The sequence below is a fragment of the Hirundo rustica genome, chromosome 2, assembly GCF_015227805.2.
Source record: "Hirundo rustica isolate bHirRus1 chromosome 2, bHirRus1.pri.v3, whole genome shotgun sequence".
NCBI classification, from domain to species: Eukaryota; Metazoa; Chordata; class Aves; order Passeriformes; family Hirundinidae; genus Hirundo; species Hirundo rustica.
Genome location: NC_053451.1, coordinates 92109118 through 92317268, shown reverse-complemented (window position 1 = coordinate 92317268; position 208151 = coordinate 92109118). Strand labels below are relative to the sequence as shown.

General features: G+C 41.1%; 1 protein-coding gene and 1 long non-coding RNA gene across 3 annotated transcripts; one reads left to right on the top strand and one right to left on the bottom strand.

Annotated features, from left to right (window-relative positions):
• The first annotated feature begins 3033 nt into the window (after nucleotides 1-3033).
• On the top strand, nucleotides 3034-7676 carry LOC120749692 (uncharacterized). Its single transcript, XR_005699745.1, has 3 exons — nucleotides 3034-3203; nucleotides 3735-4828; nucleotides 5088-7676. It is a non-coding gene; the product is annotated as an uncharacterized LOC120749692 (long non-coding RNA).
• Nucleotides 7677-46771: 39095 nt separating this feature from the next.
• Nucleotides 46772-178283, bottom strand: RASA3 (RAS p21 protein activator 3). 2 transcript variants are annotated; one of them, XM_040054847.2, is made up of 25 exons: nucleotides 178047-178266; nucleotides 141413-141530; nucleotides 130094-130197; nucleotides 118185-118279; nucleotides 106217-106293; nucleotides 80908-80988; nucleotides 78118-78190; nucleotides 73822-73901; nucleotides 69838-69942; nucleotides 69156-69312; nucleotides 68190-68338; nucleotides 66216-66330; nucleotides 65274-65348; nucleotides 64283-64406; nucleotides 62983-63089; nucleotides 62292-62369; nucleotides 61292-61369; nucleotides 60686-60759; nucleotides 59645-59692; nucleotides 56935-57041; nucleotides 55522-55604; nucleotides 51953-52164; nucleotides 51097-51200; nucleotides 49170-49353; nucleotides 46772-48594 (listed from the first exon to the last, which is right to left on the bottom strand). In XM_040054847.2, exons 1-25 carry the CDS (start codon nucleotides 178099-178101, stop codon nucleotides 48519-48521), a joined length of 2559 nt encoding a protein of 852 aa, XP_039910781.1. In that variant the 5' UTR covers nucleotides 178102-178266; the 3' UTR covers nucleotides 46772-48518. The 2 variants fall into 2 exon arrangements, with proteins under 2 accessions (XP_039910781.1, XP_039910782.1); XM_040054848.2 differs by lacking the exon at nucleotides 59645-59692 and having other exon boundaries at nucleotides 178047-178283.
• Between the last annotated feature and the right edge of the window lie 29868 nt (nucleotides 178284-208151).

The window sequence follows — 208151 nt, the reverse complement described above, 5'->3', positions numbered from 1 at the left end:
TCCGGTAGCACCGCATCTATACATTCTTCGAGAAAACTTCAGTGGCATAATTTGTTTCAGAATAAGAACTTGTCTAGTTTAACTTTGTTATTTAGGTATATCTAATACAGACTGTATGTCTCCACAATAATGACTGCAAATATAACAAATGTAAACAATGTATTCATATCACATATAGTTGACGTAAAGTAGGTAAAAGCAGAAGAGCCAGCCTCAATCAAAGCAACTGTGCCTAGGCTGGTATCTTCTGTCTGACAATATCCAATAGTAGAGATACAGACAAGAAGTATAAAAACATATAAATCACCAGTGAGTAGCCTTTTCTTTCTGTTTTCAGTTCCTGGAATGCAGTGGAAAAGCTCTCAGGTGAAAACTGTCTCCACTGCAACTCTAACAGCCACAAATGTACCACTTCTCTATGAATTTGTCAAATAGTTTTTTGATCTGTTGGTACACCTGGCATCCAGGAGTGGTGGGAAGGTCTCAGATTTGCACAAAGGCTAGACAGGAACTTTTTCTCACTAGTTTTAAATCCAGTGCTTAATAATTTTACAGGGTACTTGAATTTTTGTCATCTAAGAAATAGTGAATGATCATGCCCTATTTTTTTTCACCATACAAGTTTATAGACCTCTCTCACATGATTTCAGAACCATCTTTTTTTCCTGAACTGTGGAACTTTGGTCTCTTACTTGTTTCCAAACCCCTTTGCGCTGGCATTGCTCAAAGGAGTAGTCCTTCCAGTCCCTGTTGCTTTTTTCCTGTCCTTTCCACGTTCGTTTCTTGTGCTAGCATGCCTCAAACTCAATCAGAATAATCCAACAAAAATGATTAATTTTGTTTCAGATCAGTTCCCCCACTGAGTTGCTGAACAGCTGCACAAACACCAAAAGGGAGAGGCTTTCAGGGGTGACAGTGAGTAGCTGCAGGCAAAGGAGCTTGGGCCTAATTTCATCAGCAAAGCTGGCCAAAATGGTTTCTGAAGCTACAGCTGAAGGCAGAGATTTCCTAGGGCTGGCTGCCACTTTCCTCCCTCTGTTGTGTGTCCCCCTGCCCACGTCCACAGATGTGGTTGTGCCATTTCAGCTCAGTCACCTGGCAGGAAACTATTCCATTTTTTTTTGTGTGTGTGTGTGTGTTTTCTACCAGTTTACTGTGCAGAAACTGCTCAGTGACAGCATGAAGAAGTGTCAAGTGGGATTGCAGCCTGAGCCCCTCCAAATCAAACCATTCCCCATATTTTCATCCTTCCCTATATGTTTTCTATTTATACTTGTTTTCAGACAATGTGGATAAAACAACATGCAATATTCAAGATGTGATTTTATAGCAACAAGTGTCCTGCTTCTTTTTTACTTCTGCTTTTTTCTTACTATTTTCAAACATTGAACGGGTTAATTCTGTTCTTTCCACGGGGCCATGAACAAGAGATCTGAGATCCTCTTTCCTGAGTGGAAAACACTGTCCTGAGTGCTGATTTACCAGTGAATACAGAAGGTGAGGATTGTCTTTCATGGGTGTGTCACTTTGTGTTTATAAAATTTTGCTTGTAATTTATTACCCTATCACATTGAGAGTGTTATCAAGTGATACAGCCAAGCCGACTGAACAGCTTATTTCTACCATAACAGGTTGTCCCACTCTGCCCTCCCTCTATGCTTCCACCTTATCCTTGGATGTACAATCTTTGTACACTTTTGTCACCGATGTGACCTCTCAGTGAGGCAGTTCAACTCACTAAGCCAAGATAAAAGTTGGGGTTTTTTTGCTAAAAGTCGTCTGATATTCTTGATTACCAGTTAAACATTTGTCTGTTCAGATGAATTTTGTATTATCAGCCAATTGACCTCATGGCATTTAAGCTTCTCCATAAAATTTCTGAAGATGTTGAACAGCAGAGATTTTTGTGGGTTCTGGAAACTGCATCATATTGTGTAATCTAATGATGAGTTTTCTTTCTTTCAGATTTTTTTGATCCTTTTCTGTTTATCCCATATGATCACTCTTTGAAAGTATATGGTAAAAAAACAGCTCAAAAGTTTTTTTTTAAAATCCAAGTATCTAATATTATCAGAAACATCCTTATCTAAATAAATATCACTCCTTGAATTTCAAATGGGTTTGCAAAACAAGATATCCTTCTTGGTATGCAATGCTGATTCTTCTCCAACATATCATTCAGTTCACCAGTTCTATTCTTTATTATGTTTTCCAGTAAGTTACTTGGCACAGACATCAAACACTGATTTTGGTGAGCTCAGAAGTCTTTTCAATAGCTGTATTTTCCACCTTCCATTCTTCTGGCATGCTAGCATTTAAGGCAGATTTAAGCAATGAGTTGAATAAAGCAACAGTTTAATTTTCTTCAGAACTTGTGGATTGGTTGTTGTTGTTGTTATCTGGTCTCAGCTCTCCCATGTCTTAGGGAACATGAAAAACAGGATACAAAAATAATGCTGAAAATATTAAAACAGTGTTATATGAACTGCTTGTACTCTCAGCATGTCCCATTTTAGACTCTCTTTTGATTTGAGAATAATCTAGACACAGAGATTTTCAAATATAAATCTGAACCTGTAGGATTAGTTTCCTTTGGTTTTCAGACACTAACCAGAAATATGTGCCAAATTTAACAAGTTCTGAGAGAAGTAACTAAAAATACAACTAGAAGGTGTTGGTTAAGGATCAAAAATCTAAAAGTGATTCATTGGTTAACAGACCATGAGACACTTACTCCAAATTCCAATGAATGTCCTTTGGCTTCTCTTCCGTAATTATTCCCAAGAGAAACCAGAGCAAAGCGTGTAGCCAAGCTGCAGAGGTGTAGCAGAAGAAGGTTTAACTGAGCAAAGTTCCTTTAGGTTCCTGCAGCTAATTACATTTGTAGTCACCAAACTGCAGAATGAAACTAAGATGACCTGAGAGGAGTATATAGGCTTCACAACTTTAGAGCTGAAGAAGCAGGGCAATGAAGCTGGTGGAGGGTCAGGAGCACAAGTCTTATGAGGAGCAGCTGAGAGGGCTGGGGTTGTTTAACCTGGAGTAAAGGAGGCTCAGGGGGCACCTACAACCACCTCAAAATAGGTTGTAGTGAGGTGTGGGTCAGTCTCTTCTCCCAGCCAACAAGACAGAGGACAAGAAGAAATGGCCTCAAGTTGTGCCAGGGGATGCTGAGATTGGATATTGAGAAAAATTTCTTCACTGTAAGAACAGTCAGGCATTGGCACAGGCTGCCCAGGGAAATAGCAGAATCACTAGCCCTGAAGTGTTCAAAAAATGTGACAGTTTGGCAGCTGGGGACATGGTTCAGTGGTGGACCTGGAAGTGCTGGGTTAGCAGTTGGATTGGATGATCTTAGAGTTTTTTCCCAACCTAAACAATTCTATAATTCTGTATATTCATTGTGGATAAGGGGACGGAATTCCTGAGCCTGCCCTTCCTTTTATCAGTTCTCTAGCCAGGGACAATATTAGGTGCACAGTTCTTGACTCCTGAGGGACCCTCTCTTCTGTGTAAAGTACTTTTTTGATCTCAAGGAAAAATTGGTTAGGCATATCCTATGAGTTGTCCCACATTGCCAAAGTATCTCAGATTTTAGAGCAAACGACTGATACATATGCTCATTCCACTTTCGCTTCTTGTTATTTTTCCTTTGAAAGTGTAAGTGTTCCTAAGGTGTAATTTTTATATATATATATAATTTTTTTTTTCTTTTTTTTTTATTCTATGAGTAGGGAGAAGTGGAAGGATACGAGATCACATCAGAATATTTAAGAAATTAAATGATTGTGGAAGGCAGCATGCTTAACCAGAAGAAAATGCCTCTGAGAATAAGAGAGTCTATTCCATGATCCTTGATCTGAATGCAGTACAAGCTGGCCATATGCCAGATATACTCAGCACATTAAGATCTGGAATTTGCTGCTTAGCTGTCAACTATAATTCACATGCTGATGCCAGGAAATAAACTGGAAGTTTCAAGGACAAGGAAGTTTAGAACTGCCATCTTGTTCTCTCTGTGCCTGACTTCTTCCAGGTGAATGAGGTTTCCTTTCATTAGAGGCTAAAATGGTGGCTGACAATGGCTTTTTAGGCACCAGCAAAACCAAATTGCTTATCTGGAGAGTGGTGCTCCCTCAGCAAGCAAGACAACGAGCAAATCCATGGCTGATCTCTCAGACTAAATGGCACTGGACACCAGACCTCCGGCCACAGCCTGCAGGACATCACAGCTCCTGGTTTATTATGTATGTCTGCAGGACATCGAAGGGTTGAGGTGGGGATGCAGGACCAGAGGGACTGTTTTCTGTGCAGTCTGGGCCATCACTAAGCACCTGGAGGTGGGGAGCCCAGGGGGGCTGTTGTATTCATCATGACAAGGTGTTGAGGAGAAGGAGAAACTAGAAGAGAATCTTCCATAACTGACTCTGCTTTTTACTTCTTACTCCCTTTGAAAATAATAGCTTTGCTTTTCTCCGTTTTTAAAACAGCCTCTGCACCTCTGGGATCCAAGCAATAGATTGTGAAGTTAATTGCATGTGAAGGAAGCCCAGTTCCTTTTATCTCACTCCTGCCTTTGTGTGTCTGTTATCCAGCTGAGGATGTTAAATTCAGTTGTAATGGGTTTCTTGCTTGATGATTAAGTGCTTGTTGTATCATGACTAAATGTTCCTCTAGTGTCTCCTTATGTTGCCATTTTGCAATAGAATTTTGTACAGGTAGAAAGGTATCTTGATTTTCACTCACATGTGACAAGATGAAGGAAGCTCACAAACTGGAACTACTGTGGGCAGACAGACCAAAAATCACTCTAGGATGCCCCTGACAGGTAATTTACATCAAAAGAAGTAGAGCCCCAAATATCCTACTGTCTTCACACACACACACAAATCTTGATTGTATGGAAAAATCACACAAAAATTTCTTACTGAAGCAGTGTCATTTTGAAGACCTGAGGATTTGTAATTTTGTTTCACCCAAAGATGAAAAAGCTCCTGTAACAGCATGTGTAGCTTGCCCAGGTGGTTAATTAGACAAAGTATTGGTTCTCACACTAAAAATTTAAGATTTCTTTTTGTTGTCAGCAGGAACTGAACCCAGACTGCAAGACAGGAACCTTTCATGGTACCAATGCAATCCCTGCTGCTTGGGAAACCTGTTTGGTACGTCCACCTGGACCTCCTCCTAATGTTCCACTGCCGCAGATGAGCTGGAGCTTTTTGCACAGCCTGCACTTTCCTTTTTAAAAACTACAGAGTTTTGAACATGTCAGCTTCATTTAATGCCTGGCTGTAAAGTGAATCAAAAAAAAAAAAAAAATTAAAATTGTAAAGTATTTGTGATGATGAGATGTGAAAGTTGTAAAGTAACAAAAATGGGATGCAAGCCTTCTAAGAACATTTCCAGGCACTCAGCATGATGCTGGATAGTCATGCAGCTCCACTGAAAGACATTACCAATGCATACGTGAAACCTTATACAAAGACACACATTGATGTAGAATGAAAGTGGTGATGAAAAAGAACGTCAGAAGGATGAGAAATTGCAACTAAAAGCAATTAGAAGCCATGCTTAGATCCAGGCTATTTTCAGATTCAGGGATAAATATGAGAAACTACGTTTTCCTCTTTCAAATATACGTCCTTCATGGAGCTACACAAACATGCGCCTTTGTTTAGATCAAGCCAATATTTCTGTGTGAGAATGTGAAATTTCATCCAGAGGTACTTAATAATGTCAATGGCATAAAATTCCTCTTCTCTGGTGTGTTCAAATTAAACATTTTTTAATAAAAACAATCACAGAAAAGGTGCCCTTATACTGCACAATTCTTTCAAGTGATTAGCATATATTAACTCAAGAAGAAAAGAGTTAACTTTCAAAATACGCTTAATTCCAGTGGTGATGAAATGGATGAGAACAATAAGTAAATGTAGATTAGAGAGAGAAACAAAGACTTGGGTAAAAAGCGGGGCCGAATGCATGGAGAGAAATGTAGAAGAAACATTGTTCGTCTTTCACACATGTCATTTACTCAATAAGAAATTTCATAAAAGACTCTCTAATTAATGTCTCTCTTCAATAAGAGATCCAAACCCTATTTTCTGACAGTGATGCGTTATGCTGGAGGGAGAAGGAGAGAAGCTTCTTTTCCTACAGGTGCTGGTCATGATCATGTCCATATGCTGAACTGAATGACCAGAGAAATACCTTGCAAAGGACCAATCTCTCCTCAGGGCCATCAGCTTTCCTGCTGGATGCTCTGCAGCTGAGACAACTGAGCCTTGCCTTCAAGCATTGCACCAACATGGACACTTACGTTTCTTCTTCTGTTTTCTCTGACATCCTCGACCCAGTGGGAGTGTGCTGAGTTAAAACAAGGGGCACCCTGACGATGAAGAAATGATTGTGACCTGCGTGATTGTTGGAAAAGAGTTGATAGAAGACACAACAGTCAGCAGATGGAGCCCAGTTCTGACTTATACTGAAGACAAGAGTTCAACAAGCCTGAATCCTAAACCAGACTCTGAGTAGGAATGAACTTATGAGTGATGTAAGGTGTTTCATAAGCATTGCTGGTGGATGGGATTTGTGTTTTATTAGGACATTGGTGTATCAGTGTACTATGAGGTCATCATGGCTTCTACTCCTATGTGTTCCACATGTGCTTGTGTCCTAGGGGATTTTTAGTTGCTTGAATAAAGCCTAAAATAAGGATAAATATATTCAAGGGTGACAGGAGGAGGAGAAGAATATTGCAGCAAAACAGTAAGAACAAATATAAGCCCATACAATGCATTCTACCCTAGAAAACCTCACCAGGCACGCTATAAACACCAAGATGGCAAGTGGAATTGCTGAGGCATTACTTGAGTTGGAGCTGTCTCTCCAAGGCAGGAGGGAGAGTACTGATACCCACTGCTGCCTTTGAAAAGGGCTTCTTAGCAGAAGGGCATGATGCATTCTTTATCATCCTCATTAACTCAAAGAAATAACCTCCACAACTGAAAAAATTACTTGTGCATTGAAAAAACAATTGGCTTATTGGAAGACAGTGGCTAAACTCCCAGCCGTGTAACACAGTATAATGTGACAGTGGGAGACAAAAACAGAGTTTTAATGAGATGTAGTTCTTGCCAATGCTTTGAAGGGAATGCTGCTCTTAAGCAGCCTCCATGCATCAGTCTGGGCTTGGAAGAAGGCAGAAGAGCTGTCAGTGCAGAGCAGCTCTCAAACCCTGATCCCTGGGGCAAGATGCTGGTAGTTGGGAAGAGTTGCCTGGTAACAAGGAGCTGCTGCCTTCTCATTTCCAGCTGTTAAACTGCATTGGAAGGAACTGAATAATACCAGAATAGAAACTTAGCTTGTAATTTGTGGTTTAATGCAACGAAATAGGAGTCATTTTATGGCATCTCTAAATGGTTTAGGACACAAGTCTTTGTGGCAGAGTTCTAGTAGGTCCATATTGCAAAACAGGAAAAGGACTTTCTGTAATTATTTATTGATCAGCTTCTTGTTCCAATAAGAATTGTTAGTGGCATGTGTAAAGGCTGGGGTAAAGGTAATAGCGGACAGGATTTTAACAGAGCAGACAAGAAACAGAAATAACCAAGAAAACAAAAAGTAATTTTTTTGAAAATGTATGCAAATATATGTATAAAAATATCAACATTTATATTTAAGTTTTGAATGGAAAATACAATATCTGATGTGCTGATTTCTCCAACCAAATGGAAATGTGTATATTTGCCTATTGTTGTTAATCATCATCATCATTCCAAAGGTCTGAGTTTAATTCTAAAACAGTTGTTCTGCTTTCTCTTCTTTAAGGGAAATCCTAGCTATCCAGCTTGAGAGGGAATGAGATGTGAATGAGGCCCGTTAACATCCCTGTGGGAGACAAAGAAAAATGGAAGGGCAGGCCAGGCCAGGGCAGAGGGTTATCCCACTGTAAGACTGTCATCATTGAGGGAAGGAGTTTCCAGATATGTTGTTGGGCAACCAGTGTTGACTGCCGTGAAATTTCCATCTTCAAAAGCTGGAGGAAAGGAGAATGCTTACAAAACCCAAAGCAGCAAATGAAAAGGAGGGGTGAGCCATCCTCTGAAGTCCTAGGAACAAAAGGTGGCATTGATATGGGCTTTGGCAGGGAAGGCAGTCATGGGGCCTGCTTATATTCTTTAAAAGGGTTGTAAAGAACAGAGAGAAAACATCAGCTTTGGTTTAAATTCAGAAAATCATAGTTCAGTGCGCTGTTTTGGATGGGGTAGAGTTAGTTGTCTTTACAGGTGCCGGTGTGGGGCTATGGCTGAAGCAGCGTTGATAAGTCGGGCTGTTTTAGCCCTTGCTGAGCAGGGCTTGCACAGCACCAAGGCCTTTTGTGCCTCTCTCCCACCCCATCAGTGAGGGGCTGGGGGTGCACAAGGAGTTGGGAGGGGACACAGCTGACCCCAGGCGAGCAGAGGGATATCCCACACTATACGGTGTCATGACCAGCATATAAAGCTGGGGGAGGGAAAAGGAAGGGTGGAATGTTTCAGCTAATGGTGGTTATCTTCTCAAGTCACCATTACACATGATGTTGCTTGTCTTTCCTGGGGTGACTGGTCACCTGCCTGCCCATGGTATCCAGTGCATGAAGTGGATGGGAAGTGGGAATGAATTCCTCATTCTGCTTTGCTTGCATGTGTAGCTTTTGCTTTCCCTGTTAAACTGTCTTTATCCCAACCCACAAGTTTCTCACTTTTACCCTTCTGGTTCTCTTCCCCATCTCACTGGGGAAGAATGAGTGAGCAGCTGTGTGGAGCCGGAGTTCACAGAATCACACAGAATCACAGAATAATGAGGTTGGAAGAGACCTCTAAGATCATCAAGTCCAACCTATGCCTTAACACCTCAACTAGACTATAGCACTAAGTGCCATATCCAGTCTTTTTTTAAACACATCCAGAGATGGTGACTCCACCACCTCCCTGGGAAGACAATTCCAGTGCTTTATTATTCTTTCAGTGAAAATTTTTTTCCTAATATCTAACCTGTACCTTCCCTGACGTAGCTTGAGACTGTGTCCCCTTGTTCTGTCAGTTGCTGCCCGATGGAAGAGACCGACCCCCACCTGTCTACAACCTCCCTTCAAGAAGTTGTAGAGAGTAATAAGGTCACCTCTAAGCCTCCTCTTCTCCAGACTAAACAACCCCAGCTCCTTCAAACGTTCCTCATAGGGCTTGTGTTCCAAGCCCCTCACCAGCCTCGTTGCCCTCCTCTGGATGCGCTGAAGCATCTCAACGTCCTTCCTAAACTGAGGGGCCCAGAACTGGACACAGTACTCAAGATGTGGTCTCACCAGTGCTGAGTACAGGGGAAGAATGACCTCCCTACTCCTGCTGGTCAACCATGACATCCAGAAACATGTTATTTTAACCAGGAAAATTAGGGAGAGAGAGGGATATCTAAGTGAAGTATGACTTCCCTTTTCCATTACAGATTGCTTTGAAAGATATGGTAATGTCACAATACATTGCTAGTGACAGCTCGTTTTGAGCCTGTGTTGTGCTGATTTTTTTAAATACCAAAACATTCTAACATTATGTCAAGAAAATACGTTCCATTCATTTACAGTCTGATCTTCAGGTAAACGTACCAACATTCTCTTCTCTACGAGAAATCCTTTGTGCTTTAGGAAGATAGTGATATTGTGAAAACGAAAGACAGGAGGCACACAAAAACCCCACCAGACTGTATCCCCATCCATAGATGCATACAAGTATGCACATATATGTACCTCCATATCCGTGCAGGTGTTGCCATGTCTCAAAATCCTACAAACACGAATCAGTTAAGATTCTTACAACAGTCCTCTGAGACAGGAAGGTGTTATTCCTGTTTACAGATTAGAAAGCAGAAGTCTCAGGGAAGTTCTAAGTTAAAACCCAGGAAGAGCTGGAATTGACTTAATTTTTTAAAATCCAAGGTAGGGGAGTAATGTCCAAGATTTACAATATCATCTTTTCTTTTTGTTGTTTGACTTGATTTCAAATTTTCTATGGCAAAGAGAGAAAAATCATGAAATAGAACAGTGTTCAAAAAAGGAAAAAATTACTGTTTCCTTTTAAGTTGAGAAGGGAAAAATCTTTCCTTCATCTTAGCTTGTATCAGAGTGATAATTTAAAAATGAAGTGCTGATTCTTCAAAAAGAAATTTGTTTTTGTTAACATTGATGCCAGCTGGGTCTGCAAGCTCTGCCACAGGAAGAGATGAATAAACAGTTGAGAAAACTTGAATGAATTATACTCAGACCACAATAATTAAAGCCCTTCTAGGATCTTAAGGGCTGGAAGCAGAAAAACAATGGTCCAAATCACCCAGTCCAGCACCATTGCATTTTGGTGCGGGCAGTCCAGTGCATAATAAAAACTCAGTGGCACCTTGCTTTTAATGGAATAAATGGGGCAAAGCAGGTCTGGAAGGGCAGCAGGCCCTTCTGCAGACTGGTAAAAGGGGCAAATAAATCCACCCCCGCTGCAGGGCACAGGCTGGGGCTTTCTTCAGCCTGTGGTGCTGACTCCTTGTCCCTGAGGAGTGCACCATCACTTCTTATAGACTGTGAGGCAGTGGAGATGATGGAAGGACCTGTCATACTGTGGTGCATGGAGAGGACACTCAGGAGGGAATATGGTGTCTCCTACATTAGCCTCCTTCGGAATTTTAATGACTTTTTAATACATTATATTATATTCAATATAGAGTGACTTTATATTGCATACAGACCCATCCTAACACTGGATACTGGCCTCTGCTGAAGATTCTTCTCTAGATTTACTCAGAGATTACTTGTATTGACTCTCTTCAAAGGAAACCCGGTCACCAAGTGGTTGCTCTTTGTCTACAATCACTTTGCTTTCATCTATGGTTTGGCACCAGCTGCACCAGGAAAAGGCACAAAATTAGAGTCTGCTTCTAAGTTATTTGACCAGAAGGCCAAATTCTAAGTTCCAGAAATTACATATTGGTTACAACCAAGAAAAAAATTCAAGTATTCTGTTAAGAAAATGGTGTTAAGCAAAATACTCCTGAGTCAAACCTATTGCAAGAAGAACACCTTAATATCTGAAAAAAAAACCCCAAAATAAAATGGACAGAAACTTAAGTTATTATCTGGCTATAAAATTAAGTTCAGCTGTTTTCTTACTAGACCTTTTCAGTTCTTATTTTTACTGCGTGCATTGTTTATATATTGTGCTCTAGAAATATTTTATTGCATAAATGTTTGGCTTAAGGGAGAGAGGAAAGGGTGGGAAAAAAACCCAACAAATAATCCAGCGTATTTAAGGCTTTCAGTCTGTACATATGCTTCAAGGAAGATTCCAACAGCGTGGCTTACTATTTGCCAGTTGTGTTTGCTGCCTGGAAACAAAGCTCAGCTTTCCATAGCACTTGCCACTCTGTTGAAACTAGAAATTTTCAATATGCTCATTGCTTGCACAGACACCAGCTCTTGGGGCAAGTGCAGTAAATGCACAGGAATGCACATTTTGGGGGTGAAGCCCCTAAATCTCACATGCAGTATCCTGAAGCAGTAGACTTGCTGCCTGTGGGCTGAATGAGTTATGTACCATGAGCAGAGGAGCTGCCCTTGCTGTGCAGTGGTGGGCTTTGCATCAAGGCCAGACAGTGCTTTTTGAGGTGCTCGGTGGGACATGAAGGGGAAGGATGTTGTACCTGCTGCACTGCTGCTGTCCTGTGTCTCCCATGGGCAGTGCCACGCTCTAACCTTCAGGTAGAAAAGGGCCTATGAGGCCAAAACTTTGTGTTGGGTGCCAAACTTAAGGTAAAACCCTGTGACAATGCCACTGGTGTGAATCCTGCACGTGTTAACCCGTAACACAGGAGCTTGTGTGGCCCCACGTGCATACATCCTACACAGCTATATAGACTCTCCCCACACTGAAGGTGATTGCCCTCGGCAGTGCTTCAGGTGTCTCAGCTCAAAGCTGTGGCTGCATCCAGGGTGCCATGCAAGGAGTGATTAAATCTCAGCCCAGAGCCTCCCCAAGCACCAGCACACACTTACCTGGAGGGCAGAGGCATAGAACCTCCAACAGCCCTCCCTGTCCTTCTCTCTCTGTGTGACCAGATATCTCCAGGTTGACCCCTTTGCTTGAAACCCACTGATGGGAGCCACGGAGGAGCTGCAGCACAAGCTGTTCCTATGTGACCATCCCTGAACCCTGATCTCGTCTCCCCCTCTCTTCCTGCAGTGTGCCCATGCCACTCCCTGTGGGTAAATGGCAGGGCTCCTCTGACGCTCGCCCAGCTCCTCCTGCTGTGCCTGGGAATGCTGCCTCCACCCCAACAGGGCTCCCTCCAAGTGCACAAGTGCACTGCCTTCTCCCCTCCCTGTTCATTTTTGATGGGCACCCCTATAGCATGGTGTAGCTTCCAATGGGGGCTGATAAGTAGAATGCTTTTTTTTTCTGTAAAGGCAGAAAACTAATGCAAATGACATTCACTGTGGGTTTTGATGTGTGTGGCTTGATGCTTATCAGCTCAATTATACTGCAGGGAAAGGAATGGCAGGATTGTTCTCCTAGTCCTACATGGAGTTTAACAAGAAAAACCGTGAAACTCTTTGTGTTACAGTCAAGTGTAACATCACAATTCCAGAAGTAAAGTGGGTTCTCTTGTCAAATTGAAGAAAGTGGAGAATTGCCAAGGAAAACATTTTTGTCCAGCTTAGCTTATCTGATGTTACCAGCATGTAGTTATCATACATCATCATAGAGAGTTATTTCCTCTGTTAAACATAGAAGCAAGAGCAAGGATGGATAAACAATGCATGCAAACAAACCCCAAGTGTTTAATTATTTTAGCTTACCATGACGGGAAGCAGAGGTGGAGGGGGAAGGAGATAAAATTAAGCATTCCTCAAAGAGCCCAGCTACTGCTTCCTACATTGGAGTTGTCTCCATCAGAGAAGGAAGCCTGAAGCACAGAGCAAGTGGCTGTCCAGCAGCCAAAAGCTCTCGAGGAGCCCCAGTCTGTTGCAAAGGAAGAGCCCTCTGAGCAAGGTTAGAGGGTGTGACTCAGGGTGACCCAGATCTCATGGCCTGGGAAATGCACAGGAGGAATCAAACATCTTGCCTGCTTTTAGATATGTCTGGAGCAATGTTTGTGTCTGATCCACCCACTCCAGGCTTTCCTCATGACAAGCAGAGGGATGCAGATACCATTGAGGGCATGGCTCATCTGACGCTTCAGGTGTGTAATTTGGGAGTAAATGACTCACGCCCTGAATACACTATACATTGGTGAAAAAGAGACTATTCCATAGTAGATGTCTGTGTTATCAATATTTCATCAAAAGAGCCCATAGGCCTCACCAAGGTTTCCTCGTGGCAGTTGCCCTCAGACATCATCATTGGTCACTGGGATCTGCATGGATTTGCAGACAAAGGGAGGGACAGGAAACCAGAAGCCTTCTTTTCTATGGGTAAGATCCTAACTCTTCAAAGAAAATGAGTGAATTTGCACTGCAACAAGGATTGCCTACCCAGATAATGCAGTTTCACAGGTAGTTATCCCTTTAACCTTGAATCCCATAGCTGAAGTATTTGGATAATTCCAGTTTATCCCAGACCAGAAGTCTCTGAGAAAACCAGAACTTGCAGAAAAATCTCAAAGAGAAAGTATATGGTACAGTAAATGTTGCTAATTACCGCTATAAACTAGTCTCTAGTACAGCAGTTTTGCTGCAGAGCTGTTTGTTAGGATGAAGTTTTATACAGCCGAAATAACATACAAAGGACCAAAGGGATTTTCCATGATGAAGGACTAGAATACATTTGTGTGGGGACAGGGGTTCTGTGTGGTAGCATCCCATTATCTCCATGTCTGGAAGATGAGGAGCAGAGCTTTGGCTGAATGTCCAGAGCAAGTTCTGGGCTGTGAAATCTTTGTGTGAGGGAGCAATGACAGCTCAGCTGACCTTCAGTCTGGCTCAGGTAAGGCTGTGTCAGCACACTGCCTCCCCTCCCATTGCTTGGAGGGTAAACCATGAATGCACATCATTTCCTCACTGGTAATCTGCAGGCCACTGCATCCTTTCTGCACGTAAAAATGTACTTTGACGTGCTAAAATACAGCTCCTGCCTCTACCTTTTTCAGTTAAATTGTGCAGGGTGAGACACAGCCTCTTTCAACAGCATATTTTGATTCATAAACTAGGACTTTCACTGGCACAGCAGCAAAAAAAAAAAAAGTGTTTGCTAACCCCTATATACAACAAACAGGTGTTGATGGCAAAAAACATGTTTTGCAGAAGGTCCCAAGTAACCTCAAGGCTGAACAGAGAGTTGTAGGGTTGTCTCATTCCCTGCCAGCAATCCTGGGGTGTCATCCAAGACTGCCTGTGGCTTCTTGAGTTTAGTTGGAGCTGAGAATCACCAAGAAAAGTGTATGTAAGGATCTATACATGCAGAAGGGGGAAAAAAGTGACATATTGAAGACTGTAGCCTACATGTAAGTCCAGGGGAACACAATAAACAATATACATATTTAAACATGTGTACATTTTCCAGTAGCCACTTGAGAGCCACAGTTTTAATTCATGATGCTGAAAGTCCTGATTCAGAATGACATCAATCAACATTGAGTGTCTATTAGAAGCTGGTGCTTTGGATTTCATTACGTTGTCTCACAGTGGTGTGGAGCAATATCTTATGGGGTTTTCTGTACTAGACCCAGACCAGACAAAATAGAAAGTCATTTGTACATCTTGATTTGAGGCAGACTACTTAAGTTCTTTTGTGGTGTGATGCCAAACATCTAGATTTATGAGCGGGATCCAGACCCTAAACAAGAGTTGAGAACATCAATGCCTTTGCAAAATTAAAACTCTCAGTCAAGTCCTGGATATTTTCCTCCAGATAATCCTCTAAACTAAAAATTAAAAAGAAAGAAACCAGACAAATCTTGAATCTAGTTGCAGTCTAATGAAATTCGAATCAGCAACCATTATTCCTATTTCATAAGAATGAAACATGATAGGGAGAGTATGGCGAAATCAGCAGAAGGTACCTCTAACCCTAAATTTCTTAAAACTCATAAAAAAAATAATGACTCAGTGACATAAAATCCTAGTCTAAGGAGTCTCTTGCTCTCTTTCTTTAACTAATTTCTAGAAATTAAGATAGAATAAGCCCCTGCAGTATAAAAGGCTCCAGACCTCATGGGGATTGTTAGAGGTTTGCAATAGGCTATGGTGGGACTTGTCTGAATAGGACAAAAGGATAGGATAAACAGGAGATGGATATTTTTCTTAGTGTGTTTGTAAGCACGTCTATGTATCATCTAAAACTGAGTTTTGTGGACACCAACACTTCTGTGGTAAGAGCAGAAGAGATAGAACTCAGCCAAACAAGCCAAGAGAGAAGCTATTCGCCATTTCTGTGGAGATAGGGCAGTTGCTCCCACGTGGAAACAGCTCATCCCCACATCCATACCATGCTCCACCTGCCAGGTACAGTGTCACTTCAGTTCATGACATCCGTTCAGAGCTCTTGTGAAGCTAGGAGAGGGGCATGGAGTGCCCTCTGCTTTAAATGTGTTTGGACACTGCACAGTCAGCTTCAATAGGTTATTTTATGGATCCAGCTAAAATATCGGCAGGAATTCCCAAGACCAGGCCCCCTGGGCTTTCTCAGCCAGCACTGTCGTGCTCAGCAGTCTGACTGCTTTCACCCATTGCCCTGGCAGTGGCACAGACAGTGGTAGCAGAAAGCCCAAATTGGGTCAGTCTTTGCTATTGTTTCTTCATCTATGGGAAGCGTACAGAGGGCTGAGATTGGAATCAAGGTCTGCAGTGGGGAAAATGAAAAGGGATGCAGGGTGGTTTGAAGGACTTCAAGTTTGTTTACACCCACTCATTTTTCCTTTTTCCATATTCTCTGGTACTTCAGTGTATTGTAGCATGAAAACCTCTTAGAGTGGAAAGGCTAGGCCATGGAAAGATAAACACTGAACAAGGTTCTGGCATCAAATAAAGGCCTTCCTACCACAAGCAATACTAGCATGGTCAGGGTTAATTTCACATGTGGGATTCAAACTCATGCAGCCTGTCTTGAGTCAAAGGACCTTTTGGATTCCTGCAATAAAAAATGGAACTGACTGAATTTTTATCAGCCCTGTTTATATTTACACATTCTTGTTTGGTTAAAATTTGGGAGTTTTGTGGGTCATTTGTGTTTTTGTCTCTGTGACTGCAGCACGTTTAAAAAAAACAACCTGAAATGTCAAGGAGATATCGAGAGGAGACAACAGTGACTGTCTGAGATTACTCTAAGCACTCTCTTTCCTACAAAGGAGGAATAGAAAGTTTGTAACTACTTTTATACATAGCATAACCTATGAAGTCTTTCAGTGGTTCTGTACTGTTCAGACAATTTTCACTGTCGTTGGAGGGAACAGCAAAGTTTGGTACATTGCTGGGAAATGTTCATGCCTTTAGCATCTCCTGAAGACTCCTCTGCAGTTTTATTTTACACCACAGTGCTCCATTCTGCAGGTCACTTCAAGTCTAGTTCTGATTTTAACGGGACTAATGGCAGTTCCAAATACACCCTTTGGGAGCAAGTGAATACGGCCTATTCATTTCAGTTGACAAAAGTTAAGTAAATGTAACATTTTCCTTCTGAAAATAAATGGAAATATCTTTAAAAATGGGCTTAAAATAGAAATTTACATAATGAAAAAGACCGTTTCTTATGTTCTTCCAATTTGTATTCATTTTGGCTCCTTCAACAGCAGCTATTGGTGATGAAGTAGTTGAAAAAGAGCTTAAATCATCGAATCAGAGTTAAGTCATGTAGTACCATGACCCATATATTCCTGTTAGGTGACTTGCTACACTTGCACGGTTCCAAGTTGAAAGGATTGTGTGTTTCTCTGGGAACAGATAGCTTGGAAAAAGCATATAGATGATAATAATAAAAAAGCATGCAGCTGAACATGTAAAGACACATCTGTGAGTAATTGCTTCTGTACTATTTTCTCAAAATCCATCTATTTATCATAAATTTTCATGTCTGTGCAAGCATATTTAGAGATAGTGAGTGATGTGGTAGTTATTGGAATCATTACAAAACCAACAAACCTGAGGAGAAAGCCAGTTTTTTGACATTCTATTTACTATACAGGACAAGCAATAGAATACACTGGTAAAATTTTGAAACGTCACAGTTAAAGTGAGTAAGCACTCAGTAAGAAAAGCACAGTTTTGTAGTAGGTTTCAATTACATCCATAGTGGATTTCAGGGCCGTTACATCAGCTCCTGTATGCTGGGTAAATCAAGAGGCTGATTAACATGGATGAATTGTGCAAATAGGAGTTTGTGCTTCTTCTCCCAGTTATTTCACCTCCATTTTCTTCTGTGAACATAGAGATTTCTCAAGACGCAGTCAGTGTTTTCAAAACAGGTCTGTAATGAGAGGTAGTCAGGTTTTGCTCATTCAGTGATCAGTCTGCTGATGAAATTACCTTCCCTGAGAACACAGGAGTCTGTGATCGTGTTGGCTCTGTATTTAGGTTGTCTGTTCAGAATTATGTTAAATTCTTGCCTTATGCAGGCACGATTTCTATTGCACCATTCAACAACAACAACATCAAAATATTAGCAACACAAGCATTTTCCCAGTTCAATGACTAAGAGGCAGATAGTGCTGTTTGGAAAGCATGTTTTAAATGGGAGGAGAGGAAGACTTCACAAAAGATTATATGTTATTTGGTGATGCTTTAAAAGCAGGCTGGGAATTGGAAAAAAAATCGGTAGGAAAAATATGGCCTCTATGAACTTTAAAAAACCCCAGTACAGAGTCCTGCTGGCCTTTAGGACTACAATCATAAAACCAGCAAGCCAAACACCGTGATCAATTGCTTGTGTAGACATAATCTTCCCACCTCCTTTCCAGGCCTCCTCTTGTCTCAATAGCCATTCCCGAAAACCTCAGCAGTGACTGCCTGCATATCCTTGTAGACAAGCAAGGAAGCCCCCTGAGATGGTCTGAACATCCCAGTGATCTGCTTCATCTTGATGTTTGACTTGGGGGAGCAAGCTTCCTCTGAGGCAAGAGGCAAGGGAGGACGAAGCGTAGCTCCGAAATGATGTGCTGCCGGTGGGAAAAGGGGAATGCAGAGCAGGAGATGTTTTGAGCAGATCTGAGGGGACTGGGGTGTGTGTGGCCATGGTGAAGGGTGCCTGAGAAGATGGTGAGGTTGTCAAGCTGTCCAGTCTGGGAATTGTTGACTTCACCAGTGCTAGCAGGTGCGGCAAGGGAGGCTCATGTGGGTGTGGAGGCCATGAGATGCAGGCGAGGAGAAGGCGCAGCAGCCATAGGAGGACTCTTTGGCTGGACTCCCTTTTCCCTGTCTTCCCCTTCTGCTCTCAGCAAACCTGGAGGAGAGGAGAGGACTGCAGGAGCTGCAGACAAAGGCTGCAGCTGAGATAGAGGCAGGCAGGGCAGCTTCTCCACACAGGCTCTGGAGCTCACCGTGGCAGCAGTAGATCTGATTCCAAATGTGGAAAGAGGTGGGTGGGATGAAGGTTGGTTCCCCAAGGGGTCCCAGGACTGGTGGACAGCACAGTCCTTGTGTGAGCACTGTGAGGGGAGGGGCTGGTGGACATACAGTAGTTACAGAGGATGTGAGAAGAAGTTCTCTGGGAGCCGGGATAGAGGGCTGGCTTTGCTGGAGCAGAAGGATTGGGGTGCTGTAACCCACAGCGCTATCAAAGGGGAGCATGCTGAAAGGGCTTCAGTCGATTGAGGGCTGCCGTGATCCGTCAAAAAGAAGGACAATTTCTGATCCCGTCATTGCATGATTGGCCAATGACTTCAGAAAAATTCAGTGCAATTTCCTTTCCAAAAGAAAATGTTGTTTTGAAGTAAGCCTGTGCATTTCACAGATGTGCCAATATACTGACTGACACAGCTCCTATTCCAGAAGAAGAATATATTATTTCTTTTTGATAGGAGGTCAAATAAAGAAGGGAATGGACTGAAACCAAATTCCAGTATATTTGTTATTTCCAAGCTCCTAATTCAGAAAAACAATGTTGCACAACATTTTTTGTGATTTCATCCATGATTGTTCTCTGAGGGATCAACATTACAAGACACACTCATGTGGACAGCCTGGGCAAATATCTCCTTAAAAATTCCATGAGGATGAAGAACAAGACTTTCTGGAAATCACTCAATGCAAACACTGTCCAAATTCCATTTGAAGGAAGAGACATGTACACAAATAAAACACATGCAGAAACTTTCAGACTTCAATGGATAAATCTGATTTTGCTTTTACCTCTGCTCTCAGACAGGATGACTCCCTTGCTCTTAAAAACTCTATAAGCAGTAATACCTCTTCCTCCTCCCTCTGCTCCTCCCATCTCCCCAACAGGATCTTCTCATTTTAGCTTCTCACTTTGGGATCTTCATAGCTATTCTACTCAAGAAAAAAAGGGCAGGGGGTCAGCTAGAGCCCTGTACTGCCTGCATGCTTCACATTTAGCTGTGTTCCGGGCTGCTCTGCACAGCTCTCTGCAGCATGAACCTGACCTAGAGAGCTTTAAGCAGCACAAAGGTGACCTGAGTTCTTCAGTGATCCTTGGCTCTGATACATGGCCCTTGTTTAGCTGAGAAGAACCATCCTCTAAATCCTGATTTTATGAGAGAAAAACCAGGGAGCTCCACACTTACCAGTCCTTGTTGCTGACACCAGATGTGCGTGGTGTCAGGCAGCACAGCTGGCAGGGTTGCACAAGCAGCTACAGGTGACACAGGAAGGAACTGGGAAGAGGCAGGGAGGCTTGGGAAAGACACAGTGATATTCCTTTGGATTAGAGTTTAGTTTGGTTTAGGGTTCTAGTTGTTTTCCCTCACCCTGGTGTTTCTGGTGTTTTGCTGTTTTTTTAAATAATGATTTATGAATTCATCTGTACATGGGATAGGCAGTAAGCATAGCCATAAAAATAAAACAAAGTGAAAGAAAAGCAAGTGCAGAGGCTGGAACAGTACCTGGAGTTATAGCAATAGGATGCAAAAGGTCACAAAAGAAAAAAAAAAAAAAGAAGAGTGAAAACAGATTTTGTTTACTCTTCTGCTGCCAGAACCAGCTTGGGTTATTTTCTGGGACTTCTTTTGCTCTTTTTATAACTTTCCAGGATGGTTAAATTTCTCAGTAACTCTTCAAATTCAAAAGCAAACTGTGACAACAGGAGCATATCTGTCTCAGCAGTCACAGAATTACACACTCTTGTTTTCCTCTCCAGCACCACCAAGCACTCCTAAGTCACAAAGCTGAGGTCATTGCTTGAAGTTTTGCACAGTTCAGCCTGTCATGCCTGGGACTTTGCAACATGGGGATGTCAGCTGCAAAACACCCACCAAAACCAAAATGGCCAGAGGCATCGTTGTCATGCACTGGGGGTCATCTGTGTCCCAGAGATCAAGGGTAAAAAATGTTACCAAACCAGAGCATTGCCCCTAGCCCCGGGTGAAGGGGAGGCTGGAAGCCTCACAAGTTGTGAGAAACAAACTACAGAGAGCCTGGGGCAAGTTCTATACCTCTTCTGAGCTGCAGTTCTCCACTGTAGTCACAAGCTGTCCTGAATTCACCTACTTTTAAACCTACTGCAAAAATTATCCTTAAGCAACAGCAGTTTTGGGGCAGTGTTTCCAGGGAGCATTCACGAAGTGCTAGAGCAGCAGTACCTAAAGGGAAATTCAGGTTTGCTTTTCCTCCCAGGTGGCAGGTGCCAGCTATGCACAGATGAATGTGCAAGGGTCCAGCTCCAGTCCGCCTTCTTCTGAGGTTAAAAAGCGTGTTCAGCTTTACCTCAGGCTACCTCATTGTGTAATCTCAGACATCTTTATTCCCTCAGGCACAGCCCATTGCAGCAGACCCAGTTTAGAGGAACTATCACCTCAAGCACCAGAGGCTGCATCATGTTGTGCATCTGGTCCACATGGTTCCACCCCTGCAAACGCTGCTGATATTCCTGTTAATCTGTGCTGCTGGTGGGGGAAAGCCCATCCCAGATGTCCATCCCTTGATCCCTAGCTATGGAAGCTGGGCTCCCACTCCACATTCCTCTGTGTCACATCAGGATCAAGTTTGTCTCATCTCAGCATGCAGGAGGAATAGTTATTTCTCTGTGAGACAAATACTGAAAGACTCTTCATTCACATTTAGCCTCAAAAACGGGAAAAGGCTGAAAAATTACAATACTATGTATTTCATCTCCGGGTGACTTCATGGTTGCCAGCTTCTCCTGGGAATCCATCCTGAGCTACAGCTGCTTCAGTAGCTCCCTCTCATTCTAGACGCAGATGTGGCCTCATTTTCTGGACAAGAATCAACACTGTAAATGTTTACACTGCAATAAGCCTAAGGAGCCCTCCATTTCTCAGCATCTTCAAGGTGATCAGTAGTCAAAAGGCACCACTGAGCAGCCACTCCTATCTGTCAGCCTGCTCTCTGCCATGCAAAGGTCAGTGATTTCTGCTTGTATGCAGCAAAAAGAACCATTATTGTTTCTGACTCAGCTCAGAGTATTTTGTCATGTCTGATTTTGCTGGAGGCTCCAGCCCCTCACGCCAAGTTATGTTATCACACAGCAAGAACAGCTAAATAGCCCCAGATGGGCTGGTTGGTTCACATTATCCTCCTAGGTTTTTAGCAGCACTGTCATGTACCCTGTTACTCTTGGACAGTGCAGAGATTGCTTTCTTGAGCCAGGTTTGTGAACAGTCTAGGTGGATGCTCCAGGGCTCCGTTCTGAGACTCAGTGCGCTTTGGCTTGGCACATGTTTAAAGTACTCTGAGTTTGAATGAATCATATCCCTGTGTACTACCATAAAGGAATGTGGAAGATACTCTTGCGGTTATCCACCACATCTTTGTGGAGATTTTGGGAAGAAAAACAAATAGCACCCTTCCAAATATTTTGAAATGCTACCTCTGACTGTGAGGGAGAAAAAGTTTAAAGAGAAATTAGGCTGTCATGAGTTATTTAGACTAATAACCACCAACAGAAGAATAAGTTAGCTTCTAAAAATACTGTGCAGCTGAAACCTCTGTGTCTGGCTTTGAGGAGTATTTTTACTGATCCATGCAGTAATGCACACACTGTAAAGATTAAACATTCAGCAACTTGATAGGCACATTTAGCTCTAAGACAAAGTCATCACACAAATGTTGTCCTGCCTAAACTGAGAGATATGGCATGGTTGGTACCGAGTGCTCCGGAGAGACATCATCACCCATCATCTTTTAGGGTGGCTCATTTTATTGGTAATGACTCCACCTGTGGTCTCAGCCAAGATATTCTATCTGCAAAAGTTGAACTGAAAAGATCTGCAGAGAGTTCTCTGTGTGGTGTAGTATAACAAATTTTTTAGATTTACTGAAGTGTTAGGTTTGGAATTTGCTACTCAAGCATTCCTTCAATGGGACACAACAGATACTTTGACAGCTTGTTTAAAAGAAAAATCTGGTCTCTGTTATGTGCAAGTGCTATGTCATATAAACTTGAAATAGGAAGACACTATTCTTTTAGCTCAGTTTTGGTCATTATGACTATATCCTGCCATTGATCTATATCTGGGTCTCTAAGCTGTGTCCATTAAAAGGCCTGAAAATATATCAATGGCAGGATATGGCCCTTTGTTCTTTCATGTTACAATCACGAGGAATTAGAATGGGATCTGGCTCCCAGGATTTTGAGCTGGCCTGCAGCTTTATGAGAGTGGCTCGCATCCCTCAATGAGAAAAGCCTTTGGAAAAACAGGCTGCCATCTGATAGCTTCCAAACTCTGACACTGCCAAGTACAAACTACCTTCTTGCTGTATGAGCATACCAGCCATTTCAGAGCTTTGGTGGTGATTTGTAGTCATAGCAGGGTGTTCCTGGATCTTTCTGGCAACACTTTTTGACCCACCTCCGATTATTATGTTCTGATCCCTCATCAGAAATTTGATTTCCCAAGTGCTCTTGCACACTACATTAGCCCTGTATGTGCATGGTTGGCCGGAGAGCAACAGAGAGGAGAGAGGGAGGGCTCTGACCATGCTCCTTTTTGAGTGTCCAAAGCTGCCTGGCAGCTTAGGGCTCCTCAGAGGCCTTAAATTCCAAATATCCTTGCCACATAACCCCATAACCTTGCTTCTTCTGTGGCTATGTTGTTGTGCAAAAGAGAGGGGTAGACACAGTCTTGGTGGTCCAAAGGAAAGCTCTTTCTCTCCAATGTCCTAGCCAGCACCTTCCAGCACCAGGAAAGGGTAGAGCTGGAAACGTTTCAACCCCCAAACATGTGGGATTTTTTTGTTATAGCCAGAGAGCATGGCACCAGCTCAGTAAAGCAAGATTTGCTCTGCTGCCATAAATGTCTCTGTAGAAGTGAATCTTGCAATAATGAGCCAAAGAAAGGTGGCAACCTTGCAATCAGTGATCAAAATTGTTTCCACCCGCTTCCATTCGTAACTCATTTCATGTTTTATATTTAATGCCAACCAGAAACCCATTAAAGCTCTCAATGTACTTGGCCAGGAATACAAACTTGAAATTTAGGCCAAATAACTTAGACTATTTTTCTAAATAATTTCCTTGCAGAAATTCATTTTCATCCAGAACACTCATGTGAAAATTATTTAAGCATTGATTCTGTACTGAAAAAAATGCCCTCTATAACTTGGAAGGGTTTGGGGGTAATTCAATATGGAATACTATTAATAGATTAGGTTAAAAATAAGTGCCCTTTTTAAAACTAATGTCGGGAATTAAAATGAAGGTTTTATTCATACAGAACAAATGCAAGGTCACAAGACTGTATTTATATACATATACACATATGTATATATTATGTATATATACTTACATATATGATACACATATACACGTATAATATATACATTATATTATTAAAAGAGTCACAATACTCTCCTCAACCATTCCAGATGTCAGTTTTACAGTTAGATACTTGTTAGTGAAAGGAGGATAATTTTGATTATGATTTTATGGACAAATATTTTCTGATCTCAGAAAATCTGCAACTTCCAAATTTTTTTCTCATTTATGTATGATACTAACAGATGTGAAGAACATCATAGTAAAGGAGTATTCAGAGCAAAGGGTCTTTAAGCATAACATTACGTGATGTTCCAGTGTTTCCTCAAATGGAGTTGCATTCCAGAGGATGTATGACTGACCAGCCTACAAACTCCCAAATAACCAGTACGAACATATTGTTCACGTACAACTGCTAATGTAGCTATTTTTAAGCCTTTTATACTTTAAGACAATATTAGAGTGAGAAGGTCATGGTGTAGCTCTTTCAAAAGAAAGTGGTTTATTTCACTGTCAGTCAGAACCTTTGCATGCCACGGTCAATGTCAGACTGAGAGATAACGTGCAGTCTGCAATATGTGGAAAGCAATTTCAAAGCTGCCTTCTTTGTCAGGTGCAAGGATCAAAATCACAGGAAGGGGCAATGAGCAGGGCACACCTAGAGCTCAGATGGGTTCACCACTGGTTCTGTTTCTTCAGTCTTGCATGTTCATTTCTGGCATCGCCATGCCCCTTGTTACTTTATAGCTCATGTTCGTGCTGTATAGTTTTCTTTTGCTCTTTCTTTTGATCAGTTTGGAAGGAAGGACTTGCTGCCCCCAAGGGCTGCAGGCAGTGATCCCTGAGCAGCACAAGTGTGGAGCTGTAGGTCGCCTGGGAGCTTTGCAGTCCATCAACCTATGGCATATCCTCCACCTCTTTCAATCCTTTCCCTCCTGACTCATTGAAGGAACCTGTAAGGTGAGAAGGAGCACTCTGAAATTTGAACACGAAGAGACAGTTAAGGGGTTCAGGAGAGGACAAGATCTTGATCAGTAAAACACCTTCACACTGAGCTTTTTCCCATTGCAAATCTCCTGAAGCAAGTGAAGAGGCGAAATGATGCTTCCTGATGGCTCCAGTCATCCTTGCATAGGAGAACAGTTCTGAATTCAGTTTCCACAAGGGAAACTTTTTTCCTTTTACTTGGATAATGGTTAAAAACAATATCTGTATTTTATGTTGCTTCCTGCCTGAGACAACACCTCCCCTGTGTGTCCCAGATTGCTGTACGATGGAGAAGCAAAACACAGGCTTTTGTTTTGGGCTGCTTACTGGTTTGGAGGCATTTCATGCCTCATCATTAGCCGATGCTCAGGGCTCTCCTGCGTTGTGTACACTATTAACCAGCCAGCAATTTTGAAAATATTTTTATTGCTGCTAATTACCCTTCAGGGAGACTGTAAAACAGAGTCTTTATGGCAATCTCTGAGCTGTCCATGCCTGGAGGAAAAATATGAGAATGATTAGCCACATTTGCTAAGCAGAGAATCATAGTGATTGTCTCTATGTTCCTGTGCCTGACTTGTGCCAGGCTGCTTGGGAGACGTTTACAGCTCCCCTTCTCACAGCTGTTCTGAACAGTGATACTCACTTGGGAGGCAAAAGAGTCATAGTTCCTTAAATGTGTTTCTGTTTCTGAAATAAGCACTTCATCCAACCTTCCACCAGTGGACTAAAGATGTCCCAGTTTAAAATAACTACACCCTAACTGCAATGGCTTGGTCTAAGGCAGCCAAGGGATTTGGTGGGGGGCTGTGAAGAGAGGTCGTCCATGCAGTCCTGAGTCCATCCAGATTTACTCCTGGCATCTGTGTCCACTATATCACCCATGATATCCATGTGAGTGGGTGCTGGGGACGGAGCTGCTGTGGCTGCTGTGGCTATTTGAGGTGCTTCACCAGCTGTAGCTCTGTCCTGACCTGGGCTGCCCTGCCAGGGTTAGGTCCACATGGAACCAAAACACAGCTCTCCCTCTGCTCCTTTACCTCTGACCATATGGGATGTCCCCCTTTCTTTAGGGCCAGCATCAAGCTTTGTAACTCCACAGCTGTCATGTGGCAGGAGATGTGTGAAAGAAGTGTTCAAATGGCTGGGGACTAGGGGTGGCATTAAGATTTTGTCACTATATAGATTCTATACAGAGAGAGAGAGGTTATGGCAGAAGTGCATCATGAAGTCTCACCAGGGTGTGCTCAAGCCACACACCTGGCCCCACATCTGTAGAACCACACCTGGTTCTCAGGGTGACCCTGTGATGAACTGCAGCAAAGAGCCAGCACTGAACACTGCTACAGCAAAGAGATGGTCTATTTGTGTTCAGGGGGAAGAGGAAAAAAGTAATTACACTCAAAAAGGAAAGAGAAGTGAATAAAGACATGAGCACAATTCCTTCTGGGGTACTGAGAAAAGGAGAGATGAAAAGTAAAGCTACTGAGACAAAATAATCATGTCTCAACAACTGCATGTCCCTGGAGAGCCTTTACCAGGGCAGGGCTGCCCAGTATTGCTGGAAAATGTCAGTGGACAGCACGGGGCTGGGGAATACGCCTTACCCAAGCCCCGCTGCCACTCCTGCCCCTCTGAGTAATCTGCCTGCTCCTCACTGCCCTCAACATCCCTCAAATGGAGATGCAAGTGCAAATTGCTCCCTTCATGCTTTCTCCTTGGCCGCCACACAGACACTGAAGACACCAAATGCTGGTCCCTGCCTCCACCCATGGAAACCTGGATCTGCTTCTGGGCCCAGCACAGGGAGGTTAAGGCATGGTGAGTCACCATCAAGAGAGATGTGAATAGCACCTCATTTTGTGGATTTGAACGTTGCAGGGCAAATTAAGGATAAAACGCTTTCTCTAAGCTTAAAATTACATATTTTTGCAGGACTTGAGTCACACTTGAGCTATTTTAAAACTCTCTTAGAATGCTTAGTTTTATTTTTCAGGAATAATAAGTAAGATGGGACAAATTAAAAGCTGTGGCCCAAGCAGTGCTGAGCTTGTGTGAGGGTCAACAGAAGACTACATTGCAGCTTTCCAGTTTGGCTCATCCTCCTGTAGGAGACTTTTGGAATCTATCTTGTACTCAAATCCTCTTTGTGCTTGAGGTTTTCCTTCTACAGCTAGAAAAGCCCAAGATCTGGTAGATCCCTGCCAGAGTGAACTGCAAGGTGGAGTGGAAAGCAGCAGTTTTTGATTTGAAGTCCCATATATAAAAACCTTTCTATCCCAGGGGATCTTGAACCCAAGCAGTCTTCTCTCTATCAGGAGTCAAAAATTTTTCACATGAAACCCTTCCTGGAAAGATTTGCTTGCCCTGGTGTGATCATGCAAAGTGACTTTGCCAGTAACCACAGAAACTGAAAATCAGAGTGTATCTGCTGAGCCTGAGCTCTTTTTCTGTCAGGAAACACCATCTTTTGTTAGGTCTGGATGCCTGATCCTTCTCCACCTGTGCCGTGTTTAATTGCTGTGAGCACTGATCCACCAGGAAAGAGGTATCCAGCAACTGCCTGGTTTTATTCATGTCAATTCTGGATTGGAACCCTCCTCACGGATATGTTACCCACTCCCCTTGATGTCTGGTTCTTCTTGAGATTTGGGGCAGCAGCCTCTAAGGTCCCAAGCAGTGAGCAGCTGTATTTACAGATAACAAAGTCAAATTACTGTTATCCCTGAAGTGCACTTGGTTGTGGGGGTGAGCAGCAATGTTTCCCGTGGGCGCTGCCACTGCTGCCAGTTGGAAGTGGGTGGGAGGTGTGGGGTTGGTGGCACACTTCCAGGGTGCTCCTGCTGCTGGGATGGATACTGAAACCAGCTGCCAGGGGCCTGGGAAGCGATGGGGTAGGTGAGGCTGGTGCCACAGCAGCAGGGGAGGCAGGGCTGGGCACACCAGACAAAACCAGTGCCAGCTGAAGGTCCTGCTGGGGTGGAAGGTCACATGCACACAACACACACACACACACACACACACATCTCCTGCTGCCCATGCCACACTGAAAGGACCACCACTGGACTTTCTGGGGTGCAGGGGCTCCATGAGACTTTGTGTACCAGAGACAGAACAGCTGGGGTGAGTCGAGGAAAATACAGCCTGATGCCTTTGTCATTACAAGCCATGCTCTCTGTGCCCTTCCCCGAGAGTGTGAGTCTCATAAATAACCCACTCAGAGGGTTATTTTTCTCTTGACAGCCTTCTAGGCCTTAGGTTTGAAGCCACAAAATGCTTCCAAGCAATGTCAAATGCAAGGAATGCAGGTATCTGCTGCTAGCATTTGCCTTTGCATGACAAGCTTTCCCAGCACACAGCGGTAACGTGAATTTTGAAGTTGTTGAAGACAATGCCTTTCCCGGTTCACATGCGTTTTTCTCGACTCTGTAAAGAGCAATGACGGAGATGTTAAAAGGAATTAATATAAAAGATTGCCAGGAGGCAACTGCAGACAAACCTCTCTCATGACATGTCTCAACTTAGATTATTGATTTATCATTTGTTCACTACATACCTTGACATTTCAAAGGCCAGGACATTTTTTGCAGCAGTGCCAGAACACGAGCAGATAAATTAAATATCCGCAAGCAGAAGTACTATCTGGGAGGTTCCTTCTCAGGAACAATTCTACTTTCAGGTCCTGCCCAGCATGGGCCACTTGCCCAGGGTGCCCTGTGGGATAACCTCACTCAGATAAAATGCTGGATTGTTACAGGGCCTTTCCAAGGAAGCTACATGCTTGCTAGGAGCCTTTGTCAAAACGAAATCCTAAGGAATCGTGCCACTGAGGTTTTTGGATCAGGCCCATCAGCATCAGAGGTCGAAGGAACATAGATGAGATAATTTTCAGCAAGAACATAGGAGAGGAGTAAATGTCTGCATCACATTTTCTATGACAATTTTCTGTATAGAAATTTTATGTCCTGGGCACGAGCGCACCCAAGTCATTATGCTTCGTTTCTGGAAAATAGCAAAGATGAGAAAAATACCAAACTCTGATCACAAACCAGTTGGGTACCTTCCCTATGAGCAGCTTCTTTCCCATGTAATTCCCACTTTAGTATCAGCCAGTGGGGTGAGATGGTTGCACACAAATCTCTGCTTTCCATGTTCATTGAGTAGACAAGGTCCAGGCTGGTAGAGTCCTTAACGGTAAGACTTGAATGTGGGTTTGTGACCCATCCTCAGAGCATGAGGATAAAAGCTGAAATCCTGACTTTAGACAATAATTCACAACAGTCAGCAAAATCAGACAAAGTTCCCTTTGATTTCAACAAGGGCAGGATCAGTCCCGGAGGACGGCATAGCTTGCTTTGGCCAAAGGCTTACAGTATTTAATCTCACGTTTTCCAGCAGAGAGAGCCACGTAAACCCTCACTTACATCACCATGTCTCAGTGCTCTGAGGCTTCTTCAAGAAAACATCTGCTGAGAAAAGCATGGGAAGAAAGGATGGGACAAAGTGGGCCTGATCTAGGTACTGAGGGCATTCATGAGTTTTGGGTGCCCGCTAAAGCCACTCTCTAGCAGTAAGTGCCAAAGTGCCCTGCAGAGCTAAAGGTGATTCTGCAGGTGGGTCCACACAGAGGCCCTGACAGACAAGGAGCATGTGAGGTGAGGCCGTGGGTGTCAGCCCTACCCTGCAGCTGTGGTGATGGCTGAGCAACACCTGGTCCTGGGCAGTCCCCTGTTCCTAAATAATCTCTTTTGTGATAAAACAGTAGGGAAGCAGCAGCTGAGAGGTGTTTCTGTGGGTTCCTGTTTCAGCATCGAGGCAGGCAGCTAGAGGAGGCAGTGAAGGTATTTGGATTCCCAAGCTGTTTTGTTGTAAAATTCTGGCCATAGCGAAGCCGGTGGGAATGCGGCCACTGGCTTCCACCGAACCATGATTTCACCCCATAGGTATTAGTTTTTCCTCTCCTCCCACGACCAGTGCAGATATTAGAAAACCACATTTATCGGGGTGTTGCAAATAAATACTCGTCGTCACAAACCTGCTTTCTTTGTCAAGAGAGCCCAAATAAACCTAAGAGAACAGGCTGAAAAGCAGCAAGGATACCATGCAACGAAGCACAAATAACACAAGACAAGACTAAGAAAAGCAGATTCAGTCCTTAGGAGGAAATAACACTGTGTTCTGCAAAAATAATCAGCTGACACATGCAGCTTAAAGCACTCTATGAACTTTGTTTCCCTACAGTTATAAGGAGTGTCTTCCTGCAGTACCCTGCACACAGCTTTCGCTCTCTGCTCAAGAAGCCGGCAAATCAGATGAGATGGTTCATGACCAGCATGACAGAGAGAAGAGCCCTTCCTGACAAAATATCCTTTTTTTGCTGAACTAAGTCTAAACACAAACCAAGCCTGAGGTGATAAAATGAGAGAGATGGTGGTGTGTGGCATGGAATCAGCAGGATGGAAATGCTTCTCTGACTTTTGGGCTTTCTCCTGCCTAGGCCAGGACATGCACCAGGTCCAGCTTTCATGTCAGGAGAAGGAGAATGCTTATATTGACTAAAACTTCTTTTTTTTTCTGTTTTTTTTACATCCATGTGTCACCAATTCACCTGGTCATTGAGAGGGATCAAGTGATGGTGACACATGCATGACACACATGGCCACAAAGCACTTTCTAGAGGTGGCTCTCTCAGGCTGATCCCTTGAGTTTTATCTGATAATTAACTGTTTTAAGGATGCTTTTCAATGTCTGGCACTAAGAAATGCTGCACAGTTAACTTGGCTGCTTTCTAATAGCATCCCATCCTAACCTGGAGTGCTGCCTGTTTCTGTCAGACATGATTAAAAAAAAAAAAAAAACAGCCTGTAGCGAGTATAAATGAAACCAAAAAGGGAAACAAAACTGATGGTAACATCAAAAAAATGAATTTGAAAGAACACTTCCTAAGTGACACTTTTTCATTGTAGCACAGAGGAAATTACCTATGTTGCATATTTTTTAAAAAGGGGTTCAAACTTGAAGTCTGCCAAATGAGCCCAAACCCATGTGAATGCAGAGGAACACAGTCCACAGCAGCTGCCAGCCCACAGGTATGGAGGGAATTTGGCTCAGTATTGCATCTGGTAAACTGGCCTGAAGACCAAAAATTTTCACAGGAGAGTAATTCCTCCTGGTAAAATCTGCAGAGGATTAATGTCCTCTCTCAAGACAACTGCTGAAGATACAAATGCATTTGCATGCTGCAGTCAAACATGACCTTCTGATTCACAGTGTTCCTTTCACTGATGTGCATATGAGAATATGCAGGTATGCTGAGGACTCCCACCTGACCATCTCTGAAGACCTTGCATAGACAAAAGCTCAACACTGACCCTCTGGCAAGGCTGCAGCTTCCTGCAGTGACCCTGAAGAAAACCAGCTTAGTGAGTCAGTGGGATGTGGATAATGTGGGGCCTTTGCTCCTGTCACCACTAACTTTCTAATCCAGAGGGAAACTCCTCTGTGTGGAATTTATTAGGAACTGGTTTGAAGCTGCAATTTCCATTCAGGTATCATCCCTGCCTGGAGTTAATGTCAGAGTTTGGTGATGGGAGGGCAGCATTTCAGAGTTAGCCTGTGAAATTTGCTCTGATTTTTAATATCTACAATGAGCAGGGGACATGAGCCACGAGCTCAGGAAACACCTCCAACACCATCAGGCACGTGAAGTGCAGTGACCAGGGTAAGAAGTCACACTGCAGCATGTCACATCTGATGCTGGCAGGAACATTCCTCAACCACAGCCGATGTGGTGCTCCTGCAGAGCGAGCTGGAGGTCCTCAGAAGGGTTTTCCTCATGCAAGATTGTAAGGGACAGCTCCCCAGAGAGTTGTCCTACCATCAGCTCCTTGGAAAGGAAGCCTTGCTGATGTAGAAATTCAAAGGAGAAAACTAAGACTGTCACCTACTGATTCTTATCCAAAACATCAAAGTCTGCTGGTCTAGCACAATGTAGCATCACATTTTGTGACTGTGAGAAAACATGCCCATAGCACCATGGGCTTGAGCAAGTGGGATCCATTGAGGGCTGTCCCAGGGTAGCATCACACACGACTCATCACAGCAGAGATAGGGAACACAGTGGGAGCAATCTGTAATCTCTGGGGGCTCACTCGTGCAGCCTGGCTCCACTGGTCACGTCCCTAACCTAGGACCCCAGGTTTTTCTGATTTCCAAAGGAAAACAGGAGAAATATTTAAAACTTTTCCCTTTTTTTGTCTTTTTGGAGGCTGTTGGTACATATTAAAATGGGAACATTCTTGAAAAGGGATTTCTCACACAGGTAGAAAGTCATTCTGCAGTACTGCAGCCTAGGTCACGCTGCGCTGTGGGTCCTTTCTGGAGGTGATGGTCCTCAGAGGATGACTGCTTATAAAGAGTTCCTGAAAGACACTAAGAAAAGACAGGCTATTGTTCATGGAAGTAAATAAATTCGGGGAACCCACTCTGACACAGATGATTGTTTAGAAGTCAGACAACACATGGTTTGTATTTCTGGCTACTTATCCTGTGTGGTTTGTCCTGTAGGCTTTTTTTTCTTTTTTTTTTTCCTTTTTTTTTTTTACATCTTGCTTGTTTTGACTGTTAGAATAGGTATGCCACTGGCAAACAGTGGGCTAGAGAGTGCTATTTGCATATCCAAACAGCTGGCTTTCACACACAGTCACGCTAAATGCTCTCCATGTGCGTTCTTCAGTCAGGGCTCCTCGGGGACCCCGAGTTATGACAAAGTTCAGTGATACTGGAGAAACTGTCTAACAGTCCTATACTCACTTCTACAGTTAATCAGCTTTAGTACTCCTTGTTCTCCCTATTGTTTCAGCAGCTATAAGCACATAAAAGCAGATAAATTGGTGAAAAGGGAAAGGCCTGTTCTCAACTTGAGATCTCATCTTGAATATTTTTTTTAATACCAAGAGCAACTGGATCCTATTTTGCAACCTAAACTTTAATGTTTTTTCTTAAGCTGAGGCTGCCAGAATTTTGCACTTATGCAAAAGCTGTACAATTACCGCTTCTCTCTGCAGCACCACCACAGAAAAGAAGTCAAGCTAACATTAAACCTGTCCAAAGACTGGAACTTTCTGCACCACACGTCAGTCAAGAGCTCCCACAGGAGCAATACCGACCTTCTTCCATGGGGTTTTCTGGTGACAAACTTGCCAGTTTAAATTTCTGTTTCCCAATGTTTTCTGCAAGAAAAACCTGCCAAAAAAGTACTTTGGCTGAGCTCCTCCATCTCGGTGGCTGAGTGAATGTGCAGAGCCAGCACCTCTCCCGCCAGGCAGCAGCTCGGTGCCTCGCACATGAGCTCAGGGCATTCTTGGAAACTCTGTGTCCCCACAGCCAGGAAGCAGGCCGTGCTGGGACATTGTGTAAATCTTCCTGTAACTCGCTGAACGCTTCTTCAAGGTCCCAAACCAGAGGGGTGGAGCCTTTCTCAGCTGACTAAGCATTCATTCATGTTCAGCTGAGAGGTAGGTGATCCTTCCTCAGCCCTCACAGATCTTCCCTTCCACTGATGCTCCTCCAGCAGACCCCAGCTTGGGGAAAACATCTCCAGGGCTGACTGCTGCTTTCAGGATAGACCGTGAAGCTCTGATCAAACAAGAACTTTCACTTAACAATAGCCAAAAGCAACAAATTTCAACCAGGTTGGAGCCTTGTCTGCAGGCCTGTTCCCATCCGTAGAACCTCCTGCTCTGTGCCCCTGCTGGGAGGAAGCTCAGGAGGACAGAGTGCTCGTAGTGCCAGTGCAGGTGTGAAGAACTCTGTGTTTCTCACCCAAGTCTGAAGACTGGTCAATATCAAAATCAGGGTCCATCTGAGGAGGACAGTTCTCCAGCTCAGTTCCAAGGATGGTGGCACTGCTGAAACAAATTCGTGGCTCTTCCATCCAGCTCCTGTCTGCTGGCAAACAAAACCAAAACCTCATGGAAAATAAAGATCTGCCAACGCTTTGTTCTGGAAGCTTGGCTCTGCCCCTCGGTAGGACTGCACTCCAGGTCAGTCCAGCTAACAAGGAGAGTGTACTGCCTCTCCACAGGAAAGCAGCAGGAAGACACCCATTACACTGGTCCCAACTCAAATTTCCCCAGAGGCTGACATTTTCTCTTACAAACGCCTGATGTGTCTCTGCAACTGAGACCCCAAAATCTTACATCTTATCACGTTCAATATGGCATATCAGAGGCTCATTTTGCTATATGTCTCTAACTTTTTTCAGAACCAGTGAAGGAGCCTTTGGCAAACAGAGCTGAGTTCTGGTGCCCAAGCTGGACAGCTCTTACTCTGTCTGCTACGCCCCAGAGAAGCTTTCTTGGCTGATTTGGTGGAGGAGAGGTGGTGCTGGTCCCAGAAGAGCTGTGGGCCCAGCCTCAGTCAGTGCAGAACCACACCAAGCTCAGCTCTACAGGCCTTGTTCTCCCTCTGATAGAGGCTTGGAGTCTTCTTGCAGCAACTGGGGTTAACTCATAAAAGCACTGACTGTGGGGACGCGCTCCCTCCCACCTTTGGTCCGGTTATAAAGCAAATCCTGGGGGCTGCACTCTGAGGCCCCACAGTATTTCTGTAATTCGGACCCTTTGCACCAAAAGGAGACAGCAAAACACAAACATGTCTTTGGGTCCAAGAGGTACCACCGGTGGTTCAGAAGAGACCCAGGGTGGGTGTGATACAGCGTGAAAGCAATCAGTGTGGCTTAAATCTGCCTAGCACGGGGCAGGTAAGAGCCAGGGGCCTCACCGTGGGTCCCCAGCTCTCTTTTATTTAGCAGCACAGAAATACACTGTGTCAGGGCTGGAGACAAGGTGGAGAAAGGGAACGAGGGGTTCTCATGCCAAATCAATTTTCCAAATCATGAGTCACTTCTAGTGCGCTTTGGCGCTTGATCTTTTCCAGCTAGTATTGAAAAGAAGAAATCCAAAGGGGGAAGGAACAAAAGGCTCAAAATAATCAGGCAACATTTGGCAACATTTTTAGGGGCCTTGAGCAGATTCTTTTTGGCTTGTTCCTAACTTTATCTTTCCCAAGATCGGGCATGGTGTGTAGGGGCCAGCTGCAATACCAGCCAGCTGTGGTCACTGCACCACTGTGGCCTCCTCTGCAAGGAATTGGGCAACAGAGTTCAGAAGCTGCCCCTGTGCCAAAGAGCTCCCTGTCTGAGATGGGTACAACACTGCTAGGTAACAGGAGAAGGACAAACAGAAACTTTTTATTCAACAGTAGTACTCTGTGAACCTTGCAACATTTAAGTTTGCACTCCGCCTCCACCAAAATAAAAAAAATTCTCGTGTATGCAGCTGGATACTTGGATGTACTTGGAAGATTTGTCCAGCAGTAAGAGACTCCAGTCAAGTCTGTCACTTACAGGATAAATTAAAAATTTAAAAAGAAATAGCAGGATGAAGTAGTTTTCTCTCTGGCCATGAGGTAGCACCATTGAGCTATTCACAGCTAAACCCAAAACCAACCTGCCTCCATTTTACAGTGTTTCTGCAGGCACAAGTTGCCTGCCATTTTCCATTGACCATCTCAAGAGATTATTAGGTTTACCACTGCGCTAATGTAGTGATGAGTCAGGCCATGCCAACCTCTCTTGGCCATTTCCCACCTCTACGATATTTCAAATTCCTTGCATGAAAATCAGAGTTTTATGGACTGTGCTCATATCATGTCCTTTACCAAGATGTCTCTGGGCTCCTGGTGAGTGCTGGTGAATGCAGACTCTGCCAGGCTCTCACCTGACCAGGACTACCCTCAGCTAGCCCCACCACACAGCTCCCCAGGATGAGCGGAGAGAGGGAGACAGGCTCAGACTGCAAACTGCAAAGTAGGAGTTCCAAAAAAATATTTACAGGTTTGAGTGGCAAACTCAATTTGAGCTCCTAGTGATGCTTTTTGTTTTAAGTACATAAAAAGACAGATAGAAACAGACAAGTCAAATCTATTCTTGGACACCTATATTTGATTATATTATCCACCTCTTGAAGACATTGAAGAATTGGAAAAGAGTGCACTTTGCTGCCAGACGTTGTCTGGAAAACATCAGATCATGGCCTACAAGACATCCACTTTCCTCCAAGGCAGCTCTCTGTGTTGCTTTTATGTGCCTTTGCCAAGAAAATCCACTGGTCAGAACAGAGTGAAAAAATCCAGCTTACAGAGGTGCCTTGCTGCAAGCCCATTGCTCTGAACAACATATTTCCTACAGCAAAAATGATGTCAGGGAAAAGAATACAAGAAGAAAGATTATCTTATGAAAAGCTATTTCCATCTGCAGCTGCATGGTTGATGGGTCCCACTCAATAGCAATCAAGGTAACATTCCCCTTAGCCTTTCAAGGAGGCTGCGTGAATATCAGACTAAATTCTTCAGTCCCAAATGGGATTTACATCAGAGCTTCTAGGGCTCTGACATCCAATGGCATTTACTTCCCTGTAAGTTGTATTGCTGGGGGAAATACAGGAGTTGCCCAATATTTGCTGATGATGTATCTGATACACAAACTTTTTTCTTTCTTTCTTTCTTTCTTTCTTTCTTTCTTTCTTTCTTTCTTTCTTTCTTTCTTTCTTTCTTTCTTTCTTTCTTTCTTTCTTTCTTTCTTTCTTTCTTTCTTTCTTTCTTTCTTTCTTTCTTTCTTTCTTTCTTTCTTTCTTTCTTTCTTTCTTTCTTTCTTTCTTTCTTTCTTTCTTTCTTTTTTTCCCCAGCGATTGATTTGGTTGCAGCAATAGAAAGTATTGTGCTTTTGAGGAATACAGCAGGACTTTCCATGACGATGGAAAGTTGCTGGCCGGTGTACGCTGGTAACTTGGAAGGAAACGTGTCAGCCCCATTGATGGAGGCAGGGCAGAGAGGGGAAAAAATTTGCAAGAGAATCATGGGGCAAGTGGCAGGCTTTACCCAGCCTACCCACTAGGCTGCAGCAAACACTGTGCTGCATAAGATGGAAAATTATCTGTAGTTCCAACAAACACCACGGGGCTGCTGACGCGGAGGCAAGTCCTACAGGAAGGAAAACTATAGTGACCTTGGAATATAGTTTGGATGCCTCAGTCTCAGTCTGAGCCGGAGCAGCTGTGCTGCAGACAGCCCCGAACCACTGAAGACTAAGTGGCCGCCCTCAGGGATCAGCACTGCTCAGACTCTTCAGCCTCTGGCAGCCTGACCATGAAGGTTTGCTGGGAGGTTTTGGAGGGAGGCAGATTTCTGATTTCTTTCATAATTCTGATAGTCACAGACATGGTGTCTTCAGACCTCCCTCACTGAAGGGCCAGCTGACAGACGGAAAGCTCACACTTGAGTTCCTGCTAATCCTCTGAATACCTCACTGGAAAGCAGAGATATCCCGTAGGTAAGAGACTGCCCCAGCTGCAGCAGCGCTGCTGAGGGTCCCAAGCGCGGACAGCGGTGGCAGCAGGGTTACTGGGTGTGACAGGGGCCCCTCCACTCTCCCCAGCATCAGATTCTCCTGCGTCTGTCTCTGCTGAATTGAGGCTGACAGCGGTGGCAGTGGAGTCTGGCTGCTTTTGCACCTTCTGCCTCAGAGATTTACAGATGCAAGCTCACGTTGTCCAGAGGGTTTGTAGGGCCAGTGGCTCCCAGCAAAAAATGGAGTAGGCAGCAGATGGCAGAGACGTTTGGAAACGGCTGGCTGTCCTGTGCTTAACAGGGCTTTGAGACGCTCTTTTTTTTTAGATTAAAATGCCAGCTCTTGGTTTTGGTAGGATTTGAAGGGATCTAAGACTGCACAGGCCTTCCTCTCATCATGGAAATCTGAGCAGGATGCTCAGCTCCTCTGTTTCAAGGGGAGTGAACGATGAGCAGCTCCCGTGACTTACCTCACCTGACTCCAGGCTTTATCAGGGGCCATGATTTGAAGTCATGTCCCCTGGACTTGCTCCAGAAGCTGCTTCTTGGGGTCAGGAGCTGTACAGGCAGTGACAGATCATTTCTGCTTCTCCTCTCCCTCAGCAGAGCCACAACATGCTCAGGAGTGAGTGCTTGGGATTGGCTCAGGGCCCAACGGGGAAACACCACCCGCAGCCCTCAGGGATCCTGTGAGGTGGAATCTGTTGTTTGCACCTCACAACAATGTGAAGAGAATACACATCCAATCCCTTTGTGCCCCCAAAAGCCTTCAGTCCAGAGAATGGCTTAGGGGAGAGGAGACAGTGGGATGCTGGAGCTATTACTCAAGGTGAAGCATAATCCACCAAGGCCTCACAACTGAATCCAAGTCTTGTTTTGTTTGATGATAATTCAAAACCCTGAGGGTAAAGCTTTTAAAACCCATTTAACAAGAGAAAGGGTTTGTGACTTGTTCTGATACAAGTGTTTCATATGCTCACTGTACCAAAAACATCTCCCAGAGCAATTTTCAGATCTCTGCTGAGTGAGATGGGGGAAGTCCTCTGTTAGGGAGTTTAGATTGCCAGACAGCCCAGCTATCATAAAGCAGACTAAAGTATATCTGGATAATGAGTTTTTGGCTGTGTGGCTCTCGCTGCGCCAGGAAGAGGTGGTTTACCTAGACCATTATGCTGAATGTTTAAAGCAAAAGTTTACCAAGAGCATGCAACACCTCTCTCACTCACCCACAAAGCCAGCATGCCCTGGAGGGCAGCACAGGCAGAGGTTTAACCTCCAGCAGGTTTCTCATAGCTGAATCGGCTCTTCATTCACCCTTTTCTTCATTTTTAGTTGCAAATAGCAGAGAGCTTCTCAGTGCTGGAAAGTGTTTCTGCTAGGTTTTAGCCCAGTGGTGCCCTCCCCAGCCTCTGAACAAACACCTGGTAGCACACAGCTCTTATCAGTGGGAAGTGGCCTTGTAAATCTTCCATCTCACCTGTGTTTGTTATAAGAGAAACAAACAGCAGAGGAAAGGAATATTGTATCTAACACGGGTTTCTGCTCTCATAGGCTTTTTTGCTTGCCACTCTGAGAAGAGCAGCCTGAGCCAAACTCACCTCACTGGTGCAAGATGAACCTAATTTTGTGCTTTGCCACCAGCCCTTCCCACCAAAACTGTACTTTGTACTACAAAAGCAATGACCGTGATGAAAGAAAAAGGTAAAATTTAGATGACAGAAAATGGGTGTGAGACAGACTAGCAGCAGGAATTAAGTAGCAAATGGGGTGAGAGCAGATACTCAAACACAAAGCCACACTGAAGGAAAAGGGACATGGCTTCAGCATAGCCCTTTAGAAATAAGCATTAGAGATCACAGCCTCACCCTGCACCAACCACAGCACCATATCATGGTGTAAATCCTCTGTATAAGGTGACTTGGACATATGGTAAATCAGACTGAAGCTCTGTTTTTCTGTTTTAATTAGCATCTGCTTCTCAGCTGGTCCATGTCAACCCTCACAGCCAAGAATGAGATACTCCAGCATCTGGAGACAGACATCTCAGCTAACCAGTGCACAAAATATCCAGTCTCTGGCAAATGTAGCTGAAAGCAGCCTGGGCCACCAGCACACAGGTCCTGCCAGCCCTGCCCCCATGTCTGCCCAGGGAAAGGCACAAACCACTGACATTTAGGGGTGTTGCAGAGGAGAAGCTGAGAAGTGCCCTACTCCCAGGTCCAAGCATTGGCTCAAATCTCAGGCAAACATTTCTTAAGAAGGGATATCTGCAGGTCACGTGTGTCCCAGGGAAAAAAACACAGAGCAAACACAAAGAGATCAGCTGATCTGTGCAGAGCACTGGGAGAAAGCCACACAGCCAACGTGATTTATGTTTCCTCTTCCAGGATGTGCCCTGGAGAGGTGCTCCAAGGCCACATGTTAGAGCCTGCCCAGCTGCACACGTCTCTGGCAAACTCCCTGGGCTCACACAGTCCTGCCAGGGATAGCTGGTGGCCTGTGGGGAGCAGGATCTGCTCCTTGAGGAGAGCTGCCAGCAGCCTTCCCCCATGCCATGGGAGGTCTGTGACAGCAGGAGGGGCTCTGGAGGTCAGGGCTTGATTAAGGAGTGCCAGGGAGGAGGTCTGAATGTGTGATGCTCAGGAGGGGATGTGAAAGAAAGCTGTGGAGAAAATTTCTCCCCTGTCCAGCTGAGGTCCAGATCCCTCCCCATACCAGGTCTGAGCAGCTCCCAAGACGCAGGTGCCTGTTTAGCACTGCTCCTCTCTCCTGCCCTGTCCAGCCTGAGAGGCAGCCCAGCTTCTCTGGTCCCTGGACACCAGGACAGAAGCAGAGGTGGTTTGCCAGCAGCTCCCTACTAAGGACTCAACCCTGCTGATAACCCCACCTGATCCCTGCAAACAAAACAGAAGGCACAAAGGATGCTTTCTGTGTCTTAAGGACGGGCTTGAGGGTTGTTCTTGGTCAGCTGAGGAGCTCTAAAGAATTCTCACAAGATTCAGGACTCATAAGATTGATCAAATATGGCAGTATTCTTGTTCTGCTAGTGCTTGCAAAAGCAATAGGATGATACCCCTGGTTCCAAATTTAGGAATGCCAGTATTCACACTGTTTATAAGTATTTTCTTTTTTCAGAACACAAGTCCTTTAGGCCAGCTCTAATGTGGATGTGATGGTAATATGGATGGGGATGTACTGCATCAGTGCTGTCAGCGCCTCCGGCCTTGGGATTTCTTCCGAGCCACCCCAGAAATCACCACAGGGCCACCAGTAGCTCTCTGATCCTCACCACAGAAATCACTTGTGGCACTGGAGACTTAAATACACAGTCATTTTCCAGCGTGAATTTAAAAATAAGGATGCGCATCTCACCCAGTCAGGTGCGTTTCCCTTTGCATTTGGAAAAGACAGAGCAGCAAATCAGGGGACCAGAGATTGTTAAAAATGAGAACAGCATCCCACACATGCAATACAAGAAGTACTAAGTAAACTGAAAGCAATGACCAGGAAACTCATTGCTGCTTTGGTGCTCTAGAACTAAGTGGTACCACATGAGAATTGCCACTCTCCTTGTGCTGAAGCAGGAGGGATTTACCTTTCTCATCTGGCTGCCCTCTGCCAAGCAGGAATATTGCTTTATCTGGCATCCAGTACACAACTGAAAGCACCATGGACCCGCCATGCAAGGCTTGAGCCAACCCGCTCGGCTTCTGCCAGCCCAGGTTTGTTTGGGAGGGCGCGCTGGGTCCGGGCAGCTTCCTGGCGCATCAGGGGCTCTTGGAGCAGCCCCAGCTCGCACCCGACCGGGCGTGATCCTGTCCCACCACAGGAGGCAAAGGGAAAACAACCCAGTTTAAACCCTCAGAGCGTGTTCTGGCGAGTCAGCAGGAACCCACGATGGGCTCGCATCCCACCCGGGTCCGCGTGTGGAACCAGCTGAGCCAGCAACGCACGGAGCCAGGGCTGGCGTCCCAGGAGAGCACTCCTGAACTCGGGATCTCCGCTGAGCAGCGCACCCTGAGCAGGACCCCGGGGCTGTGGGACGGATCCTGCAGGAGATCCTGCACCCCCATCTAGTGGCCTCAGCCGTCCCAGCTGTGGCACCAAAGGCGGGAGGGAAAACCCTGAGAGGACATCCGGAGCTTGCGAGAAAATCAGCGGCTGCACAACGGGGGTGAGTAAAGTGACAACGCACATCACAGCAGCTGGGATTCCCTCCTGTCACCCTGGCTGTGCTTCATCTCACCAGCTTCAGATGTCTGTACCATAAGAGATCTTGTCAGGTTCTTTGCAGCCTACAGAACGGAACTGAACATTTTTAAGAGTTTGATTAATTTCATCCTAGAGTAGACATTCGAAAAAGTGTCGTGAATCACACTTAGAGAGGCCTCTCTCTTTCCCCTGACTATTGGAGGATGAGTAACTTATTGAAATGTCAGCATCTGCATGGTGGACATCTGCAACTGAGAGGCAGATCCTATTTTCTTTGCCTTATGATGTCTTTTGAATTAATTTAAACACAAATTTGCCTCTCACAAATATCACAAGAGATTTGAGAGTAAATTTTGGTTAAGTAACACACTAACAGAGCTGTCAGAGTTGTGTATGACCATATTCAGCAGAACATTGTTCCCCATTCCCTGCAAAAGAAAACTCACTTCTGGTTTATGCCATTTCAAAGCCCCTAATGTCTGGTTTAGAACACTTCAGCCCCTGCCACACACAAATACTCAGATGAGTGAAGTTTTACAGGCAAGGATGCTGGGCATAGCTGCCTGTGTCATGGAAATCCTTCTCTTAGCATCCCACTACCTCCAAGCAGCACTGAGATTCTTGTAAGGGAAGAATAAAACTTCCCAGAGAGCTCACCAGCTTTGTTCTTCCTCCACTGCAGCATTGTACCACTGCCCAGGTGACCTCCTCGACTGGGTGAAGACAGCAGTGCTATCTCAAAGACAAAGGTACTATCAGGAGCAGTTAGAAGAGCTGATCTGAGGGGCAGATGGGATGAGGGGTCCCCAAGAGGTCCCTTCCACACTGAGTCTTTTGGTGATTAGTGATGACAGGGCTAGGGCAATGGTGAACACAAAATCCGAGACACCAGAAGGGGCAACAGGCTAGGCCTGCACTTGGGACAAAAGGAAGGTGCTGGTTAAGCAGGGTCTGTCTCCATCTGTTCTGTCCAGGCATCAGGTGAGGAGAAGAAATTGGGATAGTTTTGGAGGGGCAGGGCCAAGGAAGGAAGGAAAGAGGGAAAGAAGGCAAAAGAAGTTGTGCCAACCTTGCCTGCAGAGCCTGGGGAGACTTCCGACAGCCCTCTCCTGCAGCATCCACGTGCAGGGAGCCAGGGAAGTGCCCCACTCTCCTTGCCAGCCCCAGGCAGCTACAGGTGGTCCATAAGCATGTGGCTGCATGGTGGTTCATAGGGTTTTCAGCTCTGAAGGAACACAACAGAAAAAACCAACTCTCCTTCACAGCAGGAATTGCTTAGGCAGGAGAAACATGCAGAGAAAATGAATTACTGGACAACTTGATTAAGAGAGCATCATTCAGCTTTGGGATTGGGAGTCCAGGGTGCAAAACCAGTTCTGATTTTTCTGCTTTAGGCTGCCCATGGCGTCCTGGCTCTTCCTTTACATTGACCATGTTAGGTCCCACCATAAGAGGTGAGCAGGCCCTTAAACACCAGAGCACTTGGCCTTTTCCAGCCCAGCAAAGATGGGTCCTGCCACTCCATGAGGATTTTCATGCCTTTCTCCTCTTAATGAGACCATCTGCCCAGGCCTGCCAGTAACTTCATCTCTTCTCCTGTAGTCACAACTTCCAAATAAAGTAAAAGCATCAGCCATCTCTGACACCAAAATAGTTTGGGCACCAGGTACTCTTTGGTGAGACTCAATGCTAAGTCCCCTCACAGGGCTCTAGAAACTACTCCTTTTGAAGGCTTTTTACTTGCTGTTCCCTCTTTCTGCATCTTTGACAGAAATTATACCAAGGTGACTTCCCCAAAAGGAAAAAGTATGACAATATTCAAACAAAGGAGATTCAGGCCCAGATCTAGTGGGAAAACTAGCCTGCCTTTGGGCCTTTCACAGTCTTCACCATGCCTGCTCGAGGCAGCAAAGGGCTGATGGGGAGGGCGGCAGAGCAGCTATCACACGTTCTCTCTGGTGGTAAAGCTCTCTGGGTGGCTTGTCCTCATCAGCTGTGCTGATGCAAGTGTTTATGAGACTGTTGTAAACCTTGTTAAGGTCCAGGTTTTTCCAAAATCTCCTCCTAACAACTCCCAATTATTTCACTGATTCAGTTTCATCAGTGCCATTAATGGGATGCAGGACCACAGCCAGGGCAGGCAGCACAATCTCTTTCAGGGGGCCTTACCACAAGAGGAGACATACCAAGGGGTTGTTCTCATAACGCTGTGGTGCAGCGGGAGGCAAAGCATTTGCATCTCCAGACACCACAGATGAGTCTGTCTATTTTTAAAGTTGCTTTTCTCAGCTGTGATCCTCTCTAGTCATAGGCTGCCATGGCTGCCAAAAATATAGCTTCTACAGAGAATGAGAAGTAGGAATTCTAGCTGAGCTGAAATGCACAGAAACTCGCCAAAGAAAGCAAAACACAAGGCGTCTCAGGGCAGCCCTCTCTTTTTTTGGTGCACTGTTTGTATTTTCATCAAGTATTTATTTCTTCACCTTTAATTCATAAAATTCACTTCTTGTATTCCCATCATCAGATTTTTCTACACAAACATGATTAGTTTTAGTTTCCACCCCCAGAGAAATAAATGGCTGCATTTATCCAAAGAATCTTTCTTAGTTAAATTTACAAATTCACGGTACATGATGGCAATCCTGTACACTGCTGTCATCTCTATCAAAACTTAACTCATTTGCCTGTAAGAGTCCCTATCTAGGTAGCACTTTTGTTATAGCCTCAAGTAAACAATAAAAAGTGCACTTTCTTTTGACAGCTTTAGGAGAGAACAGTGCAACTGTGACAGAGGTTAAAGATGATTAATGAATTTAGTAAGGTAAGTCAGACACTGCACACGCTCCACACTTGCAGAGAGAATTTGCTCTCAACACTAACCAGACTGATGTCATCTAGGGGATGCTTTTGGTTAAGATTCAGCATAGCAGTATTTTCAATCTAGTAAAAAGCCAGTTTCTGTTTTCACCATTTCAACCTTTCTTACACATAAGCCGGGCTGCTGGTGAGCCTTTTGTTTAATCAAGACTTCCATATTATTTTTGCTGGCAAACCGACTAACAGCAGGCAACTTTGTGGTTGCAAGTTTAACAGCTTTACACAAAACCAGTAAACCTGATGATGTTAAATTTTCAGGTAAATCAGAGTGGCTCAAAGGGAGTAGCAGAAGAAAAATAAGGATTGAAATTGAAAGGCATGTGTAATTTGTTGACAGGTTAGGAGAGCTGGTTTCCATCCTCAAGATTAATCTCCTAGGATCCTGTTTTATTTTAGGAATCCAGAACAATTGATTCATCATGACCCTTGCAATCTTCTCTTTCACAGGTCATATCCAGAATCTTATCCATATAGGAATACAGTGCTTCTGTCTTAAACACTCCTCTGTTCCTCAGTACCAACTTGAGCTTTGGAATAATTTATTTGCCATTTAATGACAGTAGATCTAGAGCCAGAAGGAAATGGTGCCTTCAGTCATCCCTGCTAGCCCAGCTGCAATACATCCACAGAAGATGGCTGGTGGGAAGATGCTGTTCTTCATCTCCAAACACCACCCACTGTCAGCCTTTACACCATATTCCTCCTGCAGCACCCATTTCCTGGACCTAGTAACAGGGGCTGGCAGGGTTCACACATTCTCCTGCTATCCAGGTGAGCTTCTCACACAGACCTTTAAAAAGGTGGAACAGCATAGAGTACTACAGAAAGAGGATGGGAATCACATAGAAGTTCAGGTGCCTCAGACAGCTGTCGCACACCTTACATATATCTGGGTCCTGTCACTACATCAGTCCTGCCCTAGCACATTGCTTCAGCCAGGGAGAAAACAGGCACAGGAAACTTTTTTGGGAGTAGGAGTCCCAGGAGAGAACAGCCCAGCTCCTAACTATGTTTTCTATTTCAAAAGTAATTTTGTTGCTTTTCAGCCTCGGACAGAGCAGAGAAGAAAACTGACCTGATGTGCTTACTTATGTCTATGCTTTTTTATTTTTTCCTACTTTCTTCATTCCAGACACAAGGGATGCCGTCCCAAGCTTCCCAATCAAGCTATTTCTCTTGTAGGCAGGATTTCTGAGTGTTTCTGAAGATAGCATCAGAAACATATGCTGCAGACAGACAGGAGATAGAGGCTAAGCAAGTACTGGAAGGCCCAGTTTTAACACAACTCCCTCAATCAAACGATGTTCTACTGTAAGAAAAGCAGATTTCAAAGATTTCCTATTGACTTAAGCTAAGATATGTTAGGAGAAAAAAATTATTGTATACACTGGATGAGACTGAGCAAAAAAGAGACAGAGCTGGAAATGGTGTTACAGTAATTTTGCATTTAACTCTTCTCATTTCTTATGAATCTTGTGTCAGTTTCCTACCTCATTTTATGTAAAATTTTGTTTTCAAAACAAGGCTTACAGTTCCGCAGCAAAACCCCACATTTACACAACTGTGGTTAAGTTCACCTTCACCAGGATGCTGGCCATGTGTCTTCCACCATCAGTTTGGTTTTTGTTCCTGGATGTGGTTTATCTGTTAAACCACTACCGTCACTCAGCTCGAGCGCGCCTGCAGCAGCTCGTCCCCAGAAGCTTCTCGGAAGCACACGCCTGGGCTCTGGTGAGAGACACCCACTCCAGCAGCGGGAGTTACCTTCCACATAAGCTGAGTGAACACACCCTGAATGCCTGGCAGCAGCTTTCCATCCTGGGGGCTGGGGGGGCGTTGCCCAGCCTCCCTGGAAACTCCCCAGGAGAACCAGTGTGTGCAGCTCGTCACGCATCTCAGAGCCAGAGTGCCGAGCACGATTATCCAGAGAGGCCTGTTAGCTCCAGGAGTATGACTAGCACAGACCTCAGCAAGGCCAAGGTTTTGTCACAGAACAGGTCCTAATCAGAAGGGTGATGGTTCCACAGGTCTATGAGCCAATCCATAGGCAGGCAGGGTGCCGTGGACTCAGCGGTTCCTCCTGTCCTTTCATCAGTTACTGTGCAGTACCACAAGGAACCAGTTCAAGCTGCTGACCCAGCTGAGCAAGCTTCCATCGCTAAGGTAGTTTATGGCTGGCTCAGATGCACAGTCTGGTTCCCTGCTGAGTCCCACAGGTGCAATGCTGACAAGAAAAGAGGTGGGTGGGGAAGGGAGAAGGAGCAAGGATGGGACTTGGCAGGGTACACTCACAAGGATTTCCATCCATGGCCCCACTCTGAGCAGATACTGTGCCAAGAGGCATGCTGGTGGCCACTGTGAATTTAAAAAGACTCCAAACGTGGACACAGTTTTCAGAAATAAACCGTTTCTTTTAATTGGCAAATAGAACACACATTACAGGTCATTAGTATTTTATAAACAATATTAAGTTACAAATACATGTTAAAAATTGCAGTTCATGGCAGCTAAAAGCTTGGAGTCCTAAATGCATCTTGGCAATGCTTGATTACTTCCCTTTCCCCAGTCTGCTGGGTGAAGATGAATAAAAGATCATTTATCATCTACTAGAAGGTGGTCTACTATATATTCAAACAAAACCAAAACTTAATTTCTAAGAGCATCACTAACAAACAGAGGCATTCAAAGTACTTAAGCCATCTTAAATCATGTCAGATGCAATGAGGACACAGTTAAAAATTATTCCTTAACACTTGAAGCAAAGACACAGACATCTTCACATTAAACTGATTAACGCTTTCTGATACAACTCAGCTTAAAACCTCTACTAGCTTCTACCCCACAGAGGCCTAAAGTCCATCATGCAGGCTTCCAAGCCATCAAAGCTAGATGTTTGTATATCAGACCCTTACACAGAGAAAAATTAAACTAAACAGCATACATAAATATGCATTGAATATTTAGAAGAACTTTATTCCTCTCCTTTTGTTGGTATTAGTGAGATACACAGCTCAATCCATTTTTACTACACTCATAGTATTAACAAGTTATCATTATGCATGTTAATATACTAAATATCATTTAACAAGTCTCTTTTAAAAAGTAATTAAAAACATTTTTGGAAAAGTAGAAATCTATTTTCCAGAAAAGCAAGTGGTACTAGGATAGCGTGGACTCCAGTGCATAAACATCCTTTCAGAGAAGACTCATCTTGACGGCTTTTGTGCCTGGGAATCAGCATGTCTCAGCTGCCAGATTCATATTCTATTTGTCCTTCTCACTGTGGTGATAGAAGGTCATCAAAGTCAGCTTACCTTGCCTTTGGCAGGCTTTCAAAGATTGCCGTTCACTGGACTGTGTAAGAGAGACACGTAGCTTTGACATGAGTTCATTTCTTTCTTACTCATATTTATGAGAGTCAGTTTTATTATACTGCTGAGATTGTATCTTCCAATCCAAAGTCTGCTGAATGTGCCTGGAAAAATGACTTTGTATCTCAAAAATATCAAGAGTACCATTCAGATTTGAATTTCTATTAAAAACTGTGCACAGTTAGCAAAAATTACACTGCTGTAAAAACAAAAGGCCTGCTCAGAATACAAGCTACAATGTGGATGATTACGCCAGAGGGATTTTTCTCTGCTTCTTTTCTAAATTCAGGCATTAAAAGGAAAGTGTTACTAAGCTTTTCCTAAGAGAGCATGAAAGGGGTGTGGCATAATATACATTAATCAGGAACAAAAAACAGTAACAAACAACCATTCTAGAAAATGCTGCATATTAGCAGCATGCTTGGTTTCCAAAATACAAGGAATTGCATGGGAGTTGTCAAGATGAAGTCCACACACCTTGATCATTGAACTGATCACTAGATTCCAAGAAACCAAAGCAAATTTAAAAATACACATGACAACTGCCTAGAAGGCAGGGTTTTATCATCTGTCAATAACCAGATGAATAAAGTGCATAGCAACTATTGTAACAGTTTCTTGAAAAGAGAATACGTTTACCAAGTCTCAAAGTTTGTAAGCTTGACACTTATCCATACATTTTGCTACATGTGTGGCTTCCCTTTTGTTTTGCTATTTAGCATCACTAATCAATCCTTCAGCACTGTCCTGTGATTTCCTTTGCACTTCATATGGAATGTGCTGAGATCTCTGACTGCTGCCTGATGTACGTCTGGAAGCTCTTGTCACCAATGGGATGTTCTCTAAAAGAAAAGGAAAAGCCAGTATTATACATAGAGCTTTCTGCCAGGACATGGAAATGTCAGAACAGAAAGAACACATGCGAAGATTTTCCCTAAATTAGATTTTCAAAGTTGCAATTGTAATGGTAGTACTGCATTTTACTTGAGCTAGAACAGACTGAATTGATCCTCTTTTTTGTCAGCCATATGCAGAATGCTTTATGTGTACACAAAATACAGTCACGTGGCTGTGTCAGCCACTCTTTCCATTTTTAAACCAACACTCCTAGATAAGCTGGTAAACACATCTATCTTCTGCTATTAACAGCTCAGCTCACCAGCATGGGTTCAGAATTTAAAAACAACAGTATAACAAACCCACATTTAAATTTTATGAATGAAACTGCATTAAAAACAAGCATTAAAAAATTCCTTTCAGTACTTTAAAATATTGTGATACAAATCCTAAGTCACGGTGCTACTCTGTATGTATTTCCAGGACCTTTTTTGGACAAAATATGCTGAAAGCCAGAGCATAAGCAAGGGAAATACCATCTTCCAGGACTGTTCCTGTTTGTACAACCCATTGTACTTACTGGCTTCCATACTTTGTCTTCTTAAATTTATCCCTCTTATACTGAGCGTGCTCCTGCTCTAAAGTTCCAACACCTTCAATAATCAGCTTTAGTGTTTTATATGTCTCCTTGGGGTCATCAATGATGAATGTAGAATATTCTTCCTCTTCAGGTCCATCATACACAGATTTGCTCCCACAGGCCTCTGGAGAAAATAAATGAAGTACAGGAATAGATATCAGGCGGGGGAAAAAGGAAGACAAGCAGACTAAAAAAATTCAGTCTGAGGTTCATACAGTTTCTTGGTTTGCTCCTGTATGACCACCACAGAACTGTGGCTGACACCACAAAGGTCCCTGTCCTTTTACTGGGCTGTTGGGAGGCACAGAGGCTGCCCCATGCCCATTCCCTCTTCCTTGTCTCGTATGGAAAGGGCAGCAAGCCTGGCAGCTGCTCCTGGCTTGGTGGGAAGCTGTCCTTCGCTGCACAGGCAATGCTTTAATCTCAAATGCCACTAGCTGCTCTCCATGCACACATTCTGGAAACTTACACAGGCCTGCCTCTGTGACCGTGCTGTAGGGTTGGCCTGCACAAAGTCAAGTATTCACTTTTTGGGATGGGTTCCATCCCCAGGCAGCAGGTATAGGCTGAACTTGAAAACATTACAGGCTGAAGTAGTCACGTTTTACCACATTACCCCAAAAGACTCATACCATCAGTATAAGCAGAATATGCCATAACTACTGCCTGACAGCCTGCTTTCTGACATACCCAAAGTGGCAAGCTACACTTCTATACCTTCTGATCTTACCAGGGAGCCTTCCTGACTAAGAGATCTGGACACTGACTACACACGAACATCCACAACGTATTTCCCATGTGATCTACTCCTGCACTGTAGCAGAGCGTATTAGAAGGGGAAAGAAGCAGAAAGAGTATTTTACTTTGTCTCTTCTTCTAGCTTTCCTGCTGTCCCAGTCTCAGCTTTCAAATTCCCTTCCCCTTGCTGCACTGTCTGTGCCAGACCTGCGTCCTTTTCCCCAACACCGAAACTCGATGCTGGCTCTGGCAGCGAGGATTCGGAACAGGGGAAAGCTGGGCACCAGTTCAGACAGCTCGGAAGTGGTGAGGATCTTGAGTTTGCAATTGCACAGCAGCCAGGAACAGATTAAAGTGCTTTCCAGTCTGTGTTTTCGACACCACTGGCTTATCTCATATTATAAAATAAAGTCCTATTTAAAGATCAGTGCCACAGTGAAGGTTTCCCCGCCACTCCCTGTGCTAAACTGGGATTTCAAGTCTGGCACTGTGTACACCGGATACTTCTCTTGGCATGTCTACTAGTACCAACTTCCTCTGCTGTCTCTTCTTTCTTTTATCCTTTCCATCACATCTCTGCTTCCCTCAGCTCCTGAAAGTTTCCCAGCCAAAACTCCACTTTTCAACATTTCAGAGGCATCCTACAGGTCATCCTCGATGGGTAATTCTGAAAGAGCCCTTCCGAAGAAACCATTTGTATCCAGCCTGTTCTTAGGATCAGAATCAGGGAATGTGCATGCACATGACTTCTGGTAACACAAAACCATATTCCACTGAAACCTCAACTTTTCTGGTGCTTCTTGTCAGGATCAGTAAAGCTCTGGTTCAGTGCTAGCTCTGGTTTGTCAATCCAAGCAAAGCTCTGTGCTTATGCTATTTTAGGATGATGTGGTTAAGACCGTATTTCAAACAACTGTTATTACGCAAAGAACTTTTTACAGACCATGGGACTGCACCAGAAATAATACACACAACTGCCTCAAGACAGCAGAAGGGAAAACAAGTGGAATAAAGGCCACTATGTTCTAGGATGTGATTTGCAAGGCTGGTGGAGCCAGACCATCCCACTTTTCACAGGTATTTTTACCTTGGTAAGTGAATTGGAAATGCAATGATCTCTAATCCTCACCTTGCATTTTCTCCAATTTTGGCATATACAGGTTGAAAAGAGAGTAGATGCGTTCAGTTTCTCTATCTCCATCTATATCCAGTTGTATATTTGCTGGCAGGCCTCTGTAAGGCATCAGGAAGAGAGGTAGAAGTTATATGCTGAACAGTGTATTATGGTACATTAAGCACTTAACAAGGAAAACAAAGTAAAAGTGAGTTTTCATGAAAGCCAAGAGATTGTGTGTAATAGAGCTCAAAATATTCCATTTTTTCCCAAAAGAAGATGACAAGTTCAAGCTTCTTTATGCCTCTATTTATCCAGCAGCCTTTCAATGACTTGAAAGAGAAGATTGTATCAGTCCAGACATTTTGGTGAATTAGTCAGCTACAACCAGCTGGAGGAGCCAAAGCACAGAACTTCCAACTACCCAGCTCTTATATTCTAACTACCACTACGGTCTTGTTGCTTCTCCCAGTTTAGATGAAAATTGCTTCCTACAATCTTCATTGTCCATCTTCATTTAAGAGACAGCATGAGCAGCCCCCTGAAAAGATCAGTTTAGAATTAAATCTATAAGCAGAGGAGTGCTTCAGGAATTTACAAACAGGAAATTGAAGGGATTCCAGACATTTTCATTAATGCCAGATTATCAAAATCAAAGTATTTTTAATTCCACGGTCAACTCCTACCACCATCTCTGACTCTAAAAAGTCAACACTTTGATCAAGACACGCAGAATCAGGAACACCAACAGAAGGCCTTTGAACGCCTGTACACCTGGCAAACCTCGGTTAACTGTGCACCTGCAAGTCACCCTGCAGAGAAACATGTCCCCAAGGCAGCAGCTACCCCGATGGCACGTTCAAACCCTTACCCTGTGCAGGGTGTGCAGCCAGGGGTGTTATCTGCAGTAGCTTTACAGCAAAGCCAGTGGCCATTGAGATAGGCCGAGGGATGGTAGACGGTGAGGCGCTTCTTGTTGCACTGGCTAACTTTGGTGAGGATATCGATCCAGTCCTTCGCCTCCACACAGTTATTTGCTTGGATATACAGGACTCTCCTTTCAGGCTGGATCACCTGGAACATCTGCAAACAAACCACAGAATAAAGCACCAGAATGAGTCAGTGAACCTAAGATTAGACTCAGAGTGAAGATTTATTGCAGGGAAAATGCAGCACACTAAAAGAAGGGTCCAATAAATACATTTCAACACAAAAACAAGCAGCAAATGTGCCCATAAAAGAACAAGACCTTTCACCTGGTACAAGGAATAAGATATCTTTCCTGTAGGAGATGAGTTACAAATAGCTAATATCAACTTGCTGCTTGGTTCTCAACAAGATTTGTTGTCAGCCTCGAGGAAACAATTTTAGTAATGCTGCAACTCCAAGTTTTGGAAGGCTGACAGAGGAACCCAGTGCTGGCCTGAAAGGCAAGGCTCATCAGCAGGAGGCAGAAAAGAGAAAAACGGGAGTTTGGATCCAGCCTTAGCGACAGCTTTGCTTTAATACTGCCATTTTGCTACTCCTCTTAGTACCTGCTTCAGCATGACCCTTGCCTTTTGGTAACTTCCATGCTTCTGCACCCAACTACAGCTGCTATTAGAAGATCACAGAAATACTGTTTCTCTCTGATTGACATCAGGTGGTTTAAATAATTACACATTAATTCTGTGTTACGGCTTGACCACTGAAAATCTAAACTCAAGCTCTCCTGCCTGTTCAAAACAGCTTGCAACCTAAAAGGGTATTTATTTTTCTCCTCTTGAAGAAGGAAATTTTTGATGCACAGCCTCATTGTTTATTACACTGATCACACACTGAAGACTACTAAGCTCAAGTTAGTGATCCTAGCTGCAAATTTTGAAAAGGTGAATTTCCTTCACTTCCTCTAGCTTCTGCAAATACTTAATTTTAATGCATTTTCTTCTCTCTTTCAGGTGCACCTAAACTATCTTTCTTCCCTCTGCTTCTTCATTTGATCATTCAAATCATTAGACATTACATCACCCATATCACATGGAATAAAATTTTCCAAACAGCTTGTTTCCTTACACTGTTTTGAAAAGAAAACCAGAGAGGTGCACACACACACACAAGCCCAACAAAAACATATAAACAAACCAAACAATAACAACAAACCAGACCAAACAACATGGAAATTTGCCTTTGTTTGTTACACAGACCTGAAATACTGGCTTGAATTTTGCACCTGGTTGGGAGAATGCTGCAGACTGGTACCAAGCACATCCCTTTCTTCCTTTGTGACACTTTTAGATGTGCATCATTACAAAGGGCAAAAAGAAAAACTCAACCAACCATTTCCCTGGATTTAGTATGCCTATTGGTATCAGACAATAATTAGAAAAGCAAAATACACCATGGCAGTGAAGGAGTTACTTGGTGTGATCTGTCCAACAGTGCCAACTACACACCAAAGACTCCTTGCAAAAAAACTCTTCGGGGCATAATTGGCAATTTGAGTTTGGGGAGCAGGAATGGAAGGAAGAAAAAGGAAGACAGGAGTGTGCAGTTCAGCCCTCTATTAACACAGAGCTACAAGGGAAAAAAATGTAATATTCTACTGGGGTAAATGGAGCCTCCTGCATTGCAACAAAAGAACAGATTTAAGGAGTATGGCTTTGTGTAAGGGGATACCAACCAAAGTGATCCAACATATGGCAACAGTTACTGAGGAGCACACAAATAAGCAAGGAATTTCAAGTGGCCGTAAGACCTTTACACTACCAAAACCATGAGTTGCCAGACAACTCAGAAGACCCAAAGAGTACTTAAAGCCACCCTCACATTCCCCAAACTGTGCTTAAAAGCTTATTTGCCAGACAGGCAGATTTAACATGAGTGAGAACGACACATGGCGTAATTCCGAGTACAGATACACAGACTATTTATGCAAAATGCGAATTTTTATCACACAAGCACCCACTAGAGAATATCCATCGCAAATACACCTGCCGTAGTGTTCTGAGAATTCTGATCTTGCTGCAGTAATCTATTTATGTATGGCAAGAAAAACAGGAATGTATTAGCACAAGAAGGTGGCAGCAGTATTTTCTACTGTTTATGGAAAGACTGACTCTTACTTTCTGGAATGGATGTAGTCACCTTGATTTCCCAGGTAGGACTGAATTTAAGCAACCAAAATAGCACAGGGCTCTGATGTTAACAATAAAGGTATAATTTTCCCATAATAAATCTTCACAATACAGACATATTTCTGTCTAGCTCAGCAGACTCAGTGTAAATTACAGAACTATAGCTCACTGCTCTCTACTGACAGTGAGTTGTATCTCAACTGTGTGGCTGCTTTCAGTTCAATCAAGTTATTTTGCAGAGTGCAGTTAGCAACAGTTCATCACATGTTACAGCTACCTTCTGATAGCCTAAATTATTTTGCAGCTTGGTTGGTATTTGCCTATGTAGTAGAGTTATAAACACCAGAGCAAGCTATAATACAACTGAGATGTGTGCTAGAAGCAAGTGGAACTGAAAGTTACTCCGTGTTTTAGCAGAGAGAGATGCTACCAAAATAATACCTAAAGCTGGGAAATACTGAAGAGCCTAAAATTGTATTTCACTTTTAACAAAGAGCTGTTTGAGGAACCTAATACCTAGGGCAGGATTGAGCACTGCCCTGCATGGTGCTCACAAGCAGCGTAGATGGCAGGAAAGACTTAAAGGCAGAAGAAGATCAACCGCAACCATAAGTCTGTAATAGATGCAGGTTCAGAACTGGGAAAAAAAACCTGAGCTCTTTTTTGGTTTAATTTTAAATACTATTTTTAAAGGACTGGACTCAGCTTTACGGGCAGAGGTGTATGAAAAAGGCTCCCAACATCACCCAAACTGATCAAGTCTGTTCTTACAGAATACAGAAGTTGGCAGTAGTGTTCCATGCATGAGAAATACAGCTGTATTTTATTCCCTACTGTGGCAAAATCAAAACCATATTAGCAGAGCACAGAAGTTATTTTGGTACATAACCTAACCCTAATTAAATATAAATATACAAATCCATATATATATGTACTTTCATGAACCAATAAAGAAACCTAATAGGTAATAAAGTTGTGATCCTTCACAATTATAAGCAGTGAGTTCCTTCCCACCAGAGAGGGCTGCCAGAAAGGGCAGGGACTCGATCATCTTACCTGTGTGTGACCTTACAGAGCTGACAGCTGAGCAGCAGCACTCAGTACTGAGTGTGCTGCACATCACGAAACCCAAAGGCTGCTGACTGGGCTGTTAAGAATCTGAATGGGCTGTACTTTTGGAAACTCCTGCTACTATATACAGAACAAGCAGCTGTGGTCGTACATCTTTCAACAGAAATCCAATCCAGGTTACAAAAGGGAAAAAGGCGATTAGGGTGGTGGATCTGGAGCAGGCTAACAAATACATTAATGAAGATGACCTACTTACATTTTTCATTTTGAAGGATTCCTCCTCTAGTCTTTCCACTGCCAGGATGTTTTCAATTGGAATGCTACAGAGAGGGTGATCACCTGCAGGACACACAGACACACCGATAGTGAGCCACTCACTTGTCACCTTGGTTTTTCTGAGTTTTTTAAAGCCTTTTGATTGTTCATAAAATGGAGTCAGACTTTTTAGCTACTGTACAATATTAGGAGCAGTTTCTACCTTTTCCCACACATGTAACATAAACAAATCCTTTGTTTTTCATTCTCTGTCCTTTGTTTGCATATTTCTAACCTGAAAACAATTGTAACTGACAGCTGGTCTGGCCATTTGGCTGGAAGGTGAAAACTCCAGAAGCCAATCCACAGCCAGACCCACAAATGTATAAAAAGAAAGAAATAAACAGTCAGAGGGGCTCTAGAGCTTGGCTCAGCCTTGGGCTCTCTCGGAGGAACTCTCTGCCCTGCAAAATCTCTCGTCTCCCTGTGGTTGCTTTGCGTATCCCGATCACACTCACTCACAACTCATCTTCACCTTTTGCCCTTTTCCTAAGGGCTGATTAAGTTTCTTTGAGGATCATTTTGACTGCATAAGAAAAGAGGGAAAATCTTTCACTCAGCAGGGATTTGCTAGCATAGTCCTTAAGTATTAAGTACATTTCTGTTTTCAGCTGCACTACCTTATGCTAGCAAACCTCTTAGAAATGGATCACTGCAGCAGGACACAATATATTCACTGCAAAGGTGACAAGGAAATAAATCATTCCTGTCAGCTGAACTGCACTAGTGGTGACGCAAGATCCCAAAGCTGAGTGTGAAATAATGACTGGCATGATTTGAACATACCTCCTTATCCTTCTTACTCCCTATGTACTTACATGATGGAAGGAAGCGGTATTTGTTGCGTACTACTGAACAGAAAGGAGCAATTTGCAAAAAGCAAAATCCTTGCTATTAGGCAACATTAAGTGAACATATTTTGAAAGTTCAAAGATTGCAGGTGAATCCCTGTCCACTGCATCCTGTTGTACCAATGCTACAGGAATTTATGAGCATATGCTGAGATATACCTGAGAATGTTCAATACAAACCCGAATTCCAGCTTGAGGTTTGTGAGTTTTGTTTCCTAGGACAATCTTGGTAACTGTGAAACCTACAGATTATTTTAATAACTGATATTAGACAAATATTTGCAAATACTCTGCTAACTTACAGGGTATTATGCTATCCAAGAAGCTGCTCTAACTGGCAATACAGACACTAAAAAAAGAGCAAGAAGACACAGACTGACAGACATGCCTGCACTGTGTCTTCTACAGTTACAGATCCAGACCTCAGTCTTCTACTCCTACACAACCCTTATGTTTAATCTTTGCTCCAATGTATCAAAACAAGACTGGCAAACTTTTGTTACCTTTGCTTTTCTGATAGGTAAACTCATGGTTTGTCAGGCGAAACCATCTCTTCTTGAAGTTTTTCATACCAAATCGTTTTCTTCCTTGTGCTCTCTTGATCATGAACCTAGTAAACAGGGCACCAGCTGTTACAATACATGCTCATGTATGCAGATTTATACATCTATGTCTATACATATAGATATATGTCATCGCACTTGCAAAGCTTTAGGAGGGGACACAGAGTGTTTTCTAATTATTGAGGTCTTTTCTTGGCAAGGATAAGAGTTACATTTGGATAGGTTTAGTGCAACTATTAGTTAGGTCTGTCCTTTTTCCAGACCTAGATAAGGAGCAAGACATGTAACTTGAATTGTAGTTAGTTAACTAAGCTGCAGTTTGTGCCCTTTCTGCAGTTACAAATCCAGATAAACGTTTCCTAATACAGCAGAAAAGAGGCAGAACATGGTTAGTACTGCTCTGCTAAGCTCGACTGTTGACTCTACAAGCTTTATTTTTTTTTTTTTTAAGCTGTGAGGAAGCTCAAAAGATTGAGACTATGTTTAATAATTAAAAGGCAGGTGTAAAGCCTCTGGAGCACAGGGACTATACCGTTACATGCTTTAATCACTTTCAAGCTCTAGAAACAAAATTGGGATGTTCCACAGTCTCATTTGTAATTGCACATAGGTACTGCAGCTGAAATGCAATTTCAGTAACAAACAGAGTGATCTCATGGCTGGAAGGTAGAGCAACCCTACCCCTTTTTTAGCAGATTAGGGGTGTTCATTTAGTGAGCTGTCAGTTTTAATTAATTTCAAACTTGAATGATTTTATTGTAAAAATTAGTTTACTGGGAAACTGTGATGCATCCACCACTTTCCTAAGCACTAAATCAATCCAAAAGCTTCAGTGTGACTTTGGTGATTTCATACTGCTCAGCATCACTTTTGTTAGATAAAAATGTGTGTGCATATGCAGTAGATAGTTGATAACAGCTACTCTACACATTACATTAACTATTTTGCCAAATACAGAACTGTATAATGGAGTGGGTAAAAACTACTTGCTACAGAGTCGTTTTTATCAAGTAGGAAGGCACTATACAGCACAAAGAGCACACAAGAGAGAACAGTGAATGACCCGGTTTAAGATTTTTCAATAGCAGAGCTAAAATGCATAGAACAGCTAATACTGCTTCTTGCTTCTTGTACCTTCAGTCACAAGTAACTAAAATACATCTGACCAAACCACAGGTCTGCTTAAAGCTCAAACAGAAACCCAAATTCCTCCAGACTTTAACTATTTTGTAACTGGGCTGGTACCTGCTGCTTATTCCAAGCTGTGTGGCCAAAGCTGACAAAGACTGCCTACAGCAGCAGATTTTTCTCTTTTTTTTAACTGGTTATAGTTACACATCTCTCATTCTTAAAATGGTCAGACAGTTACTGTCTTGGTTCTCATTCCTGGAATACTTGATAAATATTTAATAACACCATGTGATTCAGGTCATCACCAGGCCCACTGGCATTAGTCCTCATAATTCCAGGTTAAGGCAAATTTCAAAGGAAGATCTGATACCCTTGGGCAGGACAACGTGGTCTTCAAGTTAGGTTCTAGTCCTTCTCATGCCAACATTTAAAGATGACTTAAAATTGCAAACTCCTACAGAGCCTCCCCTCTTTGAAAAATGCAAACTCCACATGGTAATGCTAAGAGCACATTTCTAATTAAATTCTTCATAGCTGACATAGCCAAGAGAAAGACACGCTTTTATTTTCCAGAGATAGGTGACCAGCATTCAAAGTCACACAAGTTATAAGGTCAACTTCTTTGTTTCTAGCAATTGCAATATGTATGAAAAGTCAGAGCAAATAGAAGCACAAAGGGAGAAGAAGTCCAAGATTAAACCCATTTCAGTACAAGGTGGTTGGAGATACTGTTTCTTCTCATGCTTATGGTAGACCTGAATCTGTATCTGCCTTAGCTTTACCTGGAAATATTGACATGCTCTTTTCACCACAAAAAAAAAACCCCAAAAACTTCTTTTCACTCTCTTTCTTTTGGAAAGAACCAGGCAGGCAGCTGTTAAGCAGTGATGGCATGATTGATGTCAGTAAACCCAAGTGGCCATGACTAATCTTTTCATTCAAAAGTACTTATGCTATAGCTTTCCATTTGATACTCTTAATAGAGGCAAAGATAGATTAAAAACACAAACCCAAGCAAAAATATTGCAAAGGCAAATAGAAACCTCACTAAACAGCCATTCAGTCTGGAGAAGAACCAAATCAAAGGCTGTGTAAAGTCCCACGACAAAACACGGCAATAACGAAAAATATTAAAAAAACCCCAGATACTGAAGGCCACTTCTTAACCTTGCAAACAATTTACAAGAATACTATTTAAGAAGTGTCTAGAAAACGTATGGTCTGTTCATCACTTTCAGTAAGTTCTTCAGGATCTATACAGTGCTTCTTGGCACCCTGCCTATAGATCAAAATCCTTTATTCTCTATGTACAGCATGTTTTTGTTTTAAGGAAAATAAAATAAAAGGTCAACATCAAGAAATGGGCAACTAAATGTTCTGACTGGGTTTACACAGGCATTTCAGGATGGTTAAACAGAGTACTTCCTCCCCGAAGTTAAGTCAGACAAATCTACTGCTGCAAAGGACATGCTGTCAGCCAGTAGCTACAGCAAAGCAGCAACTGCCTCTACCATCTTACCTGCATGAACTATTACCATCAACTTTCTTTACTGTTAGTTTAAGAGTCCTTACAACAGCAGCCACAGGCCGAGCAAGAAAAGACAGAAAAAAATCAGACAGGAGCAAAAGAAAGACAGAGGCAGAAAAAATGTTTTACAGTTAGAGGGTAAATGTTATAAACTATAAATTTATTTTGAAAACCAAAAGGATGATAAATGTATGGAATCAAAAAACAAAATTGCTTCTAAGGACAGAGGTGTATCAGAGAAATGAACTGTCAAGGTTAAACAAAGAGGTAGTCATGTTTTCACTGAAATTGTAGTTTTTGCATCACTTAAAATGACCATGAAGGCATACTTTCAAACAGTATTTCAGCTTACTGAGCTCTCATTAAAAAACAAAAAAAAATTTTTTTTTTAACTTTCTTCCTCCCAGCTCAAAGAAGCTGTTTCTCCAGTGCACTTAGATGATCTTAACAACCCAGTTTTGTAACAAAAAATGTCAACAATTGGTATCTGAAACTAACACAGCATATGGAACATGCTTCCCAAAAACGGAAAGGTACTAAAACTATAAACTGTTCCAAATGCATGTCAAATTTTCCTCAAAATGGCCATGATAATAGTTTGCATATGTATCTATCTCATAGGGCAGCAAAAGCAAATTCCATTTGCAGGCTTTACTCTCATTACGTTATTCAGTATCTGTCTTCATAGTCTTCCACTGTCTTCACAGTGGAATTTTACAGCTTTTATTCACTGGAGTTAGGAAAAAGACCCTAGCTTGATTTTAATACAATGCTGATCTAAGTTTATTTTGTCTTAGCTAAGCTAATTAAGTTCTAGGGGCTTCTCTTTCCTCCACTTATTTCAAAACACATTTATATTAAGATGTTTAGATCAAATGAAAATATGTTCAAATCAGCTATAGCAACCACAGAGAGCAGAAACTGCAACACAAGAATTTTCCTACAGTCTTCTCTAACTGCATGAATAGAATAAGGGTGGCAGAAAAATAGGGCTGCCACAAGCAAATTGTTTTGTTGAACATGTATACTTACCCTTCTTTAAGCAGTATAGGTTGCTCTATGCTCTTGTGATCTCTTCTTCCTGAAGATGAAATTAGATCTAGAAACTAAAAGGTGAACAAAAAGCAGATGTAAAAATTACAGGACCACGCTACCCCAACTGAATAGCACAGAGCTACGAGAATATTCGTAAAAGTAGTTAAACAGAAGGCAATGGCAGAAGCTTGAGGAATTAGGAGGTTTCCTAGGTTGTAACCTAGAAACAGCACAAATGCTCTCAAGCAGTAGAACTGAAGATGCCCAATATTTCTTGTGCTTCTCCTTTGTTATACGGATCATTCACTTCCTTTTGGACTAGGCAATTTTCATCACAGATCTGCAGCATTCTACAAAGTACACACATCTCACAAGCCCTAAGCAGCAGCTTGTTAATCCGATCTATTTATTAACTAGAAATAGATGCAAAGAAATTTGACTATTGACATGTATATAATTTGATAAAAAGTTTCTTGAATATTAGTTATCAGGAGTCTGCTTTTCTCAACACACTTCCTGGTTTACCAACAGTATATATTGCTTTCTAGGATTCAACTTTAACAGCAAAGCAGGATATTTAGAACCTTCACATGCATTACTTACATTTTTTACTGCATCTGCATATTTCTGTTCATTGAAATAGTCATAAAATGTAGCCATGTATGATTCCTTGAAATTGGCCTGAAATACAAAGCCAAAACCATGCTTACAGTTTATACAGAAAATATTATTGTTAATAGCAGTAGGTCAGGAGGAAAGCCACTGCAGATAGACAGGGCTTTTTTTCTGGCCAGAAATAAAATAAGTGAAGTGCTACTTTCATGTTATACAGCACACATTCACTAGTACCAAACTTTTATTCCAGAGAGGCAGCAGAATGCATTTCATATGTTCAGTTACTACAGTTAATAATGCATTCTTCAAATGCTTCAAAATTCTGCTTTGGCTTTAAATTTTCCTCCTGACAAGAAGCGTAAGCAAAAGAACTCTACTGTCTCCTACTCCTTGAAGGACTCATAACTGAGGTACACAATGACCCACAGCTGCCTGTGTGAATCCTAACAAGACTTCAACCACTCCAAATTACCACCAACTACAGGAGTGCAGTGCCTTAGGTACACTTATTTCAGTCAAACATCCAGAGTATGAGCATCTAGCTCTAATCTCACCACTAACAGAACACTGAACTGGCATGAAAAAGAAAATATAGCCCTTCCCTTACTGGGTGACTTTTCTCAGTTGAGTTTTAAAATGCTGAAGCAATCTAGAAAGCCCTGCAGAGCTGCTAATAATGTATCACAGATAAGTAGAGAACTTCACAGGTTCTCCTGATCATCATCTTTCTTCCAAAGGAAGGAATGAAGAGGTCTGAAACAGACTTCCAGATTGGTCACATGATTTTGCTTTACTGAAATCTAGTTCACATTAAGACAGATTTAGTTTTGCTCTAAACATGAGAGGCTTATAAGCAAAGCAAACATAACCAGTTTTGCATGAGCCTACTGCAACTCGAGCATTTTAAAGGCTTAATTACAATTAATGATAAAAGATTAAAAAAATCACTTTCCTAAATTAAGCCATTAAATGAAAATGACATACTTACAGATTTAGATTTTGATAAGCTGCCTAGTGTTTGAATGGTTTTAGAGATAAGTGTCAAAGTTCGAGAAGTCTGAGGATCCTAGGAAGGAGAACAATATTACATGGACTAGCTATTCAAAATAATGGATTGAGAAATGTAAATTATATTTCTTCTTTCTTATTTCACTTGCAGAGGGAAAGAGCCTTAAGAAAACACTGCAGGAAAGAAGTTGCTTTTATATTAAAAGCCATCATGCTCCATAGCTACCCTACTGACCTTCAGAGATCCAAAGGCAATCACTTTTAAAACACAAACAGGGCTGTCCACATCCTCCCCATTCCCAATAAGAACAACTACTAGAAGTCTGACATTCGTTGTTTAATAACCACAACATTTCCAACACTGCTGACAATCAATTCAGCATTAATGTGTTGCAGCAAGAATGAAGCAATGACCCTTTTTTCCACAGCAGCTTAGGCCAGCTACCTTGTTTGTCCTTAAATTTCACTCTTCTTCCAGTTATCTCCCAAGTTCTTCACATACAAAGTCATTCAACATATGCTTCATATCCAAGAGAGATACAATAGATCTCTGAACTAACAAAGGTACTTCTCCTAAAGACTTTTAAAAGAATCAAAGAAAGAATCTCGAAAGACAGACTATGGTGACAGAACCATGAACATAGCTAGAAAAATACTGATACAGTACTTACAGGATGATGTGGTGTAAGCTGAAAGAGGTTTGGAGAAAGAATGGCAGGAGCAAAGAACCTCAGGAAAATAAAGCTGCTGACAGCTGTGTACCTTACATCTAGGTCACCTATTTAAAATAAATAAATAAATAGATAGATAGATAGATAAATAAATAAATAAATAAACAAATAAACAAACCTCTACTCAGCATTTCAATAATCCTTCCTGAAAAGCCTCATGAAATTATCAGAGCCTTGAGAGAGCTAACTCAAGCATGTGCTGGATAATGAATATATTTGCAAGTTTCAGGATTAACTGATGATAGAGGATTTGGAGCCAGAGATCAGCTAGCCTAACCCAAGGAAGTTTCAATGAGAGCCTCTTTAAAAATAAGCAGGTTCACAACATAAGCTGCAAGAATACCATTCACTTTTCCACCACACAGGGAATTTCACAGACATCTGCTATTCCATATATGCACTGAAGTATGATGAATAATTTACATAGTTTATGAAACGTTCAGCACAGAGGCCAAGTCTGAGTTGCCTACTTATAACCCTGAACACAAGTGTTGTACAGACTCCTATTCCAGCTGGTAGTTACAGAAAATACATTTTACTTACTTATTTAAACATAAAATAAAGAGCACTACAGTGCAGTCAATGGTTTTTCACTTGAGCTTGCCTACTCTAAAGTGACTATTTAAAAGCTGAACTCGGGTTACTCTCTCTAAAATTTCCCTACTGTAATCTGCTTTCCTTCATGAAAATACATAGCTTGGTTGTTTTGCTTAATTCTGGTTTTTACATTGCCCACTTACTCTCACAGAGTCGAAACAACTAAGAGGGACTGGAAAGAACTGTCTCTTGACAACCAGAAAACCTTCACAGCACATGGGCTCCTAGAGTGAGCTTGCAGTAATTCCAGTTTATAGACTGCCTTTTATTACAGCTTGACATATAAGAAGAAAATAATTCCATTGCATGGAATCTGCAGAATAAGCCATTACAAAATCTTGAACATTTGAAAATTGAGTATGCTTTGCAAATACTGAACTCATAAAAGATCATTATCATAATATTTTTAAATGATGTTTTCCTTCTAAAGATGTTTAAGAAAAAACTCCAATCATCATTAAAAATCGTGTTCCTTTGTGGAATGAATAATCGATGAGAAAACAGCATTAACATACCGGAAATATTATTTTGGATAAGCTGCTGTTCAATTACTAAATCCAACAGGGATCGTGCAGACTGCCAGACTACATCTGTATTTAAAAGCCATCAGTTATGTAAAACAAAACAATATATATAAACTCACCTTGAAAACGTTTGGCAGCTGATTCTCTCAGTGAAAAGAAAATATCACACATCACTGTAGGGCAGCTTACACCAGATTTTGTAATTACAGTAAAAATGCGATCAACATATTGCCTCAGATTTTCCTGAAAAAATGCAAAGATTATGACAAAATTAGTATTATTTTCTGCTGTGGAAAGTGGTACTATTCCTGGTTTTATTCCTAATGGCATCATTAAAAGATTCCCACTTTCAACATTATACACTTGAAAAACAAACTCTCACTCAATTATACTGTTTGGGAAATGCACATATTCAAGAAGAAGAGTAAAAATATCATTCTTATCAAACCAAACATTAAATGCTACAGCCGTATGGCAAATCATTCCTTCTCCTAGCTCTGCTTACTACATCATCAGCAGAATCACAGAATCATTAAGGCTGGAAAAGATCTCTCAGATCATTGAGTCCTACAGTTACCCCAGCACTGCCAAGTCCACCACTAAATCATGTCCCCAGTGCCACCTCCACATGCCTCCTGTACATCTCCAGGGATGCTGATTCCACCACTTCCTTGGGCAGCCTACTCCAGTGCCTGACCCCCCTTAAGAAATTTTCCCCCAATATGCAGTTTTAGCCTCCCCAGACGCAACTTGAGGTCTTGTCCTCTCATTCTGTCACTTGTTACTTGGGAGAAGAGGCCAACCCTCACCTGGCTACAGCCTCCTTATAGCTGAAGAGAGAGAGGTTTCCCCTGAGCCTCCTTTTCTCCAGGGTAGCCACAGGCTAAGTTACCCTTGTCCTCAGGGTAGTAGGAGAAGTCATTAACCTTCTCCAGGTATTGCATTTATAGCATAATGTAAAGCTGTTGTGAAATAATTATAAGGGTGGTGTCAAGTAAGCTTACATTGTATTCTAATGAATGACAAAATTATTTGCAAGATCTAACTTCTGAGGACCTTAGTTAAACTTGATGGCATAAACAGAGACTGTCTTCAAAATCTATTGCATACCCTGTTATTTTCCAGGTTTTCACCATCTTTTAATTTCACAGGATCAATTTCACAAGGTTTATGGACCTGGCAGATCTAGAAAAAAAATATAAAATGAACAATTGATAGATAAGTTTATCTACAAGTACAAAAAGTTTTGTAAAAAGGATAATCTGTTAACTAAAAAGGCAAAAGGCAGCTTTATAAACAGGTTTTTTTCTTCTTTTAACAGCAAAGGTAAATTACATGTTATCTTTATTTTTTTTCCAAAAAGCAGCATTAATTCATTCTACCCTTTCCTTCAAGTGAAATGCAGAACGGTTCTTGACTCTCTCAAGCAAGGCTGTTCAAGAAAAGTCCTACTTTTCCAAAACAGACAACTTTGAAAGTATATCCATATTCTTTAAAACTTGACATTTTCTGATGAAACATTAAGACAAGAACAGCTGAAGAAAATGGCAAATCATTTAAAGGAAGTCTGTGGTCTGAAAGTATAGCCCAATTACAGCACTAAAACACCCACACCCACCATTCTGGACTGGAGAGATAATAAACCATTGTTCCAATATGTGCATCACATGCACAGTTATCTAAGAATAACTGCATCTGTTTATATCCACTGGATGGAATGCATTACTTATAGCTTCACAACAGCTTTCTACTGTATATACTATTTATTAATTTCTCAGAAGCAATATATGCTAGTTTTTATAAAACAGAGTATTGTGGTTTAATAAATAGAAACTTTCCTTTTCCTTTAATGCAATCCAACTGTTTCTGAATTGGGCGACTCAGCTGTGGCTAACATAACACACAGGATTTTAATGCAGAAACAAGTTATTAACAGCTATTAAGCTGTATTCTTACAAAGTGTTTTTAAAATGAGAAGTAATAAACAGTATTTGTTCCCTGAAGGCTTTTACAATGACATTTTACCAAATACACAGTCTGAACTGTTCTTACCTCATCTATAATTGGCTTTAGTGTAACTTGCAGATAATGCATCCCTGCCAGTTTCATTGTCTCATCAATGCACTTGGAAGTTAACGAGTTTCCTCTGAAAATGGTGTTTGGATCTCTGGAAGTGAACAATTTTCTGTAATTTAGTCTCTTTGTAATGAACCGCTAATACACGGAAATAAAAGCAGCAGTGAAAGGTGACAGAATCCTAGGTTTGAATACACAAGCAAAACCTCCCTTTGACACCAGGCTGCCATTAAACGCAGTCAAGCAGCATTTAGCGCACTTCCAGGGTATAACAGGAAAGCAGCAGCCTTGGAAAATCCAGAGGGACTACAGATCTTCATTGTATTAGCATCGTGTGAGCAGTGCACTATCCAAATACACAGTGACACACAGGATCAAATCAAAGAGGTCGACAGCACAAATGTGGGAAATACATCTGTTTTCACATGCTACTGAACAGTGCTATTTTGAATAAGGGAAAGAGGCAGTGATTTTAGTCTCACAGCTACACTGGACTTTGCACACGACCTACTACTTGCACCTACAAAATCAGTACCCGTGAGCTGGGAGGAAGAAGAAAACACAGGCTCCAATGGCACAGCCGTATTTTCTAAGGGACTTAGAGCACTGTTCTGTGACAACACGGTGCAGATCCCAGTTCAGCCCTGACCAACTGTGTGGTAAGTTGGCACCTTGCAGACTTTCAGGTTTTTCTAAAAATCTCTTGCACAGAATTCATCTTGTACTAGACATACAGCCTCCATGACTGACAAAGCTTCAGCCAGCTGCTCTATCAAGTACCTGTACCTCCCTGCTTAGCAATTTACTTTATACAAATAGGTACATAACCAATGATCTAGTCTACAACACATACAATCAACACCTGGGCTTGATGACAGTGGATAAAACCTGGATCTAAAGTTATTTTCTTGCTCATATACACACCGTTATCTTTTCTTTACTATGGTTGTACTCATTTACAAGCAGTAAGTAACAGGATCAATTACTTTGCTGGATTCATCATTATGTTTCACAAAAAACCAGTAAGCTCACTGCCTGTTACAAATTCCAGAAAGCCATGAAAACAAACCCCATCTTTGCTGGTTTATCATAGGAACATGATTGACTAGGGATGAGCAAGTTTCCTCATGCTGCAGCAACCATGGTGTTTCAGTCAATGTGCAGCTCAGAAAAAATACACTTGTCTGCAGGAAGGGAAACACTCGATCCCTCCAATACTCTGAAAAGAGCCAACCCACACAAAGACTTGATTTTGGACTAAGGAAGTTTACAGTCATTATCTGTCATTCCTTTTGACTCCCAATTGTCTCTTCTACTGCTAGTCAAGAGCATATTACACAGGCACAAGGACTCTGGCAACAAATATTCTTTAGGATCTGCTTGGTACAAACACTAGATCTTACACAATTGAACTATCAGCCCACCAGTAAGTCAAACAAGGAGCTCAAAAGAAGCAGCCGAAAAAACCCAATTTCATTTTCTGCCATCCCATGACAAATTCAATCCCATCCTTAGTCCTTCACCCTCTAACTGGGACAATTAGACATACAGCTTGCCTTAAATATTCATGATTAGGAAGAAACTTGCTTGCAGTTTTGAACAAATTCAACAAACACTGAGCACTAAATGATTCATTAGCACACAATAAAGCTGAAATGAGTTCATATGAACAACTGAAGGTAACGTAGAATTTCAGTTATATATACTTAAGACTAAGCAAAAATCCCTGCTCTCATGTTAGAATAGTCTTGCAAATCATTGTCACAAAAAATGACGGGAACTCCTCCTAAAAGTCAAATAAACCAGATCTTGAGAGCAGTGAAAGAATTTAAAAAGAACTCTGCCACTCAAGGAGGAAGAACAGGAATCACCCTGACATTTTTTTCTGAAATTGCATATTTCAACTTAGGTATTTTTGAGAGCAGGTTTGGGGGTTTTTTTGGTACTTACTGAGTTCTCTTCACTTCAGCATTCGCAATGGCACTTATGAAAGGCACAATTCTGCCATAGTGTAAGAAAAGCCTGACAAGAGGTATGGCTGCTTCCTGTTTTTCTCTGCAGACTTCACCCAAAATATGTGCAGCTGATGCTGAAACAGGCTGAAGAGTGGAAAATAAAAACTTTGAGAAATCCTTCCAGAAAAACCATTCTTTCTTTCTATTCCCATTAGTGTCTTAACGCAGAACCTCCCACAACAATTGCAATGGCCAGTTACCCAAATGTCTGTATATAACGTGTGAGGATGTTACATCCCAGGTTTTGTGGGCTGTATCTCTGGTCACAAGAGGGCAGCAATTTAAGAACTATTACAGTACACTCTCTTTCTATCCCCCACATTTTTAATGGCTGTCTTTTCAGTAAATGTCATTTGCCTGGGAAGCAAGTGAAGACAAAGAACTCTAACCCTTCACAATTTCAAGTCCCAGTGAGTACAGAACCCAGTTATTTTACTGAAAAAAACAAAAGCACCATTAAAACTGTAAAAAGTATACATAAGAGCACATATAGTCCAAATCTCTGATGTTTCAGGATTAGTTCTTGGTTTGGGTTTTTCTCAAATACGCAAATAAACCTGTTCCTGTCCAGTAAATGAAAACAATTGATCAAACTGAAGCTTACTTGGCATTTTCACATGTAAAATTAAAAAATCACAGAGAATGTGCTTCTGCTAAAACAACCGTGTTCCTGGGTCTGCCTTCACCGACCATACAGAATGCAGATAAAGATCTCTGCAAGGACTGAAAACAAGCAGAAGGGATATGCAGAGCTTAACAAGGCTCTGAGGTTTGAAAAGGAAGAGCTGACCTCTCTAGTAATTACACCACTGTGCTGCCAGCAAGATTGTGACAAATATTCAGAGAGCCCTGTGAAGGTGATTTATCTGCAAGTAAACAGCAAAGAACACAAGCAAATTACCTCGACATCTGCAGATTTTAGCAGGACGTCTCTCAGCGGACTGTAATAGTCTGAGGAAAAAACATGGTCCTCAGTGTAAACCACATTTAACCTTAAGGAACCGAGGTCATCAGGTTTCAATGACTTGTTACCATTATCTCTGGGCTGCAGAAAATACCTGATATGCAAAAAATAGGACTGAAACTTAGTGCTGAAACACAAGATTTTCTCAGGCTATACATAAGCATCGAGAAACTGTACAGATATACAGAGTATTTATATATGCATCAAACTCCTGAGAGTTCTGAATCAGACTTCTTTATTTTTTTCAAATTAACTTTTCAAATTAAGTTTGCCAGTCTCTGTTTTGCACCAACTGCAACATGGGAAGTTCTGAACATAAAGATTTATGTAGATATGATTAAAAACCCACACACTAAAACCATCGCACTGCTGATGAACTGCAGTAAATAATACAAAAACAACATACTAGAAACTCCCACATGCTACAGAGAGGCAGACAAACCTCTAATCACACCATCAAGACTTCTTGTTCTTACACTTGCTAAGATTACTTTGGCAGGCTTACAAAAAAGATACAAATTAAATCTATATAAACTTTATCACACAGCAGTAGTTACTCTTAAGTCTTCAGAGCAGACATATGTTTCCACTTATTTTCCAAAAGAAAAATGTCAAATACCATGCTTCGTAAGAACTAGACTGTCGGAGAAATTTCAAAGGGAGTCTCAGTTCTCCTAGAAACTCGTCACCAAACTTCAAGTTACTAGCATTCCAAAGATCAACCCTGTAATAAAAACAAATAATTTAAAATGCTACTAAGAAATTTAAAAAATAATTAAAGAATTAAAGAATCCATTTTTTTTTTCCAATTATGCTGGGGTTTTTCCCCTCAAGTCTGTGAATTAGAAAGACTTGAAACTGTACAGCAATGGTTTCCAAACAATAAAGAGATAACCTTACCTTAGATTTCTGAAGCCTTACAATTCATCGCCATAAAATATTATTGAAAAATAGCATTCAGATTAACTTTTTCTCATCTGTACAGTTTCCACTGTCCATATTGAGGAAGATTCAGACAACTGACTATCCCAGATAATGGAAAAATACAGGCAAAATGGACACCAGGGGAAAAAGCACAGTTATTTAAGGACTACATACTGTCAGTACCTGTCTAATTTGGGACTACTAACAGCTAAGTAGCAGCTTTACAGAATTAGTTCTACACAATTTTTTCCCAGTTTCTAGCTCCTATGAAGACTCCTTATGGCACCTAAAGTAGCTCTGTAGAGATATTCAGAGCCATAGGATAGTTCTACCACTCAGTAGAATCTGTGTATTGGCTGAAGTTCACATAAACTTTGGCACTTGGCCCCTCACATTTGGGAAGTTCTAGTACCTATCTGTAGATGAGCCTTTCTTCCTTTTCACAGGCTCTTCAACATCTGGATGGAAAACAACTGCACGGAGATTCAAAGCAGAAGTAGTGGTGTCCAACCCAGCATGCAGGTAAATGTTACCATGCCCACCTTGAGGTAAGGGTTTTAAACTCCAGGATATTTGTTTCTGTGTGTATTTTAAGGTTTTCTCTAACAGCTATTTCTATTAAAAAACAAGATCAGCTGACTTTTGCAGCTAAGTGACAGCTTGAAAGTGCCTTAAACTTTTTGGGGAAAACGGTACATGGAAAGAAATACAGGTTTTCAACGAATGACAATTTTTAGAAAAGCAACTTTAACTTGGATAAGGCGCAAAGTCATCCAGTTGTGGACATACTTACACAAACCTCCTGGTGTCAAGCAAGTCACAGCAGACTGGCCAAGGAACAGATTTTGATAGTCCTGTTAAAGGTTTATCCTATCTTATGCAGCACAGAATACATTACTTTTAAATCCTCTGAGCCTTGTATCTCTCAAAAGTGTGTCCTGCATCAGCTGTCATACAGTAGACACATCATCAGCTCACACTGCATGCCTGCTAGGTAAAGCTCTTTGGACTCTGATAATTTGGACAGTATTTCTGCCAGGCAAGAACTCTCCAGAAGGAAGAAAACTTCTTTGAAAATTCAACCTTCTCCTTTCTCCATATTTGATGGGTTATTATCTTTAACCAGTTCAGACAGCTAAAAGCAGCTTCAGGAGGAGAGGAATCTTTAAGCCTATTTACACAGTCAAACTTACAATTTACCAAGTATTTACATGCTACTGGTTTCCAATTTATCCAAACTCTTTCAAGATGCCAACTAGCAATAACAGCTAAAGGGTTTCTCCAAATTATAGAAAAAAATCAGTGCAAAGGATCTGTACAAGAGGAACTAACAGTTCAAAGTAGATCTCACACTACACAGTAAGCAAAGCAGGCATGCAAATTCTGAAGTTATTGGTTTGTGCTCTTGGAGTACAAAGAATAAATAGCATTTATTAAAAATGTTAATACACAGATCTCAGAGTCTAAAGATCACTCTTTCTCAAGATTTTTAAAAGGCAAAATTATGACAAGTGTTATTCTGAAAGTGGTCAGATTGTAGTCACAGAAAGAAACAAACAGGAGGGAGGGGGAGGAGAAACAATGAATTCACCAGAACATCTGGTCCCCAAGTGTTGATATGCCCTGCCTACAACTTCCTACACCCACTCAAAAAGAGAAAACTTTTCATAGCTTTAGAGATAAATCGTGAGAGACTAAGTCTCCTCTTCACCCTGTGGAACTGTATTTTTCTCAGGAGAGAGAAAAAAACAAACAAATCCCCAAACCCATAAATTGTATGATCTGTCCAGAGGGCTTCGGGGCAATCTAACTCTCACTAAACAGAGTGGAGGAAGTGAGCGGGGGTGGAAGGGGAACCCAAGATGGAAACAAAACCACACTGTCCCAGCGGGGACAAAAGCTCTAAGGAGAATTTGCCCAACCAAGACTAACACTTTATCAGCTTTTGCCTGTTATTGACATGTTTAATCTTTTCCAAACTATTTTGCAAGCCTCCTCTCAAACTATTCATCTGTACCACACTGTGATATATTGGTTTTCAGGAATGACAGATTTTTCTGAAGCTCAGCTCCACGTACGTTATCGCCGCAGACAAGTCATTTGTCCAGAAAATATACTTAGCAAGCAAAACAACTGTATAATTTCATTTAGTCCAGTAGTGTAAAATAATCCTTGAAATATTAAGCAACATGAAACTGCTGTACACCAATGTCTAACATCAAAACCATCAAAAAATCTATCAGAGAATCCTAGCTTTCATTTAAAATCAGTGCCTGGCTGAGCACCACGGTTACAAAGGCTAGACCGGGCCTTACAGGGCATGTTACTTCACATCTGCCTCCAGGATGCAAAGCCTTGCAGAAATATGGTCTAGGGCTAGGACTAGGTCACCTGCTGTGCTGCAACACTGACACCACCCAAGCAGCTCAGCACTGCACCTGGGCCCATGAGCCCGCTGTGGGTTACCCCTAAACCAGCTCCACCTCTGCAATGCCTGACGCAAATGCTCTCTGTGAAAGAGCACAGCTCTTGCCTCTCTCACATACAAACACAGTTTCCCTTTCCTGCCTCAGAGCCACGGCAAACACAAATCTATTAATGCTCTAGCAGTGCTGTGACACTGCATTGACAGGCTACATGAACCAGCAGCTGTCACATCAGAACAGCCCTCAATCCATTCATAAACACAGATGTGCTTTGCTTGCTGAGAGTAAGTATTGTTCCCCTTTCCTGGTCTCCCCTCCTTTCCTTATAGCCAGCTGGGATTCTGAAGGAACTATGGAACTTTCTCACTGCCTCTCTATTGAGAATATATGGGGAGGGAGGCAGTGCTACTATTCTTTCTCCAAATACTAACATAAAGGAGAGGGGAATTTTCACCACCTGATGCAGAAATAGCAGTATTCATTTACTGTGTATACAGATCACCAGATGGCCCAAGCCTCCAAGTTTCAATAGTGTGTGATGGTAAGACACATGTGACACTTTCAGGTTTTGCACCCCCTATTGTTTTCTCCCCTTTCTTTGTACTCACCTGTACCCAGAGACATTGTTGACTGTCCTCAGCAGGTTTTAAAATAGTACTAACAGAGTAGCACAGGGTGGGGACGGATTGTTCTGGTTTTGAAATCAGAATTGCTTTTTTCCTGTGCAACTGATTTCACTTTTATCATACCAAATCTTGCAATAAAGGGCAAAGTTGGAAGGCAAAAGAGAAGAGAAACTGTCCCTGCCCCAGAAAAACTCTGAGTCCAAGAGTATCCTTTCAGGGAAGAAGGACCTTATAAAAGTTGCTAAAATTAAGTGATAAAAGAAAATATACTCTGTAACTTAGAGCATCACAGAGCCTCTGGGCTATCCTGGGAAACTGAGGGAGGGAGGAAGGGAGAGCCCAGACATAAAAGGCTGTGTTAATGACAATTGCATATTACTATACAGACAGTGCACATGAGAAACAAAGGAAAATAATAAGGATCTCTCCTGCATCAGAACCAACACATATATTCAAGATAGAATCTAAAGGACAGTGGAGGTAAATAAATATACGGATACAGTGACAAAAACTCCTCCTGCTTTATGAACAGAAAAACTATACTTGCCACTTTGCAAACAGAGTCTACTATACAAAGTTACATAACTCTGGAAGACAATTTTGTGCTAATAATGTATTTCGTATTACCTAATCTCCATTTTGTCCACTTCATCTACATCTTCAATGTCAAAATGGGATTTCTTATTGTAGCTACTGGGTCTTGTAACCTGATCAAAAGGAGAAAACTTTTAGCAGCTTGATCTGATACAAAACATTCTGATATAACTTTTACAAAGCTTTGGAACAGCACAGTATTTTACTACCAGCAATGACTTCGGTCCTGATACTGAAAACATTCATGCAAGTGAATAAGCATGCAGACTAAACAGATTACTGACTATAAAGTGGTGGTTACACAATCACTTCCAAGGTAAGCAGATACTCCATACTTTTTTTACAGAGAAAGACCATCTTTAATAATTACTACAGCACTTTAAGTTTACATTGACAACAGAAAAATACCATTGAAAGGAGCATCACTTTCATAACCCATCTAGGGAAAGAAAAGGGCAATTAATATTTGTGCTTTAAATACAGCTGTACAACAGATGCCCTGAGGCACTCTGCAGAGCACGGGGAAGGAGCCACAACCACTCGTAATAAGATTTCGGAGTGTATCCAATTAAAATTGGGAAATTCTTCCTGTTCTGATATCCTGGAAGTCAACCTGCCCATACCAAGCAGACCAAGAGACCCTAGCATGTGTTATGTGTATCAGAATATAGAAGCAGCTGCACAGTTCACCAACTGTATTTGCAAGACTGATTAACAAAAAAGCACAGGCAAAGAAAAAGGGAAAAAGAACCACGGAGTATTAGCATAAGAAGTTTTTGTACAAACATTTCTTAAAATTTGATTTCTACCATGATTGTAAAAACACTTTGGTGGCTGTATTTTTACACAATGCGTCAGAAACTTATGAAAAAGGTACCCCACCCAGCTGAAACCACAGCAGGAACTGATCAAATGCAAGGGTACATGATGATGTGTGGGTTCAGCTCTTGGTTGCACAGAGAAGCTGAACTTTATTGTATGTTTGAATACGCTTGTGGCTTAATACTCCCCACCCACAAAAACTTGACTAACTTGGTTTTGTACTGTACATGAGATGCAAACGGCAATTAAGGGAGGCAGAGATGCAGTTGCTTAAAGTGGAGAGGAACCAGAAAATCTTTGGCAGAGGACACTCATAGCCTTTTGTATATGTGTATGTGTGAGGCAGACAACATTTTCCATGACAGACAAAAACTAAAAAGTACTACTAGCAGCACTGGAGAACAAATGCTCCAGACTAATGGACTCACATGCACCTGGTAAGCCCAAGAGCACAGTGGATTTAAATACAGCCTACAACCTCAGCAGATAAACACAAATTTCCTCACCCTAGCCTTGCAGACACTTCACTGTTCCTGCAAAGTATTCTACAGGTCTGCAAATGACAGTTTCTACTACCACTGTGAAGCTAATGGTGCAACTTTTTAATAATGAAGCAGACTTTTAAGTCTCTTGCTATCTGTAACATCAGAGTTGTTCCAAAAAGCTGTAGCATAGGTGTAACTTATGGCATGTCTCTTCTAAGTAAAGGCTCTCTGAGAAGTTTAGCTGGAATCTGCATGTATGGTATCTCTCTGTTCGCCCCTATGACTACTTAGTGTGCACATTAATACAGCTCAAGAGTGGTATTCCAAAAGGGATAGCTGTATGGAACTGGAGATGAGGAACCTCCCAGCCCACAGTGCTAAAGCAGCTGACCCATAACATTTTACAAAAAAAAGGGGCACACTTCTGCTGCATTGGTCCCTTTCATCTGGGAAGGCTGGCAAGCCATGTATCAGCTGCTCAGTTTTTTTCAGCACATGCAAATTTAAAAACAGATCCCCGGCACTTCTCTCTTGAATTCCTGTAAGAGGACCATTTTCCTGTAGCTGCACACCCAGCTCCACATCACGCTGCAGCTGAAGCAGTGGTGAAAATGGCTCCTAACTATCAGGTGCAAGTTTCACTCACCACACCCCTTAAATAAGCCCTTCTATTTCTCAAACTAACAATAAGCTATCTTTCATTTAGAAAATTATATCTGTGTGACTTTTTGTTGTAGAAAGGGAAGCACCCATTCACCATCTTTTACAGATCAGCTTCTTCCTTGGAGGCCTAGACAATCACTGTGCTAGCAGGGTGCAGAAAAGCAGATGAAGCTGTTCAGAAGCAGAAAGTGACACCACTGTCAACAGCATGAATGTCTCAGCTCCACAGGAATCGGAGCACTTCGTCTGCATGCACCAGCCACAGGTCTGCCCACGTCTCATTAGTGAATTTATTTCCCAGTCATAGCAGTTCTACCGAACCTTGCTCCTTGAAGACATTTAGCCTGATATGTACTAACTACTCTCAAAATGACATAAACCTATGATGGCTCTGTCTGCACTAAGAGAATGTTTATATTTCACAGCTCTGGCTGATTCAGTCATTTCCCAAGCTCTGCTCTTACCAACACAGAATTAATTTTGTTCTGAGTTAGCAGAACAACTGGGGCATGGGCTTGAGGTCAGGTTTTGCTTTTGCTGGTACTTGCACATAACCCAGCTCTCACATTAAGGCAAGCTAAGCAAGCCCCCAGCCCCCTCCCTCCCAACTCTAGCTGGAAGATGCTTTGTTTCTTCTCTCCTTCCTCTCCCAATACGGCATCACCTGCCAAGTTCAGTGTTTAAATACCAAACATTTGCTGTTCCTGCAGCACACAGAAGGCCGAGGAATCAGGTGAAGTTTTTGTGAATTCCCAGATTACATTCTCATTAAAAAGTTCTCACTGACAGGCTCCTCCAGAACTGCCTATGTCAAAATAAGGAAGCCCATTTTAGTTAATTGACATGCAGCATCCCTCTCGCATCATGGCAAAGACCACAGCTCTGGGCAGGTGAAGGACTGAAACCCTGGGTAAACACAGACACCTCAGCGCAGTCTCAGCACCCGGTCTCACGGGATCTCTGCCCCTCTAACTGTGCCCATGCAGCAACTCCACAGAGTCTCAGGGAGCCAGGAAGCAGGCGCAAAAGCTCACTGCATGCAGGGCAGCTGTATCCTAGGACATGCTGGGTTAGCAGAGCAAAGATCACTTCAGACAGCTATCCTGGCCTGCCCTCACAGCTTCCAGCCCTTCAGGCACTACAGAAAGTGCTCCTACCAATCAGGAACTTGCTAGATCTGTTCCTTGTATCCAAACACATTACATCAACAAGAGCATGTTTCTGCTGGTACGACAGATTTTAGATTGGTCAGTACAACTACTGGCTTCTAGGCAATGATGGTAGTTTGCAGGAGACAGAAGACAGTGATGTCAAGAACGACATGTGCACTTCAGATCTGCACAGTGCAACAGCACTTGTACAGCTCCTCTCTTTCCAGCTCCCCTTCCTGATGTGGCTTTGGCCCAGAACTGATTCGAGAAACCACATCCCTAGGTGCCATCCCTATGCCAGCAACAATTTCTCATGCAAATGTGACCTGAATGATGCAAGCCATATGAGCAGAAAGGGCTTTTCAATCCATGCCAGCTGCACTGTGCTACTCTAGCTTTTGTTCATCAACTTCATAATTACAGATGCTTTTCTGAGGTGTCTACTGAAATAGAGCAGTGAAGCACAGACCAGGACTATGATATCCAAGAGAAAAGGAGAATGATACACATATTTTAGAAGACAAAATGAAAGGTTTCAAGAGAGATCTAAATTATAAACACATGCACAGTATGTATGGATATACCACAATTAGAGCTACTCTTGCCAGAAAGAGCCAAAATAAGGACTTTCATAAAAGTTATACTTTATCTTAACTGGACTTGTTGAAAATGCTCTGTATTAAATAAAGCTATAGAGGTTTCACCCACTTGGAGAAAAGGCACTGGTATTGCAGCAGACTGGTAGACAGCCAGAACAACCAGTTTAAGTGTATTTTCCTCTGTAGTTTTCAGTATTCCTAAGGAGATAACCTTCCTCCCCATTGACGGGAAAGACAGGGTGGAGCAGCTATAAAAACACAGACTAAGAACAAAATATAATTTCTCTCTGTGTGTGGTTCGTTCGGGTTTTTTAAACTCATTCTTAAATGTGCTTCTTTCAAAACTCTGGTGGAGTGAGTTGTGATTAATGTAGAGCCCATTGCTCAGAAGTGCCCAACTTGAAGTTTTTCCTCCAGAGCACCTGAGGTGAAAGCAGGATACTGCTCCTTCAGCAGACAGCCAGTCTGAGCCCGGGTACTTCTTTCCCCTGCACCATGCTTTGAAACAGTCTTCAAACATGACAGCTGGCACAACATGGAGCAGCACGCTGTGCCAACTATCCACAGTATAGTATTTCAGCTTATCACCCGTTCCTTTGAAATACCAACCTCAAAATAAAACACTTCATCGAAATGTGGATTGTTGGTCTTCTTTTTGACTTTAGTCTTTTTGGCTTCTGATCTGAAATAAGAAAATAAAATAAACAAAAAAAAAGGGTAAGAAACAACATTAGTAAAAGTGTGATCCTAGAATAGAGCCACTGAGGAGGAAATAGCCATCCACTTGATTTATCTGATAAAACTGGAATGCCATGTGGCTCCAGCACAGCAAGGCACAGACACTTGCACACATTTAAGAGATTCAGTGCATTCCTATTTCTCTAAAGTGGCGGTAATCACATTTTGTTATCCTATTTTAAACACAACTCCTTGAACACTTATTCTACTTGCTTGACATAGTAGAATCTTTTATCTGTACAAACTGGCAAGAATGGGGTTCTGAGCAGCAACATTTGGAGGTTGGTCTCAGTCTTGACATGACTTAAAAATTCCTCATACTCTAAAAACACAGGAGACAAAAGCTAGCACAGCTATTTCTGTGATTCATATTCTATAATTCTGGTCCGAAAAATCAAACACTGCTTTTCAGTGACAATCAAAAAATCCAGAATGGTTTCTTCAGTAAGAATATTTTTACTGTTGTACCAGCATCCCCTTCTCTGCAGCACCAGCAGCACTTAGTTAATATGGTGGTGAATTCTTATGACTAGTGCTGAGCAGAAGTCTCTATTTCTACTGTTCTGTGGGTGTTAGACAAGGCAGACCTCCTCCCAACCACTCAGCAGGCCTGTCCAAGTTCAGCACTGCCCATTCATCCCCTACGGGCTGTGCCACCCGCCTGTGCCTGCCTTTGAGAACACAGACACTGACTGCTTGCTGCTGGGCTCAAGCCAGCCAATGCATTTCTCACAGGCCAGCCAACAGCTGTGTGATGGCTTCCAAATATTATGAACCTATGCTTGATTTGTTCTCACTACCTTCAAGAGAAAAGCTGTGTGCTGTCCTGTGTCACCAATCTTACCCTACAGCTCTGCAGGCATAGATAAAACAGATGCAGATGGAGAGGCACATTGGCCATGTGGAAAACTGACCTACTAATCATTTCATCCCAGAATCTACCGTTCATTTCTCATGCACCAAAGCTGCTTAGATGGCTTGTAACTGCTTATATTTACTGGATAACTCTGTATATTTCACAGAGGTCAAGTAAAGCTGGGTCTAATTCCCAGCACTGCTCCAGACTTCCTGTGTGAATGGAATGGGCCTGTCCACCAGTATACAATATTTTTCCATCTATAATACAGGCACAGAAAGAGCTTTGGTCAGGAAGTCTGATGACTCTAAGCACAAATCACACAATAAAACAGCAGCATGTTTGTTGGAATTTTTATGCTTGTCATTGCATAATTGCAGTTGAATAAAGCAGCTTTCCTACTCTAAAATGAGAGGCACTGGAAAATCTAGAGAGGAGAATGATGTACAGATTAAGAATATCCCACTATTCCTGGGAGAAGCTGAGAGATAAGAGAGACTAATCTCCTCCAGGACAGATTGCCAACCCCATCTCATCAGTCACACTTGCCAATCAGCCTCTTTACAGATAAACCCATCCGGGAGGGGTCTGGGAAGCAGGATGTAGAACGGGGGGCGATTAAGACAGCACAATTATTGAGCAATTACAAAGCAGTGAATGGGAATAAGCTGCATGCTGCTTGCTGGAGATAGGGGGCAAGCCTTCTCCCCCCCATCAAAACCCAGATAGGAATAGGATAAGGCTATGCTCCTTATTCTGAGGGGAGTACATTATCAGTAGTCATACATTATCTGGGTTGGGGGGCATAGGGAAGCAGACAAAGGTAAATTTGGACATTCAAGGGTTAGTCAATCAATTTCCTCACAGTTTCAATAATAGCCATCCAGCCAGTCATTTGAAACAAGTTACAGGCTTAAAACAAAGAGTACAAGTCAAATATTCAAATCCATTAACGGAGATAAGGCACAACACACCTAGACAAAGAAGCAGAATATAGGCTCAAAGACTCCTCTGCATGCAAGGTCAATATTTGTCAAGAATGCTTCTTATTTACAGTATTTTCAATAAATTATTGTAAAACATTATTAATAACCCATGCTGCTAAATCTGATTCTTTGAGGTCACAGCAGAGCTGTTTTGTTTCCAAAATGACAGACATAAAAGATGACTAGATAAGCAGAAAAAACCAGTGACATCCAACAGCACAGGGAATTTTTATAACAGATGGGAAAATTGAATCCCAAATTTAAACTGAAGTGTATTATGCGGAATCTCATCACTAAAACCTCATTCCAAATTTTATCCATGCTATTATGTCTGCATATATCAAATTACAGGACTGAGCCATCGAGGGTTTTTGACATACACATTAATTTGTCACACCTTGAAAGTGAAGACACTAAATATTCACATGCAAACGTGCATACTCGGCAAGATGTTGATGTATTCACATTTCTCTTCCACCCTGCCCAAAATCAGGCAATGAATTTGCTCAAAAACTGGCCTCCAACTGTGAGGTGAGAAGATGCATAAATTAAGACTAACCACAAATTATATACTCTGGGATATTCAAATTATTTATAGAGATTATTCAGATCTTTACATAAATCAAAACTGAAACAAGTCTCAAATTACTTACTCTAGCATAATTCAGTAGCTCATATACACACCCACCCCTACACTTAACACATTCTAGCAGTGTCTAAATACTCCCAGCTGTCCACTGAAGAAAGCGAATTTCTAATAGACAAAGGAAATAGAAACCATCCTGCTAAAATGGAAGCTCTTGAATCTGCAATACTTGCCTGGAGGGTCCTGCTAAGGTAACAGTGGCGTAGGGATCACATTGTCCATTCACAATGGGCAGCCCTTGGCACTCCAAAACTCTAGAAAAGAAGAAGAAGAAGACAAATAAATTAATTAAATGCAGAGCGACGGGAGTAAAAAGAAAAGTGAAGCATTTTTGTAGGTGTTTTTTTTTTTTTTTTTTCATAATACTTCACACTAGGGAATTGAAATGTCATTAAGCAGAAACATTTAATTTATACCTGAACTTGAGAACACATTTTATTCTTAAATACTAACTTTAGTAAGGGTCAAAAATACTGTTAAATTTCTGAGAAACCTTAACTCAAAGGATCCTTATTATGCAAGCACAGCAATTTAAGGTTCATGAAGTAGGAGTCTGCTGTCAAGATGGGAGCTGTCAGCACTTTAAAATTCTGTGACAACTTATTCACTAAAATACATAACCAGAATTTATTCCACAACAGAAATATAAAAAAACCCACACAGACAAATCCCAGAAGCAGTTAAGTAATTTCTCAGAATAACATTCATGAAGACCTCAGGGCTTCTGCAAAATTTGGCACAGACTTATTTGGTAAAGTTGTGTTAATTACAGACCAGGAAACAATATGACACAGCCATCCTTCTCCATGCTCAGCAGCTCCGCACTCAAGTAGTAACAGAGACATTGGAGGGACAAAACGGAACAAATTGGGGTTTGCTGCACACAATGGTGGGAAAGCCACACTTTTGCACTCTCATTTCAACATCTCTTTAGGGAAGAAAACAAAAGAATAATAATAAGAAGAAAAAACCCAACACAACTACCCCCAAAAAGTGAAAAAATGCAGCATGTTTCAGAAGTTAAAACCTACTGAGGAATGCAGCACCAGCTGGAAACAAAGACAGACAAGCCAGTTTCCAGGACTCTCCCTCCCACAGAAAGTTCCGCTTCCAACAGGGAACATGCTAGGCTAATGTATTTGCACAATTTGAACTGGAAAACTTCAGCGAAGACAAACCATGAAGCTCTTTGGGCAAGTGAATAGTACTTTCATTGCAATGCGAAAGAGCATGCAAAATTCTGGGTATTATAACATCACATGCAAAGAAATAGCCACTTTCCTGTTTTCAGTGACAGTAACTTCAATGCAAAAGAATATGAGGATGAGCAAGAGAGAAAAATTCAGTAACAGAGAGTGCTCCACAATTTCATCCACAAGGCAAGTTATTTGGTAACATGTAGTGTAGACCTTAAATACAGTTTAACTATAGGCCTATTATTACTTACTCTCCATAAAAGGAAAAAAAACGTAATATTCTGCCTCAATACAGGAATCATTTTTTTACCAGAGAAGGTACAGTCTAGATGGGTTCACACAGCACTACAAGTAGAAGACGGAAGATCACACTAAGGGGCACTCGCTGAAAAGATACATTACTTTTATAGCTAAATTGTCCTACCCATGGCCCCTCAGAATGAGAGCTAGGTAGCTGTCTTTCAACACAGACAGCCCCCAGTAATGCACCGGCTCACACGCTTCTCGATGGCACAGCCCTAACCTAGGCAGCTCCTCATTGCTAACTCACTAACACTAGTACTAAACTGTGTCCTGTTTTCTGGATATGCAAGTGGAATCACAGATCAAAACCACAGAGAAAGTTAGGAAAATGCCTGGATTGCACAGGCCATGTGCTGATTTTATTTCTGGACTTCTATTATTTCACTACAAGTTTACCAGCCACAGAGACAGAATTTAGAAGCCTCCGAGCCACCTAGTTTAAGCAAATATCTGATATTGCAGAATGCTACGACACAAACATTGAAATTCAGGCCAAACATTTTATCCCAGCACCAGCTGGAAATACATGGTGTAAGCTTCAGGAACCCTCAACATCAAGCAGCACACAAAACACGATTTGGTTGCCTCAGTGCAATGCATATAGTGTCATTTGAGATGATTTAGTTTCTTCCAGCATCCCTTGACGCTGCTCCAGAGAGGCAGGAGGTACCCACGAAACACATAAATTTGCCATCTCTCAGAGGCCTCATAAATAGACCAGAAGCCTGTTTACAAGCAATCAAATCCAAATTCACCTAGCTTACCTTACAGAGAAAGTATAGAATAAGCTTTATTTTGCACATGTAAAAATACAAATACTCAAAATTGTAAGGGAAACACCACTTTTTAAACTTAAAAAGGGCAGATGTGAACAGAAAGAGCATTACAGCCTTCTGACAGAGTATCTGTCAGGGCAGGAGGAAAAAACATTAAGTACCAGCAGAAAGTTTTTATGAAGAGACAGGTGCAGCTTGATTTTCTTACAAGTAAAGGACAGACCCCTTTCCTTCCAGTGATCTTCACACTAGTAGGACCACATTCACAGCAGAAGCACTTTGCTAGTGACCTACAGCAGGACCACTGGCAATTCTTTTAAGATGGCAGATGTAGCTTGCACACATTCCTATTTAACAGAACAGCTGTACGCCAAGTGTCAGTGTCAAACCAAACTCCTGTGTTCCAGGGCTTCCCTAAAGTACTCTGGAAGTTCCTTAAAATGAAATAGTAACTTGATGACTTTATAGCACTCAGCCAATTTTCTGCTGCCGATGAATGGATTCCAAGTGAGCTCTTATCCATACGGGAAGAACTACGTGAAATTTAAACAGTCAGAGCATGTGGCCAGAGAGAGTATGACTCCTGTTTTAGAAAAAGCAGTTCTTTCAAGAGGATGTGGAAAATAGAAGGTGATCCTAGAGAGCATAATCTACACTTGAGGACATATAGAGTTTGCAAATCACTATACAAACAAAAGAGAAAACTAAAATCACAGATTAATTTGAATGATGAAAAGTGTGAACTCATCCAAACAAAAAACAGGTATACCCTAACATGGACAATGGACATGGTACACATGGACAATGACAAGATCTATTCTAATATTGCCACATAGAAGAATTTAAGGTTTTCCTTGTGGGTAGCCCTCTGTTATGGCATCCATCATCAGCAATGGTTAAAAAGGCAAGCAGTATCACCAGCTGCTTGGAGAGAACACAGCAATGTACATCATCAGCACCTACAATCGGAGCTGTGCGTGCTCTCCAGAACACATGGGGAAGAACAACAGATGGCTTCTAACCATTCATAGCTCTCCCAGGTCAGTACTCTCCAGCTCAGAAAACAGAAGTTACCCATCCACAAACAGCTTACAAAATCATGAATGGTGTGAAGAACATTTCCTCACAAAATAAGAATTATGGCCACATAATGAAATTACCAAACAGAAGGTTTAAAAATAAACAAAATGAAGTACTTTTTCTACACAATGAAATTACAAAACTTATTGCCATGGGGTGTTGTGGAGGCTGAAAGAATACGTGGATTAAAACCAGCACTACAAAAACTCATGGAATATAGGTTTGTAGGCAGCTATTAGAGCTTAATGGTCCAGAAGCCTCCTTCAGCTCAGGAAATCCCAAACTGGTGATCAGGAAGGGAGCAACACTGGAGCAATCATACCACTTGAAGTATCACTCACCAGAGAGCATCAGTGCTAGGCTAGACTAGAGGGGCATTTTACACGGTAGGGTACTTGTTCTGTTCTCTAGGGGAAAAGCAAAAACAAAAGGAAAAAAAGAAAATAATAAAACAAAATACACAGATGGTTCTTGTATAGTCATGATGACTTAAGAGTTAGATGCTTCTTTGTGTGCAGCTGGAATAAGAAGCAAAAACAACCTTGAAAGAAAGAAAATGTGGGAAAACAGGAAACAGACACCAACAGACTGTATCACAAGCCTTTCAGGTAATTTAAAAGCCGTTATTGTTTAAGAATGTTGAAGAAATCAGGCAAAAGACTGAGGACTCAGGATTTTGAGGAAGGAAGGCTGTGTTTGGAGAGACGCTCATTCTGGTTCTTGTCTCTTACAAACTATTATGAGGAGAAACAATAAAATTCAACAATGCACAGGTCTGGTTGACTCATGTTAGAACGCTTCTCAGCTACAGGAACTGTAATGTAGGGCTGCTTTTGTTACAGTCATTTTCTTCAGTCACGGGAAAGTTGCTAAGTCAATTAATGCTCCTCTCTCCCAGCCTGGTACCAAAGCACTGGCTTTACTTGGCAAGCAGGAAAATAGCTAGAACAAAATGTCAGCTACTCAGAGACAATAAAATGGAATCTCAATTATGCCACATGGCCATCATGTTATTTAGACTGACAGTTCATATCTGGATTAGATAAAAAATAAAAAAATGTGTAATAAAGGTACAATCTTGGGAAAGGGGGGCACAGTGGGAAGCAGTGAGCAAATCCAGTAAAACTAAAATGCCCTTGCTCTAGTCATCTGCAGAATAACTTAACTTACATATACTAGAATAATGAAAAAAAGCGTAGACAATCAAGATTATTCAAGAATTACAAGTCTACTTATCAGATCCCAGAGGGGAAAAAAAAAACCAAAAAAACCCACCAAAACAAAACAAAAAACCAAGTCTGGTGGCTGCCAGACTCTTGTCTACCCAACTGGTAATTTCTTAGCATTAGCTGTCTGCAGCCCAGCTGGAACAGAGTGAGCCATCCCTCATTGCCTAGCTGGGCAGAACTAAGGTTAGTGCTGGGTCATATGAGAAACCTCTCAATGCAGCTGCCTCACTGTATTTTGCTTGTGGTTTATAGAATTAATAGGTTCCAAGAAACAAGGCAGTTCAGTTTTCAGAGTGGTTCATAACCAAAGCTTCAGAAGAGTAAATAAGCTATGGAAAATTCCCAGTGGGTAAGAGAAAACCTCAAAAACCTAAACATACCATAAGCATGCCCTTGTGTCTACAGAAGCTGAGAGGGTGGCAGGAGCAGAAGGTCTTGAAAAAAAAAGATTTTTCAACAAAGACCAAGTAGCTGATAGTACAGGCATTTCCTCTGCCTCTGGGTTGCCAGCTAAGTGCTGTAGGCTGTAATTTCTGACACAGCCCCTATGCAAACATACTCAAAACCAGGCTTAACACAGGTGAGTAACTCAGAATGATGCAAGCCCACAGGCATTCCATGCTCTTGCCCTGGAACTGCAAAAATTGTTTAGAAATTACAGGCTTTGTGATTAGTTCAAGATGCACATGTGTCATCAGCCCCCTTGTGTGCCAGAATTGACAATTAAGGCAAAAACAGACAAAAAAGAAACCAGAAGGGACATAGCTGTTCTTAAAACTCGTATGTGTATTTACAGTTTTTCCAGAATAAATCACCTCCAGTCTACTGAGCCAGGCTCAGCTGTTTCCCTGCTTTCAGCCTAGGGTAGGGACCAGCACACCATTCCCACTTTCCTTCTCTAATCAGACTGTTTTCTCACTGTGATTCCTCAAGAGAAAATAAATACATCATTTTTTCAATACGACTGCTTTCTATTTCTGTACCATGTATTTTAATTGCTTAGTTTCTGAGATCAGTATAGATACTTTGCAAGTTTGCTCATCTATCTTACCATTCCTTCATTTCCAGCCTCCGTTTGCTCCACCTCTCTTTCATTTCTTTATCTTGAGACTTCATTCCATGTCATATGCACATTTTTTTTGGCCATACTCAGGTTCTGCTCAGCATCATTTGGAATTCAAGAGACTTCCTCCTTGCTTGCTCTAGTGATCTAACGATTACTTGAACACTCAGTACTTTGTGAGGTAAGCCTGACCAGACAAGTACCAACTTAAAAGCAAACTTGTGATAGATTTGTCAGAACTGTCATCAAAACAATGCATCTTTGGCTTATGCTAGGTACTTCTTTAGTAAAGTCCATTTCCCAGAGCTGGGTATGTGACTTAGCTTCTTAAGTCTCTCGAGATATCGCTCTCTCTTTTTTTTTTTTTTCCCTTTCCAATTTTTCTTTTCTTCTGACTAGAGTCATCTTGTACCATATGTACTATCCTGAGTACTTTGTCTTCTAGGGGTAACAGAACACCTCTAAATAGTCTCTCCTTGTGACTGGGCTTCTCATGGTGCATCAAGTAAGGCTGTAAGTCTTTAATTTCATAATGGAGTCCAATGTTTTTGCCAAGTCTGACAGCAAAGAGGTGGTGTCCCTTCCTTGCAACGATCAGTTCATTCTGAATGTTCTGTTCTTTTGGTGCAGTTTTGCACCATGAGCTGAGCTGCTTTCTCATTCCCAGTGGTTTAGGAGGAACTTTGCTGTAATGCTGCATGACAGACTTTCACGCACACCTTGGTCAGCCTCACATCTGGGTGGGCACATGGTAGCTGCTCTCAGACCAGTGAACTGACTTACACCTTCCACTGCAAGCAGGAATTATTACCAGGCCTCCTTACTCCCTTTATCACCTTAATAAACCAGTTATATTCTCATGTTTCAGAGGGGGTTTGTCTGAATGTAATCCAGACAAAGTGCATTCACTGCTAATGAGCAGAAAGGTGCCATGTCTAGCTCAGAAATTCCCTGAATCATAAATTTTCAGAGGCCAGGAGAGTGTGTCACTCTATGGCTGCTCTCATAATTCTTCATCTCCTAGACAGACTCAGAGTCAGCATCCTGGGCTGAGCCTGACCAAATGCTACATCTGTTTGTGCACCTTTAGACAAGCCTTGCACCTTCCCTTCACTTCCACAAAGTAATCTAGTGGATATTCACTGAGGATTTAACATAAACACACAACCCTTTTTTGTGAAGAGGCTGACCAAGTGGCCAGTTTCTTCTGGAATAAGAAAAAAAATTTTTACAGTTTACTCAATACTGGTTTTAAATTCCATTCTGCCTTCATCATCAAAACCACCACAATTATTATGCCCCAACCTTCTCAAAATTTCTTAACCAATCCATGCTCTGACTTCGACTTGCCCCCGTCCCCAGGGAAGGAGGCTAAGAATATGGAATCCACACACTGAATCAAGTCCTTGTCCTCTGGATGATCATCTGAAGCCAAAGGATCATGCCCACTCCCAGAAAGTGAACTTCAGTAAAAGATTATTTCAAAGGTCCCCGTTCCTTTACTTTTGGAAGTCATCCATTTGTACCAAAACAAGATTTCCTACTATTCTTCTCACCTGAATGTTGTTTTGTACTGGGAACAGACCAGTTTCCTCTGATAGCATTCTCACATCCTGGGAACTGCCTGCAATGATGCGCCCTGGTTCACCTTCATGTCCCACACAGACACAAAACGTTACAGCACTGTGCAGTGTCTGGTGACCGCTGATCATGTCACCATGGTTGAATGAAGCAGGGAAAGGAAAGGATGGAATGAAGTCCAGGTGGATACAGCCATACTGAACAAAATACATCAATACTGGTTTTATCATCATGATTTTTCAAGATTTTCCCATTACATTATTTCATCTCTCCAGAAAACCTGAAACCAGAGTCTTTATCCAACCTTCATCCACACCACTGCTCTCCAGTCTAGCCTCCCACCGCCCCTCCAGGAAAACCTTTCTCCTTGAGGAACTCCAGCAGTACCCTATCCTATCTGGATAACACCCTCCTCCTTTTGAGTTTATTTCAGTGAACAAACAAGTTCTGGCTCATAAAGCAAAAATAAACACTTGCCATCTCCTTAACAGTTTACTGGAGCTACTTTTCCCCCTTTCATGTGGCAACTCATTCTGCCACAAAGGTCTGTGGCACTAAACAAAATCCTCTCCATTCAAGCAAATGGCACTTCACCTGGACCAGCAATTTACTCCATTTTACACCTTAGAATAAAGACTTCTACAGCATTTGAGGAATTGACTCTGAAACATTTCTATACAGAATATTTGTATACTTTCAAAACAACTCCAATTTTGATCGACCTTAAGGACATCAAAGGAATAGGCTGTGCAGGCAACTATTTTGGTTTTTCCCCCTTTAGAATACTCCCCAAAGCCCCTATGGCAAAAGCACAATAGAAACCTTGAACTGAGATTACAGCTGCAATCCCATGTAAGCACTAGCTTTTCTTCCCAATTTCCAGTTCAGCTGAAAATCGTCGTCGTCCAACAAATTTAAACATGTTCCTAAAACCCATGTTACCCTGATCAGATTCCTTTCCAAGCTGACCTACAACAGCTTTTGCAGCCTCATGCAGCATGCAGATTAGCTTTTGGTCTTTAGTGGAAAGCTCTGTATGATCAAAATTTCTGTCAGACACACAAAACTCTTGTTAACACAAGGCTCGCAATGGTATTTCCTTCTGGGAGAGCAAAGGAAGAGGAATTGACTGCTAGTGTCTTAGTTCAAGCAAAAATTTCTTTCCCAGGTATTTCACTGAAGATATTTTACAGCAAAATAGGGACAAATATTCATATAAAGCCAACAAATAATGTACAGAAAGCAAGTGAAAGTTAATGAGTACAGCCCCTACTTCCCCATTCTACCAAATCCTATTACTGATATTACAGTAAAACTACATCCAATGCAAAAAACCCTACTTAATTAAATATAAAGAAGAAATACTGTCAACACATATGCCTCCCTAAAACTGGCATTACTTCAAATAAACTGCAGATTTCTCATGTCCTTAAACATCTACCCATTTCTTAGAAGTTTAAAAACTGACTTTTTTTCTGCTATTGATATGGGAGCTGCCCTCCATACTACAGTTTAAAACATTCCATTTGCTTTCCAACATCAACTCCAGAAAGACCTTTAAAAGCCCACATTTACAGAGTACCATCTGTACTCTGTACTAAAGAGAGCAGACTAAGAAGTGTGTCAGCCATCCTGTTCTCACAGAACAAGGAGTTAATCTATTAGTGGTTAAGCCAGTTTATGAGCCAATTACAGGAGAGTTGCAAGCTTCCTAAAAGCCTCTTCAGAAAACTCTTCAGTTATGTCAATATTAAAAAAATTGTTAAATTATACTCAATGACAGTGCCCTGAGGCTTTAATTAGAGACACAAGCTCACTGAAATTTTGAACTACACTGATGTAGTGACTATTCTTGGCACTGACATCATCATTTCCTTCTGCCTTGGTCTCAGACTGGCAACCCCAGCTATTAACAGGGAACAAGAACTTAACAACAGGAGAGAAAAGAGAAAGACTAAGCAAGGAGAAGTTACTTCTAGTACATGCTAATATTCAGAGAAGACAAAAAATGCAAATACAAGTTAAAGCAAAACAAGTAGTATATAAAAATTATAATGGAATAGCGAAACACCAAAGAACAGTTACAATCAGGTAAGGATAAATGTGTTTAATGATGGTACTATACTGATTTTTTAGGGGTAAGTGAAGAAATTTGAATTTCATGTAGTACATCAAGAAGCCAAGGAATGGGTCATCACATCAAGACAACTGTAGAAGCACTCATGTTAATGCAGCGTGATGAGAAATGCAAAAGGAGTGAAGCACAAAACAGCAACAATTACCATACACAGCAAATGATTACAGCCCAGCCACCAGCTTTAGCTGAGCTGACTGTGGCCTGTGGCAATCCTAAATGGAAGCAATGAGATCCTGTCTGTACAGGCTGATAAGAAAAGAAAGAAGACCAAAAGGCACCATGGGAATCAGAGACAGAAGGGCTGTTATGGTTAAATAATGAAGCCAGACCATGACACAAAAATCTCCCATGTCATTTTTATTTGCTTGGAAAGGTATATTAGTCTCAGTGTTCTGTGTGGGAAATACAGGTTTTAAGGAAAGAAAGCTGCAGGGACCTCTGACTTGAGATCTGTCCAAGTTTAAGCTGCTCCCAGGAAGGAGCTGCAGGCACACAGAACCTTCAGGCAGCGCTTGCATGCCACTGTGCGCACATGCATGAGCATATAAGCAAAAAAAACAAGCTGCAAGAACACGTCCTGAGCTTCCTCTCCACCAGCCAGCAAAGGCCAGAAACATCTACAACTATTAGATGTTTGATACCCATGTGACAAGAAGGAAGACAAAATGAAGAAGCTAGCAGTATAACTGATCCCCTAAGAGAGTGTGATACATGGCAGAGCAAAAGTTACCAAGAAATCACCCAAAAGCTTTTGAGCCTAATGGCAGGAATCTGATTATGAAGCAAAAGATAAAGAAAATTTAAAAGCAGAAGCTTTAAAGAATTGATGACAGAGAGAAGGAAATAAGGCATCATGGTGGGGAGTGGGTAGGTGTGGGTGTGTGAGAGTGGGGGTAATTCAACTCTAAGAAACAAAAGAGACAAACAGAAGCAGCTCATCCTAAGGCTTTCCTACCCTAAGCTGGTGAGCAAGAGTTTCCTCCCAAGTGCTGAGTATGGTCATGACAAACAGATGTCCCAGGCTGGCCACAGACAGTAATATTTTAAATAAAAATTCAGACTTGTTGGTGAGTGACCTGAACAGACAAACACCTTGAACAACAAAAAGTATAGCAGACTGGAAAAGAGCATCTAAATCACATACCATGACACATTTGAACCACAGGGCCCAACAACCCAGAATTCTTGGGCCAAGAGAATGCATCAGCTGAGAAGCATCTTTTGGGTGATGGGGGATGCACACAGGAAGGGAATACAAGGGAATGAGATGGTTTAATGAAAGCTGTGGCACCAACAAAATGTAAACCCGGCCAGCTTCTTCTCATCCCTATCCAACCCAAGTATAATGATTTCTCTACTAAATAAATTCTTGAATACTCCTCCATACAGATTTTCATATAATATATTTAATTAGATGTAGTAACAAATACACCTTTCTAAATGAAAGCATAACAAAAATAGATTGCAATTTATAAAGAAAAGAAGTGATTTTTTGCAGAACAAGAAAGCAATCAAAGGTGCCTTCAAACACTCCACGGAACCTACAATCTTCTGTAATGAGAATGCCTTGGCACACCTGAGGTAGGAGGAACCTTTAATGCTTTTAAAAGCTCAACTTGAAACAACTCAGAACAACTCTCAATTACATTTATGTGAATTATTTACTTAATTTATTTAGTATTATTTAATCAGACAATCTGGGATCTTGATTAAGAATCATTATTATAGGGCAGTGATCTCTGCTACATGGCGCAATACTTTCATTAAGGAATTCAAATTAAGTTCATTCATCAGTCCTGCTGAGATCTGATGGCAGTTATGTTGCCAACTAAGTTCCAAAGTAATGCTGTGACATGGGTTAGTACAGTTTAGTTTTTTAGTTATAAAAGAACGTAGAATAATTCTCCAGGTCAGGACCTGGGAATCGCTTTAAAAAAGACAGGGACCTATCAGAAAGTTAGTTGGAATATTGGCATCTATTCTGACCACTGAAAACTGTTAGCTGCGACTTTGGGAAGTACCATATAAAACCCTGTGACTTTCCTGTAGGTGGGTCCTTTTTCTTCTTTCCTTTGGCCAGAGAGAGACAGGTAACATCGAGCTGGGCCTGCTGCTCCCCTCTTTTTTGGGGGGAGCTGGCCTGAGTCCCGGCTGGATTCCATCAGCTCCCGGGTGGGGGGCGAGAAGGAGAGGTTGCTGCTTTACAACAACTACTTTCTCCAAATTTCCCTGGAGCAGGGAGAGATCTCTGCTGGGCCCTGATAAGAGCTATGGGCACCATTTGGACCGAAGCCACCCCGATTTACACGGAGGGGTGGGCTGAGAAGGCATTTATGATCCTGCCTGTTTTTTGTGATTCCAGACTGCCCGAGTGCTCCAATCTCTGATAATTCTGTGAGTTCTTCCTCTCTCACCAGCACAGCCTTGAACATCCAACACCATGAGCTACAGAGGGAGAGACAAAGACTCCGAGCAGATTTAACTCTTTCTTAGCAACATGAAGCTTCCAGAGCTTGGCCCTTCTCTGAGAGAGTAAGAAAGGACAGAGTGAACATAAAGAAAAAAAACAGCATGAAGTCAGTAGAGCAAGAGTGAGAAGACTATTGGGACAGAGGGTTGAAGGGTTGGTTGTTCTATTCTTACTTAAGCCATGGAAATGAACTCTATATTTAGCTCATTCCTTTAAATCATGGGAAAGATATGCATTTGGGGAGATGATTGTTTTCATTTGTGTGTGAGTTTTAGCAAAGGTGTTTGTGATGGACTAAGTAATATTAACCTTAAAATATGCTTGAACAGAGATAGAAATGAGAAGCTCTCTGCACCAGTGAAGAAGTGAGAAGATATCTCTGTACCTTGAGATGAAGAATCCTTTGCTTTGGAGTTATTCATCTTTAAAAGGTGACACCCCAGTATGCAAAAGTCTAAGACCCATGACCCATCAGCAGCTTGGGAAACTGCTCCTGGGAGGGTCACAAAGGCAGGTTTCTCCAGGCATTTGTTTTTGTGACAGTTTAAAGCCCACGAGAGAACTGTTCTAAGTTGTCAGTGGGATCCGTGACTCTAGAAGATACTCTTCCCTTAAAGAATTGATGAAAGACTATTATCAAATAGTGAAACTGACTGAAAATTACAAGATTTGTCTCTTTATGTTGCTTTGTAGGAAAGTTAACAGTTTGTAAGAGGAGGGAAGAGTGTTTTTGGAGTCTCATTCTGTTTTGTTTTACTTTTTTTTTCCCCCCAACTTTCTTTTTCTATTCTTTTAGTGTGTGTTAATAAAACTATTTGTTCATTTTTAAGGTTGAGCCTGCTTTGTTTTTCTCCTAGTCTCTCTCCCACAGAAAGAGTAAGTACTAAGACCAGAATTTAGTGAACGTGAAACCAACACACTGAATTTGTTTTGATAAGAGAACTGGGCTAAAGTTATACAAATTGTGTCACAGTGAACATAAAAATGCTCTCCAACTAGAATTCACAAAGTAATATTAATAAGTTGATTCTGTCAGGATTTACATATCTAAAAAATGTCAATGTATCTCACTGCAGTTATGGACAATGCAGTAATCAAACACAGGAGGCAAAAAATAAAACCCACACAGTACTTAACATGGAAATCAAGGCATCATATCCTCAAAATCATATCCTTTATTTAAAAAAAAGAAACCCAACATCATTCCAATTTAACTCAACATACCAAGTCTGTGAAAGCTGGGAAGCAGAACAACAGCGTCTTCTTTAGTAAACTAAATAGCAACATACAGATCAGGGTTGTTAACTTTCATTTACCGAATTTTTTTTTTCACTGATGCAGATAAAGCTATTCATAGAATAGTTTGGGTTGGAGGGACCTAAAAGACCATAAAGTTCAAACTCCTCTGCAATGGGCAAGGAAGCCTTTCACTAGACCAAGTTGCTCAAAGCCCCATCAAAGAAGCACAATCATCATAAGGGTCAATAGGTCCATATTGTAACACACTTTCCTATGAAATTAATTATGAAAAAACCTTCATCAATGTCCCTGACTTGGCAAAAGGAGAGATCAAACAGGATTCACAAACCATTTATTGCAAAAACAGCTGTTGCAGGATGGTGACTTGCCTAATTTGAATCATTCCTCCTACAAGGAGACATGCAATAGTGTTCTGGGCCTGAAGGATCAAACGGTGAATGTAATACAGAAATTCCATCAAGGATGTTTTGTGGCCATTCTGTAGCAACACCAAAGCAAGTAGGTCCTGCAGACAAAATCTTGCATTAGCTGTGAAACCTCAATAAAGCATCATCCTCTGCAATGCTACAGCTATAAAGCACCGGACATCTTAATCTTCACAATTTTTAAGATGTCAGAAAAACACCTACTACTCAGTAAAAGGACTGCCTACTACTGAGTCATCCTGGAGCAAAGTCCAGAAGGCACCTGGAGAGGAAGCCACAGACTTCTAATGGAAGACAAAATCCCTTAGACCTGTTTGATGGGGAAAAAAGCACCAGTTGTGACCACCTGCACAACAAAAGCACATCCAAATGCTAAACCTGGTAGCCCCTACCAGGAGCAAAGCATTACACAAATTGTAAACAACTTCCCCTAGCATACTGTCCGCATTTGACTTTCTCTCTGAAAGGTCAGGCATGTCACAGGTTTAGCTAAAACCTATGATATCCCATCCAAAGAAGAATGTGCTTCACCAAGTGGTGGTTATACCATTGCTTGTATAGCATTAAGCCTCTAGAGATGAAAAGCAATGTAAAGAGCTCTTTATTAAAGTTTTTAGTGGCTCATCACTTCATTGTATGGAAAAACAAGATGCAAATTAGGGCATAGTCAGATAGGCATGTTGGTATAACCAGCTGTAATTAGTAGCCCAGAGCAGGTTTTTAATTCCAGTTATTGCAGAAAGAGTTCATACTGGTGTTATGTTTATCCTCATAGTTTGGGATGAAAAGGGATCTTCAGGATCACATAGTCTGGCCTCTTTTGAGATAGTGATGAAAGCTTATATCTAGTAAATTCATGCAACAAGTTCATGATGCTTCATCTTGAAAGCACATTTCTGAAGAGCAATTGAGGCTTAACTCAAAGCAATCATAATTATTAAAATATCCTCACTATGTTCCACATGAAATTGTTTGCTGATTAATGATCATGACAAAAACCAAACTAACAAATTCCAACAAAAAAACCCCAGAAAAATAAACAAACTCCCCACCCCCAATGGTGCCCACCAATCCTGAGCTTCCAAACCTTGGTTATTACTTATGGTAGGATTAAGTAACCACACATCCAGAAAGACTCTCTTCTAAATAATGTGCATACTGAGATTTCACAGAATCAGCTAGGTTGAAAAAGACCTCTGAGATCATCATATCCAACTTATCACCTAACACCACCTTGTCAATTAGACCATGGCACTCAGTGCCACATCCAGTCTTTTCTTAAACACCTCCAGGGATGGTGACTCCACCACCTCCCTGGGCAGCCTTTTCCAATGCCCAATCACCCCTTCACTGAAGAACTTCTTCCTAATGTCCAGCCTAATCCTCCCCTGGCACAGCTTAAGACTGTGTCCTCTGGTCCTGTCACTAGTTACCTGGAAGAAGAGGCTGACCCCCACCTGGCTACAGCCTCCTTTCAGGTGGTTGTAGAGAGTGAGAAGGTCCCCTCTGAGCCTCTTCCTCTCCAGACTGAACAAACCCAGCTCCCTCAGCCACTCCTTACAGGACATGCACTCCAGACCCTTCATCAGCTTTGTTGCCCTCCTCTGGACACACTCCAGCACCTCAGGTCCTTCCTAACCTGAGGAGCCCAGAACTGGACACACTTCTCAAGGTGCAGCCTATATCATTGGATTCAGCCCATTGATCCATCCTGTCCAGGGTCCCTCTGAAGAGCCCTCCTGCCCTCCACCAGATCAACACTCCCCCCTCAGTTTGGTATCATTGAAGTTTTTCTTGCATAAATCCAGCAGTGACTCACTGTAAGACATATTTACCAGTTCTTCTATTTTTCCTGTAGCTCTTCCATGAACATTTTTGAGTTTAACAGCATGCTTTTCAGCCCAGTCTCCTAAAGACAGAAGCTTAAGAGAAAAGGATTTCTGTCTACACTTGCCAATCAACCTCCTGCTGACGATTTTTTTTTAATCAGTTGGTGTTTTCCACAAAATTTGAATAAATGGTAGAGATTTCAAAAGATACTCCGGTTCTACTAATTTCATTAAACGCAATGGTTATGCAGAGAAAAAAGCACCCCCGGATGTCCCTAGGGAGGAAAGGGCTGCACACAGCAGTTCTCAGCAGCTTCTGACTGAAGAGCACATAAATAGAGAGTCTTCTGTCACACTCTGCCACCTTTCACAAATATGATGTTTGGGCTGGTGGGCATAAAACTGAACAATACAGCAGTGACTGTCAAACAACTAAAAGGGTAAAACCATACACAGCAAGTACATGTGTAGTAGTACACAGTCTGAGTTGTTGCCTGTTTGAAGCCTGTATGAAATTATTACAAAACCATCAGCCTGGGAGGAAGTCAACAGTAAAATAAGTTAAAATTAATTGCAAAGATTAATACCTCCAAAAGCACAGACTTCTTTACAATTTCCGTGCTTATTGCAGTTTCTTTCAGAGTATTTCCCTTTTCTCTTAGTGTTTATGAGAACAACACGATTAGAGAAACTAGCAATCTACCTTGTAGGACAGAAGGGAGTGGGACAGTGAAAATGACAGGTCTCAAAGTGCTACTAAATTAAATTGTGTATTGAAAGATTTTTAATCTGACTCATAAGTGCTTTTTATGTTACAACTATATAATTAGAAAAATAGGTAAATTTTTCCACAATCAACTCTTACTGAAATTTCCAAAAAAATGGCATCCAAGTCAAAGGTTTACACCAAGACAGACAAGCAGGGGACATACAGTCGATACCTGGTGATTTTACCGTGGATTCTGGAAAGTACTCAGTCATAGCACATAACTAGTTGCATTCTCAGTATAATAATGTACCCAGAAGCAGGAACATGATTCCAGATGGACTCGGGCAAGAGACACTTTCTCATTATTGCCACATCCACTGTATGACTTTTTGCAATAACTTCCTCTCAACAAGTCCTTCTGTGAACAATGAAGTTAATGACAAGTGTTTCCTAGGTATTGTGTACCATGTCTCTACTCTCCTCATAGCTGAAAAAAAAAAACAAAGCAGAACAAAACAAAAACAAACAAAACAAAACCAAAAAAAACCCCCAAACCAAAAAAACCCCCAAAACAAAAAAAACCCACAACAACCAAGAAAAAAAATTGTCCAGCCTCAACACTTGCGGCCCTGCAACTTCCTCTTTACCCTCCAGCTTCTCCTATTTCTATCCTACCTTTATGTCTGTCTCTAGTTCCATTCTGCTACCTAAATATCACATTGGCAAGTATAGCTCTTGGAGAAACAGATAAAAAGTTTGTGGAGACAACTGTAATTTGTAATTTGTGCCTCATCACATTGCTCCTTTAAAGACTTCTCTAGCACTGGTTTTGGATGATGCCTGCCACAGAAGCTGTAGAAATCCCAAAAGTCATTTAGAAAGAAACAGGGTACAAGTTCACCCTTGTATTATTCTAAATATCTTGCACTCCTAAGAACCTTTTGATACAGGTTGTGTTGCAAGATAGCTAGCTGGTTTTTCTAGGGCCCTTCCTCAAATGTGATTGATCTCCTCCAGCTGATCATCGTTAAAGGACATCAGTGCATCAGTGAAGTAAAAACTGCAGACATTTGGGGCACTGACAGCCTGCTGAAGGTGCTAGTAACTCACAGGTTTCAAAATCCATGCACCTTTTACAAACGTGGATGCTACAGGAATGCTCTCTAATGCCCCAGAAGCACCCTAACACTGTGACCTCAAGCACATTCAGAAATGAAATCATTTACCATACGGATTTATGCTTGAATAATTTGGCTCCATTTATAATCCCAGTCTGTGTCTACTCTGTTTAAAACAGGAAGTACTGTCACGTTATTTACACAGCAGCATTACTGCTGAAACAGAATGGCTTAAGACTAATATTTGAGTCCTTAATTACAAACTGAGTTTTATACCTATTCCAGAGAGTCATGTGATGACTATCCAATCTCAACATGGTGAGCACTTTAAAACATGTTCTGCTGGAGGAGAATCTAATTGAAGTTGCTGTTGATTGGGATTACAGATAAAATGACACTTGTATGCGATTTGCATAAAGAATTTCACAAACAGAGGAGAAGCACTGAAGAAACACAGAATACAAAAACAAAGAAGCAGGAAACAAACTTCACTTGGTGGGAAACGCAGCAGTAACAGAAGACTATTTCTACACATCAGAGGTTTAATGGAGAACACTTGAAATCTGGTTTAGGCTACAAAATAGTCAACAGAGGCTATGGTGGGGATGGAGAAGCACAGCACAGACAGTGTAAACTCAGTGTTATGAGAGCTGTGAGGAAAGAAGAAAAGATTGATGCACTATGTTAAAGCCTTACAAAGATACATATCTCTTCCCCTCTGTACTCCCAAAACCCACAGCACTTCATGATAAAAGTACCAGATACTATGTGATTTAACCTCTGAGCACATTTCCCCCATCAGTTTGTTATGAAACTCATACAAGATTAAAAGCATGATCCAGCTGCAATCCTGCAGGAAAAGGCACAGCTTGATGCAGGGCTTGCTCTCCAGAGAAAGGAGATTGTAACACATTTAATGCATGCATGATTTTATTCAAAATGAAGCCATGAAACCACTTTATGCCTTCATTAGCCTTCATTGCTTCCCAGGAGCAAACAGAAGTTGAAATTTTTCAAAATCCTACTGTGAGTTCACCTGATTGATGCATACATTAAACTGGCCTTCTTGTAGTTAGCAATACCCTTTTTTCCTCTAATTGATGCAGGTCATATTTTAGGCAGGAAAACAAGCTTCATTTGACCTTGAGGTGAGTTCAAAGTTGGCTGTGTGTTTCTGCAGTGGAATGGAAACTTCTCTACAGGAACACAAACATCTATTCTCGATACTGGAAGCATTAAATCCAAGAGGGCTGGGTGGCTCATGGACCCATTCTGGGTATAGACAAAGAGCACTGAGAGCTGTAACATCACATGAAAAGCAGCCATTGCCAGCTCTGGCCTCAGGCTACCTCCACACTCAACAGGAGCTGCAGTCCTGCACCACACCAACGTAAGCATCAGGAGCCTGAGACTGAGCACTAGTGCCTCACAGGGTAACATAACATTGCCTCCGTGAAGAAAGACCCCCTAGTTCCTGCTGACACTTTAGTGGAACACCAGCTTCAGTTTGGAAAAGGAAAATACGATATATGGCACACCACACTCAAAAGAGAGGAGCAAACCCTGCTCTACACCACTGACAAGTAACTAGACTTCACCACCACCTATTACAGAAAACCAGATTACTATGAGAGAATTAAGAAAGTTCATCAAGCTAATGTGTCCAAGTGTTTTCTGCATTAAAACTGAATTCAGAAAAAAAACAAAGAAATAAAACCCTCCCCAAAGAAAACAAAACAGCAGAGAAAAATATTATCTGAAACTTCACCAGTCACTCTTCCTGCACTCTTGCTTTCTGCCCTTAACAGCACTAGAGAGGACCACAGCAGAAAGCCAACAAAATCTGGTCTTCAGCATCAGTAGGTAAATACAGCCACGTATTTCTAAGCTTTCTCTTTAATCCAAGAGATCCTTTAGACAAATTATATACCTATTCCTGGTATTTGATTAAGATAGTTATGTACTAGAAAGTAAACTAGCTCCAATGTAAATGAGGAAAGCAGGAAACAAGCTAGTTAGCAAAGGGAAATTCTCAGATGACTCAGAGATGATGCCTATACATTTACACAAATGCATTTAAGCATACTCCACGACTGAAGGACTAGCTACACTCCTGCAGTTTTTCACCATCTCCAAATGCAATCACAGGGGGAAACAGCAAATCTGCACCAGATAAGATGGGATCATGTTTTCCTCTTATGCTTTAGATTAGGATCCAGACTGCTGATCCAAAAGCAGGAATGGCCTTTATCTCAGCCCTTCCAACCAGACTTGATATATGTAACTTTGCCCTTCATGAGTTGTGACAACAAAACAAAAAGGCTGAGCCTCTGAAATTGTCAAAATGAGGCATCATTTACCTTAACCTTAGAAACACCATATTGCAGAAGAGACTTTAAAATAGTTACATAAAGTCAATCTGATTTGGGGCAGTGATTGCTAACCAGTGAGCAGCAGTGCTCACGCACAAGGAAATTCAGATCTATAATGTGAGCAATCAGAGAGAAGGTCAAATCCTGCTCACTGCATGCTCTGTGCTCTATTCACATAGCAGGGAAGGCTAGGGAACCATCACCAAGTCCCAGGACAACCCCCTTACAGAGAGACCTTCAGCTTTAACCACACCTGACAAATGAAGCCTTCTTCCTTACTTCCCTCCTCCTCTTCAGAAGGCTTTTAAAGCCCACAGATCAGTCACTGTTCTTTCAATAATCCCTGAAGGGTTCCTCTTAGGGATGTCATACCTACTCATTGTCTCCTTTCCTATTTGCTCTTGTAACCTGCCCATTCAACTTTGTTCCACGTGGTCAGAAATACATCTTGTAGAGCCCTCAAGAGAGTTGCACAGCACTTAATTCATAAATTAATGCAGAGCAGCCTCATCTTCCATACCAGAGCTACAAAAGCTTTACTACCAAATAAAATTTCAGCATCGATCATGTATTTGTAGACTTAAGAATTGTTTACTGGAAAACTGTGTCACTACATACGAAAGACAGCAGCGGCCTCTGAAGCACATATGGTGTTATTTAGATATATAGATTTACTGGGTGGGAGAAAAAAAGAAGCAGAGGGGAGGAGGGGTGAGCTCTCCAAAGCAGATGTTTCCAAGCTTTTTTAAAACTAAGAGACAAGACATAAGACAACACTTGAAGGAGCAGCTGGGGACACTGAATAAATACAGACATTTAAATGTGACTAATTACATACACATGCTGGAATTCTCAAAGGATGATCAGGGAGCCAGGCTCCCAGCTCACTCTGACTTTCAACAGGAGTTCAGTGGCCTGCTCCTTCAGGCATGCTGCAAGATGTCATCTTGCTAAATACAGAACACTGCCTCTAAATGTTGCCTCTGGTAGCTTAACCACAGCAAAGCCTACAGATTGCTACAAAGCTATCTACAGGAGCCCTCCTCTTTATTAAAAAAATACAAATGCTTGTATCTGCCGTTCCTTGCCTGTGTGGCTCTGACAGATGAGACAAAGTTGTCTGGACAGCCCAGAGGCCTTGAAGCCTCTGAGGAACCACCTTTCTGTGCTAAACACAAATATGTTGCCCAAAAACTGCTCTAGCAATCGTGGGGAAAGGTTTACAAAAGGTCTAGGGATTCTTTCCAAGTACTTCAGTAGTAAACCAGGAAAAGTTTCTGTATATGGGAAGTAGTGGCTCATGAATAATAATAAAAAAAAGGTAGAAGTACATACCGTTGATTTTCAGATGTATTCATGTAATATGGCTAGACACACACTGTTCATGGCTTAGTTCAAACACTTCCACCCAGCATGGCTGCAGAAAGAGAAATTTTCCCTGGCCATTCTCTTTCCTCTGCATTACAGAAAAAGAAAAGTGCAGTTTCTAGGAGACACAGGATTAAGACTTGTTTCAGCTTAAAAAGCACGAGGGGAAAAAAAATAAGATACAACATTGCTCAAGCAGCTGCCAGAAGCTGTGTGTCAGCACAAAGGGGTGTGTATGGACACAAGCAGCCAGAAGCATGGGAAAGTCTTGACCACTTCTTTCCATGGCCTATCTTAAAAAATGTTCATAAAATTACAGATAGATTTCTGGCAGGTGACAAACAGCCCTCACTGCACAGCCAGTGGAAGGTGAGGCCAGATGTTGATAGTCACAACAAGCAGTGGCTCACTGTGCAGAGGGCCAGGAAGGCTGTGGCTATAGAAAGTGTGGAGGAACACAGTGCAAGACCTTTTGTGAGTCAAAGACAGAAAGGGGAGAAGCCAGACCCACTGAGTAAGACTTTCTTTTTCCCAGCACTCAAGGTGACTCACTACATGACACAACAGTATTTAGTACAAATGCAGATAGAGGAAGTCCATACATGTTGTTTTTTATCTGACACACTTGGGCAAGGGTCTGTGGTCAGCAGGCTGTACATCTGCTCTCTCTGTATGGTGTGAACATACATATCAAGAGCTTGCATCCCAAGTCCTGTAACTGGGACACAGGAGACTTATGGGGGCCAGTCACAAGGACCACCAGGTTTTGCACCAGGTCCCACAGGGGGAACCCACAAGTAGCAAACTCTTCCCAGAAGGAACATCCAAAGTGAGAGCTGTGATTCTTACAGACTGTGACAGAAGAAGTTGCTGGGGGACACAAGCAGTGTGAGTGTGGTGCCTACATCTGTACTGTCAGTGTAACTTGTAAATCCACTAATGCTTCTCCTTTTAATCTCTTTTGCAGGGATTCAGGAGATTGTGCTGTAGCAGCTGGCTGAGACTATGGCCTCTGATGAAGCACAACAGCTTAGTGGTTTAAGACTAAATGAAAGTACCGAATGCTTCCTAAGGAGGGGCTATTAGGTAACAGTTTTTGAACTGAATTTTTTGTTTCCTCTTCAGGGGCTAAGGAAGCACACTTGCCTTTTGCATTTTTTAATAATCTACTATTTAATGTTCAAGAGCTCAGCACTTCAATATTTTAATTTGCCCTTTCATTCAGATGAATTTTTCCATCCATTCATCCAGCTGACTGTTCACAGCATGCTCCACAGGACTGCAGGCTGGCTCAGCCCCAGATGCTTTCTAGGCTTTCTGGAATGCAGAGGTGGCAGCAATGTGAATAGGCTCAGAGGGCACACTGAAAAAGACCTGCGGGTAAGCTCATATCTTCTGGAGAGGTAAAAAAGTTTCCTAATTGGGCCAAGTCTTCATTTAGCCTACATACACGGTCTTTGAAAAAAAGCACTACTCTGGGGCTTAAAGAAGCAAGTCTCTAAGGTATTTTTAAACAGCTGCCCACTGGATGCAGCTTTTGTTCTCCCTGCAAATCTGAACTGTTCAACCAGTTATATGTATGAGGTCATTTCCAGGGTATTATTCATCTTTGTAGCTAATGCTTAATTAAAAAAAAACCAAAAAAACAACTAAATATGTATTTTTTAAAACTAACTCAAAGAAGTTTACAAGACAAGCATTAGATTCATCAAAATAAGTCAGTATTTAAGACAAAGTGATTCTAGATTCTTGCTCATATTTTTACAGCCTTATTTGCTCACTGTAGCATCCACAAGATACTCACAAGAAAATCAGTTCTTTTTACAATACTCAATTGGAAGCTGCACTTCTCTAAAACGCCTAGTTTCTGCTTTTCACCCATGACCTACCTCTAACAAAGGTTCGGCTTCTCCTGCCTTTGCTGCTCTCCTCACTGGCAGGTTCCAGCTACAGTAATTTAGCTGAACGTCACTTAATTACCACACTCTTTTCTTATATGCTGAAGTGCTAGAACTAAGATGTCTATGAACAAATCTGAAAGATATTTCAGATCACGTGGAAAAATGTTAAGAGCTGCAGTTTGTTGTAGACCTTCCTGAAGCAAGCAGTGTGGCATGAAGAAAATGCTGGACTACATTCTGAAGTGCTTCCCCCCCCGCCCCAATGTAATCATTCCCTTTCATCATTCCCTTCTTCCTTCTCACAGCTAACACACACTGCCATGAAAACCTGCATCAAAGGAACTACATGCTCTAGAAACATTCTTCTTTCCCAATTTTCTTATTTGAACTGCTAAGCTTTACTGTCACTTACCCCTCAAATAGCAAATAGATGTGGAAACTAGACAAAGCCAGAGTGTCCAGGTCAGATACCGAAGAGAAGGTGGCAATGGGAAAAAGACAGTTTCAGTAGACAAAAGCTTGCTTGAGGTCTGATTCTCAAATTTTGTTTTTAAGACACCTGGGCTCATTATGATTCAGTGGTTAAAACCTCATGATTTTTCTACACATTGCAGCTAATACACTGAACAATACCTAGCAAATCATGGTTATAGAATGCTTCACGAACATTTCTCTGCATTGTAGAGAGTTAATGAAATAGTCTTCAAATCAAGGATATAAGCAAAAACTTGAATAAGTATTTAAAAGCTATCTGGCCAAATGAATAGAAAGACAGAAAAACCACACTGTTAAAGTAGGCATTGCCTTACTGCTACTCATGAAGCAAGCAGCAGCACATATTACATATTAAGAAGGACCTTTCCAGACACCTATTTCTCACATTTCAGGAAGTTCACTGAAAAATGCATTGGTACTGTAATGTTACCAGGTTCCACTTAACTGAAGACAAAACCTTTTAAAGACAGCTGGCTGTGGTATTACATGCTCTCACAGAATAAAACAGAGGCAAACACTTCTGAAGATCCTTCAGTACACCACCTAACCATTCAAAACAGCTAAGAGCAGAAGGGCATTTCAGTTAATCTGTGTTTGCAGAGTCACGGACATCACAGGATCTCAACCCACAATTAGAGTTCAAAGGATATTGACAGAAGCCTCTGTGGCAGTACACACATTCAGAAAGGCCAAAGCAAAAAAATCTTCAATGTGGCAATCAGGACAACTGTGCTCCTTTTCCCACTCTATGCACACTATCCTCCAGGCTTGCTTTAAGAAGGGTCCAAGCTCAGTAAAAAAACCACTGTCCTTTATGTCCCACACACACACACCCTCTCTGACAAAGAAAGTGGAAAAACGCAATTTCTATCTCCCGGTCCCTGAGGACCAACAGCAATACAAACAACACTTAAAAATGCCAGCCTAGGACTTGGTAGATACAGGTTTGACCTTTGGTTTCTCAGAATGTGTGTGACCATCATCACTTGGTCCCATTCAAATCGTGCAATGGAAAATGACATAACGAGAACCCTCAGGTGGCAGCCAGAGGAAGGCTGGACCCTCCAGGTGGTCCACAGCAACACTGACATGGTAATTTTTGTTCTCAGAGAGGTACAGCTGTGCTCCAGCAGCATCGTGCCCTGGCTTAACATGTTCACTGGAGCTCAGAGCCCACACAACGACTTGCAGCAGACTATGCCCTGGTATTTGTGCTGCCTCATCACAGCAGACTGCAGAGAGAAAGAGTTCCAATGTTCCTGCTGCAGAGCTCTGCTAGGACCTGCATGGCCAGAGGGGACATGCACAGGCAGGACCACACAGCCCAGCACACCCGCATATTAAGACTGGGCTTATAGTGATGGAGGTCACCATATGGGTCACTTGTGATGTAAAGACTACCAGGATAAAGCCTTATCAAAGGCAGCAACAAAATGATAATTAATACTGCTCTGAAAATAGGGCTGATCAGAACTTTCCTAGCAGAGCATTTATCATATTGACATGACTGCCAAACAGATAGAAGTGTATGATGCCAGCAGTCTGATTTTGACAGCTCTTCTGCCAGAGGACACAAAGCATTGCTCACAGAAGCCAACCAGCTCTGCCACTACTTCTGAGGTAACCTGAAAGGCTTTGGTATGGCCAGAGAGCAGTGGTCAGAGGCCTCCTCAGAGGCCAGAAAAATCTTTACTGCTATTTGAGTCCTGTGCCATCTCTGTTTCGACCTGAATGAGACTGGATGGCTGATTCTAAGGCTGCCTTAGTAAGGGACAGCAAATTTTTGTTTTGAGTCAGCTCTGTACCACTCTCTTACCACACAAGCTATGCTACAAATTTACTTAGCTGGGAAGGTCCTTAATGCAAATTAGAAGGACATTAATATTACCTGTTGATGTCTTTTTAGCATTTATGCCATGACTAAATTGGCTAAGGGATTTATTAACATTTAAGCCTATTAGGAAGAAAATTACATAGATTATGTAGAGAGAATGAAAAGGGAAAATGAAAAAATCTCACACACTCTAAATTCATAAGGATATCTCTGATTAAGAACATTCAGTGTCCAAATAAATGTGTTGATTCCTCCAATTATTTTTAAATGAAGCACTGCACACTGTTTGCAATCAGTGTGTTTCTCATAACTTCACAGCTGCATTTCAAGTCCTACCGTGTTGCGAGCTTATGGCAGACGACACCAGTGTCTGTTATGACTTCACTCAGTCTCAGCTCCAGGTGGACCTTCCCCTGAAACACACCAAAAACACCATAGGAAAAGTTAGTTTTATGCATAGGCAGTCACACCATTCCAACTTCAACCAAAGCAAGCCAGTTTGTGCAAGTAATTCCAGAAGTCTAAAGACTAAATAAGAGCTGTATAGCTAAGGTCTTTCAACTGCCAGAAGTATCAATAAAACAAACAGCTATTAAAAAAACACATAAAAATGTTCAGTTATGTTGCTAGCATTCACAGCACCTACTGTTACAGTCTTCAACTCCTTACCATCACATCATTTAGTATGACTTGGGCCAAGATACTATCCTTCAATACGCTAAGAAAATAAAGGCAAACATGGCTACCAACTGTATTCCTCTGATTAATTCCATTTTATTTCAAAATGTGACTAGCCACTCCCACTGACAAAAACTCAGCATCACTTTTACAGCGTGTATACAACAAATGCAAAACGCATTTTGCTATTGACCAAATGCATCGTGCCAGCAGTGCCCAGTCATCTTCTGCAAACTACCATAGCCAAAGTTGAGTCTTTCATTTTCATAACTCTCCCCTCCACCCTTTGTACTAAAGGATACTAAAACCCACCCTGCTAATTCATCACAGCTCTAACACGGGTTATCATCTTCACTTCAAATCACACAAAATTCTCTTGCTACCCCTTTTATAAGATCTTCCAGATTCAAACTTTGCTCTTTTTGCACAGGACCAAAACTCTTCCCAGCAACTTCCCTATCTCTTGTGACTAACTACTGCAACCTCCTGCTTCATGGGGATGACTGTCCTGGGCAACAGTGGAGAATGAAGATGAAACCCTGCCCTCAGGTTGCACCTATGCTGCTAAGATTCCCTTCCCTACAGCAGATTTGTCTGGACAAAAGCTGGTGAAGGTAGTCCAAAGCACAGCAAGGAGTGCAGCAATAATTAAGGAGCATGAACACTGAGAAGTTCAGTCCAAGGTCATTCCCTGGCCCTCTCACACTAAGAAGCACAGACACTGGACTCAGTGCCTGAATACCTGTCCTGAAGGCACCAATGAGGCACTCTGTTTCTTACGCTACAGTCATATCCCTTGTATATCCCAGTGTATATCCCTTATTCAGAACCATTCTTTCCGCACTACCTTGAATGCGCACTTCATGCTTTCACTCCCCAAACCTTTATCATCTACTTGTACCTTCAGTATTCTGAGTCAGTAACACTTTTGAGGGCTGGAACACAAGTACATGTGGCAGATTATACTGGTGTTTTTCCAGAAACAAGGAAGACAACCTCTCCAACTGAAGACAAGCTCTTCAACCTGTATAAACTTGCAGAGGCATCACAGCAGCTTGCTGGCATTTTGAACAAGGAAGGATCCAGATGAGTGTCTGAGTTTCAAACAAGGCTTCTGCCATGTGTCTTTTGCATCATTTTAAACAAAATAATTAAACCACCACCACCCCCAATGCAAAAACCAAACGTTGCATTCAGCTGTCACTCCTGATTTGTGTTTCAGGTATTCTCCTTCACCCTGTCAGTGTGTGCCAAAGTCAGCATCTGTCATTGGCTTCCAAACTGAAGCCTGTCCTCACGCATAAGAGCAGAACTTCTCTGCACAAATGCCTAAAACCACTTCCAGACACAGCTCTTAGGGACTCAGTACCACTGCAATGCCCACTGTAGCTGTACATGACAAGGGCTGGGCACATAATCAGCCAAGAACTCTGCTTAAGCAGAACAACTTTCTTGCTTTTGTGTTACTATATTTTCCTTACTCCTTACTGTTCTCTCTCTCCCACTGGCTGCTTATTCTATTACAGGATCTAAACCATTAGTCTCTGGAGAACAAATTCACATCATGAACCTGAATAACCCACTACTGCTGTCTGTTGATATCCTGCTAACTACCAGAGAAATCAACATTAATAAAAGTTTTGAAGAAATTAAGAGACAAGAACAGAGATTCAGCAATTTGAGAGAAAATATCCCTTTGTAGAAAAATACCAAGGTATACAAATGTTTTTATAGAAATATTTCTGCTGGTTTTAAACAGAAGTGAAACGGAACCTTCTAAGGAAAGAATGCTTCAATGCACTTAGATGAGCCTGAGAGCAAATCTGAAGTGGCCATTTGCTCAATCTCACACAGACTGAATAAAATGGAAGCTACTCATTTCAGAAATTAGGTTGAAAAAATATTTCCAAAAATCAGCAGTATTTCACACATTTTCCTATCTACATTAAGAATAAAATTATAGTGATGCCTCTTCTGGGCTAAAAGCCATTTAATTCTCGTAGCTTTCATCTTTATCTTGTGAAAGCTTTGAAAATGGTCAGCTGCTCAAAATGTGACTCCAAGCTTCCTACAGCAAAACAGAGGTCATGGAATCACTGGGACCAGCAGCCTCCAGCTATTCCCAAAACACCTTCCAGTGTTTTACTTCCAGTTAAAAACTCAAATACCTTAAAATAAGGCTACAGTAACACACTTTCAGGCCTAATTTACAGAAAATGTTACTCTTACATAAACAGAATGTTTTTTCCTAAGTCAATTATAACATTACTCAAAACATAAGGATTCATCTGAATAAATTCATTCCTGAGAAATGGCATTAGCTGGGTTTACAAAATACCAGATAATTCATTTTGCAAAGGGAAGACAGAAAGCTGCAATAAATCAATATCATAAGATCAAAAGTTAATCTAATTAACAAGAAGGTCAACCTATAATGGATTAAACTTACCACAGAAACAGAGAATTGCCATGATATTTGACTTGACAGTTCTTAAGAAAGGAGTTTATATTTTTATTATTAGAAGAACTACTGTAATAATAACTAGAGCCTTCTACTGTAGTAGGTGTGCAGAGTTTACTAGCAGGCAAGATTAGACAATGCAACAGAACAAAAGAAAATTCCATTTTACCGGAAGCTGAAACAGTGGCTTCATCCTGCTCAGAGAGAATCCCTCCTTCGGAGCCAGTCAGCTCAGTCCTGCATTATGAGCCTATAATGCTTTCTTCCCTTTAGCAGAGCAAAAAAATTCTGAGAAAAAAATCTGGAGGTCTGACATTTCTGAAGTAGCATTCATTAATTACTCAAAACATTTCCATTAACATATGTGTTTGTTAATAGGGTGTTCCTAGAAGCAGCTATGCTTATTAGCATAACCTTCTCCCTTGGAAGGGTAGGACCCCTTTTCAAGGAACAGGCTGAAGGAGTGCCAATCCAACTGCTGAACGCTTCCTTTTCCATCAGCTCCGGCTGATACGGAGGGTGGGTTCACAGGTCACACCTCCTTCCTAACCACATCTAACACCACATAATGGGGCCAAGTAGCTTCCAGTTTGCAGTTATTGATTAAAGAAGCCATCGGATGACTGAATTTCTTGTAGGGAAGCAGACAGCATTCAAAAGGAAATCAGTAACAAAAAAAAACTTTTGAAAGCCCTTACTGAGGAAAGCACAAATAATACTATTCTTGTTAAATAAAACCTTTACTACACACTCCGTTATCTGAAAACTTAACTGAAACTGATTGCAAGTTGGCAAAGAAAAGAAAAAGCAGACTCAAAGTTCTGGGTTTATAGATACAGGAAAAGCCTGTCTCCAACCACCTCCTTTCTGCCTGGAATGCAGCTGTGAGTCACTGTGGATCGAAACACCAGAAAACAGTTAAAATGCAAATAAAAGTACACAAATCCTACCTAACTGTATCATGTTTCCAGCAGTTGCAAATTTGTGGTTTAATTTAACCACAGTACTTTGAAGGAAAAGAAAATGCATGACCACAGATTATCCTAAAGTTACTGTTATGACAAAGTTCTGCCATCCTGACATAAAGCAGTTTTAGCATCCTGAACAAGAACTCAGAGGCAGTGTTTGCAAGGTCACCAGGACACCACTGGGAGCTGTATCAGAGTGCTGTTAAATGCACACATTTTGCCCTGAAATTTGACACACCCCACACGAACCAGTGACTGTAGATTCAGATGCAACCTAGCTCAAAACAGATGCAATCTGCTTTTTCAGAGAAATGTTTATAAAAAAGCACTGAAAAATACCAGGAACTTCCGTGCCTATCTGAGGCTCTAGAAGATGCACAGAAGACTGACAGACTGCCTAAGTTCAAGACAGGAGATAAACCTACCCAAATTTCCTAAATCATTTTAAAGCAAGTATCAACCAGGCCTCCATCCTTTTTGTTACTGTCAAATTTTTAGAAATCTTTTACTTTTAAAAAACATCAAAGGAAAAGAACAAGTTTTTACTGCTGATTTTAAACAAAACCAGAAAATATACAGTTTGCTTGAATATTAAGTATCAGGTCATCAGTCTAAATATCCAGGGCTCACACAGCATGATAATTCGCTTCTACAAAAGAACAATAGTTGATATCACAAAAACTCCAGAATAAGGTATTTGTTTACTATTAAACCTGCTGGACAAGAGGTTTGTGGTCACCACCTTTTTACTTCTCAGTAGCCAACCCAATATTGTTGGGAATTTTTCCCTCTAAGGTGGGAGTGCACCTGGGTTAAAGTTTTTCCAAACATTTATTCCATATGAGGACACTTTTCCCAACATAACTGCTCATTTCTCAGTAACGTGGAAAGAGGGACTGGGACCCACTTTTGGCTCCTTATTCTTTATCCTGCTGGTAGACTGTGACTGCAAGCAGTTTCACCCCAGCTCCTGGAGATGGAGGAGGGAAGAGATGTAGAAGACATGAGCTGTAGTCGAGGACAAGGCTAAGTAGGTGACATGAACCACAGCTCATGACTGACTTATGCCAGCACTGCAATTTTTGGAATCTCAGATTCAGGACTGTGATAACACTGGTGTGTTGGTTTATTTTCCCTTGCTCCAAATTGTCTGGAAAAATGAGCATTGGAAGAACTCAGCGCTGCACAGAGACCATTCCAAACTAGGTAATAACCTGTGCCATTGCTTTCTCAGTCTTTCCAAATTTTATTTCAGGACACAGCAAATGGTATTAGGCAAATTCTGTCTACTCTGAAGCCTTTTTAGCCAACTTCCCGAGAAGTCACTTTCTGCTAGCAGTAAAACTTAAAAGCAAAGAAAAAAACTGAGCCAAACCCTAAGGGCTTACTAAATGCTGCCCTTAGGGAATGGGAGAGGAAAGACCAAGGGGGCAGCTACTGCTTTAGGTAAGTCCAGCCCTGCAGTATTATCAGCAGCCTCACATAAGGCCAGGCCTAACAGCAGGTTTGAAAGTAGGAGGAGGAAGGAGATTGTTAGCTGTCTACATTTGCTGCTTGTAACAGCTGCTCCTTCCTTTAGCAGAGGGCAGCGGGCGGCTGGGAAAGATCTAAGGATCGGGCTAGAGAACACAGCCTGCCTGCTGGACCAGAGTGCAGCTTAAAAGAAACTGGAATAAAACCCAGCTGATCACTGAGGAAAGTGCAGCAACTCTATTCAGCACTGCATGGATTCATAAATGCTAAGCAAAGCGGAACTGATATCTGCTTGTTGCTCTCCATATGTGCAAGCATGTCAGGATTGCTCAGTAACTGGCAAACAACCTCACAGGGCATAACGTTAACCTTCCTGTTTCTCTAAAGGAAGAATACTGCCATATGGTCAAAATCCTTAAAATTTATCATGTTCTCTTCTCAAATAGTTTGATGGGATATAATACATAGATGCTGTAAGTGAAAGGGTTTCATTTCCTCAGACACATTTTGTTCTGCAGAAACAAACCCACATGCGTTACTTTAAAACCATGTACACTCCTTGTTCAGCAGTAGGTGCTCCTCACCACAGCATGTGACAGACCAGCTATGGAAGAGTAATAGACCAAAACTTGATTGGCTGTCTTAGCTCTTTGTGCTGTTAAATCTGAATACCGTGCTCTTACATTCACATAGGGAGGAAGTCTTTCCACAAAGCAGGATTTGGTCAATAGCTGCTCTTTCCCTTTACCGCAAACATTATTTACCCTTGCTGATGCATGGTTCAGTTGTCTCAAATAATTTTCTCAGTAGGCATTTGGCCTTGAGAATCTCCCCACCCTATCAAAACAGACATGTCATCTCTCTTCAAAACAACTAGAAGATAGAAACTTAAGTGCCACTGTTAAAAATATAGAGGGTAGCACCCATTTATTTCCTGTGTGTGGTAGAAACCACGATACCAAACCTGGAAGCAGCTGCTTCTTTTTACAATTTACATTTACCCATGCTTACAGTGGGTTGTACAAAATGCATCAGTGACTCATTTTTATGCTAGAAGCATTTAAGTACCTATACAAAGATAGTAAATATCAGTGTTGGACAGTAGGCATGCAATACTCCTAACTGTTCAATGGATGATGTAATTCTATTAATTACTGGAGTGAAACTGCCCTATACAGTTGTTTCCAAAGAGAATTATATCTTGTATCTTCAAATGCATATTCTTAATTAACAATTAGCAACAGAGCCACCACAATTCAACACAACTTGCTCCACACATATGAAGAGCATGGATATATATATATATATATATATAAAAATATATATAACAGGAAGCAAGCAGACACGGGGGAGACCATGGAAATTTCAACAAGGTGAGTAAAAACAACAAAGTAACACTTCCAGCTTCCTCCACCGATTTGGGATAAACTTCTCCATCACATAACACCAAATGAAGAGCTAATTAAAAAGCTTGTGGGGAAACCTAGGCTCTGATGAGCTCATGGCAAAACTCCCACCCCAGGAAGGCCAAGATTTTATCCACGAAGCCTGATGCTTGGGATACAGATTGTGCATTCAACAGGAAGGTGCTGACAAAAAGGAAATAGGATTTTTTGAGGACCACACCATGCCTTAGCTAGATTCTTCTAGCCAATATACAGGCAGCATTTCAGAGCCAGTAGTTATGTCCAGCAAAACAAGAGGATTTTAGGTGTACTCTCCAAACATACCCAAAATGTTTTCCACTAATGAAGTACAATACACCACGTGATACTGATACCAGTCCATACTCAAGAATGTTTAATCAACAATAGTCAAAGGCCTTCATAGACAAAATGCTAATGTGGAAAGGAAGAGGAAAGGCTCTTGGTGTCTGAAGAAAGTACTTAACATCAGTATATCTTTGGCACAAAGCTTTGAGTACAGAAGGTTAAAATGTGAGACAATTTGCTTCCTCAGTGGTGGTTATCTGCCCTTTACACGCCTTTTATTAAGTTGATAGCCAAATAGATTAGTCAGACACATCAAAGTTCTTATGAGAAGGAAGGGGAAATGAGCAATTTTCAAGTTTTTGTCAGACTTTTTGCCCCGACAATGACCATATATAAGACCTTGAGCGTAACTAGCTTTGGAAAAGCATTCTGTCATTTAAAACTGAGAACTCAGCTGTAAGAGGACATGACTATGTCACATTTGTCAATGAGGTAGAGGAAGTAACTCAAAGCACACTTGAAAAGGGGAACTTTTAAAACAAGAGCCTGCACAGGAAAACATGTCAGAATAATCTAACTCTCCCTGCAAGTCTCCCCCACTTTGGCATACAGCATATACAGACAGCATGGTTTGGAGTATGCTGGTGTATATAGATAATAATCAGAGTATCTCTGGATCTTTAACCACTTCACTGATTACATGTACACAAAGGGTATTTAGGCAGCAAAGCTCAAACTTCACAAAACAGACTTTGCCTATGAACTTAATGACAAAAAAAAAAATTAAGGGTAAAACTACTCAAAACCAGGAAAAGTCTTTTAAAGACTGCATGTGCACTTGGGCTTAAATTCCACTGAGAACACATGGACCACTGAGAGCATCTGTCATCTACAGCCCTAGGCAAATATCTGAATCAGTTACTGTTGGGTAAACTTCCTTCTGTGAAGAAAAGGAAAACATTCATGGATCAAAAGAGTGGTATGCACAATAGCATGGCAATTTTTGCTTCCAGACCTCAATAAGTATGACAATACAGCAGGTCCTGAAAGACAAATGACTAGTAGAAAAGAAATACGTCCCATATAAAGTATGTAACACCATGTTCATACTGACCTCAAGCAGCTTACAGTGTTGTCCCTCCTGCTCCTAGCCCCTCCCCTCCAGCTGAAGTTCATCATGCCTGATTGTTCATAATCTATTTCAATGCAAAAGTTAAGCCATTTTCAGAAATGGCACAATTCCTGTTCTACTTCTCATTAAAATACTTGGGCTCATGTACTGTCAGATACTAGGCATTTAACTCTGGGCACAGTACTGAGGAAGAGGCAGGCTCCATCAGAAGATGGGAACTTAAAATGCCTTCATCTAAATGCACACATAAACCCACCTGGTTCTGGCTTTATACCTTCAGAACAAGTGTCTCAGTCTGGAAAGCTAAGCCATAAATTAAACATTAATGGCTGCTGTCAACTTCCATTCTGTATAAAAAAACTTCCTGATCACATTTAACATTTTATTCTATATTTAAAGGAAATATTCAGATATCATATTTGTATGCCAAACAGAAATATAAGCTGGAGTTTCATCATTTGTTCTCCACAGAGCAGCTCAAACTTAACCACCAAGAGCAGAACTGCTGCTTCATCACCCAGCTATATCTCAACAGCACCCAGGGTATCCACTGACAGGACTACATCAGAGTATGAAATGTGTTATTTTCAAACTAGTGAGGGCAAAACCAGCCAGTAAAATGTGGGGGCACTGATGTACCAACAAGTAAAAGCCTGTCGAGTTCAAGGGGTAGTTACAGCCCACAGCTGAATGACACAGCTCTGTGCTCTGGTAGCTACTATTTTCCACCGACTCAGGTGACGGAAAATTCGGATGCACCTGATGATGCTGATTATCTCACTAGGTAGCTTTGCTAGACCAAATGGTGACCCAAACCCACAAGAGGCATGTGGGGCTGTAACGCCTGCTCTGCATCTGTGGGCTGAGCAGCTGCATGGTCCCACCTGTACTGCTCCATGTGAGACTGAACACAAAGTGCTGCTGAGATCACAGGCCTCTTGGCAGCACTCAGCCCAGACACACAATGCCCTCATTTTTTCTTCAACGTGAGCAATCATGCCAGACTCCTTTACTAGCTGTCAAGCAATAAATGGAGGTGGCATTAAAGCATCTGACAGTAATACTCATATCTGTGTAGTCTGACAATTAATGTAGTCCTGCTGTCAGTAATATCCTTATCTGCAATAAAATTTATGAAGCCATAATCTCACTCCTGACAATACAAAGCACCTTTATAAGACAGTAAGAATTGGAAGTGTTGTAAAACCATAAAACTAGATTCAAAGTCTCAAGCTAAAAACCTCGAAAACACTCCGTGATGAAGTTACACAACATTAACGCTTACTTACTGATTTTTTTAAGTATACAGGAACTCATACAAATGAGGTACAAACCACATTGAACACAATTTTAAATTCTTCTCATCAAACTTCAGATATTTCAAAATATCAGTTCTTACATCATAAGTGAAAATATCTGTAACTTCAAATCAGTCTTTCTGTTCTGAAAAATGAGGCACCGTGTCCCAGAAGTGGGCCACAAGAAACACAGCATCCAATATCACTAATATTTGAGCAATCCATGGTTTTTAAGGTGGTTTTATGTTTCTGACTGTGCTGGCTGCTCTGCTTAAGATCTGGGTATTTTCAGAGTTTGCACAGTGTAAGTCCCTCATAGGTTTATTATTCTTACCCCGTTTCTTTCACATCATGGCCTAATGTATTAGAAATAATTAGAAACCTGGTCTCTTTTTCCTTTTTTAATTTCTCAGTCTGACTGCGTAACCCCAAGCAAGTCACATTCTTTCTGACATTTACTCTCACTGTATTCAAAGCGTGGGAGGGGCAATAGCTTACCTCAACAGAGTGCTGTGATGCATAACTGAATAGCCATGAAGTGATCTACAACATGGAAAATAGTACAACAGCCACCGGGGCTGACAAGAGCAGAAGATGCAGGAGTTTCCTGGCATACAGCTCAATGTTTAATCCATTAGATTACACTGGAAAAACTGCTAGAATGATAAAACTGATAGTTGGCACATTAAAACTGCCTTCGTACTAGTATTTGCAAATGTTAACTATTAAAAATTTCTTAAACTATTTTCTTTAAAATTAGAGGAAAACTGAGTAACACCGTATAAATACTCATCATTAACACAAGTACTCTATTTTCCCTTAAAAATGAAAAATTGCTTAGAAGGACAACTGAGAAACAACAAATGTAAAAGATACAAATATAAAAATATTTTATTTGGTTATCTTCACTTGCATAAGAATGCATACAAAATATTTACAAATCTGCTCCCACCATTTTGGAAAACCAAGCCCCCTTGCAGTCTCAACCTAAAGAGCAAGGAACATTTAAATAAATGGATAAAATCAGTATCATGTAAATCATATTTACACTACTTGTAATAAATGCATGGAGTCCAGAAACAGCTTTTAACAGTTGGGCTCTAGTAAGGATGCAAAGAGTGGAAGTGATAAACTGTACAATTAAAGAGAACATGCTTCCAGCAAATCCTGTGCTCTTCGTCATTCCAAAAGCTAGAGCTGCCTGCAACTTACATTAGCAGTGCTGCCCTAGAAAGCACGCTGGTCTAAAAAGCTTCCACAAACTCACTCTGTACAAATATTGTAACTAAACAATGCAGAAGCTTATCTAAATATTGGCTTACTTCAACTGATAAATTACAAAGGGAAAGTTTTCATATCCTACAGGAAATAAACACTCAATCTATTGTGCTAAAGGCACTGTCATAAGAGGCTTTGGGGTGAGAAGACAGGGACACCAGGGCAAACAGAATAGATCTCCTAGCTAAAAGCCCGTTAAAAGCCTTTCCATCACCAGTGACACTGAAATGTGGCATTAAAGAGGATCAATATTTTACAAGAGAATGTCACAGGCTGAACAGGCTGTCCTGAGGCTTTCTTTGTATCACATGCAAAACAGTGTATTATTTGTCTCTCCTAACAAAAACAGAACCTAATCTTGCATGTATTTTCACATATGCTTCACTGCACACAACCACACTGTATGTTGGAATGAGTGTGCATTTTAAGTGTCATTTTCTAACCTGGTATGGGCAGACCTGCACACAGACTGAAAAGCCAAGATACTGTGTCCTACCCTACCATACAGAAGTATCTAAGAGGCATTTCCCCCTGCATTTACCTGAGACTTTTGCACACATCAGATACTCATGTCTCCTCCTAAACAAATACTGTGATTCAAAAGTGATCTGTAATATATACTTACAGGAGAAAAAAAAAAAAGTAACAGGCAAAGTGTCCTGCTATATCATTTTGATTTCTTGCTTTGCATAAGGACTGCTTTCACAAGACCTAATGTTATAATAGAAAATAGAATCTGCTTCAAAAAAAGGCAAGTACAGAAAGAGGAGTCTCACTGTGTACAAAAACTTACAAAGTACCAAACACTAAATGTAATTTAGGGCTGAAGTAATACAATTATCAGCATTCCCATTGTTTGGAAGAGGGCCTAGAGATCTAGCAAGGAATGTTTTTCACATTAAAGATGTACTTGTTGCCATTCCTCTGGCAACCTACCAACAAAATTATTTAAAGCAGTACCTGTAGATACCATTTTCAAGATGGCTCCACTCCCTGAGGAATCAACTGTTATTTATAGGGACGAAAGTTATTTGATACTTGAGATAAACACACCCCTCCTTCTATCAGTGACTTGATAGTTCACATAGTTTTAATTATTTCTGTAGGCAGAATCTTGACCCCCAGTAATTTATGCACACTTGTAATCCACCCTACACTTATCATCAAGACCCAAACAATATTAATGGGCAACGCTTCCTTTTTGTAGGCAAGCAACACATCTGTCCTAGAGCTATGAACCCCACGAAACTGCCAAGGCCTTGTTACAAATACTCATCTGCCAGGATAATTTTTTACCATCTCACCTGTACTTCTGAATCAGCATCAACATGCTGGAGTTGAAACCAGGTGTCTCTGTTATGATACTTCTGCAGATCTTCTTTCTGTATAGCTACCTTTCCTGAAATAAAACAAACCAGAAGCACAGTTTAAGACATGCTGTAGAGATCTACCAAGACATATTTCCACCAAAACAATGATTTAGGTCCTGTTCTATTCAAGAAAGGCTTTAGAGCAAGGAAGTATTTTTTTGGGAATACTTCTTTATGCAATGCATAATGATGAGCATGATACTGATGGATCATACAATTCTGATGAGCATCTTTTTGCACTGCATTTTGTGAGTGACTTGACAATTCTTAAAGTCCTACTCACCTAACAGAGTGAAGCACTGGATGCTACGGACAAGCTTGTAAATATGCTTATAACAAAAATGTCATTATTACTTCTCTGACACGCAATTAAACTTGTGGGAAGAAAAGCTTGGAAACTGTTGCAGAGATTGTTTGTGGCTGATGTCTGTAACAATTCCAAATTAAACGTCCCATGCATACGTTATTGCCAACAATATTTCAGGATGAGGCATTTCACTGTACGGTTTTGTAGGAGAAGGGAAACAGCTAGAGATGTCAAGTCACAGCAGATTCCCACATCTGCATTTTGGGGCCCTGTCAACCCCTGTCTCTCACTCAAATCTTTCAGATTTCACATTATGAAAGCCAGAGCCACCCAAGGGCTATCCCTGACTGTAGAGAAAAGCCAGGGGAAAGACCCACCCCAAAACACTGAAGAGTTTTAACTCTCATGTTTTTATACCCATCTTACCTCTACCAAATTAGCTGTTTCAGTAGGTACAGTAACAGCACTCAGTTCCAAGCTGTGAACTAAGAGCCCACATGAATGTGAAGGGTCAATGCAGAAATTTCTGTCCTGCCCAATCTCTCTCAGGCAGTATATAAAGCACTCTCTGAGGGGCAATGAAACTTTTTCCAAGCGTCTTTCTTTGTATACACAAAGCTGAGCGTGGCATGCCTGAAGAGCACGTGACCCTCAGAAAGCTGCTCTGGGTTGGGTGGCTCCCCAGACTCTGAGCAAAGCAGCATGTTTGAAGTGAAAGAATCCAGGGCAGTCAGAGGCAATGACAGGGCTCGAGGAAGCTGGGGTTTGGCAATGTGCTTGAGTAGACTTTTGCTGCTAAAGTGACTTGCTCACATACAGTTTGCAACCACTGCTTTGTCATAAAAACAGATTTTAACCAAATGTTGTTAGATAAAATTCACCAAATGGATATAGTGTTCCGGGAAAAAGATCACCAAGGCTACCTAAATTCATGCAGCTTGACCAGATGTTAGTAATACACTACCCAGCAAATATTAACAGAATGCATTTGCAAAGAAAATAAAAAGGAAGAACACATGATCAAAGACAACAAGTGGCAAACACAAAGCACTCTCCCTTCTGAAATCTAAAAAGTCGAAGTCCCAGCAGCAAGTTATGACACATCAGCATTCCCTCAATTTATGGCCTTTTCCTTTAGCTGGATGGCTTCACCCAGCCCTCCTCTTTGCTGGGCTACACCCCATACCATGCTGCAGCTGCATTCCTCTGCCACCTCAGGCTGTTTCTGATGACAATTTCCAGAATTCCCACCTCCTAAACTACCCTGCCATTCTTCCATAACTGCTCTCCATAGTATCTGCCAGGGTTTCTGCTCTTGTTTCCCCATCAGAACTTCTGACCCATTATTTCTAAGTCTTGCTCATTCGGTTCACAGCACCGTCCTCTCGCTGCTTGGCCTGCTGAGATTATCAGACCCATCTCCTGGCAAACATTTAACTAGAGATTAACAAGGGAGACTCTTTATTGGATATGCAGATCAAGTCACTTGAAACTTCTTAGAAAAGCAATAAGTAAGTTACATAAACCTACAGAATAATGCCGCAGGAAGGGTAAATAAGACATCTGAACTGTGCTGAACAGAAGACACCAAGTTATTCTGCTGAGAATCCATGGGATGATGATTGTTTTTTCAAAGCTTTTACTTTTATTCTCCAACCACAGTGGTTTGTGGGGAACCTAGTTTCTCTAAAACACTTTGAGAGGAATACACTGAAATGCATGACCTTCCACTAATTGCTCTGGACCTCACTCGAAATTGTTTACTTTCACTGCTTGCTATCCTCACGCTACCCTTTAATCTCTTGCAGAAATCCTCCACCCAACTGCAGCGTTGCACACGCTTTCCAAACACTTTCCGAACACCGTCACTCGCAATCAGTCTCATTCACAGTCACCTCCCATGTAAGGAGTGCCTTGCAGAAAACTCAAGGATGGTTTCCCAATATCTGCATCTGTACATGGCCTAAATGGTGTGATCACTGCCCCTTCTTTCAGCAGGGAGTTCCTCTGCTCTCTGCATCCAGGATGGCAGTGTAACCCAGAGGGGTCTGGCCACAAAGTCAGAACATGATTGCAGCACAAAGTGCTCACAGGCAATGGCACGTGCCTCCAGCTCCGAGGGAGTTAATGTGGTGATACAACTGTTTTGATTAGGAAATTGTTTGAACAGCACTGTTTGCTCTGCACACAAGCAAGCTTTATTAATGACTGGAACTTAGCAACTGGGCTGGCTATTACCTAGGGGTTTTTACTGCATACCAAATGATCCACAAAGAAGAAATATCTACTTGGGGAGGCAAAAAAAAAAAAAAAAAAAAAAAAAGAGTGGCAGTAAAAAGAAGTCCTACAGTTTGGCCAGTCTAAACATATACAAAGACATAGTACTGATAAGGCAGAATGTCTGATCTGCCCTATTAAACAGTTCTCTGCATACACACAGAGGAGCTCACAATTCCCTCACACTTTGTTAATAACTCTTTACCTGTACCAGCCATGTCCATATGCTCAGCCAGCTCACATTCCTCCTCCTCATCACCAGACCCATATAAAACACAGTGCAGATGCTGAGCATGGTTATGTTTCTGCCCCGGTCTACACAGTCACCGCTCTTCCACTGGCTGACCTATGTCTGACCTGGCTCCAACAACTTCCAGCAGCACCAGAACTAGGTTAAATCTAGGCCAATAATCACAAGCTGTTGGCACCTATCACTTGACCTGACACTACACGATAAGAACCTGTAATTCTCCCTGAAGATAAATCCGACACGAGAGGTCAGGAAGATTTACCACCACTTATTTAAAGGATGTTTTCCTCTTTGTGGTTCTTCAGCATGCTCCCAAACTTGAGCTCATTGTCTTGCACTATTTCTCAAGACTTGGGTGGCTTCCAGACAGCACCGAGAAACTCTAGATCTTGCACCTGAGGCACCCAGCCACTCCTGCTGGTTTCCTCGGAGTGGCCCCAGGCTGCAGAGTCTGTATCTGTTTAAGCTTTTAGACACTGTATGGGAAGAGGCAGGAAATAGCCAAGCTTGTTGAACAATATAAGGTGTCATTTCAAAACTCAGTATAAGTTACATTTTTAGAAGCTAGATTCTCAGCAATAACCAGCAAAGATGAAGTAAAAACATTCTTATCATCTGAACTACTTTCTTTCTGAAGCCTCATGCTCACCACAACCTCAGACTGGGGGAGGAAAACCTCACACACTCCTGTGTGTTTCCATCCATCTGGCAGCATTTTCCCTATGACTGCCCCCCTTCCCCCTCCCCACTTCAGATTGAACAGATCTTCACTGGAGCATTTAAATCATAAGCTCTGTGTTCAAAACAAAGGTGCAACATGCCACAGCTGAGCTCTTCCTTCTGTGAACCTCTCCTTAGGGAAAAACAACATACCTATTATCAAAGAGACAGCTTACAGATTAATAAAGTTACTACCTAAGCCCTGGATGGTTTTAAAACCACAAATTCCATTTTAGAGTCCCTGGTACAAACTCTTACGTTCTCCACCCATGCACCCCTGTCCTCTCAGCAGGGCATACTGAAATTGTTGAGGAAATCAAGCAAATCTAAAAAAAAAAACCCCAAAGAATGAAAATAAACATTTTGTGCAAGGAGAAGAGAATAAGAAATAAGTTTCATGGGTCACTTGTGGGTTGTGTTGGCATTTTTAACACAAAGGTCATTTCAAGTGACCTGCTTTAGAGCTTCCCCACTTAAGAGTCAGTCACATTAACACAGCTAGAAGACAGTAGGAGATCAGTAATTTGGGCACAAAGGCAGAGATTTTGAACAGAGAAGGGTAGGAATTTCTGGCTATACTGCCTGGGAAAGTGCTTGTGGAACCACTGCACCCTCAGTGCCCATCCCTCTCTGGTTACAAACATTTTTACAAAGCAAGTCAATGCAGCCCATTAAATTGTCCCTGAACATGCCTAGGCTTGTTAAGTCAAGGTCAATATCTCCATGTAAAGACAGACAAAATTGAAAATTTGGCTCAGGCATTCTCCACCAGTACACAATCACCTTCTGTCTCCATTACCTGTTGGTGACAAAAGGGTTAGGCATTGGTTGAAGGATTACATCCCACCTTTTCAGAGTAATTTTCTAGCTTGCAGATGAGATATGTGAATATTTATGACAGATGCTAGACTAGTAGATGATTTCTTTACTGAAAAGGTAGTCACAGTAGCAATAGGAAATGAGCGTGTCATTTTAAAAGGGCTCAAGGCCCTACCTGAAACATGAGCCAACACACTTGGATCCAAAAGTTATTTTACAGAAGCCTAAAATCAGACCATTTCAGGAGCTCTTGTATCTTCTCTTTATGTTATCTTTATCTTGGAGTACCTACACAGTGAAAACAGAATTTTACACACTGCTGCCAAGTGAGCTGAAACAATATAATATATATATTTTTAATATAATATCCTTCATTACAAATGACTGCAGTACAGTTAATTTACAACAAAGGGTTATGTCTGAGTAGCAGACTAAAAGGCCCCAAAAGCCTAACTGACTGAGTCTTCTCTCAGCTCTGAACAGAGACTTTGTCTCCTTCCTATATAATGAAGTATTAGGCAATAAGCAAGCCTCAAAGCAACCTCAGAAGTTGCTTCATGTTAGCATGTTATGTGCACATACACATTGTATCACTGAATTGATTTAACAGCACTGAGATGAAGGTGCACAAAGAAAGTTGCTTTCGGATATTGGAAAGACTAAAGACAAATCAGAATCAACTTTAATCAACACTTTGGGCTGTGAGAGCCTAATTATCTTGAAACAAGAAGTATCACTGCTATTCCAGCCTACCTAGAATTTTATAATTATCTGTATGAAAGGTTATTTGTCTTTAAATGGAAGCACAGAAACGCTGACTGCTTTGTTCAAGAACAGCACAAATTCACTCACCTCTCCCAGAACACAGAAAAAGACTGAAACAAGCAAACTCCGTATTTCAGAATTACAAAAATAAGGACGAGAATTAGGGGCAACATAAGGCTTCAGAGCCTTAGAAGCAGCAGAATTGCTCCCTCACGGCCCCCGTGCAGTGCACCATGAAGCACAAGCACTATTAGACCATCTGCTACAATGGGCAAGAATTTAGTGGCAATAATAGCAGAACACTTCCAGCACAGCGTTAGTGCATCCACAGCACTCTTACTGAGGTATGTGATATTCACGACCCCAATGTTATTTGTTTGGGTTTTTTAAACTAGTCCAAATATACTAAGAATATCACTTATTAAATCCATTTCTTACCTTTGTGGGAGTTATCTTGGATAATAAGGCAGAGAAAAGCAGGCTGTGGACAAAATATAGCCTCTATCCTTAAAAGTTCAAAGCTGCAGCATTGCATGAACTATCTTCTATCAGGGTTATTTTGCTGGTCACAATGAAGAGATTTCACCTGGCTTTCACCTTTCTGCTCTCCCTTCCAGTTAAAAACAGCAAAATGCCCAAACAAAAAGAACCTTCCTCAACCACACCTCTGGTATCAACTCTCTGGGCCCTTAAAATGGCTCTGCATTTGAGACACTGGGTACAGCCTGTGGTTGGTTGCACTGGGAGAGCAGTCCTGAACTGCAGACTTGCAGTCACTGCAGCCTGCCTGACAGCAGGCACCAAATCCCTGAGCACGCTGCCTGCACTGAACAACCACCTCATTCATTCCCTCATTTGACAAACACACAATATTAAACCTCGTTGTCATGTCAGGAGCAGGGCCGCATAAAAGACAGGCAAGGTTCTAGCACATCATGCTCAGTAGTTTTGTTTATATCTGTACTTCTGGGACGAAGAAGACAAAGTACACTTTTTGAAAGCTCAACTTTGTTTTCCTGGTCTTGAGACCACCCATCAGGTTAAAAGATATTGTGAGTGCATCCTAAAAACTTATTCTATGCAGAGAGTATTTACTTTAGCCTTTCTATGTAGCGGCAGAGAACCTTTCCAGGATAATTCTAGGTTCTCTCTTTTTGGGACTTGCCATTGTGGAAGAGTCATCTGTTTCCTTTATTTCATTAGTAGTTATATTTTCATCCTACTAAATAGATACACTACTCCCACATCATCCACCAGTACATTATGGAAACAGTAAACCACTGCCTAAGCCATGGTCAGGCTAGAAGAAACAAAGGAACACTATTTTCTACTGAAATTTTGATCTCTGCTTCAGGCTGTATTGGAGGATCTTTCCTGGACTTAACTAGCAAGAAGCACAGTTCATCAGGGATGATTATTTTCATGGTTTTTTTCTTTTAAACCAGTAAAATAATGAAACAAAAAAGGGGATGCTTCAGCTACATTTCATAGCAGTTACCTAGTAACAGTAGATGGTTTGCTTGGATGTTTGGTAATGAATTGGTGCAACTCTACAAACATACGTCCTCAGCTTTGAAGTAGCCATTAACAAAGGCACAGGTCGATCAAACATGCAAGCTTTGAATTCCAAGGTGTTTTCACTTTGTGTCTCCAAAAGCTATGATTTGGTTTCATTTACTTTAGTCCAGATTAGCTAAATTTAACTACTTCTGGAGGCAAATTTGTTTTAGTGCTTAACTTTGCTTCACCTCATCCAGCATTAAGCAGGAAGAGAGTTACAACCTGCCAGGATACAATGGCCACAAGAGTCTCAATTTGTCATACAACACACCTAACAACCTGAATGTAGGTGACTTACAGCAGTTAGGTTATTGTAAATGTAATTAACAGAACCACGCACTCATCTTCTCCCACTGGCTTTCTGCCCCTTCACTGAAAAGCTTCAATATTTCACATCTGTGCTTTATTTAGCACCATTGCATCTCCATCAGAACAGGAGCATTTTGTTCTATTTGGTTCCTGCCTAGTACAGATGTTTGCAAGTCAGTTTCATGTATCTCTTACCAAAACAAATAAAGTGCTGAGGTGAAAAAAAACAAACTCACTTTAGAGGATAAAAAACCTGCATATTTGTCACCTAAAGGACAGATGATATCAACTAATCCTCACCAAAGTGTTAAGCAATTTGGTGTGGCATATTTCCTGTTTTTGAACTGATCTGTATGTTTAATGTCACAGCCTGGCAGCCTGAGTTATTCATTACACAACTAAAAGAATACCAGCTCAGGGCGTATCACAAACGTGGTTTTCTTCACTAAATCTAGCTCGGTTATTGAGGTGTGAGAAGCCCAGTTTATTGTTATTGCAGACACAGCATGTCTCATTCAACATCTCTAAAAAGCTGAAAAATATCAAAACAATCATTAAAGAACATTTGCCCGATATAGCAGCACTACAATCCTAATATTCCTTCCACTGCATCTAGCCAGAGACATCTTACTACTGGAGGGTCACCTATAGACAGTTTTTCAAGTTAGCCCCACCTCATCTATGTTTTTCTCATTGTAACAACTAGATGGAAATAGTTATTCAACATATTATAGACACATATTCCAGCAAGTTGGCCTACTACTGCTATTTGACCATTCAGAAACAAATGTGATTTTAAATTGCATTTACCATTGCTTTCAGTAGTATATTTCCTACTCAAAGCATCTCAACATACTATACAAATAACTGCATAAACCCTAACCAGTAATAGTCAATATCAATCAAACAACTTAAGACTAGTTACTTTCACAGTGACTATTCCCTATATTTTATCTAGAAAAAGAGAAAAATAACATTTCAGATCCACTGAACTCTGCATTTTCTTCATTGTATTTGCATTTCAACCAGCATCCAAGATTCTTCCAAGACACAATTGTTCAAAAGTTGTGTCTGTTAAACTAAGAAAGTTCCATGTGACTTAGCAATTATGACTAAGAAAATGCAAATGTAATAAGCAAACATGCAAACTCAAAAGATATCTTTATCTGCACAATCCTCCCATCCTGTATGCCAAAATACTACAGCATGTTCCAAAACATATCTGCTACACATGTTCCAATTTGAGTTTGTTTGGCTCTTCTCGGAAGTTTATGTCAGGTTTCACGGGGTTCTTGTTTTTCCTATTCTCCCTCCCACATCTTCCATTTTTGGTAGCTTAACCATTCTAATCTGTCACACACTGAGTTGCGTTTCCCAAGTTAAAGAATTTACCATCACAAACTTATACTTCATATTTGAATAAAGAAAAGCATACCTGAGCTCCAATAACCCTGGAAGTCAGTATTGTAACACCAAGAGAAACTCCTGGAAACATTTAACAGTGAACAAAAAGGAATTCTGCTAACCAACCACATTCAAAAAATAAACAGCTACTTGCCAAATTCTTACCATTTTGACCCATATGTACTTCATTCTCTGTCTCAAACCAGCCAAAAAAGCAATGCAAAGAGATGTCAAACATTGCAAATCACACACAGGTAAATTCACAAGCTCAGTAACATGCACTTAAAATCAGTCTTTCCTGGATGGAAGACACAACCCCCCAGCTCCCTCCTCTGAGAAAGTTCATTGCTGGATGAGCATGAGTAACCACATTTTCTTCAATAGAAGTCTCTCAGGATAATAGATGTTACAAGTCATCTTTGGAATGTAAACAAAGGGCCCTTGACTGCAGAATTTGGTGGTTCAGTGGAAAAGAGCTCATTCTAGCTTTACCCTGACCACCCTTTTCAGTAGGGACATCTTCCAAACCTTCCTGGTTCAAGCCTCTTCAAGAAAAGGTTTGAGTCTTAAAACTGAGCTGAAGATACACATAGAGCAACTATTGCTTTTAAATGTTACAGACTTCCGTCGAATCACAGAGTTCCCTTATTAAAAAAAAATTTAAAATCTACTGTTGAGCTTTGTGGCTGCTGACTCCCATTCAATAGGAACTACTGAAAACAGCCACAAGTAGTTACTCCAGAACACTGTTCTCTTTCCAGAAAATTCTCCTACTACAAGTAGAACTTAGAGAGCAGTATCAAACTGACAGTAATTCTGGATTTTTTTTTTCTTCCCTCCATTGCTATTACATTTTCATACCTTTTGAAATGCTTTTCACAATATGCCTGCAATAAGGAGGAAGGGGAACAGAGGAAGGAAGAGAGGAGAAAATTCTACAATCGATAATATCTACTGTAAAAATCTCAATGTAGACAGGAAACACCAGAGTTTACACTTCCAATGTTACATCAACACTGACAGCAAGCTATGTGGTTTGGCTGATGCACTGGAGAGAAGGAATGGCATCCAGGGGAACTTCGACAGATTGAAGAGGTAGGACCATGGGAGCTTTGTGAGGTTTAATGAGGCCAAGTACAAGGTCCTGCACATTGGTCAGGGCAATCAGAAGCTCAAACACAGGCTGAGTAGAGAATGGATTCAGAGCAGCCCTGAAGAGAAGGACTTGGCAGCATTGGTGGACAAGAAGCTCAACATGATCCAGCAATGTGCACCTCAAATTTCCAAGTTTATCCCAGGGCTTCAACAAAAGCAGTGTGACCAGCAGGTCTAGAGAGGTGATTCTGACCCTCTAACTCTGCCCTTGTGAGACCCCAGCTGGTGTACTGTGTCCAGGTCTGGGACCTCAACACAAAAAGGATATGGACTGCTGGAATGAGTCCAGAGGAGGGTCACTAAGTTGATAAGGGGGCTGGAGCACCTCTCTTCTGAAGACAGGCTGTTCAGCCTGGAGAAGACATGGCTCCAAGGAGATTTTAAAGCAGCCCCCCAGTGCCTGAAGTGGGCCAACAAGAGGGCTGGAGAGGGACTTTTTACAGGGCATGGAGTGATAGGACAAGGGGGAATGGCCTTGAACAAAGAGTAGGTTTAGAGCAGACATTAGGAATTAATTCTTTTCTGTGAGGGTGATGAAGCACTGGAACAGGTTGACCATAGAGTTGTGGATGCCCCACCCCTGGAAGTGTTCAGTGCCAAGTTGGATGGAGCTCTAGGCAACCTGATCTAGTGGAAGGTGTCCACCATGTTTCAACAAGGGGTGTTGAAACTAAATGGCCTTTAAGGTCCCTTACAACCAAGGCCTTTCTACAACCCTAAGACCAGTATAGTAACAAACCAGCTTGCCTAACTGTGGATTCTGCAACACGTGCAAAAGTTAACATTGCCATCTCCTGAACAGAGTGAAAAATGAAAACTTGATCAATCATTCAAGCATGCAAATTAAAGTCTTTATATTTTCTGCACGTACCCTTCACAAACTGCTCCCAGTAACTTTAAGATTACTCTAATGGCCCCTGAATAATTCCCCCCCAACATCAGAGCTTAATTATTAAAACATGAACTTAGGAAACATGAAGAAAACAAAAATATTTTCATTTCTCTATCTGCAATTTCACGTGTCTGACACATATTAAGTGGTTCAAGAGACTGTTTTTTCCAAGAGAAGGAGTAAAGATCTGAGCAAGAAAAGTCCCTGATGGGTCACTGCAGCTGCTGAAAACTAGTGACACACAAGAGATCAGAAAATTTCAACAATGAAAAACACCAGTTGAAAGAAGAGAGGTGTTACTTTCAAAGTACAAGGGGAAGTAGACATTAGAGAGAAGAAAAAGCTTTCCAAAAGCTCACTCAACAATCAGAAATTGACCCCCTCCCCAGGATGCTATACACACATGAGATCGCTTATGGACAAAGAGAACATGGACCTGCTTTCCCACCTCATACATAAAACAATAATTAAAGAAAAAGCTTGTGACTCCATAACAAATCACTGTAATGTAAAGATACATGTAAAATATCTGCACCACTACCCCATGGTTTAAGATAAATTTTATGCCATCATACAAACTGTTGCTCAACATCTGACAACTTCCTCTCTACAACCTCTCTCTCTCAAGATAGCTATAGCCATGGTAGCCACACACGACTTATTTCAAAAGAGATGGATAACTGAAAAAAAAAAAAAAGTCGAAAGTGTTCAAGTGACTTAAAATAGAAACTGTTCCCCTCAAAAACAACTAAGCTTCTACAAGGTTTTCACCACCAAAGAGATAAATGGAGTGCCATGCAAGTTGCCGAAGATTAAATGCACAGCAAATAATATCTTGAAAAGCAGGAATCTTGTCAATCTCAAACAGGCACTGGAAGTCTTTTAGAGCTATTCTGTAGGTGACAGCTTGCTCTGATACACTCCAGAAAATTCTGTCATCGCTGTACTTGGGGTACCTACGGCCAGTAGCCATTCCTCTGCCTGTTGTTAAGGTAGCCATAGTTTAACAACACTCCAGGCAAGTGTGAGGGCCCTGGAAAACTGCAAGACTAATGGCCCTGCACTTAGGAAAAAAAAAATTAGTAACATTTAAAGTAATAAATGAGGTTGTCAACATTTAAACAAGGTTTTATAGCCTGTTTTAGTTAAACTGCAATCTGCATTCACTATCACAACTGACAGTGCTTATCTCCCCAATTTTTTATACATAATATATAATACTGAAGGCATTTTTGACAGCTGACAAAAGAAGGACCATACTGAGCAGCACTTACCATTATCATCAGTCCTATCAAGACCCCCAACTCATAACACTGCATATGATGTGAAAGTTAAAATCCAAGAGAAATAAGCTGTAAGGAAAGTAGTAATTTATGAACACATACCTATGATGGAATCCCTTCGAAAAACATCTCTGTCAAAAATATAAAATGACAGATGGCGAAAGGTCCGAGGAATTTCACAGTAAAAGTCTTCTCCATAGAAGGGGCTGAGTGAACAAAAAAAACCAACATACACAAACACATACACACACGAAAACAAAAAGAAAACAGATTAGTGTTAGTATCCTGGACACACAGGTGTGTTTATATTTCACACCCAGAACATCACCCTGGACTGTGATGATCTTCCCCACCAGTGAATGTGCGCTTTCAAGCACTGTTCCATTTTGACTCTTCCTAAATATCTTAAATGCCCACAGAACAAGATTTTTTTATTAAAAAAAAGCAAAAAAGAACAGATACTTCTTTCTATCTGGAAAACAAGTGTCCCTTTGCAAAAGGGGCAGAGACCATGTTATTTGTTAACACACAGCGCCTTGAAGGGTAGAGGGAGGCCCCTGCTGCCACAGAATGCTTACAATAGCACATTAGGACAGAGATCACAAAAGCATACATGAACAGGATGAAAAAAACACTGTATGGTTCATGGGGGTTTTTTTAAGCATTTAGTATACTTAAAATAAAATGCCTACAGCCATGGCATCTTTGCTCAACCCCTGTAAAGTTTCTTATCTAAAGTCAGATTCAGTCAACTGACGGTAACTAAGCCTTGGAGCTGGTGTCATGCTCGTTACCTTAGAGGACTGAATATCAATTTTTGCATAGTTCAATTGTGTAGAATAAAAACAAAACAAAACAAAAAAGTACTATCTCAGCATGAAAAGCTCTTTAGGGACCTAAGGGGCTTTCTTTGGATCCCACCAATTTAAATGGGTAAAAAAATCTTAAGACACCTGACAGCAACCCTTTCAGTTTCTACTGAATTACATGCTTAAGGATTTACTCCTAGGAGCTATATGCATATATCAAGATTATTTATTCATTGACAGGTCTACCATTTTGCACAGACCTTTCATTCCAAGTCACTCATGCTTCAGTAGGTCTAAATGAGTGGATGCAATTCAAGTAACATGGACAAATACAGCAAGCACTGCAGATGTAGACTTAAAAATAAATCTAATTCCAATGGGCCAAAAGCCAGCAAATTTTTTCTTCCCCTCTCAAACACAGACCTCCTTATTGCCTTGGTTGAGCTCAAAAATGAGACAATTGTGCTGTAGTTTAAATCACTACTAATTTTATATATATATATATTAGAAAATTAGATATTGCAAAAATTATTAACAATTCCTTGGGTGAACTTTTAAATTTTTCTATTGGAAATAGAATTTTGTCAGGAAACGTCATTCCCTGGCTTCTTTCAGGGTTATTTTACACCACTATACGTTTTTGCTTGTATTTCTGCCTATAGGAAAAATATGCTCCCTCAGAATTACCACATTCCCTCAAGAGCTAGCTGACAAGTCTCCCTTCAAACACAAAGGCACTGCAAATTTCTAGCTAATAGCTAATCAGTCTGTGTTTGAAGGGAAAATGCTACACTGATTTCATGATATCCAGAGACATCGCTCAGTATTCGCCAAGAACATTATTTAAGTCACTACTCCACTAGCCACATGGAAGAACACGCTGGATGAACAACAAAGCCCAAGGCGTACCCACTGGTTAAACTTCCACCACGGAAATGGTTTCCCGTTCCTTGAAATAAATGCATCCCTCCGTAATTTATAGTAACCAGCGTGAGGCCCACTCAGTTATCCCTACTGTGAAGGCAGGGGAGGAAAACCTGACAGCTGGAAATGGCAGCTGGTTTGACTCTCTCAACTGCCCCGTTCAATTCAGCACTCTTTGTTACATCCTCTTTACCGGTTCTGCTCTGAGAGGTTTTATTTGGAAGCAAGAATTTCACAGCCACCACTTCAAGCACAAAATAGCTTAATTCTTTGTTATAAGCAGCTTCTATCAAACTGGGAGCTACAAGACTGTCCCAGCAGCCATGCTTCTGCTGGGAGCCCCAAGGGCCTCATTCTGTGCACATCACTTGGTGCAAGTTTTCACGTGCAGGCTTAACCCTAGGGGGCCAAACAAATGCATTCATATTGCCCAAATATCTAGTACATTATACATGCAAAACACTTTCATCATTCTGAGCTTTAATACTCTATTCAGCCATAAAATTGTCCTTCCTTCTGGAAGAACATGACAAAATGAATTTATTCACAAATGACCTTAGAATGAAACGATACTTAATGAACTGTGGATTATATATCCAATCCTCTATTGAAAATACAAGGGAAGCTTCAGTGTACTGCAAGTCCAAATGCAATATAAATACAAGTGACTTATACTGAGCATAATTTAATGATTCTGGAGGGAAGATATCTAAACTGGAACCCTTGGTAAGTCCCCTTATTAATGTTTGCCATGGTGTTGAACAGAGGCAGAAGTCAACTAAGATCACACCACAGCAAAATAAACAAGATTCAGAAGAGCAGCGTGGACAACAGGAGGTACCTAGCCCAATGCACAGAATCAGAAAGAGACTAATTAACAGAAGAAATGTTAATTCTATGACTTAGCCATACAGAGGCCCTATTGGGTCACTACTACTACTACTAGCACAAGGTTTATTAGTCTGAGCAGTGTAGTCTGAGCCACCATCAACAGAAGAGAAGCTTTGCTCTGCTCTTGGCTTCTCCCCTCTGAGATCTTGAGCCCCTTGTAGATTCACAACCTCTCATCACTCAGGTAACACCCCTGGGGTGCACAGGCTCTTAATTAATTTAAGCAAGCAGATTTCCGACACAAGCATACTCCCACTGCACTGGATAATTAGCCAGCAAAGTTTTAACTGTAAGAATACACATCAAGATAAATCTGATGTATTCCCAGCCCAATCTTGTGTAGCTCTGCAGAAACAGTAACTTCTTTCTGAAGGAATCAAATGCAACCACACAAATACTTCCAGCTTCCACTTAAATGTGTGTTTTTTCTCCATGTATCTCTTCAGAACAGTACTCGCTTTGTCTCCCACTAAGACCTGAAGAACAAGAGGTCACAGCAGTCAAATCCCATGATTTATTTCCCAAGCTAACTTCTCTTGAGCGAGAACCCCAGGGCTCCAGAATGGTTTTTCCAAAAGAACAGCTAAATCCCTCCCTCAAACGTCTCCTCTCTCCAAAAAGCCAGAATTTGTCTGATGGGGATTCAGTGAGGACTTTTATTTTGACAGAGCAATTAATAAAAAGCATCAACATCTGCCTACCCAGCCCTCAGGAGTCTGACAACATCCTCCAAAACAAATACTGGAACCAGCCTGGCTGAAAACTCAGAAATCTTCCAAGAACCAAGTGAGGTCAGATTCAACTTGCAGGTTTTGAGTTGAACTTTCTTTGTAGATGAATCAGCCCTACACTCAGGAGAAATTTTAATCATTCAAAGTGGAGCACTGAGGGCCCCCTCCCCAACCCTGGCAGCACAGATTGCGCATGAATATGATTACAAGGGAAGGGCATGGCCAAGACCAGGGCTGTCATTATTTCAGTTTCTTCTGGACTTCAAACAAATGATGTGACTGCTGAGAGCAGGAACAATAATTAATCTCCTTCCAAACTGAACACGGCTGAATTTTCAAACCTAGCTTCTTCAGTAAGGACTACTGAGTTTAGAACAGCTCTGCTAACCTTGTTTTAGGTTTGCCATCACAGCAACAAGAAGAGTATCAGTGCAGGTATCAGCTAGTCCTTCATTATGACACGGGGCTTGTTCCTAAGTCACTGTCTCTTGTTTTCCTGGTGGGGTTAGAAATGGAGAAAGATCTGTACCATTTTTAAAATCTTTGCTCCAAGCTTTCAGTCTCACAAGGGCCTGATTAGCCTTCTATTCCACATACTCTCATTTCATACCCCCTTCTCATTTCTTTTTCACATCACTTAATATGTCCTGAAAGAGGGAACACTGACCTCAGCAGTCCTTTTTGCCCAGGAAGCACAGGGCTCTCTTACTGCACAGCTTTTGTACAGCCTCTACCACCAACACATGCCCTGATCAATCTCTCCTCAGGACACTTTCTCTAATATGCTTCCACAGCTCTCATCACAGAAGAGATACACACAAAAAATAAAGTCAGACAGCTGCATGAGCAGTGCAATGGATTTGAATTTTCAGGCTCACTCACTCTCCCCTCACCAAAAACTTGCTTGTTCTGAATGTTCATGGCATGGGAGCAGGAATACCAAGAAGAAAAAAAAAAAAACCAAAAAAAAAAAAACAAAAAAACACCACCTAAAAGAGATCCTTCTAGGTATTGTTTCACCTACTTACAGCTGTCCAGCCCTCCCCATTTCAAGGTTATCTATTTTTGAATGTCTTCTAATGCATGTTTTGGCAGTGGATATTTTCAGGAGACAGGGAAGGAGAAGAGAAACAAAGATTACTGTGCAGATCAAGTGGAATGAAAGCAAATAAGGAAGAGAATCCTTACTTCAAACACAATAAACCCTCTAAAAAGGGTTCAAAAACTGTTCACATTAACATATTTCACTAAATTCCAGAAGCATACTTGCAACTTTATTTCATATCTTCATGTATCTACTGACATCATCACAAATATTATTAACAGAGAAGAACAGATTTCATAAAACAAATGCTAGTGTAAAAACATTTCTTTAGTTTCAGGCTGCGTTACAAAACCTCATGCTAGTTTCTCAATACTTAGGATTCGCTAAAGCAGTTTTGTTTTTGTCTTGGCAGCAGTACTTCAGTGGATGAAGTGAAAGAGTTGCATGATGAATAATAATGAAACGCCTCAAACCAGAATTCTTTGTTTATGGATTTTTTTTTAACTGCTTTTGTGATTAAAAGTAAGGACTATTAACATGCCACAGACAACTCCACATCCTCTGACTATTTTAAAAGGTTTAGAAATACTGAATTCATCCTGCTGCATGAACTGAACACCAGAGTTCACATCACCATGTGAGCAGGAAGCAAAATCAGTCTGTACAAAGGAGCACACTTGTTTGTTTCTACTACTAAGCTTTTTCTAGTACTTGGCTGATACTTTTTATGCTATGCTTTGCAGCATATGTAAAGGGAGTGGGGTAGAAGAGAGAAAGTTTATTCAAAGCAGATACAGCAAGCCAAATAAAACCTGAATGCACTTCAGACTCCTACTAGACAAAAAACGAGAAGACAACAGTCAAGTAAGACAGGCTCTGTAAAAGCCAGAGTCGGTAGATGTCACAGTAGCTGACACAATTTATTTAAAATCACTAATACTGTATTTGAAGCACAGATTTGGCAGAGGACATGCAAGAGGAAGTATATGGCACAGGAGGCAACATGTAAATCCATATCACTTATGCCCACTGTTGAGAGTGCTGACTGCAGTCTATCAGACACCCACTGAGACTAAGGGAATTTTTTCCTCATGTCACTGTGCAGAGACACTCAGATGAACAGTGCTTTGTTACACCCATAACCAGCCCTACTACACAGAGAAAAAAATAAAGCAGTGTGCATTTTCTCAATCCTGTGCTCAGAAGAGACAGACAGACACATGAGCTATAGTTATCAACCTCACTTGACAGTTGCTGGTTTGGCTCAATGAGGCTTACAAGGATTATGATAAATTGAAGCAGCAGCCGCTTGGCCGCTGGTCACCTCCCAAAATATTCTGTAAGACGACACACACAAACAGCAGAAGTCACATTACAGCTGCATTTACTTTTTTTTTTTTTTAATCACTCAAAGCAGCCTACAACACCAACAATTGCTACTCACATGGGTGGCTTTTAATATAGATAAACGCTCCCATTCATAATCCCTGCCTTGGGTCTCAAGGTTCACTTCATTCTCCTTCTTCCATTAAGTCTTGCTTCCCTTACTGGCACCCTTCCCAGCTATATTACTTCCCTGCAGAGCCATGCAGTCCTTGGCTTCAATAACATCCCTGACCAGGCTAAAGTTGTACCCCTACCAATCTTAAGCCTTTCCCTTAGAGGCTTGGGGTGTTCCAGAACTGAAGTCTATTGTCATTAGGAATTCGAGCCACAGTTAGGTGCTGTCACATGCAGAAGACAGGAAACCCTGGGAACATGCAGGAGTGAAGCTGCAGAACACACTACAACATCCAAAGCCTCTCTGCTTAAGGACTCTGGGCTGGGGAAAGCTGTTATTTCAAGGAGGTGAGCTGGCAATGTAAGAATGTAGAAACAGCTAATGCAGCTAACTCAGATACAACAGCTAATTTTGGCAATGCTCCAACTAAGGGAAACAACTTTGTGTTTAAAATTTGAGAAATGGCCTGCATCCAAGATGTTATCAGAACATGAGAAGTTTAGCTATGCAGCCATAAACTCCAAACACAGGGGAAAAAAAGATTTAAGCAAACCTAGAATGAGAAAATAACATTAAATATGGTAATAAAATAACTTAAAGTTCTGAGAGCTACTGGCTGAATTTGTTACCTGATCTAATTCTGTAACAAAGACAGAGTAACCACTTATTAAAGAGAACATAGTCTCAACTGAACTTACAGTACATTTCAATATAAGCAACAAGCACACTGCAGACTTGTAGTCCTCATTGTTATGTTTGTCAGAGACTAGCAAAAAGAAAAAAAAAAAAAGGAAAACTGGGGGTGGGAAAGTGGGGAAAGTGCCTATGGCTTAATTTGCTGTTTCATTCAGGCTTTGATCACTATGTTTAGCATGTGAAAAATTCCTCAGTGAAATAGTGGTGAACTAAATAATCACAGGCTCAAGACGCTTGGCTCACCTCTCTAAAGCACACTGTCAGACATTTGATTCTCAGCGTACGACAGATTTTGCCTTTATTCACATCCTTGAAACAAATTTAGAGATGTCACATTCCTTCCATTCTTCACCTATGATTTGAGAAGCTGCCTTGATTTCCTGTTGCAGCTGACACTGCCCTTTAAGTGAATGGGCACATTTGATGCAAACTGCAAAGGCAAAGTCAGTCTTAACACCAACAATCCAAGAAAGTTCATCCTCAGGAAATATCTGTAGCTAGGAAACACTCCTGGATGGCGGAGCCTGAAGTAGGGAAAGCTACTAATGGGGGAAGATAAATAGTTTATTGTGCAAAGGGAATTAATAGGCAAAATTCTTGTCAGGCTGTTTACTTGCAGCTCAGAACTAATGAAAATCTGTAGATCTCCACATTTAAAAAAACACAATCTTTCTAACATGCTCTTAGGACGTAAAATACATGACTCCTTTCACGTACATATTTGCTAGGTTATATGGGATGGATCCAAATCTATTCAGTGTCTTTGTAGATGACGGTAATATAAATATTGAATGACAAATACAAAACAGAGAAGCATATTAAATCCTGGCTCCATCTGACCTCTCCCTCATATCTTATGACTTGCATGTGACCTTCTTAGAATTTAGTAAAAGCTTGTGCCAAGTTTACAAAAACAGTGCTGCTTGAAGAGTTCAAGATTGTCTCCTTGAGAACCTGGATTTCTCAGTCTGACCAATTCACACATTCACTGTTCTTGCCTAAAGATCCCCAGAGAAGTGGGATGATTCTGAACTACCCATATAAACAGCATTTTCACGTTGTTCTGTGGTTTTGTAGGAAGGCGTGCCCCAGTGGTAACCAACCCATGACTCGTTTCAGTCAGACACTACTAAGTTTATCGCAGCAGCCCTCAAAATCTTCCAGCACAAGGCAGCAGTGCCCACCATCCAGTTTAACAGCAGCCAAGAGGCCGGACGGCAGGAATTTTTTACGTTCCATATTGTAATTTATGAGCCCCACCTGACTGCTGAACAGAGGAGGTAAGATTCACCATGCTGGCTCCTCTCAGTTTTTGACACACAAATTTAGATAAAGGGCATCAAGCTCAGAGATTCTCTTCAGAGCCCTGGTAAGGGCACTTGACTGGACAACAGGATGTGCTGGTTCAATTCTTTTGAATTCTGAATGATTCATGCCTTGTTGATTTAAAAGGTTACTGCTCTCAGCTGTCTTCTCATGCCTCTGCCACAGTCTAACAAAAAAAGAAAATATGTTGCAGAAGATTAGGACAAAGCTCGGGGAGGCAACTTCTTACACTGTCCTGGCATAAAACAGGAGATGATGAGTCAGAGCCTGAAGGTTCTATAACAGATATTCCAAGCAAGCCAGAATTGGACATTCATCCAAGTCCCTATGGGAAGGAGAGATAACTGTTTCCTTTTTTCCATCTGCCAGTTCTATTTAAGCTTTACACCAGGAGTAGGCCTGCATGGAAAAATATACATTTATGCAACGCCTAGTAGAAGCCTAAAGAAGATCAACTGAGAAAAAATGGGGTGGAGGGGGGAAACTAATTCCCAACTATACAAGACATTGTATCAATTACAAGCCTTTTCATGCAGGTGAAGAAAAAAAACCATTCAGAAATGCTGCAAAAGATGGCCTTCTCCATCTGAACAAGAAGAAATCATTCCAGAATCAGTAGTACTAGGGCTGCATATGAAAGACCTTGTAATTCAGATTTTCACATAAAGCATCTTGTTTTCTATAGACAAGCATCTTGTTTTCTATAGACAACATGAAAATAATGTTCTGAGCCTTACTGGAAGATGACGGAGTTATCAACATTAGTAAAAATACAGGCAATTCTTAACACTTTATAGCAAACCAGTCCCTTGCCAGACATGAAGTGATAGGAAGTAGAAAAGAGGTATGAAGAACAGATCAGAGCCAGTGCTCTCCCCTTCAAACTGTAGGGGGGATCTGTGTCAAGCTGCGTCACCCACTGCAATGCCAGCCACGCAGAGTTTCAGGCAGGACTCGACTAATTTACTCAAGCATTGGCCCAGCTTCACATCCCTGTTCCCAAACATTGTATATCACTGCAGCAACACCTCAGAAAAAGGGATCAACAAAACTCATGATTAATTCTCTGCTGCACAGAAATCACATGGCCATAGGGCACATAAGCCTCACCTGCCCAATAACTCACTCAAGGGGTTAAATCAACCTACACACAAGCATTAAAGAATGGAACAGCATGACTGCCTCCTCAGCTCATCCCAGAATCTGACAAGATTACAACAATAGGTGACTGCAGAAGGGTCTGGTGAAAAACATCTTCTGGAAGTCGATGTACACATTTGTTTTAAGAGATGTAAATACACTCATGAAAGATAAAGCAGCTGTTCAAGTGTGCTTCATGACATAAGAGAAAGTCCTACACACAGACTGGGAAGACATCCCAAGATTACCATTCATGTATCTGGGATTTTTGTCTGCTTTTCTATTATGCCCCAGAAAAACAAAGACAGGGAAACACCTAAATGGCTAAATGCAAAACTGAGTTGATGTCAATAACTGGATATTCATAGACTGTAAAGCAGCAAGTTTTCCAAAAATAGCATTTGAAAACAGAAGCACAGACAGGGAGAAGGCAGGCTCCACTGAAGACAGGAATTCACTAGGAGAAGAAAGAATGATGGAGACCAACTTTAGTCAAGCCTTAGATCAAAGAAAAGAGCTCCATAATGGGATTTTGAGAGGTCATCTGGTCCCACCACTGTTTCAAAGCTGGAAGATCCCTATTATTTAATTGAGACTGATCATACAGAACCTATTCAAAGTCATCAGCAATGAACACAAAAACCAATAAAATCTACTCCAGTGCTTCAGAACCTTTAACAGAGATTTTCTTCAGTTAATCTTAACCTCAACTTCCTTCCCCACTGCAATTTGAATTTGTTATTACTTGCAATACCCATACTGGACAGACAGACCAGTTCCCTCACTCTCAAATTTTCAAGGGGGAGGTGTGCTGTTTGGAGTTTTTTTGGTTCTGTTTATTTTTTAAATTTACATATTTATTTCTACTCTCATCCCTCTTCTCTAGGCTAAACAACTTCAATACTTTAACCTTCCCTCACGGTTACCTTTTCCAGATCTCTGATCATTGCTCATTTCTCCCCTGAATTCACCTCAATTAACAAAATTAACTTAGTACTGTCAGGAAACTAGAAACCTTCCAGTTTTGCACAGCCCCAATGTACCTCTTCATCTTTATAAGAAAGTCTAAAGAAAGATAGAACTTTTCCCACTGAAGGTATTATACTTGTTGCTTATTTTTATTACCAAGAGTTTATTTTTTAAATAGAAAAATGTCTGGATTAATTCAAGGAAATTACATTAACTATTCTCACACATCCTCACTTCTCATCTTCCATTTCCCTGTGAAGCACTAATGATCACCCAGAGAAAAGAAATAGAAAACCCCCAAAACAACAACAAAAAATGTACATGACTTACAAAATCACTTTTAAAGAAACAACTGGTTCAGGGATATTAGGTTTAGGGACACTACATGTCAGCTACAGGGGTAAGGAAGAAGGCATGCACACTAATTTTTGGGTTTTGTTTGTATACTACAAATAAGAGCATCAGCATCGTCACTCATAAACATCAAGGCTTAAAGATGACAAAAATTTATGTGACAGAACAATTAAAGAGACTTACAGAAATAAATCCCACTCACATTCCTGAATGTGTCAGGTACTTCTGAGTGGTTGGGAGTGAGGTCTGGAGATACTTCCTGAAGCACATTATTTGCAAAGACAAATAGCAAATTCCTAACGTATTACTCAAATTGGGAAAAGAGTGAGAGTTATCTCTTACGATAAAAGTTATAAACTTGATTGTTCCTTGCTGCTTCTTTCCTCTCCATTAAAAAAAAAAAAAAAGCCTTGTTTACCAGAATATATGTATATGCCCAGCCTAGTTCCCTTTATTTTTTTGGTATCTACGGATTTCCAGAAGAAAACATTTTAACTTTTGCTACATGTTTCTCATTCTGTTTCATTCTACATTTGACCTCTGCAATCTCATAGGAAGTGTCCAAGATAATCAGACAGACATCTTATGTTCAAACCTCTCCTTTCAGTTATAGCCTCATGACAGCAAAAAAAAATTAAATTCTTAACTCAACTCCCTAGGGCAGCCAGACTAATGCAAAATTCTAAGCCTAAAATGATGCGAAATGGAGTTTCGTGAACCTTTTCTAAATTGAGATTTTAAAAGTTTAGGGAAGTACAAAACAAATATCACAGAAAGAAAGGAGCATTTTGTACAATGTAATGGTACACTGTTAGGAAAAAAATTAATATGGGTTGCCTTGGTGAAGGCATTTTTCCCACAAATACAGATAGGTATCATGACATTACTGTTTTTACGACTAGTGTTTTAAAACTGGAAGAAGAATCCTATTCATCCTCTCTTGTCCCCTCAAGAAAGTATCTTTGGAATATTAAACAAACTTAGTAAGAAGAGAATAAGAAGAGTTGACTGAATATTTATATACGGATGTGTTACCATAATGACTTCTCCACTATTTTGGTCCTGAAAACCTCCTCCTGGTCCAGGTTTACAGTACAGTAGCAATCTCTCATCTTGTTTGGCCCCGGATATGTAGGAAGATTTTTGGCTTCACCTAAAGACAAGAAAAAAAAAACAAACAAAAACCACAAAGATTACATATTAAAACATTATCCATAAATTAGTCATCTGTCAACTAATGCAGTGTTAGTATTATATTTTCCTTCTCAGATGTGAAGTCTCTATTAAACTTTGCAGCAGTCTCCTGTTTTCAATGCAGCAGGTCCTGACAGTAACCAGGTTTAGAGGTCAGCTAAGAACTCAACTGTCTGTCATCCAATTTATTCACGTGTATTTGGATGCAGATTATCTCCTTCCATAAATTGTTTATGTTTTGATCAATGTTCCCCTAAGATACCAAGAACACCACACAACGTAGCAGTCAAACTTTTCAATACAGCCCACTAATTTTATCCTAAAGCCATTACCAGAACACAGCAAATGAGCTGTGCAGATCACAGCTCTACCTCTCACCACGGATGTGGAGATGGAAAACAGTCACTTTAGTTACAGCCAACAGCCTTAGATCACAGGCTGGACTTCAAAGCACTCTGATGGGATAATGAGCACTTGTGAAGCTGCCTAAGGTCCTTGCACAAAGGTTCCATGCAAGTCATGAATATTCTTCACAATAAACATTTGTTTCAAAACTACAGCAGTAAGTAAGTAGGTATAATTAACAACAACAAAAAGGACAGAACTGAGGAACTCAGGGTAACCAAGGGACTACCAGACTCAAGCATATGAAACAAGAAGAAAACCAGTCTTCCCCTCTACATATCCATTAACAATCAAAGCCGAGCACTAAATTTCCTTGGCTGACTGATAAAAATTAAAACTCTCCATTAGGAATCTGGAGAATGCCCCTCATCGTTTTGCTGAAGTATGTATCACTATGTGGATGAGTGATTTAATTCTAAAGACAAAACTCAGAACTAAATGAAAGTCTGCAACGCTCACGGTCTTATTTGCTGTCACTCTTCCAGTAGCCAGAGATTATTAGCACATAGCATGGGTACTAGATCATTCTCTTCTGGTAAAAATACAAAGAATAAAGCTAAAACTGCACAGACCAAGAGAACACAGGCCTCTTTGCCAATACAGAAGGAAACTCTAAATGATGGTAACAAATATAACTTTCTATCCAACCTCTGCAGCTCAACGCAAGCGCACTTCCCTAGACACATTGTTTCCCAGGGTTCCACACCCAAAAAGCTTTACACTATTAACAGAAACACCCTGCTGTTTTCAACCTTCTCTTCAGTAAAGACACTTTTTCTTTTTGGCAGATTTGTTCCACAACAATCTGATGCATGTGCCTGTAAATACTGAAGATGCCTAGCCAGGAAATGCTGAGCCAACCTGCACCCTCAGCTCAGGAAAGGCATAAAATGACACAGGACTCCATGTCTTCCTGCCTATGATGTCTTTCTGGCACGCTGTTCACACACTTTTGCTAACTCACCCATAGCATGCCCTTGAAAACATCACACAATCACATTTCTCACAAATGGCTTGTAAATGGGTGACTGTATGGGCATATGTTTTCTAAAGCTAACCATGGAGCATATATAGAGGCGCTAAAAAGGGACTTGAAACTGTTGCTTCAGACAGTAATGCCTCACTTCAGAGATCTTCTAAATAAGTTTCCTCTTTCAGCTCAGCTGATACAACTTGATAGCATTCTTCCCACTTCCTTCTGAGTTGTGAGACACTGCATTAAAAAAAGCTGTCTCCACTGTAATTTGAAGGTGTGCAACATCTGTTGCCGCGCTCAATGTGATGTTAAACTAGGCTGAATGTTAGCAATAGCTTAACTGCAGCAGCTCTAGACAAAAATATTCTGAGGATTATTGATGGCTTGCTCAGTCTGCACTGAAGTCTATCCTGCCATACTAAACCTCCAAGTTTTATTCTTGTTAGTCTGAGTTCAAACAAGTTACAAATCAAGTTACTACTCTCACATAGACTGAGGCCTCCAAGTCTGTCTCCTCTCCCCAAGCAACCAAATTGCTATTAATTTTTCTCCATTAAAGGCACATGAGACCAGCCTCTTTCCTGGATAACTGGGTACAGTTCCCCAAAGAGACAGTGTCAACAGGAAGCCTTTCAATAGCAGACTGATAAGGAAGTCTTCCTCCAGGGCTGGCACGCTGTTCTCACGGTTCTTCCAAGAGAAAGACAAAACTTTTCAAGCTAAAAAACAAACCAAAACAGTAACACAGCTTCCCTTATTCTTCATTCTTCCACTTCCTACTTCAAGATTAATGTATCACATGAAACCAAATCTCGATTTCTCATCTTGATTTCCATTTTTCTAAATGTGCACAATATTCACTTAAGCGCTTAAAGGTAATAGTTATGTTAAGTACTCTATAAGAACCACATTCTAAAAACTCAGTTAACCTCTTTCTTAAAAGACTTACAGTAGGAAAGCCCACAATATTGAAACCTAAATGCAGTGTGAAGGAAGACACCATTTAGCATCACTAGAAAATGGCTGCCTGCAGAATCTGTACAGCAAATTAAAGGTCACCACCATCACAATGTTAGAAAGTGCACAGAGGAAAGATAGAGAAGACATTTTACAGTAATTTCTTTCTTCAAAATGAAAAAAAACTCTGAAAAACCACTGAGACTAGAACAAGAGATTAATTGACCAACCCAATATATTAATCATGTTACTGACTTGGGTAGCTTACAAAAAAAAAAAAATACGGTTTCTTCCCGACACCAGCAGCAACCAATGGCTGTTTAGATTCCTCCAGCACTGAGCAGCTGAGAAAGAAAAATTTATCAAGCTTTCAAGCATAGCTAAAGACTCAGCTCTCTAGCCAGACATTTTAAGTCAACAAACGCGCTCTGTTAGAGCTTCAGTTGCTCTTTAGATTCCTCCAAGAGAAAAAAGGTTCCCTCTGTGGCACTGTTTTGGCATCTACAATGAAGCTGAACAATTTGATCAGTATTTTTTCAGATTTGCTACCAACAAAATGAAAAAAAAGAAATACATGATACAGTCATGCACCATTTCAATTTTCTCAAAAAACAGAGCTGATGAGATCATTTATTTTGGGCAAGAATTTAATCATTTAACCTATCTGTATAGAAGAGGCATCTTTGTCAACTGCGTTTTCAAAAGCCAACTCCCATTATTTTTTTTCTCTCCTCTTCATATGTGTGAAGTACCTGTACACTAGAGAACTTGGAGAGGGTTTGCTGATGAAAGGTCAATACACTCGCCTTTAAAACATTCAGTTTTCCACTTCCACTAAGAAGAAATTGAATGTTTCTTAAGATGTCTAAGACCCTGACAATTTAGACTACACAAGCACTTGGTTTTGGAGTATAAGGCTTCCATTTGGAGCTGCAGCGGCAGAATAATCTGTTCAAATTTGCAATAGCTTTTCCCTCTATCCCTGCACTTCTAATATACATGGGTCTTAATTTAACTGTGTGTCAAACTCAATTTAGCACTAAGTACCTAAACCTAGCAAAGCTGAATTTAGCTACGGAAAAGTTAACATTAAGTATTTAGGACGAGTATTAAAAAATAGACTATATAATTCTGAATATGTCACTGCCTTGGTATCTTCTCCCCATTCTCCTCACAGAATTACTACAGAGTCGCTACAGTTCAAAAATAGACTACCAGGGCAGCACAGACAGCTTAGCTTGAGCCAGGTACAGGGAATTCAACAAGCTGGAACAAGATTAAGGAAAAACTCAAACTTGTATCTGTCCTCCTTGTTCTTCCCAATGTTGCATATTCCTGCCCTGCTAAAACACCGGTAATAAAAGGAAAGCAAGTAAAAAGGGCTCTCCTACACATATGGTAAGGAAGGGTACTGGGATCATAACCAAAAAAACTTTGAAAATGCTTAGAGGAATAAACAAATATATACATACATTTCCTTAAGGTTTTGCCACTTGAATTTTTTGAAGCATCTCGTATTTTTTAATTGAATTTACATACTTGCCATTGTGTTATCTTAGCTTCTGATGTACTTCCCCAGATGCAACTTTCTGAAAAGCAAAGACTATGTGACAGCCACATATTATGCCTACCTTTTGCAACAAATTTCCTGCCCTTGTGCTGCCAAATACTGGGTCACCAGCACACATCTGCCAGTCTGAATGCATTAAGGAAGACTTAGTAATGCATTAACAAATTTAGCTTGTTGTTTTCTAGCAGCAACATATTTGAGCACAATGGTATGAGAGAACCATCTCTCAAACTGTTTCAGAAAACACAGCAAACAGAAACCTACCTCCAAAAAATAAATCCAATAAAAACAGCTGAGCTTTCAATGCCAGAGCATTTGACTTCAGGGAGAATGTTGAAAGATATAAGCACAGAAACAAAATACCTAAAATCTGAAAAGGGCATCGTATCCAAACCCACAACAATCCACTTTGTTTCTGCTGTATTTAGGAAAGCACTCCCCAAAGAAGCTTGCAGGGAAGCATTTCAAGAACAAAACCAGCAGCAATGTATGTCAAGAATGAAAAGCTTCTCCTGTTCTCCTTTAAGCTCTCTATCTCAATAGAGATGCTGGAAATTCTGAAAAATTATCTCAAGCGCTCCTTTCAAGTTTTCTTTCTTCTGAAAAAGCATTATTGCTTGAACATCCACAGACCAAACAGAAAAAGAAAAATGTATGTACACCCAGGCCTCTGATTACCACAATTTATCCTTAAAAAGTTATTAATGCCCAAAATTAGGCATATATGTAAAATATCAAGATGACAGCATGTTTCTAATTAATACTTAATTTTACTTGGAACAGAAATATAATACCACTCAATTTTGATTAAAACACATAGAAATACCTAGAATTTCATACCTATGCATTAATTTAAACTGAACAGAAACAGTTGCATTTATTCTGAACGCTGAGAAAGCAGTTCATTTTCTTGCAAATAAAAGATCATCTCTTTTTGCAGATGAGATGGGGATTAGGGGAGGGATATGACTGCAGTACCTCAGGAAGAATATATTGAGAAAATAACCCCTTTTAGTATTGAAATGGTCACAGTTGAAAAACTTCCATTCACACTATAGAAACCAATTTTGTTACTGAACAGCTAATGTGATAATTCTATGGCATTAACATATTGTTTGAAAGCAGAATGGATAGTTACATTTGTATATAAGTCCTATATGTAGATATACTGTGTGTACCCCTCAGAAAAGGGAGTTTGAATTAATTTTTTTCCTGTCCAAATAGAAAATAGCAACAAAATAAAATAAATTTTAAAAGTGAAGTTCCAAGAACTAGCATATCCGGCATGCAACTATGGAGCTATATAAGTAGCTCAGTGCTCTTTTGTACTTTTGTAGTAAAATAAAAACAGTAAATACTTTTTAGCAATATATGCCAAGTGTAAAAAGTGTTCTTTTCCCTCCACTTCTGTGTATAATTCTCATAGCCTGAAAATAAGAAAAACACATGAAAATCAAATATTTAGTAAAGAAGACTGATCTATTAAAAAAGTATTTCTTTTAAAACAGATGTGGCTAGTAACGCTACTTTCCAACAATCTCTTTTTGCCTTGACCACTGGCATTTATGTACACACACATACACACAACTTTCCTCTCATGGAGTGACAGATTGCATTACATTTCTAAACCAGGTCAAAAACAGCCATCTGTGAAGAGATTTTGATGATCTGGAAAATGAGATTTTTAGATGACCTGTTCTTAATCTAAAAGCCCTCGCCTGCCAGTCTCTTTCCACGTGAAATGGTCATCACATTATCAGGGAAGGCACTTCCTCAACAAAACAATACTGAAGACCCAGGCATTAGCAACAACCCCTGAGCAGCTCGATACCACAGCATTGCTTCAGCAAGTAGCCATCAAGGAGAGAACACTCAGTTAATCACAACTTCTTAGACAAGAGTATTGTGTGGAAACCCTCTTGGCTTCAAGGAAAGAGCATCAACCCCACATTTTCTGGCACGAAACTGAAGACCAGCACCAGCTGATACCTCTATTCACAGCCTAGTGACAGGAACATTTGGCATCTGTTAAAATCCCATCTGCACAATCAACTTCACCAGTACACCCAGCGCCATACTTCCGTACCACCTCCTTTCCCCCTCACACGATTAAACTTATTCTCTACCACTTAGGAACCTTCATACAGATCCTTCTCTGGCCCGGCAAAGCAAACAGGTCTTTCTGTCACTGTAACAATTGCCAGGTCTCATCTGCCACAGCCTGCATGGTGAACAGATTCAGACCCATCACTGAGAACAGCAAGTAGCCAAATTCCCTTTTTCCTATACATGTGTGATCAGACATTCCAGTTCTCCTTTTGGAGCCCTGAAAGTCCAATAAACTGTCCACACATCCTGTTTTATTTTTCTGGGTGTAACAGAAGCAGCTGAGGATATTTTGACTGGAGAGCAATGAGAAGCTGCAGGCTGACAGTCTTCCTTCTCTTGCAAGAAGAATGAACAGAGAGAAGGCTCAAAAGATCTTGTCATGATCTTAAGTGCTTAAGTACTTACAGCACAAGGGCTGTTAATCAAATCCCAGGGCTGAGAGGAAAGATGCCTATAAAGCAAGTTTCATGAGAGCTGCTTGCAAAATTAAGATTTAGTTTGTACAAGAGAAGAAGCATAATTCTCAACTCTTTAATAACTGGTTGCATGCTACTTGCCAATATTGTGGTCAACAGCAGGCATCAGGTTTCTCTACAGATCCCTTAGAATAGTAACTTAATCCCACAAAATAAAAAATACACAGCCCAGCTGCTTTTTAACAGAACTGAAGTTATTCCGTGTAAAAGGACACTTTGAAGGTATTCTACTATTTTGAAGTAGAATACTGCCGGGAAAAAGGGTTTTCTCAGGGAGTTTACATTTGAATTCAGTTTTCCTGAGGCATTCTTGGGTTAGCATTATAAGTTGCTTTGATGTGGGGTTTTTTTGTATTTCTGTGGAAAAACTGATTAATTAGCTAGACTCTCTGAGTTGACACAAAGTTTAGACGCAGTTCCACATATATTTTTCAATCCAGCTTGTGTTTTGAAGATGGTACTTTGCACCAAGGTGTCTCATGCAACTTCCCAGCTGCATTTCATAGAGACTTGTGAGGTTTTCCCTACAGTTTCAGTACTGTAGGGGCTGGCACCAAGTTGTTCTGAAACCTCTGAACTGTGGCCTTTGTTAAGATTGTGGCTTGTGCAGCTCTTGGTAGGTTTTTTGGGTTTGTTCTGAGGTGGGGCATTTGTGAGGGGGAGTGGTTTGGTGATAGTTGTTTTTTGAGAAATAAAATCAGCTTCCTAAAGTTAATAAAAGACCTTCTCTCAGCAAAGTTTAAGTCACTGAACATCTGTTGTGAGAGGCCATGAGGGAGAGATTTGGGCTGCAGGAGGGGCAGAGTAGCTGAGAGGAAGTAAATTTAAACAGGCTATTCCATCATGGAGCTGCACTGTGCAAACAGCGAGCCATTCCAGCTACTTTTAGAAAACCAGTATGACACAGGAAATACAAGCAAATTATTTACAACATCACATAACAAAATCCAACAATTGAAGTGTTCCCTTTTGAGAGCCTCTGTACTTCATAATAATTTAAGATTGTTGCTCTGGTAGTAAGGGACCTAGTCATTGCTAAGGAACGAAAGTGCTGTTCTCAAAAAAATCAGCATAAGCAAAAAAATGTCTGAGGAAGCAAGTATTTTTTCTTTCATTTGTATTATTTACAGACAAAACCAAAAGTCGCATCACAAGAAAATAAGAAAAATTACAATTTTTATTGATGTACATCCCGTTATTTTTAATTGTAGATCAAAAAGCAAGAGCTGTGTGAAAAAACCAACAAAACACAAGCAATGAAAAAGGAGCGAGCCCTTCTCTCTTCCAGGACATGAATCATTTCTATAACAACAAGTGACACCAAAAATTTTTAGAGTAGAGTAACATGGAAAGTACAAATCTGCCAAAGACTGTGTTTTGCTTAGATTAAAAACTACTAACCAAAAGCAACAACTGCTGAAAAGCCAAAGCTTTACTGGTACTGTTAAGAAACTGAAACTGTTTCCTCTAATGATTCTGGTGTCCACAATGGCTCTTGATTTAGAATTACATCGTCACCAAGCAGAATCTCACAGGATCAAGTTTAGATCAGGTTCAGTTTGGTCCTCTGGCTCCACAGTGTTCAAACCAAAATAAAACCTGGCTATTGAGAAACTGGGTGATTTTGAGCACAGAAGTTCAAGGCAATCTTGAAAACCATCTAAGATTTAGGAATTAATTGAGAAAAGAGTATCTTTCTCCACATTCAAAACACTCTTCCTATTACAAAATTAATCATCATAAGGGAGAGAACAAAGTTTTTATATCTCCTCAACTTGCTTTACTTTAGTTTTTCTTCAAGAACAGTGAAAATAGGTACTTTCCTACAATGAGATCAGTTTCTTTTTTCCCATTTAAATATTCCTCGTGTGTTTATTTACACGCGACAAGTATCCTCTGCACTAAGGAACAAGATAAAAGGAAATCTTTCAAGAGAAGTATGATCATAACCTGTTCTCAGTCTACATGCTTATCAATGGGTTTTGAATGAAAAAGGGAAATCATACCTTTTCAGCTGTAGACAAAGGTGGCTGACAAATGCTACATTACAAACTCAGCTTCCAGATTATCAACTCCATCCACAGTATTTCTTTTAATTTAATTACCAGGCCTTTATTTAAATAACACTTATTCCAGTAGAGTGGAACAAAAATAAATTCCACTAAGGTTGGTGCCTTATATGATTATAGGTGACTTTAAAACTTTATTTCACTGTTGAATGGCCTGTATTGCACACATGCATGACAACAATACACAAGAATTTACATAAATTATGCTAATTTCTTGTTGCTAGCTTGCAGTTCCGTTAATTAAGCAAAACCAATTGCATCTCCCCCTCCAACATTTTAAGGTGCCTAAAAGTATTTGAGTTTGACTATCAAAGCAATCACTTGCCAGTTTGCAGTGCTGTGCAGCTAAACCCTTAAAGCCTGCAGATGCAAGGATACACTGCAACTGATCTACAAACCCATGGATTTCTTCACGGAAAGTAAGAGGACAACATGCTGCTACTCTGAAGTCAGACTGCCTTAACTACCAGCCACCACACAGGTTGGCCCAAGAATTTCTAGAAGTGGCTACTTCCAGAACATCCATACATTGACAAAACTGGACCATCATCATCCAAGATCCTAGGCATTCCATTTAACATAGGCTTACTAAATAAGTATCTGTTTTTTCAGAAATCTCATCAGCACAGGATTCCTGGCTCTTCGTTGAAATAAAATTTTCACTTAGAAATACAGATGAAGACAAACCCCACACCAAAAACCACCTAAAAACCCCTTCACAAAAAACCCAAAATACCACTATTTGGATTTCTATAGATAATTGCATTTTCTCCCACACTGGTCCGCACCTTCGCCTACTTCATGAGCATTTTCCTGTCAAAACACTATTAACAACATGCAACATGAAAAATGAAGCTGTTCATAAGAACCAGAATCAAAGCCTAATGTAGACTATTCATTCATCTTTCCCTCTATTCAGGTTTTCATCTATAAACTATGACAGAGTTTATAACCATTTATTTCAGCAACTTCCAATCTTTTACTGTGTCATAACCCTAACTGGCTCCCAAGGCACAAATCAGACATTGGTCCTGGGGATATTTATAAGATGCAATACTTCGCACAATTTAGGTGCCTGCATTAACATCTACTGTTGACTCCTATGTAAAAGTATTTGGGCCATGAACATAACACATTTTCTGAATCATAATTTGTTGTCCATTGACTAGATACGGAGCTTAGCCAGCCAACAGCAACATCTGGGTTATGTGTTTACAACCACACTGTATGTATTTTCCCCTCTCTCTTCCTACCTCTGATCTGGCCACCACACATTTTCTGCATTAGTTTGTCTTTCAAACTGCTACTTCCCACAATGAACCATCACCCCTAAAATCTTCTAGTACCAAGATAAAGAACTTCCAGAGCCTTCATAACAGCATATCATGTAGTAGGGACAGGGAAATGCTACTGTCCTAAAGTAGTTTGAAAACTTCATTAAATCTTGGCTCCATCAAACACTTCTAGGTACAGATAATTCAGCAAGAAGAGTTTCTGCCCCAAATATTAAAGACTGATTCAGGTACCATGACAGTAACCACCTATGCTAACAATTTTTGTTATTACCACTGCTTTTATAAATCATGAAGTTCAAGCTACTATTACATTTGCAATGTAGATTTTGTTCTTAGCAGCATAATGAAAGAAGCCAAGTTAAAGCAAGATGTGTTTCAGCACATTGAATTACTTAAAATTCACCTGCCTCATAGACAATTATTTGCTAGTTACTATGAGTTCTGAATTTAGTACACTAATTTCTGTGGGACTCCAATAATATGTCAGTGACTGTGACCATAATACATTTTTCAGTATAACGATGCTGCTGAACCCAAACACCGAGCAGTGGGGGAGCATGTAACGGGCAAGCAAGCAACAACCTGTGGTGCGATTTATTTTTTAAACAAGATTTCAAACAGTGACTAATCTGACTGCCCAGAGAAGGGGAACATCACATGAATCCTGGCCTGAGGAACAAACCTAACGAAGAAAGCATGACTCATTGTGCAGGCAATGTGATGAGAACCAAATGCCTGATCATCCAACTTCAGTAACGATGGGAAAACACATTTACTTCTTCACTCCTCAGCACAGAGTACAGATAACACAGGCACAGCACTGCAGAAAAACAAGCAAGAAGCTAAATACAGTCATTTATTTACAAGCAATGATCAAAACTACAGACTTTAGAAGTTTGCGTAGCTGTGTGCTCCAAAACCACACCATTTGATATAAGTAGCTAAGATTCTGAAGAAATGTCTAAGCCAAAATTACAATATTCCCCTGCAATTTCCACAAACATTCATATGATTAAAATTTATATTTACAAATGTATACCTTTTCATGAACTGTCTGCAATCCTGTTAGGTTTTTATGCAAAGTATAAAGTGGGTATTAAAAATGGAAAGTGATCTACTTTCCTTTTCTAAATTATGCAAAGTGTTAATATAATGAAACTCAATTGATGTTGGTTTGCTTTCAGTCTTCTGGTTTCAGTTTACAAGTTAGTCATATCAGCTGCAGAAAACCGGGTAGTCACACTGACTGTGAAGTACTCATGAAGTGTTAAATATTTTGCATACTTACTACTAGTGAAAAAGCAGAAATAATTTGTCTACGCAGAAGTGAAGGAATTTAAAAACATGAGCAAGAGGAATATCTGACAACCGCTCCAAAATACATTCACACAGTTTTACTGCTATATGCATCTTCAGTTTCATAATTCTGTCTAACACTGCACAAACCTACTCTGACTGCCTTAGAGGTCCAGCAGTAATGAGAGCTGTACCAACAAAGAAGACATTCTCTCTCTTAAAATGCCTAATCCTACACAAATATTCATACATGATAAGGGAGGATTAAGCTTTAAAAGCAGAAGGGTAGGTAAAGGATATTTGACAGGATGGAAGTGTAAAGGCACAGCATTCCTAAATATAATGCAATACAAAAGATACACTGAAATGTAGTGTTTATCTTCATTTAGATGTCTTATTTTGAAAACTTTGCAAAATCAAACCAAGATCCAACTTCACAGTCTTTGAGCCAACGCAGCTAGTTGGTGGCAGTGGCTTGCTTTCATGACACACAGGTGGAGAAGGCACTGCAAGCAAGCTTATTCCTCAGCCCAACAACCAAAAAGGACAACAGACATTTAAGTAAATTTAAACTCTCACCTTTGAATCACAGTTATGTGGTGCAACTACTCATCAAAAGCCCAAAATACAAAAAGCCTTGGTTAACTCTGTTATCAGCACTTGACAGAACACATCAAGCAGGCAAAAAGTGATAATTTACCCACATCTTTTTTACAGCCCAACAGAAGCGAGAAAATCATGTTTTTCTTGCCGATACAGCATATATTAATTTTACCTCAAACTCAAAAAACAGAAAGCAATAAATGCTTTCATATTTACTGACTGTCACGTGAAGCTCTGCTATCACATGCAGCCAGTGCCAACAGGTATCTAAAGGCCAAACTATACATGTGCAATATCAAGTTGTCTTGAAATAATCTTCTCAAGCCCCTGTGCATATTTATGGTTTGCAAAAGAACAGGAGACTGGAGTCAGGGAATGCTTCTGATAATCATGTGTAAAATGAAGCTGATTTCTGCATTATATCACACACTTTCACAGACTGTAAGGAAGTTCTTCACAGACATTTACAATAACCAGCTTCAAAAGTTAAAGCACATAAATAGACATGCCCATCCAAAGACTATTTGTTGGATAAAAATATTCCCTTTTTTTACCTTTTAGGGTAGAACACAAGTTACATAGAGTAGATAGACACAAATCCACGTGCACGCTATAGTCATAACTTGTAATGCTGCAGGATGAGGATGAATACACCAGAGATTTGGCTACCAAAACAAACTAATGCTTCTTTGCAGAGATCACTCAAGAATGGAGAGTCATTCATTCAGCCTCAGTTAACCCCTTTCTCATTTAATGTGATTTCAAAAGTGGTCCATTTATTTTTACAAAGCAATACCACACAGCCGAGTTGTTCTATGCACAAAGCTTCCATCCCCATGCAAGAAACTGGTTCTTTTGGTTGAAAACCTGGATTCCATCCCAGCCCTGCTACAGACTCCATCTGTGATTGTGCATAATAAGTCACAGAGCAAACTTCCATGGTCAAACTCAATCCCCCTCTAGTACTTCATAATCAAAAGCTAACTTCAAATCCCTCAAATGAGACATGGGAGCAATGCATTACAGTATTTGCTAATGCAACTGCATGAGAGATTGCAGAAGCTGCATCTGAGGGCCAACAAAGCCATCCCAGCCTGACCCACTTGTCTTACACCAAAGGGCTCTCCTGTGCAGCATGTCAAGATCACCACCTTGGTCTGGGAAGCCTCTTGCTCTCTGTCATAACACCACAATGGGGGAAATCAAACACAAAGCAGAATTTACCAACGCAGAGCAGGAGTAGACAAAGCACCTGGTCCTTTTAACAAACAGGTAAGATAAACAGCTTCCAGTAAGCATGGCAGGAAATATCTTACTGTTAGCAGCATATACTTCCAGGATCATTATCACATCCGTACAGAGAAAAAAAAATAAAAATGGCCCCAAGGGCTTTACTGTGGAAAGAACACCAATTTAGGCATGAAAAAGGTACTATAACTGTTGCAAAAACAACCTGGCAGAAGAACACCTTGTGACAGAAATTACATTGATAGGAAAGACACTCTTCATGGGAAGCTGCCTGAGGTATTCCATATCAAAACAGAAGGGCAGAGGAACTACCATGTGGAGAGAGGGAACACACACACAACAGAAGCACGGAGTATCACAGACACAAGCCCAATAACTAAGTTCCCACTAATGCAAAGATCACCTCTATGTACTCCAGCACTGTTACATCTCAAATAACCATGCTATAACCACAGCATAACCATGTTGCTGCCAGCTATGGAGTGAAGGGATCTGAAGAAAGACACTTTCTTCTCATCTTCCCAAGATGAGCCATTTGTGAATAGGAATGTTAATTATTTCCAAAGACGTGCAGTCAGAGCAGATCTTTCCTATACTAAAGATTTTTGACTCGTGGGAGTTTCTGCAAAATAAACTACTTGTTTCTTATTTCCAGCTTTAACTTGTTCTGAAATTAATATACTTGCATTATAAGTGAGGCAGCGGGTATAGCTGCAAGCAGGAAGACAAATGCAAGCTTGTTATTCAACCAAAGAAACTGCCTAAAAGGTTAGCAAAAATATCAGTCTTCAAAGGAAACATCTGCATAGGTAACAATATTCTGGGTCACTGCTATTTGATATTTCTTGGGAGTTCTTATAGTTATTAATCAAAACTTCTCTCCTCTGAAAGGCAGAGAGATTTCTGCACTAGTATGTTCTTAGCGTACATAAGATATTCCTCCAGAGAAACAGCAAACTCTGTTTAATAGCATAAGTTTGACAGGAAATCTCAAAAGCAAGTATAACTGTACTGAAGTTCAACTGAACTGCAAGTCAGGGTCTTCATTTCCTGTACTCCAACACACGCATTCTATGTCAGAAGACAGGAGTTAGAAGGAGGTTTTTAAGCAGGGAGCAGCAATGTTCTCATCTGTTTAAGTAACACTGCAGCTTCACAGCCACTTCAAACCACCACAGGCCAGCTGACTGCTCACTGCCCATCTCCCTCCACGTGGTGCAAAAACATATGTTCACATGCTACACAAATCCATTAAGCAGAACAGACCACATCAGCTCACAACAGATCTTGTGCAGCCATCAGCTCTGACGCTGTAGCGGTTCAGGTTCCTGATGGACCCACACTACAGCCTTGTTGCAAGAAATGGGGCAGCAATGAGAGTGAACAGGACAGGGCTTCTGCAACTGCATGGCACTGGACATATTTCCTACAGGTTTATGGGATGTAAGCTCCTGGAAGATCTGAGGCTGCAATCTCAAGCACTTGAACTACATGCTCATTTTTCACAGCTACTCTTGCTGGCGTTGTTCTATTGATCTAAAGACTCAAGCAAAAGCAACGAAGTCTCTGACAAAAAGAATCTGGTCTACTTACAGGAAGATCCAGTTCAATTCATCATTATTCTCCATTCAACTCTATATTACCTGACCACCACTTAATGCTCCCTGCTGATTAGCCTCTCCACTCCTTTCACTGTTGAGCCCTTTGAAAAAACAGGCATTAATCCTGCAAAGTTTTTCAGACTTAACAAAGTCTTTCTATCAAAATCAAAGGGAAATAAGTGAAGAAAGCCAATCTATGTAAAACAGTACCAAATCTTGGCCACTCTGCTATGCTTGAGCTCAAATAAACCAATTTGAACTTTTTTCCAAGGTGTTCTCTGACAGTCAACTGCTCTACTTTCATTTATCCTTCCCTTTATTCAGTTGAATCACCACTGTGATTGAAGCTCATACTGTATAACATCTCTTTCATGAGGTTTCTCACTCCTTACCAAAATGAAGTCTAAAATACAATCAAGAAACCCACAAGGTAATAAGCTATTCAAGTGCACCCTACCCTACTCTCCATCAGTAACACTTATTCTCTGTCGGAGAATTAAATGTTTTCCCCAAAATGGTGTCACCTGCTGATGCACGTTACCTCTAATTCAATACAATTGCAGATGGTCAGCTGAAGAAGCCAGGTCCTGGCTCTCCATCTTCAGTGCTTTCCTTGAGGTCAAGTACAGCCACAGCCTCCACTGGCTCAGCACACTGAAGACGGCACGGTGTGGCCATGAGTTAGCTTTTACGTGGGATCAGCAGGTTCAGCCAGCTCCACAGCTGCCTGCCAACCACTGCACTCCAGGGCAGAAGCTGCAATAACAGCCCCTCCACAAGACAATGCACAGTTACAGCAAGTGAAGTGTGTCCCATTAACACTGATTTCTCCAGCTGTATTCAAACCCAGCTATGGAGGAAACATATCAGAATCACTGCTTTACCAAATTCATTACAGTTCCTAATGCAAAACCACATCTCCCCTCTTAGCCAGCACAGTCATTCCCTGTGATGCACATGCAAACTGGAGGTAAGCGGACCTATTAGATTTTATTAAAAATACTGTCTTGAGATTATTCACAACAGCTGTTTCCTCTTCAAGTTAGTGGAAAACAGATGGCAACATAACAAGAGCTAGATAATTTTAAAAATTAACTCTAAAACATGACACTTGTACAGGATGTCTTCCACTCATGCATCTCCAAATGGGATAGTAAAAATAAATTGATGCCAAATGTCATTTTGCTAGTACAATATAGCATAATTAACATATCAAGAAGAAGGGCAGAACAAAGAATACTTCAAATTGCACAGAAAAGCTGCACGTTGTGTAGAACACAGAGCTGTTGTTGTAGATTCCCTACAAAACCACTGAGAACATTGTTTATCTCCTCAGTCAAACACCTACAAAGCCTGACAGCATCAAGACAGCGCAATTACAGGTGTGGAGAAAAGGGCTGTATACTTTTTAATAATCATTATCAACTTCAGTCAAGATTCACATGGGTGGGAAACAGCAAGAAAGATATTTAAAGTCACACTAATTATCTCTGGGAACATAATGAGGGGATTTTATTTGTGTCAGTCTGGCTCAACTGCAGCCCATCAACTGCATTTCATGCATATTCCATATGATTATGAGTGGAATTTTAGAAACTAAAAATACACCACTGTAACAGTCTAAACACACATTGAGGGAGACCATATATTATTGAGCTACCACATGTTGAAACAATTCCTACCAAAACATCAGCATTTATGGACAGACAGCAATGAATCCTCCATCAGTTATGCATCTACAGGACCAATTTGGAGCCAAAGGAAAAATTTTGGAGAGAAATGAAAGCTATGCTTCCAACCACCTACTTCATGAAAACAGTTTAGGGTAAGTGGTTATCTTTTTTTTCTAACATGCTTAGCACTGAAATGCAGTATGCAACAGACCCCTGAAGTACCAGCTCACATTTCAGGATCTACTAATGCCTCTGAGTCTCAAATCTATAGTGAAGAAAACAACGCTACAACACTTCATTTTTCAGGGCACACTCCTGGAAGTGACTACTTAAGTCTGGTATACACTGAAGAACTTACAAGGTGCAGCTTTTTTTCCCTGGCAGAAGAATTTATTTATTTTAAAAGCTAACAAAGTAGTCTCTGCCAACCCAGACAACTTTCCAAACTCCAGTGAAGATCTGCTGAGAAATACACTCATTGCTATTCTCCTACTCCATGCCTGGTACTAGCCTCCACCACCTATTCTATTAACATTTCTAAAAAAACTAGAAAGTAAATAACCAGAGCAGTTAGACACCATCTTTACAGTACAGCAAAACTGGTCCAAAAGAAAACTTATGTGTATGTATATCTGTTCACCCCCCTTAAAAAAAACCTCAAGCATAAAACAAACCACATACATAAATTGATGGTTAGCACTTTTAGAAACAAAGATGATCCTAAAATCAGCTCTGGATACACTCAACCCTAGCACTGACAGCACAACACAAGCCGTAGTCCCTGTGACTCTTCCGCCTGTCATGTTTACTGCTGTAATCTGAAGCCAATGTGCCTCAACACAGAAACACTTGTGGTCAGTAAAGCATATATACAAACTGAAACACTGTTCTCCATAATAATATATAGCACATATTAATAAAATACACTACACACAGTCATAACCTGCATAACATATACTGTTATAACTATGTAACTGCTTTACATTATATGTTTTTTATACTGTATAGTCGTATTACAGAGATATAGAAAACCCTACACAACTTGCAGGCAACTTTTAACTTTGAAACATTCTCTGTTCAGCTGACATATAAAAACCTTACTTTCATTTCTGACTACTTATTCTGCTGGGTTTTGACACAGCTTTATCTGAGATGAAAGAATTCTCTATTCTCTTTCTACAAGCATAATCAAATATCACATGTTGCTAATATTTTACTACATCATAAATACATCTGAAGCGTCTGGAAGAGTGAAAGGGTTTGGTGTATTGAAGAGCCAACCAGTGAAAGAGAACAACTACAGCAAAAAAAGATTAAAAAAAAAAATCTTTCCACGCCATTTTATCTTTCTGACTTCCATTCTAAGGGTAGAAGACTGAATTTTGCAACTCGCCCACCACATTATTCAGCAAATTTGTGATCTCAAACAAGACAGTGAAGTCTCTGACATACTCGTGTACTCTCTAGCTGTGACTCTATGAATCAACTTCCTCTATTTATGGAAACTGGGTACTAAATTAACTCTTGCCTTGGCATTTATCATCTACAAGCTTCATTCTCAAATTCACGGGATATCCTCTGTCCGGCACAGTGTGCCATTTCAAGTTGTGTAACTCCTGCTGGCATGGCTAACCAAAGTTGGCACATGTTCATACTGCAGAGGTAAAAAAAAAACCACAAACCAATAAACTGTTACTGTCTTGTGAAACACAAAACTCAAGTAAAATTACACCCAGACTGCCATTTCCCATTACCAGACCCACACCCAGCCCTGTTCAAGTGGTACCTCTTCTATTAGTTATCTCCCTTTTGCAAAGGCAAAGCAGACAAAAACACATCAAAAATTTGTCTTGTAGATTAGGAACTGAATTTCCAAATCTTAAACATAAATCCTGCCTCATTTTCTTCAGGAATCAGAAGTCATAAATGCTGCCAGTCAGGCTTACATTTACATGGAAGGAAATGGGAAACACGTACAGTTGATAACTGCAAAATAACCACCTAAAATAAATCTGCCAAGGAATCCAATTACATTATTGAGCTTTAACCACTTACAGTGTACTTGCAGGAATGAGAAGGACACCCATTTAACAAGCTTCCTTCCTCTTTAACAAGCTTCCTTCCTCATCCTTTTGACCCTACACAGATCCCCATTTGAAATGCTTTACAACTGCCTATATCAAGTGGATTATCTAAAATAAAGTTCTCTCCCTTGTTATCATTAAGAGCTGCAAATTAGCAGCACAGCTAACACCCAGGGGAAGATGTTTACTGAATAGATAGTACAGCTCTGTGGTCTTCCCAGCAGGGAGGAAAAAGCCACTTAACCAGATATGCCCTCCTTTCAACTTCTCTCCACTTCCATCTCCCTGCTGTACCCTTCAGCTCAAAGGAGCACCTAATCTAACTTAGACGGTGCCAGAATCAACACTGCGCTTAAGTAAAAGAACTCACAAACTCTAGCACTAAGAGTCAAGCCAAGCTATAAAGAAACATTCAATAACTTACTGAACACATCCCACGGGCACTCTCTGCTACTTTGTTTTGGGAGATCCTATACCACTTTCTTTACATAACAGTTGTGAATTTCCTCCCCTCAGCCCTGCAACGGCTGTCTCCTTAATCTTTGCTTAACTTTGCCTGTCATATCCCTGCACTTATACAAACAAGATACCCTTAAACGTATGGGAATGCTTGATGTCATGCAGCAAGGAATCACTAAACCCACAAAGTGCAGGCTTCATGTGCATCTTAAGATAAAAATCTCTAAGCAATTTGATTATGCTGAAAAAGCCTCAGATGCATTTAATAGTACTCCAATATGTGAGTTTACCATAATACACATTTAGACTACAAATTCAAAATATTTTGCATGACTTATCATTGCCTTTTCAAGAGGAAAAAAAAAAGGACTAACAGTGATAACGTCTAACTTTTAACTGGACAGAACTAAAGGGAAAGATGAGGAACCACATGCCTGCCTATAAAACACTGGTCATTACTCTCCCTCTGTGGGAGGAGCACATTGCAAGTACTGCTGTTCTGAGACACACCACTGTCTTTCAAAGCAGCAGGAAACTTGAATGCAAACAGAACCGACCCTTTCATCTCAAGCACGGGTCTGCAGGGAGAACTACGATTGAGTTCATAAGCTAATTTCTACACAGCCCTCTGCTGCAAAGACTCCTTCAACACAGCTCCCTCAGAAATAACACAGAAAAAAGTCTCTAAAAAAATCCTTCTGGGGAAGGGGGAAAGAAAAGAGGCAGGAAACAAAGGAACACTGAACTCTAATAGGTCTCTTCTGCTAATCAACAGAATGCTGCTGACACGATGTAAGGGCAGACTTGACACAGCCTGGAGAGAAGAGCATGCACCAGAAACTTCACAAAAATCAGACACGGTTTTCAAACCACAGAAAGAGGGAAGAAGAACAAATCACTAAAAAGTGTCACAGAATGAAAGCAAGATATTAGTCAAAGAACAGGGATGAATAAAGGCACAAAAATACATCTGCAAAAGGTTAAAGAGACTTCAAGGGAATTTACTTTCTGTCCATCCCAACAGTCTAATTAGCAATCATTGTAACATACTGTAGCAACAGCTACCTAATACCTAGCACCTCCCACACTTGCCCTTATCCACAAGGAGCTGTGGAAACACCCACCACCCAATGCAAGTCACAGCGGCTGCAACAATCACAACGGGGGGCTGCACCCCCACATGCACAGGATGCGTTTTATTGCCACAGTCAGTGTTACAACACATGCAGACCTATTTTCTGTTATTGCATCTCCACTTCCTCTTTTCACCCTTTACGATTCACACCACGGTTATCCCAGGATCAGGAACTGCAGAAGGTTTTATGTGATTTAAGGCTAGCCCAGACAAGATCTCAGCCAAACACAAGCGGTGCCAGGGCGCTGCGCAGAGCCTCCCCCAGCCCTCGGGGGTCTGGAGGCCTCGGCTCCAGGCCAGCTGTGACACAGTGCAGCTGTGTAAACTCAGCCCTGGAGGAGGCCTCACTGGACACCCTTCCCCACTTCAGGGCTGCATTCCAGCTCAGACCCTTGGCCCTTCTCAGAGCTCTGCAGGTTTGCCTGCACCCAGCCATTTGCTGTACCAACCCGGACTCTGCCCTGATGACTTAAATTCTGGTGTTACCTTGGACCTGCTCCTCACTACAGAGGCCTCTGGTGGTCACCGGGCTCTTGGCTGACCCTGGTTAACATCATGAACCTGCTCTACACCCTTGTTTGGCTACCATATGATTCCCCACCTCACTGGCAAGATCATTGCCCTATCTGCTTTGTTGTCATGCTCAGCTTCCAGCCTGCCTTTTTTTATCAAGTAATCCACTTTGTGCTCCGTGACAAGTGGAATAGGATAGCCTCACATTAAATTAATCTTTTGTTCATTCAGTTCTGCTCTAAGTATTAATAAAACACACCCTTCTACCAGCAGGGCACTGGAGTTCTGTTACTAAGGTCACAAGAATCAGTGAAGTATTTAACCATTGTTATTCAGAACAGGGCAACACATGTCAAGGCTAAGCAAAAGGTTATGTAGTAACATAAGTGAACAGCAGCTTTTCAAAAAAGTAAGCAGCTAGAATACAAAATAAAATTTATTACTAAGGCTATAGCAGACTTCTCTACATTGTTTAGACTCCAAGCAACTAGAACAGAAGTTATTTGCACAACACAACGCTCTACACCAGGACTGAGACCTTGGTAGTGCAGTGCTCAGAATTCCATTACTGTTAGTTTACAGAAAGGCAAAAACTGTATTAAATACTGGAGATCAATATGGAGCATCTAACAAGCATGGGAGGATGGGTACACAAGGGAAAGAGAAAACAACAATTTAGTACTAGTTACTTAACAATAGCTTTCTCTGTAGCTTCTATTCTTCAGAACCAAGTAGAGTACTAAAGCTGTTTTCTGCTAAACCCTTCCTACACCACTCAACTGTTTCAGCTAAACAGGCAACATCAACTCAAGAGAAGTCACCTTGCCCAGCAAATGTCCAGGTGTCAAAATCAAGTATTAGGCAGCCCTTGGCTTTTGACTTTAAATAACTCAATCAAAATCCCCCAAAATCCCAGAGAACAGAAGTCAGCATCTGTTCTGGTCCTTGTAAGAAATACTTGCTCTAGTACTGCATTTTATTTCTCCCAAACTCGTTATGCCAGGCAGGACTTTCACTGCAAAAGCTCTATCATGTCAAGAAGACGCAGAAGGCATTTGACTCCAAGTGCAGATTGACAAGAACAGGATCTTGAAAGGAAGGAAGCAAGACTTGGCTAGGCTGAGAAACAGAATCCTGCTTGTCCTCTCCTGTCCTCTCCCCTGGCAGGGCTCTCTCATCACTCTGGGCACTGCTTAGCCAAAGCCAGTTGATTCCATCTCTGCATATAGCTGGGAGAGGTGCTTATGAAGCACCTGCACTCTGCATCTCAGCGGGGGAAGGTACATCACAAATGAAGTAAGCAGGAAGAAAGAAGATTGTCACAATGGAAAAACAATGGCCGGATATGTATTCAGGTCCAAAATCCTTAGCACTTCAACAAAATTGCCTTCCAGAAAAATTAATTGGAATTACCTGGAAATTGGCACCATGACTGGTAAATAACCGTTTTTCTATCCTGTCCCCTACTTAAAAGAGTCAACTCTACCTTGAAAAAGGCTCAATGATTAAAGATTCCACTCTACAGTAAGGAAAGCAGCAAGAGAGCTCAACAATGCCAGAATTTGAACTAAATATATGGGCAGAAAACCAGGTATTCTACTACAAGAACAGAATATAGATGATGGCAATGATAATAATAGTAAATTAATAATAATAAAATAATTACTCATTACACAAGTACCACCCATCCCATGGGCTGAAAGCAATACAGTATTTTGCTTTTTAAAGGTAAGAATGTTGCGCACACAAAGGGGCTCAAGATTACAGCGAACAACCCTCATGATGGTAACCCTCAGTTTCAAGGGTTTGACTCTGGAAGCTCATGGGGCTTAGCAGACACGGGTAAACAATACAAGCCTTTTAGACACTGCTTCCAGCTGCCAGGAACATGAATGAAGACATATGTCTGATGTCATAATGTCACAGTGAGACAAATATCCAGGCTGTTTTACAGGCAGAACAGCAGGTACGTGTTTCAGTGGTTTTCCTAAATCAGGCTTTCAAATGATTAGCATAAAAACTCATTTATCATTAAGGCTAATTAGGCAATTAATGAACTTAAAGAATTACACCTGAGGAGACTGTAAAATGAATTAAGTGGGCCAGGTCAAACCTACTCTCTTATATCTTGACGATTTGGGGCTGAACCACCCAATCTGGATTATTACAAGAGTACAAACCAATTTTGTATCACTGTGATTACACTGTCCACAGCTAAGCCATAACTCCTGAGATGATTCTGAAGCCTGGGTATAACTAAAGACCTTTCAGAGGTATCACTAATGCCACAGAAGATGTAGAGCAGCATCCTTTTGAGTTAGTTTTAATTTACAGAAGTCTCAGTCTCCTTCCCTTCCCCCCCAGAATACTCTCAATCACAGCCCTACAACAGAACTCACGTTAGTCCCCATCAACATCCAACTAAGTGCTCCATACCTCAAAAGAAATACTTGAACATACTCTTGATATCAAGCTATTTTGTTCCAAAGATTTTACTTGAATGATTGTTGAAAAAAAAGTTTTTAAATCCTGATTAAAGTAAAGCTAACCCATTGGCTCAAAATCATGCTTAGAAGCTTTATAATGTCGTCATCTTCATCCTATGCTGGCCTATTTCAGTGCTAATCTCATGTTCCCAAAAGAAAACTATCATTCAACAAACAGAAAGCAATGCGAAGCAAAAAAAAAAAAAAATAAATAAAATAAAAAAACACAACAAAACACCTCACACACAGTGGCTGAGCTATGGCTCATCCTTCCCACACCTGTTCCCCTGCAGCTGTGAAGGCTCAGTACTCCAGCACAGCTGGTTTCAGGTGTACCACAGAAGTCAGAGAAGCAACAAACACTTTGTAAGGAAAAATAAAATAAAATAAATAATTTTAAAAAGCGCAAGCATCTATGTCCAAACAATGGCAAAATGACAAGAAAAAAAAATCAAATAAATGCACATAATATCTGCACTAGATCAAAGTGCACTGTGCTTTGCCTCTGTCAAAACCCAACATACCCCAAGAGAAACATCCCAATCCTATCTCCTGCAGGCTGATACCCTAGAGATGCATACACTGCAAAATACTTTCACCATGACACTGAAGACACCAGAAGTTATACCTACAACAAAAGCACTGACAAATCACCATCACTGCCTCCTCCAGAAGTACAAAGGGAACCAAATTCCTGTATTTAAGGCACAGCTACAAGGTCCTGCCTTGCTGCTGACTCCATACTCCGAAGGAAGTAGGTAGGAGCCCCTGTCCACATCCCGTACTGTGGGGTTCGGGAGAGCAATAGGGAATCTAGCCCCATAGCCAGTGTTTTCCCACCCCACAAGTAGCAGATTTTTCACATCACATTTTGTAGCACTGAGTTAACCCCATGCAAGGCCAGAGGAGTTTTGGCATATCTGCAGCCTGGCGCTAATTCACACACATGTAAGCTCTTATTTGGTTCTAAGCCCTTCCTGGATAAGATATTCATGCCTGACCCCGTTTCATTCTGCCACTGTGCATGGTCTGTTAAGCACAGAACTTGCTCCTATATGTTTCCCAATGCAGCTTGTATGGTAGTGCTGAAATAGACACCCCACCTTACAAGCATCTGGTACTTCTGGTTATAGCTCAAACAGCCACCAAACATTAAAAAGAGTTCGACACAGTAAAACTAAACCTGGATAAGATTCCACCAGACCACGAGAAAAATTCACTTTAAATTCCAGAGATTCACTCTGCACAAGAAAGTGAAGCCCATATTCAAGAGCATGCAGTACAAGCTACTTCCAGGACTAGATTACCAATTCCCATTACCAGAAGCAGGGCACCAACAATCTCCAGGTGTTATCAGAAAACTTTACTAAGGACAACATTTTCCACTACACTGTTACAGGGACTGGTTACATTTAATACTAAAGCTGGCTTTAAAAGTAATTCAGCTCATTTTTTTTCCCACTTTCACAACTTTCTGGAATACTGTCACAGAATCAGGTGTCAAAACACACTATCAGCCTGTTAGAGTTTCATTTTTACTGAAACAATTTTGCTCTGTTGCAACATTCCAAATTCCCCCAGGCACTTTTTATTCCCTGTCAAAAATCACAGGATCACCATTCAGAAACAGACAGGCAGAAGTATTGGTCTGAATAAAAACTAGCTTTTTTCCGCCCTCTCAGGCAATTTTGCTTAGCAGCCCTAAAAAATAAAAAGCCATGAGGGAGTAGGGAGAGGCACACTATCTTGAAATCTAGTTCCAATTCTAACATGCAACACAAATTTCCTGAAGCCCATTGCAGAGCACAGAGGCTGGCTTGTCACATCAGCAGGGGAGGGAAGGGACACTAACAGTTCCCCTAGCTTTAAACAGGGCTGAATTTATGACCATTGACCACAACCTCCTTTCTGAGCCATCATCATCTCTGAAGCACCTAAACCTATTCTGCAGCAACTACCTGGAGCTCCTGTTAGTTGGAACTCCGGTGTTTACAGTGGTCAAGTAGAGGCATCCAAGAACTGCTGGCCCCCAGCATGCAGCAAAATTAATTATGTGGAACAATCTACAAACACACAGGGTAAGACAAATATTTACAGAAGTAAGAGTAGCACTGGTCAACTCTTACCTTACACTTTGGGCAAGAAATGCTAATAGAACACAAATGTGGTACTTCAGGCATCTTAACAATCTGAAATTTGAACCTTATGCCACATCAGCCAAAGTCTTAAACATGAAATATCTACACTGTAAATGCGACTACAAATTTATAAAGAGGAATGGGCCACAGAACACTTGCAGAAATAGCTTTCTCTTTTTCTAAAGTCCTTTCTCTTATCTACCAGGGAATATTCTACACAAAACTCAGAACCTGAACATTATGTTCCTGGAGGTAAAACACAACTTATCATTTGAGGAACTGAACTAATAGGTCAATGAACCAGTGCTGCAGGGATAAGTAATCTGAAGGAAGTCTTTAGGACCAGACTTGGTCTAGGCTACTGAGAATTTGCATAGATCAAGATGAGGACCTCACTGACAGCTACAACAGTGCACAAAATTTACAGGAGCACAGCTCCTCTGACTTGAGCAGAGCAGATGCAAGTTTCCTAGGACCTTTACTGCATCCCTGCAACAGGGCATAACACAGTTTAACAGAAACAATAATCACCTACTGAGAAAAATGGCTTCTGGGTTTACCAAATTCTCAGTCACACTGAGCAGTATGGTTACTTTTATGTAAGTGCAGAAGATGTGAGAACCTTAAAAATGGTTCTGAACCCAGAATGCTGAAAGATACAACTGCTGGAGTTTCACAATTCTGTCACTATTCTTGTGGGAAACAAGAAGCTCCTCCTTCAGCTCCTTATAATATATAGAAAAAATATAATGTGCAACTACCTCCATGCACAACCTATTCCATGTAATCAATTATACATCTGCTGTCAGGGGCATTTGGGAAAAAAAAAAAAAATCAAAGGAAGACAAGAAACTACCAACCAGATCTGTAGAGGAGTGACAGGTCTCAGTGCTAACATTCCTTGCTTATATCTCTGCTGTAATGTATTAAAAGCAGCTAAAAATAAGAGAAATATTTCCTCAGTATTGTTCTCCATGAGAGCAAAGGCTGCCATTTCAGAGATATTCTACAAATCAAAAATGGAAGGGAAAACAGCAAGTGCATTTATAAAGAGAAAAAACAACGCTTCAAATGCGAGTCTCATCTTATGAGCAGGTGCTCTGTGAAGAAGTTTTTAAACATATATTGTACCACTACAGAGTTTTCATGTCTAGTGACAGCACAAAGAACGAAAGCTGCAATCTCAGAAACAGCACACAAATGGCAACAGCAGAAGAGCACACCACTGGACTATGAAGAACTTGCATTTGTTTTGGAAAACTTGGGGCAGGCAGCTACTCAGATCTGTAAAGTATTCATAAAAGCACATTTTTTTTCAGGAAGAACAGAACAACTACTTGCAAAAAAATGAGAGCAATTCTGTTAGACAACTGCATCCCCTCTCTTTTTTACTGACTATGAATTACCTGCAAGAATGCAATCCCAACCAGTACATTTAACGTAAATGTGGCTGTTTTGGAGGACTGGGTTTGTTTTAGACACACACAACTCTCACATTGCGCCACAGCGTCAGAGCTCAATTTTCCAAGGCTGTGTTCTATAGCAGTCACCAGCCTTTCAAACCAGAATTGAAAAGCCACTGTAGGATGTCACACCCTGTGTCTCCTGCAAAATAGATCTAATTTTCCATTACAAACTGGTGATTGTTCCTGGGCAGGGGGAGGGAGAGAGGGAGGGAGGGAGGAACTAAGAAAGGCAGCTTTTGTACTATCTACCAGATTTTTCTTCTATTTCTACCACCCTCCTTCCTACAATTCTACAAGCTGAACGACAGCCAGATAAATCAACAAAACTATTTTTCGCTGAAATGCGACAACAAAGCATCTGAAAAGTTTCATAATACAGTTCAATTTCACTGTACAATTACATTGCTAAACACGAACACATAAAACTACCTTTAAGAACTCACCAATTGGTTTAAAATGCACATCTTAGAAGATGCTAAGAGAAACAGCTTTCAGAATGTTGCACTGTAGTACTCAATGAAACAGGAAATGAGGAACAAAGAAAGGAATTTCATAGATTCCAGATGTACTCTAACACCAGCTGGGAAATACAAGCAAGAATCAACTGTAGCCTTGTAAAAAGCTACCACTAACTAACTGTTTTCTTCTAGAGTTCTTGAACAAAAGTAAGTAGCTGTAAACAATTTGTAAATAGAAATATTTTTAGAAGGAATTGGAAACAGTAATAAAAATAAACTTCTTCCCCTCCCAACTATTTTAAAGAAGTTTAAAACTCAGCCACCAGTTCATCTGCTTTTTTTAGTTGCTTTTTTTAAACATAAGAAATCTGTATAAAGTCATAACAGAAGCACAACTGAAAATACAGTATTTCAAGTTGTCCATTTCCCAATACTTTGAATATTAAAGCTGAATGAAACTCAAAAGAAAGGAAAATTTAAAAAACAGTAAAGTTGATTTATACTACATGCCTTCCATGCAACTGGAACTGGACAGAATTTAAATTTGCAAATTGCTATAAAAAAAATATCAGTCACTTAAGATTTTTATTCCTATATCTATAAATAAAAACAAAAAAACCCACTCCAGATTAAAAATCCTGGAAATAAAACTCCTTCGCAAGTACAAACACCCTTCGGCTCCCCACGTAACACAACATCTCCAGTGTTTCATCTTCCCTTTTTACGAAACACGAACTCGGGCTTTTCAATGCAAACTTCTTCTAAATGGATTTTGAAATCTCTTAGTAACAAGTTTAGAGACAAACAGACAAGTGCATTTCCTCCCAAAGTCACCGTAACGTACGAAAAGAAAGTTTAAGCACGCATCTTATGGAACACAGCTCTGTGTGTCCCTCTCTTCCCCTCATCACGGAAATAGGTGTTCTTCCCAGCTTCAAGACCTTTCATTCATTTGTTGCACATGGAAGAACTGAGACACTTCATCTAATGTTCATCCAGCTACTAGCAGCGTATAAAAGTGCATTAACAGTTATGCAAACTAAACAGTGCATCAAATGCTACCTGTTCAAACCTACCAGTTGTTCTTAAATAAGTGAAAGCCTCTTACCATCACATCACACTAACCCATTTCAGTCAGTGGCAATGCAGTCAGAGCTCTACAGCCCAGCAACAGGGAACAGCAAGATTCAGTTGTTGGGCTAATGAAGGGACCTTCGTTTTGCCCCAGTGCTCCCTGAGAGGTAATAACAGGCAAATGCACAAGTCTCTAGAGAAGTAGAAAAAAACTGTAATACTTCAGAGGTCTGGAATGAAAACTGAACAGCAGAAACATTAATCAGAAGCCTCAGAAGTCATCAACGTTTGTGTTCCTTCCTCAACAGACTTCAAAAATACAGATACAACTCAACAGATTTCAAAAAACAGATACACTATTTTTTCCCTTTCAGGCAGAACCAACCTCAAAGACCTCAAACTTTCCACTGAATATATGAAGTGTTTTACAGCTGGCAATGATCCATTAAAATCTGAGAAAGGAAAACAGGGCAAAAATATTCCAGTTCTTCCTAACGTTGAAGCTTTACATTTCATTTTGCAAAACTTTCACCCAGAAAGTCTTCTATAGGAGGAAAACAACATGTGAAGTTTCAGGGAAGTTCCTTTCCCCTTGGCAGAGGTTAGGATGGGAGAGGAAGGAAGTTAGATTTGTTTGGTTTTCACTCCAAAACAAAGCTTTTATTTGGATCCTAAATTCAGTCACCAGTCCACTGCGTTGAAGAAATCAGATACCGCTAAAGAACAAACACTTCATAAGGTTTAGCAAATGTCAGTAAAATCAGGAGGGTAGAATGACCAAGTCCACAATCAGCTCTTTTCAGTTTAATAAAATATAACCTGTTATTAACTCCAAGCTTGAGTTCTTCCTTGGTGTAACCACAAAATACATAAATCTCCAGTAACTAGAAAGTTTAAAAGCACAGCATTAAGACTTACTAATGCATATTTTGACTATTAATATAAGCCTTAGGTGACTTGTTCCCCAGAAGCATTAATATTCCACTGGCACACACACATTAATTTTTCTTTGACATATTTGGCTGAACGTTTGTTGGTCAGATCAGTATGAACAATGCAACTGTCTGATATTGACATCTTTTACAGTATGCAGCCAAGTCTACAAGCCTCTGATTTTATTCTAGGCTTCTTGCTGTCACAAGAGCTAGCTGGAAGATTTATTCTCCAAATACATCTGTTTGCAAAGTGAATTTTAACAACATGAGAGGTATTAAGTACTCCTTAATGACGCAAAGTGAATTTTACCTATCCTTTCCCCCCTACCTCCTCCAAGAAAAAAAATTGCCACATAAGATAATCAAAGACTTAATTTGACTCTCACAGAAGTACAAATACTGGCTTTAACAGAATTATTCCTAATTTACACTTCTGTAATGGAGATCAGTCAGTGAGAAGGGATAGGGAAAATTTTAATCTGATTAATATTATCAAAGGTATTTTTGATGAGGTTTTTTAATTGTATTTTCTAATATTGGTGTAGGCAACATTGTGCAGTGTTTACATGAGGTCTTCCTTAAATGGGAGCATCAGTGCAACAAATGACTTCATATGATAGAACAGAGCGTTTGACAACTCCATAAGTAGAAATCTTGCTTTGATGCAGAGAAAGGGGAGAAGGAGTTCTGTTAAGCATAAATACAATAACCAACATTAGATGCCTCAGCATTAAAAGACAAGTGTGTGATAAAGAAATGGGGCAGCATGTGTGACTATTAATGAATACCAACTAAAACACCTAAACTCTCATAAACAGCTAAGGCTCCTGAACTGAGTGTGAGATTCAAGTAGTTCTCAAGTGGAAGGTCAGTGATACAGATACATCAGTTTGTCAGGTAACCCTCTTGCCGTTCTCACTGGAGTTTTTAACATCTGTTCTCCAGAGCAGCTGATGAAGCTGGTGTGTACTGCAGATAACAAATACAGCACCATCAAGAAAATCTATAGTAAGGAAAGGGAGTGAACTGAAGAGCACAGAAAGAGTCAGGCAGTGTCATGATGCTGCCAGTACCCAGACACAAAACCTGCTGTCCCCTCCGATTTCCCACACATGCACACTCCCAGTCAAGCTCTTGGATACTTGTCCAGAAACACCTCTGACAACCACTGGAGTGCACAGCTCACTAAAATGGAAGAAAACTGAAAAGAAAATGAAGTTGCACTCTTTGGTTCTGCTTTGCAAATAGAACTGGATTTTCTTTTCTGTGAGCAGAGGAGCATCAGTCAACAGCAGGTGTGCAGAGAGCACTTCATGGCTGGGAGCAAGATGAGCAGGGAAAAGACAAGACCTGCCTTCTCTGCAGCATCAAGGTACTAATTTGGGTGAGTGTATCATGATTTCATGCTTTGGACTGCAGCTATCAAACAGAAACGAAGCAATATGCAAAACAAAGAACAGCGTCAGGCAGAACAGACACATAAAAACAGAGCAAGAGAAGCTAAAACTGGCATCTAACTAACCGAGCAATTTCAGAACTACAAACCAATTTCAGAACTACAAACCAAACTGGTTTTAACCAATGATAGTGAAATAGTAAAACAAAACAAAACAAAACAAAAAAAAAAAAAAAAAAAAACAACAACAACAAAAAACACAATACCACAAAAACCACCCCACCTTACTTCTCATGAGACAGATTAAATACCAGTTTTTTCAAATGTACCAATTCCAGAAGACCAAAAAACCTAACAAGTTTGCTTATTTGCTCAAGAAGCCTTGAGCAGATCTGTTTAACAGATCCACTCCTGTGAATTTACCTCTACAAACTCTAAAAACCAAAACACATGGGCTTCCACTCATACATGAATCCCTCTCTACTTAGAAGAAAGTAAGGCTATGGAATTTGATATCAGGCTGGCAGCCTCAAACACAAGCATCTTCTGTTTCTTCAAAACTACATTCACTGCAGCATTTTCCACTGCTACCTCTGCTTTCTCCTCTCACTTGCAGAAAATAGGGTCTCCATTCTTGCTCCAGCCACGGCTGTTCTTGACAGTCCATACACAGCCATGGCACTCTGCCTCTAGAAACAGCACTGGTCCCAGACCGCTTCCATTCAGCACACTGAACACAAGCTGGTCAGAACACAACCACCACCAAATCTAGCAATTTCAAATACTGAACCAGCAGTGACAAATCTGCACAATTTATTCTGCACCTTCCATGACCTGTGAGACACAAGCCTTAATTATTATTACTACAGCCAGTCAATAAGGACATTAAGTTGCCACTTTATTTTACCTATGCAACATCAGTATAAGTTGTACTTGTTAACTTTTTAATGTGAAGAAAAGATCTTGCAAAGTCTTGAATATATTCAGGGTGAGATGCAAATAGCTTTTCTTTCTTTCTTTCTTTCTTGGTCATCTAACTTAGAAACACAGAAAAAAAATGTTATCTTTATAAGAAGCATTTCACACTTCCTAAATAATAATTTTCCATTTTTTAATATATACATTTATATATAGTGAGAGAGAGAGAAAGGTACCTGGGAAAAGTTCATTCTAAAAATATCTATTCCACAACCTTTTGCCCCATTTAAATGGAAATAAATCCTTTTACAGTATTATGCAATGAACATATTTAGTCGTAATTACTTCTACAAGTAACCACTTAAGGCACTAAATCCCAGCAGACATTAAAAGGGACATCTTCTCAAGTCAAAATGGATTTCCCTGAACAACCTTAGCATTATCAGACTTAAGGGAGATCTTAAATTTGTCAGAGACAAGATAAAGTTTCTTCTTAGCCTGGGAAACATGTAGACATCTCAAACATTTACCCTGTGCCAAGTTTAATGGTGGAAGCCTGCAAATACCTTCCCTTGGCAATTGACCTGCTTAAACACCAGTAAACTGGCACTTAAATGAACACTCTGCCTGACTTCACCCAAGACTCTCAATTTCACGAAGTTTAACCGCTCTCACAGTGTCTTAAACTACACAGCTCTGCATGAATTAGTAAAGAAGGCACACTGAGAATAAGAGGCAGAGAGATGGCACATCTACAGACCAGCCATCCTCGTTCTGTCAACTGGACATAAACAAGGTCTTACAGCTCCTAGAAAATGTGGTGAGTTTAGAACAGGGTAAGTTGTCTGTGAAGCACCAACCTACATCAGGTAGGAGGCAACTTTTATCACAAATATTTCACTGCTTCCTGATTCTGATCACATCTAGTGCTAAGGATAGCTTATACTGCTGGAATTCCCATATTTTAGACTAAGACCTCAACACCTTGTAACCACAAAATGGCTCTTTTGAAACATGATGAAGGAAAGCTTTAGAAGCTCATGAATGTCTTAAACTGCAACAAGTGCTCACAGTGCACACGTGGATTGTTATTATTTGTTAGGTCAACAGAACGATGAGCAAAGGGTCCTCCTCATTCTCTTACAGCCCCAGTAAACTCTCAGTGTGCAATATCCTCCTGTCCCAATTACTACTTTCAAACTATCAGCCAGAAATATAACAAGCTCTACTACTGCTAGAAAAAATACTATTTTGGAGCTGAGCCTAATGCCTTGAAGTACTAGATTTCAGGGATATGAAAAGCTTGTTGAAGTGAAAATTCACAAATGAGCTGTTTCTTTAGATTTTTCAAGTATAAACAATTTCACAAAGTAAAAGCTGGCAGCAGATTCTCTGCTAGCCAGCATACAGCTTTCAACAGCAGAAATCCTAAACATGAGCTTTTATTTTTGCAACTGAAAGTTTAATAGTTGATGCCATTTAAGGAGTAAAAAAAGTAGCAATTAAGTACAGCATATTTATTAAATATTAACAGTACAACAAGTCATGTTGTCAAGCAGAAGGACTCTCTTTGTAGTTTTTCCAGCCAATCATCAGCCATAGAGCCTTATGTTGTTTCCTTTCAGGTTTTGAAACACTGACTCATGGAAATATCAGCACTGCACACTTCCTCAAAGCGGCAATCTTATAGGAAGTGTTTGTTTAGTCTTACATGACACATTGTTTTGTTTATGTATAAGGGATTCCGGTAAAAATAATTTTCAATTAAGGAAAAAAAAAAGACATAAGTACAACAGTTTCAGTTATGGGAAGCCAAAATAAATCAATTTCAACTAGACATCTAAACAGCACATTCATTAACACAAGTACTACTTTTTTCTTTCTACTGTACATTACATCCTTGCAACATGGGCAGAAGTTGCCAGGCATTAATTTCTTTCAATTCAACTAACCACAAAAGAAACTGGACAAGAGGTAGCACAGTAACAACGCCTCCTAACACATCGACAGAGCTCATATCGCTGCTCCACTACTTCAGCATCTCCACGAGACATCTTCAGGAGGTGCCACACCACTGTCAGTTCAACTGAGTGAGGCAAACACACAGCTTCCTACTAAGCTCAACTGTTACAACAGTTTCACAAAAGGAGACAGATGGCTCAAACTAAATCCGAGCATGACGAGAAATAACACTCCTCAGAACAGGGAAGCACTTAGATGGGAGATCCAGGATGTAATTACCCACCTAGCTAAATGTGGCTGATTCCATGCAGCCCACCAGCCCCAAAAGAACAAGTTACACGAGCAGAAGAAAATGCCTTCATTTATCTGCAGCTCCTTGGAAATACAGGACAAGCCAGCCATAGCAGTACATGACATTAGGGCATTCAAACATCTCTAGGCTACAGATGTTTTGCACAGCCAGGAGCCTCCCAACCGCATCCGCATCCCCACTAAGAGAGGCATGCCAACATGGGTGTCCACTCTGCCTGCACCGATTCCTCAATGCATCAACCCTGCATTTCATCCCATTTATTCTAAGGCACACCTGTATATCAGTGTCCCAGCTGATGATTTGCTAGCAGAGGTACAACAGAGAAGGAAACATCAGATCAAACACAGAAAGTCAGAGATCCGTCAGAGCTTGGCTATGAAACAAGCTCCCAAAGAACACAACCGACCACTTCCGCAGCATGATAAATCAAAGCAAATCAACACAGAAAATTACTTATCTTTTTGCCCTCAAATAACTTTTCTCTTAACCCATTGAAAGATTCAAATCCTCCTGTCACTAGAAAAGAAAGGAAACTACAAGATACCCATGAACGGAACCACTAAAAGAAATGTACTACTGGGAATAGCTGAAGAAAGCAGCGCCCCTCCAATCTTTTCAGTGGTGCCCAGCAACAGGATGAGGAGCAATGGCCATAAATAGAAACACAGTAAGTTCCACCTCAATGTGAGGAAGAACTCCTTTACACTGAGGTGGCAGAGCACCGGAGCAGGCTGCCCAGAAAGGTCATGGAGTCTCCCTCTCTGGAGACATTCAAAACCCACCTGGACACTTTCCTGTATAACCCATACTAGGTGACCCTGCCTTGGCAGGGCGTTTGCAGCAGATGATATCCAGAGATCCCTTCCAACCCTAACAACCCTGTGAGTCTGTGACCTCCCCTCAGATCCAGTCACAGGACTTTTCGCAGAGAGCCTGCAAGCTTCCATATACAAATTCTAGAAGATCATGACTGCTTTAGGAGGCCAGTGTGATTAAGAATACTCTCTCGGTCCATCCAAGCAATCCTGCCAGGCGCTGTTTTTCTGACAAGCCTCCCGAGAGGCGCTCAGCTCCAGAGAGCAGCGTGACTCCCGCACAGGGGCGCGGAAAGCCGCGGGGCCCTCACGGAAAGCTGCGCGGCCGCGGGCAGACGGAAGCGCTCGGCTCCGCCCCCTGCCGGGCAGCGGCGGAACGGCGGCGCAGCGCCGCGCATTGTGCTCCACATCCTCCGGGAAACACCTTCCGCTCCGACGGCACAAGCCAGGCGCCGGGATGCTCGCGGCTTCTCCTCTCGCTAGCCAGGCCAAAAAACAGCGGGGATCCTTGCTGCAGTTCTGCAGTAATAAGATAGTTCGCTCTGACAGGGGTTCCTATCCGATAGCTGAAGTGAGCAGCAGGATTAACTTTAGTCCGCGACATAATGAGAGTCATCTCAAGACTTTTGCTGCTGTTATTGTCTTCGATCTCTTCAACAATTCAAAGAAATTCCCACACTCTCGTTACTTCAATCATTCAGATATAAGATTATCACTGTTTTCTTCTCAAAAAAAAACCCAGTTAATCAAACACAAATGCCTTAGCCACAAGTCATCATCCTACGTCCGAGATGTGTTCTTAGCCCTTTTACTAAAAATCACCAGACAGAAACAACTGGCGATATCACGGTGTGCGGATTTCTCCCTTGTGAAAAGACCTTTCTAATTTTCCCCTCCCCTCTTTGAAAAGAGACAGAGAACAAGTCTCCGACCATACTCTGTAGTATTACTGAATCTCTCTTCTGGATGCATACGAGAACATGAACACATAATTTTTAGTGATGATAAAATTTTAACTCTTAAAACCTGCTATCACTAAACTACCTGTTGACAATTAATGAGGAAACGATCCTAGCAATGGTCTCTTGGAAATGCTAACGCCACTATCCAATAATGAGATTTTCTACGTAATATCACGTTTCAGTTTTACCTCGCACGCCAATTGGCGGCTGCAAATTTGCTTCCGAACGAAGGGAAACGCTAAGGGAGATTTTCCAAGAGCTTTATTAGGAAGCCACACGCCCTCGGTACCCACCGCTGTGAGCCCGGCGCTGAACTTGGCCACTTCCCCTGCAGCTCGCAGCCCCCGAGCCCCATGGCGGGGAGAGAACCGCTCCCTCAGCATGTGGGACTGATTGTCTTACGGAAACGAGGGATTTCCCTCCCAGCCGGCACACTCAGAACTCGACCAGGGAGAGTTTAATCCGCTCGCTGACATCTGTCGCTTACTTTCTAACAATGTGGTTTGGAACTCGCACAACAGCAAGAAGAGCGAATCTCCAAAAGCGCGACTCGGAGGAAGCTGTGAGGAAGCGACAGCAGCCCCTCCTGTCCCCTTCGCCGAGGGAAGGGGCTGAAACAGCGGATCCTGCACAGCCGCTTTTGGGCCGGCTTCACACCGGCTTTGCCAGTGACACATAGCGCTGAGACTCGGTGACCGCCTTCAAACTTTTAGAGCGTAGCTTAGCAACAAAAATGAAAAAGTAAAATAGAAGAAGAAAAAAAAAAAAAAAAAAAAAAAAAAAAAAAAAACAAAAAAAAACCACACCCCAACAAAACCCGCGAAATCGGCCGAATATCCCGCGCCGCCCGGACTCCCGCCGGCGCCGCTCGCCTTCCGGACGCACGGCGCTGCCCGCCCGTCCCCGCGGCACCGGCCGCCTCTCAGGCACCGACCGCCCGCCCCGCGGAGCCCCCCCGGGCCGCGGGCACCGCCCGCCCCGCCGCCCCCGGCGCTCCCCCGGCGGGACGCAGAGCAGCGCGAAGGGGCGCTCGGTGCGCTCCGCACCAGCGGGAGCTCCCTGCCCGCTTCCCCGCGCTCTCACCGATTTTAATCCTGACGCTCTGGAAAACCCGCAGCCCCTCTTCCTCCACCGCCATGGTGGTGGTGCCGCCGCCGCGCCTGACGCTCAGCAGCGCTGGAGCCCCGCCGCCGCGGAGGCGCGTGGAGCGGGCGGGAGGAGGAGGGCGAGAGCTCCGTCAGATAGGAAGGAGGGAAGGCGGCCGGACGGCTCGGGACGCACCGCCACCGGGCTGCAGCGAGCGAGGCACGGAGCGGCCGCGCAGCGGAGCGGAGCGCAGCGCCCGCCTCTCCCCCCGGGGCCGGCAGCGCCCGCCCCGCCGCCGCCCCCTCATTGGCCGGCGGGGCGGCGGCCGCGGCGCTCATTGGCCCGCTGCCCGCCGGGGCGGGGCAGCGCCGGGGGAGCGCGGCGCGCGGCAGCGGCCGGAGCGCGGCCGCCCCCCGCAGCCCGGGCCCCGCCGGGAGCCGCAGCGGGAGCGCGGGGAGGCGAGCGCTGGCCGGCCCCGCGGCCCCGCTCCAGTGCCGGACCGGACCGGACCGGACCAGCCGCCGGGAGCGGCCCTTGGCGTCGTGGCGAGAAGCAGGGAGGGATGCGCGAGTCCTCTTTCCCACACAGCCCTAAAGAGAGGGCTCTAGCGATGCCCCAGGTTGAAAGCCATTCATTAGTGAGGAAAAGAAGTCCCGTGTTAAATAAACAAACCCGTTTGGGCGCTGGGAGCGGGCCAGTCTGTCTCCTGGCTCAATTTACTCAGCGGCAAAGCTGGCTCTACCTGATTGCACAGGGAGAGCAGATTCAGAAATTCAGATTTCACACTTGCATGATTACACAATAAACAGCAAGAAATAAAACCTGTGTCAGTGTTCACTGCCAAACTTTGGGTCTTGTAAAGTCAGTAATTGAAATACGCCTTCCCCAAAGGTCTGGTAAAGGCAGACCACGAAGTTCAGTGGAGGTTTACAGGTTGCATTATTTCAAAAACTCAAAAATCAAATTACCTTTGGTGCGGTCACAATCCCCCTAAAGAGTCTTGGAAAATCCCTACGCAGAACAGCCCAGCCACATCACAGTCTGATAAGCACTACAACATGCCATTTCTCAAGCCTGAAAAAAAAAATAAAATTAAAAATATAATAATAAAAAATTAAATACTTTCCTGTTCTAGCTCTAATTTCAGGAGTGAGAGAAAGGCAAGCTCATGGAGAGCAATCTACACATATATTTAAAAGTTAATAATGAAGGACAGCAAGAGATCAGAAGGCAAATCAGTCACACACATTATGAAGTCTGTGCCAAAGAGGTGTATGCAAGCCTGATGAAAACAGCTGAGCAATCCATCATTGCTTGAATCATGGAAGGTATAACATATAATAAATGCCCTTTATTACCAAAAAAAAAAAAAAAAAAAAAAAAAGAAAGAAAGAAAGAAAGAAAAAAGTAAAATGTGAGATACTGAAATAGAGAAGAGCAAGTGGCGAAAAGTCGGAAGGAGCTCCAATAGCAGAGGAAGTCAGCTTGTAGGAAAGCCTAAGGCATCTGAGTTTTCCCACACAGGTATGGGACTAACTGAAGGAAACTGGCAAGCTCACAGCCAAAAAGGAAGCAGTGAGTTATCTTGAGGAGCTGCCTGACTTACTGTGTCTTCTTTGTCTGCATAGCCAAATGACATATGTAATTCAATAAAAATACTTTTACAGCACAGGACTCTAAAGTGATTTTATAAAGTACAGGCTTCCATTTACCAACATCCATGCTGTAATTCCTTCTTCCTCACTGTAATGTGCCCAGTGTCCTCTGTAACCTCATTATACCCATTCCACCATGTGCCATCCTTTTATAATGCTCTCAGCTCATTCCCAGCAACACTTCAGCTCCTCTGCGTGCTGGTCCTTCACATCTCCATGATACCTTCAGTGTTCCCTGCCCTAATAACCTTTAGCATTTTCTGCACCATAACCCATATTTCGATTGTCACAATACTTCTGATTCCCCTATTTTTGTCTCACCTTCCAGCTGATCAGAGAGCTCACATTTTAAGAAGGACATTGTCTCAGACCAGCTAACCTGATGTTGCCTCTTGGATGCTGGATGTGACAAAGAATTTTGGGGTATACATGTCTGTTTTAACGCTCTGTACATGCTCAGATATAAAAAGGAATATACCAAGTCTGTTGCTTTTGCTCCTTCACCACACATGCACATTCCTTGAACATCTCAGTACAAAATAAATACAAGCCCACTGGGCCACCTCATGACAAAAAATGGCAAGCAACAGTTAGAGTGCTGTACACAGGCACAAACAAAGAATTACAGCTATAAGCAAGTAATGCTTATATAATAGGCTAATGTATAGCTATAAGCAAAGGTAAATGTATCGTGTGCTTAGGATCTTTATAGACCTTCCTCAACAGCATCAGGGAGAAACCTGCTTCCATGCTCTAAAGACAAGGGACATCTTGAATAAAAAATTTTACTTCTGTGTTTTTTGCTACATAAGGATTTCAGCTGGCCTCATTTCCCTGTTGGAAGCTTTTCTTATCTGCAGAAAGTTGACCCCAAAATAGTAATTAAAAAAAAACCCAATTTTTCAATTGCTGCTGTAAGAGTTGTTCTCAGCAGACACTGAACAGACCATCCTTCCCAATTTGCCACTGTGTGCTTTTCAGATAGTCACAGCACTTCTATCTATACCCTTTATGCCTAGGAAATGAAAGAATATATCTACCTATAATACAGTAATTGTATATTCTCAAAAATCAAGCTATACATAATAGCTGTATATTCCCTACCCCTTTACGTTCACCTACATTTGCAGTCAAAGCCCACCACCTTAAATCTAATGTCATTTGACCCAGGATAAATTCACCTTGTAATCTAAGGTGCTGGTTTTCTTCCACACCCTAACCTCAGGTGTTGCTTGCAACCTCTCCCTGTGCTAACTCTAGTCTCACAAGGGTGTGTGGTGTAACACATTTGTTGGGTAAAAAAAAAAAAATAAAAATACACTGCCATGACTCCTGTTTGTATATTGTGAAAAACAGGAGGCCCATAAGCCACTTGGAAATTTTTCACCCATGATCATAAGCAACCTGATCAGAAAGCATCTCAGACCAAAGGTGTGGTTAGAGCACAGTGGCACGCTGGGCAGCTTTAGGAATGCATACCTGCCCATGGTTACACTTTCAGGCTGTTTTTCAGGATGGCCTAGCTTTGCCAAGAGCATAGATATGTCCAGGAAAACTATGGCAAAATTTAACCACAAATCCAGCCTTTCCTGTGAGATGTGGTGACGTACAACCCAATTCTACTCTTAAGCATAACAGAAGCTACCAAGATGCCTACAGAATCAATTAGCAACAATTGGAACAAACCAACATTTAAAAACATCAGAACGCACAAAAAAATTAGTAAATGAAGAACCAGTGTATAGCAAGAAAAAAAAGGGAAAAAACCTGTCACCTTCTTAGACTTTTTGCCATGGAATAAATTAATATTCCTCACATAAAAATCTACAAATAGTTGCTTGCAGCTCTCTGTGCTGTCCAGCTACACTTCTGCTCCCCCACCAGATCTTTCCTGCTGAAGCTGTCAGTGCTTTTGTGTATCAGGGTGTTAGTTTATTTTCTGTCCGATCTTGTTTTCTTGATATACTGCTGAAAGCTTGTTGCTTCCTCTGATAAACTTGTCTCCAAATGTTATACAGTCCAAGAATGTAAATGCAAGCACTGTTTCAAAATTCACATGAATATGTATTTTTAAAGATGTTAAACACAGTATAAAAAACAGCCAAAGAGTGTGTGCTGCTTTTCCAATTTCTCCATTGCTGAAATGAAACCTCAGCAGCAGCATCACATATGTATAAGCATACTACACATAACATGTGCAGGCAACATGAGGTGTGCAGCTGCAGCAGTCTGATCAAAAAATCTAGGCAAAGTGAAATATTGCTTTTTAAGATGTGGATGAGTCTGTTAGTGACAATGTCTATCCCAACTTTCTTCATCCAAGCCATATGGGTTTATATTATCAGCTCTTCAGAGGATTCTTGAATCTAAATTAGACTACAAAGAAGGTCATTTTCTGTGACTCATTTGTGCCAAGCAAGGAAATCATTTCCTCTCTTGATCTACATGATAGCTTTCTCTTGGGAGGAAACAGAATATAAGAAGCTCTCTAATCTCCTTTTGCATTATGCAAGAAACTAACAAAATATGAACCCTCTATCCCCAGGGTAGCACAAAGCTGCTACCTATATTTATGTGAAGGAACAACATATTTAAGACAAATCTAAGGAAATACCACTGCTATAAAAAGCAAGACTATGACCTGATGATTGAGATATTGTAATTGAATTCTAGGAAGACATAGACAGTTTTAACTAATAATATCTGTACCAGGCCTAAAGGCAGCTACTATCCACATAGAGATGCTGCATGGTATGACAACTACACTGACTAGGGTGACCCAGTAAAAATTTTCCCCTGGTAAGGTGAGTGGAAAAGCAAAGAAGTCTTTGTTGGAGCCTCCGCATCCTATTCCTTGTCTGAGTGGTAAATGCAGGCCTTGCAGTGATATCTCTCACAGGAAGATAGTAAAGGTAGCTGGATGGTTTTTCTCCTGAAGTCCTAGAACCAATCAACTGCTCAGGAGAAGGCTGCAGTCTTTCCTTCGGTCTCCATGCCTAGTGAGATATGGCAGAAATATACTATGCAAGGAGGAAATTAAGATTGAGTCTGTGTTTGCCTGTGTCTCCCCAGGCTAAGAGTTCACATATGATGTAGCTACAGAGGAATGACGAAACAGTAGTGAAATTTCTTGTATGAATAGTCTGGCAGAAAAACACTCTGGCCATTATATTAAATAAAAGTAGAAAAGAAAGAGAATGATGACAAGAAGAAATCTTTAATTAGCAAAATGTCAGCAACGGTGACAAGAAAGCACAGATTTCACAATAATACAGAAGTGACAAAGTTTAATTAAAGGAGGAAAGAGCAGATGCTGCTGAGGTGGCTGTTACTGAACTCTGTGTATGTACCAGTAGATATGCATGTATGGTACACTCACACACTGGATAAAAATAGATCTGTGCATCAGAATCAGGAAAACTGGGGACTGCATTGCAGTTACTGCACTTAAAGAAAGCAAAGATCTCCCCTGTGACCCCTGAGTACAGGAAGTAAAGCATGTCTACCAGTTTTTCTTACTAGTTGCCTTTTCAAAAAATCCCACATTTTTGCTGCTTGTTGCTGAAACACGGGGCCAGGAAGAGGCCAGAAGGGGGAAAAGAAAAATGACTTTAATTACAGGAAAGAGGGGCCAGTAAGAACTGGTTGTTACAATAGCCAAGACAATACAACTAACTTTCATGGTGTATGTTTTTTAACTTTTTGTCCTTTTTGGGTTTTGTTTGTTTTTCTCTTTTAGTTTTTGTTCATCACTTCTAAAAATCTGTCGGTCTAGCTTCTGTGAAACTGCTAAGTGAAAACAGTAAATAATATTGAGAAAGAAAAACTGAACAGCAATAGGACTTGCTACTATTTTTAAAATACTGAATACATCTGTTTACAATAAATATATGGTTATGGAAACAAGCATATAAACAACCATATTTCATGAGTCATTGCATACTGGCAGCCATAATCATAGTTTTCATATCTCCTTTGCTTTTAAGTCATCAGCTCATCTGCAGTCTTCTCTATTCTTTATGAAAATTAATTTGACAAAACAAGACTCCATCCTTATTCTGCAACTCCAAGGCAAAATTTCTATTCAGTTTGGCAGCACCAGTACTATATCTTTTGAGGGGACTGCAAGGAGAGCTTTTACCCTATCTTCTCCCTCTTATCCATGCCAGGGGATTGTAGAGCCACCCAGAGGAAAGCCATTGGGATTATATTATGAATATCCACCCCAAAACACATAAAACAAACATTTCTCTGCCTCCGAGATGCTATAAGTGTTTGCTATAAGCAAGAACTGGGAGGCAGATGCTCTGAAGTTTACGTTGACTTTGTGAAGCTTTGCATCATTCACCCACAAGCAGGGGCACACAGCTGTCCCACACGCTGCTGTAAACCTTGACCAGACTTTTCCATGTAGTCACGCGTTTAGTACGGGTCAGGTCCTGTGGTCTTCCCTTTGCTCAAACACCCCATTGAAGCCAACGCTGGAAGGTCAACTTGCAAATGCCACCCTCTCTGTGTGGTGAATAGCTCCCATTGAATACACTGGGATTACTCGTGTGTGTGAGTGACTACTAACGAGAGCAAAAGGAGCAAAATCTGGTCTTCATTAAGGACTGCTAATCTGAAAAAAACCTCCTTCAGTCAATAGTACCACTCAGGCAGAGCAACTCTGCCAGTGAGAAGCTGCACAGGAAAGGCAATATAGCACCATTTGTCACTGTATTTTAAAGCATGATTCTTTGAAGCATCAGTTAATTACCCAGGCATGACTACATGGAGGAGATCTAATCCACCACAGTTGATGAGCAAAGATAATCTTTTACCATGAAACACAATTAGACAGATGGTTATTGGGAGGCTTTTGGAATAAAAGAAATTCCTTTGATCTTGGAGATTTAAAAAAAAAAAAAAAAAAAAAAATCAAGGCTGAATTCCAAAATCCACCAATACCCAAGTATTTCATTACATATTATCATGGGTAATTACTAATGGGCTCCAATTATGCAATCTTAGTTTATTGCTTTCAGAAACATTTACAGCCACTAGATAATGTGTAGATTTAAGTCAATATCGGAATAAACAGCCTGGAAAACACATCATTTGTACCCAGATTGGGTTACTAGCATGATTATCATCTGCCACCTGCTGGAAATAGCTGTGATAATGCAACTAAATTCCACAGATGGAAGGTCTGGTCATTCACGGAACAAGCGGAAATGTCAAAGAGCAAAAATATATTCCTTGTATCCAGGAGCTAATTCCTCTTGCACCCACTGGGAAAGTTTGATTTGCCAAAGAGGGATATTTGTGAGCGTCCACAGAGAAGACTTAACATGACTTTGTTTAAACAAACAGAAATTAATTTGCTATTGAGAATAACATTATCTGCCTGTATCTGGACAGAAGGCAAGATATATAGTCTGAAACCAAGTTTCACCCAGTTAATCCCATCTCAGGCTGGCATATCTGGCTTGCCACTCTGCTGGAAATGGCATGACTGCAGGTCCCCCTCCACCATCCCTACATTGTCTTCGAGCCTCATTCAAAGAGATTGACCACTCTGGCTTTATGGCGGCCCATAAAACCCTCAAGAACAACAAAACCTTCCCATTCAAGACATCTGCTCTCATTCAAAAAAAAAGGGACAGTGTCTGTGTGAGGCATTCTTCAGAGCCAGAACCTTGTAACTTGCTTCCTCTGTGCCAGCAAACCAGAGTGAGTAATCTAAGTAAGGCAGAGGGTAAATCCAAAGGCAGCACTGCAGGACTGGCCTTCCTCTCTCCCCTGTGCAGAACAGGCTGCACAGTAGCAGGACACACAGGTAAGGCTAGCAGTTCTTGTCAGGGGGCTGGCTTATTGTGTCCCGCTGGCTGATGACAGGACTAATTGTATTGGTGTGATTTTGCAATTGGCAGGTCTCCACAAGTCAGTAGGGAGAATGAGGCAAATCCCATTATATTAGAGATTCAGACCTTTTTTTTTTTTTTAAACCAAAATCAAACCCAGGCCCTTAAGCAACCAATTTTTGCATGCCCAACAGGTTTAGAACATCAGCCCAGTTAATGGTTAGATGGTTCTTGCATTCAGGGAAACAGTGCCTTTCTCTGCATACCTTTCAATTATTTCTAAGGTCAAAAAAAAAAAAAAAAAAAAAAAAAAAAAAAAAAAAAAAGAGAGAATTAAAAAAGGAAGATGGAGAAAAAAACTAAGAAAGAGAATAAAAAATGAAAATTTTTTAAAGGTTATCCAGGTCTGTGGGATGGAGTGGAAAAAGAAACAAGAATACACATCCCAGGACCTAATAAATTCTATTTAATTCCTCATTTTCTCCACTAACCTTTTTTAGCCATTATAAAGAAAATAGCTGTTTATAGCAGTAAGAATTAATATCAGCCCTGAAAGCAATATAAAAAAATCTAAAACATTGAGCCACACATTAGCAAGAATTAACACGGGCATGTCCTACCACATGCCTCCTGCGCAGGGGAAGGGCCAGGCCTGCAACAGCACCACGTCCCACTGCCGTGTCCAGCATTCCCTCCAGGAGCACTGACCACAGCCCATGCACCCAGAACAATGTCTCTGTCAGCATTTGCTTTCAGTCAAAAGCCTTTATTGCCTCACCCTGCTTTGTCCGTTCTTAGGAGGTCGCTGTGCTTCAGGTCCCTGAGTTCCCTCCTCTGTGCTGCTCTTAGGAGGTTGACACCTCTCTTACAGCAGCATGGTCCTTGCCTGCACTGGTAAGCGGCCCTCATTCCAGTCACAAATTTAGCTATGCCTCATGCAGACAAGTTGGCTGATTTACTCCTGTAAACCTTGGCAAGGATCTGATATAAAGAAAATACCCAGAAGTAAAAAACCCGCCAGCCAAAGAATCAGCAACACCCTCCCGCCTGCATTCACAGAAGTCTGACACCTTCGCTGCAGCCATTGCTGCGGTGACATTTATACCCGGAGGCTCATGACCGAACACAGACCCTCACCTGGGAGCATATGGAGCTGCCAGGAAAATTCACCCAGCCCTCTGTCCCCAGACATGCTGGCCTCTGGCTACAGACCAGCACCTGGCTACCGACCCCACCCAAATGCCTTCTCTGTGACCAACAGCAGGACAGGGAGATTATCACCCAGAAAGTGTCCCTGTCCTCAGGCGAAGGTGGGGTACAGGGCTCTGGCCTTACCTCTGTGTCACTGCTCCGTGTCATCCATCCAAGCAGAGAGACCAAGCTTTACCTGAAAGCTGAGGGCTGCTACACAAGCCAACAGACCTCAGTGCAGGAGCTCAGCCAGTTGCTCAACGCTTGTGTCCTGCCCTGTCCTCTCCCTCTGTGTCCTCCTCCTACATTAGAACCAGGAACATCAGCTGTCAGTCCTAGTCTTCTTGGCAATTTTTCTGGAGATCAAGGAAATCGTCTATTTTAGTAAATAGTCCAAAAGATTTTAAATTTGGTACGTAGATATAAATATGTATAGATAAACAGAGCTCTGTGTGATTATAACAATGTTTTTCCCTTCCTCTCTTCCCACCCCCTTTCCCTTCTCTCAATTTCTCAGACAATAAGTGGGAAACAACCTCTTTTTCTTTTTTTTTTCCCCCAGCCAAATATTAATTCTTGCTCAAAACCTCCAGAAGGGGTCAAGTCCAAAGGAAGCACCTGGTCAATCTGCTTTTGTAGCGCGGCGGGAGCCGGCGCCCTGGCGTCCCGTCCCTCGGCCCGCCGAGCGCTGCCGGCCCCTGCGCCGCGCCGGGGCGCTTGGCTCACCGCAGGCGGGAGCGCCCAGGCGTTCTGCGCGCACAGACAGAGCACCTCCCGCTCATCCCAGCACGGCTCCCGGCCGCTTTTTTATCCCCCGGAGTACAGATGGTCTCTTCAACTACCGAGTCGGGTCGCCTGCTTCTGATCTGCTCGTGAGTTATCTGATAAGGGGCAGGGTCAGAGTCACAGCACGAGGTCCTAGCACGTAACATACTGAACTGACCAAACAATGATTTGTCTTCTGTCAGCATCTTAAATACACATCCAGGGACAGGCAACGAATGAAGGCAGACTGGGCTTGATCCTCGAACACACCCACGAGTGGTTCCCATCCTGTGGTTCAGTCTGTGCATATGTTCAAAGTCAGTCAGCGTAAAACACTCGATGGAACAGAGTAAGAAATTGCCACAACTTTAAAAGAGTCATGAAAGCTGTCAACCAAAATAATAATAATAATAAATTAAATTTTAAAAAATAAATAAATAAAAACAGGACACATTTTCGTCTTCATACATACAGAAAAGATTTAAAGCCTTAGAAAATGTACACTCACCATCTCACATTTTCTTAATAAATACACCATGTTCACAGCAAATGAAAAACAAGAAAAAGGCACTTCTGGTCATGGTGAGCAACAGTACCTCCAAACATACAATCTCTCTGGGGTGAGCAATGGCAGAAGAAGCATTTTTTTTAACTTATTCAGTAGCTGGGCAGTAGACATGAGCAGGTACTGTAGCTAGCAGCTCCTGAGCCAGGCCAAGCTCTTCTGCTGGCAAAGAGGGTGGGAGAGGAAGGGGCAACGACTCATTAATTTGCAACACAGTGGGAAGTAACTCAAGAATCAAATTCCTAGCAGCAATACCACCTGCAGAGCTTACAGCCCTATATATTTTATGTAGAAATGTGCTTAAAAATCAGACCAAAACAAAAGCGGGGTTAAAAAGCAAGCTCAGAAACCTATGAGAGCCATAGGGTACGGAGATCTTCAATGGAAGCTGAGCACACTCCAAGATTAACAAGTTAAAGTAGTCTGGTATTGACTACCTTGCTTTTAAGCAGAAAACACAATTCTCTCTGCTGTCTGTGAAAGTTAAATGTATTTGTGTCTTAATACATAGTGCAAAATGCATTTTGGCAAAACTAAAAATATTCTTACATTAGTTGTCTACTCATTTCTCATCTGTTCTTTAGCAAGTACCTTTTGCTTTAAGAAATTACATGCAAGTCCAGTCTCCAGCTTTTAAAGGATGCTTCAGAAGACTGCTTTGACTAAGCAATGAAGCACCATTCTAAAGAGTTTCCTGCTATTGCTCTAAGTTCAGAAGTGAAATTAGAACTAGGGGTAGGACCTATTGTCCCTGTCTTCCATCACCATCTTCTGATAGAAAAGACCTGCTGGACCTCAGATAACTCAACATGAAGACAACCATTGAAACTGCTGAGTTTTTCTTTCCTTATGTCAAAATAAAACAAAACTCAGCAATACCAATCTCCCCCAGAACTCTGTTCAGAATGCATACATGCACAGTTTCTGAGGGTAAAAAAAAAATGGGGAACCAAGAAGAAAGTTTATAGCCACTTCTCTTCACAGAGTTTAATTGAGAAGCAGCTGGGATCCCATGCCAGGTGATTTCAACTTCTTATTGAGCCATGTTTCCATCAATCTAAGAGACTATGGTTTTCTTATATTTTAAAGGCTTCATCAAAAGCAGCAGGAAGAAAATTATGTCCTTCTTATCAGTCCATAACAGATCACTAAACATATAGCATTTAAAAGACCAAGGCCCTGCCAAGCACTTTTATTTGTTCAAGAGCAAAATATAACTGTGTTTTATGCAGTTCCATTTGAAAAAAATGCACTTAAATTCTGCACTCTTTATTATTTTGACTGACATTCTCCACATCTTTCTTTTATAATAACTAGAAATTAAGAACATAAACAGTGGGAGAAAAAACACTCTTCATTTCCTTCCATCATTTGTCTGAAAATAAGAGTATTTACCTTACAGCTCAAAATTAGTAGGTATCAAGATTTTAATTATATGTCTGCTTCTGCAGTTTAAGCTCCATTTCACACCAAGTGTAATAAAAATCACTAATGCCTATAATCAACCTTACTTCAACCACTGAAATGAAAAAGGTAATCAAGATACGTATAGAAAAGGGCACTGGCCCTGATTCTGTGTTGGGTAATTGTGTGATAGATGTGTTGCTGCATCCACGTGAAACACTGTGTAAGATCAAGCTGCACAAACAGCCTTGTAGTAAAAAGGAATATCCCCTGGGTCATCACAGAACACATAAATTCTCCTTAGTGAATTTTGGTTCTATCTGCCAAGGGTTCCCTCCCTTCTTCCCCGTACTCTTATATAATGTGCATTAATCTGCCCATTTGAAAAGACCCACGGCAGCTGCAAGTCGTAAGTCAAGTCTTCTCCTTAGGAACTAAGGACCTTAAAAGAAAATGCATGAACCAAAAGCAAACTTCTTCAGCAGTCTGCCAGACCCAGCTTCAGGGTGTTCCATACCATGAGGACAGAAACTTCAAATGATCTGTGTCAGCTCAAAGTTGTCTTTGGAAGAGACCAAGCTGATTTTGAATGAGCAGAAGATCCTTTTTTCTTTTTGAGAGGGCCTGAGGAAACATCTTTTCCCATTCACTTTTCTGCCAAATATTGTCTAAGAATGAAAGTCAAGGAGGCCCTGAATGAGAACCAGCAGTCAGCTTGGTAAATGGCTTTTGGAAGTCTGTTTGTTTTTCTTAGCAGTCAGATATTAAGCAGATAAAAAAAGGTGAAAAGGCTATTAAACCCCAGAACCATTTCATTATGAATACATTTACCCTGGCTTTTGAAAAGTGCATTTTTAATCAGTGAAATAAATGTTTTTAAAAAATGTATTGCAGAGCACAAGACTACACTGTGGGTTTGTTCAGAGCATTACTGAGGTGTGCCTGCAACTCAAGAGTCAGTAAATGTAGCCCCTTATGCCGTCCTTTACATATTTGTATGAATTATTCCTAGAATCATAGATTGGTTTGGGTTGGAAGGGACCTTAAAAATTGCCTGATTCCAACCCCCCTGCCATGGATCTTATTAAGGGCTTACACCACTGTCTTTCCCTCACAAGTGAGAAGTGGAGCTGGTTTGTGAAGTATAACTGGTAATTTATTTAATGTATGAATAAAATACTCTTTGCTATAACATTCAGTTCTTGTTTTCTATTCGTTACATGTATTGTTTGAAATGCTACCACCAGCTATTCATTCCTTTTCTGAGCAGGGATGCCATGACAACCCCCACGTGACTGGCTACAAGCATTCCACCAGTCTCCAGGGCTTTGCTCTAGAAAAGACTCAGATTGGGGTTACTCTCTTTTTTTTTTTTTTTTTTTTAAGAGCCCAGTTTCAGAGATGCTTTATTTTGTGGAAGATGCATCAAGCCTACCTATCAATTCTACCATGTGGCAACAACTATTTCAGCTAAAATGGGACAAAGCAAAGTGTGAAAAACTCAGGAAAAGGGTGGGTACAATTGTTTGATAAAGAGCATGTTCTTTAAGTCTTCGTTAAAGAATGTGCTTACCCAAAAGGACTACAGCATCTCTCTCTTCATTCTTAGTGTTTTGTGAAAGCTACTGATGAGCAATAAGGTAGAAACACATATAATATATGAGAATATCCAGCAAATAGATGTATAGCTTTTGTGTCCATTTAGGGTATCATAATGATTTTCACCAAATTTAGAAGTGAAAAGGATTTGGTTAGTCATTTGCTCCGAATCAGTAATAATGCAGGACTGTGCCCTCTTCAAAATCTGTAAGCAGTGAATAACATCAGTGATGATTCAACTCCATTGCTACCTTAGGAAGATTGTATCACTATACAATTAGCTTTAATATGAAGAAGTAGTTCTTCATTATTTCCAGACTGGGTCTGCTTCATTAACTGTATAAAAATATCTTCCTTCCTTCCTTCCATTGTTCCCCTAATTTGACTTGCAGGTGGAAAAAAAGTTAAAGATGAGGTAGAGAATTGAATTTGACATATTTTCCTAACTAAATTGACAATATTGAAATAAATACATTTCTTTCTGTATGAATTAGCCTCGAGAGGCTCACTACTGTTTATAAGCATGCCTATTTAAACAGCGGCTCTTTTAAAGCATGGAACTGATATCAGTGTAGCTGAAATACCCTCAGCATCATCTGTTCATACAGGACTCTCCTTTGTTCAGTGTATGGAGCAGTGTACTTCATATGTGCATGAAGGGCTAGGAACAGAGGTTAGAGATCACCATGATATATAGTGAAGAAATGTATTTATAGAAAACAAAATATTTCCCATGACTCAATTTCTCTTGGATTAAAAACGAGTATTAATTTCTCAGTGCAAGTGAAGAGAAAGAATAACTATCATGTTGAGCAAAGGATGACTTAAAAAGTACAGAATTTTGTTTCTTATTATGGGGTTTGCACCAAGCAGTGATTAACAAGGTCCAGTGACCAAAGAGCGGCCTTTTCAAGTGTCCCTGTGTTGTCACGCTGGTGCTTCTACAGCCTCAGGCTGGTTTCCCAGAAAATTCACCGTGCCTTCTCCAGGCACAAACACAGGCTGGCTGCAGTGAGCCCCAGCTACCAGAGCAGAGGTACCTGCAGCTGTGGGACCTGGGGGCAGCAGGGCAATTTGGCAGGTTGTCCTCAATGACGCAGCCCCCTGGGCCCGGGCTTTTGGTCCACCAAGAGAGACAGAAATCGCTCTGAGAAAACAAAAGGGTCTCTGCGTGGTGATGCGAAGGCTTTGCATTGAAGGAGCTCCCAAAAAAAAAAAAAAAAAAAAAAAAAAAAAAAAAAAAAAAAAATTCCAAAATCAACAGTAAAGTGCTGCAACAGAGATAAGGGTGGGCTAATAAATGCCAGGGTTAACCTTTCACTGTCGTGCATATAAAAACAAGACAGAAATTGTCCACAATTCCCAGAAAATGAAATTATATTGATATGAATTCTACAGGAGGAATCCAGTTTCTAAACCCACTTTTTGTTATTTCAAGTTTTAAGCAGTTTGCGTGTCTAAAAAAATAAGAGTTTGCATAAATATCATGTTTTGTCCTTCACACTGGTGATTTGTTCTGACTGGTACACTAACAACCCTCTTTTACAAATTATATGTCTTCTGCAAGTTATTTTTTAAATAACCTAATAGTATGAAAATTAAAGGCACCTGAAGAATCACAGGAGATAGCAGCAGAAGCCAAAACTCTCACAGGTTTGCCAAGTTTAGTTTTGCTATCCAGTAAAAGTCAGCTACTTAACATGATGGGATCTAGAAAGGATGCAGATGAGCCCTGTCATCATCCCCTGCAAACAGTTGGACTTGGGAGCAGTTTCCTTCTGGGATCCCACCTCCTCTGAGACGACTGCCACAAAAAAAGCAGCTGAATGTTTTCACAGGAAGCCAAGCAGCTCAAGCAAATTTCAGGCAAAGTTAGAAGCTGCTAAACATTATCCCAGTCAATGCTGTAAATTATTCACTCTGTCCTAAAAGCAAGGAACCTGTCCTGGTAGTATGTATGACAAGTCTGCTGTCAGGGATTCAAGCCTGATTTTTGGCTCATCACAAACATGCTTCAGAAAGAGGCATGGAAACTGCTGTTGCATTCAGGCAGTGCTTTGGTCGTGTCCTACACTGAGGGGTTTGTGTCGGTGATGTGCTTGCTGCTTTTACTTGTCAGTCTCTTATTTTTTAAATAGCAGGTATTTTTCTCTTCTTTACATATCACTGAGTCTGCCTGAGTTGGAACAGTTCACATGTAAGTTAGGAGAGAGGGAGAATGTATTTCATGACAAAAATTCATTGTTTCAACTGGTCCAGTGTCACTCCCTGCAGAAGCTCACTCTGACAGAAAGTGGACTCCCCTCTTAATCTTCTCTTGCTCTACTCCATTGCTAGCTTTTCTTCCATGGGGTTTACTTAGTCCAACACAGCTCACAGATTATTCTTCTCCCTCATACTTTGCATGGCTGTGTAGGTCAGATGGAGATAAAAATTATTATATCACTAAACTACCAACTCCATCAGAGCTATTAGATCTACAATGTGCTCTTAATGATTGTTTTAGAATGCTAATAAGAAGAGACCTGGGAATACTTTCAACACAAGAAGCCTTTTCCAGTATCCTTACCAGTCTGGCAGCATCCAAAATAAGTATCTTTTGGAAGACCTGACTTGTTTTAGGAGTACCTCGTGCTTTCTTGCCCTAGTCTTTTTATTTCTGCTGGATACCTAATGAAAAATGCCTGCCTTCTCTTAGACAGTCATTTCTGTATCATAACATTAACACAACTGTAACCAGACTGTATGCATTTCCTACATTTCTCCAGCATAAAGAAGACTTTGTATCTCCAGTAGATTTTAGAACCATTTTCTTTAATGCTTTCCTCTTCCACTACTCTCCTGGGCAAGTCCAGCTTTGCCAATACAATGAATCATGTGTTTAATAGTGTTGCTGCTGGCTAACAAAAACAGCAGACAGGAATTAAAAGATCTTCCGTAATGATATGGAAGGATATTTCCAATGAGAAAGGATAAACATTTCATTTCTGTTGCAGATCCGGACAGCAAAACCATTAGTGGACACACGTGCCCTGACAACATACGGCCACAAGCTGAAGGTATAATATTGGCTATTTCACTGGCCCTTCACAAAGGAAATAAAGAGTCTAGCACATGGTCACAATTTCAGGGCCTTTTTTTCCCCCTCAGTGAAATGATTGTTACAACAGGACTATCAGGATCCATGAATAGCACATTCCCGGCAACATTAAATAACTTCTTTTATCTTTATGATTATTGATGAAATCAGAGTTTCAGATTAACAAGTGCTAAAGGGTTCAAATAGCCTCTTAAGATATATTTCTGCATAGCCAAGAAAATACCAGTGCAAATAACAAGAATAGCCCAATCACCAAGATACAGAGCAAAGAACCGAATATTAGGATGTTAACATATTCAAAGCAAAAGAAATAACAATGGGTAGCCTTGACTGGCAGTTATCCTTCAAAATCTTACTGCTCCCAAGAGACAAATTTTTAATAAAGGATGAGAGTGGAAAATAAATTGTTAGCTAATTATCTCTGCTCACTAAAAGGAAACAACAACAATTAAAAAAAAAAAAACCGGGGGGGAAACAAAAAAAAAAAAAAAAAAAAAAAAAAAACCACAAAAAAAAAACAAAAAAAAAACCACCACCACAAAGAAAAACCAAACATGAGCAAAGAAGAAAATACATGCAGCTAAACCCTGTCAAAGACTTAATTTCCAACACAGTGCCCCTCAGGCAATGGGAGTATAAACCATATAAGGACTTCAGAATTAATTTCCTTAAAATTGTTTATCATCTTACTGTGTGCCATAATAAACCCCAGGCACCTTAAAACCATTTTGCTAGCAAAACAATTCATTTCTTCTTTATGCATAAATTCGCATGCTATATTAGGATGTGGGTTCAATTGCTGATGTTAATTTTTTCCCATTACTGTAAACAAAATTGCTTAAGTTCCTTTGAAAATGCAACGCTGCATAACCCCTCCCCCCCCACCACACACACACACACACACACACACACACACACAGGTTAATAACAAAAACACCAACAGGAACCCACTAGTCTTAGGCATGCTCCTTAGAACTACAGGTCCTGATACCTCAAGGTGAGATGGGCTCCATCTCCTCCTCCTGATTTCCATACTCCTATAGAAAAAGGGGAGGAAAAAAAAAAATTGTGATCTTCTGGTATCCAGCTCTTTATAATCCCCCTCCCCAGGGTTACTTTGTCATGGGATGACTTAATGCACCAGTTTTAGGTACCTTTATACCACAGTGTGACCAGCATCTGGCCTGCTTTGGTTACAAAACCCAGCAAACAAGACAGATGCACTAGATTTCCTCCAGAAACCTGCTGCTCTAACATTAGTCACTCAAAACTGTCAGATCTGGATGAGCAGGATTTACTATTTCTTTTGAATAGGACTTGAAATATCTTTGGAGTGTCTAGAATCAAATAAGGGGAAGGAAAGGATGAGAAAGGAAAAGACTGAATTAGTATGCTCAAAACAAGACTATTCCTTCGGCAATTCTGTCCCAAGAGCCTTTTGAGGATGAGATGTTGAAGCCCAGCTATGAAAACTGTGCTCTCCCTGCTTTCCTCTGTCCGGCCTCTCTCCAGTTATCTTCATTTCAGCCCTTCCAGAAAAGGGAATGTTGGGCCTCAGATAATTGTATAAATAAGATTTTCTCTTCATCGCTCCCCCATTCCTTCCCAATTCCCACAAACACACTTTTAGCATGGATATGTCCTTTGAAAAACAACATGATAACATCTTTTTACAAATCAGAAAATGCCTCAGGATGTCCAAAGAGATTCCCTCTCTTCCACAGGCCTATGTCCATTTTTATCCCCTGTTGACACAGTTAACATTAGAGATTGAGATTCTTAGTCTCTTCAATTTTAAAATCAAATTTTAAAAGGCTTAAAATCATAATAACAATGAAAAGAACTAGCTTGTACTTCCTCGTACATTTCTCTCCATTTGTTCATTACACCCAGTTGTTGCTTCTCTATTTAAAAAAGCCTGCAGTTCCTCCAGGACAAAAATGGCCTGCAGCTGGACTTAATCCAAATCTCACTGAAGTCAATGGAAAAGTTACTGTTTGATCCAAAGCCCATCAAAGATAATGGAGAGAATCCCTCTGACTTCACAGAAATCTGGACAAGACCCATCATGTGCTTGTACACTGTCCATAACAATCCCAGCTTTTGATAAGAGCTTATGAAGGCTGCTAGAGACAAAAATTATGATGATGATTCTGGAAAAGATGTTGACAAATATTTATAGAAATTCTGCTTACGCTGACGAAATGCATTCACTAATCATGCAGGCTGCAGGAGATTGTTTCAGGGTCTAATTCACAGCATTGCAAAGGGCTTTGTCTCCCTGTGACACTACGAAAACGGTGAAAAAATGTGTTCTCTCATTAATAGCACAAAGCTTTACCTGATCAGTGTCTGTTGCATGCTGTGTAGAGAAGGGGACAGCAGTTTTGAACACCCCATTGGGTATTCTTGTTACATCACTGCTGCTTGTTATGCCCTTGGAAAAACAGTCATTTCTTTATCCCTCCTGTACACGAAGTTGGAGGAAGATCAATTTTCTGCCACTGAAAGAGACAACTGTTTGCTGCTGGAGAAGATGTCCTGCATCATGAGAACAAAGGAACAAATTTACAACAAAAATGACTACAAGGCCAAAAGGTAACATCAGCAGCACTATTTCCATGTAGTTATCAAGTTTCCTTCCCAGTGATAAACATAGCTAAGGATAAACTGCTCTGTGAGGACACATTTAAAAGGCAACCTAAGGTATAATCAACACTTCGGAAAGCCATTTGCTTGTCCTGTCACATGAAATCTAATGCCAGGTCATTTTCCTCCTACACGCTGTTGAGGAGAAGATGGCTTTAAATTAGTTTCTCACTTTAATAACTGAGGGAATAGAAACAAATGGAGGGGGGGGGGGGAACGTTGCCCTACTTTAAGAAAATAATTGAAGCAAGCCTGTTATGTCTCAGCATAGCTGTTGATCCTGCTAAGTGAGTCATTGCTGCTGACTTTGCCAATTGTTCCTACAGACACCACTGGAAAAAGGGAGACCCAAAGCTGAGAGATTAAATAAAGCCAGAAGAAAAAGAAGAAGAAAGAGAAAAAAAAAAAAAAAGGAGAGAGAGAAAAAAAAAGTGGATCAGGAAGCAGGCAAAATGAACATTTATTTTACTGCCCAAAGGAGACCAAGCAAAATGTGCCTTGAAGATTTATCACTGGAGAGAATCATCTTAAATAGTTCTGATTCAGCAGGAAATTTACATCCCAATAGGGTACAGCAAACCCATCAACAACAGGGGCAGTTTTTGAAGTGAAGGCTTTGTATAGTTCAGGTGGTGGTTATCATCTCCTGTGATTCATTTGCAGCCAGTCTACTTCTTGGTAGACTGACTATGCACCAAGCCCTAAAGTATCTCCAGAAGGCAAATGCTGCTCAGCTGAAATTATCCAGGTAGAACTCACTACACATCACTGTCACAAATACCCTGACATTTGCACAGTTCCTTAACCTGAGGCAGAGTCTGTCATGGCCACACCATGCAAATCCATATCATAACACTTACGGCTTGTCACTAGTGAATAATATCCAGATCTGTGCAGGCATCAACAAGAAACACTTAATTCCACTGCTGAAGCTGTGATTACACAAGGTACAGAAGGAGCAGAGCATCGTCCTCCTTCCCATTCCTTAGCTCTGTTCATGATTCAAATGGCAAACTCCTGTTGTTTTCTTTGGATCAACTCTGGTGTTCACCAAACCTCTCCATTAGCTAATTAAATTTGTGACAGCAGCAGAAAATTAACACAACAAAACCAAACAAACCTGGATGGTTTTTTTCTGCCACTTTCTGCAAAGTCATGAATTCCAGGACAGTTGCAAGGGATGGAGAAGACCACACAGTGGGAGCAGGGGGGAGATGAGCAGGGGAAAGGAAAATGCAGATCCTTTGCTTTTTGGTGGCAGGAGATTGTTGTGAGATCAACTCAGCTGCCTGGAAAATTGCAGTCTAAGAAATCACAGAATGTTTCCAAGGCATTTGAGACAGTAGACTTATCTCCACCATCTTCATGCTTCTCAACTCAGTATATCAGATTTGTACACAAGAGAAACTTATAAACCAAAGTAACAGAGATCAATGATTAAGCACTTCACACATCAGCCATGCCCTCACCTACAGTACTGCACTATTGCAATTCCAAGACTGGAGGGTTGGCACTAATCTGAGATAAAGCTACAGAATTGTTCCTCTTGTAAAATATCCCAAAATTCCATATAGGCAGGAATGTGTTTGGAAGACACTGAACAGTCCATCCTCTTAAGAAGGACAAAAAGATTGGATTACAAGGGCCAGTTAATGCTGATCAAGAAGGAGCAAGTTCCTGTAGGGGAGGTATAAAATTTCAGGCAAAATTCCCCCTAACAGAAGATTGGCAAATACTTCACATTCTGGATTCTCAGGCATGGGAGCACAAACAAGTGTAAAGAAGTCTGATTCTACTTATATGGTTTTTCCCTCTAGTTTAATTGAAGAAAAACTAAAGCAGGAGCTGTGGGAAGTGACCCAGCTGAACTGAGCCATTCTGGATAGAATTACAAAGTCTCAGCCTCAGTATCAGGTTCAATGATGGCACGAGGATTGGCAACAAGCTGAAAAATACATGGCCAACATTGCGAGATATCCTCGTGAGCAGCGTAAATCACAGAGCCAAAAGGTAGCCCTGTGCTTCTGTTCTTTCCTTCACAGTTATTTCTGGATCAGAACTGCTCAGAGAGCACATTTTGCGGCACTTTTGTGCTGGGGATTAACTGCACGTGGCAGCCAGCCACACAATTAACAGCCTTTCACTTAATGCAGCCATTCTTATCAAATGAATCCCAGAGCACTCTTCAGACTTCATTAGGTGATTTGTAACTGCTGTAGTTTCTGCACTCAGACTGTGCACCATGGAGAAACGGCGCTCTCAGAAATAATCTAAAAATTATTGAAGAAACCAGAAGCAATTGCTTACCAGTTCCCCGAGAGAAACAGCCAGACACTGCAACAACATTTAAAATGACCAGAAGGGCACATGCATTAAAACCTACACTGGCAAAGTAACCAGGTTCTTATTTTCATAAGTAACAGAGGTAAAGAAAATCAGCAACAAAATGGCTATAAGAGGTTTTAGCAAGCTTTTTCAGAGAAAGGAAATAGATTGTCTTTTGTTTTTTCCATGTCCATCTAGTGGACTTAGAGCCCTCTAAGTCAGAAATTCCCAACTTTCCTCCCACACAAACCAGAGGGAAGCTGCAGCACTGCCCACAAGGCAGGGAACTGGCATCAGCTCTGCCTTTACCCACCCTCCCTATTGCTTTGGACTGCTAAGCCTCTGTGGTCATGTGTCTTGATTTTTGAGGTATGTCCTCTGTCATTTGAGTCTGATTCAGTATGTGGCTCATACTATCTGTATGTTACCAGATTCACTTCCTCACCCACTACCTCTAGCCTGAGTTCACTGAAATAAATATTTTTGAAGCCAGTACTTTCTGAACACATGTAAATGGATTTTCAAAGGTGTAGCTCATCAAAATCTTTGGAGGACAGTAAATGGCATTTCTTCTATCCCAGGACTGTCCTTTTGTCAAATCTTTGGTCCCAGTTCTAATTCCAGAGGGCTTGTTCGGGAAAGGCAAAGAAAAAAAGAAATAAAAATTGTGGCGCTGAAAACAAAAATTACCTCAGCCTCTCTCCAGCTTCTGTCTGGACACAATTCTTGATATATCAGTTTTACTAAAGCTTCCCAAAACTAAATCAGACGCAGAAAACAAAATGAGAAATCTTCAACCCAAACAGTTAAGACTTGACCAAGAAACTTCCAACTAAAAGAGAAGCTTCTACAATGAAAAATATGAGGCAGCTTTAATTGCTGTGGAGGCAACATTGCAAACCAAATAATTATATAAAAAGTAGTGCTTCACAGTCAGAAAGTTTCAAAATTACAGAAAAGTAAATATATACTGCAGCCTGCCCCACATCAGCTGTTAAGTCTGTAATTACCAGGTACTAGAACATCTGTAAGAAGTAGTCATTAGAAAACACCTTTTTCCACTCATCATTTCAGAAACAGTTAAGCCATTTTGAAGGACATTTGTCTTTTGACAAATAAGCAAACTTGATGCAGATGCCTGCTGCAAACCTCTTTATCACCAGGGGAAATTCAGTAATATTGCACATGGAAATAGGATCAGTGGAAGTATTTGGCAAGATCTGCCATAATTTGTTCTACTCTCATCCCTCTGTGATTTTATAGTTCACTTGACACCAGTGCACGGTCAGATTTTAATAAAGTACAAGTCATACCATTTCTTGTCAAGTATTTTTCTACTCTCCCTCTGTTGCAATTGAAAACTTTTTTACTAGTCTTATGTATGCTCTAACAGCAGGTAAAAGTGAGAATCTTTTTTACATTACATTCTTTACCAATCCAAACTGAAGAAAGAATTTATCTGAACCAGCCTTTCCACTGGCCTGACTGATGGAAATTGCTCTCACTCTACTGGCTCAGGCAGTACTCATGAATGAAAGAAAAGGAGAATTCCCTTTCTTTTCTCTGGAAGAGGACAACAGCTGTATCACCAGCAAGCACTTGTCAGCTTTCTTTGTTAACCAAGCTTTGGTGCCAAGAGAATAATCCTGAAAACAAAACATATAAGGTTATTGAATCAAAGCAGTGACAGGTTCCTTGTTTTATATTTCTCTTTTCTATCTGGAAGAACAATTTTAAAAACAGACATCTAAATAAGATGGGGAGAAAAGAGAAAAAGAGCTGAAACAAGTGTGAAAATAAGATGAAGGAAAAAGAAAGAGATCATGTTAATCACGGAAAGCAAAAGAACAGCTAGAACAAGACAGGGTTCCAGAAATAGCATTATTCCAGTAGTCTCCTGTGAAAGCAATTTAGGAAGTAGCAAAGAATTCTTACTCCCTCTTGGATAATGACAGCATTTGGAAATTTTACTGTTCTTAGCCTTCCTGCTTTGCCCTTATTCTGAAAGTCTGTCCTTTCCTGGCATGCTGAACCAGCAGAGCAGGGGTCACAAGCCCATTTTGTGATTGCAACCCTATGCATCAACATATTTTGATTTCTGTAGTTTAAGTTAAAATACTGCTGTTCCTATGCAGATGATAACTTATGGTATAAAAAAAATGGACTTGTGAGGGTACTAACCGCTTTAACTATGCAGCTAAACTTAGCAAAATTTGTAAACAGAACTGTAGGTTGAGTGCGCTGGACAATTAGGTGAAAGGATTCATATAGTTTAGGATACTAGGGGGTAAAGTATTCTGTAAGAGTGTAGATATTAAAGACACTATGGCTTCAGTATAGGGAAAAAAAACCATGAAGTAAAATGACATAAAAGCCATTTCCCTTACAATTCCCAACAAAATTCCTTTGAGATTACAACAGTTAGTAAAGAAAAAGCCTAACTGGGAAAATTACTATAAGCCAGCAGTAACTGTAGCATAACTAATTGATCTGATTACATTTTGGACTCTTTTTCCACATGACAATTTTCATCTAAGTATCCAAGGTCTCTCCAGCAAGGACCCAGTTGGCTGACAGCAAATACTTCCGAGTGAGGTTTTTGGAAGTCTTCAGAGGCTCTGAAGACCCTGAGACACTTGCCCTGAATGAGGGGGAGTTCTTAGCAGACCAATTCCATCCCACTGCAGCAACACTTCCTTCTTTACTCATGATTTCATGCATTTTTTTGTCTGTTACAGTAATTGCATTCACAGAGTGAAAATACTAAAAATATATAAAATTTGTTTCAAGCTTCCCTTTTAACAAGATTTAGCAGCTAGAAACAAGGAGAAGCAGCACCACATGACTGATCAACTATCTGCATATTATAATCTACCACTCTACTACACCACCATTGATCTATGGTCCAGGAGGCAGACACTTTTGTTCTGAAGCACATATTCTGTATTACTTATTTTTAATAACACTTCTTCAAAAGAAAATGTGCATTAAAATCACTAATTATCTTAGCATAGCCAAGCTGGGTAGCAGCAATTCTCTCAGAAGGGTTTAACAATCAAAACCAAGACTTAAACCAGTATCAGTTATTCCTTTATTTAACATAAAATTTCATCTGCAGCAGTGTTGGAGGCTGCACTCAGATATACTTTCTAAGGTATTTTCTCCTTTCTCATTTGCAATATGGATCAGTAGAGAGTGTTCTAAATGCTAATGAAGAAAACCTATTTTCTAAAGGACGCAAACTCTAACACGTGAGACTATGACTTTTTAGTACTGAACAAAGAGTAGAAGTACCACGTGCCATAACCAACACCCTACAGCACTTCAGTGACCGCCACACAACTGCAAACTCCTGGCTCCAGAGAATGGGCAGTTTCCCAGGGCACGATCCCCAAACCCACCAAACCAGAGAGAAAAGCTTCACCATAGCTAAGTGTTCGAAGGAAAGGAGGTCAAGAAGGAAAAAAGATTCTTGTTTGCCCGAAGCAGTAGTGGGACCGGTCCAATGTGCTGCAGCAACACACATCCCAGAGTGCACTGAGTACGTCCAGATCCTGTGTGGAGGGGGTGACCACCGTGCAGTGGTCAACCACAGAGCTCCATGGCGGTCATCTCAGGCCACCAGCCACGTGGGAAAGTGCCAGGAGAGACAAACTCAGCTTCTATTGTGTACCTCTGGTACAGCAATCCCACTGGGCAAGCACATAACGTTTCCTTCAGCAGTAGCTTATTTCTATAAGAAAGATTACAAGCCCTTTAAACAAGAGCCAGAAAGTAATTTAATGAACCAAAACTTCCTTCACTATCAGAAGGAAGATGACAACTCAGCTTCAGTAGCAATTCTGTTTTATAATGAAAATGTCCTGTGACCTTATGGCTGAACTGAAACACCCTGGAGGTCCCCATGCTTCACGTGGGTTTAGATTGGATCATGAGGGCACAGCTGGCACTGTAAGGGGGCAGCTGTCCTTAACAAGTCACATCATTGAACCCAAAAAGTTCTTATTTCCTTTTCTTCTTTAAAAGCTCCAGTTTGGGATAATAATAACCTAAAACACTTGACAAAATGCCACTTCCTTTATAATTAAGTAGAAATCTTACTCTCTTCAAATCCCTGGCTCCAAAGTTAAAACACTTTGCTACTGAAGCACTGGTATGATTACAAACTAAATACTTGAAACAAAAGAGAACTAAAGTACTACTTATAAAAAAGAATGTCAAGAGTTACAGGAAATGTTAATCTCAGGGTCAAGTTCTTCTTTCATTTTCACTGTTGTAAATCCAGGCTAGCAGCTTTATCTTCACTGCAATTCCTGTGGATATTGTAGACTTACATTAAAAAAAAAAAAAAAAATTAAAAATCCTGATTAACTCATTTTGACATTTTAAAGACATCTGGACTGAGATTAACTACTAGCTCATTGCCATGGGAAACAAGAGGTCACTCTTCCCCTTCAACTCCAATTCTTGTACCTCTCTTCCATTCTGTTTGTCTTATACTTGTGCTCTTGAAATCCTGAGCAAGGTCAGCTGCAGGAGAAAAAGTTTGTTTATTTTTTTTTTGAAAGGAGAATAGTTTTACAGTGTGTTAATTAGCTGAATCAGTTCATTAAAGATGAATTTAAGACTAAGCAAGGAAGGAAGGAAGAAGCCCCATATTCCTTTGGTAAAGTAGAAAAACATTTACTCACTGCTTGGCAGTATTTAACACCAAAATAGCTCTCCTAAGGGTTGATAGAAACACGTGAAATCCAGTAAAATGGTTGCAACTCAATAATCCATGTTGGTTACCATGGAAAAGCTATGAATATAGACACAATAAGGGTTTGTCCAAGTTAGGAATGACTAATCTGGTATCCACACACACACCCCTTTAAACTGGACAAACACCAAGTATGAGTGTATTTATTTTACTACTTCTTAATATTTACCACAATAAAAGGAATATTACTTAAACATTCCCAGTTTGTTGGGGTTTTTATAACAGTTTTTTTTATGATTTTAGGATAAAATTATTCACCTGGATTTCTAGGCTGAATTTAAGCAAAAACAATGAGTTGAAACCATATTGCCTGCAGTTTTAAAAAATTGAGTCAGGCCTTCTAAAAATGTTGCACTTGTATAATTGAATTAAAAGTTGTGAAACTGAAATATGAATTATGATTATTTTTAGTTGCTTCTAGTTAAAGAACATGCAGTGTTTATGTTTTCAAGTTTTCCTTTCCTTTTAAAAAGTTAAGAAACCTTCTTTTGAAGTTTTCAGTTGATGTGGCAGCAGGAACATGGAAAAAAAAAAAAAAAAAGAGAGAAAGAAAGAGCAATACCACAAGAGTTGTAGTAAAACTGTAACAGTGAGGATCTTTTTAATTAGATACCAGGAAAAAAATTCTTTACTGTGAGCTGGTGAGGCACTGGAACAGCTTGCCTAGAGAAATTCTGGATACCCCATCCCTGGAAGTGTTTACAGCCAGGTTGGATGGAGTTCAGAGCAACCTGGTCGACTGAAAGGTGTCTCTGTCCTTGACAAGGGGATTAGAATTAGACAATCTTTAGGGTCCCTCTCAATCCAAACCATCCTATGATTCTATGATTCTACGATCTTTGTTCCTAATTCTATGATCTTTGTTTCCAACACTTATGTTTGACTCCCTTTGAACTTCACTAAAGTCACCTCAACTGCTCTATGTTTTAAATGTGTTTCTAAAAATAAATTGTAATGTTTATTTAAGAAGGGATGAAGGATTTAACTTGTATGTATTGAAAAACTACATCAGCACAAAAGAAGAGCAAAAAAAGCATCAGAGTCATGCAGCAACAAGTAGAGGTTACCAGGACAAAGTACAGCACGATGGTTTGTTTAAATATGTGGTTTGATCTGTCCCTTCAGTAAAATAGTTTCATCCCACCATACAGACTGCTGTGAAGGATAGAAATGATACCTTCAACTCAGAGTTGAGGAACTCTGGCATACAGTTTACTGTCACACTAATCAGAGGGTCATATTTGTACTTGACACCATTCTCACTATTTGCATTCCAAGACAAGCCAACTAAGTCACCAAGCAAAACAGCTCAGGTATGAGAAAAATTTAAGCTCTTCTCTTGAGTATAACAGCTATTCCACAGTCCTCAGCCACTACCACAAATTCAACCACATTTATGTACGACTGGACACAGATAACCACAGAGTTCAAGGTCCAGATTCACAAGTCAGTGAGAGATTGGTACCTGAAATATCATGTGGGGATGTCACTTCTTGCCAGCAAGAGGTGCAGATATTTTTTTGCTCTTCTCCAGCTGAAAAGTTTGAGTTTGAACAAACATATGAACCACAATGTGTGGAAGCACTAGAGTTTGCTGGGCTACAGGAAGGCACTGTGTAATTTCTCATCCTGAAGTTCTGTTACAGCTCTCCAATTTAACAAGCTCATTTCTACTGGGACTTTGTGAACAGTAACCATTAAACCATACCTGGGGGAAGATATGGCACATCAGGAGGAAGAATGTCCCCATAGGGGGAAACAAAGAGCATACGGGAAGGAAGGTGGAGATGTGATGGTTGATGTGCTACTGTGTCAGAGGAGCAGGTAATGAAAAACTCCCATGCCCGCTGTTGTTCCAGCCCTCAAACACCGTTTCTAGCTGGAGCAGCCAAAGAACAGTTAAATGAGGAAGGAAAGCTGAAATGGAACATCCTGGTCACCTCCACATCCGGCGTCATCCTCTGTTTCCTTATTAACCAAATATAATCCAGATTTATTTCACTGTCATATTTTCTTTTGGATCAACAGATTCTTTATTTTTTTTTTATTAAAGCAAAGCTTGCTAAAGCCATTGGAAAACACACAAGCTCAAGCACAAGGATAATGGTTGCAATATATATGTGTATGTAGAAATGATATGCTACCACCTCCTAGCATTTCCCTTGTCTGAAAAAAAGAGCGAAAGGAGATAACAAAACAAAAACCATAGGGAAATAATAATTTTCTTATATATTTAAGTAATGCTGAAAAATTTCTTCAGCCTGTAGAAGCTTGACATTTACATGCACTGTTAAAGGAATAGAAGAAAATCCTTCTTTGGCATGAACAGAAATGCAACTTGTGAAGTGAATCACAGCTACCTTTCTGCAGTGTTTTCCTTCAGTATTTTTTGAGACTCTTAATAACCTGACAAAAGGAATTCAGCTGCAGATGAGAAAGATTTTTACTCTTTCTTACCTATTTCTTTGTTGCTCATGACCAACAGAAAATTAATTTTACATTCTGCATCAACCAGCAAATTCTGAGTCTCATTTCAATTTTAAAACTCACAGTTCTCTTCATGAATTAAATATGGCATCTAGTAATACAATCGCTACAGTAAGGCTGGAATTTTTGTTCCAATAATACCCTGATTAAACTCTGCCCTCAGGAGTTTCAGCTTTCAGCACGACAAAGGTTGCTTTGATTATCCCACGTCTGCATTATCTATGTATAAGGGCTTAAGTACGGTGCCATGATTTGGGAGGCATGTGGAATCGTGCCTGTCATATATAATCTGTACACACACACACACAAATTAAATCCCATTGAGCTGGATTCCCTGGTGCCTCCCCGGAGCTCAGCTGGCATAGCTGCACTGAAAATTGGTCCCATTCTCGGGAGACAGACAATCGCTTCTTGCCGCTGCCTTCCCGCCCCCATCCTCCAGCTGTCCCTCCTGGGGCCGCTTGCTGCTTCATTTGTGCACTGCCAGCACTTTATTGCGGGAGCTGCGGCCTTCAAATTGCTCCTGCCACTTCATTAACACCATCAGGAACAGAAGCATTTGCTGAACGGCATAATATTGATAATTGATTTAATTTGGTCTCACCATCTCTGCCAGGCTTCCATGCAACAGAAGCGTGCAGAGCAAACCTGGCCAAGCTCTTCTAACAGCCTGCGTGGCACAAGTTTCATTGCACTTTTAGGCTCCCCTAGTTTGAAGCTTAGCACAAATTAGAATACAAATTAACAGGTTACAGCGCAAGAAAGCACAGCCTTAACCAGGCATAGTTTGCATCTCCCAGAGGACAGCACACCTTGGATTTTGGACCAGCTGGTACATAGCAAAGGGAGGGCAGCTGTAGCCTGGCCACTGTCACATAAATACGTGTGAAAACACACAAGGAAAGACAAGCAAAGAGGGTGTAAACCCTCAGGAAATACTGGTTACACACTAGTCACAGTCCCTGCAGCTTTTCCATTTTCTGCCTCTTTTGCAGCAGTTCAATCTCTTCTTTGCTAACATATGTTCTCACGACTCTGAAAGTGAGCTTCCCGTGTGAAAAGTGCAAATTACTTCATCTTTGCTGCTGCTCCAACTTCATAACTGTGTTTTGCAGTACCGATACATCCTGTATCACACTTTTAGAACATACTAGCGGTCACCAGCTAAAGCATTTCAGTGTCACATCTACATCCTAGGCTAGACGAAACGTGACTGATTGATCAAACAACACAAAAAGACACACAGATTGGCAGACACATGAGCTGGCAGACACACAGTAAGGATACAGACCACCTGACTGGTTCAAACCCACTGTCAATGAGGTAGCTCTGTCCACTGGACTGTGCTAGGGCATCAGCTGGAGTGAGTCTTACTGTGAAAAATCCAAGCAAAACTAGCAAACATCGGCTAAAGAAGGTATAAAACACAGGTCATATTATAACACTAGTCATGAAAACTTGCAAAAGTTTGCAAATCTTCAGATGTGGGGGAAAAAATAATATTCACATTTGCTGGAAAAATCAGAGAAACAAAATTCCAGCAAATGGGTGCAAGTGCATAGAGCTAGTCTGGACTCGAATTAAGATCGATTTCAAGCACTTCAGAGATCCAATCTGAATGATTTGCACGAGTTTCAAGCTTTGAGTTTGTGAACTGAAGGCAGGACCCCATTTCCTCTAGGGTGAGTGCAACTAATAACAGCTGTAAAACAGTTCTGGCTGCCTGACAGGGTATACTTTCATCCTCTGACCTT

Coding starts and splice junctions, on each gene's coding strand:
- RASA3 (XM_040054847.2), bottom strand. CDS start 178,101: ATGGCGGTGGAGGAAGAGGGGCTGCGGGTTTTCCAGAGCGTCAGGATT. Junction 80,989..106,216: donor TGCCATAAGCTCGCAACACG/GTAGGACTTGAA, acceptor CTTCTTTTCTAG/AGTTTTGGAGTGCCAAGGGC. Junction 69,943..73,821: donor GTGGACAAAATGGAGATTAG/GTAATACGAAAT, acceptor TTTTTATTACAG/GGTTGATCTTTGGAATGCTA.